Here is a 222,220-nt window from a genome sequence, read left to right as displayed (position 1 = left end):
AGATTAAGATAAAGATGAATACCGCATTTGATGTGAAACATCAGCTCCATTAAGGCAAAAAAAATACTTTGTACCTTTTCATTTGAAGTTATTTTCATTTTATCGTGTGTTTGATGTGCGAAGCTCTGAACAAACATGCTGACCTAGATGCAAAATTAATCATTTCTGGCAAATGGCATCTGTCAAGCAGATGGAAAGGAACGATTGAATGGTATGTGCTTTAGAAGGAGAGAGGCTCATTTCTATGGCCACCTGGCTCTGAACTTATAAAGGGTACACACAACACAATAAGCTCTAATCCTCAGTATATACCGCAGGAGAAAATCCATCAACAGCCTACTTCTGAATGTCCTTACAGAACTCAATTAGATGAGCCTCGGAAAAAAGGTTGCTTGTCATATTGAAACTCAGAAGGGGGCTTCTATCTGACTATTAAGTGATATTTACTTTTTGAACCTCCTCTCACTCCAATCTACTATGTAATCATAAAACAGCAACCCCTGACCAGTTGTCTGTGGATTATACAGACTTTTCAAAATCTATTTTCTGCTTCATGAATTCACTCACAAAACAGAGGTAACATTTGTTTTGAGATATATTGCATTGCAGTTATAGTCTGGGAATAATAATAATGCATAACCATGACAAACACATATTTTTGGAGATGTGGTAGTATCCAAACAGAATTACTACTCAAAGGTAAAGGTTGATATTTTGGGGAAATACACTTCGTCGCTGTCTCTGAAACATAACAAACAAACATAACAAAATCTGCCTACCTGCACCTCTAAATCTCATTCATTTGTCTAATCCATACAAAAATGTAAGTGTAAAAATGACAAATAGCTATTTTACAGCGTGTTATGTGCCAGACTATTTCTTGGCAGGGACCAGTAACTTCCTGGAGTCGCTGCTGGTGGGCTGGAAACTGCTCAGAGCCAAGAAATAGCCCAGCACATAACCCAAATGCTAAGGTACACTAACTGTCTGCTGGCTGTAGCTTCATATTTAACAGACAGGCATGAGAGTGGTATTGATTTTTTTTATCTAACTCTCTGCAAAGAAAGAGAATAAGTAAAATTTTCCAAAATGTCAAACTATTCCTTTAAAAGGTCAAACGATGTTGTCTTGGCCACAGGAGACAGGAGACCTACAGGTGACAGCCGATGGGTCTAAGTCAATGACTGTAACAAGTGAGCATCCATTAGCTGAACTGTTGGAGCACAGAGGAGGTGCGAGCACGACAGGCTTCTCAGTGGTGGGGGAGTCAGGGTGAGAGGGAGGTCAGGTCAGATGGAGTCAATGTTTCCATGCAGCTGAATGGAGATATGTCAAGAACATGTTTGTGAGCACATCACTGTGATGGGACACGTTTCTGGAACAAAAAGGGAAGACGGTGAGTACCGTGTAGAGCCACTGGGTTCAGACAGAGATCAGCTCTTGTCGACAGGTTAGATCAGAGGCCATCAAAAGCTGTGTGTGAAGCAATCTTTCTTTTTCATGTCGTTAATCTTCATTCCCTTTGAACTTTGGACAGTGACTCTCACTGCCTTCGTTTTACAACTGCAGGTTATTGTTAAAATGTCATGGGCAAAATATGCTCAAACGTCTTAATTGTGGCCTTAATCAATGTTTTTAAACATTGTTTTTCATTTCTGTTTCATAATCAGTAGCCTACATTTTAATTTCTTTCCTGAAGTTGCTGATCTCACACACACCCCACCACTGAAATGTGCTTTTGAGCTCTCCTTCATTCGCAGAGTATAGTCCCAGGTACTAATTGTGTAATTAACTGCAGCTTTTGTGAAGCAGACACTACATAATCGCAAACAGCAGCTAGAAATTGAACAGGAGGCTTTCATGTATCCAAATCCAGCCTTTAAATCTTCTTTTTTGCTGAACACAGTGAAAATAAATTGTATTTTTAGATCCCTTTTACAGCTGGATCCCATTTTCATTTGTGACAAGTATATAAAAAAGTTTACATGTCACAAGATGAAGCAGTTAAATATAGTATGTTGCCATGTGTGGCTTTGCTAATAACCACAGTTCTGCTGGTGTGGTATCTTATCTTTACAATCAAAGTATCAAAGCAAACACAGCCAATATGTAGTTGGAGCCCTTCTCATTTTGTTACATTAAAAAGAAATGGTTGAGTAACCAGTATGTAAATTAATAATGTTCAAAATACCAGGTGCAAAAGTAAGAGTTGTGCACAGATTGATCATTACCTAGAAAGCAGATCTAGACACTTTGGATGACACTCATTTATGGCCTCATTTATAAACAGGGCCAGAGAGTCATTTGGGAGAACTCAGAACAGCAAAATCAAAGCAGAGGGCAGTGCGTTAACAATCCCTTCTTTAATATGCTTCTCACTCTGCCATCCTCCATCAAAACAAATGACCTGAGCGGCATGAGACACAGGGGTGAGCAACTCTGATCTTGTTTTCCTGAATGAGGAGATGAGACAGATTTTTAGATGCCAAAACTGTTTGAAATGCTAATGAACTGAGAAAAAAAAACATGAGGGGAACACCGATAAACACCCACGAGCATGTGTACAGTATGCACGCAAAGTCACAAGCAGCTGCGCTCACACGCGTAACACATGCAAAGACACAGGCACAAGGCAGTATTTGTTATATGATGGATGGTCAGTATCGTGTACACCACTGTGAGACTGCAGCGACTCCAGAGAGCAGAGCTGTGCTTCAACTTCTTCTCTCTCCTGCACAAGAATCAATGCAGCTGATCCCTACTCTTTGACTTTCAGGTAAGGTAGCTTATTTCGGCTGCATTTGGCACAGTTAGAGGGGTCAGTTAGGTTCATGAACGAGGACAAGAAGGTCCGTGTGATTGATAGCCGTTGGGGTATGACAGTTTTGCAACTCAAGCCCCACACACCTTGGTATCAGACCTTGGTAGTAGAGAAGGAGCTAAACCACTACAAATCAAAGCTCTTGATTTACGTTATGACCATCACCTGTACAAGCACCTCGAATGAGATGCCTCTGAAAGGGAGCTGGTCATACTCTGAGTGACAGGATGAGGAATTTGCAATTTCAGGGGACCTTGGCATCCAGCCACTGCTCCTCCACACTGAGATAAGCCAGCTGAAGAGGTTGGAGATCCAAATAAGAACACCCCCTGGTGGAAAGAGACAAAACAAGGCCGACTCAGACAGGCTGACTTTCCTTCTGGATAAATGGCTAGAAAATGGATGGATACATATTTTGCGTCACCTCTGTATAACATCTTTTACACACTAGGATAGGCCCAACAATGTTCAGCATCACAGATTCTCCGTAGTTCGGGCTGCACCGAGTAATGTTTAAATTCTCATTTGAGACGAAACTATGAAAGGTCCTGAAAAATAAAGTAATCCTTCGAGTGCACTTGTGTGGTGAGTACACACCCACCGCCCAAAGGCTGACGCCTGAACACACCAAAATAAGAAAATACAGGCAGGATTGAGAGGGATTATTTTTGTGTGACTCTATACTTTGTTTTTTTAAGAGAATCCTACTCATTCTGCCTTTAATGTTATATAAGATTCTTAAGATTTAGTCTTAGGGGTTTTAAGTCGACCCAAGACGATAAAAACTCACCAACTGTAGATATTTTACATTTCATGTCTCTTTGATTCCTTTCTCTGGTTGTAAAGCAATCACAGACCAAACATGCTGTTTGTGGATTATTAACATTGCATTCATAGCAAGTAAAGTGTGGTCCAGTAGCAATTAGGCCAAGTGGAATGGCCACATATACATGCATATTTCATAAACATCAAAACTTTGACCTGCTTAATTTCCATTTCAGAGTGCTACAAGGCAATTAAGTCCAGTGCTATGCACTGTACGTTGATCATCCATTACGGCCGCCTCCCTACAACGTCTCAGTCTGCAGTACAAAAATGTGGCACTTAATCCTAGCAGCAATGACGTTTCCCTCAAAATTGAAAAATGAAATAGAACCTTTCAATTAAATAGCTGAAACGATGATATATTAAGTGTTGTGTGCTTTGGATAGAACTGAATTACGACAGTGGCAGGCTCATGTTAAACGTGGTGCCAGATAGTAGGATACTGATGTGATGCAGTCTGTCTTATCTGTTAAAGACTGCAAACTGTTGCAGCTTTGTGTTATGAATGGGCTGATTGGAAATTGTCTCCACTGAGACAGAAGCTAACACAGTGGGACAGAGATAAATTTAACCTTTCAGCATGGAGCCACTTAGTGTCAAGTGAGAGGAAAAGTGAGATGGATGAGGATGAAGAACAAGAAACACCTTGTTGTTCTTAGTCACCGCTTTGCTAATGCTGTCCAACCCGGACTATAACTAGCACGCTACACTAACATGTCCAACCATAATACCATGGGGACATATATATGACACGTATATGATCTTATTCTCACCACTGTGCCTCCACATGTTCCTGTCTATTGCTGCTTTTAGTGAGAAATGATCAGCTCATTTTCCTGCGCTCTTCCTCCAGTATCATGCAGATAAACATCTGTTTTTGACAGTTATATTGGATTCTTAATTCAAACTGGAGAGGATCATTAGAGATTTAATGGAGCACAACAGACTCAGGCAGACTTGTGAGCTCCAAATCGAAGGAGGCTGATTCAGTCACAACAGTGAAACGAGCAGGAGATGCTGAACCATTTTCAGATTAAGTTGGAGCTTTTTGGCCCAACTCTCCATACAAAACGCACATTAGGCCATTGGAGGAGTTCAGTAAAACTTACCTCAATGAGAAAGTTGGTCTGTTAGTTATGTTGCAGGATTGTTTACTCACTACCACTACTGGAGACTAAAGCCTTGTGCTCATATGAACTATAAATCTCTACCGACAAAATAATTTTCGGTAGAGTATACCATAGGTATGTGGTAGAAATCTAGTAGGTTCCTTCATAATTATGCATTTGTTACCATGTTGAATACATTTATGGATGTTTGGCATCTACATTTCACTGAATATTCATAAGTAAATTGTGCGAGTAATTAGGATGTCTTGTGGGACAGGATGGAGTAAACATGGAGTTCAACTAAAAGGTTACCGGGAATCGACTTGACTAAAAGGTTACAGGTAATTAGCAGAAGTCACCTGCTTAATTACTCTGATCACATTGCATTCTTGATATTGAATTATTTAAATTTCATACCGTTCATTTGGGGAATTCCGAAAACCAAGAAGTTGCAAGAAATTGTTGAGTTTTGCTGCACCTAGTACCTTTGGCAGTTTGTTGCAAAATTAAGAGAAATGATTGAAAATGGCATTTTCAGCAATTTTTTGTTTTGTAGACCGTATGGTTAAATTATAATATTGTGTCCACAAAAAATGTGAAAATAGTTGTCCTATTAAAATTATAACATCCCAGTGGCTGGCCTTGAAATGTTCAAAAGACCTCTCTGAGGAGTGCTCCCTGGGCAGATGGAGCTGTCAGAATGTGCACATGAACCCTGAGAAGGATCAAACTTTAGGAGGATTTCAAGGTGACATGGTATATCCGTTTAGAAAACCATGCAGATATCAAATATCACTCAACCATCTGCTTGTCAGACATATTATATAAACTGTCATTACCAAAACGTCCAACACCTGGAACCCTCTTGTTGGAAACTGCTGCTTTCACCCAGCTTGAAGCGCCTGCCGGTGTTCAACTGACGCAAAAGCTCCTGAAACCAAATCACATCACAACAAGAACAGAAAATCACAGAGCAGCAAGAGGGTGTTAAGAAGAAATAAAGCTGACAGTGCTTGCATCATGCCTCACAGTTATGTTTAGTAAAAAAAACATTTATTCACACAATTGTTCACCAAGAGAGGGAGGTGGGCGTATTGTCCAAATGTGAAACATTCTTCACACACTGTGCAACTGCAACAAAATGTTTGCGCTCCATTGTTTCAGTTACATTAGTTTCAGTGTGCTGTAAAAAAAGGTTTGATTATCCATGAGCCAAAGCATCCCAGTAGATTTACCTCCCTACTGTTGAACAAGCTTCCGCACAACAGAGGGAGGCGGGTTTAGTGTGATATGAGTTTCTTTTTAATATCACAAAGAGCAAGATTGTCCTAAGAGATGCACTTAGTTTCGCAGCTGCAACGTGATTTGTTTCCTGTATCTCAGCAATGCTTTCATGGTACAGAGTATTGTACTTTATCTAATAACAAGCCACTATTGACAAGCGTGTGCAGGTGGGGTGTTAGCTAAATATAATAAACAATAAAGCTATAGAGCCCCATTTGTCCATTGTCCTATCCAACCCAAATGTTCACTTTGTCCCCAGTTAAAAGTAAGCCTGGCAAATTTTTATATTTTTGTTATTGTCAATAAATCTCATGAAAACAACCAAAGTAACAATGTGTTAGTCCATGTCTCCATAATTGCTGATTTTCTTACAAATTTGCTTCAACTGAAGACAAAATCTTTAAAACTGGTCACAATATAAAGTTTAATTTCTTAATAAGGGTACGTCATTTCCTTAAAACACTTGGCCACTATAGTTTTTATTAAACAATACTCAAACAGGAGTGAAAGTGCATTTAGGGATTATTTTCTGCCACATATTTTGTGTGCTTGTGAATACAGCAGGATTGTGTATGTGTGACCGCGTCAATATAGACTACAGTGCCCATGTTCATCATAATACAGGAACGTGTCACCCAGTGCAACCGTGTGTCTCACTGATGTGTTTTTAATAGTTTTTGTACAGCAATGGAGTTTTATGGCACAGAGAAATAAGATTTATCATGCTTTGGCTACATAGACAAGTAGTCAGTCAGTCGGATGGTTTTGGTCTTTTCATGGGATTTGTTGACGATAAGAAAAGCAGATCAAGACGAGGTAAAAGTTCAAATAAAATTGAAGTACATTTTGTCTCGATGGGCTTTTGAGTTTCAGTGTGTTGGCAAAGAGGAATATTTTGTCCATTTTTCTTTCTAAACAGCAGCATGATGGTCCATTAGGCCCATAGAGTTCTGGTTATGGCACTTAAATATTTTGGGTATGTATCGAGTGCTACAGCCAATGGTCTGCACTGATCACACAACCATGCAGCATTCAGTGTCTATGGCTCAGGATTTGCTGTTGCAACCTTCCTTCCGACAGTTTTTTCCCTCTTACTCCACCACCCCCCACCCCCAACCCCTCTCACAGCAGAAGTGTTAAGATATAAAAATAGAAATACAGACAGCAGTCTTTCTTTTTCTTCCTGCTACTCTGCGTGGATGTCTGCAGGCGTAGAACATCTACACAATCAGACCACAAGTGGTATGACAAGTCAGTGCCATACCACACCAACGGCACAACACAGCGCCTGGGAACAACTTCACATCCTGTCAAACAGTGTGTTGTGCTAACTGAAACTCAAAAGGATGAGTAAGGCAGAGTCTGGAGCGTTGACTTGATAGTTATCGACAGTGACACAAAATCTTCTCCTCCTCCACAATAGTGTCATTGTGAAGCAGAACACAGTAACAGCGCTGATCTAAAGGATGCTGTATGTTGTGTGACACTATCATAGCTTCCTTCATCATGCAGACTCTTGTAACTCTTGTCACTCATTATAACTGCAGGAGTTTCATTAGTTGCTTTTAGTTTACATCTCTTTACGTTTATAATAACTAAATATATCAACAGCAATATCAAACGACCTGAGATACTTGTCAGATAAAAATCACTGCATCATATCTGGAGTGAAAAATAAGTGTAACTAATGGGCTTAACGATATATTTTTGAACCAAGTATCCACAAGCAGTACATTCTTACCGCAGAGCACTACCAAACACTCTCTTGCTCTCGTATTTGAACTTGAATTTGAGAATAATTTTTGTATGTAGGTCAGCAGTTTGATTTCTTTGTACTTGTAGTCATGATCATCTATGGGATTAGTTATACTAGATGTGATTTTTTTTCAGCTATATATTCTTGATTATCCAGTTTACTTTTATCAGGAACATGTACTTCAGCCCATTGTTTAATGAGCTGTATATTAAAGTGATATTTGTCTCTGGCAACAGCAACAAGATCAAATGCTAGAATACTATTCAGTCAAAGGACAGAGTCTTACTTGAAAAATCTCCCTATTTTATGTTGACTCAATAATTTGCAGGGAAATAATTAAGTTTCAAACTCTTCCCGTGATATTAATATTGAGAAAAGGGACCCCTGATCTTCTGAGCCGGAAGATGTGGATTGATTGACCAGAGTCTCCTTGAATCTTTATTATTGATTATTGCCTATGTGCCCGCATGGCCCTGATCATGCATTTAGTGATGACAGAAAATCATTTCATATGAAACTGGTTATGCTGTATGTTCTACACATCATGTGTATGCAGATTTTGTGACTTTTACACATGTGGGGTTCATTCTACTTTTATATACTCTACTGCAGTGATTCCACCATGGGTGATTGTGATGCTGATCTTTTCTATATTTACAAAAAGCAGTAAGCTGCGACCTCGAGTCAGTTGTAACACGTTAACACCACATTTAGTTAGCTAAAAGTGTGGATAAATTAACAGTTGAAATTGTTTGCTAATGGATGAACTGTTGAAATAGTGAGATATAATGACTGGTTAAACGTAAAACTGTTTAAATGGTTGGCTTAAAGTTATGGATAAACAGTTGAAATGTCCAACTTCTGTATTTCTAACTGTAGCAGCTGTAAAACAAAAAGTACATTTGGATTCCCACCCTGCGTTGATGCTCTCAGGATGATTTGTGTAGATACAGTAACTCACGGAGGCTGCAGGTACATTTCAGACATGCCTACAATGAGTCTGATCTGTGGTGACAGACTGAAACCGCTGACAGGACTTCCCACAGCAGACTTGAGAGTACCAGGACAGACAGACAGACAGATAGTTAAGAGAGATAGGCAGACAGGAGCTCGGCTCAGTTCTCCCCGTGCTGAGCAGACGGTCTCAGGCCCGGTCACATTACCTCAGCCTGAATGGAGTTTGTCTCCCAGCTGCTCAGCCGAGTCCTCACCCTGTCACTCAACTCTACTGGGATCTATCCCTGTCTGAGTCTATGCTGGGAGACATCTGTCAACATGTGTAACGCACTCCAGGAACAAAACTAAAGCCTGTACCATGTGGGAGTTAGCTATCAGTGCCAATACGTCTCAACCTGCACAGAGAAACAGGATGTGTGATAGGAAGAAAGAGAGAGAGGTCAGACATTTCTTTAGATAATCTAGTCATTCTTTAGAGCTAATTCAGAGGGAAAAAACCTTAAACTACAATAAATCCAATAATCCTAATCTCAACAAAAATCATTTAACATTTTTAAAAAATATATATGATTATACATGTTTAAGGTCCTTAGAGGAGGAACCATAACTTGAAATGGATTAACATAAATACATCTTGGCGGAGTGTACAATAAGCAGTATTATGAAGCACAACAGCTACTGTACAATTTCTGTAATTTTCTGAAAGTGGTCTGACAGGGAAATGGTGTGTAACGTAGCATAAATTTTGGAATGTCAAAATCCAGGGCTACTTCCATCCTGCCATAAACCAGCATCAGCTATATTGATGACTTCAATGTGCTCCGTATGGATAATGAATATTCAGCAATTTGGTGAAAAAAACCTTCCAACCGAGGGGAGTGAGCGGCTGAGTGATGGTCTGACCCTTTCAACAGCCTGAAATCTCAGCGCTTTTTCAGAAACTTCTGCCAGGTTCAGTATATTAGTTAATGAGTTAATGCTGAGTGGCTCCTGTAGCCTGCCCCAGCAAGGCAGAAGAAATGCCAATACACATAATCAATATTTATATGATTAAAGCAGTTATATGTGCAACCATGCAGTACGCTCACCTATTGTGCTCTCCGTTTTCAGATTCACTATTCAGCGGATGAATGTGGGCACCAGAGAGCAGCGTATTGCACATATTCAGTATTGAGCTGTTTATTTTCACTACTTTAAAAGCTGCAGATAAACAGAAATGTCGTCTCCTTCTCAACAGAAAGCCACAGAGAGGTGAGCAGAAACATGAATGTCGATTAACACAGAGTACAAAAAGAACAAGTCTATAAGCTTCTCCATGTTCTTCATATTTACTCATTAGTGGATGCATGACTGATGACTCCCCTCAGGGTAACATCCTCGCCGTCTAAGAAAAACCCTTAAAGTCCTTTTATGTATGTATGTATTTATTTATTTATTTTGCAGAGTCAAGCATGAGGTTGTAAGGATGTAAGTGAGAGATGGAACTGCTCGGAGCTAGTTTTTGTCTTTCTTTCTTCTTCATTAAGCAGTTCATAGAAGACTTTCAAGGATACATATGACCTTTGCTGTACAACAGTCCTTGAAATGGAAAAATTAATTCATTTTTAGTACTATTTCATGCTCTGAATTCATGACAGATTATTTCCCAAACTTTTATCAGCTGCACACACCCAATGGAATCCAGCCTGTTCCTTTATAAATTACCAATACAAATAATTAAAAAAAAAAATAGCACTGACTCCTGACACACAGTGCACCGAGCAGCGAAAAGACATGAAATGAGAAAGCATCATCTATCATTGAATGCAATTATGAAATCTATCACAAAGGAGGATATAGAAAGCACCAGACCAGTGGCAGCACTGTTGAATTTTGAGATGGGAAATGTCCAAAAAGAGGCTGATTCCACATGTTTTGGATATTCTGTGCACATAATAACTCTTGTTACGTGCCGCAATAAGTCACCTAGCTCTTAAATATGTTTATAAAGACTAGAGTACTGGCTTAAATTACTAAACAAAAGTGATTAGCCTAGTAAGTCATGGCATGAAAGCATACTGTATTTTTTAAGACTCTTAATTGTAGATCTCCATTTGTGTCATGCGTTTGTTAAACCCTCATATGAAAGCAGCAATAAGCTCTCATTGAAAAGATAATAAACCTCTATTGGCTGCCTTTTGTTCACACTCAGACGAGAGCATTAGCCTTCAGTGCGGCTGCCACGGACTGATTTTGATAAATGACTTTATTACTTGTTTGGGTGTTGAGGGAAGATGTTTTTGTGCTGCCCAGTACATTAGTTCTTTGTCCTTACAGCATGATGCCAGCAGACTTTACCCAAGCAGACGGTACATTATACCGACTGGTTTCGTACAGGAGAAGAAGCACCTCCTCTATTTTTCTGGGCCCAAGGAAATTGTCTGTCCCACAATGATGCTTCAAGGCTTTATATAGTGCATTGTCACCTGGATTAGTGGACTATGCTATTTTTGGGAATGAGCACTTGCCCACCTTCTGGCAGCAGGATGGCTTGACGGGTAAGGACACTGTCCCAAACAAGGTCGCAGGTAGAGAGCACATGACAGCTGGTGTCCATCCTACTCAATATGTCCTGGACTCTTAAGATCTCTGGCTCTCTGCACATCAAGCTGTATTGGGAGGGTGGGTTCTCTGATGTCTTTGATCATCCAGCCAACAAATAGTTTTATTTAGATAAAACTAGCATTTAAGGATGTTCTGATGGACAAGGGGTTTAAGATGCTTTACCTTTGCTGTATTATTATCCTGTAAAGCACATTGAATTGCACTGTTGTATGAAATGTGCTATACAAATAAAGTTGCCTTGCCTTGCCATGTACTTCCATCCCCAGTTTGAGTCTGGCCAGGGACCTTTGTTGCATACCCTTCCCTCTCTCTCCCACGCCCACCATTTCCTGTCTGCTCCACTGTATACTGCATTCTCGTCCAAATTAACTGACAAAATATGTTTTTTGTCCATGCCCTCAAGAACGACACACCAAAGTGTTTTCAGATCTGGTGCCCCTATCAGCAGGACGACAGTGACCACACTGGTTAAGGTTTGGTTAGGTCAAGGCACAATAACAACTTGGTTAAGTTTGAGGAAACATTGTGGGTTGGGTTAAAAGGACTACTTTGTTAAGGTTAGAGGACCTTCGTCGTCATGGTTACAATCATAAACACATGATTAAGACACTGACTGTCTGTTGAGAACGGGAAACAAAGAGTGGTGTCCCGACCTTCTCCCTCCGTGGACTTTGTTGTTCTACAACAACATCACCTTTCATCATAACTATAGGGCTTTGCTCCTTGAACGTAAACATATGCCATTTTGGGGAACTTCCTGAGACGACTGATGCTGTCATTCTTCTTGGGAGGACAGTCTCTGCATACTAGCTAAGAAAGGCAAAAATGCCCTAAAATTTTTTAAACAAGACTAAGAGTCTACAGCCATGCTAGTGGCTTTGTGTGGCTGTACTTAGACACAGCGGTGCTTTGAGCTAAATGCTAATGTCAGCATGCTAAAATGTACACAATGACAATGCCAACATGCTGAAGTGTAGCAGTTATAATGCTTACCGTGTTTCAAGTGTCAACATGCTAACATTTGCCAGTTACCACCAAACACAAAGTACAGCTGATGGGAATGTCATTAATTAAAATATTAACTAATTAAATATTAAATTATTGGGTCATAAACTAAATTATTAGGCAAACAGATGAAAAGTCAGGGTTAAAAAAAATAGCATGTATATGCATCCCATATAGACGTTAATGAATTTGGTTCAAAACAGTGTAACAGAAAAAGAAAAAATGTACTTAAACTACACAGTATACACCTAGATCTGGACCACTGATAAATAGTATTTTTCATGATACACAACTGCTTTTGTGGCTCCCAAGATTGGATGTTCAGTATGTGGTCTCTTTTGTGGTTCACTTTTGGCTTATTACAGAGAAAACACTTTAACTTCTCCCCAGGGAGCGCTCTCTTCTCCAACAAATCTCATGCTAATACCATCAGGCCCCCAGGTAGAGCCCAGCCAGAGTGTAAGCATAGCTGGAATCAGACACAGGGCTTGTCACTGATGACTCAGACAGTCCCTCAAGCCCAGCACAATTTGGCACACAGGACAGCCACCATTGCTCTACCTCAGCATATTCATGCAGCGTGTGTTTAGAATATTAAACACACAATCAGCGCGAGCAAGTTTGGGGGTCCTGTATGTTAATATGCAATGATATCTGAGGCCACACAACCTCTCTGTCATGTATGAACCACTCCATCAGCAATAAATAAGAGCCAATTAGATGCAAAGCATGGAAACCCTCATGTAATAAATGAGAGGCATGTCCTGGACAAACCTGTGTGATGAGAACAGAGAGAATAATTCAGCCCAGCGATCAGTTGTTCTTAATGTGAGTCATGTCCTGTATGCTGAGAGTTCAGTCAATTATATTTGCATTCCTAAGAGGATTTTTCCCCTGCTGTCGCAATTCCTTAATGGATGATTTCTGAACTTGGAGACCCATTCACCACTGTGAGTACAGAGCTCTAATAATCCTGAAGTGTTTGCATGTGCCTGGAATGTGCTAGTGCTGATATGTACACACTATTTGAGATTGAGGGTGAAACATATTGTCATAAACACAAAAGGCAAGAACATAAACATAACATAAGTCTAAAAGCAGTTCTTGTAAACTGGATTTTTAGTCTGAGAGTTCAGACAGTCACAGACATGTCTGTTTACATTTGTGTGTGTCTCAGTCCATTTCACAGTCCCAGAAGCGATGAAACAAAACTAAGCTGGTCCACAAAAGGAAATCCATGTGGTTGGCCTGAATTACTGCTGATGGCCACCTTAAAACAACTTATGCGTGGTCACAATTTTCACACTTGAAACAGCTTCATATAAATATTTAACTTAACTGTATGCACAAGAATTTCCATACAAATGTTAGTCACAACCTGTATAGATTTTGCACATCATTTTGAATTGAACAAACATTGTATTCAAAGGAAGAATGTTGTGCATAGGATTTAAAAAACAAACATTTGTGGATTTGAACACGGAACATTTAATATTTAAAATACAATAAACGTTTCTCACAGCGGACCATTTGGCTGTTAATTAACCACACCTGTGCTGTATATCACATGTCAAAATGTTTGTGAGAAATAATTTTACCATTGATGTTCATGCTTTTTCTGAATGCCACCCCATGTATCGATTAGCAAAACAAAGGTATCACTGATACCAAGCAACAAAGCTACCATTTGTTTTTTAAGTAAGCTGAGTTGTTTGTAGTATTTGTGTGTTCAACTGTTTTGCAGTTTAAATCTTGCTGATAAATAAAGCACGCATCTCACTTTCACAAACCACCTTTGTCTGATCATCACAAAGAAACTTCTGTGCATGCAGTACACTAACTCAAGTAATGTCTTCTGTCTGAACAGTATAAAAAGTCACAGGAAGTACTGTAGCACCATCTACTGGCTTCAGAGTGTATAAAGCATTAAAAAAATGCAACTCAAATGAGTTTGAAGTTTCCATGTGTTGTTTTGTTCAGCTCATTCACTCTTTTATAAATGGTTCAACATTTACTCATCTTAGGCTTGAAAACTGGAAGTAAACTGTCAAGCTTTTTCTGGAGACCAACTCTAATTAACTTTAATAAGTTACACAATACATTTAATAAGGCTCTCAGTGTTTCACAATGGTTTCTATTTTTTCTGTGATGGCTAAAATTAAATTCCCAATTTACTTCTTGTAATTATATTTGAGTTCTCAATAATAAATTGTCTCATTAAAAACCATATGATGGATATATTCTCTGTGCATTACTTTGCGGAAATTGGGTCATTTGTCAGCTTCAACTGAAGAATTCATACACCCAGGGGAAAATATTATTGGATGTGCTATAATTTCAAACCTGTTTAACTCACATTTATAATAGCCATTTCTGTAATAACGTTTTCTGTATTTCATGGTGCTAGAGAGTAAGTTTTGGGTGGATTTTCATATCTGGCTGAATGCTCAGTGTCATTGTTACATATCATCTGCCCAGTTTAACATGTTTGGCACTATAAGGGTCTACAGAGGAATTTATCTCACATATATATCATATCATTTCCTACATCCATATAAAGTGTCCAGTCCCTGCCAACAGAAAGCCTTCCCACAGCAGACTCCTCCTAACGTGATACTTGGAGGTAACACTGGTGCAAGATGGATGCTGCCTATTGGTCCCTTTTGACAGATCCCTTTGTCTCCCAGCTTAGGGAGTTCATTTTCATTTCGTCAGAGTATTTTGCCTTTTTGGAAACTCCAGACTTATCCTCGGGCTTTTTCTCCCTCAGGCCGATTACAAAGGCCACAGTTTTATCACTTTGGTGAACTTACTGTTGTCCTTCTGGCAAGAAACACAGTAATTCTGTATTTCTGTCATTGCTTTCCTCTGGTCTTGGTCTACTCCCTGATCCACATCCTTTATGAAACTACATAATTATGCAGCCTACAGTGCTCCTATAAGAAAGGAATGCTCTTTTAAGCTTACATTATTATAGTATACCTCTCACCAGATGTATGACTTCTCACATATCGCTCCCTGAAATCAGATCAGTGGACTTCATGGCAGACTTTGGGCTTCAGTGACACAATGGGGGCATATCTGTTTTTGTTCATATCCAGTCAAATAAAAGAGTGACACTCAATCAAAAAGGATGTTTTATTCAAGGGAATTTGGATGGACATTCAGTCACTTTGAGGTGTCACTGCAGTGGAGTTGATTACTTATTAATTCAAAACATTTCAGGTTTTAATGTTTCATTAATGAGTGAGAAAATATTGACTAAAAAAACTTTGACATTCAGAGTCAAGTTGGCTAAACTGAGATTGAAAGATCATTCTTGACTCCTCCACTCAGTAGCCGTCCTGGAGCGTTCAATCATATCACCCTATCTACCTTAGCAGATGGAGTTGCTCAGGTGGAAATATACTGTAGATGTTCAAATTTCCGGGGGGGGGTTTCACTTTAGAGGATTTCTCCTCTAAACTGAGATCATCGGCTGTTTCCAAGGTCAAGATTTTCATGAATTAACTTTTTCAGTCGTTGTTGTTGGCTAAACACTTTCTGCATTATCACTCTCTGGACAGCAACACAGCCGTTGGCTCTATTGTCTCAAAGCAAGAAGAAACAGGGTTTAAACTCCTTTATGGCTACCTTAGGCCTTTCTGTGTGGAGTTTGCATATTTTCCCCATGTTCAGGGGTTTCCTCCCACCCCAAAGACACGCATGTTACATTTTAGGAATAGTCCTGCATTTTCCCTTGATTAAGACATTTAAGGTCTTGTGAACAACACATTTAAGGTATTGTGTACATAATATTATTGTGATGAATACTTAAGGTTCAAACAAGGTTCAAACAACATCGTTAGATCAGTGAAGCCCACGTCAAAGAAAAACAAAGTAAACCAATGAAATGATAACCAACTTCACACCAGCTCCAGCTCCAATGCACTGTTTTTTCCTTGAGTGCAAAGCTAGCCTTTGCTGACTTTATTGGCACACTGGGCTTAATTAACTTGGAGTGGAGTGTTTACTGTCAGACAACTGGCTTCATTTTGCTTTTGATGAATGATTGATGCCCCTCAGGAGTGAAGCAGCAAACGAGTGCAAGCATAAAAAAGGGTCTAAAGCTCCCAAGACTAACAGGGAAAATGATAAAATAAACTAGATGAAACAAACATATTTGAAAGTGATGAGACCAGAAATATCAGCTTGTGTCAATAAGAGCACCTAAAAGGAGTCACTCAGTGATTAGATAATGTATATATAACTGAATAAACAAGACATTCTTACAGTGTTCTTCTTCATGTCTTCAACTTTTGACACGCTACGTTCATCAGACCACAAGCAGAATCTCATTGTGGATTTTGAGGGTGTGAAGAGATTTTTAAAAACAAAGACAGTGGGTCCCAGCCTGGAGGCCAGAACATCACAAGGGGTCAGAAGATAACTTTGGGGGGTTTCAGGATGCATAAATATATAAGAAATATGAAAAAATTGATTTCTGCTACACATGTGTATTTGAAGGAATAGTTCAACATTGGGGGAAATATGCTTACTCACCTTCCGGCAGGTTAGATGAGAAGATCGATACCACTCTCATATTTGTTTGTTAAATATGAGGTAACAGCCATCAGCCAGTCTTTGTGCTAAGCTGACCTACCTGGCTGTTGGCTGGTAGCAGAAAGCAAATACGCATATTTCCCCAAATATTCAACTATTTTTTTAAACTCAACGGCCATTAAATTATGTGTAAAGGTTTATTTTTCGGACTTTTCTCTTAATTTTTGCTTTTTTTATTGTGAAATACTGGTTAGTTTTACCGGTCTTCAGGTCAAATGACACAATCTTTGTAGGGAACATCACATATGTAAGAGAAGGGGTCACAAGTAGACACTACTTCGGTTTAAAGGGTCACAATATCAAAAAGGTTGGAAATCACTGATCTAAGACAAGTTAATGTAGGTAAGACACCCCACGTATTTTGTACATTGCGTAGTTCACATCATGTCAGTTTGTACTAAACACGTATTACCACCAAACACAATGTCAGTACAGAGAGTCCCGGACGCACTGACTGTGCAGGTTTAACAACATCACAAGTCAATGGAAAAGAACTGGCTAACAGTTTCAACTTGTTATGATTAACTACATTTAATACTGACTTTGCACTACAGTGACTCATAGGCACTATAAAAGTGCATAAGTTCTGGAAACAAACTTCTCCAAACTCTTTTAAGATGTGCGTGTCTTATCTGGATTATGTTCACCATCATGGCACTTTATTTTATGGGCGGCACAGTGTAACCTGAGCCACAAAGAGGCGTTACCAGTCTGGTCTCGCCCGGTAGTCATTTACTGGCAGATGGAGGACGTGACTCATCTTCCCAAGTCAGTGTGAACAATAGCACGGGTGTCGTATTCTCGATAATACACACAATAAACAGAACTTTTAATTAAACTGTTACACCCCACTCCTTCTACTCCACTGTAAAATAGCCTGACAAAAACAAAATGAGGTCATGAAATAAAGTGCAGACCACATTTTAGGTTTTACAGTCCCCTCTGACCACAGAGCCTGAAAAGTCTACAAAAACCTCTTCTGCTCAGAAGGGGAAATAGACTGACATTTTGTCATAATGGTGGTGTTACAGTAAAGGTCAGGTGATCACCATAAATATTAGAATTCATCCTCTGGAGCCCATGAATATCCACTGCAAATTTTATGGAAATTTTGCCATTAGTTTTTGAAAGGTCAGGTAGTCACCAAAACCATCCTCTGGGGACCATTAATATCTGTGACAACTTCATGCAAATGTGGCCAGTGCTTGATGAGATATCTTACTCTTCGCAGAAGCAGGAAGGATGTGAAATCAGCCCATAAGTCCATGTGGTTAAACTCAGTAAATGTGGTTCAATTATAGATGAATGTCGCACTGGGTTCAAAATTCTACTTCTTGCTGGCTCGTCAACACTTGGGCATCAGGGTGACCGACTATAGTTGTTTCTCGGCTGAAAGGTTTAAGTCCTATGTCAACAGCCATCGATCCTCCTCCTGCGGCATCCTTGACTAAAAACACTGAGCCTACCGGCTCCTGAGTCGATACCCACTAGCTAACCCTGTGCTTGGACATCACTGTAGAGGAGGGCTGGAAAATTGAGTCTCCTTGAAATGATCAATATAGAGTCATTGGTGAGTTTACAATCCGGTCAGTCTTGTTCTGCTGTGATAGAGGTCTCTTTCCTGTGGAAGACCATTTCCACCAGAAAAAGAACAAAAAAGATGCAATGTTAGCCAAGATAAAAATAAAAATCCTCAATTACGAGATGAAAAGTCAAAACCAGGGGATATTTTGACTCACTATTTCATATTTCATTTCTTAAGGTTATGATTGTGAGGAGAAGACAATATTAAGACATACCAAGTAAAAATGTATGAAATAGTAAGTCAGAGTTACTCACTATCTCATAACTTTTGACTTACAATTAAGGATGAAAGGTCAAAATTGTGAGATAGAAAGCCAATATTAAGAGATACAAAGTCAAATTTATGAGATGAGACATTTTGAATTACTATTTCATAATGTTGAAAGTCAAAATTTTGCATAACTTTTCATCCATTTCTTTCTTTACCTGACGAAAATGGACTTCCATTGTTGCCTCTATATCCAACTGTAAGAAAACAAAAGTCTATGATACTGTATACGCACAGATTCATCTTAGGTCTTCATCAATCCTTGATTTGTCCCAGTACATGTCCAAATAACTTGGGAGAGACTAAACCCTCTGGGCAGAGTGCCTGCCACGCTGATCTAATGAGAGTATATTGCGAAACGTTCATGATTATTTTCGTGACGTTGGCAGGGTGTGCTGATGATGACGTTTGAGACAACCCCCACACAAAAAGCGGCTTCCGCATGACGTCGATGAACAGTCAGCGTTCTTTCTTCGCTGTAGCCGACAGCTACCACCGCTGATCCGTCGTGTTTCTGCTCTTTTAACAAATATTACCAAACCTTCCAGGTTTTTACACGACTTTTGAGCTCTCTTTTCTATTCTGTCTTTATTTTTTTATCTTTTTGTCGACAAGACAACATTTACACTGACGTTCCTTTTGTAAAGGTAAGGTATTTCGCTGTTTTTTTCTTGCCTGGCTAACGTTAGCTAACCGACCGGTCTGGTAGGAAGTTCGTCTTAAAGTGGCTATGTGATCATACGAATCGGTGAAATACTGATGTGGATTTTCAAGTTTAGCGTTAGCTGACCCCGTTGACATAAAAAAGTTAAGCTGAACTGGTTTTATGTTGAGGAAAATCGGACGGGTTCCCAAGAGTTGTTTACAGCTTGTTAGCTGTTAGCATACCGGCGGCCTGTAGAACAAAACCACTTAAGATGTCGCTGTGTGTGGACATCCGGTGTCAGAACAAAGACCCCATAAAATCAGCTGATGGGACTTTCTTCTTGGTGTTTATTAAAACAATTGTATCTCAATTCATACAGATTTCGTTGGATTATAGGGAAAAAAAAGTAGAAATTACATTGATGGGCCACGGGTTTTGAACGCCCTGTGTTTTAGCTTTTTTGGTAACGTTAACGTAAATCTAACCTCTAATTAGGGGATATGAGTAGGATACAGTATATACGAGTATATTGAGAAGCATTTTACTATTTTATTTCAATCTAAATGATCCAAGATGGATCAGGTTCAAATCTCCCTAATTTGTTCTGGATAATTCCAACAAGGCACATGTAATCAGTTTCCCCCCTCGGATAGCGTTTCCTGTAACGCAGCGCTGCCCTCCATGATTTGGGTCAGGTTAGATAAGGTAATCTAATGTAACCCTTGGTCTTACCTCGGATTATGGTTAAGAGTCCCAGAAGACGACTGGTTTGGGTTTAGGGTTGGGTTGAGGTAACGAGAGACACAAAGCGATTGGGAAACGGACGTCGAAACAACACCACCAACGTAGTGTGCTAACGTTAGCATCACCTAGAACAGCAGTGTGCTAGTATCACCTAGCACAGCTGTGTGCTAGGCTAGCACTGATCCCGTTTCACATTCACTTATACGGGTACACGTGTAGGCGCTCATGTGCTCAACAATTTGGTTGGAATCCGCTAAACGGTTAATTAAATGAAGCGTACAGCGTCAGATTATTGTATCGCTTGACAGTAATGTACTTGATGAACATAAAATGTCTGCCTGTTTGCATTTTACAGCCGTTAGCTGTCAGCTAATTCGTTGCTGTGTATTTGTCTCTCCTTCCAGGTCGCTCTTTCCTGCCCCACTCCCAGAACATTATTCTTTTCAGATATTCTTTGTCAAGCCGCCAAAGTGGAGAGTGTCGTTGCACCAGGGGGTCCTTCTCGTTTCAGGTACTAAACATTACTCAATCACTCTTGGCCTATTTATATTGCACCCTCTTAAACAGCTCACACAAAGGTTTAGGCTCACATTTCCTTATGTTAAGTTAAAACCTTTTTCCTTTTTTATTTTTTTGTATCACAGTGTAGGGGGAGGAGGTGGGGGTGCACCTCAGCACTATCCCAAGACTGTCGGCAACAGGTGATTTTTTTTACAGATATTTCTTTCACATGGAACACCTAGTCACTATCTTTATTACATATTAAATCCACAAGCCTCTCTTCAGGGCTTACATTGCATTCCCACATATGGTATTAATAATTTAAGTCACCAAATCTGGGGAAAAGAGGTGTCTCTAAGTGGCTTCTTAAGCCTCCTTATTTACTGGTATATGGTTCTACACCCTGATAAGATTGTGGTTTCCTGGTTGTTGGAAATAAATATTCTCAATTTGCAATTTGTGGATGAAATCGGACACTGCATAATAAGTCAGTTTTTCGAACCTTACTGGTCAAAACTGCATGAAATACCATGAGAATACATACAATTTATTACATCTGAAGGAGTGCGAAATAGTAGAGCAGTCGATAGTTTCATATGCTGGACATGCGACTGAAAAACATTTTTCTCCCATGGTCACTTCGGTGTAGTGACTATAATCTGTTTAGTTATCAAATCAGATTGTAGTGGCATTGCTGTAACGTGTAACTCAACCACCACGGATCAGGGCTAGATACCTGTGCTGTAATGTTGTGTTTTTCTGATAAATATTTCTGTTTTGTCCATTACAGCGAGTTCCTGGGGAAAACCCCAGGTTCTAGCGTTGAGAGATGGTTACCTTCTCGAAGCACTAGACGAGATGCCAACTCCTCCAACGAGAAAGGGCAAAATGATGCAATCTTCAGGAAAGTGAGAGGGTAAGTTTCCATTTAAATTCATATTGACTTCAGTTACTTAGACTGTACTGTGCAATTACACAATTTAAAGTTGTAAGTTAGGCCCTGAATATGCCATTGGAGATTAGGTGATGGTGTTGTTGGTAATATTGTCTCGTAAAGTCTTTTAACGTCTTCCTCCTTTGCATTAGCATACTGAATAAGCTGACTCCTGAGAAGTTTGACAAACTATGCCTGGAGCTCCTCAATGTGGGTGTAGATTCAAAACTGGTCTTAAAAGGAACCATCTTGTTGGTGAGTATTCTTAACTACACTTGTGTATTATTCATAGAACCCTTGAAATAGGCACTTAATTTGTTTTTCTCTATTTCTTAAGATTGTTGACAAAGCCCTCGAAGAGCCCAAGTATAGCCAGTTGTACGCTCAACTATGTCTACGCCTGGCAGAGGATGCACCGAACTTTGAAAGCCCATCGACAGAAAATCAAGCAACACAAAAGCAAAATACTGTAAGATTGTTTTTTTAACAATAGGATTTGCACAAGAATGTGATCTCACTTCACCACTTTTTGGTATTTTCTGTCTTGATTTTGAACAAATTCTGTTTTACAGACCTTCAGAAGGCTTCTGATCTCCAAGCTTCAAGATGAGTTTGAGAACCGCGCCAAAAATGTTGAACGTAAGTAAATTACATTTGAGACATGTGGTCAGTTACACAATACGTTTAGTCATGTCTTTCATGAATTGTTCCTTATTTTCAACTTTGTTTTCTCCCCCTGTAGTCTTTGACAAACATGACAACCCGCTCACCTCTGAGGAGGAGGAGCAGCGTGCTATTGCAAAGCTCAAGATGCTGGGCAACATCAAATTCATTGGGGAACTTGGCAAACTCAACCTTATCCACGAATCTATCCTTCATAAGTGCATCAAAACAGTAAGTTCTGTTGAATAACGTTTGTTGGGTGTAATTATAAACCTTATTTGTTTTCTTAACTTGTGTGATCCCAAACTCAGATTAAACTGCCAGTCTGAAAGCATCCTGACAGCGAAATGCCCCAAGTCACTTCAACAGTGGTGGAGGAAATTAAAGTAGGTTGTATTGAATGTTTCTCATTTCTTTTTCAGCTTTTGGAGAAGAAGAAGAGAGTCCAACTTAAGGATATGGGTGAAGATTTGGAATGCCTCTGTCAGATAATGAAAACAGTGGGGCCTAAACTTGATCATGAAAAGGCTAAAGTGAGTATGTGGGAAAACAACCAAGTAAGTCTTAAAATCACATTGTTCAATTTTAATGACAAATATCTTCTCCTCCTTCCAGTCTTTGATGGCTCAGTACTTCAGCCGCATGCGGTCCTTAACGAACAACGAAGAACTGCCTGCTAGGATTCGTTTCCTGCTGCAGAATACAGTGGAGCTGCGGGACAACAACTGGGCACCTCGCAAAGCTTACGTTGACAACGGACCAAAGACGATCAACCAAGTTCGTCAGGATGCAGTAAAGGTTAGTCTACCTGCTCCATTTTGGGATGAACTGACAGTCTTAAGAATGGTTCATGATTATAAAATGCAGATTGAGCTGCTCAGTAGTATTAGTGTAATGGTCTGGCAGTCCATAGTCTGCCTGTATTTTTATACTCTGACTGTGCTTTGCAGGATTTGGGTGTTTTTATTCCACCTTCAACTGATGGAATGAGGAATGAGTTCTTCATGGAAAACTCCTTCCTGCCAACAAGGATCAAGTTTGACAGGGAAACTCTTGGTGGGCTGGCTGATATGTTTGGACAAATGCCTGGTGCGTCGCAGCTTTTGTTTTTTTCTTCCCCTGAGCGATAAGAGTTGCACTCCCACCTTTACGCATTAATAAGGATTGAGCCTTTCTAGCAATTTTTTTAATGTTGTCTTGTTTTGTGTAGGAAGTGGCATTGGTACCGGTCCAGGGGTCATTCAGGACCACTATTCCCCTACCATGGGACGTCATCGCTCAAACCCGATCTACAATGGCCACATTGGAAACGGCAGCAGTTCACACCAGCCTCAGTTTGAAGCGGGAAGCAAACCATTCATAAAACCAAACCAGGTACATACAGCACATGTACAGTGTACTTGTTCAGTACTCTGTTATGGTCTAATAAGTCGCCATTCGTAATTATTAATCTGTGAAATCTCTTCTTAAAGGGCCAGAATTCACCAGTTTTCAACCACAAACAGAATCACTCAGTGCAGATGCAGTCCAAGGATATGGCTCCACGATTCAGCAAGAAAGGGAAGCTCAATGCTGAAGAGGTACAACTGCATATATTGATAAACGAAGAGTAGTCAAGTAAAATTACAATATGGGCAACCGGCTGACAATTATATATTGCAAACCTATGAAGACATTTTTTATGTTGGGAGGAGCCTGGGCTCCATTTTAAATGAATCCTACAGTTTCAGCTGGATCATGTTTGCTGTTTTCACCCCTCTAGATCAGCCTGAGGCCAGCACAGTCCTTCATCCTGAGTAAGAAACAAGTGCCGAAGCTGCAGCCACAGATGACTATGATTCCTCCAAGTGCCCAAGGTTCCCCACTAGGACAGGTAATATTTTTAAATTTCAAACCCAAATGTTGAACTGACATGGTAATCCCAGGTTCCAGAGAACATATATATTTATTTGGCTTTCTTTGTTTTGTCTCCACAGCTTGGCCTGAAAACTAATCCTCCTCCAATTCAGGAAAAACCTGCCAAGTCCACTAAAAAAGCTCCTCCTACGAAGGAAGAGTTGCGCAAAATGACAGTATGTTTCTGTTACTCTGTGCTTTCTTCATGCACGATATATACTGTATGTCTGGCATACTCTATCTGACTGTCCATTTCTTTCTAGGAGACATTGGTGGCAGATTACCTGAACAGCAAGAATGTCGATGAGGCAGTGAATGCTGTGAGGGAGATGAAGGCTCCAAAGCACTTTTTGTCTGAGATGCTGAACAAGGTCGTGGTCTATACCCTCGATCGTTCAGATGAGGATAAGGAACATGCAAGCACCCTGATCCAGGCACTCTGCACCGAGGGCCTTGCCACTGGTGAAAACCTAATGCAGGTCAGTGTTGTTACACTTATGTATGTGTTTACTCTCTAAATGTCACTGCGTTATTCAGCACTAACCGTTATGTTTATTTGATAGGCCTTTTTGAGTGTTCTGGACCAGTGTCCCAAGATCGAGGAAGAAGTCCCACTGGTGAAGTCCTTCCTGGCTCAGTTTGCAGCACGTGCGATCGTTGCAGACCTGGTCAGCCTTGCAGATTTGGCCCATCACCTGGAGAACGGTACACACTTCCCGCTGTTCTTGCTGTGCCTGCAGCAGATGGTCAAACTGAAGGACCGCGAGTGGCTGACCGACCTGTTCCACCAGAGCAAGGTCAACATGCAGAAGATGCTGCCTGGTATGTCCAAACTCACTCTGACCACATGTGTGTACCATGTCATTAGGCTCTCAGTTCATTTTGTACCGAGAAGCAGATTTGGTGACTTCCGTTTTCAATGATACTTTTGCTACTCCTGTAGAAATTGACCAGAACAAGGACAGGATGCTGGAGATTCTGGAGGGCAAAGGTCTTAGCTTTTTGTTCCCACTAATGAAACTGGAGAAGGAGCTGCTGAAGCAGATCAAAGTAGATCCCTCTCCACAGTCCATCTACAAGTGGATCAAAGACAACATCTCTCCCAAACTCCACACTGACAAAGGCTTTGTCAACATCCTCATGACCAGGTACAGCAGTGGACAATGACAACCATATGCATTGTTGGTTAATCTAACCTCAAGCAACATTATGCTCTTCAAGTATTTTACAATTTATCGACTCCCTTCTTGTCCACCAGCTTCTTGCAGTACATTGCTTATGAGATCAACCCTGACGACGATGAAGAGCAGCTCGCATCGCCCACTAAGGAACAGCTGGATGAGGAGAAGCAACTGCTACTGTCTTTCAAACCAGTGATGCAGAAGTTCCTACACGATCACATCGACCTGCAAGTTGCTGCGCTGTATGCCCTGCAGGTCCACTGCAATGCCAAGGGTTTCCCCAAAGGTACGAACACACACACATGGTGTTCAGTATAGCAGCTTGGGCCCACGTCAGAAGGTATTAAATTTTGGTGCAGAAGCTTAATAGTTACTCTCTTTTTCCAGGCATGTTGCTGCGCTACTTTGTGAACTTTTATGACATGGAAATAATTGAAGAAGAAGCCTTCCTTTCATGGAAAGAAGATGTCACCCAAGAGTATCCAGGGAAGGGAAAAGCATTATTTCAGGTAATTTTATGTGTTTTGTTTTGCTTCCCAACAATGAACAGCAGTTTTATGCTTTTACATGCGCACCAATATCCTGTTTATGATCAGGTTTTTAGAGTATCCCAGATATGTGCAGGTGTACACCTCATATGCCTGGTTTCAGAAACCTGGTGAAACCCATATACCAGTTTTGAGAAACGGGACACGCTAACCGAGATACTCTTGCATGTAAACACCTTATCCAGGTGTCTGACATTCTGTTGGTACAGAAATTGGTGGCTGAGATGTTCAATCAGTCAAGACTCACTTGCACACAGATGATCAGAAACCCAGATGTTCTTATGATCATGTATACAGGGATATGAATAACCAGGTTTCTCATGGTTCATGGTATAAATAACTCTAATGAAGCTATTGTTTGTGGTGCAGGTGAACCAGTGGCTGACCTGGCTGGAGACCGCAGAAGAAGAGGAGTCTGACGGTGAAGATTACTGAGGAACAGGCCAAAGCCATGTGTTATCAGGATGCAATGAATGATTTTTTTTTTTTTTTCATTATGTCTTTTTGGGTCTCCATATGCCCTTCCCTGTCCCAACCTAAACCCTTTCCCCCTTGTCTTGTTTATAAATATTTTCCAACCACTGTTACAATTCATTCCACTATGAAATGTTTTACCAGATCAAGCCAGCACCCACCACCATCTTATTGTATTTATGCTTTTCTTTCTCATTTTCGATCTTATTTGATGTCCAACAGCAGATGTTTTTAGACATTTCGGTCATCTTGGGTTTTCTTTAACAGTAGGCAGTATTGTGCAGGAAACTGTACCAGCACCAAACTCTGACCCATTTTATCACCTTATACATCTGGTAGGCGTCACCAAGTGCTGCCCTGACTATTTACTTAAAAACTGTTTACAAGAGAGAAAAGGCTCTAACGTATTGCAAAGAGGCTTTTCTCATTGTTTTATCAGCATTTGTTAATCAGTTTTTAGATGCACTTTGCTCAATATCATGAGTCGTTGCAATAGTAAGATACACTTTCTTTGATTTGTTGAAACAATCCTAAGTTGCGGTTCTTGGCTGCCATCATTATAATGGTTTTCTTGTGCTTGAAAGCAGACCATTTTGTCTGAAGATTCATAACAATCTGGATTTGATGATGTCTAACAACAATGGCCTGTTTTTATTTGCACAGTGTGATTTCAGTTACCCACATTTAGTTACATGAATCAAGAGCTTTTTTTATGTACAAAACCTTTGTGCTGTTAAGAATGAATCTGTGTGGCCTTTTTAATTTATCAGTTCATATGGATATACCTCTAATGTATCTCGGACTATACTTGAATGTCTCGGTTTTAACATTGAGACAGCCAAAGCTTAGTTTCCTGTGCTACAGTTGTATTTTACGTCTGTTTGCCATATTTGTCAAGTTTTTAAATGGTCTTTTTATCTTCATGAAATTATAAAAAAAAAAAAAGTACTGTATGTGTACACTTAAACCTTCTTTAGGAGTTTCACTGTAATGTTGAGTGCAAGAAGTTGAGTGTACAACTACAGATCAACCTTGAATAAAGTTTAACAGTTCATTTCATTGTGCGGAGTTTTTACTGGCCTGTCTTAAACTATAGATCATGAGCACTTGCTTTCAGGTATCGCACCACAGTCGTGCCATTTTAAAAAAACTTAACTACCAATTCTTTTCTGACATCTTCCTTTGTTGTGACCAAACAAATGGACTTCCTACAAGACTGCACACTATAAATGAAGCACATTGTTCACTACATGATGGTCCTAATTTTTAGGTTAATCAAGTTAGGTGGGCTTGAACAAATGCAGCAGAAAAGTTGCCTGGTTCCAAGTAGGTGCAACATGGAGAGGTGCTCATTTCAAATATTTGGACAAGAAATGATCAATCACTGCGTCATCCTGTCCGTATGTACTGAGGCACAGCAACACTTTGACAATGTTTTGTATTGGGAGGAAAATGTTTGAATTGTATCACCAAATCTATTTCATTTATATTAATTTTGAATGTAATCCATATTTCTGTTATATGGAGGGATGCAAACAACTTTTGTTTGTGTTAAATCGTCCTATGTTTGTAGTGAAGTTACAGGACAAATGATCAATGTCCTAAGTTAAGGACACACTGATTAAGTTTGTTGCTAAAGTCGCTGTAGTGGAGCAGCACAACCACATCTTAGTAACTTAGTAACTTTACCTCCAGCTTATTCATCACAGTGACAAGTTATAAGAATCATGATGCTGCTAATAGACACATTAAAGTTGACGGTATTTTTCAATGTTAGTATGATACAGGAATATAACATAACAATTCACTTCTCACACAATTCTTAGTTTTCTCTGTTTTTATTTGACATTTTGTTGAAGCGTCTTCCCATTTTTTGGATCAGTGTCTCTTCTGACCATCCGAGATAGAAAATAGATGTTTACACCTTTTAGTTCACTTCAAACCATTTGATCTGTCTTTAACAAAACATCATTAACAAAACACAGCATCTGTGAAAAGACATTTCCAGTAAGACACGAGGAATACACCACAACTTTGCGCCAAATAAAGCTACACTTTTCTAGGCTCTAATTCCAAGATATTACACGGACAGAAATCCCTGCTTTTAATAGAAAATAAAAATGCAGATGTGGAGCGTTTTCTCATCATTACATGGGGCAAGTCTGTGAGGATGATTTGAGGATTTAATCGCTGTCGTTATCCTCATTGTTGGAGCCGCCTTCAGGCTCAGAGCCGTTGTCAGAGCGGCGAGGGGAACCCTCGTTGTCTGAACCCACTTCAGATCCCCGCTCTGATCCACGGTCGGACGCTGCGACGGGTGAACCGGGCCGGGACTCAGCGTCTGATCCCGACCGACTCCTCTTGCTCCCGTTGTCCGACTGCTCCGAGTCGGACTGCCGCTGTACCCTCCTCTTCTTCACTGGACGGTCGCTGCCCGAGTCGTCATCCTCGGAGCCTGCAGAGCGCCGAGGGCTGCCCGCCTCACTGCCAGAGCGGTTCCTACCTCCGTCTGACTCACTATCAGACGCAATGCGCTTCCTGTGGCCGCCCTCGCCCTCGTCATCGGATCCTGAACCACTGTCTCTTTGGTGTCTGTATGGGACAAAGTGCACTTATCAATACTCGATTCGAATTACTAATGCTCTCAGAGCGTGTTTGTCTACATTCTAACTTCAAAGTTTATGCTTTTACCTGTCTTCAGCTATTTTCAGTCCATCCTCATCCGAAGAGGACTCAGAAGAGGAGATGATGGCCTTAGACTTGATCTTTCCTTTGAGAGACGGTGGCAGACGCTCAGGCTGGGGCTAAAAATGAGAAAGATGTTTATAGATGTTTAATTGGGGCTGAAAACATATTTCAAAAGGATTTCAAGAATATTACACGCAACATAAGAACAGAGCAAAGAAAACACAAAGGACCTTTTCAATCCTCTTGCGTTCTTTAGGTTTTCGCTGCTTCTTTGGTCGTGATGCTCCTTCCTCATCATCACTGTCATCATCTCCTCCTCCTTTAGCAGGCCTGAAATGCAGGACAGAATTTGCTCTGAGTACCTTTTGTGCCATGTTCATCAGTTAAAATAAACCACAGTGCAGCAGACTCACTTCTTCCTCTTCTTGCGTGACTTCTTCTCTCCGTCCTCGCCCTCCTCCTGCTCGCTGCCACTACCGCCCCTTCTCTTCTTCTTCTTCTTCAGTGGCAGGTCCTCGTCAGAGTCATCGTTGACAAACTCATCCATGTCACCTCCTTTCTTACGCTTAGAGATTAAAAAGGGTTAGTTATAAAGTATGTTATCCATGCTGCACTCAGTGCAATTTAGAGTCTGCTGATGAGTTTGCTATCAGTGCTAACACTCACACGTCCTCCACCGCTGCCTCCCTTCTTCTTTTCTTTGGACATTTCCTTTGATCCCTCTGCAAAGGTGAGCAGGTTCTTGGTCTTCTCCACGTACAAAGCTCTCTGCTCCAGGAGCTTCTTCTGCTCCTCCACCTCTCTGCTCCGCTTTTCCTCCTAAAGGGGTTTGAGGGTGACAAGCCGACCAATTAATGAGAAGCACTTTCGATGTAATGCAGAAAAATGAGACCTAGTCATGGTGAGTTACTAAAAGGTTTTACGGTTTTCGGAATGGTAGCACCAAACGTACCTGTTCTTTCATCATCTGCTGACGCAGCAGGTCCCTCTCTTGTTCTTGTTTGGCCCGAAGCTCCTTCTCCTCCTCATCCTGCTTTCTAGCTCTCGCCACATGGTACTGAGCCTGACTCAACAGGTCAGAGCACTGCCTGCAATCCCACAACACACCCCAGCAACATTACAACCTGCACTAAATGAACGCAGCTCCAGCACAAGCCCCATGTAAAACACTGTAATTAAATGTGGGGATGGACCGAAACACTGGCAAACTATTAGTACCTGCTGATATTAGCTTTAAAAAAAAAAAAACTTTGTGCCAGTGCTTATTGTGAAATTGTAATTTTTTAGTCAAAGTAAAATGAAAAAAGATCAACATTTAAGGTTTATGAAGCTTAACCTGATTTAAAAAATATCAACAGAAAGTTAGCTGCCAATATGGCTGCAATAATTTGTATGAGCTTCAATTAAAAAACTTAAGTGCACTTATAGTTGTCATAGATTATTTTAACTGTTCCTTAAAAACAAAGAAAGTGTGTATTAAACTGATGAGAATAAATTCCGACTGACCTGGCCTCAGAAGCAGCAAGAGCGAGGTCAAACCTCATCTTGTCTCCGGCCTTGCTGAGGTAGCTGAAATACCTGTGTGAGGAGGAAGAGGAGAGGTAGATGAAATTGCAGGATTGGGCACAGCCAGGGGATCAGACAGGGAGGAGGAGGCATAAATCAAGTCTAATACCTGTGAGCCAGTTCGAGCTCTTTGACAGCGCTGAGCACAGCCTTCAAGTTGCTCTTCTCATCTTTCAGCACAAGAGTGGCCAGCCTCTGAAGCACCAGGGCCACGTTGAACATCAGCACAGTGTCGCTGGGCGCCACGTGACGGGCCTTGTTGGAAACACGAGGAGGAGAAAGTTATACTCCCCTCATGTTGTAGCATAAAATAAAAGCTTCTAATGTTTGCTTCATGTTACCTTCAGCAGCATCTGCTTGCACTCTTGGAGTTTCCCACATTTGAAGAGCGCCCTTGCGAGGTACAGCAGCACCTCCGTGTTCTGATATTTGTAAAATTTCTTCAGGCAGTTTTCATACTGTGGAGCAGAATAAAACAGGCATCTGTACTGTCCAGAAGAAAAACATGAACAAAGACAATAATATTTGTAGGTAATCAGAAGTGAGGCCCTCACCATCTGCACAGCGCTGATGTACTGCTTCTGTTCGACGTAGATGTGAGCCAGATTGAGCCAGACGTCGCTGATGTCTGCTGTGGCCTCCCTCACCTGGGCAAACACGTCACGAGCCTCTCTGAAGTAGCCCTTATGGGCCAGGACGGCACCTGGACACAAGACATTTATGTTTAATACTTCATACATATACAGTAGAACGGGGGAAAAAAAAACCATAAAGCTCAACAGACCGATGCCATTGGCAGCATAGAGATTCTTGGAGTCATTTCGCAGGACTTGTTTGTATATCGCCAGGGCTCGATCCTGGTGTCTCTTTTCCTGTGAAGACAAAAACACTCTTACTCCAATTGGGGGATCCATTATTTCCCTTCACCTAGCTCACATAGCTCATTTCTTTCCATCTATTTATTTAAAAAAAACATCCGACTGTACCTTTTCCCGGTCTCTGGTGGGCTGATGCAGAGTCTGCAGCCACACGTTACCCAGAGCCAGCATGGAGTAGGTGTCGTTCTGTGTGGACGGCTGCTTCAGAATACGCTCAAACTTCTTTTGACCGGGACCCCATTCCTGTTTGGCCAAGTGAAGGTTCCCTATGAGGGACCAAGCGTCTGGGTGATCCTGCACCAAAACAGAACAAACATCAGATAACGTTGAAGAGAATTTGACCTCAGATTTGATTTGAATTCTGATGTTATAATATTCACACTACAATAGGTGACAGAGTACCTGATTAATCTGCAGGGCCTCTTTGAACCAGTCAGAAGCTTCGTAGAAATTTCCTTTGTCGCGAGCCATCGCTCCAAGACGCAAATAACCTGTGGTCCAAAAATTCAAGCAAATCTTCACAAAGTACAGATATTTGTCTTCTTGCTCTCACTGTTATTATCAACATTATTGTAGAATGCTGCATGCTTACAGTCCACATAGTTAGGATGCTCTCTCAGGATGTTTTTGTAGAGTTTCTCAGCTTCGTGGAATTCACACATTGCCTCGTACAGGCGGGCCAGATTGTAGGACGTGGTGACAGAAATGGCATTGTAGTAATGCTCGTCATGCTCTCCCTCAGCTTTGGCCCGGTCAAGAGATGCAAGGAAGTATTTCTGTAGGAGACAAGATATGACCCATCCTTGAAGTACCTCTGTTGTGTGGATGTTAATACAAGCTGTAATGTATGTTGATAACTACCTTGGCCTCTCCAAGGTTGCCCAGTCTGAAGTGAAGCGCCCCCAGGTTGTTGAGAATCTCAGGAGGAACGTCGGCCTGCACCTTCTCCTGCAGGATGCGGGTGGCTGTGCCGTATGCGGACAGTGCTCCTTGAATATCAGTCTGCTCCAGGATCTGAGCCAGCTCGATCCAGGCCTCCACATCATCCGGGTACTGCTCTGTCACCTTCTTCAAGTGACCCTAGCAAACAAAGACAGTGACATGTCTCCAAAAATGATTCAAGCTAATTCCAGACATGTTTTTGAGCTAAAAGTGAAGTCATATCAGCAAACTTCTTAATAAGCCATTTGATTACAACTGTGATGAAATAATCTGGGCAGGATACGTACTTTGGCAATGTCTCTCTTTTCCTGATCGTCAGATGTTGCATAGAGAGACCCCAGAATTTTCATAGTTTCGTAGTTGTTGGGGTAGGCCTTTAAAACCTTTTCGAAGCACTGTGCCGCGTTCTCTTTATCCCTTCGATACACATACATCTGTCCCAGGCCAAAGAAGGGCAACACAAAGGTAGACGAGGCAAACTGAGTGGCCTGGTAGTAATACTGAAAAGCTTGGTCATAGTCCTCCTGAAGAGAAAAAGAGAACACAGATATCAGAGACATAAAGTGGTAACACAGTGAACAAATGGTGCACTGCCTCAGGACCGGTTAGGATCTTACCTGAACATGAAATGAGCGAGCTAACTGGTAGCAGCTCTCAGCCTGCATGGCCTCTACCTCTGTGTTATGGAAAGCATGGAGGGCCAGATGCTGCACTTTACTGTAATCCTGACGGGAAACAGACAACACACAGGTAAGGATAACAGTTTAATGACACTCACACTGTGTCAGTATTTCAATGACAATCAGACAAGTGACCACCTTTTTGAAGAAGAAGTGGTTGGCGAGGTGGTTGAGCACCATGGGGTTGCTGGGGTCGATGGTGTAGGCCCGCGACAGGAGCTGCACTCCGTTCTTGATGGAATCTGCCTCCTTGTTGTTGAGCTCTAAAACCGCCAAACCAACAAGAGCTCCCACACACTTTGAATTCAGCTCTAGGGCTCGACCAAAAGCCAAACGAGCCTTCTCCAGTTTGTTGAGCTTGACAAAACAGTGGCCCATCCCCAGCCTCACCTCAGCTAGATAGAGACACAAGAACAAGACAGAAGATAGATGAGGAATAATCTCTTAACACGTCTCTTTGTGTGAGAAATGCAATAACAGGAGATGGAGCCCGACTGATAAATCAGCCAACAGTACATAATATTTTGTCAGCCGCGATTTTATGTTTTATGTTTGCAGAAAGTGGACACAATTTGTCAATCGACAGAAAATTACTCCACAACAATTCTGATATTCTTTTTATCATTTATGCCATTTATCAAGCAGACATGCCAGGGACACTGTGCACAGCCTCTAAAAAGTAAGAATTTGCAGCTTTTCCCCATTTCATTACATTGTAAAATTGATATCTTTGGTTATTTGAAGTGACCTTGTGCTTTGGGAAGACGTGCTGGGCAACTGACTGTATTTTATGGCATTTTATAGACTAAACAAGTGATGGTTATTTGAAAAAAAAAAAAAATCAATTGGTAATGAAAACAATTGTTAGTTCCGGTTGTATGTTTTTCCTTTATTTTTAAGTGTTTTTTTGTTATTTATAATAATTTGCAGCAAACATTACTGTTCATAATTTACTGTTAATTATCATTTCCTCAGAACATACTAACCAAATTTGAGGGATCTTTGTCTGAGAAGAAGAATTTTATTTGTTAATATTAAAATAACTATTGGCAGATATATCATTACCAGATTGTTTTATACTCAGATGTTGTAGCAGTAATCAGGAATACAGGGTTCTGTTGCGAGGATGACACCAGTGACATATTACCTGGGCAGCCAGGGTTTGTACGTAGAGCCTTTTTGTAATATGCCAGCGCTCCTCTGTAATCCTTTTTATTGAAGGAGATGCAGGCCTTACCTGTTGAACGACAATTATTCATTAATATTATTTCAGTGAATCAATTGCAGTGGTCAAAGTTAATATCTTAGTTTTATATTCATCTTGCCAAGCAAAGCAGGGATGTTGTTGGTGGACTGATTGAGAACAAAGTGGAACTGAGCATCGGCCTGGTCCATCTTGTCTCCTTCCAACAGGCAGAAACAGGCTCTTCCCAACAAATGGTTCTGAGTGAAACAAGAGCATGTTATATTTACTTATGATGCAGAATCAGTGGAGCCAGAGCAGTTTTCTCTCATCATCACCCGCCCGTTTTTTCTTACCTGATCGTACATGATGATCTTGTCTGCCATAGTATAGAGCAGCGTGGCCTGCGTGATGAGCTCTTTCTTGGCATCTTTGTTTTTCTCTTTACGCGCTTGCTGGACATAGTAAGCAGCCAACGTGTCCAGACAGGTCATCTGGTCCTTCTCGTGGTCTCTGTAGTCGAGGTTTCCATCAATACGAGCCGCCTCTAAAAGCTTGACAAAATCCTCTGTTTTGCCCTGCTTGTAGTACTCCAACTGAAAAAGACAGAGTGCAAACTGTTACAACTGTTCAAATGAGATAAATTTAACATTGCTGCGCATGAATCAAGTTTGATATCTGGATTGTGTTCAATGTATTCATCAAGCTAACATTCTACATTACGATAATAAATGTAACCACTGTCTGCAGTAGCTCCACTGACTCACCGCCAAAGCGATCCATATGTGCAGCTGTGTATGTTCCTGCTTCAGGATACTGATGACCTCGTCTCCCTCTGGCAGCTGGTCAAAGTCAAGCTCGATAACCTGCAAGATACAATTTATTCAAGTCATTAAGCATCAAGGTCTGACAAAACACATACAATGTATAATTTAAGAGTGTTATGAATGAGGGGTAGATGATATAATGAGGGATACTGTGAGACAATATCAATGTGTCAACCGTCAGAGTGTTTACTATATATATATATATATATATATATATATATATACATACATACACATATATATATACATACACATATATATATATATATATATATATATACATACACATACATACATTTTTTATTTTTTAACATCACACTATAAGCTCAATTGTCAGTTAATTTGGTACACTTAGTGTAAACATTGCAGGATAATACAACAGCCCATGCTGCAATAAATCCTAAGGTTATACTGTTCAGTGTTTTAGAGAGGTGTTGATGAACCTTTATAGTCATTCTGAAGGTTGTATTGTTATACTGAGAAGTGTTTCTGATATTTTGTCCACCCCGTTTATATCAATACGAGTAGTATTATAGGATACATATTACAAACATCTCTCTGTATAAAGCAATACAGCTCAACAGCACCAATAACTACAGCTTGGCAACTGAGTGTACATCGATATCACGACATAAACGTATATATAGCTAGAGGATATTATCGCCCACTGTTATCATGAATTAAGATCCAGATGTTTCACTACTTTGCTGCCTTCTTAACTTAAAATAAATATATAACGATCCAGTAGAGAGTTAAGACTGTAACCGATGCGCTTAAAACATATAAGATATGACATCCCATTTCACCAACAACTGACCAATTAACTTGCCCCGAGCCTGAGCTCACATTTCTCCAGACAGTAATAATGTTTAATAACCAAACTGCTTCTGTTACTCTACATTTAATACGCCGCTGTGTTGCACAGAGAACATTAGCTAATGCTAACTGGGGTTAGCATACACGGCTAGCAGCACGGCGAGGTTTCACTTAGTGAATCAAGTTTACATATTAGAAGAGTTTTACCTCATCGGTGTCCCGTAAGGGGATCTCGATAGAGCCCCGAGACATCTTGACTCAGGAAAAAAAAATCCACTTGAGGTTGGATTTATAAAAAAATATAAAAATCTCCAGCCCGTTGTCTGTGGGTAGCTACTTCATGCTTCCGATAGGAAACAAACAAACGGACGGTGCAACTAGAAATTGTGTCCGTCCAGATTGATCGGGAATCTGAAAGTGTTCCTCTTGTCGAACACACGCAGCTCTTTGATAACAACATGCTTGTAGGTAGTAATCACAGCCATACGCATGGAAGTATACATTTCGCATGTCCAGAGCACTTTTAATGTGTTTTCAGTAAGCCTAATACGATTCGGTATCAATTTCCTTACAACCGAAACTAAACATGAAGGTGAAAGTTTCAATATTGAAAGAACCACGATTTTCATTAGCAGTAATAGTATTTTTAATGGATTGAGAAGAATTTCCTTTGCCACACACTGACTGGCAAATTAGATTTACTCCCTACGTTTGCTGAAGTTCAAAATGTATCAGAAATGCTTGGCAGGCTGTGCATTTGATATGTTAAACCGGTGAATTTCAATTGAAATCCATTAACTGCATCATTGTCACGGACCTCTGCAGGACAGCATTTTGGCAGAAATGGGATGAGGTGGTGGGGGGTGGGGGGTGTCAGCTGGTTTTGATGTGAAGCAGTGAAAACAAGCATAAGAGCATCTTGAAGACTTCTTGTGCCACCATCACAGTGAAGCAGACGGAAGACTAGAAAAATAATAATGAAAATGAAGCTCCTCATTTAACGCCTGACAATCTTGTTTTTCTCTTCAGAAGAACTGTCCCGGACTGAAAAGTAAGTATTTATTTTAATGACTTGCTTCTCCTTTTAAAATAGTATTCGATGGCTATGTAACTATAAGACAAACAAGATAAATAGCTTATAATTGTGCACAGTATTTAATGGAGCATTGTGTATTTAACACATGGAGTTCAATTCATTGTTAGTAGTGGAGATTTGGTATGACTGACATTTGGCTTAGCTATTTTGTGCTACTTCTTGAAAACATGTTATTCTTTCAACACAGTATTTCCATCATTATTGCCTATGAGAGCCAATCAACCTCACATTTTTCTGCCCCACTGTAGGATGACAATACGAAAAGATGTAATATGTAGCCCTCTGATTGGATGCATGTGTGCATGTAATCATTAGAAGCAGTATCTGTATTATCTGTATTTCTGCTATGAGTTTAGGTAAACTAGGTAACTTAGGTAAAGATGTATTTGATGTTTCATGAAATATCAGGTGATGTAGGAACTCTCCAGCTCTCCAAGGATTCAGGAGAAACAAGCACAATGTCTGACGGCAATGATGGTAAGTGTTGCTTTATTCTTTTATCATAGTATCAAATAAGTATAAATACACAGTATATTACCTTGCTTTACATGTATACTTCCTGTGCATGACTGTACACTAACTTTTTCCCATTTCTACATGTTTAGTGTGGGAGTCACCCGGCTGTGGGACGAGGGAAGTGCTCGAGGACAATAAAGACACAAGTGGGTTCTCCGAACATGAACTCCTTGACATCATGTATAGTGCGTGTAACACCTCTAGCACAGGTACACAGGTTTATGTTGATTTCAACAAAAAGTCATCATCAAATAATCATATGAACCGAGAATCATTGTTCCTGCGTCTCTCTCGTCCTCAGGAGAGGTGCTGGCCTCCACCATCGTACAGTACCTGCAGACCATGACGGCTCAGAGTCCGGAGCAGGACAGACTGGCTTCCCTGCGACGGCTGCTCGACCCTGATCGTCAGGACCCGCATGTGAGCAGAGAGACTTTCCACTCCACCATGAGGGAGTGGATCGCACAGTGCAGCCAGGACAGGTGAGACAAAACTGTACAGGTACCAGATTACCATCGTTCTGGTCCTCATGTAGGTTTAAGCATCATATTCAGGACTTTTAACCTTGATTTATTAACCACCTTTACATTAAGTGACTACCTTTACATTCATCAATTCATCATTAAACGCATCATTAAAAATAGTTAAATGACGAGTGTAACACTTAATGAGTACTTTCAGTTTTGCTACTTTAAGTACATTTTGCTGGTAGTACCTTTATTTGAGTAAACGTTTGCATGGAGGACTTTTACTTGTGATGGAGTATTTTTATACTGTGTTATTGCTACTTTTACTCAAGTAAAAGATCTTAATACTTCTTCCACTACACAAGTGGATGCAAGAGTGTCCATGTAGATTATTCCTAGAAATGAAAGAAGGGAAGAGGACCTGCGAGAAACTCCTGTGTATTTAGAGGGTATTACATTTATTTGATGTTGATTTTCATTTTACAAACACAGTTGGATATGTCCAGTTAACGTATCTTTTATTAATCAGCATTTTCTATGAGCTGTGGGAACTAACGACTCTTCCTGCGTTTCAGTACTGATGTCGATGGCAGTCATGCATCGTGGCCAGACTCTTCTAAAGTGCCTGTAAACGGTAGGCTGTCGCTGTTTTGTTCAGACCTCTGAGAAACACCAGACAGCATATTCACTAAACCTGATTTCCTCTCAGGGCTGGATTTCTCATCTTCTCAAAGCAAAGCTGCTTCCTCAGAAAGCCACCAGTGTTCCTGGTCAGTTATTTCACTCCTTTAATCACTGCATGTGTTTACCATCTATAATCAATCCGTTGTCATACTCCACCACTAACTGTTTGTTTGGCTCCAGTGATGGAAAAGACCTGTTAGGCGCAGTGGCCGAACTGAAGCATGCTCACCGCAAGCTGAGCGAGCAGAACAGCAGCCTGTTGAGGACGGTGGCTCAGTGTGAAGACACAAACCTGCAGCTCACTCTGGAGATCACTGAGCTGCGGGCAAAGCTGACCAGGTGAGGGATTAACTGCGGCCTTCTTCATTTGCCTCCAGTCATAGGAGTCAGAATCAAAACTCAGAACAAAATCTCTGTTCTTACTAATTTATTGGCTGTTTTGGATATGAGTATAAGTGGATCCTCTGTCGAATAAATGAGCTCTGATGTTTTTATTTGGTGTGTGCAGTGCTCAGCGGTCAGCAGTGAGAGCCAGATCCCTAACAGAAGAACTGGAGGAGACCCGTCGAGCGTTTAAAGAGGCCCAGGAGAGAGCCAGCCGCACCCAGACCAGCTGTACCAAACTGGTACATCACACACTTAATGGTCTCCCAGTGAAGCTCTAAGTTTGATCCATTTTTTATGGCAACTATTTACATGTAAACCTTTTGTCGTCTTCAGAGCAATGAGGTTGAATGTCTGAAGGTTCACATTAGGAGGCTTGAAGACAAGGTAATCTAATCAAGGTAGATCTTTAATGTGAGTCCGAATGTGTGCACTTTCCTGTCATGTGATAACATTTCCCTTGTGTCCACACAGAATGAAAACCTCACCTTTGAAAGGACGTGTTCTGAAGATAGCATCAACAAACTGAGGAAGGCCAACGCTGAGTTGAGGGTAGGAACAGATCAGTAAAACACACTCGTGTTTGTGTTTATGTTATGAGTTTGACTTGAGAGTTAAACATCCAAATGTTCACAGGCCGAATTCGAGGAAACCCTGGTTATGTTGACGCTGAGAGACAGAGAAATCACAAAGGTTGGTCTGTCTGGGTTTTAGGTTTTTATCAGAAAAACTTGTCAGTTCACATTTTAACTCTTAAATTTACTTTCAAATGTTCATGTGCAGAAAGACATTCTTATGGACAAGATGAAGAACTCTCATGTGGAGAATCACAACATGATCGAGGTACGTTTGACGCTTTGTCACAAAGCCAAGGCAACACATTGAATTTGACAGACGTTTTGGTAAAATGGAATTAAGTGAATCTTATTTGACATCTCATAATATATGTATTAGCTTGGGTACATCTCCTCATGTTAAATCATGAAAAGAAACCAATTTCAATTTCGTCAACAAACTTATCAGCCTCATAATTTCAGAATATGTAACAAGAAAACTGACGATTTGAAGTATGTTATATCTTGCATTTGTTATATTTAACTAAATGGTTTTGAATGTACATTTTGGCTATGTGTTATTCAACACATTAACTCTGTTCTGACCTTGCAGGGTCTGCAGTCAGAGCTGATGAGGTTACAGGAACATTCACACCAAGTTCTTTTGAGGTAATTTTAATAACTGGCACATGTGTCAGAACATTGAGTTTTTCTGCAGGCTTCTCCTTGATCTACTGTGGTTTGGATTACCCCTCATTTATAAGTCTCTTTGGATAAACACTTCTGTCTCAAATGAACAAATGTAAATGAAAATGTTTAAATCTATATTTCTGAATGTAAATGTCTTCCACAAGCATTTTTTTTATCAAATCAAAAGATAAATGTACTTTATTCACCATTTCTTATTCATCAAAGAGCATAAAATTGAGCAGTAGTCTTCCTCCATAAATTTAGTATTGCACTTCCATAACGTTCACAAGAGATAGATTCAAAGAAGAATGATCCAAATCAAAGCAACAGTGGTCAAGATATCCTGATTTTTGTCTGTAGTATGGGTCAAACTCCAGAAATACTTCTCACAATGCAACTCAATAGCATCTTTTATAAGACCCTATCTGCCACCTAAATACCCAATAGTTTCAAACCCCACACCTCTAGTTTTGAATGCAGATTCTCAATTTCAGTCTCAAGCCCTCGTGACGGCTTCAGGGTAGCAAACTGAACTTCACGTGTAAAACTGGTGGACTGACCGTTTAACAGAGAGGTGCGTCAGCTGTCCTAGTTTTGTAGGAAAGTTAAATATTTAAAAGAAACATTTTGACCCATTTCAAAGAAAGACAAAGAACTGCAAGCTAATGAGCAGAGTAACATTATAATTTGTAGAACAAATAAAGTGCTGAAGCTCCATTTCTTCTGTCTGTTTGCGACAGGTATGACAGACACTGCATCAGTCCTCAGAGTCTCTACAGTCGAGATCCTCCAAACCACCGCTCTCTGCAGAGCGAGATGCAAGACATGCAGCAGGTAGGAAATGCTCGCTGTCCACAGGTTATCTATTCATGGTTTTCTGTTTGACCGTTGACCCTTACTGCTCTGGCCATCTTTGCCTGCAGCAGCATCACAGAGCTCTGGACGACATCGGCCTGCCGTCCCTGCACACGCACAGTGATGATATTCAGAGCATCATCCACAGGATCAAGTCTGCAGAAATAGCTCATCTTCTGCACAATAAGTATCCTGAGAGGGTGAGGAGAGAGTAGACACTCAACAGAGGATGATTATTATTACATGAACAAATATAAATCTGTCTTATCCCTCTTGTGTCTCCTCTCACACACAGGACTCTGCTCCTGTAGAGACGCAGGAGAGGCCTTTTCCTCACCGCCAGCAGCAACAGGCAAGCATCAAGCAGCAGCTTGTCAATGTGTATGTGAGTTTTTTACCTCCCTTTCTCCTGTTATGGTAACAGACTGGCTTTGGTTGATGTTATTCTCTGTTCTAAGAAGCTTCCTCCGGGTAGTAAAAGGGGTGTCTGGTTGTGACAGTGTATTTATGGGCATCTCCATTACGCAACCCATAGGAGTTACTATCTTCTGTGTGTTAGACTCCATCGGGGTTAAGTGCAGTTTTAGTACCCCTTGGTAACTGCAGACATAACAGTGTGTAAAGGAGATGTTTATAAAGCTGTGGTGGTTGGTTCAGGCTGCAGGAGCTGGAGCTGCACAAGTGTGTGTGGGAGGAGAAAGCGGAGAAGGTGGAGGAGCGGCGGAGAGCCTGGGAGAAGGAGCAAAAGCAAAGCGAGACTGGGAGCCAGACTCAGATCCAGGAGGCCAAGAAGGTGGCTGTGGTGAACTGGTGGAAAGCCCGCAGCGTAGAGGGGGCTAAGGCCCGGACAAAAGAAACCCAGTCAGGTCAGGAGCTCTCCGAGACGCAAGTAAAGCTCCGGCAAGCAGAGCAGACGATCACTGATATGAGGGAGCAGGTCTGCCACCTGCAAGCCTCTCTAAGATCTGCACAGGAGTGTGTGGCCGAGCCAAAAAACAGCAGTGGGGTTCTTCTTATTGACAAGGAAACCAACACTGAGAGAGGAGAGCCAGACAGAGCTGTGGAGAAAGTTGTGAAGGATCAGAGGGATGCAGCAGTGGCCAAGGAGATCACAGGTGGAGCAGCCTCAGAGCAAGAGCAGACCCAGCTTCGGGTGACCGCAGACGGCCTTCTGACGACCCTCAGGCGGATGGAGGCGATGGTCACCAGTGCCCTGGAGACCGCCGAGCTGGTGAGAGAGAGCGAGCAGCGGGTGAGCCAGGTGAGAGTGAGGATGGAGAGCATCACTCAGAGGGTGGAGGAGGCTCTGGGCCGAGCAGCCGTCACTGACGAGCAGCTGAACGTCCTGGAGGCCAGGATCACAGAACAAGCTCCAGCTCAGGTTTGTTAAAAATCTGTGTTTGCTTTACATCAGAGTAACAGTCCGAGTTGTAGTTTTTGAATGATCACAGTGGTTAAAATGATTTCTGTATGTTCAGAAATATGATGCTCTGCTAAAATGTGTGTCTGGACGTGTTTGATTATATCTTTATTTGATAAAATTTCACATAAAATAAAAATAATAATAATAATTAATATTAGAAAAGCACCAGCAAATTCTAAAAGCATATAATTAAAAATGTACTATTTCCATGGGTGTTCAGAATCCTCCTGTCAATATTTTAAAAGATTTTATCTTATAATGTAATCCAGATTTGATCTCAAACTGCTGCATGGACTTTTATAATCATTTTGTCACGTAGAGCTCATAACACTCCCATGGGAACAAAAACTGCCAGAATAAATCATGCTGGTATTAAAGATTTCGAGTTGAGGTTATGACATTAGTCGTACTCTTGAGACACTACTAGTCTCTGAGCTGCAAAGTCTGTGTACACACTTTAACGCTTGAAAACATTAAACCATATTACCTGTAAACTTGTAAGGCAGTGGTACCCACACTTCTTTTGCCTGCCCCCCCTTGATACAAGGTGATGATCCACTTGTAACTCCTCATCACAAGGTCTCTGAGTTGTGAGCAGTTGAAAGGATCATTTTTTCTTATCAGACATTTCATTTGTATCACTCCTAATGGCCTGAAAAGGTAAAACTTTGCAGTATTTCAGAGGAAATAACAAAGATTAGATAAATGTCCAAAAAATAAACATAACTTTGTGTTCTTATTTCCCGTGCTGGTAATAATCTCATGACCCCTTGTGGGGGTCCCGACCCCTATGTTGGGAACGACTGTTGTAAGAGAGTGTTTAAATCCACAGCACTGGAGAGCAATGCGCATAATGGTGTAACGTGATCAGCAAAGAAATATGTGAGCTGTGATCACCTTTTCTGTGAATCAATTAAGATACTCTTACACTTTTTGGCAGTGTTATTCGGAGGTTTGAAAGTTTATAGCTTTGGGAGGGTTTTTCATTTTCATGCAGTCATTGGACTCTCAGCCAAAAGCCAATAAGACTCAGAACCTTACATTTATAGATGTAGTAAAAGTACTTGCTCTAGTGTTAATGCAATAACAGTGATTTCATATTTTTTTCATAATATAAATCATAGTTCTCAGACAGTTAAACACACAAAGTTGATTTGTCGTCTCTCTCAACATCTCATATGTAAGTATCCAGGTCCCAGTCTGCCGGCTGATCCTGGAACAGAAGCCGCAGGCTTTACAGCTGAGTCCGACATGGAGCCTGAAGACAGAGACAGTCCTCCTCCATCTCCTGTAATCCCAGAAGTCAGTGAGGCTCCACAGCTACCCATGAATGGTATGATGGCTGCATTACAAAAATACAGCATTAGTGTTATCGCAGCCATGGGGTACGCTGTGAGACACAGATGAATTAATGCTACTTCCTCCTCTAATGGTAATCCCTGAGGATGTTTGAAAATAGGCTCAGCAGATATTTACATAGCACACAACAGCTGGTACAGTGAGGAGGAAGAGAGAATAAGCTCTGAGGGAGTGTCTGTTATCTATCAAAGGGGGCCGTGGGGAAAATGAGGGGTGGTCACAATTATTTTTTTATGTAAACACAGCGAGTGATGAGTATTTTTAGCTACATAGCATCCCATAATTGACAACCCTTACAGTATATAATGTGTCATAGTTTCTGAATTGGTGGGGTTATTGTTTCCTGCTCTCAAAGCCTGTGGTTCGACCCATTTTACATTTACGTCTGAATTGTTCTGAAGTGCTTTGAGCAAGTTTATATAAAGAGAAAATCTAAGATCTGTAGCTCATAAAGTACACAATGCTGGCTTTTAGGTGCATTACAGTAGGGATTTAACAAAAGCAAATGTGAACAAAAGAATATAATTTCTTCAAATGAATTGCAAAAGCTTCTGGCACATGTTTCAGAACATTTTGAGAAATTATTTTACACTTTCTTGATGAGAGTTAGTTAAGAAGATTGATACAGTACATATGAAGCCTACAACCCTACAGCTAGCACTGGAAATGGGGAAACGGCCTTTGGCATTTCATCACGTATTTTCCAATACTAATCATGGTGCACTATGTTTTTGGCCAAAGGAAGGGCCACTTTTCTTTCAACCTCAGGAAAGGTCGTGGCAAATATTTCCAAATTCTCCTTCCCCCAAGAAAGAGTCCCTCGATGGCTCAGAGGGCCAAGTCTTATATTTAATTGTTTATTTGTGATGTAGAGAAGAGTTTGGAGCCTGTTGAGGTTGTTGAGAACCAGTGGGTGGCCTCAGAGGGGGAAATTATATTTTAAATGAACAGACAGTAGCTAATCGTCTCCATGAACACTTGTTTGTTTATTTTATAGCCTTCTGTCTAAAGTTTACATTGTCCAGTGCCATGTTGATGTGGACTTGCTTTTGTTTACCACATGAATCTGCAAAGAGCCGCAGCAGGATGGATAATAAACATTTTATGTTGAACATTGCTGTCATAAAAGTTGATATGTGCACTGCCAGTTTGATGTTACTGTACCTCAAGATGTGGATGTTGTATAATACAGTCCAGTCATTGTTTATGAGAGGAAGGTTTCGTCTTTTTTACAGCTCTCCCCATGTGGCGAGCTATAGATGTTAGCATTGCCTCTAAAATACTATACTTTACGTTTTTTTATTTATTTATCAGGGACAGCACACAGGCTTCATCTGCAGTCCCTGGACATGTTAATATTCAGCATTAAAAGGAACAAACGAGCAAGACAAGAAGCAGACACAACGGCATCAAAGCACATGTTTTAGGATACAGCATAACTGAAAAGAAGCCTCATAAAAGCTGTTATAAAACAGATACATACAATGACAGAGGATAATCATAACTTTGCAACAACGGACAAGACAAAACCTCACAAAGGACTAGAAAAATGTAGCAGGACACATGACACATACTGTCACACGCGCAGTCACAAACAACACTGAGAGTCAGCCATGCTAGCAGCTCTGTGAGGCTGCACTTAGTCTCAGGCACAGCTGGGGCTTTGAGCTAAATGCTAACTTCAGCATGCTAACACACTCACAATGGCACGGCTGACATGTTGATGTTAAGCAGGAATGATGTTTACAGTGCCGTATTTATCATGTTAGTTTAGCGTGCTAGCATGCTAACATTCACTCATGTCAACCTCATGGTGGCACTAGAGCAAACATCAGGGCATCACCAAAGTTATTCTCTGGGGACATTAAGGCTTTTAAAACTATTTTATATTCCTTGTTTGTCTACTTTACACTAATAAAACATTAGTGCAAGATATTAAATCAACTTTAGGCACATCACTGTAACATTACAAAGGAATAAAACCAGTTTCAGGTTTCATGTTACTGTTTAAAAGAAGACATAGTCAGGTTGTGTGATGAATGAAGATCCACTGGAGACTGAATGTAAATAATTTAGAAAAGTGGTCTAATGCTCTGTCTGTGTGTGTGTGTGTGTGTGTGTGTGTGTGTGTGTGTGTGTGTGTGTGTGTGGTGGCTGTAGGCTGTGTGCTCTTCTATAAATGAGAGAAAAGGTGGAAATACCAAAATCACTCTAGCTGGAATGTGAATTAATTTGTGAGGTCAGGCTGAACGCTTCCAGGGAAAAAAAAAGAAAAGAAAGACAGTGAACTGGAGAGAAAAACAAAAGTATCTGACAGCGTCTGAAGTGAAAATGAGGTTAAATTAGGACAAACGTGTGGACGTTAACACAGCTGCAAACACATTCCATCTACTGTACATCGTCATCATCGTCATCTCAACATGCACTGCTTCAGGTAGTTTCTTTTCTCAATGGTTTGTGTAATGATGTGTAATGATTTATGAAGCAAAATCTGTGAGATGCTGCAAGTAGTTTTAGAGTCTAATTTGTACTTTCCAAGAGTCAAGATTGTTGGAAGTGGCACCATCAAATAAGCAACATAAAAGCAGTAAAGTGTTGTTTTTTTTATCTGTAATATTTGGAATAATACTGGTTTACTTGTAGTTCCTCCCTCTTTAACGTGTACTGCTGTTCAGCTCTGATGGTGCTCTACATAAACGCCTGAGAGTTAGTGGTGTTTAGCCCTTTGCTTGGTGTCACAATATTACCGACCTTTTCCTGAGAGCAACTAAAGCAGACGACACAATAGCCTTTTCTTAAGCCAAGAGTTTTCAACCAGCGGATCAAGCACCTCATGCAAATGGTTGCCAGGTTATTGTTGCCCCTAGTTATAGATGTAGAGGAGAGGCGGGGGGGGGGGGGGGGGGGGGGTTGGGGGGGGGCGTACTTCCTGAAACAAGAGTTACAGTAGTTCTACCAATCAGATGAATATCACGCTAACAGCATTATCCTCACAGGACACAAAACTCAATTTATTCCTTCCCTGTTTGTTTTCTCATTGTGTTTCTCTCTCTCCGACTTACTCGCTTCTATTTTTTAACCGTCACATGACATTTGCATCGCACATGCTTTCCTGTTAAATGCAAATCAACTGTTTTCACTGTCTGTCTGTGCTCTAGCTCCAACAGGTGGCACCGGACGAGACAGCTGCTGCACGGTAAGACTCCCTCCTGCTCTACTGCAGTAAAATATGATATTGTTTCAGTATGCAGAGGCAGAACTGCATGCCTGATGTGTCGTGTGTTTGCCTGTCTTTTATGTTTTTTGAGTTGGCTTCTGGAAATGCTATTTTTTTAAGGGGATACTATACTGATGTCTTTCAAGCTTGCCAGTGTAAAGACAAAGTGCAGTTTGACTTAGCGGTTAGTGGAGTATTTCTATTTTATACTACTTCTACTCCACGTGAAACCTGGAGTTACAGTTTGAGCCTCAAGAGGTCAAATATTTAACAACATTTGACAAATGTCCAAGAAATGAACACAGATTTATGTAGCAGAACTCTGTTTTTTTCCTCTCCCATGAATCACCTCACAACCTCAGATTTATTTTGTGACTCTTTGGAGGAGCCTGACCCCTAGTTTGGGAACCATTGGACTAAACTACTTAACTGTAAAGTCAAAACTACCTCCACCTCAACCAACTACAACAGTAAAATACTACTTATGCGTTGATGCATCAGCATTAATAGTCTAATAATGCAATTCAAGGGCCATTTTCCTGCAGAATGAGTACTTTTACTTTTGATACTTAAAGTATATTTTGACATACAGGACTTGTAAGAGAGTATCTTTACATTGTTGCACTGGTACTTTTACTTCAGTAAAGAATCTGAATACTTGTGGATTTGGGTAAAACAGCACAATCTCAGTGCCTCAATAAGTTAAAAGATCTCCACTCGAGTTGAATTGAATAATAAGAACATCTGACTTTTTAGCACAAATTGCTCCTTTGATAAACTTCACACTGCAGCACTTAAGATTATCAGCTCACGTTAATTCAAATTGTAATGCTGTAATTTACTGTGAACGTCAGCTGTGTTCCTCCAAACAATGTGACTGTTGTGCTCTTTTTTTTAACCCCCTCAAAATTCAGGACGATCGCAGCACTTAAAATCCAAAATCTCTCACTGCTAAAAAGCAGCACAAGTGGTGCAAGGTTTGACGATACAGTTTACCAAGCAATAATGAACTTCAAGAGCTCGGAAGTGGATGCGTGGATTCCTCCTGGGCTGCAGAGTAAACACAGATCGGACGGATGCAATATATCTATCTATCAGTCTCTCACAAACATGCCCTCGCATACGACAACACACAAAACATTCTCCTACAAGCTCCCACACTATGATTAGAGAAACAAAACAAAACCCTGCAGAAAAAAATAACATACTTTTCTAACTTTCTTCAGGTTTTAGTTGAGGGATGATCAGTGGAGCAGCAGCCTGAGAACACACACACACATACACAGACACACAGACACACACACACACACACACACACACACACAGACACACACACTCCACAGCAGCCCAAAGAGGCATACAGAGCCCTTCTCCTTAAATGGTCAAAGCTCCCAGGAGTGAAAGAGAGGCTGCTGCTGAAAAAAGACAGGGAACAGAGGGGACGGGTGAAGGAAGGAGAAGCCCCGAGGATAGAGGAGTTTTCTGAGGAAAAGACTGAGAGTGACAGTTTGACTGCGGGAAGTCGCTCTGAGTTGGAGAGATCTGCGGGAGTGTGTGTGTGTTTCTCTACAGCGCTAGTGGTGGACTCAGGTAATGTGCGTTCTCCCTGTGGACAGGTTCAGACGATCGGCTGCGTGGAGCTGTGGGGTCTTAGTGGGTGATGGTTTTAGGTGGACACATGCAGCTTTGGGAGATGCAGGTTCAGCTCTATCTGTTTGCGTCTCTGCAGTTGTGTCAAACTTGTGCGAGACGGTGTGTTTTTGGACTTTTTGACAGTTTGTCGGCCTGACTTGTAGCTGCCGGGGTGAGTTAACATAATCTAGTGTTTGTCTTGAAGTGAAACTCTGTGTCATCTTTCCTCCTTCTTGGTGTGTGACCATGCATTTGTTTTTAAAAGTCAGTGGAGTTATCTACTCCCTCACCTGACCGTACATCTCTCTGTCTATCCATTTCTGTTTCTTTCTCACACTTCCTCTGCCCTGTTATCTCAGACTGTGGCTCTGTAGCAACCACTTCCTCTGCTGGCCCTGTACTCTGTGCTTCACCCAACCAAATTTTAAACAAATCTGGCAAGAGGGAGCAGGCTTATGTAACTGGAGGAGGGGAGGAGGGTGCCGGTCCCCTCGTCTCCCCCTGTGGAAAGAGACGGCTATGCCTGGCTGCAATGAGTAGTTAATGCGAATGACTCTGATGGTTCTAATGGACACAGACGTTTTCTTTTAGAGGACGAGCGTGTACTGTAAGAGCAAGATTTCAGTGTTGTTGAGGTGTTGTGGTGCTGGGGCTGCCTGTGTTCAGGCTTGTATGTTCTGTCCTGTTCCCCCAACAGGAAATAACCCAAGTGATTCAATTACTCAGCAATATTTATCTCAGTGTCATGGTCTGCCAGGGAAACAGTCTGCGCCGTCAAGCCACCTGCAGGGCAGGTTGGCATCTTTGTTTGGTTTGGTTTGAGTCATTCTCAAGTGGCACTAGTTTCTACTGCCTCTGTCAGTTCTCTGTTGTGGCCTGGTTCATTATTCTTCAACAGACATTTAAACTGCATTTGCTTGTTAGTTTGGTTGCTTAGTAAGAAGTTTTTCTTATAAATGAACTAACGCAGACTTGTTACTATTTGAATTATCAGTGATTTCTTTTTTCTTCTTCTGTATCTAATTGTTCATGTCCTTATTTGGCATATTTTTGAGAGAGAGAGAGAGAGAAAAAAAAGCAGCTTTGGAAAAAGTAGAATATTGAGGAAAGAATAAAGCAAGTGGTTACATAAAAAGAAATTAAGGTTCATATGTTCAGTCATTCACGACAAATGCAGATGGTTGTTACTAAAGCCGCCCTGAACTACACGGGAAATGAGATAATCACGTTAGAAATATTTGGTGACTCACTCTCATATTTATATATGCAGCAGAACATCAAAGCTGATCTCTTTTGCTGTGATTTGATAAATAATAACAGAGGAAGTAGCCTGGGAAGACAGTTCATACTGTCAGGTATGAGAAGAAGATTGAATTAGTAACAATTGAGTGATTCAGCAAAAGACGCATGCTCTTGCTCTCCCCACCAGCAGGAGATTTGATATTTCTTAAATGGTAACTGCAGTAAAACAGCTTAAAACAGTGTTAAAACTTCTGCACTAGATGCTACTGCAGGCTGAGAAAGAACAGTGAATTTAATCCTGTGTGACAGTATTCTTGCAGTCAGGAAATATCCTCGCAGCTCACTGGGAGACAGTTAAACAACCCATTTCCTCCCCAGTGACTCACAGCCTTTCTGGCCCTATATGTTACCAAGAACTTGTCATGTTTGTGATGACACTGACCAGCACTCTGCATATTCTGGCCCTGAATTCACAGTGGATTTGTCCTGCATAAAGTGCATGCCATACCTCTGAAATAACCAATCATCACACCTTTCAGTCGCCTACACGCCTTATTCATCAGCTGGTGAATGTGACTACAGGCGCTGGCAGTAAAGACACAGCCACACCTGTGCCGGCCATGCATATGTTAATCTTTCTATTTTTGGTGAGACCAAACAAATGGGGACCACATTAACCCCTGACAATAGCTTGTGCAGTGCACTGTGCTCCTCCAGAGGGTTAAATCTGCTCTGCATTTACATTTGCATAAAATTGTTACTAAAAAGGGAAGAGCTGTGAGTTCAAACAATGATTCAAACAAGTTGCACACACGTAATATTTAAATTGTGTTTCTCTTTAGTTTAGTTTTGAGCCAGGTAACTGCTGCAGTATTGATGGAAAACAGCAGTTGAACTGAATAATTGTTCAAGTAATTTTTGAAGCAAAAAGAATAAAAATTCACTGGTTGCAGCTTTTCTAATGTGAACATTTGTCGTCACAGTAAACTGAATCTCTCTCTGGGTTTTCGGACAAAACAAAACATCTGAAGACTTTGAAACATGAGAAACTAAACTATGATGGATTATTTATTATTTCCGCTCATGACGAAATGATAAATCAGCAGATGAATCGATGCACCATAGCACAGGCTTTGTTTTGGAGTTTGGAAAGATTTGAACACAAGCAGACTGTATTTCACAAATATATTATTCTACTGTTCATTTGCATTGATCACATCATCGGTTCGGATTGCAACTTTAATCATTAATGCCATGAATATATGCAGTGTTCACTATCCTGACTTTGGCTCAAATTAGTCAAACAACATACATATTTTTGTATAATTTCCTCTGTTGCAGTGAAGGATCAGTTATTGTCGTTCTCTTTTTTGTTGTTGTGTCTTGCTCTGCTAATACAAATAATACTTCAACTTTAATAAATTCACACTGCTGATTAGCTTTAAATGAAAAAAACATTTTGTGTGGAGTAACGATTTCTCCTCTCAGTTATCCTCCATGCTTGTTCCACACGGCATGCTCTCATATTTGTTTTCCTTTCATATTTTATCTACAGTCCCCTCTGTTTGTTCTACGCTGTCCCTCAGGAGCTCTTTGCCTCAGTCAGCCTGTGAGAGAAAGTTATACTGAATGTTTTATAACAAACCAGTGTATCCCAGTCACTGAGTTTCTGGTAAAAATGGTAACTGCCGGATGAAAGTCTGTGTGGGAAGAAAAACGCATGTAACTTTGGCTTTGCAGGCTCAGTCATGAGTGGTATTTATTTGCCTTTTCATGTTGTGGAGCTGTTTTTGTGTTTTGCTCCACTGAGCATCACTCAGATAAAAATGATAAAATTGCTGCTCATTACTTTTTGAGTCGGGAAGAATCCAAACAATAGGCCATTTCACTGTCTTCCAAAGCCAAAACACTAACAACTAAGACTTTAAATGCATCTTTTTCTCCATTTGCCCAGTGAAGGGAGTTTGAATAAATATATTCACACACTTAAATGTGCCCTGTGGCCTTTTCTTGTAAACATCACCAAAACACAAAGTCCTTGTCCTAGAAAATGTCGACTGTTTACTGCGTTCCACGGTGTGTTACAGCCACCTGTAGATCAGTGGAATAAAACCAACAGCAGGGTGTGATTTGTGTGTGCATAATCAATGCACAATGCAAACAAAACAGGGACCCACTGGTACAAACATTGCTCCATAGCGCTACTAGTGGTCATAAACTCTACAGGATAACTTTAAGTGAATATTCACATTTTTTCATGGCATAAATGAAGTAAAAATAGATTTCTACAGCAATACGGTTGACTCATAGGTAAATACAGTAACAGTTTCCAGTTTTTATTTTGATGTAACAGCCTGTTGGGAAATGTTCTAACACTGCTGTTCTGTATTCAGACATTTGTTTATGTTGTGACGGTTTTGTTAGTTCTACTGTATCTTTTTTTAGCTGTGGTTAACCAGAAGACTTCCTTCAGAATATCGTCATACATACAGTTAATGTACGAGTTCAATAGCTACCTTCAGTTGAGGAAGAGTTTCCCTCAACATGAACTCATCTATTTCACGTGTCTGCTCATGCAGAACATACTGTACATGTTTATGTCCTCATGTCTGCGTGATGATCTTGCAGCTCCAGGAAGAGGAGGAACACTGGCTGAAGGGATCTCCTCCTGAACAAAGTGATCATAGCTCCAAGGAGTCCCGTGACGCCCCCTGTGCCGCTGAGAGACCTTTTATTTTCCCCCACACCCGCTCACGCCCCTCGCTGACCCCCGCCATGCCCACGCTGCCCGAGGAAGAGGAGGACTCCCCCGAGGAGCTGGACAGTTCCTCCAGCTCTCCCAGTACAGTGAGTGCGCTCTCAGTCACTCTTTAAAGAGCTCTGTTTGTTTGTTTTTTGGCAAAAGCATGTGAGTCCATAAAAACTGACACTGAATAATCCGTTTGGCCCTGGTGAGGAAATACTATCAATGTTGCTACTGAAGTCTGTCCTCAAAATGTTATTTTCAGTTTAGCAGTAGAAGCATTTGAATAATCTCTCGCAAGTGAGAGGACAATGTGTTTTTTTCCTTTAACCACAGACTTGTTTTTACCCCGGTTACAAATGCTCCCTGTGGTTACCAGCCTGACGCTGTGCTGTGCAGAGAAGTTACAAACGATCACAGCTACAAATTCTAGATACCATACTGGGGTTTAACGTGGTACATATGTTTGTGGTTTCCCACATAATGTTAACAAATTGATCTTTAATTCTATTAATTCCTGGATGGCTTTGAAGTCCTTCACAGTAAGTCACCCATGTTAGAGCCACTCCTGAAGTCTTTAAAAAGATGTGTGGACTTTTCAGTGGAGCTCACTGACTACAGTTCAGGATGTAATCCACTCTTTGTTTACTCTTTGGTTTTTCATGGTGGCCATGTCTCTATAAAATGTCAGCTTTAAGCTCCTTGAGGCAAATTTGTGATTTGTGGTTTCGGGCTATATAAATATAAACTGACTTGACTTATGGGCATTACTGCTTGATGAACGTGACATTTCTTGAGACCATCAGATTGGTTCAGATAGGATCTGAGAATTTTGGCAACCCCAGCGGGAGTAAGAACTGCTTTTGGTCAAATTGAAAGGATAATTTCACCCAAATTACATTTCAAAATACAATTTTCTCATTTACCCCTATTGCTGTCTGTCCTTGCAGATTGTTTTTGTTTTAATTAACTTAAACTATCTGCCAGTTTATGCAGGTTTTTTTTCAGACATCCACCTCTGCAACTCCTGCTGCCACCTCAATACAATGGAGCTGAATGCAATTTCCTTTCTCTAGCTTTAAAAAACTCACTTCATAATTTACAAAGCTCAATGTCAACTTTTAGATGCTATTTTCTGTTGAAAGTGGTTCCAGTGAAAACGTTTGAGTAACAAGGACACTATTTCTAGAAAGTCATATTTGTGGTGATTTTTTAAAACAGAAATATTACATTTTTATATGCTTTGAGCACCACAAATTCTATTAGTTCTCATTGCACTGGGGGGGGGGGGGCAGCAGAAATGGGAGGATGGATATCTCAAAAGCAGACAAAACCAAAACTATCTGCATGGCTAGATACCAGTAGGAGTAAATGGAAATTAAATCTTTTTCTCATTTGGGTGAACTGACCCTTTAAATCATGAACCTCCCCAAGCATAGAGATATGGCCTTTTCAGCATATCACAACAATATGTTGAAGGGGTCAAACATCCAGCAGACAGCAAAGTGTTAAACAATCTGAGTCCTCAGAGAACATTGTCTTCCTCTGCAGTCTCTCATTAACACACAGGCTAGATAGGACATCTCTGCAGAATGTAATGAGACTGTAATCTAATCTGCAGAAAAGTATCCACCTTTATTACAGCACAGCAGTGGCCTTTCTGCAGCATTACCATCAGAGGGAATCCTTTTATTAGGATTCTAGTGCACAGATAAGCTCTGAGAAGAGCTCTTAAGGAATTAGTGTTTGATCTCAGTCTTTACTTGCATACTTACCTTTGATGGTTGGACCAGGATTTGGGATTTTATGAAAAAGGAATTCATGAATACATGAAGTTCAGTTTATTCGTCACTAGGAGTACAGTGTAGCCTGCAGAAATAGTGTTATGTGTTCTGTGGCTCTGGACTGCCTGCATTACAAACTGCGGGTGTGGCGTTTTAAAGAAGTGTTTAAGAGGCAGGGGGGTCTAATGAAAAACCCTATTGAGCTGCATTACGGGAAGTGTAGGATCGAGCATTTCTTTAAGCTTGACCCATACTTACTTACTTAATCCTCTTTGTCGCGGGTGGGTCATAAGGCCGCAACAATCCTCTTCTGCCACTAGAGTCTGTCTTCGGCCACAGCTTGGGCCTGGCCCCGTCTCTTCACCACATTGCTTTCACCTGATCTTTGTCTCGAGGCTGTAGACCTTACACTTCCAGATGAGATAGAGTCGACTAAAGACACTTTTTGCTTTGTTAATCCTGGCTTTGATGTCTTCCTCGGCCCCATTGTCACTGTTGATAATGCTCTCAAGATAGGTAAAGTTTTCACCATGCTCCAGCACCACTCCATCGATCGTAATTGGACATGTGGATGGTGCATTGACATACATAGATCTGTTTTTTCTTTATGTATATAGAGACCGGTCTCTTTGGCTTACGCGCTTGACCCATACAAGAGACTGAAAGTCAGGATGTCTCGGCCTCTGCCGCTTCGATTTTGATCGTTCTTTTTAAAAATCTTTCCCTTGTGAGTCCCTCAGCTTCATGGAAGTGCAATTATAAACCTCTCTCTTTTCTCTTGGAGAGTTTCCTACTCCTTTGTGTCTCTAGTTGAGACACAAATGACTGAACCTTAACAACACTGCGGAGCAAAAAGTTGCTGTTGAAAACCAGGCTGTATTTGCCTGTCTGAACAAACCACAAACCTATTTATTTTAATCAAAAAGCATGTTGAGGAGGTCTGTCTTACCACCCTCAACCTCATTCCCTATATAAGCAAAGCCATGGTTTATCACGACATTTAGAGAAGAGACAAAGGGTCTATGAAATTACACTATGAGAGCGGTGAGAGAGAACCAAAACAGTAGAGTCGCAGGTCAGACAGCTGAACACTGAACTGAAACTCACTATAAAGCTCTATAAAGCCGAGGAGAGCTGCACATTCAGGTGATAATTCGCTGTACTGTTCTATCAGCGACACCTTTCACATTGTCGCATTGTTTTCACATTGTCATTTGATTCATTGTTATTATACAATTATAATTTATAGCCGCTTTAAAGGAAACACGACACATACGTGATGCACAGTGAGTGTGTCAGTCTTGATATTCTGTAAATGTTTTCCAGTTTAACTCCAACAGTATATCCATATCTGTTAAATGAACACAAAACATATGTATTACACCTGTGGCAGTTTTGCTGTAACCTTGTTTTAACGTTGACACTTTTGTTTTGTTGTGTTTTTTTTGCACAGTCCACACCGTGTGAAAGTCGAGCTGTCGTCATGACTGCCCCCACTATCGTCTACCCACAGCAGGCCACTATTGTCCAACAAGATGGACATCCCCTCGAGCAGAGCAGGTAATCATCCACCATCTTAAACACAGAAATTGTTTTCTTCTTTTTTGGCTGTAAACAGGTACAATGTGTCCTAATCATTATTGCTTCCTCTCTCAGGCCACACAGTCCCAGAGCTCGCCTGGCCAGAAATTCATCTGGCGGACCCATCACCACAGTCGGTGGGTAAACCCTGCACACACACACACACACACACACACACACACACACACACACACACACACACAATGCAGCTGTAATTATCCAAAGATAACCACTGTGAGAGTCTAGTGTTTTTCCATAAAGAGAACTGTTTTAATGTTTTTAAGTGGACATTAGGAAAACTATTAAATACCTTTTCAAAGTATCTTCTTCGCCAAAACAGCTTTGACTTCATTTTGTTGAATGCTCTGTCTTTCTAAGAATGAATAAAAACAAAATAACGCTCTCATGCTGTGTAGTTACTCAAGAAGCTTCACAACATTTAGACTAAGTTTGGTCATCGGTGTCCTGAGAGATGAATCTGTCGGTGTGTCCTCCCACATGCCTGAAATGCTTTTGCTGCTTAGATTACTTTTGTTTAGCTTGTTGCCCTTTTCTGAGGAGAGGGGGAGATAAAAAACGTCCTTGACTTGGCTGATCCTCATCACCTGATTTACTGGCTCACATCCATCTGGGAATTATTCCTTGGCACTATACTTTATACTGAGGACTCCCACTTAAATGTCTTCTTCAGATGACTTCAGTCCAAAAGCACTCACAGACTTTGTTAACTTCTTGTGCTTAAACATTTCTTAAAGATGTACTGAGATGTACTCTATAACTACATTTTGTTTGTTTTTATCTTGTTGTAAATACAAGTATAGAAGTGTTGAAATGTGGAAAGATGGAACCAAAGCAAAGTGTGTGTACATGTGTGTATTGCGTTTCTCAGACAGCACAGGTAACGTGATCGACCTGGTGAAAGATCAGCTGCCCGAGCTGCAGCTCTCTGAGGAGGATCGACAGAAGAACCTGGAGCTGCTCGAACAGGCCAAGAAGGTCAGCGACCGCTTCCTGACACGCCGTGGCCGCCGCTCCACCGGCAGCCTCACCGACTCACCCACAGGTAGTGACACACACAGAAACAGTGTACACAGCAGATCATTTCTTCAGCATGAGTTGATTGGTAAGGAGTCATATGGCGTCTTAGTTTCTGAGCTCTGGTTGTCTCGTGTACATATAATTGGATTTAGTTGGTTACTTTAAAAAGGGTTGAAAGTCACACTGAACTCAATTACGCATTAATTCAATTAGGTTTAATTCACAAATGTTTTATATCCGCAGGTCTTTCTCCAACTCCAACTCCGACAACGTCTCCGTGTTCATCTAGAAGCAGCTCACTGACTATGGCTCCTCAAGCTGGTAAAGTACTTCTTAGTAGTTTCTCGGCACTATTGAAAATATTTGCCCATTGCAGTTTGCCAGAATGATTTTGTTTGTTGTTTTCTGCTCTTTCAGCTGTAGGACCCACAGAGGCAACCCATGTCAGCTCACAGTCGGTTGGGCAGGTAAAGAAATTACTGTTATTGTTATTAAAAAAACAACATTCACTCACGATGGCGTGAGGTGTAGTACAGATACGTTTTAATGCATGCTCATTGTCCCCAATTAAAACTGGCAGTGTTCATTTTATTTCCCTTTTTATTGTGTTTTTAAATGTTTCTCTAATTAGTTTAAGGCACTGTCTCTGTGCCACATTGTCTCTACAAATACAAACTTATAATCATTAAAATCAGCCCTGTCTGATTTTAATCTAATCAATCACTCAATACTTTTCGGCCCAAGTTGTATTAATTAACACAAGAACATTTGTTATGTTGTCCTGTCTTCTAGCATCTAGAGGTTCCTTCAGTGCGAGAACAGCATGACTTAACGACCCAGGATCAGGAGGTAATATGAACAGATTCACTCACTGCATTTATTTTTATTAACACAGATATGACAAACTTAATATTGTCTAATGCACACCTGAAGAAGAGAAGAGTAAAGTCATGCAAGAGAACTTATTCAACTCCTGCACAATGTCAACTCTACGATTACTGAGGAGGGAACATTTCACTTGTGGACCTTTGTCAGGTATTAAACTCACAATGTGAAAAAAACATCTTAATATACTTTTATCTTTTTAATTGACTCCTTTTTTGATCGTTTGTGTCTTGAGATGTTTATAATCATGCTAGTGGCTCTAGGGATGGTAGTTTCGGTCAGTCTACAAGTTTGGTCCAGACTGAAATATCTCAACAACTGTTGGATGGATCGCCATGATGTTTGGTAAATTTGGACATTCATGCTCCTCAGAGGATGAATCCCAATGACTCTGATTCCCTGACTTTTCCTCTGGCTCCAACAGCAGGTCAAACTTTTCACTTATCCAGAGAAATATATCGACATCTACCAGATGGAGTTGCACAAAACTTTGTACAGACGTTCAAAGATGAATCCTGTGACTTAGTTGATCTCCTGACTTTTCCTCTAGCGCTACCATGAGGCTGACATTTGTGGTTTTCAGTGAAATGTCTCGACAACTACTGAATGGATTGCCATGAAATTTGGTGCAGACATTCACATTCCCCTTTGGATAAATTGTAATGACTCTGGTGATCCCACATTTTATTTGTCCAGTACTTTGGTTTTATGTCCAAATACTTGCAGAGCTCATGACAGCCTCAGCTGTACGTTTAATGCCAGATGAAGGTGCTGACCATTTAAACAGAAGTTTACTACATTCTTTATCAATATACATATGGAATTGTAATTCAAATACTACAGGTTTATTAACACAACAGGAATGCTAAATGTATTAATAATAGTCATTATCTTGCTAACCGCAGGGCAACAGACTGCTGGTGGATTGGAAGCCCACTGAGAAGAGGAAAGTGTCCTCTGGGACTCTAACACCCCGTTTTGCTGTTCAGAAGGAGAACTGTGATCCTGCTGCACCTAAGAGTCCACCAGCAGTCAGTAAAGGGGATGAGGGAGCTGGTCCAGGCCGAAACAACAACCAGGCCCCGGCCACAGGGGTGGCCAAGCCCGTCCCCCGACCCCCTACTCAACTGGCCCCCTGTACAGCAGAGATCAAGACAATCGGGGCCTTCCCTCCACTAATGAGGGCTGTTTCCTGGGATGCTGTAGGCAGCCTTAATTCTAGAAATGGAGCCCCGAGTTTCCCTCCTACAGCGGAGGATACCTTCTCAGACAAGCCCAGGGATGCTGTCTTTAAGTCCTCAGGGTACAAGGACCTCCCCTCCCAGCCGGGTGGTGTACATAAACTGTCTAAATTCAAAGAGGTAAAGCATTTGTTCAGCAGATTACATGTGATTGTCATTACTCTTTGTGTAAAATGTTATCAGAAAGGCAGAAAATACTTGTGTGTTTGTATATACAGGAGCACAAGCTGATGCGTAACCAAAGCATAGTGGGATCCAAGTTACCAGACTTGAGTGAAGCTGCTGAACAGGAAAAAGGTAACAGTCCTTGTTTGTCCTCTTGTCCACAAAAGAGAGAGTACTTTCAGCAGTACATTCAGCAACGTCGCCAAGGGTGTGCACTTCCTGAATCTCGGGGAAAATCTGTTCCAGTCAGAAAATGATGATGATCTGTTCTTGTTTTTTCCCCTCTTTGCCACCCATTTACTGGCAACGTCATGACAGAGAAACAAATGCTGTTTACGTTTTCCATCAGCAGATGGCATGATTGTTAAAGCTCGAAGACCACCTGTGGAAGAGAGAGATAGAGCTGTAGACTTGAGACTTGGTTTTGACCTAATTAAAGCTGTTATCTATCGACACAGCTTTGAAGGAAACTGTACAAATGTTTCATTACATTGTAAAGGTCAACATTTAGAGACCTTAAAGCAAGACTATGTCACTTTTGAAAGAACAATTAAAGCCTTCCTACAAACAAAAAGTCAGATTTATAAGAAATAAAATGCACCCTTCCTCCATTTAACACACTCACACTGACGATATGACTCTTCTTTACTTCTGCCACTGTTACGCTACATTACAGTATTTATCATTATCCTGTAGTTGCTGCTGTTCAGGAAAAGTTACATAGTCTCACTTTAAAGACGTGAGGTTTTACGCTAACTTGCACAAAAACACTAGAGATTTGACTTTAAACCTCGTCTCAAATTACTTGAGACTTGAATCAAGACTTGGCCGGGTAATTATCTTTAGGTCTGATTTATGCGACAATGTCTCTGCAGGTCCTCCACCCTCTCCAAACTCAGCCAGTAGTGAGGAGGCAAGGGAGAAGTCTGACGCCATGCCAAACATTTCAGATGTGATGCTGAGAAAACTCAAACTTCACCGAGGTCTACCAGGCTGGTGTGTAATAAAATAACCGCTGCTTTAATTAACTGTTAACTTTTGCCTTGTTTTCCTAATCGCTCAAAAATAACCCCCCTTCCATCTTAATTTTACTGTGTACAAATACTATATGTACATTACTTACCATACTAAGAGTTCCTCTTTGATTTCGTTCCAGTGCACCCCCACTCACTGAAAAAGAAGTTGAGGTTGGTATCTGATCTGTTCAGGTTTTTGGGTGAAAAAAATAAAGACATATAGTCACAAAAACATCAAATTATTCCCATTCACGATGAAGGATTGAAAGTCACTTTGTCCATGCATGCTACAGTTGATTTCCTGTGGTGATTTGCATGTGCTTGTCTGCAATGTAAAGGAATAGTTTGACAATTTGGGAAATGCTCTTATTCACTTTCTTGCCGAAAGTTAGATGAGAAAATTGACACCACTCTCGATCTTCTGATCTAACTCTCTGCAAAACACAGCACGAAAGTATTGCCCCAAAAATGTCCAACTACTCCTTTAGTAACTGAACATTTTAACTCACTTTTGTGGTATATGAAAGACTGAATAGTTGTAAGAGAGTCAACGTCTTTAGAAATACAGTTATTTGCTACTTCAACTGTTAACTTGCAAAAAAATAATACATATAATTAGCTTCATGCCATGTTCCGCTTTTTTTTTTCCGCAACAGTAATCAGTTTACTTCAAGCAGTAAATTGGGTTCAGACAGTGCGGCCAGATGTATTGTTCCACTCACTGCTGAACATTTGCCACGTGCAGCCCCATGTTTATAATAACCATCTTTTGTTACCAAAGTAGTTAATTACAGTCGTAAAAATTGGCTGCCTGGATTGGCGGTGTTCTGTCAACAGGAAAGTGTTTTCTGTTCCTGATCAGACCGAAGAGACTCGGAGTGATTTCCTGTGGAGAAAATGCAAACATCAGTGACGCTGTCAGGCTCGGGCTGTAGCCCTTCTCGCTGCTCCCTCGGGGATGCGTCTGTATCAGGACAGTCAGAGGTCATATATTTCCTCCCAGCCGTGGCCCATGTATGTTGGAAAACTGTGCAGACTGGCTTTGATCAACGCTGCAAAACATCAAGAGGTCAAATGTCAGAATCGCAGCTTGTTCCTCATGCTGGTCTCAGGGCTGCTTGATTCTCCCTCACCCATTAACCAGTAAAATGCATATTAGTATTATGCCAACGACCACACTGACTCTCATTTAGCCTGTGTATGTGTGTGTGTGTGTGCGCTGTACTGTGGGAGAGTATGTATTCCTCTTTATTTATTGCACTGAGTTGGTGTGTTGCCATCACCAGCAGCTTATCTGTATTTAATGTGCTGTTTAATGTGCCATTCTGAGTGTTATATTGCTGTAACTTCCTCCCCACAGAATGCATTTGTCCAGCTGTCACTGGCATTTCGTAATGACAACTACACTCTGGAGATGAGGCTCAAGCAGTCAGAGAGGGAGAGGAACCTGACTGAGGAAGACACCGAGAAAGAACTAGAAGAGTTCAAAGGAGCACTGAAGGTCAGCCCTTGAAAACAGCCGCTGATATTTTATTAACTCTCTAGAAACTAAGAGCTCCCACGGGCTCTTTAGTGCTCGTTCATCTGCTTAATGTTTCCTGGAAGTGTCACACAGTAAATATTTATCTTGTCCGAGTCCAATTGCAGGTACAAAAGGGGCATTCATGTACACTTTGCTTTCGTGAGAGAGTTTTAACAAGATGTTTTTGTGTTTTGTGCAGATGACTGCACCACAGTGGCAGAACCTGGAGCAGCGTGAAGCCTACCAGCGGCTCATAGAAACAGTGGCAGTGCTGCACCGACTGGCCACACGGCTCTCCAGCAGAGCAGAGATAGTTGGCGCAGTCCGACAGGTACTGTTATACAAACACATGCAGATGAAAATGCAGGACAGTTAAGGGCAGATAAAGAGAATCCTGCATTGTGTAAATATACAGTACATCTTAAAATATACTTTCTCAATCGGGATGTCTTGAAGCCACTGGAGTGCCAGTTTGGCGGCTTTTTAGAAATGATGGTGAAGATTTTTATCTCATGTCATGCCTGACCTCATGCCAGCCAAAGCAATCATCAGTTAAAGAGCAAATTTACTGTTTTCACAGTACAAAGGTCTTTAGCTATTTATAATCCCAAACCACTCATATTAAGTACTGCCTTTATACTGCTGCCCATGTATTAATAACAAAATAATTATAAGGCTCCATCAATTGCACAGAAATAAAGGCTCCTATAAAATGACCAGTATTAATATTGATCCAGTTCAGATGACTAGATTTCCTTTTAGTGACTTTCAGCTTGTTCTGTAGCTTGTCTGTCCCCCAGTGACCAAAACAATAATGAATTCAGCTTTAAAAACACACATTATCCCTTAAAAATCAACGAGCTAATGGAATACATCAAATGTTTATTGGACAGCCATAAGTAACAATTATAGATTTGGTTGTGTACTTTTGTTTTCAAAATTGTTTCACAGCTCCGTCCACAAAGAACCATTTGTTCAGACTCTCTCTGCTTTAAAGTTTAAGATTTTAGGTTAATAAGGTCACGTTCTTTTCCGGCAGAGGTTGCTGTTTCTGTACTGACTGACTTTTCATTGGGCAACAGGAGAAACGTATGAGCAAGGCCACTGAGGTCATGATGCAGTATGTGGAAAACCTGAAGAGGACATATGAGAAGGACCATGCAGAGCTGATGGAGTTTAAGAAGCTGGCCAACCAGAACTCAAATCGCTGTTACGGAGGGTCCATAGACACTGGAGGTAATTCAGATCAAACTCAGCCAACCTGGCATTACATTTTTCCTCTACTGAGGGTTTTATGCTTGTAAATGGAAAATATTTTTAAACTTTATTTATGTAGGCAAGGGTTTGATAAAGCATGCACCTTTTTTTAGCATCACTGCTGCTTTGCTCTGTAAAAATATTTTCAACTGGCAACTTCTCACTGTAACTGGAGTATCCTAAAGCTGTGATACTGAGCAGCTTCACGGCAGCCAGCATGAAATGAATGGTTTCTGTGGTTAATTCATTCTGTGTTGCTTTGTCTGTCTTTATAAAGATGATGGAGTTCCACGGCCGTCAAGATCTATGTCCCTCACCCTTGGAAAGGTAAGCGCTTCAGTTGGTCGGAGTGATGTTTTTTAGTGCTGAAATAGTGATGCTGAATAACAAGTCTTTTGATAATTGGTTAAACGTTTAAGTCACCTATTAAGCGTAATGTCATTCTGTGGTTCCAGCTTCTCAAATGTGAGGATTTGCTGCATTTCTCTCTTTCATATGATTGTAAATTGAATGTCTTTGGATCTTCGACTGTTAGTCAGTCAAAACAAGCAATTTAAAGACTTTTATTAAAGACTGTCTTTAAAGAGTGTTTATCTTGTAACAAGATTGAGAGTCTACAGCCACGCTAGCAGCTCTGTGAGGCTGTACATAGAGCTACATGCTAATGTCAGCATGCTAACATGCTCTCAGTGACAATGCTAACATCCTGATGCTAAGTAGGTATAATGTTTACCATATTCACCATCTTAGTTTAGTGTGTTAGCATGCTAACATTAGATAATTAGCACTAAACACAAAGTACAGCCAAGGCTGATGGGAATGTTATCTGTAAAAATGGAATAACTTGACCTGATGGTGGCGAGATGAAAAGCAAGGGGATCACCAAAGTTGTTACAATTCATCCTGAAGGGAGGATGAATGTCTGGACCAAATTTCTTGTTCAATTTATGAAATGATCTCTTCTTTCAGTGACATCATCATGCCATTAAGTTGTAAATGTTCAAAACATCCCGGATGTTCTCGTTTTCCATCCTTACCACTGCCACTGCTGCATGTTCTGTCTCCTCTCTAGGCTCTGCCCAGGCGTAGGGTGAGCGTAGCGGTGGTGCCTAAGTTTAACCTCCTGAACATCCCGGGTCAGACCCCAGCCACAGCCGGCCCGGGCCCGGGCCCCAACCAGGGACCCACCACTGGTGCTGCTCTTCCTGTCCTGGTAGGTCTTCCTGTCCTGTCAGGAAATGATGGGGAATGACAAATCAAGCATTTAATGAAGCAACACCCGCTCTCTCAGATTTACTGCTGAATGAAAGTTATGTACAGTGGGTTAGAAACTTGTTTAGGAGTCATCTTAGGACACTTACTCATGAAGCACTTCTTTTTTAGGACATCAATTATTATTTTACATTATGAGTTTCAGATGTTTTTTTTTTATTCTGATTCTGATTCTGATATTTCAAAATGGATAGATATATTGCTCATATTATTGTAATATACTGGTTATAAGAAATTAGTTCTGCTCAAAGTCATATCTACATTAATTGTCAGTGGCTGCAAGTAACTAAGCACATTTACTCAAGTACTGTAGCTACGTAAGTACACATTTGAGGTTCTTGTACTTATGAGTATTTCCAAGTTATGCTACTTTATACTTTCTCCACTGCTTTCAGAGGGTCATATTGTCCTTTTTAATCCACTACATTTATCTGACAGCTAAAGTTACTATTTACTTTACTTTACAGTTTAAGGCTTTACATTTAGAAAGCACAGGATAATGTTATGAAATACAAATACACAGAGCAGTGTCTAGTGTTTTGTCACGTTTCAGAGTTGTTCGCAGCTCCACTAAAGTAACTTTTCCCCTCTAAACTTCTGGTTTCATTTAAATAACAGTTAAAATCATCCAATATTTCATAACATTACAATACATTTTGTACAACTTGTAATGTAGTATTTTCGCATTGTGGTATTGCTACTTTAACTTAGGTAAAGGATGAGAATATTTACAATTATGTCCGTTATTTATTTATTATTGTTAGAAGGTAATAATATTCTTCAACACTTTCCTCTTTAGTGTGAAGCGAACGATGTGAAAGGCAACGCTTCCACAGAGGCGGCACAACCAGCAGCAGAATGGTATGTTTTGTGTATTCGTGGTGATTGTGGTGTTTTGCACACACACACACACACACACACACACACACACACACTTCACTGCATGTACAGTATGAACACATACCATTACTTGATTCCCAAGGTCACCGCACAGTCCTTGAAACAATGGGCCAAGACAAGCCTGAACCTGTAATCATTCTTATCAAAAGCATGTTGTGCTGCAGTGGGACCTTAGTCTTGTTTGTGTGACCTTCAGGATGTGTTTTACGGCGCAGAGAAAGCCCCAGTGAAATGAAAATAACCTTGAAAGCATAAAAAATAATCAAACACTGCTGCAGTTGATGGATATGCTATCCTGGGTCATAATCTAAACATTTGTGCAAGAGTTTGACAAAGTCCAGGCACAAGGCTCCAATCATATCCTGGTTATAAAGTGAGCCAGAGTGGAGCTCTCAAGTGTCCGAGCTTCATGTTCTGTGAGGAGACGAGAATAGCAATAACAAATGTGCAAAGTGCCCGCTCCATTTTTTCTGTTTGTACTCGGCATGTCTGTGATGGTGTCTGCAACGCACGCTGCCACTCAGCCAGCGCTGCAGATTGTCCATTATTAAACAAGGCCACGGTGTTGTGATGGAACCTAAATGTACACTCCTCTCAGTTTTATAATGTCTGCTGTGATGGTGTTGGTGTCCAAAGCTGATTGTTCTTTCCCATCTGAAACAATGCAGTGGAAAGAGCGCGTCGGAGCAGGAAAGCGAGCCAGCCAAGCCTTCAGTCAACTTAGAGGAGATCAGAGCCGAGATCAGAGCCGAGCTCAAGGCGAAGATTGAGGAGGAGGCGTATAATAAAGGGTGAGGCCTTCTCTTCTGGTCCTTAACTACTCGCAAACACACGCTGTATGATGACGTCGTTGTTGCCACATTCATTGGAGCCATCAGATATGTTGTTGTTGTTGTTGTTGTTGTTGTACAGGGGAATTTTCTCATGTATATAATGTTTTGGTATACTTTGACACATTTACAGTAAATTCTACATTATTTGTTACTGCCTGATGTTAGGACATCAACATTTCAGGCATTTTATCGCTGTATATCCTTAGATCTTGCTGGTAAATGTGTACATTTCAAATGCAGCTACCAAGAGGGACTGAAGCAAAGTAAAGTGCTCCAGGAGGAGAAGCGTGAAGAAGAAAACGCTGCAGAGAAATTGCTGGAATCGAAAAATGAGGATGAAGAGAGTGGAAAGAAGATAAAGACAAGCAGGTAAACAGAATCTGCTGCTTTAAAAAAACATGTTTGATATGTTGTTCTTAGACAGTATTGACATAAGCAAACCAAATGACCTGTCTTCAAGTTCCAGTCAGAATGCAGTACTATAAAACTAAAAATCTCATCTACACCATGAGAGTACACCTCCATAAGCCCTGTCTCTACATCTCATACTTTCAGTTTGCTGCATTAAAGTAGTTTAAATATACCAAGAACTTCATCATCAGTATTTACATGAATATTAACCACCCGCAGAAAGTTGGATGTTCATGATCACACAAGGAAAAAAACACCTCAGATGTTTGTTTGAAACACATCATTTGTATCCTGTTGGTAAATAATGCTTAATAATGATGTTTATCAGTTAAAGATACTCCTTTTTATCTTTCCAATGTCAATACCATGTCTTTCCAATACATGGATCTCTTTAATGATTTCATTTTTTTTGCTGCAGCACTAAATATTTAGATACATATCTGTCATTTAAAGAAACTCCTATCGCATATAAAACTCTATCAGATCCATACTGTATACTTTATGAGGTCATTATCTTTACAGGAGGTTGGAGGAGGTCCTGGTTCTTCTTGGCCGACTCAAGATTCCCTTGAGTCGACGACTTCTCTGGATCGCCCTGACAGTCTTTGTGGGGATGTGTCTGGTTATCGGTATTTTTACATTCTTCAGTGACTACTACAACAGACGTGAGGACACGTAAGCAGCGAAGGACTTTGTGCGAAGCGAGATGAAGATCTTTGGACTAAGTGTAGCTGCACGACCAAAGAACCCCAGAACAGAGTAACGGGGACGGTAGTCGTCCTGTGTCTCTGTCAGTTTACCATATCACCACACTCGGACTCACTTGAATCCATGACCCCGACTTTTGAGGGTCAAAGAAGTTTTGGGAGGCTTTATGGATAATGTTGCCTTTGACATAAAGTTATAATTTTGTTTGGATTAAAAAATTGGCAGAGTGTTTGCTGCAGCAAGAATAATAATAATAATAATAGTAATTTTTGTTTAGGGACCAATCATATAGTGTGATGAAATATATATATATATACATATATATTTAAATTAGATGCGTAGGTAAAGATATGTTCTGGTTTGGGTAGTTTTTGATGCTGAATATGGCACTTTCGATTAAATGCAGCAATAGAAAAAGTGTATATTTATCTACACTCTGATGTTAAAGTGTAATCTCTCAGGTCCAATAGATAATAAAGCCTTGAGAGATTTTGAAGTCATATTTAAAGATATAGGAATGTTTTTATTTTTTGTTTAATTTCTATAATGTGTATTTAAAGACTTTGAAATATAAGCACATTCCAAAGTAGTTCCTTAAGTGCAATATTTTGCAGTTGATGGTTCTCATTTGTGCCATTTTGGATTGTGTCTTCAGAGCACTGAGAGATTTTCTTGTTGTATGAGAGCACTGTTTAGATGGCATGAGGCTTATTTTTTATCTTCTTTGCACATGTGTGCCTACCTGTGCTGTTTGTTCTCCATGGATTTTATGCTCTGCCACTTCACCTTTGAATAAAGGTGCCTGAAAACATATTGCAGTCATTTCCATTGAGAAAGATAAGGTGCTATCAAAGCAGATTGGTGCTACAATCCATCCTCTAACATGCAATAGCCATGTTTTATTTCTGTGGCCTCTGGGGGGCAGCAGAAACAAGTTGTGAAGACAACATTGACACATCACCTTTTAAGTTAATATGGCAAACATGTTAGCAAACAGTTGCTTATTTACACATCCAGCAGTTACAAAGCAACATTATCGTTCATTTAGAGTCGTGTTTCTGACCACCTGATAATTGTAAGTCCAATATTCACTCTCTTTTAGCTCTGTTTTGGTCTCTACCAACCCCAGAGAGAATAATCTGGTTTTGAAGCTGCTAAATGCTGGTTGCTAACTGTGTCTGTCTGCTGTTTGCTGCTGAGTAGGTGGTGTATGGTGGGTTTTTAGAGCTTTCTCACTGAAAACAGCTGCCTGCTGCGACAGAAATCAATGCTGTGAGAGCAGCAAGGGTGAACCAAAACAGTAAAGCTGCGGCCAAACAGCTAAACAATGAACTGAAATCTCCGTAAAGCCGAAGGGAAGCTGCAGATCCAGGTGATAATTCTCTGTAGGTTAATCACTATGAGTGATCCCTTTCACAGTGACACATTGTTTTCACATTGTCGTTTTCAGAATTTGACATTTGATACATTGTTATCATAAAAATATCATTATAGCCACTTTAAATGAATAGTTTGACATTTTGAGAAATACACTAATTTGCTTTCTTCCTTAGAGTTAGATGAGAAGATTGATGCAACTCTAATTTCTGCACAGTAAATATGAAGGTACACTGAGCAGCCAGTTAGCTTAGCTTAGCACAAAGACTGGAAACAGGGGGAAACAGCTAGCCTGGCTCTGTCCAAAGTGAATAAAATCCACCTACCAGTACCTAAAGCTCACTAATTAACACTTTATGTCTGGTTTGAAAAAATTGAAGTCTTGTTATCAACGTGAGGTTGCGGCAGCGGAAACTACAGAAAACCACTGCACACAACCAAGAAATAGGCCTATGCCAATCATCTTCATGTTCCTGTTCACCAACATGCCTGTTCTCACTTTCCAACACATCAAAATTCCATCATATTCTCATTAGGATAGCTTAATTAACTCAGGAAACAATTGAGTGTAATGTAATGTAGGTTAACTGTAATTCTAAACTCTAGAAGGTCTTGATATGACCCCATAGACCCCATAGATTGTCATTTATTATACCCACACACCTCATTGACACCTCACATCTGACAAAAAAAAAACAATGCTGCGTGTTCGTCAGCGCTCTCTGCGTCATTTCCTGCCATCAGGGCTAGTGTAGAGATGTTTTTGTGGAAGTGGGATGTTGACGTGTGCCAGAGGTTCATCAGAGGATACCAGAGATCATAAAGCATGTTCATGATTGAGTAATGCCCCATGGGAGGAAATCATCTGAACAAAGTGACCAATGTCAGATGTCAGTAACAGAGCAAATCACTTACTCGATGAGGACTGAGGCTTTAATCACACCAATAACATATTCTTTTCTGAGTATTACAAGTTGTGTTTTCACTTAAATACAACACATATATTGCTTATTTACTTAACTTAACTTAACTTTCTGTTTAAATCATCACTTTATTATTCCTGGAACATGAATTCACTGCATTTTGCCTGCCACAGGGTTTCTGTAGCTTTCTCCCCCCTTTGACATATTAGCTTTATCTCCTTTTTCTCCCGGGCCCTGCTCCTAGAACATATGATGACTCTTGATCTGACCTGTGAGCAGTACTTCCCTCTTCCTTTTCCTTTACATTCTGGCAATGAGTCCACACACCCCAGTGAGCAGAATCACCTCTATTTAACCCTGTCATTTGGCTCACAGACACATAAACCGCGCAACACTTGTCATCCCCGGCGTTCATCCAGCTCTACTCTGACCAGTCGTGAATATGATCTGGCTTTGCATCACATCGGTGTTGTCAATTACTTTAGTCATCTCTGATCAAAATGTTGACACAAGTCACATCAGAGGTAGGTAATTCCAGCTGTTTTGATATTTGTTCATATGTAGAATATTCTATCTTGCTTCTGTAGATAAATGTAGGCAACTCCTCTTCCTAAAAGTAGAATTTGTTGTTTCATTATATTTACTGCTTCTACAAATACAATACACATGAATCATATATGCTGTCTTCCAGTTTTCCCAGCAGTGAACCAAAGTATTGCTGGAGTCTTCCAGGTTAGCTACTTAAATGACCTCCACCAGCCTCAGTATGCCTTCAACGCCTCTGAAGCTCGGAGGCTCTGCTTGTCCCTCGGAGTGAACATTGCCTCAAAAGCACAAGTACAGGAAGCTCTCACCAGAGGTTTAGAAACGTGCAGGTAAGGCCAGAGAAGAACGAGATCATCTCAGTCATCTCGGTGGAGTCTAATGAAAAGTGCCTAATGTTACGTCCTCTTTTGTTTTGTTCAGGTTTGGATGGATTGATGAACATTTTGCAGTGATTCCCCGCAGCAAGGCCCTTTCTAACTGTGGCCGTAACCAGACGGGCCTGGTGACATGGCGAGCCTCTGTTACGCAAAAGTTTGATGTGTTTTGTTTTAACGAATCAGGTAAGACATTTTTATATGCATCTTTGTTGAGTGCTTTACACAACACATTAAGAGGCAACAGTTCATTGAAGATATCATGCATGATGTTTTTAACACAGCTCTAAACAATCGAACTGAAAGTTGATATACATCAGAGGCTATTACCTCAGATTAATGTGGATAAAGACTCCTGACATCGGCTGTGCTGACAATTTATTGGATTTACATTTGGACTGAATTTGGATTCAGTGGCATTTTTAGTATAGTCTACCTAACCTTTTTTTCATGAAAAACTGCTTGCTCCAACATTAATATTACACATTCATGTCCACAACTGTTGTGTTTATTTTACAGGACTTTTGAATAAATACATAAACTAAAATATGTAACACTGCTGCCAGAAACCCATACAGAAATGCCCTTTTAATATATGGTAAGGCAGCTGTACAACGACATCGCTATCAGTACATAGTTGCAATGGGAGGCAGATACATTTTTTCTTTCAATAACAAAGTTAAAATAAATTCTAAGTGATGTGAACAGTACAAACATACATCAAACGGCATGCACTTTATATAACATGTATCTAATCTGTTATGGCCTTAAACAGATGCAGCGACACAATTGAAGGATACAACTGATAGCACGGATTACTCTCCCTCTAAGGCGGCAGACTCCACCCAGACAATGCAGTCCAGGTCTCCCTCCTCCCTTCCTCCTTCTTCCTCCTCAACTCCTAAAACCATAGACAGTGAGGCAGAACCAGCCCGCTTTGTCGGCAGTGCACAGGGCTCCGCTGGAGGTATGAGAGTTTTGTTCACAACAGACGTAATGCTGTGGAGGAACCTTTTGTCAAATATAAATTCATACTGTACAGAAAAATAGAGTATACAACATACAAGTACAAACTACAAAATACAAGTAGAGAACTTTTATCATAAGTGTTGTGATTTTTTAATAATGTCTTTTACCTTTCATGTTTTATTGCTCCAGGAAAGGCTATACTCATCACCTCAACTTGTGCCCTTCTCCTTATTGCAATCATCGTCCTTGCATACATAAAAATGTGAGTGGTTTTCCATATGAAAATACTATATATAATACTGGGCTCTAAAAACTGGGGGGAAACTGATTAGACGAAGCATATTTCCAGGTCCTGTATGTTAAATCATGTTTTTCCTTTTGTTATTGTTACATCTCTTCATGCGTCGTATGATTTGTTTCTTTCTCTCTGTGTTAAGGAGAAGGAGTCGCATTCTGAGCTCTGACGTGAAGCAGCAGCAAGAGGACATCCAAACAGAAGAGTGGACATGTGTGAGGAAAATAAAGGAAAACAAGGAAGCTGCTCAGGAAGATGAGAGGATAGAAGTGGGCGACAATGCAAGTTAAACATTTCTTGGATGAGATGTTTTTAAGAAACACTCCATGGACAACTACTGATGAATATTCTTTTTAAGGACAAATATGTATCCCTTGTTGTGTTTTAGTTTTGTGTGAAGGTAATGTAACAGAATGGCTGTAAAGTTTTTATTTTTTTATTCTGTATGTGTTTGTTAGTGTATTCAGTCATCTGATGATATTAAATGGTGCAGTTTAGCCACTAGATGGCAATGTTTGCAATACAATCATTATGAAGACTGAAGACTTTATTCTTTCAACGTACTATTTGCTGCTTCAGACAGTGAACATACATGTAAATGCAACGTTTCTGCAACAATTTCAAGCACTTTTTATAAAGGCATAAGTCATTATGAACACAGGAATCTCCCAAATCTTTCAATATATCTTTCCAAAAACTGACTGAAACCTCTTTAAAACAAGCTATTTAAGGGAGAGACAGAGGGAATGTCCCAGACATCTCTTATCACAGTTGTCTGAACTAACATTATGTAAAGCTTTTTCAACCATAAGTGTTCTTTTGTCTGATGTACAATGTATACAGTAACTGAAAAACTTCAATTTATGACATACAACCCATCGCCAAATGGAGTGTAAGGTACAATTGTTTATACATAGTGGGTTTGTGTAATGACAAGAACGTGAACCTACTTCACACATGTCTGGCCCTCCACAGCTTTTGTCTAAACCTTTGAGAGCCAAAGTGCCATCAGTCATCCAGTTGTCCAAGGCATGCGTCTTTACCAAACTCCTTTGTTATCAACTTGTCACCAGCTAAGAATTGCTTTTTAATTGACAGGATATTGTATTTTTCTTTCACTGGCACTTTTCAAAATAAAGGTAAATGGTGATTACTGAGAGCTCAGCATGCTAGGTCCACTTTATTCATACTGGGAATTCATAGCGTCAGACTTCACTGCGTCGACTATGAAGCTAAGTTCATTGCACAGTGTCTCGTGTCTGTAGGCCATGCGGATCTGGGCGACGTTGGTCCGACGGATATCGTTCCCCTCAGGTCCATCTTTCAGATAGTTTGCCCCTAAGAAGTGCCTCTTATCCTGTATACAAACAATAAAATAAATGGTTGGAAGACAGATGGGATCAATGATGATTAAATGTAATGGAGATTTGGCCATGGTATGACAGAGAACATGGAAAAAGGAGGAGTGAAAGTGTCAGTGTACCTGGTGAGACAGTCCACTTTGCAGCACACTGTTCCTGGCTATTTCACACACATCACAGGTGCTGAGCTTCCACAGCTGAGCTGCTATAGCGTACTCTTCCATCAGTGGTTCCTAGAATCAGGACACACAAACAACGAATAAGAATTGTACTTAAGATTCAGACATGATGAAGTGCAGCATAGAAACACTATATTTCCTGTATATTTGTTTCTGGGTACCTTTGTGTAGTGGAACTGCATGGGATCATCTGTGGACAGGGACACACACAGGCCTTTGTGCAGGAACTCTCGGAGAGGGTTTTTGGAGTATTCCAAGAACAGGCTGTTGTTGCTGAGTGGAGACATTGCAATTGGCACCTGGGCCAGGTAGTACAGGTACTGCAGCACAGGGCTCTGGGGGAACATGAAGTTTAAAAACATAAATACTGTAAATTCAGTATTGCAGTATTGTTAATATATGTTCTACAACATAAAATTTTGTTCCAGGGCGCCATAATGAACACAGTCTAATCTAATATTTATCATTTGTAGGACTTTATCCACATTGTCCAGACTTAGACAGTGAGATGCAGTTGGATTATTGTAATTGTAATGAACAAGTTACACATATGAAAACCTAAAGAAGTGACAAGAAAATGAGAGCCTTGCTACCTCATTGAACAAAATGACTAAAATACTGTAAATCTGTGCCATTTGGGTTGTAGATCAATATCAGCGAGTTATTATTTATATCTTCACATTGTCTTTCTTCAGGACTCACTTTCTGGCCTCTGTTTTTGGAACATACTGTCCATCCACTGGAAATTTCTTCCAAAAAAACTTCCAATTTCCTCTCTCTTACCATTAGTTCTCATATTTTCAGCTGTTCATACTAATAGTGAGAAATCTGCAGGACATTTCGGATACAAAAGCTGAAAAGAACGTGGTCTCTAAACAAAGACTTCAAAACAGTCAGATAGAAGAAAAGTAAATTTCAGTGTTGATTATGTGGCCTTTTGGGCTAAAGTTAAGAGTCATCGAAACAAATACTCTCTGTCTTCTCACAGATCTTCTTGCATTTTGAACTGGGAAAAAAAGCATCGAGGTTATTTGAAAACCCAGTCATATTATTGATCTTTGCCTGAGGGTGAGCCCACACAGCACCATGTTATCCCCTCCCTGCTCTTTGATCCTTATAAATTCTGCAGACAGCATCTGAATTCCAAACTTTTATCACTGCAATAGCAGGTCACCTAATCTGAAGTACCTTCTTTAAGTTGAGTCCATGTGAGATGTTGTCAGATGTGAGAAAGGCAGAGACCAAATGAGTGATAGATCCAGCTTCTCCGCAATGGGGACGGAACTGGAAGGTGCTCAGTCCATGCTCTCTATAGAGGACACAAAAAGACATAATAAACCAGTCAATCAATATACAAACAAATCGTGGATTGACATACTGCATATTGAGAAGTTACTCTCATCAGCTATGAGTGTTCAGTAGTTCAACACTTATAAGGTTCTTACTCTCCTATGATCACTTCTTCTCTAGAGCTCTACAAAGTGTCCACTGAGTGCTAGGCCTACTGTACCAGGTCAGGGCCTAGATTGTAAAGTCAAAAACGTTCCTCCATCAATCTCACAGCAAAGAAGGAAGAAGGCTCTTACTTTCTGAGGTTGTTGAGGACCATGATGTTTGCATACATGTGGAAGATGTAGTAGCTGTAGGGAGGGTTGTCATCTGCAGTCCACTGTTCTGGTTTTGGGCTCCTGAAGGAGAACATGTGATCACTGTGTTTGGACTCATCGTCCACGCTGTCGAAGCCTGACACCTGCACACACACACAAAAAAAAAGAAATGTAGTAATTTACTGCTGGGATAGTTTTATGAGGCAGGTATCAAGGGTAAATTGTTTTTATAATTATGTCACAAATATTTGAGGTAATGCTTTACTTTAACCCCCCCTTTTAACATTTATAAGCACAATATAATATAATATAATAATAATTTAATAAATGGTTAATAACACACTCTAATGTCGTTGTAATCAGAAATACATTTATGTAAAATGTATGGTATTTTTCAACAATTATAATTTCTCCTATTAAGACATATTTTACTTACTACAACTGTGTTTTACTATATTGTCATTTAATATCTGTTTATATACTGCATATAAATGCAAAATAGGGAGGGGGGTCAAGTAAAGTACAAGAATTAATAGAAGTGAATAGGTAAACTCTAAAAAATGCAACATCTTACATATTTGAGGAAAATGTGAAGTTCTTTGTGCTTCTGTGGGTTAACAGTGGCCTCAAATAGAGGAAGGAAGATGTTCTCCAGCATCTTGGCAAAATTTGGCACCAGCTTCTTCGACTTGAAAATATCACTGAAACACATAAAAACATTGTCTTCTATTTTTAGGAAATTTCAAAATTTCATATTTTAAGCATTTTAAAATTAATCAAGCACTCACTATATTCTGGGCACTTGAATGATCCACCTCATGTTTGGAGAGTGTACTTTGTGCTGAATAAACCACTTAGACAGACTGTTCCACTCCTCTGGAGAGCGTCCGTAGATGGAAAGGCGTGGCTCTGCATGCTGGTACTTACTCTCCTCCAGGTCATGGGCAACTTCCTATTGACAGTGAGAGGTAGAGTGTGCTAAACTGTCTCTGCATCAGTTCTGACTTAAAATGTATGATTACATGATATGATACCTTTATGATGCGAGCAAAATACTCTCCATTAATAAGGTTGTCTGTTTTCAAGAAGATTTCTCGAAGTTCACTGGCTCCGACTGGATTATACTTCGAATTGAATTTATCAAACCGGTGGAAGGTGTGTCTCCCCTGCAAAGTTTATAAATTACAAAGCATAGTTGTGAGTTGTTGAATGGTCAGTCGTGAAAAAGTGCTGATTGGCAGTGACATTAAGTGTGAGTCTCACAAATTAGAGGCAGGGAGAGTGATGAGATTGTAAGTAGCAGAGAGATTTTTGACTTGAAAAAAAAATTGAGACACATATTACATACATTTTGCTCCCCATTTCAACATCTTTAAAAATGAACACAGAAAAGCATGACATTTTATGAAAACATAATGCTAAAACATGGTGGCATTTTCTTACAGCATGTACATCCAGAGAGTCCACGGTAAGGTCATAGGGGTCCTTATTGAGGTTATGGAAAACCTGCTGGAGAGTCATCTTTTGTCCAGCCTTTTCTGACACCACGCGGTCAGAATCAGTCTTGTATGTTTCCTGGATGAAGGTCAGCAGGTGTTTCTGAGACATGCAGGCAGCTGCATGAATATGCGTGTCCACCTAAGAGAAAGAAACAATGACTATGTTGAGCCTGCTGGACAAATTGAGTGTTGAAAAAAGCACACATGGCTTTTCTTTCCTTTATTTACACTCTTTATAATACCTGTACATAGAAATCTAACCTTTCTGACATTGTAGAAATCTCTGTGAGGCACACGTTTCAGTTCCTTTAGCTCAGCCATCTCATTGAGCATCTCATGGAGGTAGAACTTTGAACTCAAGAAATTTAGTCGTCTGTGACAGTAGGTCTTCCTGAAAATTTAGAGTGGACCTCAGTTTAATTAAGTGTAATTAAGTACCGCATAGGTGGCAACAACCGGTTTTACGACCAGGTCTGTTTATTTAACCAGCATAGCTGTTGCGTCTTTTTGTTTTGGCAACTTACGTGGGTCCATCTGCAATCATTGCTAGCACATGACTGAGGTCTATGGCAAAGGTCTCTAAGTCTGGGTAAGGAAGGTCGTGGGGTTGGTTTTCTCTCAGAGCCGTGGCATTGTCATACACATACACTATCCCATCCTTCATCTTCAGTTCATAGTTCAGATTCTCTGGGATGCTCTCCATGCTGTAGGGATCTTCCCCATCTGTTGGATGCGGGCACATATCTGGAGGCCACAACATTGTTCTGTTACTGTCATATCAACCAGAATAAAACATGAGTGAATGTAGCTTTTCAAATACCATAATTCATATACACTTCAAACCTGGTAGAACCTCATCTTCTTCGCTCCATCTCATGTTCTCAGCACTGCGGAGGAACTGGGCTGTGGTTCTACAGAATCTATGATAGGCTAGCTTTGAGTATTTTTCACGAATAAGCAGAGCCTTAAACAGACTTTTGGCTGCCTGTTCATAGTCCTCCACTGTGATCTGAATGGGGAATGGACATGACACAAATATTAATCTTAAGTGTTGTCTTATCTAAGCCATTTTGGTAATTGTACAAACATGCCATGTTTTTTAACATTTTGTGAACATGACAATAATTAGTTGGGAGCAGTTAGTAAATATACAATATGCAAAGCTGCGAAAGCATTAAATTTTCTAACTGTGATGCACACTGTAATGCTCCGGTTTATAGTACTTACTCCAGCACAGTAATCACCGCTAATAGTGACCCTCTGGTAATCAGGGCAGTTTTCTGGCACTGAGGAGCAGGTGGAGCTGGGAGACAGGAAGGGCGTAACTGTCACTGACCGCGTCCAGTCTGCATTCACTGGGATCTGCAGGGACATTGACTGGGAACGAATCATCTTCAAGCTTTTCTTCCTGCAAAATCATCAACATAATTAATGTACGAAACGTAACTTTCCTCTAAGTCATCATACAATTATTTACTACGTTTTTTTTTTATTTGTCTTAGGATCATTTGTAGGCAGGGCCTACCTCTTGGTACTCTCCTCTGACTGTTGCTCTGCCAGCTCCTTAAGCAGTTCATGCTCCTTTGCTTGCTGGAGGCCAATAGGGCAGTCTTCAGGCACGGTGAACATTGATAAGGCATCCTTGTTGTCTTCTTCCTTTAGCGCTGATGCATATACTTTTTCTGCTAGCAGCTGTGTCTCCTCCTCTGCCTCACTCAGCGTTACTTTCGGGAATTGACGAGGCATATCTGCGAGAAGGTAGAAGCTACAGTAAAATGACTGGTGACAGTGACATGTAATCATAGGATACAAAGAGGACCTGCCTTCTGTATCAGAATTTGACTTGCTCTGACCAGTTTGTGCTGTTTTGTAAACAAGCAGATCTACCTGTGTAAGGGTTTGGGTGCAGGACATTCAAGAAGTAACTACTGCACAGCATCACCACCTGGAGTGCACTGTGTGAATTGTTCATGTTGGTTCAAATGACATTAAATTGCCCTGCAAGATGACTTTTAAACACTTCACTTTTTATCAAATAAAACTCCAAATGAAACCCACAAAAAAATCACCTCAGGTGGGGACACAAATAAACCAGCACACAAGGTTTTCAGTTGTCACTGCTATTTTGAAAGGTGCTATAACAATAAAGTTTATTATTATCAGCACATGACTGCAATGGGATACTGTAATGGAAACATTAGCGCTAGTCCTGTGAAATATTCATGAGATTACCATCACACTTAAATTGAAAGCATTTTGAATGGTGGGCTGGTACAATGATATTTTGAAAATAACAGATAGCTCCATTTTCAAGATTCATGACTCCTTTGTAGGAATGCAAGTCCTCCTGAGCTATTGCTGACATGTGTCTTTATGGTGGCAGTCACTTTCAGCACATAATAAAACGATGGCAGTAATACTGTTTGAGCCCTTATCAACAGTATATCATATTTTTACTACAGTATGTAATCCTGGATACACTCCATCTGTTTACAGTCATTCACCATGCTCACTGTCACACACAGCAGAGCAGCAGGAGATAACCTGGGTGAACTGACAGGGTCTGGTTGATATCCTTAGTGATACAGGATACTGTTCTGGTTATTGAGTGCTGAAGCAACAACAGAGAAAGGCCATGTTGCATAGTGTCATATAAACCAATTTTCCGCTCTGCTAGGGCGCTTCCAGGAAGCTTATCATTCCGGACACACAACTCTATCCCGAGAACAGCTGTGTGCATCAGCGCTGCTATGGAGCTTTGAGGCAGCGCTCTTGCACACAGTGAAAAGGGATAGGCTCAAGATGTATTGATCTTGAGATGATGGCGTTATGAATTATTAATCGTCCTCTCATACACCCCAAAATAATTTCTGACACAAATACTTTCTTTTTCTCACTGTTTGACACAGTCAGGTGCACACACACACAGGAAATTTGAGTTGAAACAGTTGAAACAACAAATAAGAGTGAGAGCCCCATCCCATCCAACACCTGGACATGAACTAACTAATTAATCCTGGAAAGTCCCCGAAACAGTAATAACATATTCCCCTTTTCTCCAAATTTAGCGAAAACTGCTTTTGCGCATGAAACTGATCGTTATGACATAACCTAACCACGCATTCTTAATATCAGTCCGCGGCTAACGTTGACTAAATCACACAACGCCACGTAACGGTTAGGTTAGCTTAACGGTTAACCAAAACGTTTTGGTGTTTGGGAAGTTAGGTAGGTAGGCGTAGCCAGCTTAATACCAACATATTAACGATAGCTAGGTATCCTACAATCTACAAGACGTTAACATAACATAAACACTCAAATGATAGCTATATTGTCGCTAGCTACTAACCTCGAGTAGTAGCTAGCACTTTCCATCGAGCTCGTTTTACTTTAGTGTTAGCGTTACTCATCGTGCTGAGGTGCTGCTTTGGTAGGTTCATTTCAATAAATTTAACACCTGTTCTAGCTTACATTAACTAGGTATGTGTACAATCTTCATTTTTGAACATAGACTGTACTTGGCAAAGGAACGAAAGTCTCAACTCAGTCTAAATTTACTTTAAGCATACAGCTTAATTGACTTTCAACAGTCCTTTACTGTTACCATGACAACCATGGTCAAGACCGTGACGTGGCTGGTAAAAAAGTGTCAGTATCAGTCTTAATAAAATATGAAAATATTTATTTTATTTTTTTCTTAGTATACAGTAGTTTACATTTTATTTGGCACTTTAAATCCAACACCCAGGGGAGGACTCATCTCTCCCACACATGCTGTCTAATTTTGCTGCTGACCAACTCAGCCTCAGACTCCTTTCTATTTGACCATGTGCCTTGAAATATAGCTCATGTGCAGTGAGGCAGAGAAAAGCCTATACTGGAACTTGACCTAATGAGTTCTGCGCTTACCTTCAGTGCCGCTCATAGCCATATCTGGGGGTGTTGTCATCTCACGTTGGACCTTAAGAGATTCTGTCTGCATCTATCTGGGCCAGACTCAGTCAATCTATGAGTCTACGGTGGCACACGACTACAGTTTTGTTTTCCTGACTGCCCATCTCTCTCTATTTTAAGGAGCAAGTGGCATCATGTTGACAGAGCTACTAATCCTGAGAATATGTCAAAACTGGCTGTCAACAAAGAGAGGGCCTCACTCAGGGTAGACAGCCTGCTGTCTACTGCTCTATTTATCTCTCTCTCTCTCTGTTTCTCTCAGACACACACACAGTCAGACAAACACACAAGAACTGTGTCACTTACTCTTGCACTTACATACATAGAGTAGAGGGAGAGGGAGTGAGGAAGAGAGACTCCTCACTACTTCTGTGGTAAAGAGGCATCACAACCAGGCAGTTGTCACAGTCCTTTTCAGTCAGTAAGTCACAAGCTGCTCTGATCATTCTCTTAAGTACCCCAAGTCAGGCAGGCAGTCTGAGAACAATCCAAGCGTTTGCCCATTTATCACTGTTCTCTCGCTTATGAGCATTCTGACCTTGGTTTAGTTCCTGTACTTCTGAAAATACATACACCTGCTGTGGTGTTCTGGCAAAAGTCACTCAAAAACTAATAATTGCCCTCAGAAGGCATTAGGCTACTTTACTGTACATGATTACCACTCCGATTTGTGTGATAGCAAAAACAACTGACCCCATCTCCCATTTGTTATCTATATATGATGCAGAGCTGCGTAATGCATTTTATTTATATGTCTATACTAGCTGTCACTGCTATTTATAACCAAGTGGTCAGACTGATCCTTAATGTCATGTAATGGTGAGAACACTCCTCTAGCAGTCAGCGTGGTAAAGTGATCTTTATACTGTATGATTGTGGTGCCGTTTAACCAGCATAATAAATAATGGCCTGGCTTAGCCTGCTCCCACCACAGCCTGGACTCGGATGGATGGACAAAATCATGAGCTGTGACAAATTTTATAGTGCAGCATTTACCCTGAATCAACATAGAATTACAGTACAGGTGGTCAGGTTAGGGTTAGTGAAGTATAATAACAATATGGCTGAGAGTCAACAGATACTGCATGTGTAGCATCTCTGCATGCTTGAATCCCCCAGAGAGGTACAACTCATTTATTGTTTTATCTTTTGTAACACATGTGGCTACAACTTTTCACACTTAGGGATGGATCCTTGAAAAAATAATGATATTGACTCAATACTCGTAATATGATGATGTTAGGTGCCTGCTGATTCCCACCCCACCACTGCAATCCCTAAATCCTTTTCAGTCTTTTCAGTCTGTAACTAGGACTCCACTACTCAGCACCACAATAACACAGGAGATATAATTTTTTTCAGCATCACAGGAGCCTTTCTCTTATTGATCAAAGCGTCTGGTTTAGGAAACATCAGATCAGATGGCTGAGAAATGGGGTTATGGTGTAGCTCTGCAGAAAGCATTACTGGACACTAATGTGGGGAGTATCTTAATGGTGCTCACTGGACTGTGCTAATGTGGGTGTGTGCTCCCTCATGTTGAGCATTGACCAGATATCATCTCCTTATTGAGAATAAGGAGCATCATTCATTATTTCCCATTCACTGTATAAATCCCATAGGAGGCTTCCTGAGGCCATTACCTAACCACTCATAGCCCTATCTCTGAGCCAGCTCGCTATATTCTGCTGTCTTTTCTTTTTTTGGCTGAGCCCCCAAGTTGGCTCTTTGTCAAAGTCATATCTGAGAGAGTGGTCAACAACACAAGAGGAAGCCATTTACATTACATAGAGATAGTGATGAGAGATGGAAAGTAAAGAAGCTCACTCTTTCCCAAGCAAGGACTTGACTGCTGCTTTAAAAGAGGCGTGTCTCCTCTTCTCATCTTTCCCAGTGGCCAGGGCCTGGAGAAGAATAAAGATAAAAGCGAAGGAAGTGCACTCACCCATGAGTGCAAAGCAGCCTCCCCCACAGCTATTCTCTAATACTTGTCGGATCTATTTCCAGTAAGTCTAGCTGTGTAGCATACAGTATAACAAAACTATATAGTATATAACTATAAACCAAGAATCTTTGAAGACATAGAAAGATACTTAAAGTGATGTTTGCCTCCCATTGTCAATTATCAGTGGTCATCACTGCTCCTAGACTACTGATATGTCAAATAAGTCCACTCACCTCCTCTGTCTCTGCAGTCTGTATAAACTATGCGCAAGTTTCCTCAGAGAAACATCAAAGTCATGCTGTGCTCTTGTTGTGGCTAGAGTATATGAGATCTCATCCACCACCCTGCAGTGCACATCACTCCATCCTTAACTCTTTCATTGCTGCAGCTGAGTACAGAGACATAAGCTGAACAAATGTCATTTAACTGTTACACTACTTTTCAGGCAGTGCTAATGGCTGTAGTGGGAATTATGTTCAAAATGTGTCAATATGTAACATATCTGTGTTTTTTCCCTGTTTTCTCTCTTCTTTCATAGAGACTAATCATGTCCACCTTGTGGACGTTTTGTTCATTTGCAGGACATTTTGCTGAGACGTGACAAGCAAGTAATAGGTTAACAGCAATGTAAGGGTGTCCTTTTGGTAAGATAATCAATACATGTACAAATACTATAACAGTTTTCCCTGGGTAGACTAATTTGTTGAGTTAGCTTGAAAACCCTGCTCTCACTTCTGTCTGTAACTACAGTTCCTCAACTAAGATAAAGACAATTATAGCACATTCACCTGGACTTACCTCATCACCGTACGTCGTGGCAGTGAGAATAAGTATCTCTGTTATTGCATGTAGTCTGTGTATGTTGCAAAGAAACTAAAACTCCAAGCTGCCTGTTCCAGTGGTAACATCAATCTCTGGGTAGAGTCTCACAGCCAGATCAAAGCTCTTTCTCTAATGCTTTTGCAGAGCAGAATAAGCTGTCTTGCAGTACAGCATGGGTGAAGTCCTCACACAGCCTTAGAAGAGGGCCCAGATTTACGGCTGTGGCCGTAAGCAGCAGGGGGCCCACAGTCCCTGATTTAGCCTGACAGTGTTTCAGATTATGAGGCTAATCCTCTCAACTCAGGTTATCAGGGTACTTTTAGAGTTGGCTTTAGAGGACTGACTCCATGGCCTTTATCATTTTGATTGACAGCAGTAATGTCAGACTGGTTATTCATTTGCCTCTCCTCTCATCTCTCCTCTCATCTCTTCTCCTCTCTTCTCCTCTCATCTCTTCAATAGTCACTAAACTGTGTATCAATGAGCAGTGCCACAAACAGTGTGAATAGGTGATCTTATTAATACCTGTGTTTCTGATGGATCAGACAGTTCTTTTTTTCTCAGTTGCTTTTTCCCAATAAAGTTAAAATGGTGGAGGTACTGTCAATAGCCGTCAACAGCAGGGGAAAAAATAAAAAACTTAGAGCTTAGCATACAGTAAGTCCTGGAAAGTAGGTATTATTTTTTACCAGTTGACCTACACTGATCAGTTTCTCTATGCCATCATCACGTCACTGGCGTCACCAGCTGATTGGCTTACTGAAGGAATGACACCTTCACATAGTTAGAGAGTACACTGAGTGATCTAGATCCATTCAGTCTATTCTTAGAATGCTATTACTGTGGTGAGAAACACGGTACGTATTTTCTTACCAAAAGAGTTTTGTGTAGAAACTAAATTCACAACCAAAATATAGAAATTCATGGAATTTAATCAGTCACTAGATGGCACATTCACTTTATTTTAGTTTCTTTACAATATTTGTTAATGGCCTCATGTCATTCAGTAATTTGTGGAGCAGGTCTTGTGTTATTGATATGTGGTAGCTACTTTGCATTGGGCTGATTTAATGTAGCCACAAGCTATACTTCAGGAATAGATAAAAATACAATTTAAGAAAGATTGAAGATTACGGTCTAATTGAATAAAATCATTCCAAAAACAACCAAAATCCAAAGTTTTGCAGTTTTACCCATCCAATCTCACTAGATGGCAATAGAGAACATATAATTACAGTTTTGACCCTCACTCTGTTTCTATATAACCTGTTCACAATCATACTACAAAGTTTTGAACTGCTATAATTGGCTTTTACAGTGAATTAAAACAAATCCAGCCAATATTTCTAATTGGTGATGATGATCACACCTTTGGAGTGCTGCTGGCTCTACAAAAAACTAAAGCCACGCATATTTTTTTTCATTTCCTGTATGATTTCACAAAAAATTCTTCATAAAAGCAGGATGAATATCCAGTTAGTGCTTATAGGAAAAGCTAATGAGTACTGGGGATATATCTTAATATCTTAATCTAAGGATCTGGTTAGTTTGACTTTATACCATTCAGGGAACTCCTGATTTGATCTTTTGTAGTAAATCTATATATGTGATAAATGTGCATATTGTTCTTAATTTTTGCAAAAGGGAATGAGCAAAGCTAGAGGATAAGATACCACATTCTCAACTTCTGGACTATCCTCAGTTGGTCCTCATGGCCCTTCACTCTGTGCAGTGTTTATCCCATATTTTCCCGACTTTCCAAAGTGACAAGTGCACACGTTGACAGTTGTACCCTTTGCATTGTGGCACTGGTCTGAATAAAAAGAGAGAAAAGGAATACAGCCAAAAGAGAAAGCTGTAATATATATGTCTAAGGTGGTGTAGTCTGTCTTCTGTGAAAGAAGGGGTGATAATGTGTCAAGTAAAGAGGTCTGCATCCTTTCAGTGCTGTTCAGTCTCGGGGGTGTGCTTGAATGTGAAGGTCATGATCAGTGCTTTGTTGGAGCAGTTTTTGTGATGCCCTCACAGGAATGTTAGGCCGGAACCCCCCGCATCGGCCTTCTCGTGTCCCATCCATCTACCATTGGATACAGATGGAGCTAAAGCCTCAGCCTCCTCTGATGGCTTTAGGGCTGCTCTGTGGTGTGGGCTGAGCCAACAAATATGAGCTGAACCAAGCAGGAATGCGCCAGGCACCCTGTCTGCCCTTTTTTTGAGGGGAGGGGGGGGGGGCGTCATAACTAGGGGAATGTAGTGAGAGGAGGGGAGGCTCTAATGAGACCCTGTAATCACTTAACAGAGACCAGGTGCTCTGTATCTTGCTGTAGCAGTGCACTCCAGACAATAGAATGCCACTTTCAATTTACCTTGAAGAGCCAGGAACAAAGGACGTCTGGACAAGGTCTAGATTTTGTATGCAAAATGTTTATTGAATAACAATGTTATTGCTTTGACACAAATAAAATAGAACACATTTACAAATATATAATATACCTATAAAACAGACATCCTATTACCACAGTTTGCAAAAGAATAATGACAAATAGCTACAATGCCCATATATATTTCTTCCTGTACAAAAGTAGTTCTATCTGCATAAGTACTTTAATGTAACCTCTATATAATATTTAAATAAAGGAATTCATATATACATATACCTGCAATAAAAACAAATATAGATTGCACATGTTTTTGTACAAACAATAACAATTTCAAGTATATTTCAATCCATTGTGGACTGGCACATATCTCACAGAATCTAAGGCATTTCCCTTATACAGTGTCCAAAACTTGATATCAACTGAGAGCTTCAGAGCTCTGTAGCCTATCTTCTTGTTTGGCATTGTGATGAAGATGTCTTTTCCTGATGATTCATTTGACTTAAAGTCCAAATGGAAAAGTGCAGACAAGTACTGACAGTTTGGAACATGGTGGTATAATCCTTAGAGGATAGCACTTATCAAAGTCCTGGCCTTGAGGAAGAAATGTGTAAAGTCCCAGAACGTTAGAAGAGAGTTCCCTCTTTAAGCCAGAGGATGTGTCCACTTTGCCAGGTATTAGCACTCTTCCTTTCCCCCTGCCAAGCAGAGAGCAGCACCTGTAGTTTGCTCCACGCTGTGCCATCCAGTGTCTGTAAGCCAGCTGCAGTTGCTTGCACGCTCGACATCGCTGAGCTGCAAGGCTCAGCCTTTAGAGAAACTCAGCCAGTCTTGCTCTGACTCAGTCCTCATGCCTGGAAAAAATGTGCTGGAGAGTACTTGGCAGGAGTCTGAGGCATTTAGAGAATTTTAGAACAGAGCAGAGAGGACACTAACTCTGAGCTACTCCCTCGCTTTTGTTCCCAACTCCTCTTGCAAAGTCCTGCTCATGTCCGTCTGAGGAGAGCCTCAAGCTTGTGAACTTGCGAGTCAGTTATGCTCCACACGGGCCTCAGCCTGCCCTGCTCTAGCCTCAGTGTGACTCTGTGCGCTGGAAGAGATCGACGCCTCCGACCGTATCCCTGCGGGCTGATCTTGTCAACAGGGGCAGTCCCGGCCCTTAAATTGTTATTAAGCTGGTGCAGGCGGTGTGCCAGGTCGTGCACTGTGCAGGTGCCCAGCGAACAACCTTGCCTTCTTGACTGGTTGACTGAGGTTTTAGACCTCTTGGTTCGGACATTGATGTCAGTGCTGGAGGACAGAGGAAGAGACAAGAGGACATTAATCCATGCTGTTCACTCCTGAGTTGTAAATGGCTGAGTATTCTCTGCTTAAATTTTGTATTCCTTTTCTATGACAAGCAAAAAAGCATATGATGACCAAATGGAGACAGTGTTGATTTTCAGGATTGCATGTTTAGTGTTAGGTTTGTGTCTTACCTGGAATGTGGCAGCAAAGTATCCCTGATATCTTCTGGTCTGACAAAGTGCTCAGACTCTGCTGTCTTCTCTACTGATACGCTGTCAAGATCCCGTCTCAATCTGCTCCCTAGCCATATGCTTAGCCTGGAAGAGGAGAAAAAAGTCCATCAGTCTTAGGTAGATAATTCAGCAGACAGGTAACTGCTGTCACAGGCTTGACAGACTGTCACATCTTATATCAGATGAAAACATTTTAATTATTAAAGGAATTACTCCTCAGATAACTCACCTTTTTTTCAACTCAGGATTCACTTCAAGTTCCACACAGTGTCCTACTGTGGCCAGCAGCCAGCAATAGAGGAAGGACTGGAAGATCAATTTCATTTTGACTCCTGTGGAGGGTAGAGAATACATTTGTTAGTTATCTATTTATGCTATAAAGTAATGTTCAACTACATGAATTTCCTACTGTCCCTCTGTGCATGTAAAACTCCCTCGTACAGTATTCCAATAAGTGCCACACTGTTGCTTGCTTACACAAGAGTCCAAAAGCCAAGTCATTTGCACTTATCATTCATTTATTCAAAATGTTAAGCTAAGGTCAGATTTTGCTCGGTTAAGTAAACCTACAACCATGCTTTGGGCCCCTGGCCAATAACGCGAAGGACAGTCTGCCAATGAGGGGTCCAAAATAGGCTTAGCTCAAAAGTCAAACAAAAACTAAAATGCCATTCAACTCAGTCACCTGATTAAATAGAACAAAACATAGCAAAATTAATTGAAACTAATAAACAATACATGATGTACTGCCTCTGTTGGATGCTTTACACCTTGAAGGCAATTCCTTAACAGACGCACACATTAGGAGCTGAACTGCTTATATAACCAGACAGATAACCTGTCCTTGCCTCTACACTTGTGCCCTGACCTCAAAAAAGCAAGGATAAAGCCATCAGCTGGGAGCAGAGCAAATCACAGCAATATCTTCTTCAAAAGAAAGTGCACATACCTGTAATTTTCTGATAATTCAGTTGGATGAGAAAGCTCTTCTTGTAGCTATGAAAGAGTACTCCACAGGTTTCTTGAAATTGCCACTGGCTCTGTAAGGCAGCTGTGTCACTCTGCTAATAGCTCCTACACACCAGACAGGGAGCCTTTATACAGGAGGTGGGAGGGGCTCATTGACTGACACACACAGTCTCTCATCCTTTTCCCCCACCCATCCAGTACACTACCGCTGTGCTGCTGCACATGTAGGACAATAACGCAACTCAGTAAAAACATCCAAGAATCGAAATTAAAAAATGGTAAAAGAAAATAGTTTTTGATCTCACAGAATAAGTGCAGTGCAGCCATTGTCAAAACATTTACTTTTTCACAGCTCAGTATAAATGATGCTGATGAAGTTTTAACATTCTCATAAAATGTTTGTTTTTTTCAGTATGTGTATATACACACATACTGAATATATATGAATACTGCCATATATAATGGCAACAAATCAATGATTGTCAGTTATGTAAGTGAACAGTACAATATGCTGCTTTCTATAGGGGTGTGTTAGAAATCAAAATAATCACAAAATATGAAAGGTTTAAACATTCATCTTCTTATATTTGAACGGTTTAGTTTTTGTTAACGTTCCTTTCTGTCCAATTCGCCAATTGTATAAAATACAATTTAAGGAATGTTTCTACAGTCTGCCTTTCAGGGCACTCCCTGACACAGTGAAGTTCCATGTTGGCTTGAAGTACACTGGATGATGAATTTGAGATGTGGAAAGAGACAAGCATTGAGTAACTGATTAAATATAGTAAGTACGCCCAACTGTAAACACAATATACTCAATGTATTTGTTTGTACAAGGCAAATACTTGACTCCGGACTTACCATGTAATTTATTTGGATATTTGGATAAATGCGAAATGGAATTTTACAATTATCTATAAATAAATTTAGAGTCAGAAAATGAACTTGAACAATAATCTATGACGCACGAACAATATTGGCTTAGACATTTTTTTAAATAATTCTGCTGATTTGTTGCTGTTGTAGATTATAAGTAATATGACTTCACTTTTCATTTTAGGAATGCATACAAAGGAATCTATTAGGAGATGATGGGAGAGCCATCAAGTCTGATTGTACTTCTCAGAGGATATCACCCCCTCACATTATTTGACTTCATGGGATGGCCAGTACAGTGAGTCACTCTAAAACTCCATAGCACACGTTTTACATGACCACACTGTGTCTATGTGCATTCATATTAAAGCTAGATAAGTGAAAGCAGCACAGAAAGAAAGATATTTCAAATCAGAACACTGAAAACAGTTTATTCTGTAAGGTTCAAAACAACACCCCTGTCAGTGGGGTTCATGAGGCAGATGTGGATAATAAGCCCCTAAGGAGGAACATACTCAGAACATGCCTTCAGAAATAACACATTGGGGAGGTGTATCACACAGCCTTCATCCATCTGACCTGCAGCGAGTGTAGATCTATGACTGTGTCTGAGATGAGCATATTGTTATGAGGATATAATCTGATTGAAATCATACGCGCTTACATTCAATCTTTGAAATGCTGTACATACCAGAGAAAAACCATTTGGTTTTATCAGCGTAGAAATTCCAGTGTAGAAATTTCCATGAGGTGTGGTGTAAATTAGTTTGATAGAGTAGGTAGTAATGCTTTCAGTTTTGATTTTTGTTTCAGTTTCGATGAAGGGGAAAAACGGCGCCTTGGGTTCTTTCAACATAATTTTAGGCATACTTAACACTTGACATTCCACTCTAGCATAACCACATCCTATAATTCATATCTTATTGTTTTTAGTCCCTCACAGAGAACCTTCCTGAGTTTATTTATATCTCATGCGACCTCATTCCACACATGGTGTCATATTTTAAACAAAAAAAAAACATAAATGTCAAACACATGTGCTGTAAACCAGCAAACATTTTGTAAGCACTTTGTAATGATAATTGCCTCCGGCAGACAAGTAATCCCCTTAGAGTTTATAACAGGAGATTGTGCAATCATGACAACAAAATTCTGCTGTTGCTTTTTGGCTCCTTATATAGAAATCTTTCCCTTGTCCTCCATTAAATTGCTGTCGTAGGATGAGTGAGTGTTTTTGTACCTGATACTCATATGAGCAGGTACGTGTGGCAGGAAACCTGATGCCGCGTGTGCCAGGAAGAAGAGGGTGTCAACCCCAAAGGCACAAATTTGAACGATGATTCATAATTATCATAATGCTATGTTGAACCTAGAAAATTTGTCACCTGGAAATGCGTGTTGGTCCCATGACTTTTCCATCATTCTTGTGTAATGATAAACACTACATGCAAACACCCGGTCTGTATTTCTTAATGGTTTGGCTCGGGTTCAACTATTTGGCTACCTCTGTCTTCATCTTCCTTTTACTAGCAAACAAAAACAATAAGCAGGAAAACAACAATAAATTAGTGAGACATTGAAAAGAGAGACGAGCAGTGAGAGAAAATGCAGTGGAAATTGCTTTGCTGTGTTCCTGCTATTGTTGACCGTAACGATGGTTTGTGTGTTCCTCTCACACACATTAGTTATAATGCTGATCACCATGTGCTATTCCCTGTGCCAGCTTTTCATAAATATTCAATATTTTTCACTAACCATGTGAGTTTGCCCTGTTCCTCACTCTGAGCCCTCCCTCACCTCAGCTTAATAGAGCCACTTTAAAACCAAGAATGATTTTTCTTTTGTAGCACTTGCCACAAAATTGAAGCAATGTGAAGTGAAAGTGGGTTAAACACAAATATGTGAGTCCATGGAATAACCCCTAATCATTTTAATGTTGCAATTGGAGCAGTTTTGTCATGTTTAGAGGAAAAATAAATCTTAGCTTTCTGAGTTTTTGTGGTGTATTTTAATATAACTTGTATTCCATTGTACTGGTGACAGACTTGACTAGTGGCTGATATGCAGTTAAAGTTGAGGACTTGTGTGTAGATCACAGGGTAACACATATTTCCCATACTGAAGTGTCCCTGGCGCTACATCCTTATGATAAATCAAAATTACCAAAGTGAAAAAGTAGGGTCCCAGGTATAGAGAAGTAGTGTAGTGAAATCTCATCTGCTGAATATAACGCTGATGTAAATGTTCCATATTACTCTGTCAAAGTTGCTATTCCATATATTTATGTGGAGTTTCAGACCTCCAGGAGTTCTTGGAAAGCTCCCAGGGAGTCTCCAGCAGATCCAGAAATGCAGTAATTTTATTGCATTAAACAGGCAGTAATCGATGTTATGCCAACATGTTTTCCACTGTGGTTATCAATATATTTCCCGCAGTTACAGTAAAATATAGCATTATTCTGGTGTGGTGGTTGTCTATTTGGCTGTCCTTGGTATAAAAACGGTGGGGACCCCCTGCTTTAGAGCTCTATTAGGACCACAGGTTGGGACACAGTGCTGTATTTGTAAACTCAAGGGCCCACGCCCATGGATGTCTCCCGCTCCTGCACGCAAGCGCAGTGACACTCCTTCTGTCAAACATGGCTGTGCTTTGGAAGAAGGAAAAATGCTGAATTGTGTTGGTATATCTCGGGAAAAGCAGCAGACATGGCTAGATTGGCTGACTATTTTATTGTCGTGGGATACGATCAGGAGAAAGCCGGTAAGTTTGGCGGCGGGGCGGCTCGCAGATTGAACTGGGAAGCTGTGGTTTGTGTCCAGGCCGTCAGTCAGTGTGTGATGATGTTGATGCTAGATAGCTTTGCTCTTAGCTTAACGTTAGCCACACAGCTACCAGGCGAGACTGGAAACACTTTCATTTTTTTTTCTCATTAACCGGCCAGATGCTGGATATCATCCGGCGGGAATGTATTTACAGATCAAGCACACGCCTGATGGCAAGTCACCAGTGGATGTTTACACACGACGCGCTGCGATATTTGATTTGGATCAATCGAAACTTTTCACGGATTCAAAATCTGTCATATCCTGTCCTTGTTGATTGTGATCCTGTCAGGTCTGGGAGGGGGGTGGGGTTTCACTGCCAGCTAATGGGACACACTTGCTGTATAATGCTCACAAAAGATCATATTAATTCAGATATCGCTTCTCCTTGATCATATGGGTTTGAAATAGCAATAGCGAGGTCCGGATTGGCCAGTGTTAGCCAGTGCCAGTGTGTTTTTCTTGCGTAATGTTGGTAGCGGTGGTCTTGCTACTTGCCTGTCCTGCACGCTCTGTTTTGGGTCTATTTTTACCCGCTGGAGCCGCACTTGTCAATGATTTGTTGTGTTATATTTGTTTTTGCCGGAAGAGTGCTCAACTTTTTCATGATGGGCGTAACGTTATACAGCTGCGAGGAAAGGCTGTCCTTGTGCTCATCCAGATGATCTTCCCTCTTCTCCCTCTCCACTGTTGCTCTGCAGAGGGACAGGGAGGTCCCCATGCTTCCACTTACATATTATGCCTCAGGTCCAGCCTCACATTCTTTTCATCCAAGACAGGGAACAGCTTTGCACACATTTCTAAGCATCAATAGACAATTAGATGCATAGATAGGCATTGCACAGATGTTCTCACATTTCAAATTTTCCATGTTCCCCAATGATAAATGGGAAAATGGATAAATTTGTAAATAGCGCAAACCTCTGCATCTCTGTATTGCCACTCATCCACTTGAGATGATCCAATAAGAACTGTTGCTCTGTGAGCAGCCTGGAGAAAGTAAAAATATTCATCTGTCTTAAGGGAACAAATTCAAGTTCCTAGCCTCTTTCAGTGGCATACATCCAGCGCCATGTGTATCAAGAGGGCCCAGAGCAGCTGAATCCTCTTAGTCACCATAGCTTGCTATGCACAATAGGTAAACAGTGTCTTTCATCAGCTCTGTGCATCCCAGCGCCAACTGACAAATGAATTTTTGTACTCAAGGGACAAAATGTTCCTGGCGTCACCAGAAGAGTCTGAATGGATTCACATTCAGACAGTCTCACCACAAGAAAACTCAGGGGCCATGAGTTTAGTATTTTTTTTCCTCCACTGGCTGCTGATGAGGATGAAGTTGATTGTGGAGAGAGTAAGCAATAAAAGTCTGCCATCTCAGATTGTGGTCGATTAGGACGTTGTGACAGGCTTATGTCTCATCCATATGTAAGCCTCTCTGGAGGACAAAACGGAGCCCCCACTCCTTATTGAATTGTATTTGTCTGCTTTTATTATGTTTTCCTGAGTGTAATGAAGCGTATCAATTGTTGGTTTGGGTTAGAGCCCTGCAGAGATGCCCTTGTTTGTAAGTAGGAGTGATTTCTCAGAACTGGAAAATTCAAATGACTTTTAGATTTTAAATACATAGGAAAATAAAACAATGACCGTTTATTTCTTCATAAACTATTCAGAGCAATGCCTTTGCCCAGTGAAGTTGGCTTATAGAAGCCAGTCTGGACACACTAATGTGCAGTGGGTCGTCTAGACAACATATTTGTCCCATCCACCTTGCTTGTTAACTCAAACCAGGGATCCCTACGTGGGTCATCACCAAGCCTCCTGCACTGGCTTTTGCTCCACTGGCCTGACCCAATTCTCATTCTTGGATTACTATGGATGGATCAGTTGGAAATAATGCTCAGCATGCAATCTGTTGAGGAATGGGCTTGGTTCCAATTTGTAGTGAATCAGAATTACACTGTAAAACTAAATGAGTCCCTGTAAATTCTGAACCTATACCTTTTTTTAATGAACTCAAAACATTTTAACTCCCCCAGGAAATGGAGTATTGTTAATGTAAAAGAATAACCTTTGCAATAAACAGAAGGCATTCTTTTAAAGTAGGATAAAGCTGGTGTGTAGCTACAGTCAGAAGTGTGCAGTATTAGTGGTGATGGAGCTTCTCTCTGGGTGACACACTGGTGTGGAGGTAGGAATACAGGCAGATACAGTACAGTGGGCTTTAAGTTGCAATACTGTATACTGAAGATAGTCACTTAAGAGTATAAAGTGTAGTGCTTAGTGTACTGTGTTGTAGAGATCCTCACTAAATTCATTATTACCTTGCAATTGCACAGCCTGGTTTCATTGGCTTGCTTATACTTTTCTTTTCTTTCCAAAGACTTTTGTCCCTTTGAATATAAATCCCAGCGATGTGTCTGTAGCAAGAACACTTGTGATATTTTTTATTGTGAGACAGGTGACCTATTTAGATAAATTTACTGAAACGCACACAACTAATGGTTAAATCATTGTGCTTGGTGCAGCAGACTGAAGTGATTTAAAAGAAATGAAAAAAATGAAAGTAGGGCAACTACTAATTCTGTAGTTCATTGTTGACCTTAAAGTCTATCGCAGGTATGCTGTGTCATTTTAGTGCTTCAGATATGTGAAAATTCATATGCAGTGGTGAGTATGATGAAAGGGAACATGGCCTGAGAGGCAGATTCCTCCATTAGAAATCAGACCAGAGTTTGCTTCCCTGGGGGCCAATGTCATGAGCCACAAACCTTGGAATTATTTTCACGAATAATGTTGGAATGTGAAAACGTTAATTTAGATGAATGCAGTCTGTATTGACCCTGTTCTATATTCTGTATTTTCCTTTGCAGTAGGACGCTGTTTCTCTTTATTGGCAAGGGTTTATATACGGTCTGGCGTGCTGTTCACCATAAATTGTAATTTGCCAAGTGAAGAAGAGGAATTTGCCCAGCTGCTTTTCTCAAACAGTTTATTGGATGGATATCATCACTCTTTATTGAATCAAACTGCTTTTGGAAACAGACACAGTACCTAATCTCTACTCTGTGTGACTTTATGGTCTGGATTTTCTGGTCTGGACTTGGGGAATGGCTTATGTAACTTAGCAAAATCCTTCAAAATAACAAAAAAAATACTTCCAAATGTTCAAGAGCAAAATACTTCCATCTGCAGATATCTTTTGACTATGTGTAATAAGATGTGTATCTATAGAGATGCAAGCCTGCATGTGGAGTCATTTCTTCAGCCAGTACTGTAATGTTGCATGGCTCAAAGTCATTATTTTAATAGTTGAACCAGGAATGTCTCCATGTTATCCTCTGAAACTTTGATGAATTGACTTTCTGTTACAATTTCTCAAAGACTGTTTGTGTTTGTGCTGGCTCTCTTGGCACACCCACAAGGAAAGTGCTTTGGCAATAAAACACCCCTTTCTTAAACAACAAAACCAGCATTTTAAACTCTGAGAGATTCATGTTTTTGTCTGCTATTTTTGCTTACTTATTTCATCTTGTTGGAAATACTATGGAAATAGCCTGTGTTGGTGTTTCTGTGGTTTGACTTGATGGTTGTCTCCCTAAACTTGTACGCTTAACTCCGTCATTAGACCATTCCTTGCCTCCTTCATTCTAGGCTATAAAGTGGTTTTCAAGCTTGTGCTGGTCTGCACCAGTTGGGATTCATAATTTCATTGACCGGATCGTTTTGATTAGCTTCGAGTAGTGTTTGACTAACAATCACACAACTGTTGGCTTTGACTGGCTTCTGTGCTTAATGATGGTCTCCTTATTTCAGGGAATTCCTGCACAGTTTAGCTGACTGTGTGAAATATTGTACTTTTTCTTGCAGCATTTTCTGATTGCAACATGACATGAAATACAGGGTTATTTACTTTCTTACTAGAAATTCCAGAATATGACAAGTGTATACTTTTTAATTTATTCAATTTGAATCAAGTTACTTATTTCTCATCACTAAAACTTGACTATTAGCCAGAATACAGCCAGAATAAGATAATGTTCTCTAAATGTTGTTTAGGAAGTTGCCTGAAACCTCTATCAAGAGGCTGTACTTTTATATTTATAAACTCTCCGAGCCTTTGTCTAAAAATATGTAGCGTAAACAAGGTTCAACAAAGAATTAACTCCTGATAATCAGTCCAAGATTATATTTGACAGCTGTTTGTTTATGCTAAGGTGATGGCCAAAAGCCATGTGCTAACCTAGTAAGTACTAAAATCTGCTAAATAATACCATAAAGTAAATATTGTGTGGATACACTGACTTTAGAGACTGGCCTGTCCAACAGCTGGAGATGTTGATTTCATGTTGTAGATGCCAGATCCTGAAGTGCTGCCATGTGTTGTGGTTGGTTTTCTAAATCATCAGTTATTCAAGTCGTGTAGTCTATTTTGTTTTAACAACAGTAACACAAACTCATGTTGAAATGGTGGTTTGCTCAGTGCTTATGGAATAAGATTAATGATTGTACTATCAAGCCTTCATTCACAAAGTAATGTATGTAGTTTGATCATGTGTTCTGTATATAATCTACACATAGATGATGATCTTAAAATACAGAAATGACCATTTCACATTTCTAATATCAACCATTTGTGTGTACTCTGAAATTACAATAGAATGAAATCTGTGATTTTAAGAGCAAATTTTATAAAATAAGAGGAAATTATCCCAAGGTTTTCCATTGAAAAACATTCACTTTCACTTTTTTCACATCTGTCCTTTGACCCTGAGATGGCTATAAGGATTTGTCATACGTCCTTCAGACAGCCGTTGATGGCATATGTCAGTCCTTGTACAATTTCAGCACCAACAGGCTGCTTGTGGTTAACAAAGGTGTCACTTTAATGTTGTTACTGGGAGTAAGATGTGGATTTGTTTCGCTTCTATTTTATGTCTTGGATTTGCTGCCTCCATTGATTGTTTTCTTTTTAACTCCGCATTTGGCAGCTTCTCGCTTGGATTGAGACCTTGTGGTGAGAGGCATCCTGACCACAATGGAGGAGTTCCTTCCTCTCTGTTGTAGAGTTTAAAACTGGTTTGTAGGGAAACTCCACTGGCTACTGTTACACTACTCTCAGTCTGTTGATAAGGTGTTACACCAGAGCTTTGTCATTTCTGTGGTTATGCAAATTGTGCTAAAGTTCATGTCAGGAAACATTTTAGTCATAATATTTTAAGAGTAAATAAAATATGACAGCTGAAATGGGTTGGTGGAATAGAGTTGGTAAAAACACTGTAAACATTAGGTCATCTTTTTCTCTGAAACAGACTAACATTTCCTTAATCTGATTAGATTTAATATGTGGCTGCAATATCTATGTCTTTAAAACTGATACAGTGTTGAACTAAAATGAACTCCTGGATGTGTGGAACACAGACACTTTTCTGACTAGTCTGAGAAGGATTAATACAAGTATATCAACAGATGTAACCAGAGGCTGTAAAATGAATTGCGCCATCTAATTGTTTGCTGAAAGCTGGAAAAGGGAGAGTCGCTTTTTGGATGAACTGTTAGCCACCATTATGCACAGTTGCAACTGAGGTTCACAGGACGCAGGCAGAAGGGTTCAAACCACTGACTGACTTTCAATAAAGTGATTGCTGTGGCATTGATCCTCAAGAGCAGCATTGCTTTTATTTTTCTTGAACTGAGGGAAAGACCAAGTGACGAAAAGATGATTGATTAGTTTATTTAGAGATGTTAAAGTTGATCATGGCGACTTCAAATTTGGGTCCTGATGGAAACTCACTTGAGAACCACAAGTCTGTGGAATGTCAAAATTAGTCTAATTTGGTCTCTATGGAAGGGGAGGCTGAAGAAACTGTATGCTGTGCATGTGTTATTTTAAAGCTCCTCTCCTGGCTGATATGTTTTTCTTTCCTCCCAACATTTTGACCTGGGAAGGCAGTGTCTTTCTTTTTACATATTTTTTTCCTGCCCTGCAGCTGTCTTTGGAGGCTGGAAAGCTTCCTGAATTTGATATTTATGACATCATCAGTTTGCTAATCTCTGATACCCTTTTGCCATGCAAACAACACTGCAGCCTATTCCTTTGCATGTCATCCACACAGAACATCCAGAACACTTTTGTTTCCTGATGATGGTCACCCTTGAGAGCAAACTGGGCTTTCCTATGCTTCAACGATGATCTGAAAGGACATATCTGCTCTGATATAGAATTTACATATACATACATGTGTAAATTGCACAGCTCAGTTTTAATTTGTGAATTTGAAACAGGTCTAGCCTCAAGCTAAACAGCAGAGTGAAGGACTGAAGTGATGATAAGAATCTTCTGCTGCTCCATACACAGTGACTGTTGGGATGAGGCAACATGACAGCATCTGTGGTGATTTTACTGGGATGTAGCCACAGCTGGAAGCTCTACATTTAACTCATTTACATAGTAAGATCTAGACCCAGTCACTAATTCAATGTCAGTGGATGTGGTGACTGAATAAGTGCTACCTTTGAACTTGTTCCAGAACTGTCCACCTGTGTTCACGACTGGGCCAAAATCAGGTTAGAGGCTGACGTGAATGTTGCGTAAACTGACGTAAGAAGTCCACTGGTGGCCTGTCCATACATGGTAAAATAAGCATTTGGCTGATTTAATCAACAGTAATGGCAGTAAGGCAAATCAGGAAGATGAATTGAGCTTTTTTTCCCAAGAGGAGAAACATCTGCTCTAATCAAGAAAGACTAACATCTTTTCCTCTGTGGTTTTTCATTTGTTGTTCAGACTATGCTAAATCACGCAATTTAGTAATAAATTATTAGGGTGTGTGTGTGTGTGTGTGTGTGTGTGTGTGTGTGCTGACTTGCAGTAATGGCTGAAGTCCCAGTTGGGTTTCTGAGAAAGAGAAAGTTAAATATGGAATGTGTCTGCAAGATATTTGAATTGAAAGACTTTTCTATTTTATGAAATATCAAAACTTAAAACTTAACCCAGTTTGTTCTTAATGTGAAACATATTTAGCAAATACTTTTATGGATTACAACAGCAGACTGATAAGAATTTGTATAAAACATATTGTTTTATGCCATACGCCATCATCTCATATCAAGCAAATCACTGAGCCTTTTTTTTTTTTTTAAATGCTAGAACAAACCTCTAAGAAACCTGATAGAAGTGTTAAAAACTACTAATGCAGTTTGAATATTTTATATATGACTGATATTTCCCAGTGGTGGTGTTTTTATAAGCTGTTTCATGGCCTACAAACCTCAGTAAGAATGTGGATTTCATGGTATCAGTTTACGAGTTGGTCCCAACCACTCGTACGTTTTGTTTTCTTATTTTAGTAATAAGAAAACATTGATTAATCCCACAACATCTCACAATATTTTTTGTGTGTGTCTGTGCATGCAGAGGTTTCATAAAAGAGGCCCAATGTTTACACTGGACTGTGCAAATCTCTAATGGCACTTATTAAAGGCTAGTTAGTCTATAGTTATTGTTCCTAATAAATATGTCCCTAAAGCCATTTCAGAAAAAACTTAAATATGTAGATATATATTGTATTTTATCAGAAAGCTGAAAAACTTTACAATGTTTTTTAGGTCATACTGTCCAGCTGTACCACACACAGGTTGGGCTGTACTGAGCTGGAAATGAGCCATGCTCTTAAACATGCACACGCGTGCAGTGGGCTTGGACAGGTTTTGTTCTTGTTTAAATCTCTGCCAAAAAATAAATAAATAAACCTGATTTTGGACTTAACCCCCTTCGCATTTTCCTAGCGGATGTTCAAATTAGCATGTTCCTTTTCAGGCCTGGGTTCTATTATCCACGCTGTTGGGGTTCTTTATAGTTATCGGGGGGGTAGTATTTGAAAGCACGGCTTGTTTTAATGCAAGAGTGCAGCCTCGTGGAATGTGAGGAATTCTCCTATTTATTTTCATCTGTGGTTGAAAATTTGAACTTGGAGCACTCAAAGCATGTGATTTCAATTAGAGGAGCTGTAAAGACCTGAAGACACGTAACGGTCAGACAGACTGGTGTTCTGCTAGCTCCAGTCTCCATGCAGTGTCTGAACATGCTCTACACACCTCTACAGGTGAACAAAGGCAAAAGCATAAGCATCATCCAGCTCCCTTCTGTTCAAGCAAACATACACGCCCCAACCAAGACCCATCCACACTCAGGCCCAAGAGCCTCATGATTAATTAGTCGCTCTCTTTGACAGAGGTCTAAGTTTCAAGGAGTTGTTGACAGCAGGCTTGAGGCACTCGGTGCAGGAGGGCTGCAGCCTGCTGCTGAGGACCTCGTGTTATTATGATGATGTGTAGAAGTTAATTCTCCTGTTTGTTGAAGCAGTTTGCCTCCCTCGCACATGATATCTGACCTCTGGCCAACCTGTGACATAGGGGCTTCATAAGCAGTCTGCTAAGTGGTTCGCTGAGTCATGGCATTTGCCTGCGTTGAGACAGGACTGCTGAAATGCACTGAATATCAAAATGGGTCTAACACCACCACTTTTGAATGATGAATAAAGGATCTAATGACAGTTGTCAGGGTAGCAAATATCAAAATATTTTTGGAAGTGATTTGAATTGAATAGCCATAGTGACCCTGCTGACTGGTAATGTAGCTGCTGGTAACATTAGCAAGCCTTTGCGAGGGCCGGCGAGAATCGACGAGAGACTACCAGCACAGCGGGAATGCACATTCCTATTCATACTACACTATGCAGTTCCCTGTGTCTTCACACCTTCCCAATATAGAATATTATAAGTCCAGCAGTGTTTTTTATAGTTTTGAGCCAAAGTTGTAGGTTACAAATTATGTTTAAAAGGCACATGCAGCGTACCGTTACATTGGTTTTGATTTCTCTGACCAACGTAGCAATTTGACATGGTTTTAGTGCTAGCCAGTGCTTACGTCAAAACTTGTCATTCTAGGTTTTTTTCCTTTTTCAGTGAGAGTAAATCCCCAAAATTTTTTCAGATGGTAAAATTCCAAATATTTTTAAGTGTGTTGTTTGATATAAACAGACGATTGAGAGTCTAAAAAGCTGACACTATCTGCAGCATATATGATTCTTCCACAAAGGGAGTGTTTAGCTGGAATGCTTTGAATTGGGAATTTGGGCTTTTATTGATTGCATAAACAAAATCCCCATACATGTCTATTCATCCGTATTAGTTAAATTAATTCCAAGGAATGGGCCACATGTATTCAATTCCTGTCTCTTACTCTCTTGATAGGAGACCAGTTTCCCTTGGCTGATAAATACAAAGTGTGTTCCTAACTGTCAAAGAGTGACTAAGAGTTTAAAATAACGTTGAGATGAAGTCATGAGGTCAGACAACGCAGTGTGACAAAGTGCATATTGTGAAACAGATCTTAAAATGCTTTTTTTGGCATGTTCAATGGGGGACATTTTTCTTAAATTAGATAAAATTTCCATTTATTAGCTTTCAGATTGCTAAATAAGAATGTTGCTGTCATATATCAACTCCTAACTACATATTGTGTTGTGTTTGCACTCATGTTGACATGAATTATTACATCTAATTTAGGTTTCAGAGTTTTGCAACACCCAGCCATATGGGGCCGTTTGGGAAATCTTTGAGGGAATTATTTCGCTGATAAAACTTTTGATGGTCAACCTCTCAAATCTGTGTGGCTGAATGTTAAGTTCACCACACCTGCTATAGATCAGCATCCAGCTGTCTCTCTCAGCATTAACGACATACTGTTAGCGTGTGCGCCTTTGTGTCGTGTCATATATACATAAGACTTGTGTTAAGGCAATGATAAAACACTAACAAAGATGTACACTGACAAGCTCTGTTTTTGTGTCTTTTATGTATTTTGAAATGTCTTATGTGTATATACATATACAATACATATACATACATATAATACATATATATTATATGTATATACATATAAGACATTTCAATGTGTTTACCTCAGAAACACAAGTGTGCAGTATAGATTAATTATGGATTTGGTGCGGAGCAGGTGGCATTTTGTTATGTAGATTTGAGTGGAGACAATGTCTACATATGGAAAAAAAAATGTATAAATACATATGTTTTGTATGCTTTTAGGTATCATTAATGCATACAAATTATTTACTGAAAGTTATTGAACAAATATCCTTTAAGATTTGCCTTAAAGGCAGATTGAGTAGGACTTTCCTAAAAAACAATGTGTAGACTCAAACAAAAATAATCCCTCTCAGTCATCACTTATGACCCACTAGAAGTGTATGGCGGTGTCTGTATCTGCAGAGAAACTGCCCTCTACCTGTATTTTCTTATTTTTCTGTGTTCGGGACATTTCTGGGCGTCAACCTTAGGGCGGTTGGTGTGCAGTGCGCAGGGTATGAGGACGGGACTCTATAAAAACGTAGCAACCAAGTGCCAGATCGCATCCAAGAGGAAGCTACAAGCTGGGGAGGAGGGGACAACTTTTAATGTTGTATTTAAAAACCGCAACCGTCAAATCCTTCTCATTGTGCCTTTAAGCCACTGATCAAAACAGTTTTTTTTTGTTTTGATTTGGTCTCAACAGAACAAAGAAGATACAGTCATTACTGTAATCAAAGTCATACCAGATACAGTAGTTGTTGATGCAGCATTGTGTCAAAGTTGCAGTCTTAGTTCAGGTCACAGCTGGGTTTTGGAATTGAACAGTGAAGAACGAAGATGTTGCCCTTTGTGTCTCTCTTAGTTTCGCTTGCCATGGCATTATTACTAAAAAAAATGATTGGCCTTCTCTCTCTTGTGAGCTTCTTTGTGTCAGTGGTACAAGTTCCATAGCTCACACTTTGGACCACATTCCTCCTGAAACATCTTGAGTTAATGAGTCCCACCAGGGTCTTACCAGGAGTTTTATTGTTGCCAAAATTGACTGAGTTTGCACTGCCGTTCTTTTTTGTTAAACTGCAGTAATGTTTAAAAATTGGTGCACAAAAAAATTGTTTTAGGGCAGCTGGTGTTCATTAACTGTAATTTGCGACAAAGGTAAAACAAACGTTTGCCTACCATTAAAGTGGGTAAACTAATTCAGTCTGACTGTAAATGCCTGAGAAGCAGACTTTTGGGGTAAAACATTGCTTTTATTAGGCATTTGCAATGACGTTGGTTTGTTGAGGCTGATGTTTGATGTTGCTTCACCTTGGATCGCACCAGTGTTTCTGAATGTGATTATTAAGGCAACAACGTAAATTCTTGGAATGGCTTTTTTCATCCAACCTGGTCATTTATACATTGATTGTTGGTAACTGCTCCCTAATTCATGGATGCGTATACCTTCATTCTTTCAAGTGTTTATTTCAAAAGCCAGTGTCACATTTGATTTGATTTCGCTCTGTCAACAAATTTAGGTCGCTCTTTTTTCAGTTTATCCTGTTCACTTTTCCTCATTCCCGAGAAATACAGGTACTGTTGCTAACGACCTGTATTTGATCTGCATTCAGTTCACTGAGACATTTTTTATAGTCCTTAGACTGCATATTGTTTACTGAATTTAACTTGATGTTATGGTTCTAAAATTATTCTAACCATGCTACATATTTTTGCATACATTTACCATGCCATGGCATATATTCATATTTGAAAATAGCAATATTAAATTTATGACAATAATTTCAGCCAGCCCTATATGATGTACGGTAATGGGCTAACTTAAGATATTTCTCTCATCAAAAAAACAGGCAGTGCTCTAAATGCTGATGCTGCCCTCTGCACTGACTGACAGATCTTTGTGTCGTTTTATCTGCAGGTTCAGGGGAGGGATGTGGAAAGATTATTCAGCGATTCCCCAAGAAGGACTGGGAGGGAACAGCCTTTCCTCAGGGGGTGGAGATGGTGAGTGTTAACAGCCTCCTATAAACTCAAAATAACTCAAACTGAACTAAGCTATATTACCTGTGTATTTGAAGTATAATATCCGAAGGGAAACTCAGAAACACGAAGGTTGACACCTAGGTTAAAAAAAGATGCCTGCTGAGATGTTATTCTCTTTACATCTAACATTAAAATGCATTTTAGTGAATGTGACTGTATTTGGAGAGACAAACCTAATTTGTGGGAAGAGTGTCAAAAAAAAAATCACCATTCAGTGCCCCTCCATCTGTTTTGCTTCTACATACACATACATAGCAATCATTTAATTAAGGAAATTGACAATTTTGGCCTCTTTCTCCTGTTTTACATGATTTGATAGATGGGTAGAAATCAGTAATGAGACTCTTAAGTATAATTGACAGACTAGTGTCTGAATGGTTGCATCATTATTGTGACTGAGGCCTTTTCTGTCTGCAATGCAGACCAATATCACACATTCATAGTTCATAACAGGAGAACAGACAACCTCTCTGGTTGGAACAGTTGTAAGTTAATGTGTAATGTGCACAGGTTGTACAGTGTTTTTCTAGTTAGTGAGTGTCCTTGTCCTTACGCCCCTTACTCATAACAAGCTTCCTGATTTTGTGTTTTCTTCTGCGTAAAATACTGTAAAATAAGAAATATTTGTCTCATAGAAATGCTCTGGCATTTTTTGAGTCACAAAATGACAGATTATACATCAGGGAATTGTCACATTTGCCCTTTGGAGCTTGTGCAGCAGATATTGGCATTTCCTGTTTCAGATAAATTCATAATGATTGTTTACTCAAAAGTTTGTTTTAAACTCTTTCCACATTCACTAATTGGGAAACCTCTTTACTCAGGAACCGTTTTTTACATTATGTCCAGCCTACTATCTGGTTCCCATTGCTGTCTGTCTCCATCTTCCTCTTCAGGAATAATAAGAGAATAGTTGCTTCTCTTAGCTTGTTCCCGCCCTGTATGGAGGGTGACCCTAGAGGGGTCTGTGACAGGGGGTCTGTTATCCTTACATGGACAATGGATGGACAAATATTTGCTTATCAGGACTGGGAAAAACTGTCAATCTCTGGGGCAACATTAGCAGTTAACAGTATCATACTGCACAGGACATTAGTGCCTGTGTTATATCTGTTTTTGTTCATTTATATTGGCTACTGCAGATAAGCTTTTAATGACTAAGCAGAATGATTTTGGCAGTTGACAAGGAGGGAAAACAGCGAAATGACCCTAGATCCCAACACAGTGCTTTTTGAATGTAGTATCCAGCACATACATCTGTAATATTACATTCTTTTCAACATGAATTACATTTTGTCTGTTCTATTGAAATCTAGACTGGAATTTAGGCATCACCAACAGGCTTTACTGGGTCTGGTTGTTACAGCTCAGCTGCATCTATGGGTGAAGTCAAAGCTAGATTTCCTTGTCCAATTATTGTATTAGCAACCAATTAACTGTGCCACCACAAATAGGTACAAGTGCAAAATATACTATATAATTTAGTATCAGGACCAATGTAAAGATTATGCCTGATAAATTGCGCACATAACTGATATGTGGATGATGTGTATGTGCCAATTTTGAATAAAGTTAATATCTACCTTTCTGTGCATTTGTAAAAAAAAAAAAACAAACAAAACAAAAACACTTTTTCTCAAGTATTTTTACTGGGCAGATGACTGGAAATGCAGTGCCAAATTAAATGTTGCATGTTTGCAGTTGAAGGTATGTTTTGTGTTAGGTGGAGGTCATAGGGGGTCAGAGATCACAACTAGAGGAACATCATTTAGGAGCCAAGTGATCCAGAGCAGCAGCAGGTGTAGAGGCCAACAAATTGCGTAATATGGGTCTGATATTTTAGCCAAGATAAATGGAGAAAGTTAATCTAAACATCAGGCATTCCTCAACATCTCAGATGATGTAATTTTTTTTCACTATGACAGGATCCTTTGTAGAAAAGCAAATATAATCTACATTTGTATACAGGATTTGCAGATTTAACTTTAAACTTGGGTTAGAAATAAGTTGTTTTGGATGAATAGTGAATTATGTTTTGTTTGCCTTTAATGATTGATAAATGATGGCCAAGAGCAGCAGCTGAAATCTTTGGCTCTGTGCAGACACAGTCAAAGAGATACTATCATACCGTGACTCTTGTTTATGCAATCGTATTTATAAGAGAATTGAGGACAATTGAGGCTGTTATTCCAGCACAAATAGACATATTGTGAGTGGGTGTTTTGAATGGCATGCAGACGTCTTCCTGTAAGTTTGTTGGCGGCCATCAAGAGTGTCTTGTTGTGAGTTATTGCTTAGAGATGAGCAGTGGTGTGTCATACGGCAAAGCATAGTGCTTCTCAAAGCCAACAAACTGTAATTGTGACTGTTGAAACTATAAAAGATTATCAAAAAGTATGTTCTGTCCAGACAAAGTGTCAAGTAGAATTTTGGAGGTTGAATTTTTGTTGATATGAGACTGAAACCCTAGCACTGGTTTTTAACCTTTCAGTGACTCTGAGGGATGAACCAGGATGGGCCTATTCTCTCAACATCATCCCTCAAGTATCCTGTCATAGTTTCATAGAGTTTAAATATAGAAACACTGCCACAACTTTAGCTAAATCTATTAGCTTAGTGTTTCCAGATGTCACTGAGGACCTGCATACCATTTTCTTTTGTATTCCATCCCGCCGAAGTGATCCCTCCATGCTTCTTCATTATGTGTCAGCCGAGACTGAAATTGAGACATACTGCAGTCCCCAGTGTGCAAAGAAAGCATAAGGCATGATGTTTCTCATTGAAGGCAGTAAGCCCGAGCTGAAACAAGAGGATGCATTCAATGCAAGTCCTTTTTTGGCAAATATCCTGCATATTTGCTGGGACGTAGACAGATTATGTTCTTCTGAGATACAAGTATATGTTCAAGTATAATATGGTGTATTGGATAACATGCTACATAAGATTCATATGTTGACATCTTCAGTATTCTCCATGAAAAAGCACCCAGAGGAGTAAGCAAGGACAGGAAAGAGGGGGTTGTTTCCCACTATGGGGTGTGTGACAAACTTTGGTCGAGAGCCAAATGACTGAAATTCCAACTTTGAAGCTTTAATGAAGATACACCATAGTGTTTAACAGACCCACTAAGCAATTTGCATTTTGGGATGGTATGTAAACCATTATTATTTGCAGATTTTCTCTACTCCATGAAAAAGAAAATGAGTCATTTACAAACACTAAGAAACACATCTGTAGAAAACAGTGGATGAAGCTGAGCACGAAAAGCATTTTGTGGTCACAACAGGCCCCCAGCAAACTAAATAACCACAGATGAGGAATGCACCAAGAAAAAGCGTTTACAACTTGTGCTAGGAAAAATGTGTTTCTAATCTTTACAGGCAAGTGATGATGATAGGAACCAGCTCAAATCCTCATCTGTTATGGATGAGCCAGGTCTGTAGATGGAGGTCAGTACGTTGCCCACGTAGTACATTTCCATCATCTAATCAAGGCACAGTCTTCATGGTGTGCTGTAAATGTACAGAGGTTCTGGAGGTAGTAGTAGGGTCACGTAGGAGGTTTTGAATGTGTAAATGGTTTCTTCAATCAGGCTGAGCATTTTTTGGTCTGAGCACATTTTTATTAGAACGGTGGTTGGATAAAAAGTATTTACTCCAGAATTAGTACAAGGTTTCCTTGATTTTAACTCATATTGTTCTCGTTTCTCTCTTTCCTCTGAACGCCTAAAATGATGAGCAGGGCATGGATCTCGTGACAGACATAAGTAGCTGTGTTGCTTGAATTAATAACAGAATGATAATGAGGTGATGATTAAATTAATGACAAATTGGGGCTGTCTGTATTATAGTGTTAATTTTAGCTTATTATACTAAAAAGGAATACGGTATCTCCCTTGCTGTGATAATTTGAGTTTTACTAATTTGCAAATTTCATGGACAGTTGTGTCTGCCTCTCCATGGAACCTGCTTGCTTTGCCTTACAGTGCAAGTTTTACAGTTTGAGTAGCTAGCATGACATTCGAACTGCAACAAGCTCACCAATGCCATCAGTTACCTCTGGGTGAAGTGACCCATAGTCAAGCTCGTCATTTTCGAAAATTTGGACTGCGACCGCCTTTCTTTTGTTACCATCAGAGACTTTAGAGCAAATAAATGAAATGTGCCACACAAATGCCAACAGAATGCCTGGAATTACTTTGGTGTTCACTGTTTAATTGCTGACTTTGCTCGTTTAATTACAAGCACCATTTGTTTAATGCTTGGAGTATGTGAATGTTTATAACATCCACCGCTTTGTAGACAACATATTGGTAGATTTGAGAGTTGTGTTATTCCTTTGCCCTGTTTCTTTCAGTCATTTTCTGCTTCTAACAGGCGCAGTTTTCTTTCATGTTAAATGGGCTGTATTAATTGTAAGTATAAAGTCTTCATTGTAAGACAACCAGATGGACATTAAGCTTTGTAAATCTATCGAGTCCAGCTATTGGTGAGTGTTTGTTCAAACCTGCTTTTGTAGGTTTACAATGCTGGCCAGCAAACTGGGTTGTAAATTTTTACCGCTTACTTCACCTAAATCAAACCTTCATGCTTTGTATTTTAACACAGTGGAAGCAATATGCCTCGAATTTATGACAGGAAGGTTTTTGTTTAATGCTGTTTGTTGCATGTAATAACGGAGCTACATAAAACAAATTGAGTTAGTATTTTAAAACAGATTTTCCTGATCCAGTTCAAACTGGCTTCATCCCTTCAGAAACTTTGTTAAACACCCATTAAATGCACAGATGTTTACTGTAATTTGAACATTAATATGTATAAAAATTTCACCCAAAGACACGATTAATGTCGGCACTTATTCGATTTTTTTTTGCATAAAGTTATATTTAGTTTGATTCATTCATTATCTCATCACTGGTTGTAAAAAATAAAAGTTGTGTGTTGGATACTTAAAGCCTTGATTCTTTGCTGTGAAATAATAATGTATCTTGTATTTAGCTGTTCTAATATCAGATATGGCTCTTATTGTTTAACGTGCACATATATTACATGTAGTTTTGGATCCAATGTATACATTTGGATTCTGCATGTAATGTTTGTCAGTGTGAAAAATCATTCTTTCTAGAACGAAGCATAGCACCTAGAAACACCTAGAGGAAGCACCTAGAAACACGTATTGTACACATAACTTGACCACTCAATATCTGTTTGGCTGTGAAAAATACTTCAAAGGGCTATGAAATTTCTCAAACAGCATGTAATCCTTAAACTGAAATGGAAATCACCATACACTGAAAATGATGACATGCACTGGAATGGAAATGGATAGCTGTTTATGTTTATGCTTGGCTTGGCCTTCAGTGTATATGTGTGCGTGTTGGGTGAAGAGAGACGTCTTGACGACTATGCCCGAGAGGTCAAACACATTCCAGAGCACCACAAAGTTCAGTGTTGAACATGAGGGTCAGTCCATTACATGTAGCCTGCAGACGAGCAACAAATCAATCTGTCAGCAGGCTCACCTCTGCTGTCTCCACTATAGTCATGTTTCCCAGCAGGAAAACAAAATGTCTCCTCTGATAACGTAGCCTCAAATCAGTCTTTACATTTTAGGAAAGAAATTATTTGAGCTTCTGCTTCACAATCAGTCCTGATCAGCTCTGCTAATGTGTTGAAGACTTGAGGCACAGTGGACAGTAAGAGGACCTCTGTCCATACAGGAAGTTAAAGATGGGAAACTGCTTTAATGCCTCAAACCACTTTGAGCTGAGCTTACGGCCATGCACATTATGCTGAAGGTCAAAGTGAAGGTTTAGTGGTATTTAACTTAGTGTAGAAACAATCAGCCGCTTAATTTATTTGTCGAGCTAAAGAGAATATATAGACAATTATTTAAATTATTTATTAAGTAATATTGTTTATTGGGATCCCCAATGGTTGTTGCATTGGCATCCAACAATAACATTACATGAAAACCATACATATACAAAACAACAATTAGAACAATTTAAATGGATTGACAGTTAAAGCAAAACAACAATAACAATCTCAGTTCATCTAAACATCAATATTTCAAAGAAAATCAAGGGAAACCTATTTTGTGTATTTGTTTTTGTCTTCAGGAACCTCCTCAGCTGCTTCTTTAAACTTTGTTGTAGATTCTTGAGATATAAACCACAACAAACTGTTCCAGTGAGATATTGCTCTATACTTTACTGTTTTCATAGCATTGATCTTTGGTTGGGGTAGTGAAATGTGGCCTCTCCTCACCTACCTTGATAACTGTGATAATATAAATAATATTTTTCAATACATACATACGCACTTCCCATTTTGTAGCTATTTTGTTTGTGTGACTTCTCCAGGACAGTTGTTCATCAAGCGTGACCCCCAAAAGTTAAGTCTCACTGACTTGTTCTATAAGCCAAACATTTGCTCTTTATAGATCATTTTAAATGTAATACTTTTGGAAACATCAACGTTCATTTTCCCTTATTTTATGACATTTCATGATCTACTTGAGTAATTGATTAATAGAAAAATTATTGTCAGGTTATCAGCAGTGAAAATAATCCTTTCGTAGCTGCTCTAATTTAATTATGAGTTTGTTTGTCTTGAGTTAATGTTTTTTCCACAGCTATAAATGGTTTTAAATGGTGCATACATTTGTTAGCATTTTTTCTGGTTTGTTTTTTGTTAATTTCTATTTGATTACCAAATACTTGCTATGTGGGTCAGAGATTTTTGAAAAAAGTCCTTGGACAGTAGTTTGAGATCTTTCTCAACACTGTAGCTGAAACATCCTCAAAAGATTTGTTGATTCAAAAACGTCCATTTGTCGCACGTTGTCTTTTCTTATTTCTTAGTTTGTTTTCAAAGTTTGAAGTTGACATGTCCACACCTTTGTAAAGGCTTGTAGCATATAGCCTTAGGTGTTTGACAGTGAAAACAGTAGGACTCTCAGCCCAATATTCAGACTGGTCTATCTCTAGTCTCACATGTTGCAGCTGTGGGCGAAATGCTGCAGCACTGAACAATAGTAATCCTGTACTGGTCCAGTCCAACACACAGTATGTGGTGTGCGTTTTCTGTTCCACTCAGTCAGCTAGGCAAGCAGAGTTGTTTCTCTGACTGCATACCGTGCCGGTCATTGGCTTTTTTGTCCCACTGCTTGCTTGGATATATACTGGTAGCCATAATTGTTATTGAGAGAAATACATTTAAACAACTGGCCACCCCAATGGCCAGAAACTAAAGCAAATACGGAAGTGCCAGAAGATGCAGCTCCACTAATGGCCACTAGAATCTTCAATCTTCCCTTTTTGATTGAAATCCACTCAAAATTTTGTTTTTCCACAAGGCAATATGGTCTCAACAGCTGATTTAATTTGTCATGTGTGTCTTGGTGGCTTCTCAGAAATGTCATCATTTGGTATCTGAGTGACAGTGAGCATGTACTGTACAGGTTTAATGTATGAATGTCATTGTTCTATGGATATGTCTTTGCACTGTCAAAAATGTATTGATTTTTATTATAATTTTTATATTGATTGTGTCACTCCTATTGTATTTCCTTTTTCTTGTGTTCCTTATTCATAAATATGATTGCAGTCAGTTAGCTGTCGGCCAATCCTCCATCCGAACACAAAAGCAGTCGGTTAGAAGTAAACACTCAATGTATTTTTACAGTAGGCTAATCCAAGGCTAGTTGATAACAGAGAGAAGCTAGGGTTATTCAGTTATTGTACTCTGTGTTCTGTTATTGCAGAGATAACTCAGTTTGTATTGGGAATTGATCGCCTACAGTACATACAGTAAATACATACAATTGAATATACTGAAATTGCAAAATCTTACTGCATTACATCAGACACAGTATATGAAATTACAATTACACCTCTACTTCTGACAAAAATGTGTAGACATGAAATTTTTAAATTTCCTCTGGGACCCAACTTCCTCCGAAGAAGGAATTTGACCTGACTTGAACAGACTGTAAACACTTGTGTCATATCTCTTGTGTAGAACTCCTCCCTTTTCCCTCAAATCCCTGCTGTAATTAGGAACGTGGCTTGCACTTCCGGGAAGGATGCTCGAGTTATTCAGAAAATGTGTAAACTGCTGGTGTCATGTGGGTAATTGAGTACAAACAGAGAAATTTTAAATAGGAACTTTAAAAAAAAATTTTTTTTACATATTCTCTCAAAAAAAGAACACTTCAGGATCTGACTCCAGTATGACCTGAGTCTCTGGGCTTCAGGTCAGGTTCAGCTCACTTGAGAAAAGAATCATGCTTATTGCTGCGGGGAGTCATTCATCTGGCCTTGTTCTCTCAGCATGTTGGATAAGCAAATCATGACAAAGCTTAACTGCATTGTTCATTATCAGCAGCCTTGGTTAGTCAGTTTTAGGCTCTGTGCCAAACCACAGAAGGATGAAAGAATGTAGCCTAATTGTATCACTTGATGGATGGATTCAAGTGACCATAACTTGACATGTCGCGCTGCACGTCGGTCTTATGATGTTTGTAAAACTATGAGAGAAAAACTAAACAGTGCATTCCAGATAGCAGGATGCTGCTCCAGCCAGGGGGAGAATAGGATCATGTGTTTGTCAGGAAGATCCACACATGAGTAATCAATGCTTTGTGTGCCAGTGAAGCTAAACACATCAGGAAACAAAGCTGGAGCTGTCAAGCAAGAAGGACTTTCCATGCTGAAAAGCACTGTGAGCTCACCAGGAAATGGGAATACACAGGATGAAATGAAGCCACAGTACACTGGAGAGCGCACATACTCAAACTTTTAGATGAAACACAGTAGACATTTTCGGTCATAATGGTTTATTGTTTATGTGTGTAGTTGTTTTGGTAATGAAGTGTTTCTTCCCTTGTTATTCTGTCATGAGCACTTACAGAAATGTTATTTCCGTTACAAATGAAAAGCTACCCCCCAAACAAACAAAACACAAAAGGCACCATGACAAGTGGCCAACTCTGTGGCCAGTCAGAAGGGCCTGGGCAAAAACATGTAGTTGTGAACTGGTGCCAGTAGCCAGGTGAACAGGTCCAAGAGGAAAGTTTTAGGATACCCTGGCTTTCCTGTACATTTCCTCCCTCCCATCTAAGCAGCTGGCTGGCTCCAGACATCCCACTAACTGGCTACTGGTGAATGCCACTGTTGCTAGTAAAAATGTACTGACCGCTGACCCCAGGGCCAGTAGCTGGGGACATAACTTGGATTCCTACACCTACATACTTATATGTGTTGGAATCCACATACTCATTCTCTCCATATATTAAATATCTGTCTGTCAAAGAGATTAACTAATTTACCTCAAAACATTTTGTTATCAAAATAATCCAGTATTGTCTCATGTATGCAAACATGCCCAGTCTCAGGTGTTCTCCTCAGTACTGACTTTCTGTGACAACAACTTATTGTTGTAATGGTTCCCTTTTGTATTGGCATTGTAGACATAAGATAGGGTCCAAACTGCTGTTTGTGGAGCTTGCTGAGTTTCACTTGAGAAGAAGTGCTCTTATTGACATGGGCTGGATGTTTGCTATTCTAAGTGAAAAATAGTCAGATTCTTTGGAGCAGTCTTAGCCACTGACAGCATAATAACATGGTGCAGTAATACATTACATTGCTGTTATTCATTGACATTTTTAGCCACACTAATAATAGTGGGGGGATTGACGCATGGCGGTGTTGGTCGCTTGTCAAACCCTGTTAGTCTCTTTGGGTTTGAAGAGCAGCGTGGCACCTGGAGGTTGGTTGCAGGCCTTTTAAAGGCAGACCTCATGAATTTACATACCCAGCTCTGATTTGACAGTGTGCACATTATCCAGTATTATCTTTATCTTTATCTTCATTTCTTTCTTTTTGTGAATTTGTAAATTTGTAAATTACAGTTGTTTTTTGGGTTTAGTAGCTCTTTAATAAATCTTTATTGTTTTTATTTATTATATCTTGTTTTTCTATTTATGTCTCTATTGCACTATCCTGTATGCTGCTGGAACAATGCAAATTTCCCCACTGAAGGATTAATAAAGGATTATTTTATCTTCTCTTATTCTTCTTCTCCACTCAGAGGGTTAGCTCCTCTTGTCCAGTTCAGTCCAGTTTTCAGACATTTTGGGGGGGGGGATTACTCACTTTGATAGATTTCAACTGTACAGCTTCAAAGAAATAGTTGCCATGATGAACAAGGCCCCTTTTCAAATGTTGTCACACAAAAAATATTTGAGAGATATGAGAAGCTTAATGTGAGAAAAGGCCTTTGTTGGCATATATCTTATTGTGTGAAACACATTAGTCCGTTCTGTGTTTATACACACTCAACACACTGACATGTACAGCACAGATTCACATTTACTCTTCCCTCTGCATTAGTGTATATTCAGAAGAGGAACTAAACTTGTTGTGGTTTGAACTGAGCTTGTTAAGGGCAGAAGTGAGACTGAGGCCTATGGTGAATACTGTAATATAACCAGAGCCCCCACAAGGCGGAGGAAGCACCTGTTCCACAGCCAGGTCATTGTCAGCCATTATCTTAGAGTGCTGTAAAGGCTGGGGCTCAGCAGCCTGACGCAGAACAGCCATTGTACTGATCTGCAACCCCAGGACAAAGACTGTTTACCCTGATCTTTCATTCATCACTCCATGTGCTCAGAAATGTGTTTTGATGTTTTGTGTTTACTTTTTACAGATGAGATAAAAAAACAACCATGTTTACCTACCCTCAGCTGATATACTGATGGGTTAAAAAAAAGGCTGTAGCGATGTGGTACTGATCAGGACTGATAAAAGACAGATTACAGTGGATAAATAAAAAATAAAATACAGCATAAAAATACCTTGAAGTCCCGGAATGTACACCGATATAACATCCTAAAAAATCTGACCTAATTCAAAAGCATGTTATTGAATTTGTGGTGGACGGAAAAATGTCAATTATGTTTTAATGTTCCCATGTTTTTTCAGGTTTCCCACTCATCCCACTTAATAGCTGCCACTGTGCAGGATTTGATTGCCGCCCCCAGTGGTACTATTAGAAAAGACACTGTGGCAGTCAGGAATGCACACTGCTTAACCTCTTATTGCGCTCTATACTTCACTACATAAGTACAGATCACAGCCTGGTCACTGTCATGCAGATGCAGGTGATGCAAGTGCTAGAAAGCCAAATGCACAGCTGCAGGCAGTCTAGGTTTGGAGGCCAGATGTGACCCGGTAGCAGGTCTTGGGGAGGCTTCAGGGTTCTTGGAGCGAAAGGGCAAACTTTCAGACAGAGCTAATCTCCTTGTCAAACAGTTAGCTATTAGGAGATGCACAAGCCCAGACAATGATTGATTTATGGTAGGTTAATGCTATTGCAGTGTACCATTTGATTCACTACCTGTTCTATCTGCTTGCTGTATTTCCTACAAAAATGACTGAAAACCAGTCTGCATACTAGTGGGAGGCACTTATGTGATAGTTTAAGTCTGTTATTTAGGTGTGTTTGTAGTAAAATATGGCTCAGTACTCCTTCTTGACATCACCACTTTGAATTCTGATAAAGCCTAAATATCGCAAATATTTGTCATGCGAACTGTTCAAATATTCACTAGAACCACCGGTTCCACTAAAAGTATCCATCCATTACGTCCACACCCTTTAAATGTTTGAGGGTAGGACAGTCATGTTTTTGTTTTTCACCATATCAGAATAAGAAATGGTTGTTATGCTCTGTTGGTGTCCGTTGTGATTTGGCAGTCGTACACTGTCTGTAATTCTTTTACAGCTCGCTGGCCACTGGCTTGAATTTTTTTAATTTTTACATGTACCTGGTGTTTTTAAAAGTCTGCTTATCCATGTGCAACATAATATGTGCTGTACAAAGTTGTCATTGTCACTCATCTACCAATACTTAATTCATAACGGTTTAGTCTGCAGAGCCAATCACACTGCCTAGCCAGATTTCTTATTAATATAAGACACCTCACATGAATTGTGAAACTCTGTAGTTATTACATGGCTTTGACATAACTTTAATCTTGTCTAAAAAGTACAGTGTGCTAACAAACTGTCATGCTATGATTAACCCAGTTATATAAGTAGGCATGCTCATGCATGCACAGACTAGGTCCTTCTTAAGCAGAAGTCATTGATTGTTTTTGCTAAAATACTCTAAGCTGTACTAGCTTCAGTTTTGACAGATTCCGTCACAGCAATGGGAGAATTTATTGGATTAGGCTTGTTTTTATACTATTCAAGTGGTTTTAATATCAGTTTTACCACTGGAACCTGCTATTCAACAGTGTCGGGAAAATCCATGGACTTTTCTTGGATTCTGAAAGGGAATTTTTGTACTCTTGACCATTTTTCATAGCTGATTTTTCCCTGAACTATGATTCAACTTGTTTATGCTTGGAAGATATGGTGTTTGTTAACCTACTTTTGACAAAACTGACACATAATAAAGTCCATTTAATATTTGGGACCTTCATGCCAACCATGAACATCACACAGATGCTTCAGGTTTAGTTTAAGGAGTAAGGTTGAGAGAGCAGGATGAATTAATCTGACAGTGGATTGATTTAGCATAGGAATGTCTGATTCTCTAAAGGGTCCTTTTTATTTGCCCCTTAATGCATTTCTGTTTTCACATTGCATGTGGTGAACTGGCCGTATGTTTTTGATTTATGCTGTGTTTTGAAATAAACCCAACTATTTGCCCTGAAGTGAACAAATCTTCCCAAGGGATGTTGGGGAAATGGGGTTCAGCAGAGTTGTCCCTATGATCTTGTTGCTGGAGTGCGTGGCAAAAAAAAAAAACCCTTTACATTTGCACTAAAAATACATCTTGTAGTAGGTTCTTTTTCTGGTGTTATATTTCCTCCACATATGGCATTTATGAAGCTTACAATTTTGTGTACAGGATAGTTTGCAATATTTGCTAGATGACTCTTCTATCCTGCCTGACTAGACATTTTTTTTTAATTACTGTGGTCCATCATAGGCATCTAAAAATATCTATCTTTAAAATGAACCATATGCGCAGGGTATTGCATAACAGATCAGCAAAGGGAAACCAGGAGTGTTGGTGACAGTGGGGAAGCAGAGTGGAGGGATGGAAGTGGAGGGGAGATGCCACCTCAGCAGAGCGTCTTGAGATGGAGCTTAGCTTTGGCGCAGTAAATTAACTCCACAACCACTAAATAGTATTTGGATAACAGTGCTATTATGGTCATTTTGTTGACAGTTTTGTTTCTTGTATTCATCAGGCTGACCTCGAGCTAAGGAGACAGTTGAGGATGGCGGGGGGGGTTTGGTTGTTTTGTCCGCTGCTCATCCTGCAGACCTGATAAATCAGGAGTTCTAGGCAAGCAGCACGCCATTGACCTTCTTACCCCCGACCGGTCCCTCTCTGGCCCCTGACACCTCGCACTTCACTTTCCGTCATTGTGTTGTCTTCCTGGCATGCGACTCTTCCACATGAATAGGGAAAGAACAAGGTACAGGGAAGAGGATGATCGAAGTGCACGGTGTACTCCACATCTGTTGCTAAGTTTTCCTGACCACATTGTCTTGGCAGTAACTTTACATTCAGGCTCTGTCTACAGTTCACTAGTATTGTCTGGAAGTTTTAATGATTATTGATGGATTTAGATGTGTTTTTCTTTCAGTAATACCTGCCATATGATTTGAGATTGTCTGGTAGCCATATTTACTTATTTTCAATGTCTTTTAGGTTTTGTATGTTTATGTTGTGTGTTATTTATTTCATGAATACTGTCCACATTCCTACATTTTCCTCACAATCTTTTCCCGAAATTCGTCCATGCAACATAATGTTGTACATTGTAGTCAGGGGAGTGTGGAAAGTGTTTTGAAAAGTTATTTTTTCTCTCATTCAGTTTAGGTCATTTTTGCTGATGCTCAGATCAGCATAGAAAGCTTATTCTACACACATTTTATTGCTGTGGAGAGAAAAACATGGAAGAACTTTGGTGCCTGATTTCATTTGGGTTTGTAAGTCAACCAAATTATGAAATAAGTCCCTCCCCTCAAGGATTTGCGGGATTGAGCTCATTTGTGGCAACGGGAACTCTTTAAAGGTTTTATGACCCTTCAAAGGCTGTTTGCATTCCCCCAAGTACAGGACTCTCAAATGCTGGGGTCATAATAAAAACATAGTAACGTCTTTCCAGTCATGATTCAGCTGCATCATGCCAGAGAAAGACAAAGCTGACTTTAAAGGGCGATATCGTTCTCTCTGTCTCTTTGTCCTGAGTCATCTTTCGTAATGGCTGCAGCCCCAGTTATATCTGGCCTGCGCCGGCCTGACCGGGCTTTAATGTCTCGTCACAGAATAAGAATGCAGCCCTATCCTGATCAGGCAAAGCCCCTGTGTGGGGTTTTTTCTTTCTTTTTATTGGTGCTGCTCTTCAAGCACTCTGCTGTGACGATGCTTAGCAGGTCAGACTGCAGATCCAGTGTCGCTGACTGAGTAGGTGAATAGTGTAGTTGGGTGGGAGTCAGTCATACCATGCTGCAGCACATGATGTGATGCAGAGGGTTTAGCTGGAGGGCAGCAGTTTAGTTTGCTTTGACATTAATACAGCAAGTGTGTCCCCGAGTTCCTTTGTCACTTGACTATGGTCTAATTTGGGAATAGGAGATGTCCTTTCTCTCTGCTGTGTGTGTGTGTGTCTATGTGTACGTGTACTGTAGAAAGGCAATGTTTCTTATGTGTTGACCTTTGCACCTGTTGCACTGCAGTGGATTTCTGCGTCATGCTATAGCTGAATGTACAATACAGCTTGTGTCTGATGCTGTCCGTCAGTGCTTTCACTTGTTCTTCCCTCAGCTCAGCTGCTACCTGGTGGTCTGTCCAGTGTCATTCACTGTTTGTAGTTTCAGAATGTAGCACAGCAGGATAGTAATACACTTACAAAAGGAAAAAGAGGCTCTAAAGACCTGCTTTTTTCTGTAGTTATCACTGTTTTGCAGACTGACATTTTGACCATTGCTGATAGAATTGCTTTTGCTTCCCCTCTTTATTCATCCTTCCTTTGGTTATTTTAAATCTTAAACAACACATCTTTATCCATTCTGTCTCCTAGGACTAGCCTCAGAGATGTGGCCGTGTGTGTTTATATCCACTCTGCACTCTGTGTTTGACTAAATTGCAAATTACATAATTTTTCAAGTTGGGTGTTTAAACAAATAACATACTGTAAGCATATTTTCTCTGCTTATACACGGTTGTGCCTTTGTGTAGGATGCATGCTCATAACTCATAATGAGTCACAAGCAGATATGTTGCATGAAAATGTTTAAAGCTTCAGTAGCATACCACATGTTTTAATATAATGCAATACAGATACATGGAATTAGCATTTGACTTGACTTTTGTCTTGTTTCATTGAACTGCCCCATTTGTAAAGTCCTTATAGGATCAAACTACAACTTTTAAGCTAAACAATCATTCATCTTTTAGTTAGACAACAATTAGTTTTATGTAGTAAAGTGATGTCAGTAGGGTGTCTGGATGCAATGGTCCCTGAAGTTTACTAAATACTGAACTCCCTAAAGTGTCTTTGAACCTGCGCCAGAGTTCACGTGTCTCTCTGCAGACCTACAGGCAAGATAACGGCTTTAAGGAAACACTGATTTAATATCAGGGAAGTCAATTAATCTTCTCACCATCGCGCCTCAGTGTGCTCTCTGCCGTGCTCCCTTATAGTTAGTCCCTCTTTCACACATGCATACACTCCTACGGACACACACACACACACACACACACACACACACACACACACACACAGACAGGATGTTATATCTCTTGTGATCTTCTGAGCTATGCGTCCCAAAGGTGTTTATCTCTTTTTTGACAACAATGAATTGCATAGTTGGAATACTTTAGGACAGGATCACAGTTATCTGCACTTGTCCTTGAGTCCTGTCTGGCCGGAGTGTACACACACACACACACACACACACACACACACACACACACAAAGCAGGTTTAACAGATTTCCTGCAAGCTATTGTATCTGCTGGAAGATGGTGGCATCCTGGTCCAAACCTCCAGGTTGAACAAGCCAACCCCCCCCCCCACCCCCCACCTCCCTTTTCCTCTCCCCCTCTATTAATTTCCATTTCTCCCGCTCTCCTTCTCTTCTTCAAACTCTCTCTTCTCCCTTTCTGTCTCTACTCCTCTCCTCTTTTTCGGCCCAAGAGATGCAACCTTTGCCAGTATATTTGTCTTTGGCTGTACGCAGATCCATCTGTCCATCAATCCATCTGTTTTTGCCCTCACCCACCCCTCCTTTACCCAATCTCCTCTCTTCCTCCATGTGTCCGGTGATCCCCTGTGTAACCCCTGAGGAGCAGTCTAAACACCGTTTTCAGAGCCAGGGCCAGTTGGGCCTCCAGCAAAAACAGAGAGACCAGACACAAACACTCGTCTCTCTGACCAAATGCCTGCCTCTCATATTTTGGCCCTCTGCTCTCTTATGTGCCACTCTCATTTTCAAAGTTTCTCTCAAATAATAATTTATCAAATTCTCCATACGCATCATTAACCCCTCATTTTTTTGTTTTGAGAGTAGTAGTTAATTTTGCTTTATGAGCCCATATTACAGTGGGTGGGTTTATTATTGGCTTGTAGAATTGACTTTTTTTTCAATTGAGTTGGTGCATGAGGACATATCTGTGAGACTAAAGTAAAATCAGTTTACTGATTGAACTGTATATGTCTGATATATGTATCAGAAAAAGCTTGTTTTTTTTCTCCACACTTGGCAGATGTTTTGTGTCAGGATTGGTTATGACTCACACTGTTGCCTTGAGACCTAAAACTTGTTTGAGATGCTTTTTATTATGGTAACAGTCTTTCTGAGTTTCAGTGCCCACAATGTGCTAAAAATGGCTCTGTTTTGTCATGCATAGAAAATTGTTGATTTGTGTGATTCCTAAATCCTCAATAAACAGAGTGTTTGGAAATATAAATAATAGGTTTTTCCTGGAAGATTTCGGAAGATCTCGACTTACTCCTGGAGAATCATATACTTGAGAATACATGTCTGCTTTACACACTTGTATCCAAAGCTCAGCCAATAAGTTTGAGGCTGAATCTTTAATTCAGAGAATCAGAATTTTAACCAAAGTCCATACAAGAGTATTAGAAGGAGATAATAACAACTTTATCTGCTGCCACAAAAGACAAGCTTCCATTATACCCTAAACTGTGTATTTTCGGATGCTTCTCAGTAAACTGTAAACTTAGTAATACTAATGAGAAGATGGTTATATTTTGTTTACTTGAAGCTAAACATAAAATTTCTCTGTTGTGGAAATCTGTTAATAGGCCATGGGTGCAATGTCTGCCTATGGAGAAACTTACATATACATTTATATATATAAACACATTTTGTGGCTCATTTATGAAATTTATGGAGGAGGAAGATATTGCGAAGGCCTTGCAATGAACTGCTGTTTATTTTTGTTTTCATTTTGACTTTTGAGCGGTTATGTTATTATTGATCGGATCGTGTATTTTTCATTAAGATGTGATATTTTAGTACCTTGTCTACAAGTACGACAGCAGAAAGGGCCTTACTTCCATTACATTCAAAGTGCCTTCATGTGTATGTTATGTGAAAATACAATTAACATATTTCTCAAAAAACAACAACAAAGTTACTAGTAGAGAGGTCTGTTATATATACATGTATAATATATACATACATTGTTTTCTTAATTGGTGATAAAATAAAATAAAATGGCCGCAGGATGAATATTTGCTGTTAGTCTCAGTTTTAACCCTTAATTTAATCTACTGTGCTAAAGTTTGTGTAATCTGCTGGTATGTTGCTTAATTCCTGGGTATTTTCCATTAGTCTTATTTAAGATATTTCCTTTTATGATCAGACAGCTAATGAGCTCAGGCAGTTTGGCTTGGCACCTTTGCTGATGACTTTCAAGGAAAATAAGCCATGCCACTTCCCGCTCTGATGAGCAGATGTAATTACTGCCCTGAAACAGGACATCCTGTCTATGCTCTCTATGGGGGCATTCGGATGAGACTAGCTGCAATAATATGCTGTTGCCTTGTCCATTTAAGGTTGGAATTGGTTACCAGCAGAAAGTCTCAGGGGACATAGTAACCACAGAGCTTTTAACAATTTCAAATCTTTGACAAACACAATGAAAATGTTGTCTCTGAAATGATTAGAGCTTCAATGAGTAAAAGCATATGTCCTCTCTAGATTTCTTGTTGCTACCTCAGTCACTGTAACATTGTGCATATCTGACCATGTTGTGTGACTTGTCCTCTATGATACCCTCATGTAATGGTATTCTGTTGAATATCTTTGCAGTTCTGCCAACCTGGAGGTTGGAGGCCGTCCAGGGACAGAAAAGCACCCACCTTCTTCACCGTTGTGCTGACAGATATCGATTCAGACCGACACTACTGCTCCTGCCTCACTTTCTACGAGGCTGAGGTCAATTTGCAGGTAAGACTGCAACACACACACACACACACACACACACACACACACACACACACACTCAAGGGTGAGTAAATTCTACGACTGAGCTGTCCTTTAACATTTTTGCGTGAGTGAGTTTTGAGCACGTCTTGTGCCGTTTTCATTCATTCTTTGGTTCATTCTGCACTGGGTAGGAGGTTTTCAGTCCATCAGAGGACTAACACAGACATTCACAGTCATTGAATCTCCAGTCCCCCACCTGTGAGGTGTGCATCACATCACTGTGAGCAGCAGGATTCTCGTCCTTCTTATAAGGCTCCTTATAAGATCATCACAATGACAATCCTGAGTTTCGTGGACTCTTATGATGAACATGAGGTCACATTCATCTTCATGTGTCTCTGTCACGATTCTTAGAAGCCATCAGGATGTCGCAGTTGGGCAATGTGATGGGTCTCATTGTCTGTTTTTCATTTTGGGCTTATTGTTTTGTTTTTTTACAGTCTTTGGCACTTTTTTTAACATTTAGGAATGTCTGTCGTGTGCGAGATGTCTTCTAGAATTTGAGACATTAGTAGAAAACAAAAGCCTGCCTGGATCAAGCCTAATAAATTGAGAGCTGGCTGAGGGATGCTGTTAAAAAGGAGAGGATGGACCTGTGCTCCCCTCCAGCGCTTTTTATGTGATGTACTCATGCATACAAGATTGTGTTTGATTACAGATTAGTTGTCACGGCACAAATGTTCTAAACCCCCATAAATTATTGATTACAACAGATTTGTTTGGACAGGATCATTTTTATACTTATGAATGATCTCGTTAAGGTCTCTCCCTGCCAAAAGCCCACAGAATACCAAACTAATTGTTTCACTGTGCTTGCCTTTGTTAGAGGCCTTAAATGACTCCTGTCGCTCTGCCCACTGTGACTTCACATCCTTTCACATGTGGAAGGCAGTCGTCAATCACATTCCAGTTAGATCAGCAAAACATTTTCAAGTTAAATTTGAAATGTAGTCTCGTACGAGAAATATGTGTCAGCCTTCAAGCGAAACAGTCACTTTGGTGGAACATTCAGACTCAACACTGTAGTAGTGCACGCTTTACTCATTACATTACATATCAGCTTGTTGTGTGAATCACAACATAATTACATAAACATTTAAACATTCCTTTGTTTGCACAACTGGGCACATTTTTTCGCATTGGTTCAAAAGGATTTAGGGCAAATTGTCACATCAAAGGGAGAAAATAACCAAAAATAGCCCAGTTGTTAACTGTTATGGGTCTTTTTTTTGAAGAGCCTACTAACAGACTTAATTGTCATTGCTCGTAACTGGTTGGTGACATCCGTCAGTTGTATAAAACATATTGGAGACCACGGACTAGTGGCTCATCCTCATTTAGTATTGAAACTTTAATCCTCTATGGTCTGTTTTCTGTCCTCACACACTGGCTCGGTGGAGTTGTCAGATTTAGACTTCATTATGGGGCCTGATGTTTTTGTAATTGTGTCTTTGTTTACTGTTATCTGGGGACTGGCAAGACTAAACTAGAAACATTGTTTTTCACACACACTCCGCATTGAATGTTTATATTAGGTCTGCAGGACAAAATATGCTGTAGAGACACTATTTTTGCAACAGAAGTTTAATGCAGTTATTGAATCAGTTTAATCACAAATTGTGCCAGATATTTACCAGATGCATGATAGAAAGGGACGTCCACAGGGAATACTAACTATACTCTGATTTATGTACAACATTTGTTTTATTTCACTTCATTCATTTTGTGAGTGTAAAAAGAAACACAATCAAATCTTGTCTGTACAGAATTTAAACTTTGCTCTCACAGTCTCAATTTCTCACTTCACTGTCTTACTGCCTTAATTTCTTTTTTAAATAAAGTTCACAGGATTATCAAACGGGTTGTAAAAGTTACACTGATTAAAGAAAGAGGGCCGTAAACTATGCTTCCAGTCAGGCACTCCAGAAGCAGGAAGTTGTTCCCACTTTGGAAAATGAGGTATATACTGGTATATAAAGTGAGAAGTTCACACAAGGAAGAAGAAGTTATTGTTTTTTTTTTTGTTTTTTTTTTACTGTTTTGCAGTCCAAGTGAAACTCATGTCTAAAATAGCTCACAGTAATTGAGATGTTTGTGTATGCAAAAAAGACACTTGACCAAGACACGTGGATGCTTTGTGTTTATTACATCCTGTATTGAGAAGATTGAACCTATAAACTTTTGAATTAGACTCCCCAACCACAACACCACCTTACCTTTTTAGTCAGCCTCGTGTTAATTATTAGATTAGACTATATTTGGCCTCGTCCAGACATCATCATCCTGCAAAATAAACACACATTCCTGGATTCAGTGTATGGCACTGAAGATCTTCTTGAAACGTGAGGGTGTTTTAACAGTCTTTACTCTCTAAACTGACATTCTTATCTACTCAGTTAGATTCCAGAGAGAGTCCAGACAGGCGGCGGAGGAATGTATTTTGTCTAATAATTGAACCAAATCCTAAGAATAATGGTGAAATGTGACCTCCATCTGAATGGGATATTTTGATCCCATACTCCTTGGTCCCGAGATACTGAAGCACTTATGGCATGTTTTCACTGCCTGGAGAAATATACCAGATTGTGATAAGGGCTTTAGTCAGGAATGAGCACTGAGAGGCTGGTGTATCAGGGTCCTGATAAGGCTTGTGGATCCACGATAGAGACAATTAGAACCAGATTGAGACTGTTGCTTGTACGACAAGCTTGTCGTGATTTTGGTAAATAGTTAGGTAAATAACGTGTTTGATCATCGCAAAAATGACTTTATAGTGTACATTTGATTTGACGTACTGTAAAACTTTTGTCACTACGTTCTCTTTAATAGGACAGTTCTTATTCTTTCTTGCAGACATTTTGGGTTTCCAGTTCATTCTTTGTTTCTGATATTATTATTGCCCACAATTACAAGTTTATATAGCTTATATGTGTACTAGTATACCAAGTTGTTTTTGTATTTGCACATAGAGTATGTGTGCAATATTCAACAAATTCAGAAGTGGTTTAAGACATTTTGTGATCTGCAACAAAGAATATTGTTTCAGTGGCAAGGTTTGACTCACTGTAAGTAATAGCTCTTGCTAAACATAATAATTACTAAACATTGTGCTGTTTGTCACTAATTGTTAGCTCTGATGTTTTGCATTTGCTGTGTTAGTACAGTATGTGACTCTGGGTATGAAGCAACATTAATCTCCTAAACTCATTTCAGCTTTTCTCTAAGGAAATCCACTCTTATGACTTTGTCTCTTTGCAGGCGAGATCTTTTATTAACCTCATTGTAAGTTTAGAGAATCTGTTGTGTTCATTCAATGGCTCCAATAGGATGAGCAGCTGTGCTGAATGGGGACAGATTGGGAAAGGAGATAATTAACAGTCCAAACTTTCATAAATGTGTATCTCCTCTCTGGAGACAAAGGAAGATTTTTAAGATCTTTGGGGGCTGAAGCTATGTCTTTGTCTGATGCACAAGTTTTTTTCTGGCTATTTTTGTTTTGTAGTTAAAATACAGTTAACTTTAAACTACTTCTACTTTCAAACCTATTTTGTGACACACCCCTCAAGTGAAAATGGAAAATGGAGTGTTAGAAATTGGGTGTCCATCCATAAACATGTACGCAAGTTGGTTCATCGACTAAATCACTGATGTTATCACTGAACACTCTTTGTGTTAGGGCACATCAGTTATTCTTCCCTGGAGAATGTGCAAATAACACAAGCGATGTGTAGTACATGCCAGACACGTAGACAGTGTGATGAGTTTTAGGCACATGATGTATTCACAAGCTAAACTAGGAGCTCAGCGGTGCTGGCATGCTCTACAGTACAGTTCAAGGTCTGTAGTCCATGGCACTGTGTTGAACTCTTCAACTGAAATAGCTTCTTTTTTTAATGTTTCAGGGATCAAAGAGTATTGAGGCTGATGGAGATGAAGATGAGGAGGCAGAGGAGGATGGCCTGATCCAGCCAGCTCAAGTGTTTGCACCAAAAAGTCTCATTCTCGTGTCCAGGCTGGATTATCCCGAAATATTCCGGGTAATAAAACACCATGTGATTAAATCTTGATTAAAAAATATTTTTCTGTCTTGTTCAGAAGGAATACTCAGAATTTTTGTTAAATCAGTGCTTTCATCTTGCTGCTCTGAGATGACGCTAATCTACTTTGTTCTGTCTGCAAAATAGGCCTGAGTTTTCTTAAGCATAAGCACGCACTTCAGTAAAGTAAATGAGACATAGAAGCATAAGCACCTCTGATATTTTCATTACAGACTGAGTTGGTCACAGGTTTTGCAGACTCACAGTCAGCCTTGCTATTCATGTTAAGAGGTTCTTCCGTTCCTACATGTATGTATGTGCTATTAGAATAAACTGCTATCAAACCTAAATGTCACAGACTAATTAAAAGCACAATCATTTTTGTTTTACAGCCTAGATATTTGTAAACTAAAATGTCACCTGTTTGACCATTAGCTGCAATACTGATGACTATATACAGTCGTGATCCTCTGTGTGTGCCCATGTGTAATGTATCAGTTGTATTTACATGTTGTCCTTCCAGGGTTGCTTGGGTCTGGTCTACACAGTGCACATCGATAGCCTGAGTTTCCCTTTAGAGGGTCTGGTGGCCAACCTCTTTACATTCCAGGTTCCTGTTGCTGGTGGATCCCAGGTAAGTCTTAATTTAGGCCAAATATACCCAAAGTCCCAGTCTGCTAGGCATGTCACTGTTCTGCTGCTGGCCTGTTCCTTAGAGGGGGCCACAGGTCCAGACCAGACACGAGGCTAGAAAAGGTTAATGTCAGACCTGTGAGGCAGTGATTGTTTGTGGAGATGATGACTGAGGCTCAGTGGTGCAGCTACTAAAATGATTTATGTTAGCTGTGAAGCCAATCAGGAATGTTGTGTTCAGATGGTGCCAGAGATTGTTGTCCAGCCACAGGCAGTAATTTTCAAATACATATTCGTCATTTTTTTCCATCATGTTACTCGGAGCAAAATACCTCAGCCTAGAGTAGAGCAAAAGACAGCAGAGCTCTTAAACTGTGTTTTATAATAGTTCAGGGGAATATATATTTAAAATGTCAGTGCTCTAAGATCGCTCATTACTTAGGTTTAAAAAAAAAAAGCAATTTGTTTGTTGCAGTTTGGTGGCCAAATGTCAGAAGATGAAGCTATAAATGCTATAAATTGGCAATAGATTACTTACCTTTTAAAAAACAGTGCCACTGGGGACGAAATCCTCATCACTGAGGTAAAAATCAGATTTTGTTTAAAGAGATGGCTAACGTGTTGTTAGAGGGAAGAATTTGGCTGGTTCCCCAGCAAGACGCCACTTAAAATCCCAGGTCCTCAAGTCTGCCTTTAGGCAGAACCTCAGCAGTGGAACAGACTCATTTGTCAAAGCAGCACCTAGTTAAACATACAGGTATGTCAAGAATTGTATGAATGGAGACCCTACGATACCATGAATTTTCCACTTGACTGAAGAACTTCACCTTTACTTTCTACATCTTCAAGGTCTCTACCAACCGCTTTTCACATCCCAGTACCTTTATAATCTGAAGCACAACTGTTACATAACCAGTTTGACTCGACTAATATGTAATGCACATTTCAGCAGCAGATACACACAATGGAAATGTTTTCATACTTTTTAATGCAAGGATCTTTTTTTTTAAAGAAGTCTGTGATATTGCAGCAGCTGTGTGCTGTACCAGTTATATTTTGGCAAACATGTAATTGAGGTTTTCTTAACGCTATCTCAAGCAAACTCATTCAAATGGCTAATTCAGTCCTGCAGCTGCAGTGTCTGCATAACACTGAATAGCATATGTCTTCTTTAGTTGATATAGCCGCAGTATACTCGGCTATAAATCTTTATGGATGACTGTCAGTTGCAGTACTGCTTGGCCCTGTAGATGATGGCTGTAGAAATTTTCCATGACTGTTTTCTGACCTTTGTTTGCTTTTGTTTTTCTTTACAGAAGCTGTTTAGCCTGGGAGCAGGAGACCGGCAGCTCATCCAGACGCCTCTGAACGACACATTACCTGTCACATGCAAAAGTGTTGCTCTGCTCTTCCAGCAGCTGGGTGGGTCCAGGCACTTTGATAACTACTAACTAGTAATCATGAGACAGGAAGAGACTTTGTGAGTCAGCTCATGACTTGTTAGTGACTGTATTACTGTATCTCTGCCCTGTCATGGTGTCGGGTCATTTATTTGTTAACAATAGTTTCCTGCTGCAGGTTGTCACATTTACCAAGTGTCCCACTTAGGTTTTGTGGTGTTGGTTGCTCTCTGACAGGGGACACTCAAAGAACATTTGTCTTAATCATATTACTGGCATTCATCATTAGTCTTATTTGCCTTAATAAAGCAGCTTAATGTGTGTGACATAGTTTACATTCGTTCAGTCTTGATCCTGATTTTTAGAGGCTCAGTTCTACTTTGCTAATCACGTGGTGATAAACTACATAACTGTAGGACCTTTACAGTCAGGGGACTTTTGCAATGAGCCATTAAGAGCTTGGATTAATTCTGCACTAAATGTGTCTCAGGCAAGATTATGTGGTTTTCGCTTTGTCCCATCGGTGTTTACTGTGATTTTGTCTGGGATAGAAGGAGCACATGATAAAGATTTGATGCAGTTTGCTGGTTTCACGTTGCCATGTTTGCTCAATGTGGACGGTTCAGACTATAAACGTTTTGCACAGGCACTACGTGCTTTGTTAAAGATGCAACATGCCTGATTCACCATGACTCATTCTTAGAGTAATTCAATTGTGTTTGGAGAGTGTACCTCACTTTCCTCAGCCTTTGAAAATGGAAGTTTGTAATAAATCATGAACTGAACTATTGCACATGATATTTTTAGATTTTCAAGTAATTCTAGTAGAATCAGGTTTAGTTCAATTTTTGCAACTCTAGGCATGAATCTATGAGAGTTGAGACTGAAATTAAATATAATTCACCTGAAATTTGATTTGTAATGGAAAGTTGGCTCTCATTTAGCCTCATTTAATCAGAAGAATGTGCTTCAAAACAGAGTTGATTTTATTTCCTGAGTGTATTAACACCATCCTCTGTTTGTTTGGACAAAGTGGTCAACATGCACATGGGGGGTACTCGCATGATAACATTTGATCTGAGCTATGTGGAAGTCATGCGTTTGTAGCCAATCTGGATACACAAAACAAAACAATCTTGACATAATACACAGCCATGGCCTGTCAGTCTTCATAAGCCTGTTTCCATTAATCAGTACAGTCAGTATGCTGTGCTGTTTGTCCTCGAAGCGGCTACAAGGACATGATTAATGTGTGTTGGAAATGTTCTTAATATGTATAATCTTGTCTAGTTAATGTTATTCATGTGTGAAGTATAAAATGTTGTTGTGCTGTGAGTAACAGTAACTATAGCTGGTGTCACAGACAGCTGATATGATACCGTGTGTGTACACGCTGTAAAAATGAGTGTGTGCAGACGTGACAGTTATATCATTCTTACATATAACTCTTGGCAAGAAAGAAAATTATTGTATTTCCCAAAATGTTGAACTTTTCCTTTTGCAATGATTTTATTCTTCCATCCATTTATGCTTAATACATACTGCAGAGGCTTAATGTAGGACCATAGACATTTAAAGGCTCTGCCTGTCTTATGATCATACAAGGAAAACAGTGTGCTGTTATCTGTCTGCTGTCAGTCCTCCTGCTGTAGTAGAAATAAGTAGCAGATTGTTGTAATAATTGGCTTTGATCAATTCATAGAGTATTTATTTTTGATTGTGTAGCAAGACAAATGTGTGCAGGAAACTCTTATTGAGAGTTAAGCCCTTATGGCATATCGAGTGAAAGTGACTGGCAGAGTTAATTATTCTTCCACCCTTAAAACTGAGTTCTCTTTATGCTGACAGGAAGGTAAACATTGTAAGTCAGCTGATCAGCTGCACGTAAGCAGAGAGAGCAAGTGCATCATTTCCACTTGGTCATCCTCATGTCCATATGAGGATTGGCTAGTAGACGTACATGCAGTCACCAGAAAGAGGAATGTGTGTTAACCATGTCGCTCTGCACAGGAAGTACATCCCCCCCGGGGCGAGATAAAACCAGCCATCAACAGCCCTGCTGTTTGTTGTTTGTCTTTGTCTTTTTTGCTGTCCGGGGATGTTGCTGTCACTTCTTATTTAGGGCTCGGAAATGTGTTGCTGTTTCCATAAGAAAAGTAAATACCTGATCTGAGGTGAGATTATGAAACCAGAGCTTCAATAGTGTGGTAAATGATCGAGTCACACTCTTCAGCATCTCTCTTAATTGAAAATGGTGCATTTGGACCCACCATGTCTAAAAAAGATGAAACGACTCTTTTGGTTTGACATGTCTGTTCACCTTCAAGATTTTGTTGAGGCCCGGGTTCAGTTTCCTGTTTATCACTGAAGCACTCCACTCAGGCAGCCAAACATCCAGACCCAGCGCCCCCAGTGGCGCGGAAATGTCTGCCAGTGTTCCTCTCTCTTTATCATTCCAATGCGTGATGAATTGGTCTGTCAGTTGTTTGATAGGAAACAATAACAGGAACTGTAAACTTAGAATTCTTCCTGATTGTCACATCAGTATTTGAAATATTATTTATACTGTATGAGTGTGTCACTTCCTTTATTTTTCAGAGAGGAGATGAGTGTATAGGTTTATACTCAGTATTGATTGTGGAAAGGTATTGTTTTTGTCATCATGAGACAGCTGGTTACAAAGCCTAAAAAAAGTAGCTTGCAGATTCTGTGCAGTGATTTTGTTGTTGTTGCACTTGTTGCGATTGTTTTTTTTTTAGATTAAACCTTTGGCAACTATAATTGAGATAGCTACGCCAAAGTAACTTTGTGAGAAATACAGTAAAACTGCAAATTCAGAAATCTGAACAATGTTGCAAGAACATAAGTAATTTTGCTTAAATATATAAACTGTTCTTTTCACTCTTTCTTTCACGTTGCTCTAGTCCAGTTTTAGTATTCTTGCCTACATGTATTCGCCCAGTGCAGTGGTAAACAGTGCAATGCAATGCTCACCTTCCAAAGACAAAGACACTCTATAGAGACATAGGCTGCAGTAGCCAGTGCAGACCAAGTGATGCTCTCTTCTGAGTTGCCACTGTAATTTCAGGCTTCTTCCTCACCAAAGAACCAACATAGTTCAGCCTTTTTTGCTGTCTCAAATATTGCACTTTAATTTGACAACTAAAATCAGATTTTTATCAACTCCACAGATTGGGTAGACCAATTTTCAAATTAAGATTAGTACACCAGTAGATTGCCATCCAATCCATATGTAGCATTACAACCTTCTATACTAAGATTGGTATGGTTGGTCTGCATAACACTGCCAAATTTACAAGACCAATGCTACGGAATATTGTATGTTTTGAATTGCAGTAATCAGTCTTAAAGCTGGTATGGATACAAACAGAACTCCCACATGAATATTGTGTTTTCTAATCTGTATCCACAAATAGCCATGAATGCTTGATGAATGATCTGGAACAATGTGGCAGTCACATTCCAACAAATACCTCATTAATTTCCTTCTCTGTTGTTTTCTCATTCCAGGAATCCAAAATGTTCTAAGCCTGTTTTGTGCGGTTCTGACAGAACACAAGGTTTTGTTCCACTCCACCAGTTACCAGAGGCTCGGAGAGGCGTGTCGCGCCCTGGAAGCCCTCATGTTTCCCCTTAAATACAGGTTAGTATGTGTTTAACTGCAGCGGCGGGACAGATTCTCATGTGACTTTCCACTAACACCTTGGCTGGTGTCATAACTTCCATGGCTTGTGACTGATGATTAACTTTGTTCATCATTGTATTCAGTTCTAGAAACAGGTATGTCTACTGGATAAGATTACCCTTTAAGATCACAAGATTTGACCTCTTTTAACCTTGAAAATCTAGTAACCTCAAAGGATTTTTCCACTCACTGTCTTTTCAGAATTCACTTCTCCTTGAAGTGCCTTTCACTTGTACAGTCATTGACTTCCTCCCCTTTTTAGAAGAAATGCATGCATTACTATCTATGTTGTGAAACTCATTTCAGAGGGTCATTTTTAGGAGAAGTAATTTTTTCACCCTGGTATTAACACAAATGATTGCAAACCACAACATGACTGCATTAAACTTCAAAACACCAGGAGATACTTGTCCATTGATTCACCTGGTAGGACATGACTCAGCACAACAAAACGGAGGCAGACTGTCATGCAAGGCACTGTTTATGTCTTCTAGTGTTTAGTATCTTGGCCAGAGACACTAAAATATGTGGCCAGGAGCTGGGGATGAACCAACATCCCTGCACTTAGTGGACAATCCACTCTACCTCCTTAACCTCCTGACAATGACAAGAAAACTTTTAAGAATACACAATTATGAATAATGATAATTGGTATGATAATTAATATATAAATATACCTAATGGTTCATTTGCCTGTCCTAAATAAACATATTACTAAAATAGCTTGTGCCATTTTAAAATTGAACATACACTATGCCCAAAACAAGCCTTTCAGTACTAGTAGGTGAGTGATACAATCCTGGTCTTGATGAGTAATTCAGTGTTACAGAAGGAGCTGGTTGGTTATAACATATAATATAATAATATCAATATCATAATTGAACAATTGATTTCTTGTTCTGAAAGGCTGCTTTAGATACACAAATCTATGAGATTGTCTGATTGTTGTAGTGAAATGAACTAAGAATCCCTCTACCTGTTTGGCTATCATTCCCTCATTATTGATTCTCTTTCTCAACATTTTATTATCAATTACATTATTGAAGTAATTTTGACTTTGTCCAGTCCCACTGCCCTAGTTTCTGGTAGATGATGATGGTGTAAAATTTTCCAAAGCTTGTAAAAACCATTGCAAAATGTATGAACATCATGTGAGTGCCATGAGTGGTTTCTATTGTTTTCTACTGTCTTATCACTTAATGTGAGTTTACTCATTGAGTTTCAGTTTCACAATAACGTACGGTCAAACACATCCACTTCCCAGCAGGGACGGATATTTTAGGCTCTCAGTTGCCAACTCATCATGTAATTCTTCCTTATTTGTCTTCCTAGTCTTATCGTACATATTATGTGTATTCACTGTTATATCCTCTTGTGTATTCAGTTACCCATACATCCCTATTCTGCCTTCACGGCTGCTGGAGGTGTTGAGCTCGCCCACTCCCTTCATCATCGGAGTGCACTCTATGTTTCAGAGTGAAATCCAGGATCTGGTGAGTGCAGATGTCTCACAGGCATCCAGCAATCTCTCTCACTTGCATGCAGAACTTGAAGATCATGAATTGTTGCATGCTTTTATCGTTTATTTTGACATCCTAAAAGTGATAATGCATTGTGATATTTTAGGACTTGTTCTTTCTACTGACCAGGAGAGTTTTAATTTAGCAAGCCCCAAGTTTCAGGATGTTTTTTACACACAAAGATTAAGTAATCTGCCTTTCAGCAAGATGTTTGTTTAGCTGGTTTCGGGTGAACCTCGTCAGGCATGCATGTTGTTCTCCGCAGTACTCCCTCCAGCTGCAATCAAACCACCTGACCTGTCAGTGTTTTATGTGTGTTTTCCAGTTGGATGTTATTATTGCTGACTTGGATGGAGGAACAATAAAGATTCCTGAGTGTATCCACTTGTCCGTGCTCCCTGAACCTGTGTTACACCAAACACAGACAGCCCTGTCCCTGGTAAGCACAAACACATTCAGGTGCAACTATATTATTTGAATAATGACAATATGATGACATTTGAACTGAGCAAGAAATAATTCATTCATGAATTCATTCAACTTGGACACCAAATAGACAAGTCACAGTATGTCCTTGTTGAGCATCTCAATAAATCATGTGACTGTCGGTCCATCTGTCAAACAGATGAACACGTGAAAACACACATAAGGTACTTATAAAGTAATTCTTGGATTGTTATGCTCGAACTCACTCAGTGACTTCTGGTAAAATTTATGTTCTTACTTTACTTTATTAATTAAACATGTGACATTTTTTCATGCTATGCTGTATTATCTGGCTAGTCATCAAGGAATGTTCGCGTATGTTGCTGTTGCGCTTATTGAAAGTTGTTCAATAAATCATCTGGAGATTCATTTATTCCTCATAGGTTTTGCACCCTGATCTGGAGATAGCAGACAATGCGTTCCCTCCGCCTCGCACAGCACCCTCCAATCTCAAGTTGTTGGTAAGTCAGCGTCACTATCACATGCCCTCCCTTCATGATCCTCAGGGTGTCTCATTGTAAGGAGTGATGTCCTCCTCCTCCTCCTCCCACATGAGGAGGACATGATCGCCTTCATCAGACATTCTCTTATCGTCAAAAGGTTAGCGTTGGTGTGAGGGCACTAACTGACGGTAACCCATTACCCTAAAGACAAAAACACATGTCTGTTGCATAATTGACTTATCAGACCGCATTGGTGGCGTAGCTGTTTGACGAGTCATGTTGATCTGTGTACTTGTGTGTGTGTGTGTGTGTGTGTGTGTGTGTCCAGGACAAGGAGGTGAGGGCCGTCTTTCTCAGGCTGTTTGCACAACTCTTCCAGGGCTACAGGTCTTGCCTGCAGCTCATCCGCATCCATTCTGAACCTGTTATTCACTTTCACAAGGTAAGATAACAACATAATAGAATTCCCAGCACTGAAATTCTAATTTTACAAAGAACCTTAGATTACCTGAGATTAAACTCCTTTACCAATCGCTCCTCAGCAAACACATTGTTCTTTTCATCTGCCAAGAATGTTTTAGCTTGAGTCCAGCAGAGAGGGTGGAATTACGTGTAGAGACAGATAAACCTGTCAGGGGTGCGTAGAGTATGTGTTTGTGTGTGCATGAGTGAGTACACATGTTGTTTTAAATGTGTTGTGGAGGCTCTGTGACTCTTTCATGATGCTATCCTTTTGTTTATGCAAGCTTCGGACACAGTCCCGTAACCTTGGGCAATGCCCGGCAATGAGCCATATGAAACGTATTAGGTTTACATTTTTGTTTTGTGCCGGGGTTTTTGTTTGTTCGTGTCTGTGGTGTCTCCGTGGTAACCCCTCAGCACATCATCCTCAAAGTACCCCACATGGATCACATTATAAACAAACGCTCTGCTTATTCGCCTGGAATCGTTGAGTGGGGAAGGCTTGAGTGAACTGTGTTTTATCTCTTCTACCCACAAGCACAAATAATTATGCGTAAAGTAAATTAAATTCATTTGCATGTAGTCATTTATAACTAGATTTATTTCCCCTTTTGTACATGCTGAAGAACTTATCCATGATTTCAACAATAAAAGATGCTGGTCTCGGGCCCCCTTGCAGAGATATTTTTTGAAGGTTTTGTAATCGTATTCTAAAAATGGCTGTGATCACTATGCTTGTTTTTCAGTCTGCAGTATGTCCATATGAACAACATTACATTTCTCCCATCTGTGTGGGATTGTAACTGCTCTAATTCTGACATTATCCAGACTGCCTTCCTGGGCCAGCGAGGCCTCATTGAGAATGATTTTCTGACCAAGGTTTTGGATGGCATGGCCTTCGCTGGCTTCGTCTCAGAGCGAGGTCCGCCTTACCGAGCCTGCGATCTCTTTGATGAGGTACTGTACCATGATGCTCCACTTAAAGCTGAACTTTATTACCCTTCACTTTTTAGCTATAAGTAGAGAAGTTCATACATAAACAGTATTTAATGAGGACTGGTCGCATATGGACAATACTCGATCTGTTTAATAAGGTCACTATCAGTTATGACTGACTGTGCTTATAAAGAGTACGGTCTAGACCTGCTCTGTATGAAAAGTGTGCTGAGATAACTTCTGTTATGATTTGGCGCTATATAAATAAAATGTAATTGAATCGCTGCAGGAACACTGTTCATCAGTTAAACCTTTCTATTCTACTAGTTGATCCACCCCTTTAATAGTGTATATTACTGTTTTGTTGTATGTTACAGCTGGTGGCCTTAGACATTGACAGCTTTAAGGAAGAAGAGGTCAGCCCTGCCAAGCTGCAGAAGCACATCAGGGAACTCTCTGAGCAGCTATACAGAAATGTAAGACTTCATGCAAATAACTACAACTACATCTCCTCTGTTGTTTTGGTGTTGTACTGTATGGGCAAATCATTTTAGCATGCTCTTCATGTGTTTTGCTGTATATCCACTGTATATACAGCTGAGTTTCCTATTTATACATGTGGTTCACTGCCTTGTATACTGTAGGAGAACCCAAACCCCCACATGGCATTCCAGAAAGTGCCTCGGCCATCAGAGGGATCCCACTTGCGGGTGCACCAGGTACCCTTCCCCCTGCTGGATGACGAAAAGGTGGAGAAGACGCTGCAGGAGGGTGTGGCAAAACACAGCAGCACACCTCCATCTACACGACCTGAGAAAAAGTGTGTTGTGCCTGCCGGACCACCCGTCGGTATGGCCTTCTTTAAACTGCCATATTGTACAATAGTGTGATGATGTGAACACTCACTAAAAGTCTTTACATACCTTTTGTTTATGTTAAGTCTCTCCGACAGTGATAAATTTAACATAAGCTGTCTCTGCAAAATACGTTCTGATGTTTGCAGCAGCTGTAACCTGCAGTGATTCCTACCCTATTCTGTCTCTCTGTATTCCAGTGTCCATTATGGGTAAGAGTGGCTCTGTGTTTAACAGCGCTCGTAGGCTGGAGGTGGTGCGGAGCTGCATTTCCTTCATCTTCGACAACAAAACCTTGGAGACTGAAAAGGTGATGCTCATTGTCTTTCATCAGGGGAGCTAATCGACCTTTAAACGAGCTCATTAACTGGAGGCATCTGCCCTTTGTGTTACACCATCAGAGATCCAGGGATCTCTCCTCACTTTCATCATCCTAATATCTCCCAGCTGGCACACAGACACTCAGACACAGAAATAGATGGGCCCTGTAATCAAACACTCTCTGAATTCATGTTGGTATCTTGCTAACTTTGATAAGCAATCATTTTAGTTAGAACACGGAGGTGAATCAGTTCCTGTTTCTTGTGTTTGCCTCTACAACCACCTTCAGAACGATTTCTGCTCCAATTTTCCTCCGCTGTGGCCCCATGTACATGAGGGCATAGGTCAACCAATAGGCATCCAATGTGTTTAAAATGGGATTGTTGCCAGTTACTTTATGTATCCCACTGGCTTCATATAGGCGTTATATAATCCAGGCCTGTGCAAATGTAAGAATGCATAACTTGCATCCTCTGAACCCCCCACAAGCCTGTAAATCCTTCGCTGCCAAATGGTCAGTGTGAACATTATTAACCATACAGCAGGTTGAAGTAGCAGGAAGTACTGTGCTGGTACATAGTGTTGCTATAAGCAGCAGTGGTGGAAAGTCACTAAGTATATTTACTCTGTACTAGTACTAAAGTATAGTACTGTGCTAAACTACAGTTTTTAGGTACTTGTACTTTACTTGAGTATTTCCATTTTATGTTACTTTATACTACTACTCCACGACAGTTCAGAGGGAAATATTGCACTTTTTACTCCACTACATTTAATTTAAAACTTCAGTTACTTTACAGATTCACATTATTAATACCAAATATAATAAACAATACATTCTGATTTATTATTATAGATTAAGCTACCCAGCAGTATGTAAGTTTTTTTTATAATTAGCTCCACCTTTACCAGCTGCAACATTAAAGTGATGCTTATACATTAATGCATCAATTATTATTACACAATACATATAATATATAAAATTAGCCATTCTGCATACTGAGGTATATTTTGATGCTAATTTTTACATACTTAAGACATTTTTTGAATGCAGGACCTTTACTGGTAATGTGGTATTACTACTTTTACTCCATTACAGAGAACGTTTAACAAAATAAAATTACTCTATATAAATATTTCATAAAGCAAGGGTCTGCTTTCTCAAAAAGCCTGAAAATCTCAGGAAGCAAAGTTGTCTCCCATTTTTTTTTAACAATCACAAATTGTTGATTGTCTCTCTATTTCTAATCAACCTCTCTTGTCTGGTCAGTCATTTTATTTAAAGGTATTTCTTCTCTTTGTCCGACATACTCCTGACAGACGCTGCCGGCTGCTCTGCGCGCACTAAAGGGCAAGGCAGCTCGCCAGTGTCTGACTGAGGAGCTGAGTCTTCATGTTCAGCAGAACCGCGCCATACTGGACCACCAACAGTTTGACTACACCATTCGTATGATGAACTGTGCTCTCCAGGTAAGTCACGTAACAGATAGTCATGCCAATGTAAGTCACAGATCTTCTCGTTCTACTGCATCCGTACTGTAAACTGATGGGAAACATGTTTAGTTACACTCCATGCAGCCATGGAGGCATATTACATCTTAAAATGTATTGTCAAGATCTTGATATATCAGTCAACTAATTTACTAGTTGATCAAAAGTAAATTGACAATAACTTTGATAATCAACTGATTGTTGAAGTAATTTATTAAACGAAATTACCAAACATTCACTGGTTCCATCCTCTTCAGTGTGAAGATTTGCTACTCTTCTCTGTTTTATATCACTGTAGATTTAATAGCTTCAGGTTTTGGACTGTTGGTCGGACAAAACAAACAATTTGAGGATGTCCCTTGTCATTTCTGGTCTGATTAATAACAAAAAATGTAAAAATTAATAATAAATGAAATAACTGCACACAAGTGTATGGTTTTACTTTGTTTTGGGAGAGAACTAGATCTACACTATAATCTGTTTCTAAATAACCAATGGATAATGCAGCTGTCAGTGAAACTGCATCATACATCAGTAACTGTGATGTATGGTAGGTTTTCAACAAAATGATATCCGTGTTTCAGTTGAATGATATGGGTTTAATCATTTTGATCTGCTGATAAAACAGCCGATTTAAAACTTTTTATATGTTTTTAAACTTTTTATTTTTTAAAATTCTGCTCCAAACAGGAATTTGACCTTTACTCTTGTATTCCAGTGTTCTTCCCCAAACTGTGAATTTAAATCTCATGTCAGACTTATTGTGTTATTCTTATGATAACAATAGAATATAATATAATACGATTATTGCTGAAAGATTAATTCGGTAAAATGTATTAGCCTGCAGACCCAGTGGACCCAGATTTTGATCAAAGCAATATCTGAAACTGATGCCCTAACACATATCTGGTTGAATATGTAAATGTTTAGGGCGGTACTACATTTTCAGCAGATGCCATATTTTATGAGTTGTAATTGGTTCTAATTTAGCAAAAGCAATGACTAAGTGGGACAAGAGTAAACATGTATAGTACAAGCTTGTCCTTCCTCTTCAACTTCTTCTTTCTTTATTCCCAAGTTTGTCTTCATTACAGTCCGGCAACGTGTGGTAAGACTGAGTCCCAACGATGCTGCTCATTGTTTATCAGATAGTATGTTTGTCTCTTCTTGGTGCCCTCATGCCTCGGCTACTTGTCAAAGTGAGTAAGTAATGTGTTTTTGTGCAGCTCATAAAGAGTCAGTGAGGCTTCACTCAACCAGAGCAGCCGGATCTTTATTGGTAGTTCCTCATGTTTTACTGCCTTGAATCAGCCCTTTACAGGGATTTTAATAATTTTAAGCAGTCCTCACTGAGTGCAGCTTTTATGGAGTGACTTTAGATTCCAGTCATTCTTTTCCCCCCACAAATGATAGAAAGCCAATTAATCCCACCATCTGCCTGGGCCAGGGACATGCGAGGTTATTTGACGTGTCATTTGCTCCAGAATTATTCAACGGGACAAAATGAAGCCAAGTGTCTACATGAGATGGCAGGCTACTGATTTGCAAATTTAGTTTATGTCTTTCCACGCATGCAGGAGGATGTGAAAAGAAAAGCTTGTTGAATCATCCCCTCTATGCTGCATTATGTCTGACTGTCTCCATTTCCAGAAGCAGAGATGACAGAGGTTTGTCAGTGAAGTGCATTTGTTGAAAATATATCTACGATACAAAATGATAGACATCTGTCTTATCTAACTTTTAATAGAGACCAAAATCTCTATATATATTATATTATAGTATATTCACCATATAGTTATATTTAAGTCACCAAGTGAGTTTTAAAGACTAATTTGACCCTTGATTTCCTGTGACACGCTGCTGAAGAGCCAATGATCCACAACCACACGTGTGGAAAAAAGTAATAATTTCACACATGGAGAAGAGATTTGATGTGTAGTGCACTTTTGTTAACCTCAAAATGGGATAAGATATAGTCGGCCTTTCTCTGATGGCTTCTTGTTTGTTTGTTTTTTTTTTGATTTTATTGTGTCTTGTTTGTCATTTCTTCTCTCACTTTGAGATGGAAGCCAGGCATTTGTTCCTGGCTTTCATTTCTTGGTCTCATTTCTTGGTCTCTGCTCGGTTGTGAGGGATTTGTCTCAGATGAGCTGTGAAAGGAATATAAATAGTAAATTGCTGGGCCAGTAATTACTTTCATATTCTGAACGCTGCCCTTTCTTTCAACGCCCAGCCACGTCAGAACCCCAAAATTATATTAGTGTGTGTGTGTGTGTGTGTGTGTGTGTGTGTCTGTGTGTGTGTGTGTGAGAGAGAGAGAGAGAGAGAGAGAGAGAGAGAGAGAGAGAGAGAGATCCTTCAGTGCCTAACAAAGCCAAAGTGACTTATTCTGTAAAAAATGTTGCTTGCCCTTTGTACAATGACTGCTTGTTGCCTCATTAGGATTTCTGGCATACATGTTGATGTGACACATTGATTTGCGATGACATCATCATTATGAGGCCAATTACAACATTTATCGGTTAAGTGTCAACTTCAGGTTAAGTGACAGTTCTGTTGTCTGGTTGCAATCAATGTTTTCCATTTGAAAGGTTTGCAGGCGGAGGTATGTAATACAAAAATGTACAATGGGTCAAAGGTTAGGACATTAGAATCAGGTGGTACTGTACATTTTCAGTACTTGTAAATTTATTTTTAATTCAAACTTTTTTTTTTCAAATATGTTAAAAAAAACTGTTGATACTACTCTTGAATGAGTGATATGGCTGGAAAAAAGTTTTAAGTGACGCATTTTTCCTGTTTAAACATCTGTTGTAATCCTTATCTGTGCTGTTTCTCTGCCATGAATCATGCACAGTAACGACCCTCATTAACATATTTGAGTTATTTGCACGTTAATTTGTTTGTGAGTCTGTGTGTGTGCGGGTGTGCACTGGTCAGTGCTCAAGCATTTAGAAGTAAACGTTGCGCAAGCCATGTGGGGGAATGAGTCCTGCTGTGGATGTATCCTGGCATCCCAACCATTTCCTGTCAGATAGGATTATGAGCCCTCTGTGCTCTGCTCTCTCATGGCCCAGGGCCTCATGATGGTGCTCAAAAAAACACTCTGAATGGCAGTTTACTGTGAGAGGGGATTAGGCCAGGAGGTCCATGGGAAGCGGCCGCAACAGCACGGAGTCCATGAGTTCCGCATGAACCTGAGCTTGACCGTCTGGTGTGGAACAGTGTGCAAGAACACACGTTACACACAGATGTTGTTGGAAAGTACGAGGCACTTTTATTTGACTGTCCTGTCTTAATCGCACTCTGCTAAACTGCAAGCTGATAAACTGGAGCACCTACTGGCTGAGTCTGTACAGTCTGGATGGCTGGATGCCTGCTGCGCTTTAATCACTTTGAATATCTCCTTTAATAGTGAATAGATGACTTCATTATATTTTTACATTATTTAGATCATAAATTAGTCTCATGCTGTGAGAACATGGCCCCTGTCTGCCTTAGTGGCCTTGATGGACTGCCTTGCGTAACATAGTCACTGGGAATCTGCACTGGGTATCATTCCCATGTTCAGATAACTGTTTCTCTGGGATGTCCACCAGTTCGGCCAGGTAAACATCTGCGTTAATCAGATTTCATGCTTTCGCTATGGAATCTCTGTTTGTTGCTCGTCTGGACAGCACAGAGGTCAACTATGTGGCTTATTCCTCTTCCTATTAGTAATTCAAACTGCAATTAACAGTAAAAGCCACTGAGTTAAGAATTTTTTGTAATGTCTGTAGCTACAAAAGTCCCGTAAAAGCGTGCCATAGGTGTCAGTTCATATCACAGCTTTCCTGGAAAGTGCTAATTTCTCTGTAACGCACAGGAAGTTGCTGTTTGTTCACATCCTCCAGCGTTTCTGTCACATGCTCGTGCTTGTTGGTTTTGCTCACTGTATACGTGTCTGAGACAGAATAGCTGTGTTAGTCATCGTGGCCATCATAGCTCCTGCAGCTTTAAAGGAAAACATGGTGAGGCATACAGTAAATAATAGGAGGAAAGGAAGACGGCAGGGTGTCCTTGCAAATAGAAATGTGGTGAGACACAACACCCTCCTCTCGCTCCATTCTTGAAATCCCAAATAAGCTAATATATTTTTCCCACCCTGCACCATGTGGATCTATTCAGCTCTATGACAATGATTAAGTCCTAAATACAATACCCTTACCTTAGTCAAGTTCCTCCTGTCATGCTGCTACTTCTCAGGTTTCACTTTTCATTCAGTCTAATCTCAGACCTGTAGCTGTAGATTTCACTGCTTATCTGTTCGCTTTGTTAGTTGACCTCCAAAGCTTTTGAGCTCTTTTGTCACTTAGCCTCTCTGTCTGCTTACAGGAGATTAAGGTGGAGGTTTGTAAGCGATAATAAGTGTGGCTTAAGCAAACCTGATAATGTCTTTATATGAGGTATGACGTGTTGAAGCCACCTCTGGACAAAGCTTGTGACATCTTCTTCATCTGAATCATGACTGCAGCCTTTTCAGCACTGGAAATCACAAGTTTCTGTTCAAAGAACAGATGACATGCATCGCTGAACAACTCTCTTTTTGTTGGAATAATAATTTATTAATTATTCACACTTTTCTGCCTGTGAGTTTCCACTTGTTGTTCTATTTTGAATGGGCTCCATGAACTCCTGTGACCTGCAGCATTGTTAAGGATGCTGGTAAACAATGCTTTGGTGCCGCTCCAAGCTGGAACATTTTACCGCAGCTCAAATAACTGCAAAGAAAAACACTAGCGACAAGAAAAATAAAACAGAAACTATGTTGCTTAGTCGACGGGGGGGGGGGGGGGGGGGGGGCTAGGCTTTCATGTGTAGCTCTGGAGCTTGTGTTTTACATTTTCTCTCCTCTGTACATTCTTGTGTGTGTGTTTTTTTTTTTTTTGAGGAATGGTGGTAACAGAGGCCCCCATTACAGACCACTATCAGGCATTCTTCTTCCTATTTCTCCCGCCACAATGAAAGACTCAAACTTAAGATTTATGTACGTGTGTTTGCATTTTCACTTGAGGTAAAAAGAGAGATTTGATAAGAAAGAAAATGTGTGTTATTTACACATTTATTGAGTATGAGGTCCCACTGAGGGTTATGAGGTGATGTTGTTTGTACATGGTCTTAAATCAAGTTTCCTCTGGCCATTCTCATTTACAGAGTTCAACAAGTAAATCCCAACAAAGCTTACCAGGGATAAGTACCAATTTCCTGTGAATTAACTCCTTTTGAGTCCAACTCATGTCCTTTTCTCTTAATCTCCCGTTGTCATCATTCTCTGTGATCTCTGCAAGAAAAGTTTAGTTTGGGCCCCTAAGTCCCCTGCTCTAAGCCTCCTAATGTACTATTCATCTTAATACCATTGTCTTGAAAGCACCATTAAGCACCGCCTCTTTGACCTGAAACAATCCCAAATACAAAGACACTTTGGCATGGTGTGTAAATGTCAACCTGATTTTAAAAAACAAAATAAAAAAGAGAATTAGATTTGCTTCCTGGCTAGTCGTGGCTTCTTGATAAATGGACACAGCATTTTAAGGCCAAAATGACTGAATTTTATGCAGTGCCTTGCGATTTTCTTCAATGAGACTTGCATGGCAATCTAGTTCAAGAATGTAAAACATAAAATTACCAATAAATTGAACACTGGAGTGCTCTGACTATTGTGTCAAGGCGGGGATTATATAAGGCTATTGAAAGCATATGTCCCAATAATGGAGCAGAGCAGAGTGAGTGGTTTTGGCAGACCTTTTTTTTTGTGCATCGCCCTGACATTTAACAGGAGTGTCTTTATGTTATGTAAGTTACGTTTGCTGAAGATAGATTATTTGCCCCCCAGTGTTCTCCCCAAATCAGATCCCTGCATTGCAAATTTACAGCAGTGCACCAGTCATGTGCTGAAAGACACAAAGTTTCATATTACATCTATGCAATACATAAACCATTTCAAAATAGATACAGTTATGCAGCAACAAAATGCTCCTTTAGAAATGTCTCCAGCTAAGTTTCTCCTCTGGCCCTGGTGTGTGTGACCTCTCTGTTGGAAACTTGTCCTCCTTGTTTTGGGGCGCCAGTGAAAAAGGTGTTCACAGAGAAAGTAACATGTCTCCTGCTGTGTCCTGCCCTGCTCTCACTTCTCCCCTGTTGTTTGACCCACAGGACTGCTCCAGCTCAGAAGAGTACACGGTGGCTGCTGCACTGCTGCCCCTGTCAACAGCTTTTTACAGGGTAAGGAAATGAATTAAAAAGCAGGATGTATGTGAGTTCAGTTTAATGCTTCTGTTTCTCTTTTTTTTCTCATTATTATGCATACAAATCACTGTTCGGTCAAGCACACAGTGTCAATGTAGCATCTAAAGGATCACTTAAACTAAAAAGCCCCAGAAATATTTCTCTTCCACCCCCAGTGGTTTCCAACCATTCACATATTGTTTGAAATGAAATGTTATGACTATAACTTGTGTTTCCTGAAGGAGAGGAACGAGGTACAACACATATAGTATGGGATATCCCACCCCCATGTGACCTGACTGAAGACACCTCTATTCGCGCCTTTAAGGCCAGTGATCTGTGGTGACATATGTGAGGCCCCTCCTACACATTTACACATCCGTCACCACGGTTGTTAGCCACTCTTTACCGAGCCCAGCTGTGCAGTGGAGCAACCAAGTGTTGTACCTCGTTCCTCTTCTTCAGGGAACAGAAGTTATAGTCATAACATTTCGTTACCTTTCAGTCGATTCACTCGGTCCAACACATATAGTATGGGACATGTATTCACGCCCAGCAGAGCAGCCACCGAACTGGGGTCAAACTTCCAGCACTCTAGTGCACCCAGCAGAAAGAACAGAATGAGCCTCCGACAGGTCACATCCAAACGGGAAAACCGAACAAAAGTGTGCTGATGACCAACTGGCTTCAGCTCTGATATCACTCACAGATATTCAGATAGCCCATGATGTTGCCCCTGGTCGAATGTGCCCTCACACCGTGAGGCAATGGAAGACCTCTGCTGTTGTAAAACAGGGAGATAGCCTCCACAATCCAGTGAAAAAGCTGCTGTTTGGACAGGGCTTTGCCCCTGGCCAGATTAACAAAACAGACAAACAACTGGTCACATAAATGCACACTCACAACACAAAATCTAGCCTGATAGCAATAAATGCGTTAAGCACATGTTGGCCGAAATGCAACAAGAAATGTCAGTGCAAAAATGCCAAAAATATATTTGAGGTAATTTAGAAACAGTCTCTCCATTACATCGTTTTTCCACTAAAGAGCTTTTATGGTTTTATTTTTTAACTGTAAAATCTTCTGCAGTACATATCATATTCTTTCCAAAAACAAATTTAAGGGATCCTTATTAACATTGTTTGTGTGTGTTATGTGTTCATGTTCTAGTATCAGTCTAATTAACACTGCACTATAGAGAAGGTTGTCGGCAGGGAATAGCCAGAGGAAGGACAGCTTTCTCAACCTTTGACCTTTGCTGAGCATGTATATGCACAAAGCAGCATGTTCAAACCTCCATAGCAAATGTAGGGGACCAGCCATGGCCTTTGGTTTCCAAGCCACATTATTAACAGAGGGTAGCTGCATTATTCACCACAGCTATGTCCCTACAGCTTGCTTGTTGCTATGGGGACAGACACAACTGTCCGCATTGGCTTTTTGTTGGGTACTAGTGCCATACCCCGATGGGCTGGACTGGGACCTGTCCCTCTTTCTTCTACCACATGACTAATCCAGTTCACATGCCACAGAGTGATGTAACTCTCTCAGATAAACCTTATGTGTTGTTTTTCTTGTTTCTCTTCAGGGCCACCAGTATCGAAAACGAATCAATTATGTCAGTGTTTCTTAGCTTAGTGCATGCTTGTTAAACCATGTAACAAGAATATACCACTACAAAGCAATTTCTGTTCATAAGAATATCCATTAATTGTTGTCACAATTATTACACAATGGAGTGGTTTGCAGCTATTTTAGTTATAACATTATAAATTATTTCTTGTCTGGCATTGATGGCTAATTAGAAGGAAGAATAATTTAAGAATGCAGCATATTTTTCCTTGTTATTTACAGATGATTGGAACTGATGACAAGCTTGAGCTCTGCCTCACCCAAAGGGTGAAAAGTAAAGTGAGGTCAGGCTGGAATCTGCCAAATATATTCTGTAATCTCTGGTTTAGTGGCGCAAGGATCATGCAGTGAAAATGTGAGAAAAACAAAGCTTGGTAATAGCGCATCCCAGCAGCTGTCATCATGGGTGTGGATGAGTGGCAAACATGATCCTGATATCCCACAATTGATCCATTATACCCTGTTTCACATATTTCTGGACACATTTAATCAGTTTTTTTCATTTTCATTTGCAAAATGCTGCCTTAGACATTTGGTAACATGAATGGGATGCCTTGATTTAGCAAAGAACAATATGTAACATGACACTGCAGCATACATAACATGAGTTTAGATAGCAGTTGTTTTTACAAGCATTAAATATCCAAAATGTAGCATCTCATCCTTCAGAGGCCCCTCACCATCCTCCACTATCTCTATTTTAACATGAAACTGATACAATGACTCCGGGCGACTGCTAGTATGGTCTCTCAACATTGCTTACAGTAGCTATGTGTTCTACAAACAGTTGTGAATACTTTATACAGTAAATGATCAACCAGTCCTTGAATCTGCCCAGACAAGCCTGTGAAAGTCATTGAAAAGAATGCAAGAGTAATTGAGCACGATCGTTCATATCTTTCATATGTTTTTTGTTTTTTTACCCCAGAAGAAATCTGTAGGATGTTGTTGAGATTGCTGCCTGTAAACACCCAGCAAAGGCTGGTTCCTCTCTGACTGTTTACAGTGTATGCACATACTGTACACTTTGTTGTGTATTACTTAAGAAGTTGTTTGATGGTGCTGCAGTAAAGTATGATGCTGCAGTGCCATTGTGTAAGGAAAGGCTCTGCTACTTGTAAATACCTGATTGGAAAGTTTTTCTAACTCAGCAGGTTGTTTGTACTGTGAATTCAATCATTGACCCACTTAAAACTGTCTTTCTTGCATTGACCCACTTAACTGCGTGTTGACATTAATCTTGAACTAGTCTCATAAGCAGGAGCACAAGAGGTATGATTTGATTTCCTGCTCAGTTTTATGTTGGACTTTTCAATATAAATTAATTACGATAAATTCTTTGTTTGAGTCAGAGGTATCTGTGTTAAAGCATCTCCTACACATTTTAATCAATAGTACATATTTTTTCACTTAATTTGCAAGTATTCATAGGAAATACATGTTTTTGTTATGTTTCTGTACTGCTGTTGCATGCCCAACATCGGGTAAAAAAAGTGTGTCCCTCTTTTCAGGCACTGCACATTAAAATACTGTTAGTTCAAGTTCAGGAGTCGGACATTGGTCAAGTCCCTGTTTGGTATTCTTGGCCAGACTTTGGCAAGCTCACACTGTGTTCATGCTTACAGTGGTACTGTCCCCATGGCCCTTAAGTCTCCAGGTCGGGGAACGTGGGAAGCTCCCTCGCACTGCAACTGTCTGCTCCCAGAATCCGCTGGATAGAGACAGACAGTGTTTAGTTTTATTGCTAGCCATATGTTTACACTGGACACACACATTCAATGTTCAGTTGTTTTACTTACCCATTTCTTTGGTTTCCCCTCAGCTTGACCCTGCTTGAATGATTTGCTCAAACTATGGAACAGTGTTTGACAACTGTTAATATTTCAGATAGAAGGAAGGTAGAACTGATTTGCAAAATATCTTTTGGCCTAGATCATGCATGGACGGTGTCATTTGGCCTGTGTAGGTGAAGTTTATCTAAATGCCACACAACCTTTGTACAGTGGCCCTTTGTTAGAGGTGAGGTTTTACATTTTGTTATGATTCTCTCATCTCTGGACAGTTCCTCTGGCATTCATTATCTCGTGAGGGGTGGGTTTATCAGGAGATGAGCAGGTGTCATTTACGTCTGGGTCTGTTGTTATTCTGCCCTTTGCAGTCCCACATTTGAATGTGTCACCAGAGTAAATGTCTCTGCTCGGGGTGGGGGGGGATACAGCAGCAAGTGAAAAACCCAAACACAGTTCTGGATGACTTGCACAACAAGAGCACTTGACTGTTAGCATTCTTTCAGCCATAGTTTATGCATGGGGGATTTGGCAGTTGGCTCTGTCAAACTGCTCTCCACGATGTCCTCACAAGGAAAATGACGTACTGCGTGACCCTTGTATATCTCAGAAATGTCCAGCTCTTGACTTACCGTATCTATGTTTACTTTGTTTTGGAACATTTATGTTACTTGTACATTGTGTTTTTACACAGTTATGGCCTATGGATGCCATGATGGGTTTGTTTATTAGTCTGACTTTCAACATGTTTTTTCTGTGTTTGTTTTACATGACTGAATACTGTAAATACGTTTGAATTGAGAGTTTTTCTTGGTTTCAGGATGCAAGTAGTTTTCCTCACAATACACTGACTCATGTAGAATTGCAAAAATGAGGAGATGGATTGTGTACAGGTCAGGCATGCATTCCCACAGAGGACTTGTCCAGAAATAATGACTTGTTTTTGTATCTACAATTCAGGAATGCTATGAATTCTTCCAAAACACTTGTAAATAATGTTGCTGCCCCAAGGCTGGTGACATATCAGATACAGCAGTCTTCACTCAGTGTCTGCATACAAGTATACACTCCCCTCAGTGACATCATGCACCATCTCTCAGTTTCTAAGAGACACAGTTGACATGTGTGATGCTGTATGGCTGATGTTTGGAGGCTGCAGTCAATCACACTGTGAACCTTGGGATCATGTCCCAGAGTTCAAAACTAGATCCTAAATCCTGATAGCCTCATTCCTTGCGACCTGTACACAGCATTTTCTCCTTTCTGTCTGTCTCCCCTTGTGGTTTTTCTGCTTGTTTTTCACCCTTTCTCCCTCAACCCTGCATTCCTCCTCTTCTCCAGTCACACGGCCAGATGGGTATGATAGTGGTGTACTCCCTCCTTCCCCTTCCCCTTCATCTTCACTTCCTACTTTTCTTTCCTCCTCCCTCTCCTCTCCTTCCCTGTCCTCCTCCTTGCCCATCTGTCTTGTGAATGTCTCTGTAAACTCTGTGTATTATCATATTAGGAAGAGATGACCTCGGTCAAAATGACCTGCACATATCTGACAAGTCAAAAAAGAACAGCCAGGCTGAGTATAGACAGCATAGACAAATCATGCACAGACCCCCCCCCCACCCCCACCCCCTCCCGCCTGCACAAACATACACACCCACACAACATCTGCTGCAAGACACGTAACACACTCCAATGACAGAGGTATCACAGGACTATCCAAAGAGCTTCACGTCTCCTTATTGTATTTGTCGCTATTTATGGCCATGTTTCATTCAGCTCCCATCTTTAAAATCTGACCTCCTTGCATTCAGTCTAGAGACCTTGTTATCCACAGACTGCCAGGGTTAGTCACATTACAGCCTCTCTTCAAAGCATTTCTAACCACAGTAGATGCTTGGTTCCTTTGATGATAGCAAAGTGTAATCGTCTCTATTTCTGGAGAGAAAACAGTTCATCTAAACAAGCTCCCATTAATGTCCTTCTTGTGTTGCCTTATTGATCTATTGCAAGACTCTGACACACCAGGTGATATCTGTGTTTAGTGAGAGTAGTTTAGATAGAAAAAGGTGAGGTGTAATTTAGGACTGAGCAAAGCCTGCAGGAGAGCCAAGCAGTTCCAACTGTGTAGATTAAAGACACTTTTCTGCATTTAAACTCTTTCTGACTGATATATTGGCACGGGCAACATTATTTTTAGCTTACCAGCTTTCTGTGTTTATACCTCAAAATACCTCAGACTATACATTGTTTTCCTTAATTGAGATCTTTTGTATTCCTTTCATGTTGGCTTCTGTCTGCTGAACTCATGGTGTCATGTTTCCCGAAAAAGTGGTTTCATTTTTGTAATCTAATATTAGAAGAAGAGCAGCAGGAGGCCGCTTCAACAGTTGTGTAACAACACATTGGTGTGTTTCAGTTTTTCAATATGTTGAACCTACATTTTTCCTCCATTACGTACAATTTTACTAAAATCATCAGACATTTGCCACTTCTAGACCAATAATGTGTGAACTGTATGAATCAATTCTGCTGTAAATGTAAAAAAAACCAATTCTGAATCATATTGAAGAAAGGTTATATACAGTATTAACTCGCATGAACCAAAAACAAGACGCAACAAAGACCTGCATGTTAACAGTGCTGAGTGTTAACTGGGCATTAGCTCTCTGTTCACCGCCTCTCCTCCCAGCTCTCCTCTCTCTTGGCTTCTGGCCCATCACACTGGGAATAGAGCTGTTTTGGTTCTGTCTGTTATAATTACAGTAACCACTCCAGTTCTCATCCTTCAAAGGCAAACTATGAAGTGATAATGGAAACCACGGTGTTGTGTCAGGCTCAGGGGAGAGAAATCAGAAACTAATCAAATAACAGGCTTGAGCCTTACACGTGGCCTTCAGACTCTGCAGGGAGGTGGACGGTTGGTGAATGTTGGTTTGTGGCCGGTCATTTATTGGCACTCTGTGCTTCTGTTGAGGCCGTTTTATTTGTGGTGGGATATTGCTTCTCCAGCATTGCACTGTGCTGTTTACTATATGTGTTATACAATACAGTATGGAGTTTTAATGCCTTTAACCGAGCTCCGTAAGTTCCCTTTAGTAGCTGTTTTTGCAAGTGGCAGGTGCTTTACTCTTCAGCCTGCACTAATGAAAAACAACAGCACTGTTTCCAAATACATCTAGACACAGAAGGACAGAGGGGTGGTCTGTTGCTCCATTAGAGGCTGTTATCTGTTAAAAAGTTATGACTCGCAAGGAATGATTGATTTCACTTAAAATCCCACGGCTGGCTTGTTTTTTGTTTTCCGACTTCTTCCCAGTTTGGCAAACTCCTTTTCAAGGGGCACTCCCTGAAGCCCAAATCCCTTCTTGATGCAAATACCCAATGAGAAACAAACCTGCACTGACTCTGACTGCCCACAAGTAGAGGGCTGCAACTATTAGGAATCCAGTGGGTAACACAGGACCAAACAGGAGCAGCTGTCACTATCTTCATGACGAAAGAGATATGAGAGTGGACTGTATAGAGCTTAACCCCTTAACATCCTGTTTTCCCCTTTTATTTAGAGGTTTAAGTTTGGAAAAATCATCTTTTGCACTTGTTTGACAAGATCAATGAACTCTCCAATGAAGCTCTATGATATGATATATGTAGTGAAATATTCCAACCAAAAGACTTAATGTTTTTTATAGTTGTACCATTCTATTAAAAGGAAATATTTGAGATGTTTTCTGTCATTTTATACACATTTCCCCAAAATTCAACAGGATTCAGGAATGAATGTTGTTCAGCTTTTGTTTTAACGTTCTGTGGTTTTGAGTTTGGCAGCATAGCATGTGTTTGTACTGACTGGATTTAAAGTTTTAATTAAGTTCGTTTGTCTATTTAGACTACTTGTGTGCTCAATATATAAATTTCATTTTATCGTCAGTAACATGAAAGACAATTGCCATTCTAATCTAAACTATAAACAATAACACCGTCACTACTGTTTGGAAGCCCAACATCTGGTTTCTCTGTTGCTATGGGAAATCACAATGTTTTTCCACTTTAACTGCCCTGCATTATATTTTTTACTTTGTTAGGCATTTAATAAGCCTAATTTTCAGTTCACATTCTCTAAAACTGTCTTTTAAATTTAAAAGTTAATTTCTCTAGATTAAAAAAATTCAGAAGTACTACATGTGTCATTGTTGTGGGCAAGGCTTGGGTGGCACATCTGAACAAGAATGCAGTCTGATACCCTGCTAAATGACAAAAAAACAGCCCCACACAGACCCACTCAAAGGCATAGTCAGCTGCTTAATGTTGCTTCTTTACGTTGTCCTGACTCCATGAACTATGTTTTGTCTTGCAGAAATTGGCTGCTGGCGTGAACCAGTTTGCCTACACCTGCATTCAGGACCATCCCATCTGGACCAACCAGCAGTTTTGGGAAGCCACTTTCTACAGCGAGGTGCAGAGTCAAATCAGAGCCCTTTATCTTAACACCCCAGAGGAGAAAGGGGGCATCACTGCCAGGCTAAAGGTAAAACAGGAAAGTTGACCATTCTTTTTCTTATGTCATATGAATATCTTTGGGTTTTAAACTGTTGGTTGGACAAAACAAGACATTTAGAGACATTGCCTTGGGCTTCAGGAAATTGTAATTGGTATTCTTAACTATTTGTCTAACGTATTATAGACCTAATCTGCATTAATAAAGCAGGCACAATTCCAACTTTGTTATATTGTTCAGTGTTTATGATTTTGTGTAGTGTGTGTGTGTGTGTGTGTGTGTGTGTGTGTGTGTGTATGTATGTGTGTATGTATGTACAATGGTTCTCAACCTGGGGATTGGGATCCTTCAGTTGCTCTTCAGATAATTTTTGGGGCCTCACATAATATATGGAATAAGTTGTGTATATTTTCTCTGTACATATTTGTTCAGCTTATGCCAGGGTGCTAGAAAAGAGGCTCCAACCAATTGTCAAACCTCAGATCTAGGAGGAGCCACGCCGATTCCGTCTGGCCGTGGACCAGCTCTTTACTCTTGCAGGGTTACTAGAGTGGTCATTGCCCATCCGGTCTACATGTGTTTTGTGGACTTGGAGAAGGTTTACGACCTTGTCACCCGGGGAGGCTTGTAGCATTTATCAGGTACCGATAGTGTCCAGTTTAGGGACCTCTGAATTGCATTTCTGACCTTTGCAGATGATCTGGTTCTGTTAGTTTTATCAGACCGTAACTTCCAGCACAGACTTGGGTGGTTTGCAGTTGAGTGTGAAGCGGTCAGGATGAGAGTCAGCACCTCCAAGTCTGAGGCCATGGTTCTCTGCCAGATTGCTCCCTCCAGGTTGGGAATGAGTTACTGCCCCAAGCGAATTGAGTTCTAGTATCTCAGGGTCTTTTTCACCAGTTAGGATAAAATTGAGTGTGAGATTGACAGGCGGATTGGTGCGGTGTCAGCAGTAATGCGTTGTACTGGACCAGCAAAGCTTTCGATTTACCAGTCGAGCTACTTTGATCATCTGATCCGGATCGGCCTGTGGGTAGGAGACCCTGGGGTTAGGGTTAGCCAAAAAATGGATGGATGGATATTTGTTTTTGTGTCTCTTTATATTCTTCATTGTACAGATTTGTTTTCCAAAATATTCAAATAAAGACATTTTTCTGGTTGAACTACCACTCTGCAGACCAACACTCTGTAGCTAGTTAGCATTATAACTTGACATCATTGCGTTTTAAGGTCTGACTACATTTGCCCTGATTTCTCCAGGATGGGGATCCCGTGCCTGCAGCGGGCCGAGATGAGGAGCACACAGCCATGGACCTGGCGGCGGAGCAGCTGCGTTCATGGCCTGGCCTGAGTAAGGAGAAACAGCTGGAGCTGGTGAAGAATGAGGAGAGCACTGTGTTCAGCCAGGCCATCCACTACGCCAGCCTCATGGTCTACCTGCTAGTTCCTTTGGACACCAGCAAGAACAAGCTGCTCCGCAACACCCCTGTCGCTGACTGGGAGAGCGGCAGCAACAGCATTGTCACAAACAGGTCAGGAGAGGAGCAATAATAAAATAATGTGGTTCACTATCTGAGAAGAGATGTAGGCTGTAGGAGGTACTTAACTGTTGTTTAACGTATCTCTGTCTTTTACTATCCACAAAGATCAAACATAGACTAGACTAGAACATATTCTTGGCTTGTTCAGTATTTGTAAGGTAGAACGATCAGTCTTATCTGGAGGAAACCTCAAGGTAAGGTTTCATGATTTGGGAGTATGTGTACCTCTCTTAATAAGGTGATGATACGTATGTGGGTGGATTTGGTGTAACTCACAGTCTACATGATACCTTCCTATTAAGCCAAATGGAACACAGTACCTCTGCTGTTTCCGGCCCACATCCATCCTGTGGGCTTATACTGCTACTGCACAAAACAGAGTGAGCCTCATTTACTTCTGTAGGGAAGTTCAAAACCCTCGGGGTGTCTTTAATGGGGCTACACTGTACTCACCCAAACCAAACAAAATAGCAGTGGAAGTGATTTCCCGTGCTCTGCAGTAAGTGCAGAGTGGAATAAATCTGGGAAGATCCCCCATGTATGTCATTTCTTAGAATTGAAAGGTATGCAGCCAAAAAAAATCTTGTTCCAAATTTCAGGCTTTGTTACATGTTAATAGTGTAGTATAGAGTCAGAGTCAGTAGGGGCCCTGGGCTGTGTTGATAAGGCCAGCTGAAGACAGGAAGAAACTGTTCTTGTACCGTGAGGTTTTGGTCCTGATGAACCACAGAGGGGAGCGTCTCAAATAGTTTGTGTCCGGGGTGGGAGGGTTCAATCTTTCCTGCACGTCTCAGGATCCTGGAGGCACACAGGTCGACAGTAATTGACCTTATTAAACATTTTGTTCTAAATTTCACATTCTATTCCCATCACATTTTATTTAATAACTGCAAAAACACAATGTCACTTTTTTATTCTTTGTTTTGTTTCTATTTCTAATGACAGAAGACAGAAATGCGGCAGCCAAGAATTTGTTTGTGTGGACATTTTCTCTAATTTTTTCCTCCATTTTTGCCCCAGACTTGTTTGTTTCTCACAAAGGACATTTGGATCTCATCACCCTCTACTTGAGAATCTAGAGGGAAGGTTGCATCACTGTCTCATGTGAAACATTCTTCTTGGCTAATAGAGTCTGAGCGATTGATGCAGGCATCAACACTCAGCTCATGCCAGGCTACAAACCACTCTTGTTTTCACTGCTCTTTATCACGGTGCATCCTCAAATGCATTTCTGTCAACACATAACTCTCAGCTCTCAGATCAGATCTCCTTGACATGGTGGCCTTGACCTTTCTCATTTCCATTTTGTCATCATGTGTGTTTTGCAGCATCGCCGGTAGTGTTGCAGAGAGCTTTGACACAGAAAGCGGGTTTGAAGACTCTGAGAGCAGCGATGTGGCAAACTCTGTGGTCAGGTTTGTTGCCCGCTTCATCGACAAGGTGTGCACAGAGAGCGGAGTAACCCAGGAACACATTAAGAGCCTGCACAGCATGATCCCAGGTACAGTGCTCACAGTGTTCATTCACACTCTGCCACTGTCCTAATTCCCTCAGCTTTATACAGAGTAACCCTTGGATGTGTGTATTCTCAGCTCAAGCCAACAGCAGCGGCCTCTGAGCTGATTAACTCCTGACATGTTAAATGGCCTTAAAATCTGTAAATACACTCTCTGGTTGTAAGAACCTGTGGATGTACCTGTGTTTCTCTGTTCTATCTCTGTTTGTGCACTTGTGTGTGCACATATGGTAACTGACCCCAACTTGTGACCCACAGGCATTGTAGCTATGCAGATGGAGGCTCTAGAGGCAGTTCACAGGGAGAGCAGGAGATTACCTCCCATTCAGAAGGTGAGTGTTGCTCTCCACCTGGCTGCTGGGACATAAGGTGTATGTGCAGCGTATGTGCAATTATATGGCAGGGTTAGACTTTTTTAAATCTAAATTTGCTCAGAAATGTTTTATGTAGCCATAGAGAGACGAAGCAAAAGCGCAATTTCCAGGTTTTGTTCCAGAAGTTAGATAACCTATTTACAAATTCCTGCACTGTACTACATCACTTATAATATAGCAAACCACCAAAAATTCAGCCTTACAACCTAACCGTATGTCATGTTAATCACTCAATGTATCTAGACAGTGATAGCAAATTTCTGTTTTTAGCAGCATTCAGTTAATAACCTTTGCCACAGGCCCAAGACTGTCGCAAGTTAAATGTCATCAGCTTGAAGAATGAGGGCCAGTTGAGTGGTGGGCTGTGATAATGGAAAGCGAGGGTCAAACAGCCTAGGAGTGTTTTAGACAACATTATATTACAGCATAAATTAGCTTGTAAACTTTCAGGAAGGGTTCAAACTCTTAATAGCAAGTGCTAGATAAAACAGAATATGGATTGTAAACTTCATGACCACGCTTCACTTTTTGTGAAAGTTGGTGATGAAAGAAACCGTTAGTGAGAGATTGTATAAAGTTACTGAATATAACAAAGTGACATTAGGAATCTAGCTATTGATACCTGAGAAACATACTGAATTACATGTCAAAATACTTAATAATGAATATATACTCATGTTAAGCACTATATCCAACTCTGTTGTTGTCTCAATGAAGGTTTTTGCTCAAACATCCTCACTCTTAGTTTAGTCTGGTTTGCTGCTAGTATGCAGTGTGCCGAGCTCATCCAATGTTTTAAGGACATCATCCCACGTTTAAATTTTACCAGTTGGTCTTTTGGACCCTGATGTGCTACATGTCTGCCAGCTCTTGGTAATTCCTCTCGCACACGCTCATACACACACAGACAAACACCATGCCAGGACTGCCTTGGGAGCAACCTGGAGACCGTGGTGAGCAGTCTAGGCAGATTGTCTGCTGTACTTCGTGGCTAACTTCTCACACATTTATGTGTTGGATAAAGCTTCCATCCTGGGCTGCTAGCACCAAGCAGCATGCCAAAAAAAATACTAAAAAGTGTGTAAACAACACTGACTCTGGATTCACGACAAGTTGGAATAGTAGTAGTAATGGTAGCAATAACACTAAGAAGAAAAACAATGAATGCATTTAAGGTGCAGCTTTAATAAGAAGCCGAGCTCGGAGCAGTAATGAGGTGCAGAGGGACTCTCTTCTCGGTCTCACTGTCCATTCAACAATGGATTCAAGAAGTTCTTATTATCTCCTGGCTGGACCTCAACTCCCCCATGTGGGCTATAGCCTTAATGGGAAGTGCTGTGAATGATCTAATGTCCCTCCTCGTTCGTATTTGTGACAGTGGAACAACTGAGTGTTCCTCTACTGGCTTTGGAGGCCAGAAGGAGCTGAAGCAGCACAGGGTGTAGACTTGACTGTTGTTAGTTACAGTTCATACAGTAGAAAACGTTTGGTCATATGGTGTTTGTTTTTGGGACATGGTTAATAATCACTTCTGTTAAGAAAACACAGAAATGCGGTCAACACCCTACTAGTGCATATTATATGGGCGACACTACATGTTTTCTATTCTTCTGTCTTTTGAAGCGCCGTTAACTTTGTCTTTAAAAGTGGGTTTAAACAGAAACCGATTCCAAACCCACACCGAATATGAAAAGTACTAAAAGAGATGCTGCATATACAAGATATTTATATATTTGCTGTTTAAAACAACACGTTGATGTGATTGCAAACAATAATGTAAAGCAAAGGGTTACTATAAAACTTATTCTACTACCTTTAGATTAGATGATTAAACTGAATAAGTAGAATAAAGGTAGCTCATACAGTATATACACAGCATTAAAAAGGAAACCTTTAATGAATTATAGTTGTCAGTCATTGCTTCTTTCAAACGTGTGAGTTTGAGGCACAGAGTTGCACTTTAAAAACTGATATTAATTGAGAAACTGGTCAGGTTAATAAGCCTTACTCTACAGATTGAAGGGCATCATGTCAATCAGTGTTTCAATTTTAAAAACAAAGTGAAAACCAGTGATATCTCAGTTCCATAAATTGGATAAACAGAAAAGTTTTTACTTGAATAACAGATCATGAGTTTAGCTTGGAGGGCTGGAATGGTAAATTGGTCTCTACAGAGAGTACGAATTTGTTTTTGTTGGCAAGTTTGTTTTTTGAATGCTATCGAATGCTTAGTGTGCTTGCAAGATGTGTGTTTTTGATGATGACGTGCATGTGAAGCTAAAATGTGTCCCAGCGAGATCATGTGGTGCTGTGAATTGACATTATGATGATGAATTGATTTCCTGGCTTTTTTAAATCTTATTCACTGACGCAAATGTCCCTCATTTTGAGTACCTTACTGGCATTTAAAAACATCTAACTTTAGTTTCTGCGTATGCGTCTGTTCCTGGGTATAATGTGTTATTATGGGGTTTTTTTCCCCATCAGCCTAAGATTCTGCGTCCAGCACTGCTTCCTGGAGAGGAGTTTGTGTCAGAGGGATTGCGGGTTCTTTTGGACCCTGATGGCAGGGAGGAGGCCACAGGGGGCCTCCTGGGGGGCCCACACATCCTGCCGGCAGAGGGAGCCCTGTTTCTCACCACATACCGCATCATTTTCAAAGGCATCCCCCACGATCCACTGGGTAAATACTGAACCACAGCAACACTACTTTTTAAGTCTCAATGAAATTAAAAGTCACTTCTTACATTTGTTAGCTAATTATCAGTTCTAATGAATGTGCTTTTTTTATCAATCTTTTTTTTTTTTTTTTTCGTATTACATAAAATGCCATTTTTTTCTTGGACAGCTTTGCATTTTTAGTTGTTACCCCGTCACATAACCGTAGGCAGAAATACTATTTTATCCCATTCATTCAAACCATACTATCTTTTTATACTCCAATCAAATAAAAGATTCATCTCTTTAATGATACTCATTTAAGGGTAATTTAAGGCAACCATGCATTTTCATTAAGACTTGAGAAAAAACTGTAATGATCTTTCTAAATCATTAAAGTTATTATTAGTAACTATTATTAGTTAGGTGGGGCCCTGGTGGCGTAAAGGGTTAAAGCACGACATGAACCGAAATGTCCCCAGTTCACGTCTGGCTGGGGGCCCTTGTTGCATGTCATTCCCTGTCTCTATCTGCCCTTGTTTCTTGTCACCTCTCTACTGTCAACTGTCTACTACTACTATGGAAGCATAATATGCCAAAGAAATTGGCATTTTGATTGTTATAAAAAATAAGTTATTAGCAGGTGGTCCAGTGTGTTATGTCAGTAAGATGCTACACCAATCATCTCAGTAATTTGTTTTTAATTTTTGTGTCTGTATGTGTCCAGTAGGGGAACAGGCGGTGATCAGAGCTTTCCCAGTGTCCACGCTTACCAAAGAAAAGAAGATCAGCATCCAGAACCAGCTGCAGCAGAACATGCAGGAAGGCCTGCAGCTCCGCTCTGCATCATTTCAGGTAAACACTGAAACACACTCTCATGTTAGTCCAGTATGGTCACAGTGCAGTGTAGATTTTTGATTCAATTAAAAAAAAAAAATATATAAGCAGTAACACTTCAAATTACAATGAACAGTCAGTGTGGCACATCTTTTAGAAACCCCACTTTTTGTGTGTTTCATAATATGAGCTTGGTTCTTAGAATCAAAGAGAAAAGCAATTTTCAGCCAAGCATGTGTTTTCAGTCCTTAGATGTACCGCTGTAAAAGTTTTTATGGTTCATTCCTATCTTTTTACGAACACAGATGATAAAAGTGGCTATGTTCTTGGAGTGTAGGTCACTTGGCCTGTGGTGACATCGCTTTAGTTTTGTTGTGCTTCCACACTCACTGGAATGTGTGTGTGTGGGTGTTTGTTGTGGAAACCTTACGTGGGCTGTTTTACCAATCTGTGGTAGCAGATCTGCACACTTTAGCAGATCTGCTAATGGTCGGGGTAAAACAGAGAGGAATCTTAGCAGTGATAAACGGACAACTCTGACCCATTGTGATGCTCCCTACGTTTAAAGACACGTTGCTTGGGAATAAGAATCTAGTGTAAATATGAAACATTTGTCTGAATTGTTGCTTGTGCTGTTAAATAGTCGGTTTCCCTCATATCTCTTACAGTTGATAAAGGTAGCTTTTGATGAGGAGGTGAGCTCAGAGATGGTGGAGATCTTCAGAAAGCACCTCCAGAGGATCCGCTACCCACAGTCCATTTTCAGCTCCTTTGCTTTCGCAGCAGGACAAACAGCACCTCAGCTAATCCTCCCAAAGCAAAAAGAGAGGAACACTGGCTTCAGGTTTGTGTAGCAGCTTTACAGCAACAAGCTCTGGACCGACTGGGTATTGTAAATAGATCTGCTCAACATCACTGAATTATGATTCCAGCTCTAAGTCAGATTGTCATCTGAAATATTAGTGTAAATAAATACAAATACCTCCGCAGTTTGTTTCTCCTCTGGAAATGTTGTAAAATCCTCCCATTTTGATGCTGAAACTGCACACATTACATTATGTTTCTGTCTACCCTGCACTCCTCGCAGAACACTGTCCAAAACCATTGTCAAGGGAGCAAAGAGGGCCGGAAAGATCACCATGGGCCGTGGCAGCCAGACCACACTGAAGAAAAACGACAGAGGCAGCAGGATGACCTGGCATGAGGATGATGACATTTCAAGTAAGTGAAATGACACGAAGGAGAAGAAGAACAAAAGACTAAAGAAAATGTAAAAGATTTAAAAATGTAAAGCGCCTTTGCATGTATGTTTCAGTATCAGATGATGGTGAGCCGCCGCCCAGCAGCACTTTGCGAGCATCAGAGAAATCCACCATGGAGCAGCTGGTTGAGCAGTCTTGTTTCCGTGACTACCAGCGCCTGGGCCTGGGCACCATCACTGCCAGCTCGTCTCGCTCCAAGTCAGGCGAGCAGTTCAGGATCACAGCCGTGAACAGACTCTACTCCCTCTGCCGCAGGTACACACCTCACAGGCTGGATAACCTGCTTTTAAAGTTAAATTGCTCTAAAATGCCTCAAGAAACAGTCCAGAAACCTGCTGATCCGTGCTGATTCCACTAATCGCAGAACAGTGGCGCTGAGCATATTAGTTTCCAGGATTTGTAGCCGGAAGCTTTGTAAGCCTCAATATCTCAAAAGGCCACTGGGGAGTCCTCCTTTACCTGGCAGATAGATGTTTGACTAGATTCAAATTCAGCCTGTTATACAAAACACACATGCTGTGACTAATACACACATAATCCCACTCAGGTCAAATTCAGTAAGAGGCCATTTATTCAGCTGCATCTCTGGGTATGAACAAATCGCTCTGCAGTGGCTCAATAATTTAATAATAATATAATATATAATAATAATGGTAGACATTCTTTTACTTTATACTCGTGTTTGAAATTTCTGTTCTGCCTCTCTCCGTCAGTTATCCAGGGCTGTTGGTGGTTCCTCAGGCAGTACAGGACAGCAGTTTACACAAAGTGGCCCGCTGCTACAGACACAACCGTCTGCCCGTTGTGTGTTGGAAACATCCTCGAACTAAAGCCGTGCTCCTCCGCTCAGGAGGCTTCCACGGCAAGAGTGTGGTTGGATTGTTCAAGTCGCAGAACCCCTCCTCAACAGGTTTGCATTCACAGTTGTTTCTTATCTGTCTGTACTTTTAACGTGTTACTTTAGCTAACTGATCACCAGGAATAAGGGCTAACTAAGGAGCATTGCAGTTTATCTCAGCCACACTTGATATGTGGCCTGTAATTCAAACTGATTTTAAAATGATGGTCATTATTCTCTGCCTAAATTAAGTGTTGTGTTCTGCCTTTAGCTCCTGCCTCATCCTCAGACTCCTCCAGTAGTCTTGAACAAGAGAAGTACCTGCAAGCCATCCTCAACTCCATCCCCATCTACTTCAAAATGAACGGAAACAACACCCTCTCCAACCGCTCCCTCATAGGCCTCTCACCAGGTACACTGCAACATTGATCAGAATCAAATCCAGATCCCATTTTTATTGATTTGGTGATGCTAAACACCACAGTTCTCTCTGTTACTTGAATATTTTGATCTGCCTCTGGGATCATATCTAAATTATTGACCATCTATAACTAAAACAAAATTCATGTGTTATATTGTTTTGACTTTTTTTAGATTTAGAGTTAGATCTCCGATAAATTTGACTTCTCAAAACAGGAAAAGCACAGGTTTAAGTAAAACATTAATGATAGCTCCCATCCATTTAAGTGTCCCACTAAGCCTCACCAGTGAGCCTGCATGTAGCAGGGCTCTGAAACGGGAACACCTAAATGAAATGCAGCCATCAAGGTTATCAATTACTCTTGTATTTGAAAAGCTGTTGGGAGTGAGAAAGGTCTGTTAAAACAGAACGAGGCAGAAGACTTTGTTGTTGTGAGGTGAGCCTCTCAGGCTGAACACATACCTCGCCTTATGCTGCATTCACATCACATGGAAGTTACCATATTTGTTCTAGTAGCAACATGTAAATCTCCAATTAAGTCGACTTGCTTGCATAGTAAGGAAGCAAACATAGGTAGATACCTCATGTTGGCTCATGTCAGATAACAACAACAAATGTAATGCTAATTTGGTTAATTACACAGACACATTGTATTGTATTGTGATATATTGTAAAGATTACAAATTGCAAGTGTTCTTACCATCATAAAACCCAAGATTTGCCAGTGTTTTGCCGGTGTTCCTGCCAAACACCATAACTATCTTAATTTCTAAATCATCTCAGTCTCTATCACTGAGCTCAAGTTGTATGGCAGCGTTTATTGTTTGGCAATACACAGTGTAGATGTATCAAATCGGTATTAAATTAGGGTACAGTTACCTTGGAACAATAAATTTTAGCTGAAGTGAGGCATCCATGTTTGCTTGCTTGTCAGATATTTTGTATTATTTATCGGCATTTCAGAAAAGTCAGAGCATTCAGAAAAATACAAGATTTCTAGTTGTTATTGTGACATATGACATGACATCAAACCAAGGCTACAGGCAGGTGCCTTTGCTGTGTGATGGCCCTGGCTCCGCCGTGGGAAAAAATGTAGTTTGTTTGCAAGGGAAAAGAGGCCACGTAGAGTTCATTTCTTCTGATAAAGAGAAAAACTGCAGATTTGCATTCTTCAGAATTATTTTTGTGTTTTTTCTCTGCCATCAGGCAATCGTTCCTCTTCCCTCCTGTGTTTGCTCTGGTCAGCGGTTATTTTTCACCTACTTTGTGTAATACTGTATCTGATATTTGGTAACATTTGGAAGGAAATGTGTACAATAAAAGGTTATGTAAGAATCACAGGACAACCTGGGGTCACTGGCCAGCTCATCCATCTCCTTTGACTTCACCCCCTCCCTCCTGTCTGTATCCTGAACATACTGGACACACATATAGGCAAATTCTCTGCATTTCTCATTTAACCATCATGTATCATGTGTTTGAAGCGCTCAGATCAGATTTAGGGCTCTCAGTGGGAAAAGTGGAATTAGCTAAATTCTGCAGCGCTAGAATGAGTTCAAACACAGCCAAAAGGCATAACTAATAATTGCTATCAGTTTTGTTTTCGCTCGTAGAGGTAGGGAGTGCACATTTGTCATCTTGTCTAGTTTATGATTTGGTGCTAACACTAATACCTTCTTGAACCTGTCTCCTAATTTGACACTTGCTGTAACGTCCTGCATGTTGTGTGAATGTTTTGTCTGCAGGCAGTGACAGGAGGACGTCTAGGATACCAAAGATGGCTCCTGTCCATTTAGACATCCCATTCTCAAACAGCTTTACCAGAGGAGGTTAGTGTTGTGCTCGTGTTTCCTACTCAACACATCACAGTGTCTTCCTGCTGCCAGGTGAAATATGAAACACCAGAACTATAGTTATGAGTGTTTTAGCATCATCTAGTCACTTCAGGGAAAGGTTACATGTTTTATTGTTTTTGCCAGAACGCGTGGTTTTCCAGATAGTCTGCCCCTTTCTCTTTTGTCCAACAGGGTCACATATTCTTCCGTTTTTGTCTTGTTATAAAACACATTCTCTCACATTTTAGAAATATGCGTGAATGTGTCATCACAACCTGTGAAGGCGCTAAAATCACATTCTGAAGACAAAAGTATGTAACTAAATTAATGACATACTAGAGGGAGGAATTTGTTTTTCATTCAGATGATATTATGTATATAGAATGTGAGAGCCATAGCCTTTACGCCAACAATACTTCATGTTCAAAGACAATCGCAAATGTTAATAGTGATATATATATTTTTTTTAATAAATATCCAAAAATAACTGTGAAGATACAGACTTCAGACTGTAATTTGTAGTTATAATACCATGAATATAATGCTTGAATGTGAGCAAACATAAACCCCATATTTGTGAAAATATTGGAATCATGGACATACAGTATTGGAGAGAGAGGACAAACTATCATAGACTTAATAACAAAATACAACTGTGAGACACGTATTGTAGTGTAGTATTTTCAGTCAAATAACTGTAAACAGATGCTAAACATAATTTGAGCCTCAGTAACCAAAGTGAACGTATGGGGCGAACATGTGTACAGTATACACTTTGTTAAATATCTGTTAACTATGTGAAATTGAAGGATTTATATCTCACAACAGAGACTCACTGACACATTAACCTGATTTCTGTTGTGACCTGTAGTGTTCCTGTCAAATGGGCATTACTGTGAATGTAATCTCACAACTTAATGTACTGTTAAGTTGGCACATCATCATGACTGTGTGAACCCGAATGTGAACTCTTCAGAGGAAACCATCAGTACTGAGTGTTTTGTCTCAGCCACATGTTGTGCTTAGTGTGAAAAATGGGCTTGACTGAGGTGTTAGTCACTGCTTCAGATGAAGTTGAAAGGCAAAAAGATTTCTGTAACTGACTCTGCATTTTTTTTGTTATGTGTGATTATTTGGAGTATCGCTCCCATTTCTTATCCAAACAATTTCAACACTGACCAGTAACAATTACTGGATTTAGAGTGCAGGATTATCACTGACACATTCTTCGCCTCCTTGGAACCAGGAGTTATATTTTAGCCAGATTTACTAAGAAAGTGCCAAAAATGATTTATTGGAGATGACCAAAATCAGAAAATATGTGACTGTTAGAGATTGTGATTCTAAAACATTTATTTTATCCAGTGACATCAGTTCAACTCCATCCGAGAAAAACTGTAAAATTACAATTCTAATCATATTGATAACACAGGTTGACAGATTAAACAAACTTTACTAGAAATGAAATGAGATGTAGTGACATAATAAGATGCTAAGACCCTTAACAGAGAGAGAGTGCAGCAGGCAGAGATGACGTTGATGTAGTTGATGTTGCAATAGATTACTGAAGTCATAAAGTTGCCAGCTTACAGTGACTTTACAGTTTATAAACATCAAGTTCAAATTCAAGTTTACTGTGACACAAAACACATCTACACGATAGCTGTTTGTAACAATATACAGAAAAGAATCTAATAATATAAAATAATAGATATTGTGTTATATTGTAAATAATACTGTTGATTATTGAAAAAAGACTTGCGTTTTAGTTACATTATCTATTTTTATTAGTTTATAAATCTACTTTATTTAGTTTATATTTAGTTAATTAGTTTGGGTAACACAGTGTAGCCCTCTGAACAGATAGTTCAGTGTTGTGCTCACTCTTTGTTTGTTGTCATTGGGATTTCTCTAAAATGAAGTTTAATTCACATTTGATTTTTCTCACCACAATCCTACTTGTGGCTTGTGTAAATCCCGTTTGCAATATTTTTATGCCTGCTCTGAAGACGCAGAGTTTTCTACGCAAAACTGACCCCTGCAAATTGTATTAAATCCAGTGAAATACAAAGTCGACCTCTGTTAACATGTCTATACCTATGGAGAGAACAAATGACCAACTGTGGCTCCAGTCTGGTGCACCTGTTGGATATACAATCACCTGTGCCTGATAAATTGGCACAAACGTCTTAGTATCTTTGGCTCTTTGTCTTCACACCATCAATCATAACCGTGGACAAACATATTAATGCATGCTATGACAATCCATCTCTTGATCATTTAAAAATAATTTTATGTGGACCAGTGTGATCTTTGACCCTCAGCTATAACTCTCCGTTTGCATGTTTCTGTGGTCTGAAATGGTTAGCAGGGTAGGTGGTGATGTCCGTATGATGTTGACATGATTTATTTTTTTCATGCCCCTCATCTTCTATCTCTACCTCATGTGCAAACAACCACCCAGTGCTTGAGTACAGAGATAAACTATTCACTCACTCAAACCAAAAACCTGCCAGTAAGGAGAGAATCCACCATCAAGGTATAGTCAAACAGTCTCTTTCCCCCTCCAGTCCCCTTAAAGCGCTCCTTGTCTTTTTAACGCATCTTCCTCTCTCTAACCTGCTTTACTAACCAGGTCACGTACTACGCTGCACCGTGCTGCAAACCCCTTACAAAGACCTTGTGAGGCATAGTACTAATCATCGCTGACTTTGCAAGTGCTCTTCTGGGAACTGTGGTTTTTCACAAACCAAAGTGGCTGCTCTAATGTGGCCTTTTCCATTGTTAATGTGTTGGCTCAGCAGGGCTGACTGTGGTCAGTTAAGAGCCGGGTCCACACTGAGGAGGAAGGGACGCTGTTTGTCATGGGAGACAAGTCATGAATCACACAAAATGAGGCCCCTCTGGTCCTGTAGTATAATGAAGATTGCTTGAGTATTCTGTTACTGTGACACGTAGGGATTTGGTTAATGTATAAAATCATATAAATGCTCTATTACGGTGGGTGTGTGATGACTTGTGTTTTGGTTGCCTGTTTATCTCTGAGTCACATCAGGTCTAAACAGCAGTCATGTTAATCTTGCAATCAGATGTAAACAGTTTCGTTATCGATCGTATCTGTGAAAAGTGTTACCAGCAGCTTTTAAAACGTTAGGTATGAATTCAAGTTATGACCCCCGAAGCATTTTAAGATATCTGACGTTAATGTGAGCCCATTTGGTCAAAGGCTCTTGTATAAGTGCCCTGGTTGCAGAAGCTGACATTAGTTGACAGCCACACAAATGCAACTCAAAAGGGTTGAAAATGATTTCTGTGAAAAATCATGTCCTTCCTCGCCTGATAGTGATTCAAGCTGGTTTTTAGGGAAATGGCTTATAGACATGTTGACAACAACAACTTCTGCTTCTAATATCTCAACACACCCGATTCACAGAGGCAACTGCTTTGTTGGTGGACTGAAAGAATGAAGGTCTTTACATAATCCCTGTTGCACTGCTGTGCATGTAAACGTAGTCCGCATGTCATGTGTTGTTCATCATTCAGTCGTAGTTTGTTTGACAGCATGTGTACATCAGTGGCATTCGAACAGGCCAGCTCCCGCATGTGTGTGTGACCTTTGTTTGCATCTGTGTGTTTGCAGGCATGTGGGCTAGCCTGCGCTCCAGCAGCAGACTCAGCCATCACCCACCACCAGTAGACGTGGGCGCCAGGCTAGCAGGGAAGGATCTGGCGCCCCCTGCAGGTAGCAACAGTCTGCAGGCTCAGCTCCTGAAACAGCAAGCTGCCCTCTACGTCTTCGGAGAAAAGTCCCACTTAAAGGTGAGAATGAAAAGAAAGCTGCTCTCTGGGGTCGACAGGACATTTTGTTATGAATTGTAGTTTAAGCATTGAGGTCATAGTGATGGTTTTGCATTATATTCAGAGGTGTTGCTAATATTCTGTCATGTATTTAAATAGGAAGAACAAAAAATTAGAAACACCTCTCAATTTCATGCAGTCCAGTACAACACCACCTTTAAGATCTCAGGAATAAACATTTAATTTGATTTACACATTTCAGACAATGTCACCAGAAACTGAACTTTATAAACTTTGTAAAGGTAAGATTTATGGCTGAGATTGTACACTTGTACCTAATAAAGTGGCCCTTGAGTGTATATTAAATTTACAAGCGTGCATTTTTATGTACATTGGGATTTGGAGTTGTAAAAAATCATCACAATATGTATAAAGTTTTAAAGTACTTGCATGTTATGGAGAGTGTCTATTGTGGAATAATTGGGCTAGCACATGAAATAATATCAGTAAAATATGTCAAAACCTGAAAGCAGTGAGAGTACCTCTACTGGAATTATTCAAGTCCGCTCAGTTTCTCCAAAAGGCTTACAGTGTTTTCACCTGTGTCAGTAAGAGTTGTTTGTACATTAATTGTTCACATGACGTCAGTCAACAGTGAAACACCTGTGTCTGACGGAAGTGGTGTCTTGAGGATAAACGACATAAGTGATCAAAGACAGGCTTGTAAAAAGTTTATTTATAGAGCACTTCTTAAGCTGACCAAAGTGCTGTACAGAAGGACATTAAATATACACAAAGAGAAACATACCAACAGCAACAATAAACAACAAAGGGCAAGCACACTGTAGACAAGACAACAAATTAAATGATTAATTTAGATAAATAAAGCGATAATACAAGAAGAACGCCATGACACGAAACAGAGAGCTGTTTCCTCCCCATCAGAAACTATAGTTTGTTGTTTGTTTTGATTGTACATGATATTGTAAATGTGTTTCTAATATGTTTCCACCTCCATAAATGTGTAAATGAGTTGGATAAAATATTAAAAACCCCTTTCAATATAATGCATTCGAATACAAGACATCCCGTAGATTCCGGGAACCCCCGTTGCTCAGGGCTTAAGATGCCTACCGTGAACTGCAGCGCTCCTGGTTCAAGTTTGACTTGGGACCTTTGTGTGTTATATTTCTCTCTCTTATTACAGGGCCTCAGAGTGGACTCGTCTCTGAACTGTGAACTGGTGCCGGTGGACATTGCAGACACGCGGCAGGTGAAAGCCTCTTTTAAAAAGCTGCTGAGAGCCTGCGCTCCCAGCGCCACCTCGTCCGACTCGGAGGACTCCTTCCTCAAAGCCTTGGAGGACTCTGAATGGATCCTGCAGGTGAACAAACACACTCACAACACTGTTTTCGCTTTTTACCAGCAACACAGTGACTCCGAGTCAGACTCTAGAAATTGTGTGAGAACGACCCAGCAGTCGGCTCTTCCTGCTCATCCTGTGTATCAGATTCACATAATGAATAAATCCACTCTGAAGCCATTTTCCCAAGGGAAACAGATTCCCCACAGCAGAGCTCTTATCATGCTGGTTATGTGATTGACCCCCTGCAGCCTTTGCCCTTACATTGAACATATCATATGAAAATATTATCTGTGGGAAACCCCTCATAGGCAACAAGCAGTTAATCAGAAAGTAATTTACCAGTAGACCAAACATGGTAATGTATGCACAGAGAGGATTAATTGTGTGTGCGTCTATTTGTGTGTACATGTCTTCATGTGCACATATGTTGATCTCCCACAGCTTCACAAGATCCTGCAGCTGGCACTGATTCTGGTGGAGCTTCTGGACAGCGGCTCATCTGTTCTCCTCAGCCTGGAGGACGGCTGGGACATTACTACACAAGTGAGAAACATGCACAAATGTCCATGTGAATAAACGCACAATATGTATACCAGAGGAAAAACACAGAGTTTCAATGTGGTGCAGAGTTTGTCTTTAGGTACGTTTCCATCAACCTGTTTGTCTGCAGATTTTCATTTTATGTGTAAAAAAAAAAACCTGAGGGGAAAACAAGAAACAAGAAATATTACAAAATGCTTATATAAGTTTCTCGCTTGGAGAAGGTGGGACAGCTGGCATAATGAAAACAATGAAATTTGTTACTGTAAATGCTGATGGAGACTAGTATAGACAAATCATTCACGTCATGCCTCCACTGCACCTGAAAGCCCATAAACGAAGGGGGTTGTTAAGTGTATGTAACCACAACGTTCCTGGTATAAGTCCAGATGGGGGTCCTTGTTACATTTCACTCCCCTCTTTATAATCATAGCAGTTGATAAAAAAACAACAGGGGACACGTGGATCAAAAGAAACACATTAAGTACCATCCTAAGTGGGAAGCAGCAATGAAATGCCACGATGTATCAGAGTTACCGGCACTCAATTAATTCTGTCTCTTGAATGGAACATGCACTCATTCACTTTGTATTTTGCCAAATTTCCAAAAGTAAGCTGAAACCTTGTGCACAATTTTAATGAAAGCATAACTTTCCTGTGGGTGCAAGCTGTAATTGTAAAATGTGACCAAAAAAAATCACTTGTTAAAGTTAAATTACTAACAGAAAATAGTTGACTGTTCATAAAACACTTTATACACATTATAATTAACTTTTAACAGTTTTTTGTTTGTTTTTGATGTGAAAAGAGAACAAAACAGTGCACAAGAACTCCCTCGTCATGTTGACTTCACCAGAGCAGAGACACAATCAAACTAACAAAAATAAAAAGCCAGAAAAATTGTTTTTACGAATTAAAAACAAAAAAAGACGTTCAAAGGATCCAGGTGCAGTACAGCTGTTTAACAAGAGAGTACCTCAGATAAACAGTGCTTCACTTATAGACAGCTGTTTCTACGAAAGCCACACAGTTTGGTGTAACTGTTTAAGAGAACTGCCCCGTCGCCCATCATTATCATTATTATGTATTGAGGTTGAAAGCAGAAACAAGTAACTTAGTATGTGACTTTTAGATGTTGACGACAATATTTTTCAGGATTCTCCACAGACACTCGTGGCATCCATTCAGACTGCACTTCTGAATGGGCCCTGCGCGAATCATAAATCTGGCACACCTACTTTTCCTGCTCATCTTCTAATCAGTTCTGTCACCGGTGACCCACTTACACAGAGAAAGATAACAAAAAGTCTTTAAGCCTTATTTCACTGATTTGTGCTGATTTCAATCATGAAGGTTCATGGTTCTGACTTTAAGGCATGCAAACAAAAAGTCAGTTCCGATCCGGATCAATTATCAGTATCCATTTGCTGCTGCACTCAGCATTTCGTCGCGTGTTTGCTCTGTGAGCTCATATTTTCCATGTTGACCTGTTAAAGTGCACATGTTTGTGTTGCAAGCGCATGTCCTTCGAATGTGTTTACAGGGTTTGTAAAGCCCTGGGCTGCTGTTTAAAAGCACACTTTGTGGATCCCTTATGCCAGGCACGTGTTCGGCCCGGAGCATCTCTCTCCACGGGCCACCGGCTCCATAACGCCAGGTCCTTCTCGGCCCGCACAGGCAAATGGGCTCCATATGCTCTGGCTCTGCTGCCTCTGTCCACGGACCATAGACACCCAGCAGACAGGATGCAGAACCGTCTTTGCTTTCTTTCTAAACCCTGTTTTCTGTTTCTCCCTCTCATCCTCAGCCTCGCTCTCATATCCTCTCTCCTCTATCATGCCTGGCTCCTTTCTTAAATCCAGCCCTCAGTCTGCTATAGTCTCACAATAATCTGAGGGGCTTATTTCAGTGCCGGGGTTTGCAGGGGGCTTTCTCTACCACTCAGGGCTGGACGTTCTTTTAAACCCCATGGGGAAGCCATGAACTGTTTTTCTCGCTCATTCCACACGCGTCAGGGCTCATTAGTTGTGTTGGAGGAGACACGGGCAGGGAAGCAGGCCAAGCATACTGCATGTGCAGACAAGTGGTTCTCAAATGGTGTTTTGTGGTGTGAGCTCAAGTGTGCCTGAAGACTCTTTTTTTTTTTTTTTTGCTATGATGTTATATAAATGTTATTGATAGCAGATGATCGGTTTAACATCGTGCCGTCAGAAGATGGGTCGTTATTAGATTGTTGTGTTCAGCTTTTAAGGGATGCAAAGAAAAATCATACTAAAAACAGAGAAAATGTGTACATAATCGTAATCGTGCATGACAAACTGAGAAGATTCTGCACGTTGGTGGTGAAACAGCTGCTAGTCTCCTCGTCATGATCAAACCCTGTGTATTTAACATAATGAGAAGTGTCATATTCAGCAGGTCTCAGCGGCATTGACAGTAGGTTGTTCATCGAATACTTTTCCACTAAGTGATAAATTGGCCAAAAATTAGCTAATTACACGTGTACTGTATGTATGTCATCAGATACTGTAAGTAACAAGAAACAGAAAGGTTTCTAATACTTCATCAGCCCGAACAGTATCAAGCCTGTGCTCTATTCCTGTAGGAACCGTATTTTCATATAAACCAAACTTTATTAGTGTATCTTGAATTTTGTTTTACTACATCAGGATGAGGATCATTTCCTCAGACATCACTCTGTTCTGAGCTTTGACTTAAACTGTGAGAAATCTCATTCTCACTCTCTTTCTCTTGGTGTCTCTCTGCAGGTGGTGTCTTTGGTGCAGCTGCTGAGCGATCCTTTCTACCGGACTCTGGAGGGCTTTCAGGTGCTGCTGGAGAAAGAGTGGCTGTCCTTTGGCCACAAGTTCAGTCAGCGGAGCAACCTGAGTCCCAGCAGCCAGGGCAGCGGCTTCACACCCATCTTCCTGCAGTTCCTGGACTGTGTGCACCAGGTGAGGTTTACCCCCCACCGACCCTCACTGCCACATGTGCTCCCGGCAGTCGAGCGTCCCTGCCCCCCCCCCCCCCCCCCCCCCCCCCCCCCCACCTTCATGAGCTCATCACACTCCTGAAAAGCGTACGGGTGAGAGTGAAGAAGGCGAGAAATTTCACCTGTCATTATCTATACAGTTGTTTCAGTTTTCCCCACACTGGATGTGTAATTTCAACAGTGTATTGCACCAGGGAGCGAGCAGGCAGGCTGCTGCCCAGATGGTCCATGAACCCAGTGATCAGCACTGAGCTGTCTGCGCTCGCGTGTTTGAGCATCTCTCTACGTTTCAGTGCGTGTTTAGAGCGGCATGTGGAAAATTGCAGTTTTGGGGATTGAGAGTCCCTAGGAAGGCCTGGGTGTGCTTCAGGATTTCGGGAGGGGGGGGGGGTGGAGTCATGAATGAAGCTCATACAGCTGAGCTCCAGTGAACTATGTCCGCTCTGAAATGCTAACTGCAGAGAATGTCGTGGGTTTTTTTTTTTCGTGTCTCCTGGGGTCGCACAGACCCACTCCCATACACTTACATCAACACATAGTTTCTGCATTTGTCTTTAGAAACTGTAGGCTTGGCAGCTAAGACAGTTTGGCGGGGGTCCTGGGGGTCTGGAGAGCTATAAAGGGGGGGGGATTCGGACAAGAGCTGAAAATAGAAGTGCCTCATCTCCAAAACAGCTGTTGTTTTTGCCAATAGACCCAGGTGGCCTCAAATATTCAACACTTCTCTGTCTTTGGCCACCTCACACCACGGGACGGGAACAATGGAGCTGCAGTCCTGCTGGCTCAGTCTGGATTGTGTCTGGCGGTGATGATATCACTGACCTTTGCCCCCACAAGGACAGGAGAGGTTCTTTCCTGTTTCTAATTGGGCATTTCAGCACTGGAGGGATGTGAAGCCACAACACCAGGACACGATGCAGCTGTCGCACACACTCTGACCTTCTCTGTCTCTTCCTCCCTCTCTCTCGCTCTCTAACTCTAATCTTTATCCATCTTTTCATGTCTTTGCAGATTTCGGAGCAACATCCTCTGGAGTTTGAGTTTAATCAGTATTATCTGAAGTTCCTGGCCTATCATCACATCTCTAACCGCTTCAAGAACTTCCTGTTGGACTCAGACTATGAGCGCTTGGAACATGGTCAGTGTCCTTTACGATTTAAACCAGGGGGGATTGTTTTTTTCATATTATCTCTTTTTATACTGAGGAAATGCTGCATTACAGTTGGCTGTATGTTCCTTTCAGGCACGTACGGTGTCTAGATGTCTGCATCCAAATTAATACTCAACTCAACTGCTTAAATTAGTTTTCCCTTTTCTTTTAAAATGGTGCTGAATTAAACATATAAGAGTTCCCCAAACTACATGCAACACATAAATGATGATTCCTTCACTGAAACAGCAGCAGAAGCCTGTAATGTTCCTGCTAGTTGCACCATGACCAGATGTGCAGCAACTGTCGCAAGAAAAGGATTTGCATTTCTTTGGTAAAATATATTGTCACAGATAATAACAATTTATGTTGAAAATTTATTTAAAAATTACTAACCAAATATTTTCTCTTCTTCTATTTGGACACATATGTGAAAAGTGATGCTGAGGGATTACAGTTATGAGATGAGATGCTGTGGGTTATGTGTATGTTTGAAGATTAATTGATGTACTGTGAAATGAGTGCAAGTCTCCACTCATATCCCATAATACAACAGATGAAGCCTTTTGTTGCATCAGCTAAAACAATCTGTGGGATTAATCGGCACATGTGCTCAACAGCTTCTCCTCTGTGTTTGTTCGCAGGCTTGTTGTTTGAGGATAAAGGTGATAAACAGGCCCGCAGAGGCATCTGTATCTGGGAGTGCATCAACAGGATGCACAGGAGGAGTCCCATCTTCCTCAACTATCTGTACAGCCCCTCAGAGAGCGACGTGAGTGTTTCTGTCCGCCTGTCCGTCCTCCATGTAGCAGAGCTCCACATGCGTCCGACAGCTTACAGCTGATTCATGCAGCTCCCACTCAGAGGAGCGGGTTGAACACATCATCGCCTGCTGACTTTTCTCTTGTGCTGTCAAATACATTAAAAGCTAAAAATGAACTCTTATTATACAAAAACCAGTCTTTTGATTGTGATCATGATTACATTGTTAATGTGGGCTTTGAATGTACTTTTTAAAACACAATTAGCAGGCCAGAGCTAGTGCAACAGAACTCAGCAGATAAAATGCTGAAGCCTGGCAATGTTTCAAAGACATCCCACGCAAAAAAACATTCATGATGGTTAGAAAGACCATTTGCCTGACCTTCAGTTAAGTATCCAGAGGGTGTTTCTGACCTGATATATGACCAAATTAAAGATGGAGAAACATATCAAACTCAGAGATGAAGTTGAGTCGCTGGAGTTGTTTCTTTCTCGTGTGTATTTTGTATTCTGATCATTAAGAAATGCCTCTGTGTTCTTCCAGTCTCCAGACAGAGAAGTGCCCTGTTATTGATTACACCTCTGTTTGTTTGACGCTGATGATCTCAAATGTTTCCTCTCATGTCATCATATCTGTACGCAGTGCAAATCAATGAGAGGAGCCTGTTTCTGTATTTTGAGGCATCATGTCCAGTCGGCCACACACTGACTAACAAAGTGCTCTCTGCAAGATTCACAGAGCAGATTAAGCTTGTTTGAAATACAACTTACACACTGTTATTTCACTGTATTTGGCCTTTTGATTATCCTCATCAAGAAATTATACTGCTGTTTTACATGATGAACACCATAAGATCGCATCTGATTCTCATTAAAACTGTTTTGTAGGTGATCCTGAAGCCTTCGATCAGCATCCCCAGCCTGAATAAATGGGACTTCTTCACGGATGAGACTCTCTCCACGGGGCCGTGTTACGACTGGAGGATGATGGCCGTGAGGTCGGACAGCTCGGAGGAGGCGGACACCATCTCCAACAGCAAGAGGAGGATCGTGTGGCCGTGTTACAGCAGCGTGAGCCGCGCCCAGCCTGATGCCATCACCAAACTCCTCGCTGTAAGAAGTTTTAGTTACCAGAACTTTGATCTGAAGTTTTGTCCTGTTTGTTCTTGTATCATACGTCACATTTGACGTCTTTCTTGGCTGTCGTTGGTGCTGCAGGACATCGAGAAGCTGGAGAGTGAGCTGAACCAGACCCCGGAGAAATGGCAGACAACTCTTGAGAGAGTCAGGATCAGCATTCAGGAAGACCTCATGCAAGAAGGAAATGTGCGCGAAAATACCAGGAATAGTTATATCAAATCTCATAAAACTGTTCTTGCGTGTATTTTTCACACGTTGTTATCTCGCGTGTTTGCAGCTCCGTAAACAGTCGGTGTCCATCTCAGGCCTCATTCCCACGTCCAGTCTGCAGGCCTTCCAGCGGCGCTCCATGCTGCACCTGCCAGACGGCGGGCTGGGCGAAGACCGCAGCACCGCCGCGGCCAATGGGATCAACCGTCGCGCTGCGACACTTTACAACCAGTTCACCCCCAAGAGCGAGGAGAACAGGTGGGTCGTGAACTTCCTGAGAAGTCCACATTTGAAACTGCTGCCCAGGGGCCTGGTCCAGTTTTGGAAGATGAGTCAGTGCTGTGGTATGCTGTGTGTCATGTTTGTGAGGATTGTCTGTACTCTGTGAAACTCTGGGTGTGTAATTTTACAATTACTGCGAGGTTAAAGTACAGTCTCTTGGCTCTAATATCTGGATATTTTCCTGAGTTGGACAAACAATGATTTAAAATCCACTTCATGTGAATTATTTTATTTTTTACTTTCTTGTATGTCCTCATCACGTTTCATATTCCAGATAATGTTTTGACAGACAAAAGTTTTAACAGATGAAGTGAGTTCATTGGACACACTCAACATTAAGTATCTTGAAGCTTACAACCTCTTTAAGCACCAACATTGTCTCTGTATTTCATTGTATGTGTGACATATTATCCAGAATCATATAATCCTCTATATTATTCTAATTTTCTGTAAATACTTAATCACCTGCTCGCAAGCTTCACACCTTTACTCTCCTGCAATACTATACATACATACAAATATTATTTATACTGATAACTAAGATGCTTTGCATAAAACGTAAAAACTTGTGAAATCTTTGTTGACAGGTTGTTGATGAGGCTGATCATTAAAACACAATATTTTAGATGTAAACTGTTTCCACAGCTTTGAGAAAGAAGATGTGTAGTATATTCTGGTCTTTACTGTTACAGAGTAAGACAGCCCCCCAGTTCTGGCCTCTTTACACACATGGGAACACAATGTACAAACAGTGCTGCAGTTGTTCGTATGGAGAAACATGTCAGTCAGGCTTCGTGTTGTCCTTCTGCCCTCTGTGCAACAAATGTTGGGAGACGCTCCACCTAACTTTGATCATGAACCCGTCAAAAAACAAACAAAAGAAAGGAATATTGTTTAAGCTGACTGTACTTAACACCATCATTTGCCACCCAAAAGGTACAGAGACATAACATTATTATTATTATTATTATTATATGTACAACAGAGCGCCACAGGAAATCATTCCTGCCTGTGGCCATCAAACTGTTCAACTCCTCCCTCACTATTACTTATTCGTAAATGACAGTGCAATACATACATATATATATATATATTTCTTATTTTTATATTTTGTACATACTTTTATTTCTAAATTTATGCTGCTTTCTAATCTTGAATGGGAGTACCGGTACTGTACAATTCCCCCCCCGGGATCAATAAAGTGTTTCTGATTCTGATTTTTCAGGTCTTACGAGGGGATCCTGTATAAACGGGGAGCGCTGCTGAAAGGCTGGAAGCCTCGCTGGTTTGTTTTGGACATTACAAAACACCAGGTGAGCGAGTTGCACCACATTCATGTTTAAGAAACACTGAACAGGCTGCAGGTTAACGTTCTCGCCTCCACAGCTGAGGTACTACGACACCGGGGAGGACACGAACTGCAGAGGCCACATCGACCTGGCAGAGGTGGAGTCTGTGATGATCGCCGCCCCGACTATCGGAGCTCCCAAACACATCAGCGAAAAGGCTTTCTTCGACGTGAGTACATCAGCAGTGATTGTTGTTCCTTCATGGCTTTCGCGTGCTCATGTACGTGTTGAACGTGCCGAATTAGCGAGACAATCAGAGATGTGTCAAAATGAGTGCGAGGTAAATGATCTCATGTTGCAAATCACAGCTTTCATGTCCGAGCCTCAGAAGCATCTGTTCCTCCGCAGCCACATGTCCAATACTGTTTAGAGTTGTTTTGCAGTTCCTGTGTTTTACAAGCATATTGAAAACACATTGTCAACTCATTATGATTGGCGATATTTGTGGCTGCACTTTGCTTTCTTAAATGACTGTACGCAGCATCTTATCGACAGTAGCTTCCTTCTGCTTCACAGACTGGAGGAGGAGAAGTGACGTGAACAAATAAGAAACCCTAGTTTTGTTTGACAAGGGCATCATTAAATATTTAACTTGTGTCAATTTACAATAAATGTCTGGATTCATATACACTGACGAGTGAATTTCACACTTCAAAGATGCAAGCTTCTCTGGAAAAAACAGACGTAATGCATGAAGATAGTGGAGCAGAGAAAAAGAGCTGTGTGAAAGCCTCAACGTGACGCAGCCGTTAGACATTAGAGATAAACCTTTCTGTCCGTGTCGATAACAGGAAAGCCGTCTGTTTTATTTTGGTTCACATTTGTCCCTTGATGTCTGATGCCTCTTTAGCTGAAGACCAGCAAGCGAGTCTACAACTTCTGCGCCTCGGACGCGCCCAGCGCTCAGCTGTGGATTGACAAGATCCAGAACTGCATCTCTGACGCATGAGCCGCGAACCTCCGAGCCTGAACGCTGAGACATTAACATCATGAACATTAGCGGAGGCGTCGGGCGGTTGAGAGCAGAGACGTGACGAGCGCTCGACTCGGCTTTCAGATGTCTTAAATTCGGGGGGGACCACAGCGAACAAAGTGCCTGGTAGTGGAGGATGAATACTGTCCATCCACCTCTCTGCCTGTTACTTAGCAGCTGGTCAGGCTGTCGTCACTCTGCTTCAGTAGGAGTCGGAACACATTCGTCTCCACTGTCAACTCCCTCCTCTGTGCCTCCAGCAGGGCTGAAGTGAAGATAAGCTGATGTTTTAGGGGACTGCACTACCAAGGAAATGTTATCCTACTTAAGCTGTAAATAGATCAAAGCAATATCACTGGCCATTCGAACTGTGGGTTCAATTTTAAACTTAAAAATAGAAAATAGCCTATAAAAGAATTTCTATCAGATATTTTACTACGAGGAAAAAGGTTATTGCTGCTTAAAGAAACGTATGAACTGCCAAAAACTCAGAGATTTTAATGCACAACACGAGAAAGCAATGTGTTTGCACTTAGCTCAAAAGTATGCACTCCTTATCAAATATAGATTTTCTAACAGAGGCAGACAGCGAGGCTAAAGGCATTACTCAACAGTGTACATACAACGTTTCTTCAAGACAGATTAAATGAAAGGAATTTGCACAGTGAGTTCAAAAGAGTTACCTGACATTTTTTCTATTTAAATAAGTGACGTTTTCTGTATTTTGTCAAATGTTTATTGACTTCTGCGTAACACATTTGTCTCATGTGATGTAAATTATTATTTTTTATTAAAAGTGTAACTGTGTACGTGTGGTGGCTTCATGTTTTTCTTGTAAATACCGGTGTGACATTTAATTTTATATACTGTATGTACTGAACATGAGTATACTTTTCTAACCTTAATTCTAATGTGACCAACAAGTCTTTCGTGTTTTTTTAATGTGTCGTTTACTGGTGCAAAAACCTGAGTGGCCTGTTCCCTGTTTGTGATGAAACGTTGTTCTGAAAGTGAAATGGAGACTCTTCTTTTGTTGTTGTTGTTGTTCTTCTTCTTCTTCAGATGGTCCAGGCAGGCTCTGTGTCTTTTAAGGGCTTTTTAAGAAGTAAATGAATATATCATGTAGGACATGAGGTTTTCAGAGATCCTCGTCTCATCTGTTCTGTTTGTGCAACATATACAGTTTCACTCAAAAAAGAAAAAATGCAAACGAAACTATTCAAAGATGTCAGAGGCTTTTTGTTTTTGTTACTGTATATTTGTACCATGTTTTGTGGTGATACTAATTTTTTTGGAAATAAATCAAACATACTTGAAAGTACACCTCGCTTGTGTTCTTCACTTTAGATAAAGTATTAATATGGGAATACTACGATATAAAAATACTCTGTTACAAGTGAAAATAAAAATGTATTGAAATTTCATCAACAAAATTATTATATTATTGCACCATTATCACTGATGCATCAAAGGACCTCACAAGTGGCTTTGCATGTTGTAGCTCATTCATGATAAATCACATATACCAATTACTTTTATATTTTATATATTGTTTTGCTGTAATGTCGTATGTCAAAACATCCAAGCATGCACAGAATGCATTCAAACGTGAACTCTACATGTTTCGTAGTTCAAGAGGTGAACAATGGCAAGGCACCCTATATAAATACTAACCCTTTCTACCCTTTGACTTCCTGTTACCTGTCGTCTACATATTTATTAAATTTAAACAAAAATAGTTGGTTAAATAGTTAAATAGTCTTTATTTTGTCATTTTGTGTTCAAGGCCAACATGGCGGAGGGAGTATTTGTCGTGAACATCTTCAGTCCTCTTCCATCCTGGTTTAACTGTCAAAAAGCAAAAAGACTCTATGTTTATATTTGAGGTTTTTATTGGCACATGACAAAGTTAGCTAGGGAGCAAAACAAGGATAGTTAGCAAAGTATCCTCCAGAACATGCTGGCTAGTAGCATGAGTCAGTAGTCAACAACTACTGGATGGATCCATCCATTCGTTGTTACCACATGGAGATTGATTGCTAACACATTTGGTACAGACACTCCTGTTTCTTCAGGATGAATTGTAAAAAAAAAATGACTTTTCATTTAACGCTACCATGATGTCCAAATTAACCTCAGTTGTACTTTGTGTTGAGTGCTGAATATCAAATGTTAGCATGCTAACAAGCTAATCAAAGCATTGTGATCATGAGTATGTTAGCATGCCGACATTAGCATTGAGCACCGCTGTGCCAAAGTACGGCCTCACAGAGCCGCTAGCTGTAGACTCTTAGTCTTGTCGGGTCATTGGATACAGGAAGAAAACTTGAACACATCATCTTTATTAAAGATTTTCTCTCAATGAAAGGTAATCAGACACCGCTGCACTGGGGGCCAACAACAGGGCCTGGAGAGGATGATGACGGGTGTCTTATTTGCCAGCAATGAATATGGGACTGGGCAAGAGCCCCAGCTCAGGCTCTGTGGCGCCTGGTTGGCGCTCTGAACGGGACTCTTGTGGTCCCAGGAAGGTTTGTCTCTGAGAGGAAGCAGAAGGTCAGAAGAAGAGCAGAGAGGGCTTTTTCTTTTTTTTGGGGGGGGTGGGGTTTGTCTGGCAGCAGGTGCAGAGCTGCAGCAGGCCAACATCTGGGCAGAACCTCTGGCAGTCCTCTCCATATTTAGCCTCTTGCTTTGGGTAAGGAGATTAGGAACTCTGCCCACAAACAGAGGGATGAAGCGGAAGTTATCCAGCAGGATTGTGTGGAATGGCATGACAGGAATCATTTCCTTCGAAGGCAGAAATGCCAGTTTTACTCGACAGCCATTTTATTAAATTATTCCACATTGCTGCGTCCCTCTGATGTTATCAAACCAGATTCATGCAAATGAGTTACAAGTTTAGGAGATGAAAGGTCCTTGCTGTTACACAACCATGACGTGAGTTAGGCTACATTTCTGCCTCTGCAAGTGATTTCTTCTCTGAAGTTGAAGACAAATAACTGATTATCCCTAAAAACAGCGTATGTTTTGAAATGCAGCGCTGTGTAATTGTGATCTTGTGTAACTTGGCTACATGTTTCTCGTTCAGTTCAGCGTGATTAGTCTTGGTTGGCTGGAAGCGTGCTGCTCTCACATAAAAAGGCAAAAGCAGTCTATAAATTCAAGATTGCACGTTATCTGTTGGTCTTGGATCCCCTGCTCTTCATGCACGGTCACAGCTGCAGTAAATGCTTCTTGTAGGAGAAAACAGCCTGAAAAATAAGCTGATTGGCCTTTCCACAGGCCCCCAAAATACTCCACTGACAGATGATACTGATTTATTTTATTGGTCCTCCAAATCCCATTATCCATGTAGCCCTGCGGTTGCAATGAATGCTGGCTGTGCAGCAGTTTCCATTTCCTGGGTGCCTCTGCAATGTGGGCTATGTGAGAGCTGATTCACTGCTGCTGGGGGCCCCCTTCTGCCTCAAAGCCTAGTGGCCCCTCAGCGGGCACCTGCTCCCAAATTCATCGCAACACCTCCAAAACGCTGATCTCACTGGCTCAACACACATCATCGAGTCCCACCCTAGAAATCGGGATGATGTCAGCTGCCTGCAGCACATGGGGGTCTAGTTGGGAAATCATCAAATGCATGAATCAACGGAGCACCAGATGATCTTATCCGGACTCCGCCCGCTCTTCCATGAGTAGAAAAGCACAATTACACGTTTGATTTATAGCTTTAAGGGATAATAGTGGGGGGTTTCTACAGTTTGCGTTAATGTCTTGTTTCCTTGGCCCACTTAAGAGTTATTTGTCTGAGGCCCTGATGTTTTTCACTTGCCAGTGTAAGTGACCCACAGTTTCTCTGCGCAGCTAAACCCAGAGTCCATTCAACCATGTGAAATGCTGTGAGGTCATGAAGTCATCTAACCCAGAAAACAGGCATCTGCCAGACATTTTTTTCACCAGAAAATAATCCCCCCAAAAAATGTTCCTGTTTCAAATCAGTTTCGATGAGGACATTGGACAGGAGTCAGATGAATTGGTTATGGGCATTAGGGTACTTTTCGGACACATGGGGCGAGGGTGAGACAGCTAGAGACATCCTTATTTTTGGAATGTCGAGGGCTTGTGCAGTTTAGCTACGGAGATTATAAACTCCCAATTCTGAGAATAGTCTTTGCAAAAACAAAAAAAAAGGCGCCACATTTTTCTCAGATTCTGGGATATAAATATCTCTTATAGAAGAAATGTGAACAGCAAATCTATTTACCATACACCAGATGAACAATTCGAGACAAATACTGCAATCAAACGAACAAACACATCCATAAAAGGAGAAGCTGAGTGAATTACAGGATCAGTTTGGGTGGTAAACCACATTCCTGGTTACAGTATTAGCTCAGAGATCTGTCTCTATATCTGATCCTATCAGGAACCCGCTGGCATAAAGAGATCTGCATGGTGCTGACTGTTAAATCAGTGTATGAATGCAGGTTCTTATCTCCTGCTCTGACAACTCTGAACTCAAGATGAACTATCTCTTTCCTTCCAGCTCCTCTCTCAAAGAGCCACAAATTAAAGGTGGTTTGAGAGTTTTTACATCTGAAAGTAAAGACGCTCATTGCCGGCTGGCTGGCAGACACGAGACAGACAAGTACCCACAGCATATAGTTTCACCCAGTTACAATGTTCCTGTAACGTCGTCTCTTTTTTCACTGAAACATGAGGGTGGACAAGACAAACGTGAGGTGTGCGTGTGAGAACAGTGATCCTTTGTTGCACGAACTGATTTGTTTTGACATTGAGACGCAGCAAAACGGAGCCCACGTCACGTGCATCGAGTGTGATTCATCTTGTTTTTGTGATTGCTGGAACAATGAAGTCATATTGTACGACAGATACAGACCTGTCTTACAAACAGGCAGGTAACCAGGGACGCACCAGTCCAACGTTTTCTCTCCAGATACTGATTCAGATATCTCAACTCAGCGTATTCACCAATACAGAGTACCAATCTGATACCAGTGCTCTCTTTTTCCCCAAATTTAAAACACTGCGTGCAACTTCTTGGAATAGTTTTTATGTAAGTAACATGAGGCCAGGGAGGGCTGCGGCCCACTGAGACTGATTGAAGGTAACCGATAGCTGAAACACTGAATTTTATAATGACATTGACAAAGAAACTCTGTTTAATGTGGATTGTCATGTCGTGGCTGATCCCTGATCTGCGTAATCAGGTCAGATCCAGCAAATCAGATCGGCGCATCCCTTCAGATAAAAATATGAAATGAGCTTTCAACTATCTTGACTGAAAGAATAAGGTTGGCAATATTTCATATTTTTCTTATTGTCAACAAATCCCATGAGAAAACCAAAACCGACAATGAATTCTACGACAGGTGAAACAAGTCTGTGTAGTGTTGTCAATCACTGGACAACAAAACACCAACAAAAGTGCTAAAAACATGTCCAGCTGCTTCAGAATATGATTTATTTATTTAGCCTTTTTTAAAAGTGAATCTATGTATATGTGACCTGTTTTTTAAGATTGACGTCCTCAGTAGCAACAAATAGATTTGGGGTTGACATGGTAGGGAAGTCAGAACGTGTTTAGGGCATGTGGACAACATGGCTCTTTTCAACAAAAGCCTCACACTGATGAGTACACTCGTTAAAAGACACTCTGCGGCTCCTCAAACGTCTTAAAAATGTTGTCCGTGCAGTGTTTTCTAGCACTTAAACAAAAGAAGATTGTGTTTGTCAGTGTTTTGCTGTTAGAAGCTGCTGCATGCGCCTGCAGTAGCTCAGTTTATAACTTACTGAGAATGCTGTTCATACAGCGACACCTGGTGGACACTCTGCGTCATGTCTGAACCCCAAATAAAGGAAAGAAAAGTAGGCAGCTGGCTTAACAGCCTTAACAGCCTCTCCTCTGACCTCTGAAATGAAAACAGACCTCCACGATCATAAAAAATAGATGGTGTTTTATTTTCTTTTATCTAATAAACCAAGCTAAGAAAAGAAAAGGTATCTACTGTTTTACTCTGCTGGATGTCAGTAAAGAGCTACATTTACATTTACAACAAGTTTATGTCAAAAACAAGAACATGAGAAAGCTGCAAAGTAGTTAAATTAAACATAACGCATGAAATCAGAAAGGACAGACTAAAATTACAAAAGACTAAATTCAACTGAGCAAAATAAAAACTAAATGAAAATATGAAATATTGTTACAAAATGCAGTTAATTCCAGCTGTTCTTTAAAAAACTAGCCTAAATCTAACCAGTCAAACACTTTTCTTGGCTCTTGTAACTCAGTACGTTATCAAACCTCTTCAGACCTCGAATGTGACAGTTTGGGCTCCTGGTAATTACAGGATGAGTCTTCCTCATCAGTGTGTGATCCATCTGTCGTGGTGGGCGATCACTGAGCCTGAGCCCCCTGGTTCTTCCTCTCCTGCCACGACTTCTTCCTCAGCTCCAGCTCAGCGTCGGTGAATGAAGCCGGACCCCAGTTATTGATCCTCTGAGGTCCTTTATGACCTGAAAGACCAAAAAAAAGAGAGAATGGAGCGATACAGTTTATAAAGATGGATGTTGTACTTCATGTGTGCGGTGACAATAAAGTTGAATTTAATCTGAGCTAATAATAAACTGGTCAGAAAGCAGAATTTGTTTGCTGTTTTGGCTTTATATGTTGTACCTTGCTGCAACTTTCACTCTGGTGTTTTTATAAATGAGACCTCATCAAGAAGCATAATTTCCACGAACTTAATGCACAAAGTTCTTAAATGCCGGTCAAATACACATGCGTAATGTTAGTTTATGTTTAATTAATTTCCCTACCTGGCTGGATGAGACGCACCAGCCCCTCATGTTTGGCCACCTTGTCCTTCCATGTCTTTGTCTTGTTAGCTGCTCGTTCAAGCTTCCTTGACACCTCCTGTATAAGAGGAAGACGTGGAAGAGGAAGACAAGAGAGAATCAGATCGTATAGACTGTGAGGAGACGTCAGCTGAGAGGAGACAGGTGGGTTAATGGGATGAAGGACGTTTTGAGCCAGTAGAAACAGTTCGGCCAGCAGGGGGAGCAGCTGCTGATGAACTAATGTGTCATCATTAGTAACTGTCTAGTATTGTAATGTTAACTTATTGCTTATCTTGCCCCTACTGTTTCCTGTCTGCCATTTCTACTGTCAACATCTGATATACTTAATATATATATATTAATATCAAACAAATAATCTTGAAAAATAACCATCATTAATAAGAATCATCCAACAAGAATCAACAAAATGCCACAAATGTGAAACAGAATTCAAACATACTTTACTGGGTAGAGAAGATAGAGTTTTCAGACCAGTGTAAAGCTCCTCATGCGTGACCTGACCTCGTACTGCTCCAGCGCTCCGTGCCGCTCCCTCTCCAGTCTATCCAGCTGCAGCATGGCTGCCTGCAGGTCTCTCTCCTTGGCCAGCTGCTCGGCCACCAGCTCCTGCTTCTCGGCCTCGGTCTGAGACAGCGCCCTCTGCTGCTGCAGGTGGATGTGCTCCAACTCTGCCCTCTTTGCTGCCTCCTCCTCCAGCAGCCTGTGATGGAAAATACAGCAATGATGCTTAAAATGTCTTCAAGTTGTCTAATTTACTCACTTAGTTCCTATTCAGAAAGAAAGAAAGGGAAATGAGGAGCTGGAGCCAGAACACATGGGTAAATAATCCTGAACAGTAAAATCTGGCAGGAATCCCACAGACTACACACTGTCTGCTGTGAGGGTATTTCACAGGTGCTCATATTACTGTGTTTACTTCCTGTATTTATTCACATACTGTACGTATGTGTGTATGCGTGTGTTTGTCTGAGACCTGGCCTGCAGCTTGCGCATGGCCTCCTCATCCTGCTTGGCCTGCCTCTCGTCCTCCAAGGCCTCCTCCAGCCGGTGGTACATGTCCTCCAGCTCCCGGACGCGCTGCAGGTACTGCTCCAGTTCACTGGACTTCTGAGCCACCTGCTCCTCCATCTGCTGACGCACCTGAATGAGACACACAGCAATGGCGCACAAGTCAACAACAAATCTTCACATTTGACACTATCGTGACATTTGCTGTATTTTAGCTTTAGCGATTATGTGTTGCTGCAATGAAAAGATAACGTTTTTCTTCTCTTACAAAAGTATTTATCCGTTTAGTCACTGAAGATGATGATTAATAAGTCGGTGCATCTGAGACCCAGACAAAAGAAGACTCAACATCATGGGATTTATCACTTTAACTTTTTTTTAGCTTGTGTTTCCTGGAACCTTCCTGCCACAGACGGGTGATGGTGACTTAATACGAAAATAAAAATAGAATAAAAAGACAGTCTTAGTTTACCAGACTCATTAGTTTTCTCTCTGAACTTTTGACAAGACCATGTGTCACTACATATGTCACACTTATCAGCCCACATGATCAGGACAAAGGAGCAGCGTTATGGGAGGCAGACTCGGACACAGTAGTTACCATTTTCTCTCTCTCCAGGTCCAGTCTGTAGCGATCCTGCAGGTCTGACTGAGTCTTCTTCCTCCTGTGCTCCTCTGTCGCTGCTTTAGCCGCAGCCTCTTCCATTTTCTGTGGAGCACAAAAGAGGAAAGAGCTGTTACTTCTCTGCCTGGCTGCAGGATGCATCAGGCTACAAGGGGGAAATCCTTTGAAGCCAAACAGGACTTAATACAGAAGCTTAGGTTGGCTGAGGAGGAATCTGTGGTTCAGTTTCTCCTTTAGGTCACATAATTGAGAATAATAGCAACTTAACTCTTTCCTTGTAGTCTCTTCTATAATATTTCACTTAATAAGAGGGTGTATTCAGCAGAAGTATTCAGAAGCATCCAAGTATACAGTAATGTAAAGATAAATGTGGTTTTGACATTTGAAAAAAAGCCACCTGGCAGAGTAAAAAGAGAAGTGAGAAGCCATCAATAGTCTGCTGCAGCTCTGAAACAATCGACTTCACACGCCTGGCCCTCCGCTAGGCGCAGGTGTCCCTGACTGATACATACGATTTTGCATAGCACAGCAGGTTTTGCTTCCCTTTTCGCTGTGAATGTTCTGCTGCATCATCTCTTTTTCCTTTTAATCAATTTGGCGTTTCGTTTATTTTAAACCAGAATGTGTGCAAATAAAGGGAAGTTGACAAAAAGTCTTTGTTTCTTTCTGGTAATGGAGTTATAGCAGGGAGGTAAGAGCTTCTTAGAGTAGAGATAAGATTGTTTACTTGAATATATCTGAGAAGTGTTCTCTGAAGGCAACATGGCTTGACAAGGACTGGACCCAACAAGGCCTCCTTCTCAAAGTCCATTTTTGAAGTTTTAAGAGCGTGGAGCAGTACCTTCCTCATGGCCTCCAGCTGTCTCTGTTTGTTCTCATTGGCCGCCTGGAGCTGCTTCATCCTGTCTGCCAGGTCCTCCTCCTCCACCTGCTGCCTCTGCCGCAGCTCCCTGCGCCTCAGCCGGGCCTCGCGGTGAGGAGACGGCAGCCCCAACCTCAGCAGCTGTATGCACGTCTGAATAGCTGCCGCGAGACGGAGCGAGAGGGGTGTCAATGATTCATTCACCGCCACAACAATCTGACAACAGACGCACCATTGAATCTCTAGCTATGACATTTAAGAAATTCAAAAGAGATAAAGAAAATAAAGAGACAATGACGACGAGGCAGTTAGAGAGCGGAAAATGACTCCTCAATACCTTGAATCCATTCCTGCTTTTTCTTTTTATCCGATGCACTGATCTCAAAGCTTTTATCAGAGCACTTGATAATAAACAGGCATTTCTTCCCTTCTTTATCTGGCAGAGACTGCAGGAGAGAAAAAGAAGATGGCGCGCTCTGTCACATCACACTAAATCCTTCGGAAAGTGTCCGTTATAATGAACAGATGATTAGTCGACACAGCACTACTTACATATTATATATTACATACTACAAACAGATAACAACACATCCTGACATAAACAAAACTACACAGCTGGACTGTGAACCTCCAGACAGCAGTTTCGGTCCAGAATGATGTCTCCTTTCTTCTCCACAAGATCCTCACAGATGTAGTATGACAGCGAGTTGGGTCGAAGGACAAACCAGCGCTCGGTCCAGTTCTTCCTTTTGTGGCCCTTTTTCATCATGTATCCCTTTAACACACAGTGTGGAGGTGAACAAAGACACCTGTAATCATTCTCTTATAACCACTGTGATATACCTCACATATTAAGTTATGTAGATAATCAATTGAGCAAGAAACGGATTCATTTGCACATGGGATATATGTACATAACATACTGTGGATGTAACATATACTAATCAAGCATTAGAGTGGAGTAGATTCAGTAAAATCTATTTTTATTACAAATGTGCACATTTATGCATTAAGGTGACTGAGTATGATTGTGTTTATATTATCACTAATAAAATGAATATGTGAATTATTCCAAATGAGGAGATCAGCTACTGTTATATAGTGGTTGTAGTATATACAGTATATTTATTATTGTAATAACTGTGTTTCTGTCAAACCAAACAATAAATGATACTATTATAATGCCTTCTATAATGATGGTAGTCTAACAAAATAATGTATGTATATCTATGTAAATGTCTTATTATTAATGCACTAACCCTGCTTACAGTCACCTTTAGATAATAATGCTTTATTTGGGAGAATATTATAATTGCACATTGTCTACTAAAAATCAAAACATGGGTTCAATGTCTTTCTTTAGCCCTGAGTAGTACCTGCAGGGTTAGGGCAGCCTGTACAGTAACAGCTGCTGCTCGTAAAGCATATTGCTGTGAGTGCACTGTAACAAATCTTTCAACTCAGGGCTTCTTTTTTTTGTGTAAATCAAACTGAAACAGTAAAAGAGAGATCAGTGTCCTGTCTAACCTGCTTGAGCACATCCAGTATGAGTTCCTGGAAGACCTCATTGATGCCCATGGACAAGGTCTGGCGGTCCATGCCCTTGCTGAAGTAACCCATTCCCAACAGTTCAATCAGCTCCCAGGCAGTCAGGCAGTTCCTCTTTGTGTTCAGCTGCAGCTTGTAATCTGCAAACTTCTCCTCACTCCATCCGCTCCCCATGGCCTCCGTCAGCTTTCGCAGGAAGTACTCGATCTACAGAGATGGACAGACAAAAGAGCTTAAAACCATGTGTGGTGGAGGGGATGGTTAAAATCCTCCTTCCTGTTTGTCAACTGTGTAAGGATCTCACCTCTTCAGTAATGATGACCAGAGGGTATTTGTCCTCTGACAGAAAGTTGAAAATGCACCAGACTTTGAAAGCATCGTCATCTGAGAAGAGTAGATTCTTAGTGCAGATATTTTTCTTGTAACACAGTGTCCAGCACATCTTGTTGAACTCCAGTACATCAAAATCCTCCTGTACCTGTGAATAAGAATGCAGCGCTCAGTCAGAGTCAAAGTCAAACTGGTCAGCACCAGTGAGGCCAATGTGTTTACAAATGCTAAGCAGGAGGCTGGTGTTTGTCTCCTTTCAAAACCTCCAGTCTGCAGAATGTGAGGTACAAACCTGATGTAATTAAATGCCTCATTTTTATTCAAGTCAGAGCCGACGAGAGGAAGGCAAGAAAACAGCTTCCAAGCACAAAGAGTGAAACTCAAGTAGTTTACTAACTGACATGAGAGTTCGTGTTATAACAGTTCAACAGATGTGTATTTCTTTGTGCTCGCTAAGCAACAGGAACTCTATCAGAGACAAGACCCCCCCCCCCCCCCCCCCCGCATAAGGATGTAGCCCATTTTATCTACTCGTTTCAATAACATTTATTATACTAACAATTAATCAATAACAGACAACACACATTGTTACTCTGGGTACAACTGGGTCCTCTCCTATAGAGCAAACCAGTAAAGATTGTGCCATACACTCTTCAACAGAGAAGTTTCTGTTTTTATTGTTGTCTAGTTAGCTTTTTAGTCTTCGAGAGCTGTTCATGGCAAAGTGCAACATTCCGTCTAAATAAGAGCTATAAAGCACCATATATAGAAAATTGGCAAATACCAAAAACTGGCAATCGAATGTCTGGTCACATTTGTAATCTTGTTTACTTGGGAGAAGGATACCTCCTCTGTTGCTCTTCCTGAGGTTTCTTCCATTTTCTTCCCTGTTTAAAGAGTTTCTTTGGGGAGTTTTTCTTCATCCGAATCGAGTATCTAAGGTCAGAGGCTGTCATATGCTGCACAGATTGTAAAGCTGCCTGAGGCAAATTTGTGATATTGGGCTATTTAAATAAAATTTGTTCAATGTAACAGAGTTACATCCAGCCTTTTGTCACATCAGTGACTAGATTATCTACTCCCCTAATATCAGGAGATTATCTGTAGGTACTTTATTATTATATATATCATAGCTGTTGATTTGTGATTTTGTTTCCCTGACATCAGTTTACTGCTAACCAAGCTAGCCATTATGCTAGCTGGCTTAGACTAATGTTCTGCTAAAACAACATTTCTGAAACTTGATTTAATGTTGGGCTAACTGTTATTTGCTAAATGTATTTTCCTCTTTTCACTTTTACTCTTGTGGACTGTTTCTTAATGGCATGAGGGAAAATGAAAACTGACAGTGAGTAATTTGTCAGCTAGTCTGTGCTTTTGTGAATCCAGTTTCCTTGTTACTGTACCAACACATGTTTTCTTCTTCTTCTTCCTTATCTATCTTTATCTTTGGTCCAGCTCTTGTCCATGGAATCTCATCTTTGTCTGATTTGTAATCACTATCACTGAATTTGTTGTCCAATAATGTTTTCGCAGTTTCATAATTGTTTCCAGTAAAGACTTCAAAGACCGATGTATTCAACCTTTTTTGGAAGTGTGTTTAGATCACTGCATAGCTGTGAAGATAAAGATATGGGGAAAATAAATACAGTTTTGGTATCAGCACCGAAACTCAGGTATCATATTGGCACCAGAATAAAAAAATGTCAAACAATACCCAGCCCAAGTTATCGTTGTGGCAAATTATAGCATGTTGACTGAATTAAAAACACAAGACCCTCCCAATCTCCTGCAGCAATTTCAGCATCTTTGTCCCCACCTTGTCAAGAATAAACCTGTTGAGGTACGGCATGTAGCCCTGGTTGGACAGAGGCCCTTTGTCATCATCTTTGAAATGCTCTTCAAGGGCCACCGGGTCATGAGGGACCTTCATCACTGTACACAGGCTGTGAGACAGCACCTAAAGAACCACAATTTCAATGTGAATTAGATACTACCATAAGACATAAGTACTGCGGGTGATATATATATACACACACACACCACACACGCACACACACGCGCACACACACATTAGTCTCACAGTTTTCAGATGTTGCTACTGCACATGCAAGAACCTGCTGCTGACATCCACAAGCATCACTGGTCAAGCGTTACTTCTGTTCTTGAGATGAACTTTAGACTAAAGGTTATTTCTACTGGTTAGTGGGGGACTACACCCAGGACTGTTTTGACTGTACAGTTAAACTGAATTGTTTGTTCACATCAACAAGGACCAACATTCAATTCTAATAACCTCCACTTGCAATCAGTTTCCTCTGACAGTCCAAAGTGTGGTGGCAGATAGATGGTGGCCATCACAGTGATATAAAGACCATAAATACATCTCCAAAAATAGGGACTTTTACAGTTTTCCTGGCCACTCTGCAGTGTTGAGAGAGAGCATATGTGAGAGATGAAAAACCCTGCAGGACCCTTGAAGTCAGACTGTGTCTTTGTCAGGCTAGGCACATAGACATCAGACCCAGCAGGCAAACACACTCAGGCCCAGACTGTCATACAGCAAAACACCACCTCTCTCTGGCTGTTGCTTCAGTAAAACAGGCTGTAAAACAGTTTCTTTGACAACAAGAGAAGTGGATTAAAGATGCTTACATTCTTCTTAACATGCAGCACACACGTGAATGAATGGTGTAGTGTATAAAGTGTAACACAATATATTGGCATCTCTGCAGTAGCTCTTATATAGCAAAAATATACATTGTGATGGTATAAATCCCTTGTGCACTCTAAGTTAAAGTACCAATGCAACAATATAAAATTGCTCAATTAAAAATAAAAGTCCTGCATTCAAATTTTACTCAAGCAAAAATAAAGTAATAATCTATATTACTGGATAATTAATAACAGCTGAATGTTTAAGCAGTATTTTAATGTTGTATCTGAAGCTAAACTAGAGGTACATACTATAATTTAACAATCTTAATCTGTAACAATAGGCTAGATACATCATGTGTTTTGTATGTAAAAACTGAATCGGCAAAATAGCTGGTAAACATAACTGCAAAATGTATGAAAAAAGTCCAATACTTTGCCCTGAAATGTAGTAAAATGAAAGCACAATGAAAATAACGCTAACTAAGTAAAACCTCAAGAGTGCACTCAAAATTGTACTATGAACAGACATGGAAGGTAACTAAGTACATTACTCAAATACTGTACTTAAGAACAATTTTGAGGTACTCATACTTTAGTCTGACAGCTATAGTTACTAGTTACTTTACAAATAGAGATTTTACAAACAAAACACATGATACATTTCTAAAATACGATACTGTGCTGTAGATTAAACTATCCAACAGTATATAAAGCAGTTAAAATGTGCTCCACCTCCACCAGCCGCAACATTAAAATGCTGCTTGGGCCTAGCTACACGTTAAAGCATCAGTAATATTATGAATACAATAATAAAATAACTCTCTGCGAGGGACTATTCTGCCCAACAACTAAAACAACTTCAATACTTTCAGTACAGTTTGTTGTTAATACTTTTGTACATTTACTTGAGTGAAATCTTGAATGCAGGACATTTACTTGTAACAGTATTTTTACAGAACTACTTTAGAAAGATAAAGATATGAGTACTGGGTGTGAGTACATATACTTACCTTCCACCACTGCTAACTTACACTACACAATAAAATGCAGTTTAATCGTAAATTTATCATAGAAGTACACAAAACGTCTAACGTTACGGCGTGAAGAAAACAAGTGACATTCAGGAGATGTCATGGATGTAGCCGTTAATTTACTCCGCAGGGAACGTTGGAACGTCAACCGTTGACGTTACATACAAACGTAACGTAGGGTTGAAAAGTAACGTTACAAACGTTGACGGAGTAGTTAGACAGTTAGTTTGAGTGTCTGTTCATCCACGATGGCGTCTGGACTTTGCAACACAACACACAACACAACGAAAACAGAAGTGAAACGCACCTTTAACTGAGATTTGGAAACCTTTCCACGTTGATCCACGTCCAGGGCTGTGAATGCGTGCCATATGGATTTCAAAAGCTCATCTCGAAGCCACATTTTGTCTCTCAGCGGGGCCAGAGGACGTCTGTGTCTCACTTTGTGTCTGTGAGGTTTAACTGTCCGCCTCTCAAACACAAGCGTCCTGTTGGTGTCGCGGCAGTGAGGTGACAGCGCCACATAACGTTTACACCAGTTTAGTTTCATCACTTCAACTCGCTGACAGAGCCACTAAATCAGTGTGGGCTGTTCTCCCGTCATGCACCACCAACGCTAACCGCATGCCAGTGGTGGAGGAAGTATTCGGACGCTTTATTGAAGTAAAAGTACTAATACCACACTGTAAAAATACTCTGTTATAAGTAAGCGTATGTAAGTATAATCAGGAAAATATACTTTAAGTAAAAGTACTCAATGCATAAGAATACTATTATATATTATATGATGTGATTATTATTTATCATGCATTAATGAAAAGTAGGATTTTACTGTTTTAGTTGCTTGGGTTCATTTTTAACTATTCCGTAAAGGACTGCAACTAATGACTATTTTCATAATTGATTCATCTGCTGATTATTTTCTCCATTAATCGATTCATAGTTTGGTTTGTAAGAATTCAGAAAAGAGTGAGAAATGCCGTCACAACAGCTCAGAGCCCAAAGTGACACCTTCACAGTGCTTGTTTTAACAAACCAACGGTCCAAACCTCAACACTATCAAAGATTAATTAAAATAATAAGGAAAACAGCAAATCTTTCACAAGTGAGAAGCTGGAGCCATGAAGTGTTTTCACATGAAGTGTAATGGAGAAGATATTTGGAAGTGGCATGAAAAGAAAAGACTCAAGTAAAGTACAAGTACTTCAAATTTGTACGTACAAACAGTACTTGAGTAAATGTACTTACTTACATTCCAATGCTGCTGCATGCCAAGTAGGACACTTTTACTATATTTGTATTTGGCTCAACCGGCCCTTTAAACTCTATCAAATTGACCAAAGTCAAGCATTTTGGGCATAGCCAAATTAATAATAAACATTATTATTAACGTTAAACTAATGTAGTGAGGCCCAGGGCAAACCTGAGCTGTCAGGCCTCTATTAACCCCTGTTCCTCCCCTTCTCTATGCAATGTGTGCAGTTTTTCTATGCCACAATAATAGATTTGCCTTGTGGTAAACTGATCAAACACATTAATACACAGAAAAATAAAATACTGAAGGTCTTAAAACTCTACTTTGACACAAAACAAGGCCACATGAGTAGGTAATACCACTTTAAGGCATCATGTCAGTTGATGTGTGTTTGGTAATGGGCCTTTTTCACAGCAGACATTTTGACTTGTCAGAATAGCAGCACAGGTTTTATTATTCACATTGATGGCTCCATTTTATTCAAGTGTCTCAGTAAGCCATGACAGTGACATAACATGCAGAATACCAGGACCCTGAGCAGGTAAATGGAATTCAGCCATTGTTCATTATATTATTTAGACCTGTGCTTTTCCTACTGAGACACAGTTAAAATGTCTATCCAGACTGGTTTATGGGTTTAATCAAACTGCTCTATAATGCAATGCGGTTGTATTGTTTATTGTGTCCAGTGCCTGTTGTCTCTCTCTACAGGTTGCTGGACGGCTCACAGGGCTGCTTGTCTCTGACTCGAGGAAAACGTTAGGATCAAGTTGTCAAAGTGTCCCAGTGATTCTTTGATTAGATTTTGTTCTTCCGTTCAGAGCTGATGCGTGGAGGGCCAAAGCTTCTAAGCAGGCTAGTGTGCATAAATACAGTCTAGGACAAAGTCAAAAAAACACAACTGTGATCCTGTGATCACAGGAGAGCACTGCACTCTGGTGGACAGTCATTAACCAATAACTTATAAAATAAATTCATTAAGCAGGAGACAAATGTGCCTGTATAAGGAATAACTCGTGGTCACGAATTCCCTTAGCTTTTTTCTTTTTTTAATATGTTGTTGTATATATAGATGGTTCATCCATACACCAACCAAAAGCTTGAGACCTTCACGATAAGTCCAATTGTACATGCTTCAATGATGTATTCAATTGTACTGTCAGTGCTCAAAAACACATGTCCTGTAGCCTTACTGAACACCAAGAGCATTCTCTTTTTTTCCTGAAATCAATAATGTTTCCGAGTTGCCCACCGATCCACTCTGTAACCAGATGCATGACAACCAGCCATTACAGAAGTCGCTTGTAAAGTAACAAAGTTACAGCTGTTTTCATTTTAAATAGTCTTCAATTTAAAAAATTTGCAGTCTGATACAGAAGGCTAGGAGACCTGAACAATATGAAAGTGCTAGTCATTAATTTACAGAGATCAGGCATCACATAGTGCTATGAAGTATCCAATATGCTACATATGAATACAGCTGTTAACACCTTACAAATGCCTCTGGTTGTTTTTCAAGGCTACTTGAAAAATCAATAACCTTGGCTTGTATGTACATAAACATGAGTTTGTTTATGCAGAAAATAACGTATATATCACCACTACCAGAGGTATAATCATATTACAGCCATTTGGCCACAACAGTGATAATGAAATATTTAGTCCCATTATCAATTTCTAACAGTTAATCCCCCAATTTTGTTTAAGTGGGAAAAAAAAACAAAAAAGAGTTGCCATCATGGTATCCCCTTCCACACTGGGCTCCAGAAGACAACGTTGTTCAGAGCTTCTTCTCTTGCATCGTGCTCAAGTTCTTGGTTTGTTTTCCCCAGCCATTGGTTGCATTTTGGTTGCTTTCCCACATCTTCTGGTGCTCTTTCCCATTTGACAGATTGAAGAATGACTGAGAAGAACCAGTTCTGGAACCACTACTTAAGGGAACAACACAAGCTTTTTTCACTTCACTACAATCAGTCACAGAGTAATAAAAAGTAGAACAGATGACTCAATTCATTCCTGGAGCAGTGCCTCCAAAGTTGAAAGTAGATGGCACCACTGGCGCTGTGAACTTGTACCCGCCATGTTTCTCGATCATCTTGGATTCTGTAATTAGATAATAAGCAACAGTGCTTAAAAATCAAACATGAAAAGGGAGCGCGTTCATTTACTACACAGCTGGTGCTAGACCGCCACCTAAAACTTGGCCATTTTGAACGTTGCCATCTGAAGAATAAGGCTTTTAAATATTTATTCCCTGCATTATTGTCCACAGAATGTAAAGTTTTACAAACTTAAGTACATCATTTTGAGTTAAGACTGTCAATCTAACTGAAATGGAAACAAGGTATCCCCAAAATACACTCCTCTCTTGGGGTTTCTTCACCCTCTGCTGCTCTCAGCTCAGGTGTTGAGGTTTGCGAGGTTGGCTACAAGACAACCAGACCACACTGCAAATTCTGGCACAGCTTCAACTATTGCCCCCTGTGTGATCAACACTTTTTTGGCTTCATTATTAGTCAACAATATAGGAAGAAAAAAAAAAAAAGAGGAAATGAAGGAGATGGGAAATGTGACAAGAAAAACAAACAAAAAAAACATTACAACATATTTATTTTCTTTGTGTTTTTGTGCCTATAAAAAAAGGCATAACAGCCGCTGATTTCAATGCTCTAGGCTGTGATTGGTAATTGGTAAAGGCTACTCTTATTCCAGGTAAATGTATAGATGAAAGGAGATGAAGTATTGATAACAAAAAAACAGGAAATGGTAGCATGTAAAAAACTTTGCTTTATTGTCAGACTGAAGTGCAGCATCAGAGTTTAATGGGAATATTGAGGTACATTCTCTGCTGGTGCTCACCATGTGCTGCCCGTCTCTGGTCTGCAAGTGTGCCAATGTCATGAAGGTGTTTGCCCTGGTCCTCGTCAAGGGCCTGTGTTAGTGCCTGGTACCATGCTGGGTCACGGGTCTGGATATCTGTGTCACAGTAAAGTGAGATTAGTGATTGATGTGCAACATGGACACAATTTGTTTTACTGAAACATTTCATTTTTATTTTGCAGGAGAGTGATTAGCACAAGCTTTGGTCGCCTTACTCTGTAGTATGGCTTTGAAGATCTGATACTCGTCTACTAAGTTGTCTTCGTCATCTACAGCTGTAGTGTAGCCCTCAAGTGCCGTCTCCTCAGCATCGTCCTCCTCCCAGTCCTCATCATCTCCGTCCTCTCCTGCCTGCTTCGCCAGCATCTCCAGGTACTCCTGGCCCTCCTCGTCGATGTCATCCTCGTCACTGCCCAGCTCAGCTACAAAGTGAAGGGAACACCTTTCAACATCACTTAATTCACAACTTGGCTGTTGCCACACGGAGTACATCAAAACACTTATGCCTTACCATTGTCATCCTCATCTTCCCCATCTTCATCATCGTCATCTTCATCATTCTCATGCTCTGCTCGACAGGCGTACGCCCTCTTGAGGCCGTTGAACAGTAGGATGGCTGCTGGAAGAAGCTGGCCAGCCACCTGGTTGATAGCCTGAGGCCTGTGCTCGAGGTCGATGAGAGCACAAAGTCCCAGAATGCACATCTTCCTGTCGTGTAGGCTGTGAGGGGAACAAAAAGTCAGTGAAAGTGAAATTATAGCTGATAGAACAATTAGTTGATAACTTTGGCTGCTCTTCATACTATGTAACAGTTTGAAGACAGCGATCAGCATTTGTTGAAATTAAAGAAATTATTAATAGTTGCCGCAAATTTCCCCGCTGAGGGATTAATAAAGGATTATTTTATCTTAATTTGACAAGAATGGCACTTGTGCTAGTGACTAGTGACTTCTGCTAAAACCAGGGTCAAGACATTTATTGTGAGATTTAGAAACCGTCAGGACCTGCTCCTGATGGTTTCTAAATCTGACACTGTAGTGGTAATTTGCACTGTCAAGATACTGAAACTCTTACCCAAGGAAGCAGTCAACGTCTTTGAGCCACTGGGTTATGAAGTGGTTAGTGATAGGCTCAGTGTTGTTTGGAAAGCGTAGATTCTCCAAAGTGTTGAGGAGAAGAGGGGGGCTGTAGTAAAGTGCAGCGATGGCCACCTGCAGGCACATAGTCCTGAGCTCGCTGGTCTTCACCTCCCGCGTCAAACGCTCCAATGCAGCAGCCACAAACAAGGGCACAACCTGCAACAACAGGTTCATCTTCAATAGAGCAAAAGTGTGTGTCACGAACACCACATTAGAAGAATTGTAAATTCAGGAATGCATGCATCCTGCAGATGTATTAAGTCTCTATAGTTGCATCTCTTCACCTTATCAGTTTGAGATGTACATTAGATACCGACCTGGTCAATGCCACGACCTTTGCATTGTAGAATGATCACCTCCAGCAGCTTGGCTGCATGGCACTCTGGGTCCTCTCCTGGATCACCTGTCAGGACCTGTGTGAAGTGACACAGTCAGATAAACCTCCCAACCACCACAAATAATTAGCTTGAAAACGCAGTGTTATCGACTGCACCAATTTACCTTCTTGCACATGCTATAGATGATCTCCAGGTATTTGGTGTCAGATAGGAGTGTATCTGTGTCAACTGTGACATAGTTGTGAAGAAGAGGCATCATATCTGAAACAGAAACACATTTACTTTTTATAGCAAAACAAATCCCCACGTTTTCTCTTTAAACTCAGGATATTGGCTGTTACAGAGTATGGATCCCAGACAGGTGTCCCTTTTTTGTTTTACAGTTTAAAATCTTTATACCTCACAAAAACCTACTAAGCATTTTCATCTGAAAGCAAGCACTGGTTCTTAACCAAGCACATACCTGTGAAATAGTCAAATCCATCCTGCTGGAAGACTTCGTACACCAGTGGAAGGAGCTGCCACATCTGTGGCGACACCTGCTGGCAGGTCAGGCTGTGGGCCAAGGAGAGGATCTCCTCGTAGAACTCTGGGAAAAGAAAAAAAAAAAAGACAGAGAAAAGTGAGTCACTGGAGGTAAACATAGTTTGTTTATTATCAATAGGTTATCTCTAGGGCAGACAGAAAATTTTAGTGCAACATGCAGGTGCAATGTGGAAGCACAGGAAGGACCAGTCCTGCTTACCCAGTACATGTTGCTGTAGCACAGTGCCTATCACCTGTAGACAGATGCCCTCCAACTGCTGAGTGATCTGAAACAACAAGAGGGATAATTGAGGGTTTAATCAATGGAATAACTTCCAGGAGAGAAAGCCGTCGTGATAAAAGCTTCGTATAGTTTCTTCTTAACAGCATGTTCCCTATACTACAAATATTGTGGTGTATCATCTAACACAAGGCTTAATTTCTTGATTGCATTTCTTAAGCACTTATTTAGTGTTATATACACAGTATGCTGCTGAGAAACTATTTAAAATGGGTCAGACAAAACTGTTAACATATTTTAACCAAATGTTTCAAATATTATAACTGTAAAAAACTGAATGTCCATTTTTTAAAAATTCAAACTGATTCCATTATTGATTAACTATGCTTGCTACATGGTATGGAACAACCTATGAATTTAGTGAATGAGTAAATTATTTTGAGTCAAATCACCTAGAAGCAATGAGTATAAGCACCTCCTCATCATTAATGTTGAACATGTTCAATTTCCTTGTCTCCCAAATTCACTGGTCAAATAAAAGTAATTCCAATTCTTTGTAGCAAAGTGACGTACACAACTGAAACCTAAACTACTGAACTGTTATGCAATCAAAAATTCTCAGTGTGAAGAAACGCTTGGTCAAATCTAACAGCTACTTGGCTTCGAGCACTAGCAGTCCTATGTTTCGGCAGACATGGTGGCAGCGTGCCCCGGCACTATTTCTAGCGTCTGCCTCAGCCTCTGAGTCATTTTGAACATGGTGAGAACAGAGCGTGTTCCCAGGAGTTGGTGGGTGGCTGAAGTGTGTTGGCAGGAACACTACAGCAGACCAGAGCTGCTTCTGCAGATGAAGTGGCACCGAGCTGAGTGATCAGCCAGGAGAGTTTTTGTGTATGCGTGTGTGGGCAGCATACTTAGTGGCTATGCTGCTAACCTCTTTGTGGTCCTCCACCACACTTAGCAATGTGTCGATGGTGTTGAGGATGCCCATGGCCGTCACAGCCTTGTCATCTCCTCCTTCCTCATCAGGCCCCGTCTGAATCACCTGGTTGAACGTCATCGCCTGCCAGGGAGCGAACAAAGAGCCTATTATGACTGTGTCTGTGGACACTGTGTCTTGTATCCATGCATTTCACCATCAGGCTTGAAGTCTGACTGATTTCCACATTATTAAGTAAAAGAAACAGAACACTAAATTTGATCGTAGCTTTCTCTAAAAAGCAATATAGAGGGTATGCATGTGACATCACTATACACCAAGCTCGCCAGTCACTTTGAGTGGCCAACAACGTTCACCATCTGCCATCAGTGGAAAAAAATGGAAAACTGCTAAAATGGTAAAGAGCTGCAGAGCAAGTGACTGCATCAACTTCTGATGGCTAAAGAGAAATTTGGTAATTTAGCGAGACAATTATAATCCTGGTACCTTAAGTTGGCTATGTAGTTTTTAATCAGACCATTGTTTCTTCTTGGATTACTCGTACTCCATCTGAATTAAATCTGTTTGTCATGCTAGTATGGATCATTTTCGAATTCGATGACTTCGATATTTTTCTCTTGGGTTTGCAGCTCTCCTCAGTCATAGCAGCCATATGGGGAGTTTATTTGGCCACTCAGTAATGGTATCATGTGAAAAGACGACAAACATGTAGCCTCTTTAACGATTGCTTACCAAGTGCTGCGTCATCTCCACTGCAATTGGAGTGACTTCTTCACTGTATTCACAAATCATCTTCTGTATGACATTGGTGAGGTCATCATTCTCTGTCTCCCTGACAATGTGCAGGAGTGCCTGCATCACTGGCCGGATGAAGGGGGTGATGTATTCTTTGGCTAAAAAAATAACATAAAAAATACACCACACAAGTTAATTTGGACACTCAGAGAAAACAGCTACTAAATTACACATTCTTAAAAAGAAATATTGTAGAATTTGCAGTCAGTAAAACACATGCTGCATGACTTTACTTGCTCACCTTTCTCCTGGTTGCTGATGAGAACCTGCAAGGCAATAGCAGCCTCCACCTTAACTGGCATCTCGTTGTCATTGATTAGACAAAGGCGGGTCAGCTCGAGAGCTGTCTGCAGGTTCTGGTCACTTTTGAACTTCACCTCACAGAAGTAATGCAGCACCCAGCAAGCCTATGAGAAAACAGGTTAAGAAAATGTGGCATTACATACAAAAGCAAAAGTTCTGCGACAATAAAACCAGCTTGTGTTACTTCAAAGCCACTTGTATGTCCGTCTGTGCGGAAATGATCACTTACTCTGGCTCGCATGTAGCCCAGTTCACTGCGGAACAGGGGGAAGACATGATTCTGCAGCATGAACTCCATCTGGTCCTTATAAATCTTTTTCTGTGAAGAGAAAGAAATAAAAACGGTCAAGTTTCACAAGGCAGCCAAACACAATTTACAACACTTATCATTTTCAATTTTAAGAAATATTCTTCTACATCTTGTTTGATAGAGAGGCTGTTCAGGCTGAATTTGGGTAAATTGGTAAATGACAACTCTACAATATCAGTGCTTGAATATTTGGTTCACATCCATGAAATATTAAAAATGGATTTCAACAAAACAAAGCCTGCCAAGCCAGTAAGTAGGCACAATAGTTTTCGCCATTTCTAATAGCCCGTAGCTAAACCAACTTCTGCAAAAATCATGCCCTGCCCCAGTTACAGACCATCATGTACGACTGAATGCTCACAAGGGCAGTCAAGGCAAAAACAGGAAGGAGTGATGAACATTTGTAACAAGGTTCAGCAAGCAGGACTTTCAACACCCGTTTTGCTCAAAATCATGTCTTTTAATCTGTGTGTAGAAAAGAGGAACGGTCAAAGAAGTAGCGCAAACAAGCCAGCTGAGCTGTTTACCTTCAGCAGGATTTCAGCCAAAGAGCCAATCATGTGGAGGGCGCCATCCTTTTTCCTGGGGTCAGAGGCGGGATCAGTGAGAATCTGGTAGCAGAAGCCCATTGTCTTTTGCAGCACCTAAACAGAACAACATCATCATATTGGATTATTCTCTAGGCATCATGGTAACTTTTATTTAACTAAAACAAATCAAGTTTAAAGTAAATTAACCGCAAAATAATAATTTCAACACACCTCTTTCCTCTTGTTGCAGGCAGTGAAGAGGAGAGTCTGGGCTGCTGTTGTTGGAGAGATGAAGTCCTCGAATACGTCTAAAGGGGACAGCAGAGAACAGATAAATGGTTAGCCATCACTGGTGCACAGGATTCATTTTGGATTACAGGCACCAACTTCCACTGCTTACCAAACTTCATGCGGATGTACTCGTAAGGATCCTCCTGCCACAGCTCCTCATCGCTGTCTGTGTAACACATGAGGGGGAAAACCACATCCTGAATGATGCCCTGAAAAACAAAATAAGAAGTCACAATCAGGGAGTTGCATTAACATGGTTTGTGTTACAACACACATTTGTTGTAAAAGTATTACACACTTTCAAATAACTACAGCTACCGAGCTTCCACTGCAGATTGTTACACCTGAGAATGGGTTTTAAACTGTGATATAACATGTAATAACATATAATATGAGACTTGACTTTCATTTCGTACCGCTTCTTTCATGTGTTGGCTGAACCAATACCAATTGGCTGTGCTTTAGCTTAATGCTTCAACCACTGACAGTCCATCAAACAAATAAAGTTTCATAAATGTTATTGCACAACTAACATCTAAGACTTTTCATATACAGTATTGTGAAATGTTTTCTGGAAAGTCAAGCATGCTGTATTTATACCTGGATGTGTGGTTTCAGGTTTCTCCACGTCAGAGCATGTGCTATGCCCTGGTTGATGTAGTTGAGTGTCTGTTGGAGTACTCTGGGAGCCACGTATTGCTTTTCCTTGTATTGGTATAAGACTTTCAGCAGAACCTAGTAGACAAATGCACAAAGAAAAGCCCTTACATGTGTGAGGTGCACTCCAAAAGACACACATTTCAAAAGGCGTACTGAAAGCAGCAGCTCTCCAGTCAGACAGAGTCTTACCTGCTGAGCAGGAACTGCGTATTCCTTGAGGAAAAGTTCAGCAAACTCTGCGTACTCTTTGGTTGTGTTGCCTGGACTTCCATACCTGCAAGGACAATTTAATAATGTTAATGTTCTTGTTAAACATTTTTAAACAATTTATCAAGCAAGATAAGGGAACAATTATTGGATTTTTACCTCTCAAACAGCCGAGCCAAGATGTGAAGGGCCCACTTCTTACACTTCCACCATGGCAGCTCAGGCCGCTCATCTTCATCTATCTGCATTGTCTCCTGTACAGACCAAGGACAATGTTGTCAGCTTGAAGAAAACTGTTTGTAAGGAGTGATGGCAATATTAGTGCTGCATGAATTAATTTCGTCTCCTTACTGGAGGCACATCTCTATCCACTACTGTCTTCAGGATCTCCATCCATTCTGTCAGGTTCTGTCTGTTGATGAGTTCCAGGGGGAGATTGTACTGTGGAGACAAACAAAAAATAAATATCACTCTAATTAGACCAGATATTTAGATATGTATGTTCATGCCAAAAGGGGGTATTATAGATTTAAGAATAAAATACTGATTTCAATTAACAAAACCTTTAACACTGGCTGAGCACAACTTTAAGAGTAAATGTTTTTGAAAATATTGTGAAGATTACCATCACCAAATAGCAATAAACACAATCCATCCAAATCCAAGTAGCGAAAGAAGACCCCAGCTAAAGAGAAGACATTAGGTGCTGTGAAATTACCTGGAAGAGGGCATAGAGGATTTTGAAGATCTGTTTCTGTATGAGGACAGAGTCACTGGAGTGGTCAGGGAGCAGCTGGATGAAGCGTTCTTTCAGCATGGGCATGAAGATGTGCATGGCAGCCACTAGAGGTTGACGCTCTTCTGGCTTCTTATATCTGTTTCACACACGTACAATGTTAACATGGCTTCATGTGTTATAATACAAGATAAAACTAAGATTGAGAACGCCAACTTACTCATAGTTTTTGACTAGCTGGTAAAGGCAAAGCAAGATGCCCAGCCATCCTGCACTGTTGTCTGACTGCAGGTAGAAGCCAATCTTATCCACGATGGTCGTCCACTTGCCGGGGTAGTCATGCTTGATCATGTGGTGGATACATGTTGTCAACTGGACCCTGACACGTTCAAAAGGGCGGTTTTAGATTAGGGGATTTAGAAAGAGACAGAATACTGGATGTGAAGTGGAAGAGAGTGACAAAATCTCCTGAGCTCGTCACTCCACTCAGCCAGCAGGCTGTGTGGTTACCTGATGCGCTCGGGGGAGTGGATGATGGCCTCCACTATGTTGTCTCGAATGAACAGCCTGTCCTCATCAGGGATGTTATTGACAGGGGTCTCTGTGGCTGAACCGTCTCCATCACTCCAGTGCTGGGTTATCATGTTCTTAAGGTAAATCACACCTTGACAGAGAGAGAGAAAACACAAGGGTCAACCCTTTGTGGCACATAACAAACTTTAAAAAAAAAAGACACCACAATATACAAATGCTGACAAACATCACTAAAATGCAGACATATTTGGTTACTACTATTTGCCCATAACACTAGTGTTTAGTCAATTAGCTTATTTATAAAACAATGATACAAGGTGGAGAAAGTCACATGACTAAGCAGCCAGTTGAGACTGCCATGTGAGTGCACCTCATCTAAAAGCAAAACTGAGATTCAATTTATCTATTTGATACAAAAACATGTAAATTTCAGTTTGAAAGGTTTGTGACCCGGATATTGAAAAACATGATTTATGAATAGAATTTTGTTGCTGTATTAATCATATTGATTTGAAGTTTGACAAATCAAAAAGCTCTGATACTTAATTAGTTAATCTGCAAGCCTCTTTTACTCGAGTATCAAAGTAACTTTTTACAAATTATGTTTTAAAAAACAAAAATTCAGTTGGTGAACAACTTCATGCAACTCCCAAATGTGCACCCATTACATTGACTGAATTTACATTCTTACAACTGTGTACAACACAGTAGTGTAAATTCAGAACCACTTAAAGCCTACGCTGCAGAAATCAATACTTCCCCCTGTAGTTCAGTAGTTCTGAATGTGGCACAAGGGTGTCAGCTGGGTTCACATCTACAATGTGGGGCCCCACTCTGAGTCCTGTGGCTCACATGGAGAGGCATCTGAGGGAGCAGAGGAGTGAGGGCTGGGAGGCGGACGTCAGACTGCTGACACAAATGTCTACACCGCTGGCGAGGCAATCATAATCCAGCCTATCAATGCTGACAGAGCATTAAACCCCCTCCCCTCCGCCTATGACCACCAACTACACTATCGCCCAACACTGCAAAACCACTAAGAACCTGCCACATAAATTAGATTCATGGACAGGAGGAAAATTACATCTTGAAAATGACTAGCTGAGTGAAATGGCTGCAAGCTTAATAAATGACCAAAAAAGGCCAAATTAAGAGAAAACATGAAATGGGTGAACAAATATGGTAAAATACCCACTTCAGGTATGACAAGAGTAGTGCTTGATTAAACTTGGCTATTCCTTTTAGTCATTCTCCAGCATAACACACCACGGCCTGACAATTTTGTGTTTGTCAACATCAGTAAACTGCAGCTCCAGTCTATAAGCAGGAACATGTATTAATACTGTGGGGACTGACTGACATCTAAAATTACCTTAGTGTCTGTTTAAAATCACATACTGTGTGCCAACAAAATTACACAACCAGTGACCTCAAGTATACCATCACTTGTGTTTTTTATCTATACAAAAGGCCTTGAATCTACTCAAAGTCAAGGTAATCTGAAATAAAAATAAATATGTTTTGTGTGTTTTAAAAAGGTGTAACTTCTTTCTGCTAACACATGAATACAATTGAGGTGAATGGAATTTAATTTGTGGTCCTCAAAGGCAAAAGACTAAAAACTCAACAGCAACATATTAATTGTTGACAGCAATGTCATTATTCAATGCTTTGACTATCACACATAAAATTTAATTTACCCTCTTTGTATGTGGTTGGCAGCAGAAATCTCAGAGGCAGAGATCTCAAAAACTCACCACATACTGAACATGCTGCCAATTCTGACTCAAATACAACTCAAACCCACATTCAATCATGCCGACAAGAGACAGTGTGTTACAAAACAACTACTTTTAATGCATTTGATCAATCTATTCACTGAAAATTATGTAAGAACTGTCAAATAAAATCATAAAAAGAAGAGTGATTGTTTCCACACAAAAAAAATGACAGCATTTCTTATGTTGTGCTGCCTACCAACATCAAGCAAGACAGAAACTAAACGAATAACAATCTGACCAGCCTAAGTGATTGACGAAGTGTCAATACAATAAATTAAGATAACGTACATTTGTAATCAGCTTCACTAGTGATATTATTCAGTCTGGAGGAGCTACTCCTCCTCTATTCTGCTCTAAACACCGTCAGACATTTTTCCTACAGCTGGAAAAGTAATTTATTGCACCTAAGCACAGCTCTATAACAGCTTAATTTGCTAGCACAGCTATGAAAACTTGGGAGGTGGACACACAATGATTCACATACTATCTGTGTACTTTCTGCAGCAACTTTAGTCAAGATTTTAACTTCGAACATTGATTTTTCCCACCACTGACACCTTCCTCACAGAGCAGCTTTGACTAAAGCAAAACAAGCTATATTTAACCAACTCCACGTGTCCACTGCACTTCAGCGTGGCACTTTAACCTCACAAAAACACAAGTGTGAATCATGTATCGCCGCTAAATTATCTTTTTAAAACTATTACATAAGTGACCTGTTTAACTTGGGATCATGGATGATATCTAGTCTATTTCTCATATAATGCAATCTGACAAAATTGGAGTCAGATGCAGGATAAAGTGGTAAATCACACAGTGCCAGGGTGTTTAGGTAACATTGTGTGGCTCCAGTTGATACAAGGGGAGAAAAAAAAAAGCAAGGACTGTGTGTCATAGCATCGTTTTAAAATAACAATACCTATCAACACATAAAACAGCAACACTGAAAATAGAAAAGGGCAATTTAATTTTCTAAACAAGTGTGAAAAAGTGTAAGCAGACAATACACTTACTACATTAATTTAACCCAATGATAAATGTGTTAAAATGTTATCAGCTAACCAGTGTATTTGCTTTTAGACGGTTTGGGCGAACAGCTTTTACTTTGCATCATGCTGTTTTTACCATGGCACATCTAGCACCTGTTTGTGTCGACTCCACCTCAGCTTTTAAAGTCATTCTCCATCCAAATATCATTAGACAAATCAGTTGACTCAAAACATGTGCTGGTCCCAACACCAGATAGCAGGGATTGAATCTTTATTTTGAGTGATTCTCTCAAAAGCACACTTTCAACATTAACAACATATGCAGAGCTGGTTTTACGCTCCTTCTAGTTTAATATATCATCATCTTTTGCAAACTGTAGAACTACATTCACATGTCAAAGTTTGGACTCACCTGCTTGCCTGACAGGCAAATCCAGCTGATCAGACATGGTGACACGCAGCAGAGTGGACACAAAGTTTACCTGGGTGTGACCCTGTAGATCAGAAAACAGCTCAACATAAACCGGTTACAGACACTGAAATAACATTTGGAATACTTTTCGTACTATTTTGTATGAAGTAGGTTTCACACAGTTCTGCATGAAAGCTACTTCCAGTTGTTGATGGTGTTCTACTGTAATGTGCTTTAAGCTACTTGGTAGATATGCTGCCATCAAAAGGAACTGGGAAGGTCGTATTTTTGACATGGCAAGTTGAGTGCACATTATGTTTAGCTTTCAGGTGCTTTATGTCAAATAACTAGACAACAAAAATGGATATTGCATAGTTATCTTTTCAAAACAATTTCGTGCTTTGTTGCATTTTTACATTATTTTTTACAAAACAAAGAAATCCTATGGGCTCCATTTTTAAAACATCAGCGTACATTACAGCTCCTAAAGCTGTCAGAAAAGTACAAACTGGCAGTGGATACAACAGCAGTGAGTTGTTCAAATGAACTATTCTCATAAACACAGATGCTCACATTAACCAGCTGTGACCCTTAACAGTGCAGGTCTTTTATGACTAATAAAATTGGCATAACAAATCCAAGAATTTTTTCTGATTTGAAACATGATTAAATGGTGAAGAGACTATGGTCAGGTTTACAATCCATATATTTCTGGGTCATTTCCCCCTCCAGAACTAAAAGCTGCTTTAGGTTGGTCTTTGTGAACCTTGTAAAAGTGATAAATTACAAGATGACCAGATGTTTGCATGTGGACGGTTAATTATGCAGGGGATTAAAAAACAAAAAACAAAATCATACTGGTATGCAGAGCTCCTCCAACAGCATTTACAGTATTTCCTTAATGTGTGCTTTCAACCACAATGCAGCTCCAATGTATATATATATATTTTTAAAGAGGTCCTGTAATGTATTTAAGCATTTTGTCAAGCCTTAGTCAATTTTTATCTGGCCATTTTTCACAAAAAAAACAAAGTCAGAGTTTATGACTAAGCAAAGCACTGTATTTAGAAACTATGCACACCAACAGATTTACTCCATCCTCCTCCAGAAGACATGAATTTTTGTTCTATACACAACTCGATTAACTCCAGCCAGGTATGTAAGAACACTCTCCCAGCTTTGCCATTCAAGTGATCCATCACTATCAATGCATATTTGTGTGTAAAAAATAAACATGGAAAAGGGTTACTTAATTTGGGCAAAACATACTAAACATGTGTGCTCTGACAGGATTAACCCATGAATATAATAAATAAAAAATAGGCATTAGTTGATAACAGTCATCCATTTTAATATCAGTGACTTACATGAGCACAGATGTAGAATAACGGTGGAGCTTAATCGTGGCAGTGTGATCGACTGTTCAGTGCCAATTGTCTCACAGACCTGCATGCATTTAATCCCCGTAACCACTACAGGCAATCAGTCAGAATCAGTGAGCTTCAAACATCTTCTGGGAGAAGTTGTTGAAAATAATGACACTAAGGCTTCAAGTTCTAAGTAGGGCAATATCCATACTAACCAACAATTTATTTTTTTATGTGTCAATCAAGACAGAATGACAGAGAAAGAAGCTGACTCCATAGCCTCACGTAATCCAGTTCATTTTCTATCTCAACCATTAAATGTCTTGACAGTGAATTTCTACAGTTTACATAATTTTGCTAGCGAAAACAAAAATGTTCTATACAAGTTTAGTGATTAGCCACATCATTAAAAGCCAAAAGTAAAACATAACTGACGCATGAGGAGAGACAACAACTTTTTAACCTCTCAGTCCGGTTGCCTCGACCAAGACACTGTTGCTAACTTAGTTAACGTTAGCTCGCCTGGAACTCGGCTAACACTAAACTTCATTTTATTATATTATTGTACGAAGTAGCAATAAAGTCACCTATCAGATACTGAGTATGGCTACAACAAACAACAGTGAAAAGTTGGCTAATCTTAGTCCGCTGTTAAAGAATGTCATTACTTCAGGGCTTGTCACAGTGACACGTGAGCAGCAGCTATGTATCGGAGCTATGGCAGCTCTTCCAACAAGTAGCGAAGTTAGCTAACATTAGCCACACGGCTAGGCATCAGTGTCCTGCTGTTAAATACGCCAACTAGCACATGTCCCACATTCAATAAGCTTCAATTGTTGTTTAAAACACCAGCCGTATTATTATTGTGTCGTGTCAGCTCTGAATTTAGTCAAAACTATACCGAAACTGTGTGTGTGACGAGCTAACAATTATCTCTTCGGCTAGGCAAGAAGGGTTAGCTTGTTTAGCATTAGCGACACAGCTGGCTCAATATGAAGCTAACGTTGACGTTGGTTACTGGCACACGAGTGTGTCATCGTAATAAAAAAATGCTATTCATGCTAATGGCTCTACACTTGTGGTCTGAGTGAGGTCGTAAGAGGCAGAATACTTGTCGAGTCGCGCAATTTAGGTGTTGATCTCAAAGTAACGGTAGCAGAGCCCAGTCTGCGTGATCGCACCATCTTGATGTTGTGAACGGCCGAGGCCCGATCCGAGACCGCGCCACAACCTCCATCACAATTAACGGCTAATCTCAACTTTTACCTCGTTCAGCTGTCTCTCCGCGGCCTCCCGCAGATTGGGGTCCATCGTACCCCGAAGGGCCTCGACCAAAGACTCAGGATCCATTATGAAAACTCTGTTTACGGCTCGGATTTTAATATTTCAGAGGTCTATCAATTCCCAGTCACTGCGCACATGGACGCACAGCTCTCCGGTTACCCGGCGCGAAAGGAAGCAGTGACTGAAGTACCCGGATAGATCAGCGCCAAATTTGTGCAACACGAACATCCGGCAGTGGCCTTCTAACCGTGGGAATTGTAGTTTCCAGCAGACCCTTAGTACAACCTGCTCATATTTTGTAGCCTACAGTCATTCAACGAGATAGAGAAGGTGACCCCCCTACTGGCTGTCTTCATTCCAGGAAAAAAAAACATTTATTTTACTTTTTATTGGACCCATTGTTGAATATGGCATAATAATAACAATCATAATAATGTTAGAATAAAATGTTCCATGCCTCTGATGTTTGAGGATGGGACAGTGGGTATGGGCCTGGAGTGTGTAGCTATTCTGCCAAACAGAATATTTCCATAGACTCAAGCCTATAAAACATTTTATCACAAAATTAAATTTAGGTTATTTTTTTCGTGGGTTTAAACTGGAAACTCACTCACAAAGTAATACACCATGCATCACACTGGAAACTGGGTCATTATGTTTTAGGGTTTTTTTGCCCTGTACTTAACATTCTGCAAGGACTGATGACAATGACTGCTGTGCATCTATCATAAGTGCCAGGACTATTCCTCATCCTTCTTCTCTTTAAAAGGAACAATCTATATCTTATTCCTGCAATACAATGCATCTCAGATGTAATTTCTGAGTTTGAAAAAGTCTGTCCTTGTCAATCAGACAGTAGATTGTATGATTTACAACTCAGGGAGACATGTATCACCATGAACACCATCTCTTTAAAAGGAGAATTACATACTAATGACATATTGATTCCAATTCTTACCTCAAAATATTACCTAAGTAAAAACACAGAAGTATTATCAACAAAATGTTGAGAACATGTTCGGTAGCAAAAGTAAACATGTCTCTGTCATTGCAGAGATGCATTAACATGTAAGAAGCATTTTAATGTTGTAACTGATCGAGGTGGTAACTTTAACTACCTTTATACTGTTAGGCAGCTTGATCTGTAGCCATGAATCGTATTTTAAATGCTTATCCTTGTATCTTTGTAGATTATGTAAAATTTAATATGCAAAGTAAATAGACCAGTAGTTGACACTGTCAGATAAATGGAGGTGAGTAAAAGGTCATCATAGAAAAGGGGCTATGTTCGTCTGATATGTGAATTTGAATTAGAATCAGAATCAGAGTCAGCTTTATTGGCCAGGCATGTGAACACACACAAGGAACTTGACTCTGGTTTTAAGTTTCTCTCAATGTTACACACAGTTCCAAGCACAATTTAAAGAAAGATAGAAATAAACATACAGCTAAAAGCACCAAAAGTAAACATACTCATTATGCCGAATGGCTCATTCCATAAACATATATACGATATAATATATAAAGTGATATAATAGTCTAAGCATCCCTATAATGTTGCAGCTGGTAAAGGTGGGGTTAATTTGAATTACTTTATATACTGCTGGGTATCTTAATCCATAATAATACATCATAATTTATCAGTTTATTTATAGTTTGTATTACTAATCTGAATTTGCAAAGTAACTAGTAACTAATGTTATCAAATAAATGTAGTGGAGTAAAAAGTATAAAGTAGCATAAAATTCAAATACTCAAGTAAAGTACCTCAAAATTGTACTCAAGTACAGTACTTGAGGAAATGCAGGCCGACTTAGTTACATATTACTGCATACAAGTAGGTGAAAAAATAGGAGTATATATTTAAATTGTCAGTGTCAAAGCAATAGGAAACGTGTAACTGTCCAGATAACGGTTCATTGTGGACTTCATTGTGGACTTCACTGTGGAGACACCGTGTCACTGCTGGGGGCGCTGTTGGGGATGGTACAGGGTTTTGCTGCTGGATGTGAAGGTAGAAGGTCAGCCTGTGTAACGTGTCAGCAGGCTGTCACCACACCGGTGTCACCCCACCCGCCGGCTGTTGCTGTAACACACATCGGCACCTTAGCTGACCTCAACGTTATCTCAGAAAATGGCCAAAAAGCGGAGAGAAAGACGAGAGACCGACGGTTTGTCCTCGGCACAGGAGGAGGTGAAGGCGAATGCTTACGACTCACATGTACTGAAAGGTGGGTTTCTGGCTGTGGTGGTTAACTGTTAACCTGAACGAAGAGCAAAGCAGAGGAAAGCAAACACTTCTAGGTGATACAGATAGAGCAATATAACGACATGGCAACGTCGTTTCTGCTTTGAGGTCAGTGCCGATTGCAGAACAGGAGCTAATGTTAGCCGGAGTCTGGTTGTTGTAACTGCCAGCTAGCGAAAATTAGCCGACTGCGACTTCGATGGCTAGCTTAGTAACGCCATAGCTAATGAAAAACATAACGCTGACGTGTTGAAGTAGCTAAAATACACCCCAAACCCTGTTACTGAGCGTCAGTAGAATAGTGAATATGATTTAAGTACCCTGTATGTTAAAACGAGGGCAAAATCTTAAACCTTTTTTTTAATGTTTTTATTAGCTAGCTAGATGTTAAATCATAACAGACTGTCCAACGACCAGTGGTGGGGGGGAGTATTCAGATCCTCTAACCAGGTACAATGGTCACCAGGAGTGACAATACAACACTGTAAAATAATGCAATATACTGAAAGTATCAAAAATATATGCACTCAATGCTGAAAAGGTCCTTTGATTGTTATGACGCTATTGTGTAATACATTATTAGATTATTATACCTGATTCATTCGTGTGTTAGAAGAATTTTACACTAATAGTTGCTAATTAGAACAATTTAAAAAATCTCAATTTGTAAAGTAACTAGTAACTACAGCTGTCAGATAAATGTAGTGCAGTAAAAAGTACAATATGTCCCTCTGAAATGTAGTGGAATATAGGTATAAAGTGACATGAACAGGAAATATTCAAGTAAAGTACAAGTACCTTAAAACTGTACTTACTTGTGTAAATGTACTTAATTTACATTCCACCACTTCCGATGACATGCCTGCCAAAAGTGACCAAGGTTAACAGACATGACAGGAAATATTATAATTAAAATGTTCATTCAGGGATATAAACACAAACAAAACCCAAAAACAAAACTGTATGATAGATGTAAGATGTATGTAAGATATCATTCCATTAATCAGAGGCACAAAGCTAAACCTCCATCATCACCATCTGTACACAAATGTCCTACCAAAGCCCATTTACAGCTGAATATCTCTATATAGTCCACAGTGTGATATTAGGTTTATTCAACCCTGCAGCAAGCGGCCACCATTCCCTGCAAAACCTGCACCGGTCTTGTGTTGAAGTCTGTTTCCCCTAGAATTATACTATTTCTTGTCAGCCAAATGGCCAGCTTAGTCACCCCAGATAAGCAAAATACCAGAACTTATACATCCTTCATTCTGACTGAATATTGTGGACCAATAAGAAATAAATGAAATAAAAAAAAATGTTTTCCCGACCCCTGAAACCATGACTTCAAAAATGAAATATTTTGTATCTGAGCAGATGGGTTAATAACATAAAAAATTTATTGCGTCCTCATAATCACTATCACGATTTAAACATTTTGACCTGTAACCAATTGCATCAGTTGCAGAACTGTTGTTTGTACTTTGAAGCCAAAAGTGAAATCAAGATCTAAATTTGGTGACACAACAACAAAAAAAAACCCAACCAAAAACCTGTATACCCTCAATTCTTTAGCTGACAGTGGAAATTAACAGACGTCACAGTTGTCTCTTTCCATACAGTGTTTATTGAAAACATGACTTAGAAACAGCAAGAGTCTGTCTCAAGGGGGAGACTCGGTTCCCTGTAGGGGCTTGAACAAGTGATGCAAAACTCATAAGCAAATTACACAAGGCTCCCTGGTAGTTAGTCTGTTTTTATTGGAAACACTTCATTTATTTGGTAAATAACTTATTCTCTTTCCCCACAGAAGCTCAGCATACTGCAGGGGGCTCAGCACGCATGTCTCTCCTGATTCTGGTGTCTATCTTCACCTGCGCTGCCTCTGTCATGTATCTGGTCTACAGGAACTTCCCAGAGCTGCCTGAGTAAGTTGCTTAATGGATTATTAAACTTGGTTGAATGTGGTCGGGGACTATGTCTGTCTCTGGAAATTAAAACTTATTTTGTATTCACAAATAATACTGTTAGTTCTTATTTTAAATTAAACAAATCAAACAACAAAAGGATTTGCACATAGTGCAGTGGGTTTGGGGTTTGTGGATGGTTTGCTTGTTTCAATATCAACAACAGTTATGAAACTGGGACCTGTAATTTTTACTGTCATGAAACCAAAATTAAGTGTATTTTGTCATATTCACTCGCGGCAAGGCCGGAAAAGCCAACTGAGTGATGAGTGGTAATAATGGGATTTGGTTATAGTTCTGTACTAAATGCAAGACATTATTTTGTTGATGTTTTTGACCAAGGTAAAGGTTGTTCTAACACCGTTTAGTACTACATACAGTAAGTAACGTTTGTTTACAGGGAAAAACAACAGTTACAAAGTCCTCCACTCTGAGGACCTGAGGTTTCCGGTTGTATGAGGCGACAGGTACAATTTTTTTTGTGGAGAAGGGCCTGACTGCGTATGTCACATATTGTCTGTAAAAAAAAAAAAAAAAAAAAGAAAGTAAATCCTAAAGTTAACAGGTCACCAAACAAAGAGCCTAGCACCGGTGCAGTGTTGGATCTACATAATGTTGTTGTTAGGAGTCTTGCGACAGACGTCTGGACTAGTCAAGCTGAGTCAAGCTAGTGCAGACTTGCTGAGGCAGGTAAAGGCACCAAATGAGACATAACAATAGCAAAGGGGTGACTTTTCCCAAATCCTTAGGTTGCATGAGGTGCCAGAGTTTGTGTTTGTATGCTAAAAAAAAAGGTAAAACTGAGCTACTAATTTTGACATGATGCTCAAAATCCAGGAGTGACATTAGCATTTTGAGCAATCAAGTTTTGGTATATGCATGTAGCAGTGTCAATCATGGTTATGTTGGAGAAAATGTAAACATTTCTATTATTTTATTGCACTGACAAAAGCAGTTTTGAATTGTAAATGGGACTGAATGAGAGATATGGCAGCATGCAATTGCTGAAACAATAAATTATGTAATTTCACTACACAGAAAGAACAGGATTGGACGTATTAATCACTGGGATTTGCCAGCCATTAAAGGGTTCACTAAGAAACATAAGCATTTACAGTGATACTGAATGTTTAATTTGACCCATAAGAACCTCTCAAGGAGCACATCATTCTCACCCTTGTCAAATGCAGCACTGAATATCGCAGCACAAAGCAATCACCAAAGTCTCTGCTTACTGTATATATAGAAGCCAGATTGAAAATTGTCAAAAAAGGTTGTATTGTCATTAAACAAACAAAAAAAGGTTTGTGTGAAATATGTATGACTGAAGATTTGAATTTCATTGTTTGTTTGTTTTTCAGTGATGAAATGGAGAAAATCAAGATCCCTAAAGACATGGAAGATGCCAAAGCTTTGGGAACTGTGCTGTCCAAATACAAAGACACGTACTACAGCCAAGTGTTGGTGGCCTACTTCGCGACATATGTTTTGTATCCTTAAAGAAAACATATGCACCTTTTTGGAAAAATATATCTTTGTTTATACTTTGCTTCCTATTGAGAATGTTTTCAGAAATTCAGGCCTTCAGAGATGAATCTTAGTTGCAGTGATCATTTGTAGCAACAATTCAATTGATTTGTTTTTAACTGAGGTTAGAATTTTACCAACTCTTCTGAGATTGGCTGAGCAGATTTTAAGCCCCAAAAGATCAGCTTCAGCTTCCTGATCTTGGGATGCCACCATGAGAAACACTGACTACAGCTTCTTTCATGGAGTCTTCCGAGCAGCATTCCTGACAAAGTATCACCATGTTTCACCAGCAAATGTTTGACATTTTTGCTGGGCAAATCATCAGTTTAGTTGAACTTTCCATCAGGACTTACAGTAGGAAGACAAATCTGGTGTTGAACTAGCTGGAGAAATGCTAAACATTTCAGGGAAATGTTTTCATCCCTTCTGTGTGTTTCTTTCTTACTTAACATGGACAGTATCAAATCAAAGATTATATAGAAAGACCAGCAGGCTAGAGTGTTTAGAGGAATACACTTTTAATGTGTTTATTATTATTGTTAATTGATTTGATTTAACATGTGAGAAAACTGTTTTTGTTATGTCATTTACCTTGACGCTTTTGTCAGCCTCCAAACATTTGCAATCCCTGGATCTATCTTCCTCAGCATCCTGTCTGGATATCTTTACCCTTTCCCCTTGGCACTTTTCTTAGTCTGCTTGGTGAGTAAGGAAGGACAGTATGAAATGTCTGATTGAAAACAAATGTTGTATTGTATAATGAACAACGTGTGCATGGAAATAGTTTCCACGAGACACACTTAGGTATGTGAGGGTTTAGAGACACATCCTCTCTTTTGCAAGAATGGATTATGCCTCTTAGACATGCATTTTTCATACATTCATTTCAGTGAAGTCATGATTTAAAATTTGAATTTAAAGCAGGCAACAGTGCACAAACAGAGTCCATCTGTGATGTTCGAGTGAATTTTATTACAAACAAGATGTTGTGTGTGCAACATGTCATGTGGCCGTATTGCATCATAGTCAGTTGTGGCCACACTTTGTTGGTTTTTTTTTGTCTTCCCTTCTGCAATGGTTTTCTTCCTACGTGATTTTAATGTTGTTAAAAACATGGTAAGTGCAGAAGAAATTCTTTCTTCTTTATTTCTGAGGGACAGATACTAAAATGTGATGTTTTTACTGCGACAACCAGGAAGTGCAGTGGTTAATGTGTGTAAACATCAAGGCCCCCAGCCTCTTCTTTGTGACTATTTACTGTGTATTCAACATAACACTACACTGCTGCTGCTAAAATTTGAAATAGACCAGTCATGAAGATGGAGATGACGGTTGGATATGTTCTTTTGGTGTATTTGGAGAGCCTAAATGTTCTTAGTGGGCAGTTCAATCTCCAGAGTATGACAATCATTTTTATGGCAAGTTACCAAGATTGTGGTTGTCTTTTCCTTATCATATGCGTCAGTCAGTCATCATGTGTTTTGTGTGTTGGCAGTGCTCTGGCCTGGGTGCTTCTTTTTGCTACATGCTGTCATATCTGGTGGGCAGACCCATGGTCTACAAATATCTCACAGAAAGAGCACAGAAATGGTCCCAGCAGGTAAGAGCCTTAATAGGAAATGTACTGCGAATTGAAGGCATGTTTCTAAGAGAAATCGTCTGTTTGAGATGTTTTCTTTTGCATTAATCTTATATAATTACCATATTGTAAGGCACACCTGTGCAATCTAATGTATTACAAAACAAAAAAAAACAGTGAATCCTACCGTTGTGAAGCTTATATTGTTCAGTTTTTATTGACACTGTATGAATGCTGTTCATACATATCTCAGAATCTGGTAGGTTATCACATACAAGGAATTTGCTTTGGTATTATGGTGCATAACAATAAACATAGTAAGAGAAAATAAAAAATATTTTTTATGTTATCTGACAGTGTCTATAAAAAACTAAACAATATAAAGCTGTTGTGCCAACTAATAAACTGGTAATTCAGGGCATGTGACTTAAGAAACATTCTGCTCGTGACTTTCTGCTGGCAGGTTGACAAACACAGAGATCATTTAATCAATTACATCATCTTCCTGAGGATAACTCCCTTTCTTCCCAACTGGTTCATCAACATCACCTCACCTGTCATCAATGTGCCTTTGGGAGTTTTCTTCATCGGTACCTTTCTCGGTAAGACAGTCAATCCCTTCTGTTTTATTTTGGTAACATTTGTTGTCTCTGACTCACCTGTATTCAACCTGGCTGATCCGCAGGAGTAGCACCGCCATCCTTTGTAGCAATCAACGCAGGTACAACACTGTACAAACTGACCACAGCTGGCGAGGCCGTCTCCTGGAACTCTCTGGCCGTGCTCGGTGTACTGGCTGTGCTCTCGATCCTCCCTGTCTGCTTCCAGAAAAAGCTGCAGAAGAAACTAGAGTAGAACACCTCAGCACCTCACCTGCTGGCTGATCCCGATATCCTCCTCCCTCGGCTCAGGAACGTGCAGCTGCTCTGCCTCGGTCTCGTACACGGCTGCTGGGAGAATCTCTGACCACTGGCACAACAAGCACTCATTAACCACAAAAAGCATGCAGTGGTGAGTTGTTCCCGATGTTTAGTTAAGTATAAACTGGCCGCTGCTTGCACAAGTTTTTTTGGTTTCTGTGAATTATGTTGTTGATTGTGGCACATCTTGTAAATAAGAGAAATTGCGTTTTTTTTGTTTTTATTTAAGGAACTGTTCATTATTGTATGATTCTTGCCAGACGATTGAAGGTGCTACTTGTAGGATGTTGAAGTAAAACACATTATTCTGATACAGTTGTTCCATATGGTCTACTTTTCACTCTTTTCTTGCTAGAAACTGCAAAAAACTATGTCACCTTTATCTTCTAGGCTATTGCAAACATCTGGGGTTTTTTTTATTACTGGAACAACTTACATTTGCTTTGGCGGTAGTATGTCAATTACTGCATCCTGCTTTTAGCACCTTTAAGTTCCACTCCCTCTTTAATATGTATTTTAACATGCTTGTGTCTAATTTCAACCTAATGGAAGTGTACCACCACAGCAATAACTGTCACACTACTGTTGAAAGTGGATTTTAGTTTTTGATAAGTAAATTTTGATACCTGGTGCTCGCCTCTGCAAATGTATGCAATGTTAGGAAAGACTGAAACTGTTGAGAAGAAAGATGAAATGACTGGTAAGTGCTACTTTTGTCAACATGTGGGTGAGTTCCCATGTTCTTCCTCGAAAGGTGCCTGGATCCACTGCCACACAACAGCCCTTTTTATTCTCACTCGTTCCTCTTCATGTTAGCAGCCTAAAGAAGCTCTTTGCCACTGTAACTTGAAGTAAAGAACAAAAGTAATATTTCCTCACAGGACATCCAAACTGCAGGATGCTGAACTCCAAGCATCACCCAATTCAAATTGGTGTTTTTAGAATAAAGAAGAAGTGAACATAGATTGTATCAACACAACTGATTTATGTGTGGTAAAATGCATGCAACCCAGAGAAGTTGGTGAAAAGCCAGACAGCCAAACAGAATCATCTTTGTAAATTTGAAAAATCCAGGGTGAGATGGGTTCACAAGTTTTGCATACTTCTAGATGTGTGCATCTCCACCCTGTTATATTGTTTGCTATTCTAGTATAGAACTGGAGATGTTGAACACTACCATGGATGACACACTAGTGCCCTCAATAAGACTAATAACACCAACGGACTGAGATATGCTGGCCTTACCTTGCTTTTTACTGCTTCCATTCTTCAACCGGAGAAATGTATTATGATGCCTGATTTATATTGTAAGTTTGTGTTCCTTAAATTGTTTTGAATGGCTAATGTTGTCCTCTGTTATAAAAGCTTACTGGTTTTTTTTCCATTTAGGTGTTAGGTTTTTTTGCCTGTGTACCAAGGTAACTTATTGTTGCTGCTTAAAGACTGTCTGGATGGTTACCAGAGACGTTGATGCAGTGAATGTACATGCAGGTGACTTATTCTTTAATCTCCCAAAATTGCACATCGATAGAGGCAGTTGGTTTGGTGCATTTTGAGATTTCCTGTCTTTAATGTCTTATTATTCAAAAAGTTTACTGTGTACTACTGTGAGATCATTAAGCTCTCAAACCCAGAGTTTAAATGACTACATAAGCATCAATTCATGTGAAACTAGAGCGGCTCTACTGTATGAGGACATTAATGTCGGAGCATTTTCTGCTCTCCATACTTCTTGTAGCAGGAGAAATGCTTCTTCAGTCAGATATGCTGTTGGGTTGTTTTTATGGCTCTTTGTGGTTTTTGAGAGAGCTGCATTTGTACACTGATGTCTCACTAATGTAGTTAAATCAAGTGGTAAATGCTATAAACTGGTCCTAAAAATGTTATTTTTTGTCTTAATATTTGAATAGAAGCTAGATTAACTTCCCCATAATGCTAAATCTTCCAAGACGTGAAAAATAATAGATTTTCATTGATTTTTCTCTATTTGCTACCTGTTCTAAACTTCATGCTGAACATATACTTAAATTGGATATATTATTGCTGATTTTTGTCCTATTACCCAATCAAAGATAAAGTGAGATCATTCTTGTGTAACCCTCTGTTAACATTTCAAAAAGCAGTATTATTTTCTACTGAGCAGTGATGTATTGCAGTATGAAGTGTTTACAGATTGCAAATTTTCTGTCCTATCTAATCAAATTTTTTTTAATATTTATTGAATCATTAAAATTATCTTTACAGAATTGATTGAGTTTTGAGAATTATCTGTAGAAAGCGCATGTTTAATCACGCTGCAGCAGGGAACTATTGACACAGTATAATAACCTTTTGTGGAGGCTAAACTACAAAATTTGTTTATAATTGATGAAAATGAAATTCTTGGGATTCTTTCAAGCATTCCCGGTAATTATGTATAAAGCTCATAGATAAACTGGGTTCTCTTTTGCTTTTTAAGACCACAGAACATGCAGCAAACCTCAATGACTCAAACAAAAGCTTTTGTCTCAATAGCTAAACAATTAGTTGCATTAGCATTTTAGTGTGTTTATTTAACCATGAACAAATATATTATCATGTATACTGTGCATTTAGAGTCTCACAAAATGGGAGTGAGGGTTTAGTGCCACCAGGTGGTGATATTGTAACATATCTGCTGAGCAGCGGGTCTGTTTTGATAACATGACATTCACTATTCAACATACTGAAGTGTGTGCTGCGGTGTGTTTCTGAAATGTGTTCATTAGAGGAACTTTACATTTAATTCAATGGTAAAAAATAAACAACAACAACAACAAAAATCAGTTTGAACATTCAAAGAAATTAACACGCTATGATGTATCTTAATTAAAAAGTAGGAAAACTGGATCAGCGTGGAGAT

General features: G+C 40.2%; 10 protein-coding genes across 16 annotated transcripts; 5 read left to right on the top strand and 5 right to left on the bottom strand.

Moving 5' to 3' along the window:
- The first annotated feature begins 19,302 nt into the window (after positions 1-19,302).
- eif4g2a (eukaryotic translation initiation factor 4, gamma 2a) lies at positions 19,303-27,456 on the top strand. Of its 2 annotated transcripts, XM_070914336.1 has the most exons (21): positions 19,303-19,462; positions 20,610-20,716; positions 20,850-20,906; positions 21,497-21,622; positions 21,793-21,895; positions 21,978-22,109; positions 22,213-22,279; positions 22,383-22,534; positions 22,726-22,836; positions 22,919-23,101; positions 23,254-23,392; positions 23,514-23,677; positions 23,776-23,883; positions 24,066-24,176; positions 24,280-24,375; positions 24,463-24,678; positions 24,763-25,021; positions 25,143-25,347; positions 25,458-25,666; positions 25,768-25,889; positions 26,298-27,456. In XM_070914336.1, exons 8-21 carry the CDS (start codon positions 22,451-22,453, stop codon positions 26,361-26,363), a joined length of 2,073 nt encoding a protein of 690 aa, XP_070770437.1. In that variant the 5' UTR covers positions 19,303-19,462; positions 20,610-20,716; positions 20,850-20,906; positions 21,497-21,622; positions 21,793-21,895; positions 21,978-22,109; positions 22,213-22,279; positions 22,383-22,450; the 3' UTR covers positions 26,364-27,456. The 2 variants fall into 2 exon arrangements, with proteins under 2 accessions (XP_070770437.1, XP_070770520.1); XM_070914419.1 differs by lacking the exon at positions 20,850-20,906.
- A 771-nt stretch (positions 27,457-28,227) lies between these two features.
- On the bottom strand, positions 28,228-36,284 carry ctr9 (CTR9 homolog, Paf1/RNA polymerase II complex component). Of its 3 annotated transcripts, none has more exons than XM_070931185.1 (23): positions 36,190-36,284; positions 35,107-35,205; positions 34,696-34,935; positions 34,482-34,599; positions 34,304-34,393; positions 33,295-33,551; positions 33,094-33,201; positions 32,764-33,000; positions 32,396-32,614; positions 32,127-32,310; positions 31,937-32,025; positions 31,643-31,828; positions 31,441-31,528; positions 31,211-31,359; positions 30,998-31,114; positions 30,766-30,911; positions 30,597-30,668; positions 30,043-30,178; positions 29,757-29,909; positions 29,504-29,655; positions 29,321-29,420; positions 29,094-29,206; positions 28,228-28,994 (listed from the first exon to the last, which is right to left on the bottom strand). In XM_070931185.1, the coding sequence occupies exons 1-23, from the start codon at positions 36,232-36,234 to the stop codon at positions 28,586-28,588; spliced, it is 3,507 nt and encodes a 1,168-aa protein (XP_070787286.1). In that variant the 5' UTR covers positions 36,235-36,284; the 3' UTR covers positions 28,228-28,585. The 3 variants fall into 3 exon arrangements, with proteins under 3 accessions (XP_070787286.1, XP_070787287.1, XP_070787288.1); XM_070931186.1 differs by having other exon boundaries at positions 29,094-29,200; XM_070931187.1 differs by lacking the exon at positions 30,597-30,668 and having other exon boundaries at positions 29,094-29,200.
- Positions 36,285-42,153: 5,869 nt separating this feature from the next.
- mrvi1 (murine retrovirus integration site 1 homolog) lies at positions 42,154-68,268 on the top strand. The gene is made up of 23 exons (XM_070921296.1): positions 42,154-42,609; positions 43,837-43,984; positions 47,178-47,206; positions 52,730-52,948; positions 56,082-56,188; positions 56,285-56,346; positions 57,099-57,272; positions 57,491-57,568; positions 57,671-57,714; positions 58,040-58,096; positions 59,038-59,493; positions 59,592-59,670; positions 60,414-60,534; positions 60,695-60,725; positions 61,915-62,055; positions 62,276-62,407; positions 63,159-63,312; positions 63,611-63,660; positions 64,406-64,546; positions 65,405-65,466; positions 66,174-66,296; positions 66,579-66,707; positions 67,272-68,268. Exons 1-23 carry the CDS (start codon positions 42,154-42,156, stop codon positions 67,426-67,428), a joined length of 3,150 nt encoding a protein of 1,049 aa, XP_070777397.1. The 3' UTR covers positions 67,429-68,268.
- Positions 68,269-70,199: 1,931 nt separating this feature from the next.
- Positions 70,200-72,425, top strand: lyve1a (lymphatic vessel endothelial hyaluronic receptor 1a). Its single transcript, XM_070910317.1, has 6 exons — positions 70,200-70,281; positions 70,449-70,632; positions 70,724-70,863; positions 71,453-71,644; positions 71,836-71,908; positions 72,084-72,425. The coding sequence occupies exons 1-6, from the start codon at positions 70,200-70,202 to the stop codon at positions 72,229-72,231; spliced, it is 819 nt and encodes a 272-aa protein (XP_070766418.1). The 3' UTR covers positions 72,232-72,425.
- Positions 72,426-72,557: 132 nt separating this feature from the next.
- Positions 72,558-82,426, bottom strand: ampd3a (adenosine monophosphate deaminase 3a). 3 transcript variants are annotated; one of them, XM_070918034.1, is made up of 16 exons: positions 82,369-82,426; positions 78,113-78,335; positions 77,960-77,995; positions 77,815-77,890; positions 77,431-77,596; positions 77,112-77,331; positions 76,849-76,978; positions 76,532-76,726; positions 76,123-76,254; positions 75,877-76,040; positions 75,663-75,789; positions 75,068-75,231; positions 74,670-74,790; positions 73,643-73,816; positions 73,425-73,535; positions 72,558-73,298 (listed from the first exon to the last, which is right to left on the bottom strand). In XM_070918034.1, the coding sequence occupies exons 1-16, from the start codon at positions 82,424-82,426 to the stop codon at positions 73,122-73,124; spliced, it is 2,274 nt and encodes a 757-aa protein (XP_070774135.1). In that variant the 3' UTR covers positions 72,558-73,121. The 3 variants fall into 3 exon arrangements, with proteins under 3 accessions (XP_070774135.1, XP_070773977.1, XP_070774055.1); XM_070917876.1 differs by having other exon boundaries at positions 77,815-77,995; XM_070917954.1 differs by lacking the exon at positions 82,369-82,426 and adding an exon at positions 80,497-80,518 and having other exon boundaries at positions 77,815-77,995.
- A 3,286-nt stretch (positions 82,427-85,712) lies between these two features.
- On the bottom strand, positions 85,713-88,254 carry adma (adrenomedullin a). Its single transcript, XM_070907584.1, has 4 exons — positions 88,156-88,254; positions 87,436-87,538; positions 87,165-87,290; positions 85,713-86,976 (listed from the first exon to the last, which is right to left on the bottom strand). The coding sequence occupies exons 2-4, from the start codon at positions 87,528-87,530 to the stop codon at positions 86,673-86,675; spliced, it is 525 nt and encodes a 174-aa protein (XP_070763685.1). The 5' UTR covers positions 87,531-87,538; positions 88,156-88,254; the 3' UTR covers positions 85,713-86,672.
- Positions 88,255-91,756: 3,502 nt separating this feature from the next.
- sbf2 (SET binding factor 2) lies at positions 91,757-179,961 on the top strand. The gene is made up of 42 exons (XM_070910211.1): positions 91,757-91,811; positions 103,656-103,741; positions 122,156-122,293; positions 126,235-126,369; positions 126,893-127,003; positions 128,319-128,424; positions 131,934-132,066; positions 133,493-133,601; positions 133,954-134,067; positions 134,498-134,575; positions 134,886-134,999; positions 135,848-135,976; positions 136,333-136,431; positions 136,600-136,804; positions 137,010-137,119; positions 138,451-138,600; positions 144,814-144,882; positions 152,656-152,826; positions 154,057-154,328; positions 155,666-155,838; positions 156,112-156,185; positions 158,715-158,910; positions 159,613-159,740; positions 160,391-160,566; positions 160,810-160,943; positions 161,038-161,239; positions 161,698-161,894; positions 162,094-162,234; positions 163,989-164,072; positions 166,543-166,617; positions 167,719-167,897; positions 169,084-169,260; positions 169,684-169,785; positions 172,551-172,736; positions 173,786-173,912; positions 174,569-174,696; positions 175,575-175,799; positions 175,905-176,012; positions 176,104-176,294; positions 177,544-177,631; positions 177,705-177,836; positions 178,518-179,961. Exons 1-42 carry the CDS (start codon positions 91,757-91,759, stop codon positions 178,614-178,616), a joined length of 5,706 nt encoding a protein of 1,901 aa, XP_070766312.1. The 3' UTR covers positions 178,617-179,961.
- A 4,636-nt stretch (positions 179,962-184,597) lies between these two features.
- On the bottom strand, positions 184,598-194,068 carry LOC139283705 (switch-associated protein 70-like). Of its 2 annotated transcripts, XM_070903732.1 has the most exons (12): positions 193,886-194,068; positions 191,709-191,849; positions 189,864-190,037; positions 189,539-189,766; positions 188,640-188,786; positions 188,349-188,457; positions 187,991-188,172; positions 187,126-187,233; positions 186,490-186,656; positions 186,018-186,216; positions 185,475-185,571; positions 184,598-185,171 (listed from the first exon to the last, which is right to left on the bottom strand). In XM_070903732.1, the coding sequence occupies exons 1-12, from the start codon at positions 193,979-193,981 to the stop codon at positions 185,053-185,055; spliced, it is 1,767 nt and encodes a 588-aa protein (XP_070759833.1). In that variant the 5' UTR covers positions 193,982-194,068; the 3' UTR covers positions 184,598-185,052. The 2 variants fall into 2 exon arrangements, with proteins under 2 accessions (XP_070759833.1, XP_070759841.1); XM_070903740.1 differs by lacking the exon at positions 189,864-190,037.
- Positions 194,069-195,865: 1,797 nt separating this feature from the next.
- Positions 195,866-211,249, bottom strand: ipo7 (importin 7). The gene is made up of 25 exons (XM_070931175.1): positions 211,078-211,249; positions 208,445-208,526; positions 205,239-205,392; positions 204,949-205,107; positions 204,711-204,867; positions 204,344-204,433; positions 204,152-204,246; positions 203,975-204,059; positions 203,726-203,860; positions 203,235-203,334; positions 203,066-203,142; positions 202,832-202,948; positions 202,224-202,313; positions 201,933-202,098; positions 201,629-201,789; positions 200,891-201,019; positions 199,936-200,002; positions 199,654-199,779; positions 199,354-199,451; positions 199,170-199,265; positions 198,788-199,008; positions 198,225-198,433; positions 197,929-198,135; positions 197,693-197,809; positions 195,866-196,936 (listed from the first exon to the last, which is right to left on the bottom strand). Exons 1-25 carry the CDS (start codon positions 211,159-211,161, stop codon positions 196,839-196,841), a joined length of 3,120 nt encoding a protein of 1,039 aa, XP_070787276.1. The 5' UTR covers positions 211,162-211,249; the 3' UTR covers positions 195,866-196,838.
- A 1,980-nt stretch (positions 211,250-213,229) lies between these two features.
- On the top strand, positions 213,230-219,274 carry tmem41b (transmembrane protein 41B). Its single transcript, XM_070910493.1, has 7 exons — positions 213,230-213,326; positions 215,154-215,271; positions 216,672-216,800; positions 217,449-217,542; positions 218,336-218,440; positions 218,883-219,021; positions 219,105-219,274. The coding sequence occupies exons 1-7, from the start codon at positions 213,230-213,232 to the stop codon at positions 219,272-219,274; spliced, it is 852 nt and encodes a 283-aa protein (XP_070766594.1).
- Positions 219,275-222,220: the final 2,946 nt, after the last annotated feature.

This window comes from Enoplosus armatus, chromosome 1, assembly GCF_043641665.1.
Source record: "Enoplosus armatus isolate fEnoArm2 chromosome 1, fEnoArm2.hap1, whole genome shotgun sequence".
In the NCBI taxonomy this organism is placed as follows: Eukaryota; Metazoa; Chordata; class Actinopteri; order Centrarchiformes; family Enoplosidae; genus Enoplosus; species Enoplosus armatus.
The sequence above is the reverse complement of the archived record's forward strand: the minus strand, read 5'-3'. Positions and strand labels throughout refer to the sequence as shown.

Excerpts from the sequence above, each read along its gene's own strand:
- eif4g2a (XM_070914419.1), top strand. The coding sequence starts at position 22,451 with ATGCTGGGCAACATCAAATTCATTGGGGAACTTGGCAAACTCAACCTT. Across the intron at positions 23,678-23,775 it reads CATTCATAAAACCAAACCAG|GGCCAGAATTCACCAGTTTT; the intron begins GTACATACAGCA and ends CTCTTCTTAAAG. Across the intron at positions 23,884-24,065 it reads GGAAGCTCAATGCTGAAGAG|ATCAGCCTGAGGCCAGCACA; the intron begins GTACAACTGCAT and ends TCACCCCTCTAG.
- ctr9 (XM_070931185.1), bottom strand. The coding sequence starts at position 36,234 with ATGTCTCGGGGCTCTATCGAGATCCCCTTACGGGACACCGATGAG. Across the intron at positions 31,529-31,642 it reads CCACCAGAGACCGGGAAAAG|GAAAAGAGACACCAGGATCG; the intron begins GTACAGTCGGAT and ends TTGTCTTCACAG. Across the intron at positions 31,115-31,210 it reads ACATCAGCGCTGTGCAGATG|TATGAAAACTGCCTGAAGAA; the intron begins GTGAGGGCCTCA and ends TCTGCTCCACAG.
- mrvi1 (XM_070921296.1), top strand. The coding sequence starts at position 42,154 with ATGAGGGAGCAGGTCTGCCACCTGCAAGCCTCTCTAAGATCTGCACAG. Across the intron at positions 57,569-57,670 it reads GACTATGGCTCCTCAAGCTG|GACCCACAGAGGCAACCCAT; the intron begins GTAAAGTACTTC and ends TTTCAGCTGTAG. Across the intron at positions 66,708-67,271 it reads AAGAAGATAAAGACAAGCAG|GAGGTTGGAGGAGGTCCTGG; the intron begins GTAAACAGAATC and ends TTATCTTTACAG.
- lyve1a (XM_070910317.1), top strand. The coding sequence starts at position 70,200 with ATGATCTGGCTTTGCATCACATCGGTGTTGTCAATTACTTTAGTCATC. Across the intron at positions 70,633-70,723 it reads AGAGGTTTAGAAACGTGCAG|GTTTGGATGGATTGATGAAC; the intron begins GTAAGGCCAGAG and ends TGTTTTGTTCAG. Across the intron at positions 71,909-72,083 it reads GTCCTTGCATACATAAAAAT|GAGAAGGAGTCGCATTCTGA; the intron begins GTGAGTGGTTTT and ends CTCTGTGTTAAG.
- ampd3a (XM_070917876.1), bottom strand. The coding sequence starts at position 82,426 with ATGAGAAGAGGAGACACGCCTCTTTTAAAGCAGCAGTCAAGTCCTTGC. Across the intron at positions 76,979-77,111 it reads ATGATTGCAGATGGACCCAC|GAAGACCTACTGTCACAGAC; the intron begins GTAAGTTGCCAA and ends CTAAATTTTCAG. Across the intron at positions 73,536-73,642 it reads TGCAGTTCCACTACACAAAG|GAACCACTGATGGAAGAGTA; the intron begins GTACCCAGAAAC and ends TCCTGATTCTAG.
- adma (XM_070907584.1), bottom strand. The coding sequence starts at position 87,530 with ATGAAATTGATCTTCCAGTCCTTCCTCTATTGCTGGCTGCTGGCCACA. Across the intron at positions 87,291-87,435 it reads AATCCTGAGTTGAAAAAAAG|GCTAAGCATATGGCTAGGGA; the intron begins GTGAGTTATCTG and ends CTCCTCTTCCAG. Across the intron at positions 86,977-87,164 it reads ACTTTGCTGCCACATTCCAG|CACTGACATCAATGTCCGAA; the intron begins GTAAGACACAAA and ends TCTGTCCTCCAG.
- sbf2 (XM_070910211.1), top strand. The coding sequence starts at position 91,757 with ATGGCTAGATTGGCTGACTATTTTATTGTCGTGGGATACGATCAGGAG. Across the intron at positions 161,895-162,093 it reads GCAGAACCCCTCCTCAACAG|CTCCTGCCTCATCCTCAGAC; the intron begins GTTTGCATTCAC and ends TTCTGCCTTTAG. Across the intron at positions 169,261-169,683 it reads ACTCTGAATGGATCCTGCAG|CTTCACAAGATCCTGCAGCT; the intron begins GTGAACAAACAC and ends GATCTCCCACAG.
- LOC139283705 (XM_070903732.1), bottom strand. The coding sequence starts at position 193,981 with ATGTGGCTTCGAGATGAGCTTTTGAAATCCATATGGCACGCATTCACA. Across the intron at positions 190,038-191,708 it reads ACAGGTTTATTCTTGACAAG|GTACAGGAGGATTTTGATGT; the intron begins GTGGGGACAAAG and ends TCTTATTCACAG. Across the intron at positions 186,217-186,489 it reads ATGCGCAAGCTGCAGGCCAG|GCTGCTGGAGGAGGAGGCAG; the intron begins GTCTCAGACAAA and ends TTTCCATCACAG.
- ipo7 (XM_070931175.1), bottom strand. The coding sequence starts at position 211,161 with ATGGATCCTGAGTCTTTGGTCGAGGCCCTTCGGGGTACGATGGACCCC. Across the intron at positions 203,143-203,234 it reads GTACATCCGCATGAAGTTTG|ACGTATTCGAGGACTTCATC; the intron begins GTAAGCAGTGGA and ends TGTCCCCTTTAG. Across the intron at positions 199,009-199,169 it reads AAGGTCGTGGCATTGACCAG|GTTGTGCCCTTGTTTGTGGC; the intron begins GTCGGTATCTAA and ends CTGTTGTTGCAG.
- tmem41b (XM_070910493.1), top strand. The coding sequence starts at position 213,230 with ATGGCCAAAAAGCGGAGAGAAAGACGAGAGACCGACGGTTTGTCCTCG. Across the intron at positions 213,327-215,153 it reads CGACTCACATGTACTGAAAG|AAGCTCAGCATACTGCAGGG; the intron begins GTGGGTTTCTGG and ends CTTTCCCCACAG. Across the intron at positions 219,022-219,104 it reads CTTCATCGGTACCTTTCTCG|GAGTAGCACCGCCATCCTTT; the intron begins GTAAGACAGTCA and ends GCTGATCCGCAG.